Here is a 288,358-nt window from a genome sequence, read left to right as displayed (position 1 = left end):
CTCTTTTTCAACTGTAAGCATAACTTCCTCCTTGTCTTTTTAAAAAGTATGTCTGCCTGCCAGGTCAGCGCCACTGGCTGTCTCTCCATCAAGCTGCTGCTGTTCCCTCATCCTGTTTATCATAGGTCACTGAAGATTGCCACTGATGCAGCATGACCAAGCTGGCCCTGCCAGAGCATCCAGGATGCATGACATTAACCTGAGCAGTCTTTTTGGAGCCAAGCACCCACCCCTCATACTGATCCACAGAGCATTAGAATTCCCTTTGTTTGCTTGCTTCTAAAGCACCAGTTTCCTATCTCAAACACAGCTGGTATATGTGCTCTGTTATTTTAGCAGTTTGGTGTGTGTGTGGGGGGGGGAGAGAGAGAGAGAGAGAGAGAGAGAGAGAGAGAGAGAGAGAGAGAGAGAGAGAGACTCTTAGGAAGCCAGTAGGCTTCTAGGCAAACATCTAACAAATGGAGATCTGTCTGTTTATTTCTTTACCGGCAATTATATCCTAGTTTATAGAGTTTATGATATTATAGGAAGGAAAAGCAATTTGAAAAGAATAAGAGCATCGCAGAAGGAGTAAGGAGGGGAAATGAACAGTTAAGCCTGCATTCTTCTGAATAGTTACTCGAGAGTTGTTAAGGCCCCACTCAGCACAGTAGGACTGACTTTCCAAGTAAGTGTACATAGAGTCAGGCTTCACTTGCTGTCAGCTATAATGAATTCTCATAGAGTTGCAGCCAATGGTTGTGTGCGTGGAACGCAAACTACTGGTGTTTCCTTCCTACTGCTGTCCTGTGTACGTTCTGAAAAACCTCTCCAGAGGGCTAGAGGCCCGCAAGGGGAGGGGAGAATAGCTTTGAATTAGGTGGAGAAATTTTGCACCAGAAGAGCTCCAGTCATGGAAGGTTTCCCCACCTGCTTTGTGGCAGTGTCCTCTTCCATTACAACCCCATAGGACACAGCCTCCAATGTTCAGTATCCTCCAGCCTTTGGAAAGGCTTTTCAGGGGGTACAGGGGGGTACTGAGGGGGGGGGGTCTGTTGTGTAAGCTGCTTTCTGCTTGTGCAACCATTGATACGACCCACACCACAGAAGAATGCAACAAGAACTTCAGAGTCTGAAGTGTGAGTGCTGTGGGAGCCTCCAGAGCACAAGACAGAATTGATATAGGATGCAATAAAAAATATGAATAGAAATCTCTTGTGTAGAGATAAGGTAATGAATCACCTGCAAGCGTAACTTACCATGGAATTCTGCTCCTGTATGCTCTTTCTACACAAATATGCAGTTGCAAAAGCAGAATGATGATCTACGATGCTGTTACCAAACACGTTCAGTCAAAGTTAGGTATTTTTAAGTTCCATTGATTTCCATCAGTGAAATTTAAGTACCAGCTTAACTCCCCCACATAAATCAATAAGGCTGCAAAGTTCTTAACTTTGACTGAACTGCATACTGTAATTTTTATGAGTTGTAACTTTGGCCTTAGACTTAAACTGCAGGAAGATGGGATATAATTTTTAAAAAATAAATAAACAGCGTACATTAGGACAGGTACACTACGTAATGCTAGGGATCAGTAAATTGGAGAACTTAAGAGCATAAAAAGAACTCTGCTGAGTGAGGGAGGACAAAGGCCCATCTTGTTCAATATCCCAATCTCACAGTGGCCAACCAGTAAGTATTATTCAAAGCAGTATATTTGTGTCATATAAGGAGCTCTTTGTTCCAAGGAGAAACCCTGTTCCATCCATAAGCCACCACTACCAGCATTGTTGATGCTTTCTGAAGATTCACCAGAACCCTGCTCAGATATTCTGGAGAACCCAGAGTGCATTTGTGATCTCCATGCGTTCATTATAAGTTCTGAAAGAGCCACCACTTATACAACAGCTCATGGAGGGCTCCTCTCTCTCTCACAGATAATTTTGGTTCTGGGGGAGCATAAAAATATAATTACTCTGAAAAAAGACTAGTGGTTCTCATTGTGTAGAGCAGAACTGGGGGATTTGTATCCCCTCAGATGTTGTCAGACCACAACTCCCATCAACCCTGCTCAGTAGTCATGCTGGCTGGGGCTGACAAGAGTTCAAATCTGGACACATCTGGAGAACCACAGATGCTTCCCCTTTCCTGGTGTAGAGAGAGCTCTCTACAGGCACAGCTGTATGAGAGTGGAGGCTCTTTCAGACCTTATAATGGATGCATACAGATTAGGCAGATGTGGTCTCATTCATATAATGTCTAAAAGGGAAAGAGCTTCTTCCTGCATTTCAAATTAAAGTCATACACAGAGGCAAATTATTCAATTATCATAGCCTCAGCTAATTGAAATGCCATGCAGAAAGTTAGAAATATTAGGTAGGTAGGTAGGTAGGTAGGTAGGTAGGTAGACAGAAAGACAGATGGGCAGACAGACAGACAGACAGACAGGGTCTTCAGTAATTTCTATCTAATACAATATATGCATTTTTTGCAGGCATTATTTGCATTGTTGTTGTTTAGTCGTTTAGTCGTGTCCGACTCTTTGTGACCCCATGGACCAGAGCACGCCAGGCCCTCCTATCTTCCACTGCCTCCCGCAGTTTGGTCAGACTCATCTTTGTAGCTTCGAGAACACTGTCCAACCATGTCGTCCCCTTCTCCTTGTGCCCTCAATCTTTCCCAACATCAGGGTCTTTTCCAGGGAGTCTTCTCTTCTCATGAGGTGGCCAAAGTATTGGAGCCTCAGCTTCCTTCCAGTGAGCACTCAGGGCTAATTTCCTTAAGAATGGATGCATTTGATCTTCTTGCAGTCCATGGGACTCTCAAGAGTCTCCTCCAGCACCATAATTCAAAAGCATCAATTCTTCGGCGATCAGCCTTCTTTATGGTCCAGCTCTCACTTCCATACATCACTACTGGGAAAACCATGGCTTTAACTATACGGACCTTTGTTGGCAAAGTGATGTCCCTGCTTTTTAAGATGCTGCCAAGGTTTGCCATCGCCTTTCTCCCAAGGAGCAGGCGTCTTTTAATTTCGTGACTGCTGTCATCATCTGCAGTGATCATGGAGCCCAAGAAAGTAAAATCTCTCACTGCCTCCATTTCTTCCCCTTCTATTTGCCAGGAGGTGATGGGCCCAGTGGCCATGATCTTCGTTTTTTTGATGTTAAGCTTCAGACCACAGGTTTTTTTGATGTTAAGCTTTTGCCTACTGCATTGCAAAATTTGGAGAAGTACATATGTTCTAAGGATGGCTGTGTTTTGGTTCCACATGTTATTTCAGACAGTGTGAATTAGGCAGGTTCATCTTTAAATGCAGATTGAATTGAAATCCACCCCTGACCTTGTAGGCCGTATACCAAATGTGCTACAACTCCTCAAGTTGCCTGTGCAGGCTACTTTCTTTGTCAGTAGACAGCTCTTCACACAGCCAGATGCCTTGGGCCAGCCCTGGGAGCAAACCATATAAAGGAACAAGCACACCCCATATCATTCTGTTTAGTCCTTGTAGTTTTCATTTTATAGATATGGTGGTTTTTTCCCATTGGAAGTTAAGACATTACTGCATTTCTGAGCTGCTGCTGAATAAGGTCTCAAGACTAAGAACTATGCTGATGACAAAATTAGCATACAAAAGGAATGAGATATATAACAATCATGAACATGCTTTATTCTATTTTTTGAGAAATGGGCCTTATTCATCCAATTTTGGAATGACAAAGTAAGAGATTAAACAGCTTGTTATAATTCATTCACACTAATTTAATACTTTATTGCTATGTAATCCTTTTTTCTTATTTTCTAGAATATCATATTTTACTGTATTTAAGCTATATTATTGAAATGTGAAATTATTGAGTTGTCTCTGTTTTTGTTTTTATTATGTATTCTGTGGTTTTTTTATATTGTAATTTTATGTTGTGAACCGTCCCGAGATCTATGGGTACTGTATAGGGTGGTATAAAATTTAATCAACAAATAATAATGAACTATAAAAATCTAAATTTAAAAAGCTGGCAAGAGTATGAGCTGCTAAATGAATGTCAAATCTCAGCTAAAGTGAGGCAAGTGCCTTTAAATTTAATCCATTTCAATATATCCATTCCCCTATGCATCTGTGTATTCTCAATCTAAATCGCTTTTACAATGCTGTTCAATAACTGAAGTGAAATATTTTATTTTTGCACAAATTTCTATTGATAATGCTTCTTGCCATTAAAATGTCATGGCTATTCATGGGTGCTGCGAAAATATGAAATTTAATTAGAACTGTTGTTATGGCAAATTACAAATGAGTTATAGGTTTTTCCCAATAACAGACAGTGGTGCAAGAGTGCCTTCTATGGACTAGAAGATGTATGACTGTGGAAATTTGTCACAAATCTAGGAATCATTAGAACATTAGGAAATAGCTCCTTACTATAACAAAGAAAGAAAATTGGGGCCAATATTACAATTTATACCAGTGCTGGGGAACCTCCAGCCCACAGGTCCACCTGCCCAATGACAAATATGATGGTGCGAGTGAAGATGCAGCTGATAGAGAGTTGGATTTGCAGGCACTGATTGTTGGCAGCTGCAAAGTGCTGTGCCTTTGTCCACATGGGGAAAGAAAAACAGTTCCTTGACATTGTGATGTCAGGAGATTGTCAGGTAGGCAACTCCAGCTAACTGTCGAACTTATCCCATGGGGGTCGGGAAGGTAAGGATCTGGTCCACAAGCCAGAGCCTGTTCCCTACCTCCAAATTATGGCACCAGCCCAAGACATTTTGCTGCCTGAAGCAAATGACATGTTCACCTGTAGTCAGGAATGCAACTCAGTCAAGCAAATATGATTGGTATTCATTCACATCATTGTTATTGTTTTAAGTCTACAAATGATACATAACTAATTCTTTTTTTAAACTTTGTCTAGATGTTTCCTTTACATTGAAATGAATGTAAGCTATATAAGATTGTTATGTAGCTTACGTAACTTACATTAAATATCAAGCAGAGTGATGAACAATGCAGTATTTGGCAGCAACCAAATTGCAGCAGAATGAAAGCAGTGACGAATACAGGTCAGAAGAGAAATCGCTGCCTACTTACATTCCAGAGGACAGCAGGCTATTTTAGGAGGTGCATGACCAGTCTGTAGCACACACAGCTCTGATCCCCCACAGAGGGGGGTGCTGGGGGGGGCAGTCAGGAGAAATGGCTGGAGGCGGCTGCTCTTACTCTCAGCATCTGTCACCCAAACCTATGGTCTCACTCTGCCTCAAGGCATAGATTTTATAGAATTAAACCAAGGCATGTAATCCAGCCAAATTAAGGACTTTTAAATTCCATTAATTCAGCTTCAAATGTTAAGTAGATGTTTAATTATCTTGCACTGAAATTTACAGGACGGAATTTTAACTTTGCCAGGATTGTTGCAACTGGGTCAAATTCATTAAGGGCTTCAGTTACCTAACAAAGCTCAAACATACAAACTGGGATTGTTTACCCTTCATCCAGTGCTATTTTTCTAGAATAAGAGGTGCCGGAACTCAAAATGAATGCCTCCCTCTTTCTTTTAAAATGGTCATGGCAGCCACCTGAGAGGTTCCCCACCCCTGCTCTATAGCTAATGGACTCTGGCAGAGATCTCCTTCGAGCCAGTTTCCACGTGACTACTGGTGTCACAGTTGGACCTTCTTCTTGGACTTCCTCTGTTGCAAGCTCTGAATATACAGGTCTCCCTCTACCCAAGCAGAACCCACATGTTCCTCTCTGACACCCAGCTGAGAAAAGAGGAGAGACTGCATATATCCAGCATGGACGGGAAGCAAGAATTTGCATCCAGTCTCCAATGTCCATGATCCTCCCAGTCTTGTGGTCCTTGATGTCCACATAATGAGCAAAACACAGCAAGCGGTGGAGGAGCTACATGAAGCAGCAGGCTCTCAAGTCCAATGGCAATCCCAAAAGTTGTTCTACAACTGTTCTACATTTTTATCTACCCCATGAGTGGAGATAGCCAGAGCTACCTCCTGCCCATTACTGCCCATGCCATGCAAGCACAGTGGATTGGGGGTTTTAATTGCAGCCTAAATTCCTTCTGCTCCTGCCCCTCAGGCAACTGAACTGGCTTGTCCCAGGTCGCTTTGAAACCTTGTCAATCTTCAAGAAGCTACCTGGGCAAGGCAGGACCCAGATAACCTATCAGAATGATGTCCACGGGGAATTTTGAATGAACAGCTCCCCTGACAAATGCAGCCTTGGGATTCACTGATAACACCAAAAATCTAGCTTACGGCATCCTTATTCTTTCCCTCAGAAAAAACAACCCTGCAGCGATTCTTTAAACAGTTTCTATCACACTGTCAAAATTTGTCAAAGGAAGAAGTATAATGATAAAAAGCAATAAATAATTTTATGATGCTAAAGTAGCAGTATATACTTTAAAAAGAGAAGAAGAAAAGATAAAAAATGTTCAAGATGCTTTCTGTTTGCTGTTAAAGCTCACACCATCATAAATGTGCTGGTTTTTACAAGGCCACAGGACTCTTGGTTGTCTTTGATAAAAGCACATCTTGAATGTTCCATAATCTCTCTCTGTCTCTCAAAACATTTCAGACCATGAGTAACTTATTAACCACTTAACTCACAGTGGAAGTAAGGGAACTGTATGGTGGATGTTTCTTTTCCAATAATGTTGTAAGTATTTCCTGGTTCTCAGAAAGCAGTGCACAGAATGTACAGAGACATGGAGCCAGAAAACATACCTAACATTCTACTGTTGCACCACCCACTTATGTCAAACATTTAAAGCATAATGTGGCATCTGGTACAAATGTGCATCTATCCAGACAATCTCCTTACTCAAACAATTCAAGTCAGACTGGGTTAGGGATATTACATATCGACAAAAGCCACTGAACTAGAGAAATAATAGGCCCAGTTCATAAAAAGTACCATGACAAATATATCTTGGAAATAAATTATACAAATATTTCTCTGACGGTTTCTTCCCTTCTATTGACTTGATGGGCTGTTAGTTCCCAAATCCATAAAACAAAAACCAGTATGGTTTTGTTTGGGTTTTTTTGCTTGACTATCAGATGTATAAAGATGCCTGCCTGCCTGCCTGCCTGCCTGACTCACTCACTCACTCACTGGGACATTGAGCTTACTTAGGTGCTTTCATGACAGACACAAGAATACATGTCAAGGCAGAGCACTGATCCAACTAGCTCAATATTGTCTACCCCAGTGGTAGCCAACATGGAGCCTTACAGCAGGCATGTCCAAAGTCCATTTCGGGGGCCGGTCAATTTAATCTGGCCCCTGTGGTAGTACATGTCCTGGGGTAAAATCCTAAAGCTCAAAAACTTTGGAAACTTTGGGGTTAAATCCTAAAAAAGCTCAACAACTTCAATCCTAAAAAAAGCTGGTCGGCTCTCACGCATGTTCACTTCATCAAATCTGGCCCTCTTTGAAAAAAGTTTGGGCACCCCTGCCTTACAGAAGTCTTACCCTCCCTGATGATGGCCTGAGGCTAGTGAGAGAAGTACAACACTAACAAGATCTGGAGAACATATTATTGTCTATCCCAGCCTACAATGATTGCCAGTGAAACTCCAGAGTTTCAAAAGGGTCCTTTCCAACCCTGGAGATGGGTTTGGAATTCAACTTGGGATCGCCTGCATGCAATACATGAGCTCTACCATGGAACTATAACAACATTTCACATCAACTTTCATCCAGTGACACCCCACGTGTAAAAAAAAAACACCCCAACACCCACATATTACTCCCTTGCCCCAAGAAGTAAGCAATATGCTGATTTGGGGGGCAGCAGCAGGGGGGATGGACAGCTGCAGTATTATCTAACTTTTATGTGCCCCCCAAAAATGCACCTTCGAAAGCCTCCCATTATTGTCTGCTGTTTTTCAATATTTAATCTATGAAAGGCATCATCCAAAACAACAGCTGCAGTGTAACTTCACGTTTCAGCCTGGAAATGTTCAACAAGAGAGGGTATGCAAGACGCCTGCAGCAGACAAACACCAGCCTTGTTTGCACAGATAAATCAAATTAAATCACGCCAAGATATGAATTATGAAATTGGTAAATGCAGCCTCTGGAAGATACACCCGGATACAGATCTTTCATTACTGCCTACTAGGTTATTCCAATAAAACCAATGGTGCATAGCCCAGTGTCCTCTTGCTGCACCGACAGCGTGTATGAGCGATGTTTAACAGAGATGTCTCTAATCGTTTATTAATATGACCTGTTCAGAGTACCGTTGCATAAGATCAAGTGCTGATGATAATGAGAAGATCTCATACGCAGAAATAGCAAACTCATTCTTCAAGTGTGTAGACACCATACACACATGTGAGGGAGATGTCAGCCAGTCAGAGGAGATGCAGAGGTTTGCAGAAGTGGAAAAAGAAACTTTAGAAAAACACCTCAATTGACCAAAGACAGCCCCTGTTTTCTGTACATGTCCCTGGTAAATCACTGTTCATATTTTGCTCCTGTTAAATTTTGCAGGGATGCATTTTTTAAAATGTTGTCAGTGTACAGAGACATGTACAAGAAATGCAGTTCTTTGGGTTTTCACCTCCTTCCCTGTGGCTTTAAGACAGTTAAATGTCTGAGAGTAAAACTACATGTTCTTGAGGTAGCATGACTGCATAGGGCACACTTGAAGGAGAGAACTGGTGTCAGAAACAGGAGGAGCTTAGTCCCTCCACATATTTAATGATTCTCTTCTGCAAATGTCCCCATCCACTATGCCCTCCAAGACCTGGCTCTAGGGCCAGTTCCAGTGTGGTGTAGTGGTTGAGAGCGGTAGTCTCGTAATCTGGGGAACCGGGTTTGCATCTCCGCTCCTCCACATGCAGCTGCTGGGTGACCTTGGGCCAGTCACACTTCTTTGAAGTCTCTCAGCCCCACTCACCTCACAGAGTGTTTGTTGTGGGGGAGGAAGGGAAAGGAGAATGTTAGCCGCTTTGAGACTCCTTAAAGGGAGTGAAAGGCGGGATATCAAATCCAAACTCTCCTCCTCTTCTTCTTCTTCTTCTTCTTCTTCTTCTTCTTCTTCTTCTTCTTCTTCCAGGACCTGGCTAGAGGGGAAAATTGGTCAACAGAACATTTTCAGGGAAGAATCAGCTGGTGTGGAAAAGCCCTCCCAAAGGTGCCTTGCACCAGTTCCAGATATCTACCAACAGATCCCAATGTGATTCTGTCCGTTCTACAGATTTATGATCTCAAAACTGAAATCATTGTACTTTACACTGTTTACTCTGCTTGGGGCAGGGACCTGCCCTCTTGCACTCTGTAAAAAGTGCCACACAGATTGATGGCACAACAATAACAATGCAAAGCCTGTTTGGTTGTCATGTAGGATAAAGTCAAGAAAGCATTTACCTTTACTGAGCAAAATTTTGCATCACTGAGGCGTCTGAATTTTGAGCAGACAGTCTTCGTCAGCACAGGTAGTCCAGAACCATGCCAGAACTTTGCTACTTGCCATAAAACAAAGCCTAACTGAATGTACTTCGCAAATTACATCTTTAAATGTAATATACAAGGCTACAGTCTGAGATTAAATGGCTTGGTGGTGGCCACAATTGAAGAGCTAAGCATATAAGATACTCCTGTCTTATTTCCATCAACACTTGCATGCCTGAATCCATTGGATTACCCACATGACAAAACTCAGTTTTTCAAAGTGTTAAATGCCTATCCAGAATCTGCAGCAGATATCTACCAAGTCTAATTTTAATGAGAATGGAATTATTTTGACTTCCCAGGAGACAAGCATGAATTCAGATATTCAGCAAAATATGAAGAGACTGCCCTTTCTGGAAGACCATTTATTCGTTGATTAAGTGAATGAAGTTTCGGCATTATGATGAGGTTAGGTAGGGGGAATGGGCACTGTTGAAAAAAGGATTTATGCTGATGTTATGGAAAGATCATTGTCGCTCATTTCGTCCCACAGAGCCCCAGCTGTGGTCAGTGTGAACTGGAGCCAACAAAGGCAACAAAGCCCATTGTGCTGAGATCATTAGAAAGTCACAAGGACTGCCACAGCAGGAGAAACTCAGGCAGAGTAAAGAGAAACGATGTTGCTGTAAACACAGTTACGAAAGAATTACATAATAGTCTCAGGACAGTGTGATACTACATTCCATGCTTTGGTTATACAGATGCAACTACCTTATGCAGAGTCAGCTCTCTGATCTATCTAGCCCAGCACTGCCTTCTCAAACTGGCAGCCTCTGTCCAAGGTCAAAGTTGGATCTCCCCAGCCATTGTACCAGACACCATTTTAGCTAGAGATGCCACAGATTGAATGTGGTACTTAACGCTCCCACCTTGAGATCTTTATTTTGGCCTGCTTAAAAACATGACTAGGCCAGTTTAATGTGTCAAGCTAACAAAAGGCAGCTTACAGAGCAATACAAAAATACAAATTGCAATTGTAAACTAATACAAGAAAATAGCATAAAAGCAGACACTATAGAAACTGTGTTTTTAAACAAAAAAATACCAGCAATTATGTATGTATAAACCGTTTCATCAGCAGATCCATCAGCCCCAAAGTAGTACAATATAGAGGAAAAGTAGGCTATAAACTAAATCTCATTTTAAAAAAATAAGTTATGAATGTAAAGACTACACTCTGCCACTGAACTGTGGCCTACCCCCAAGCACAGAACTATGCATAATCAATATGGTGTGCCAAAAACACATGTAAGGGAGGGTAATGTGTGGCTTGGTTAAAGGTCTGAAATAAATCAAGCTACAATTTCAGTTTATTCTGGAATAGATTATGTATTTTCATGAATGGTCTTAACTACAGCATTGTCCGAAATGCTCAAAAGAGAAGCAACGGTTACAGATTCCAGGGGTTTCTCTTTTTATACAGGACTTCTAATATATGCACCCATCAGAAAAGACACTCATTGCATTCTTATATTACTCTAAACCAACAAGCCATAAGGAATCCATACTCTCCAACTATCAGGATGCTGGGAATCTCAGAAATCATGGGACTCTTGGCTGTGGAGCAGCTATGAACGCTTGGTTGTTTATTACTTATGTCTCCTAGATTTAGTATATGTTTCCCCTACCTTGAATAAACAGGTTCAGCTAATCCTACCAATGATGATAAAAGTCTTCCTGACAAGTTCCTTATGCTCAGCATTGATCATATGTAAATAAGTTCTCCTGTTGAAGCCTTATCTGTTAGCAGTTCCAGTTGCTTCTTGACTTAATTGCCTCTGATAAAGCAAAACAACCCTGGTGTTCCTGTGAAGCTGGAGCTGCGATCCAAATGTTCATGTGGCATTTACTTGATAAACAAGGGAGATAAGAATCCTTTTCAGCTCAGAAGTGATCTAGAAGGAACCAGAACTAACCAAGCCAAGCCTCATATGATATTTGACATTCCACTGTAGTTTCCTATTAATCTGATAGTGTGTTCTAGTTTTGTTTGTGATCCCCCATTCCAATCTAAGGGATATCTGATCTATAATATGCTAACTCTGTCATTTCCTAACTTCCAGTTTTGCTCTGGTTTTGGCCTCATTTTATAAAACTAGGCTAGGAGGACATACATTTTGGTTAAAGATATATTATTTCTGCAGCTCTTGCTTGCTGTTAAAAGGTTCATTATTAGCACTCTGCACATTAACCATGTCAATGGATCTTTCACAAATACATGTATGGTTGTCTTGCTGTCATTGTCAGGGTTGGTGATGCTTCATGGAGATGTCAAAGCAATAATCTGAAGCTCTGAGCATGTTCCAACCCAAGCTATCCACAATGAACCTTTGATTTTATTGATTCTCTAAGGCTGCAATAATATGGTTCCTTAAAGGGCACCCTAGTGGCATAGCATCTCTTCCTTTCTGAGGGTGGAAAGAGAGGTCTACCCTTAGAAAGGGAGATTGGATGCTCGATGCCTTCTGCATGAAGCTGAGGAAAGGTTCACAGCCAGTTTCTTTTCAATGTCAACACACTGACATCAGAGATGATGAAGAAAAGGTCTTTGGCCCAGTATATCTGAAGGCCTCGGCCCAGTATACCTGAAGGAGCATCTCCACCCCTAGCGTTCAGCCCAGACACTGAGATCCAGCTCCTTCGCTGCAATAAGTGAGGTTACAGGGAACCAGGCAGAGGGCCTTCTCGGTAGTGGCACCCACCCTGTGGAACGCCCTCCCACCAGATGTCAAAGAGAAAAACAACTACCAGACTTTTAGAAGACATCTGAAGGCAGCCCTGTTTAGGGAACTTTTTAACGTTTGATGTTTTATTTTGTTTTTAATATCCTGTTGGAAGCCGTCCAGAGTGGCCAGGGAGGCCTGGCCAGATGGGCGCAGTAATATTATTATTATTATTATTATTATTATTATTATTCCAGAGACATCTCAGGACAACTTTCCAGTTCCCCTGACAGGCTCTTGGAATGGGGGACAAACTGCATGGATTTCGAGTTGCCATGGTGTATTTCATTCCTATTGATACCAATGGATGGAAACAGGGTTCTTTTAGGACAAGGAAACCAAAAGAAGAAGAAAAGGTTCTCACCACCCCTACCTTTTGCCCTGCTGGAGTGAAGCTAGCAAAACATAGGAAAAGGTGGCCCATTTGCCTTTGGTTCTCCCCCAGCCCTCTTTTGGACTGCTTAACTTTGACTGGACAATCACTTTATTTTCAGAGCAGTGTCCTGGGCTTTATGATTCTTGCTTGTTTACCTAGGACAGGCGATTCACACATGCCATTGTACTGGGCTATTTCAAAATTATTCAGTTAATTTTAATGGAACTCAGTTTTGCAAATGTTTAGATGCTTAGCATCTCTACATTCATGTGACGGCAGATAGGTCCAGCAATGGCTATGAGTCACGTTCATTGAATGGGACTGCAAAAATATAAAGCCTAACTTGACTTTCAGGGCACACTTCCCTCATAAGCAGTTTACAAAAATGGGTTTCAAAACACATAAAAACATCACATGCATAGCCCGGAGATACAGCAATTTGCTTTTTCAATCATGAATTCAAGCAGCAGCAGGAGCCAAGAAAATTAAGGATAACACATTAACCAAATGTTAAATAGGATGAAAATGCCCCCAGAATTCTCTTCAAAATTGGCAGTGGTGAGACTGTATAGGGAGGAGATTCTAAAGGCCTGATGACATGACTGAAAAGGCCCTGTCCCTGATATTGACCAACCTAACAGCTCTTACTGGTGGTCCATTGCTGTACAGTACTGTGTTTTCAATATTCAGTTGGGAGCTGCCCAGAGTGGCTGGGGAAACCCAGCCAGATTGGCAGGGTATAAATAAATTATTATTATTATTATTATTATTATTATTATTATTATTATTATTACCTCATCTGAGATCCAGTATTGGAAGGGAGTCTGGCTAAGAGGACTACAGAGAAATCAAAAGCAACAAACCACCATTGCATATAGTAAGTACGGGCCCTGATCAGGAGAAGTAATCAGAAGTGCAGATCAGTACATCTGGAAAACAATTTATGGGCAGTTGATAGCAGTCTTTAACTTGCACTTGCAACAGCTATGGATAATAAAGCTGTTACTCACCTTTCTGTCATAAAAAAATTTATCTAGGTGAGATAATAATTCTTTTCCACTGAATAATGCAGCTGAATTTACTGTCCTGTCATCACTTTTATTATCCCACTCATCGTCCATGTTATCAAAGTACTTGAGGGTGGTTTTCGCTTTGTTTTGAAAAAGAGACTTTTGTTATACAGCGGCATAAACTGCATCCTAAGGGTTTAGTTGGTGGTTAGGGTTGCAACTCAGCCCAGAAGGCCAGAAGTGGAAGTAAAGGTAGGATCTTATGACAGTTCCATGCAGCCACAGACACTTTTCAGCAACTAAATAACAATTGTTTTCTTGTTTGATTTGGCTGGGCTTTGAGGAAGTGTTCTAGCTTTGCAGCATGCCAGGAACTCGAGGTAAATAAAAACCAGAACACTCCAGATAGAGTTATGGTGTGAACAGGGAACAAACAAATAAAAACATCAGAAGGCAGATACAAAAGGTGACAAGAGTTGATGACTGGAACACACATTGACTATGATGAGACAGGTCAACATAACTTACAATAGAAGTGGCTGGTTAGGTGTGGTGGGGCCCCCCTCTTGGCTTCCGCTTACCAAGGGGAGGAGGGAAGAGGAGCAGGGAGCATGGTGCGGTGCCTGATGGCAGGAGCATTGGATTCGCTGCACATCCAAGCACCAGGCTGTGCTGCATTTCTCTGCCCCTCGCCCCTGCCCCTCTCCCTCTCAGCAAGCAGCAGCATCCTGCGGTGTTAGGAAGCCAAGAGAGCAATGGTGCCCACACTGGCTCACCAGCCACTACTGCTTTGCGCACAGAAGGTTTTCTTTAAATCAAAGCTCTAGCTCTCAATTCTGTGCCTGTTCTGAAAGACCACATTGGTTCCAGGCAAACCATGGAAAATCAAGGCTGAACTTACAGATTATTCCGAATGCTGGACAGACTGACAGCTCAATCAGAAGTCCCACTGTGCTCTGTGGGGCTTAAAAAGGTAAAGGTAAAGGTACCCCTGCCCATACGGGCCAGTCTTGACAGACTCTAGGGTTGTGCGCCCATCTCACTCAAAGAGGCCGGGGGCCAGCGCTGTCCGAAGACACTTCCGGGTCACGTGGCCAGCGTGACAACGCTGCTCTGGCGAGCCAGAGCCGCACACGGAAACGCCATTTACCTTCCCGCTAGTAAGCGGTCCCTATTTATCTACTTGCACCCGGGAGTGCTTTCGAACTGCTAGGTTGGCAGGCGCTGGGACCGAACAACGGGAGTGCACCCCGCCACGGGGATTCGAACCGTCGACCTTTCGATCGGCAAGTCCTAGGCGCTGAGGCTTTAACCCACAGCGCCACCCGCGTCCCTGTGGGGCTTACTCTCTAGTAAATGTTTTTTGGGGGTGGGGGCTGAAGCCTGCTTACTCTTGTTTGCTGTGTCCCTTTATTATTATTATTATACATACACCATACATCGTTTTATTTGTATGCTGCCTTTCCATAGTTCAAATCACGCTCAAGGTGGCTGAAAACATGAACAAATTATATAATCACAAACCTAACAAAGGTAATCATAAACGATACATAAAATTTCAAAAAGTACATGACCACATTTAACATATCCACAATATTCCATTCCTAATTGTAAAATATGTGCTTTAAATGATACCTCTTTCAAAATTTCAGCTGGAATATTATTGATTCCTGTTGCATTATTCCTTCTCAGCTCCTCCTGAAAGAAATTCCAGCCTAAGAATGCATGGTCCTCTTTCATCCTTTCTCGCACCAGTTCCATTCAATCAACAGCATGGACAAATTAGCAGCAGGGATGTGGAAAGATAGGATGCCAAAGCTGACATACATTCAATTTTAACAACTACTACTACTACTTTAATCTTCTGGTGTATTTTGGTCACAGAGAACATGCACATCTACAATCAATGTATCCCTCAGTGTGATCTGTCTTACAAAAATAAAAACAGTACAGAATTGGTAGCAAAATGAATTGTTCTGGATAAGTGCAGGTGCTTGAGGGCACTGGCAGTTCATACATCAGCAGTACCTCCATGAATATTTTACATGCCTGTCTACTTTGCCATTCAGTAAAAATGATAGGGCTATCTTAGCAGTTACCACCCAAAGCTGAATTACTTTTGCAATGGAGTCTGGAGCACCTAGGACATTTGCCTATCCCCATGCTTGCCTGCAGTATGCTGTTTACCTGGATGATCCTTGTATTAAAATGGAACCACATGGAGGGTGTTAAAATGGAACCACATGGAGGGTGTTAAAATGGAACCACATGGAGGGTGGTATTCAACTAAGTGTAACTCAAAATAGGCCCATTGAAATGAATGGACTTCATAATGTGTATTAATTTCAATAGATCTAGTCTGAGTAAAATTTAGTTGAATATTTAGTTGAATTTTTGAAATTGCCTTCTCAAATATTGTGAAAGCTCTCACTCTCATTTCTATCATTTGCTAGGATTTTTGCCAGTGTAGCCTAGCTCAATAGTGATTTTCTGAAGTGCCTTTCAGAATGTGCTTAGGAATATCTATTTGCAAAAGTAACATATTGTCCCATCCTCACAGGCAAGAGCTATCCCATTAAATTCCAGTTCAGTTTCACATAATACCCTGCTTACTGTGCATGCCCATAAATGACTGCTTGATGGGGGAAACAGCCACCAATGATTAACTTCCAACAATGCAAAGATCGGAGAAAGAAATAGCACAGTTTTTAATGTTGCTCTTAAATAAAATCATGAGCAAGAATGCAAGTAGTTCAATATAAAATTACATCATATTCTGAGATATATTTGAGTTAATATGTTCAGGGGCACCACTCCTCCTGCTTTTTCAAATTCGATATCAAGCCATTTGTCGACAAGAAAGTGGAGTTCGCATTTTTAGAATATTAAGTGAGCAGAGTGGTGGGGAATGAACGTGCAGGCAACTTTGGGAGCTATTGTTAGGCCTAATGATAACTATAGGCAATTTCATGCAAATGCAGGAATTTGCTTGGAAGTTGCTCCTCACGGTAATTTACAACAACCTTCTTTAGAAGCACAGATGGAGAAGTGTCAACAGCAGCAATTTCTGGTGACCTCTTCCTTTGCAGCTGCGTGGGTCTCTTCTTCAATTGCTAGTAAAACCCCAGGAACAAATTAATGTACCAACCGTCAGATGGGATGAAAAAATAAGGCCTTGGATCCACAGGAAGGACAAAACGGAAGCAAAATATGCTTAATAGTTTTAAGGTCAAACTAGGTGGCATGGTGACAACTATGGGGGCCCCTACAAATATTTTTCTTTGTGCATATTCATGATTATTTCTGCTCATGATGCTATCGCAGAGGTCATACATGATTCCACTTTTATATTATTTCCAATCAATACATGCGTCCTTCCCACTTTGAGTTGCACACATGACCATGCATACGCGTGGTGTCGTGAAATAAGTAAAGACAGTGGTACCTTGGTTTATGAACTTAATCCGTTCTGGAAGTCCATTCTTAAACCAAAGCGTTCTTAAACCAAGGTGTGCTTTCCCATAGCAGCGGGGGACTCAATTTACAAATGGAACACACTCAACAGGAAGCAAAACATGTTCTTATTCCAAAGAGTTCACAAACCAAAACACCTACTTCTGTAGGTGTTTGCAGCGTTCTTAATCCAAGTTGTTCGTAAACTAAGCTGTTCTTAAACCAAGGTACCACTGTAATCAAGTTCACACCCGGAAATGGCAGGAAATAACTGGACAGTCTTTACTGCTCGTGAGGAGACCCTTCACAGAGCCTGAAAAATATTAATTTGTACTGAGCTCAGACACATTATGCTTAAGCCCTAGGTAAGAGGTGGGTGGAATGCAAAGCAGGTTAGGCATGCCCAGCCCCCGTTGAAACACAGGCAAAAGCAGCACCAACTTCAGTATTTAATTCCCGCTGAGTTCAGGGAGGGTGTGTAACATGCGCTGGATTGTGCTTAGTGTGGTGTAATTTTGTTTATAACAAAGGTTTGCAGCAGCTTTAAGAAATGAATTCCTGCTTAGGAATTTCTGGCTATGCAGCCAGCGAATTTGCTGAAGCTAGCAGAGCTGCAGGCTTAACTGTGTTGCAAGAGTTCTGTATTCTGTTTGTACTGTGTTAATTTATTCTTTCTGGTCTTCAGTGAAGTTATACTGCAAAGGAGTTATAAGCAAAAAGGGGCGATTGGGGTGGTTAATGAAAGCTAGAGCATAGCACTCAGATGGCGCCTCAATAAAACATCCCAGTGAAGATGGGAAGGTAACAGTATGTATCTGCCTCTCCCAGGAATTGGATCCCCAGGCTGCAGTCATGGGGTTTCCACAGCTAACTTGGGCTACTTGGTTGTTACAGCTAGCATTTGTTTGCTGCCTCCAGGGCAGCTGGAGTAAAAAATAAGAAGGAATGCACACCATAAAAAGATTTTCAGGACATATCGACTGGCATAAATTAGTTAATGGAAAACTAGATATGGCAGCAGTACAACCTATCTGTTAGGATGCAAATATAGCTGATTTCCTATAAAGCAGTGGGGGAGGGGAGGGGGTGACCCAAAGCAAAGGCAAAGGAAGCCGCTGAATCATTCTTGCATGCATGTCCACCATACTTTGATGCCCAGTGAGGGTTATGTACCGTCTCAGAACCACACTGGTGAGTCTGTGTATACCCTGCCAAAAAAAAGAATCCTGGGAATTGTAGTTTACCCCTCACAGAATTATAGTTCCCAGCACCATTAACAAAATACAGTTCTCAGTGTTTGGGGGAGGAAGCACTTTAACTGTATGGTATATATGCAGCCTAAGAGAGCAATCTCAACCATATCTACTAAACAGTAAATCCTGTTGAAATTGGTGAGACGTACACGCAGGTCAGTGGGCTAGGATAGCAGCCTAATTCACAAGAGACTGGATGAAAGTTGCTTTGGGAGGGAGGCCAAAGAGGGGAAAGATTCTTTTCTGTGCCCCTACCATTTTGTCAACCTTTCATTTCTAAAAGGGTTTCTTTATTTTATTTATTTATTTATTTATTTATTTATTATTATTATTATTAGGCTGTGCACCTCCACACCGTATAACACCAGTCCTGAAAGATCTTCATTGGCTCCCAGTACATTTCCGAAGACCATTCAAAGTGTTGGTGCTGACCTTTAAAGCCCTAAATGGCCCCAGCCTAGTATACCTGAAGAAGCGTCTCCACCCCCATCGTTCTGCCCAAACACTGAGGTCCAGCGCCGAAGGCCTTCCGGTGGTTCCCTCCCTGTGAGAAGTGAGGTTACAGGGAACTAGGCAGAGGGCCTTCTCGGTAGTGGTGTCCACCCTGTGGAACGCCCTCCCATCAGATGTCAAAGAAATGAACAACTATCGGATTTTTAGAAGACATCTGAAGGCAGCCCTGTTTAGGGAAGTTTTTAATGTTTGAAATTTTATTCTGTTTAATATTCTGTTGGGAGCTGCCCAGAGTAGCTGGGGAAACTCAGCCAGATGGGGAGGCTATAAATAAATTGTTGTTGTTGTTATTTTCCATCCCTACACCTTACATATTTTTAAGTGGTAGAGTGCAATGTAGGAAAGCTACACACAGAGACACACAGACACTACAAATATACACATACTATACTCCATTCTCAGAGCTTCTTTTTGAACTGCTCCTAATTTGTCACCATCCTTCTTGGCGTATGATGCTAAGAACAGTAAACAATGTCCTATCATAACAGAGCTGAGCAGTTCAATAAGTTCCCAAATGTTTTACAAGATGCTTTGGCCAATCTGAAAAGACTCTGGCCTTTTAGGCCATATTCTTGAGTTATTTTCAGCTACTTATTCAGTAAGATGTCTAAAAGCTTGCTGTGGCAGCTCTGCTGCCTAGCCTCTCCCTCTCCCTGCTCTACTTAAGTGTGCATCTTAGGGTAATCACTAGATAAATGAGAATATTGGTCTTATGTAGCTGAAACCGAGAGAATGCCTACGATTTGAAATTCAAGGAACTTGAGGTTGAGCAAGTCTGGTAAATTTATGAGCAACACTTCCCCGTATTTTTTTTTCTAGCAAAAAGTGTGGATCACTGCCATTATCTGTGCTCTAGGGCAATGTTCAAACAAGTATTCATGATGTACAATGGTTTCATTGCTTCATGCCCTGAGCTTATAAGCTGTTCCCCAGTATTTGCAACTTGGGCAAGTTTAGGGAAAACCTTTGACCCTGCAATGATTCAAAGACACCTTGCCAAGAGCTCTTTCTGTTTCCTTGTCTTTTCTGTCAGCTTGCACCTCTTACCTCTATCTATTCCTGGGTTATGGCCTCTCCCTCTCTACGAAGTAGAACTGCAGTAGATTAATTAATTAAGATAACTTTTGGAGGAGACTAAAGGTTTTAAATAATTAAAATAAGTTTGATTGGTGGAATAGATACCCTGATGTATTGCGTAGAATATATTTTAAAGGTGTTTGTAATAGAAGTACTTATAAAAATTGGCACATGAAACTAAGACTTCCTCCCCTCTCCCACGAACAGGAAGACCTGCCTCGTCTTTGATGATGTGTACTATGACACATTATTGCATAATCTAAAAACAGTCTGCTTTTTGCTTCAGCGCTATTATTTTTGCTCATATACAAGTGAATCAGTTAAGATTTCTGTAATCCTATTATCATTCTAGTCCTAACTTCTCTAGGCCTGCTATCAAGCCACTTCAACTTCTTCTTTCAAGCCTTGCAACAGGCTACATCCATGGATTTGCCATAGACCACATTCTTTGCGTGCCAAAGACCCCAGTTTAACCCCCTGGCATCTCCAGATAGGACTGTCTGAAATTCTGGAGACTGTCAGTTAGTATAGACAATACTGAGCTCGATGTGACCAAGGGTCTGTCTTGATATAAGACAGCTTCCTATGTCCCTCTGTTATGATAACATGCAGAAGTGAGCCTAGGGCTTTGAGCTACACAGTGCTTCCTCCATCTGAAGAGAGAACATGAACAGCTTCTATTCATGAAACAAGCTGCTGTTTCACATTTCATCCAAATACAGGAAACTGTGGTTTGCACAAACTACCATTTCTTAGCTGGATATCAAACCAGGATCTAACTAAGCCTGTGTACACATTATCAGCTTCAAACACAGCTAGGTTATTCTTTTTTTCTCAATTTGGATCGAATGCATCAAAACGCAGTATTTCATAAGAAACCACAGGATAGGTACATGATGTATATGACTTGTGGCTAACGGTGTACGCTGCTTATCAAACCAGTGTTGGGAGCACATGGATGCAAAGTATGTGGGAATGTGTACACAGCCTGAAGGAAACAGAAAAATGCAGGACTTTGATTAAATGGTAAACTGAAAAGATTGTTATAAACCACAAACAGAATTTTTACATCCCTTTGCATGAAATAGAGGGCAGGCTCATAAACCTGAGGCTAACTGCAGCATAGCTTATCATTAGATCTGAATGTGGCCATACTTCCTTCTCCCACCATAGCCAAACAGACAGGATCAATCACTCAACAGTCATTGTCAAGAGTCAATAAGGACATTTCACAATTCAGGACACTTTCCTGAAGTGCATGAGATTGTCACAGTTTCTTCATGATTGTTGACCATCTGCATTTTGAATATTCAATATCCCAAGCCCTTTGTAATTAGAGCCCCAATTCAGTCGTTCAACCCCATATGATTAGAAGCATATGAGGGGAAGAGCAGGAATGAACCCATAGGCCCCGCCTCCTCCATCATGCCAAGGCTCTACTGAAGTAGAAAAGGCTCCCTATGGTGGACATTCAGTCCCCAATGGATGTATGGCAAGGGCAACAGGTGACAACAGTACAACAGAGGTGGCAAGACTCCATCATTCCATGAGGAGCAGAACATCTGTTTTTCTCTCCTAGCACTGGTTCTCCTCAACATGGTTGCCCACAATTTGATACACACAAAAGGCATCTTTCTTGCCTTGGTTTGGTTTGGGAAGGGCTGTAGCTCAGTGCTAGAGCATCTGCTTTGCACGCAAAAAGCCCCGGTTCTAATCTCTGGCATCTCCAGGTAGAACTGGGAGAAATTCCTGTCTGAAACCCTGGACCACCACTGCCAGAGCATCAGTGCAGACATTATTGGGTTGAATGGACTGAGTTTGAGGCTGCTTCCTATTTTCCACGTTCCATTAAGAATGAGAGATTAAGCACAGAGACTATTCCAAAGCAGTTTGTCTCACTGCTGATATAAAGGAGGCAATTTTCTTATTTCTTTTGGGTAAGGGTTCAAAGTAGATAGCCAGCTCTAATTCAAAGGAAGCCTTGCAGCTGAAATCCTTGCAGAATGCTTCATTCATTCATTATTGATAAGCATAGAACCAGTACAGCTGGAAAATAAAATATAGCTTTCTTTGTTCAAAAGAAAGAAGCTTCAAGTTTTCTAAGAGCTAGCATTCATGTAAGTTGCCAAGTGCATCTTAGGCTGTACAGAGACTTTAGCTTTTCAGAGACTTGAAGGCGATGTGATAGAGCCATTGTTGCCTGTGAAACAAACTTTTATCACCCCTTTACAGTGTCTGGATGTATAGGTTGGGCAGGCTTTCTAAAGCGTGTCTCAATTGACTCTTAACTCTCTCCTTTTGCACATCTATTTATATGCCACCCTTCCTCAAAAATTGATTTCAAGATCGTTCACAATAATGCAACTTAAAAGATACCATAGCCAATAAAATCATAAAACACAGAGATAGCAGCCATAGATAAAAGCTCAGAGATAAACTATACCTAAAATGTCTGGGTGAATTCAAAGTATTTTTTCCTGATGTCTTAAAGGTAACAGTGGTGGTGCCTATTAAAACACCTCAGAGAGGGTCTTCCATACCTAGAGTGTCACTGCCAAGGAAAAATACCCCATTCCGTTTTCCTCTATTTGATTCTCTGCCAGTGGATAGATGATGGGTTTGGGATCTACAAGAACCATATGATTGCTACAATTGTATGCACTGAATACAGAACTGCCCCAAGCACAATTGAGACGGAGTGAGAACCCAATGTTAAAAGGAAAAAACACCTGTTTGAGGAGCACACAATCCTCCTCTCCACCTGTGACCGGCCTCCCTGCAGCCCCTCTTTAGTCTCTAGGCAAATTTCTTCCAGCTGTGACTCCAATACCCTGCCTGGGCAAGGAGGGTGGGGGAGTATTTGGAGAAAGGAGCTGCAGGGAAGTAAATCAGGAAGAGTTACATACCATCTACATGTATGCCCACATTGTCTTTTAAGGTAAGCATCTACCAACCTCTCAGCATCCATATCTGTACAAGGAGTAAGGCAATAACCTACCTCTCAGGCCTGTTGAGAGGAGTGATTGAAGTGGATCATAAATTACTTTGTCCATTCAATGATTATTATCTTTGCAAATGAAACAACAGCAGGTAATGGAACACTTGTACAAAAAAGAAAACGGAAACCCTATGAAATAATAAATGTTACCCTTCTCTTTTGAATACCCCTTATATTGAGCACAATGCTCAACATGGTATATGGTTACCCGATGGCACCAATAATTTGCTGTGTTATGTTTAAAGTAGCATGTTGTGTTGAAGATGCAGCTTGCAACAGGCATATGCCCTTCAGTTCACCTTTTGGGGAGCTCACATCCTCTCTTCTCTGAGCAACTTGCAAAATCTGCCGCACTGGCAGCTCAGGTCAAAAATGACAGCTGCTTCTGAGGCTGTCACACATGGATCAGCTACACGCGGGTGCTTTGCCTGAAGCTGCTTTGCCACCTCCCCCGCCCGCCGTCTTGGATGATGTTTTTTTCCATTGACCCATTTCTTTTGATTCAGAAAATCTGCTTGCTCTGAGTAGGAGAAGCTTAGCTTATGTAAATCCGCTGACAGGTCTGGGTGCAGGCTTACAGCAAGGCCTTTCTCTGGCGGTTCATTTGTGGCCTTAACACGCAAATGGAAGGATCGGGTCTCCTCTGTAGTTAGAGGTATCACGAAGGGGGATGTCAGAGAGAAAACCATAAGCATGGGCAAAGCTCTGTCCAGAGCAGGGGTGGGATTTATTCTTCGGCACCTGTTTGTCTTTTGATTGCTTTGCCATTACTAAATCTCTGTCTACTGCAGGTTGCATTTCTTTAAATTGGTATGCTCCTGGCTGGGGCTGGTGGTTTGTGAGCACAACACTGTTGTTTTCCAATCCTCTGGCAGTCTTCTGATCATCACTTACACAATGGGCATCACCAGTGCTTTTTTCTTTAAAAATAAAAAAATGTTTAGGGGTACTCTCATTTTCCTACTCATATTGAAATACTGTCCCTCAATGAGGCCAAACTTAGATTCACAAAAAGTTTAAGGGTATGCATACCCCTGTGTACCCCCAGAAAAAAAGCACTGGGCCTCACTATTTACAGTATGGCTGGTGTTACTGATTACCCACCATCAAGTAGCTATGGTCACGTGGTAACAATATTGTGATTAGTTTCTCTGCATATTCATATGATAATGTGTCATTATCATGCATTTTTGAAAGAAGAAGCAGCCCAAGGAAATCAGTAGCGATGGGACAGGGAATTGGATGTGCTTTGTTATAACAATACATAGAAATAACGAATTTTATTAAACTGTTTGTTAAAATATAACTGGCTGGGGATGGAGACAGAATGTCAAATGCAAACTTCAGAAGTGATGGGACTTCTTTATTAGCAAGGTCTGTTCTGCACCTTTTTTTCCTGGGATGGGAAACAAAACAAAGATTTATAATCATGGTCTGCATGTGAATAACGCAGACCATCAGGTAACAAAACCCCATTGTAACAAACAACAGTAAATCCAATCAGCACCTTCCATTTCCTTTCTTCTTTCAAAGCTACGAATGGCCACATGCAGAAGAAAAGTTGGCAATTGCTGCAAAATTCAGAGAGAGCTGCAGTAATTTAACAATTGACCAAAATTTTGGATTTTGTCAAATCATTGAAATTATGGGATTTCTTACTTATTCAGAAGTAAGTCCCAAAGAGTGCATTCTTAGATAAGGATTGCATCATTAGTCTAGATCCCAAAATCCCCATGCAATTAATTTAAGAATATAGTTGTGCTACAGAACTGCTGTTAACTGCCTCTTTCAGCTGTGGTTAAATAGCAGGGGGCGGTGATGACCAACAGTTGCTTTAAGTTGTGCTGAGTAATTGCAATGTGTTATTTTTTTAAAAAAAAAAAAAGCTGGGACCAGATGTTCTCTTGCTCATGCCCTGTACTTGGCTTCTATGACATTCACCATATGGTGCACTGTTTATGGGCCTAATGTTAAGTAACAGTTGGCTGGTATTCAGTTTGAGAATACTGCTAGATAATTCTGCAGCAGGTGTCCTGTACTTATGAAATAGAATGCTATTCCTCCATGCATCAGGAATATTATATCTATACCTGTGGCTATAGAGACAGACTGGAACAGTGAAGAGGGGCAGAGATATCACAATTATGAAATGGGATCAAGCTATTTCCACCCATATTTGATTTGCTACTGTTTATGCATTTCCTTTCTGACCACTGGGAACCTGCTTTCTTCTAGGGCCAACACAAGGACGTAAGAGTTTAATGTAATATGCTGACATAGCATAGCACTGGCAGCCCATGTCTGGGCTCAAGCGAGCTCTGGTAATAAGAAACTGCTTTATAAGAAGAGCTTTGTAAGGTTTGGCAGTTAGGCATTGGCTTATTGAAGTGTGTGGGAGGTGAGGTGTTGCCATCACCTGCCCCTCCATGAATAAGGATACAGTAGTACCTCTGGTTGCGAACAGGATCCGTTCCAGAGCCCCGTTCGCAACATGAGCAGAATGCAATGCACGTCTGCGCATCTGCACATGTGCAGGTCGTGATTAGCCGCTTCTGCACATGTGTGTGACATCATTTTGAGTGTCTGCGCATACGCAAGTGGTGAAACCCAAGTAACCCTTTCCAGTACTTCCGGGTCGCCGCAGGACGCAAGCTGAAAAGACGTAACCTGAACCAAACATAACAAGAGGTATGACTGTATTCCGGTAAAGGAATCTGGGGGTCTTGTGTGAAGTCCGCTTGAGGGGCTAGGGCCATGCCAGGACCACAGGAACCCCAGGGTGAGCTTCGGTTGGTCTGCATCAATGTTGCTCCCTCGTTTGGTGTTTACCCTTTCAGACTTCCAGCCAGAGAGGCAGGAGTCAGTTATAGTCTGTTGCCAATGCCTAAGCCAATACCGCTCACTTTGCTGTAATCAATAAAGTTGTGGTCTAAAATTTGCCCAATAACTTAAACTAAAATTACATGTCAGTGTGAAGTTATTTTCAGGGGAAGGGCTTGGCGGCCTGGAAGCGCAACTTGCTGGATCAGGCCAGTGGCCCATCTAGTCCTGATTCCTGTTCTCTCAGTGGCAAACCAGTTGCCCATGGGAAGCCTGCAAGCAGGATTTGAGCACAAGAGCCCTCTCCCCTCCTGCATTTCCCAGCAACTGATATTCAGAAGCATCCTCTATCTGACCTCAGAGGCCCCTACAGTCCATGGAGGACCATAGCTTCCATCATGGATAGACTAAAGAATTTGTCTAATCCTCTTTTAAAGCCATCTAAATTGGTAGCCACCACTGCCTGCTGTGGGAGAGAGTTCTATAGTTTAACTATGCACTGCATAGTTTTCTCCATCTTGATACTAAGTAAGGCTATTGGTGCATCCAGTTCAATATTATCCACCCTAACTGGAAGCCTCTCTCTCTGGAGATGCCAGGGATTGAAAATGGAACCTTCTGCAAGTGAAGCAGATGCTCTAACATTGAGCTACGGCTCTCCTTGATGTCTAAAAAGCAACGAGCCAGGTGTGCTTTCTCCCTCTCCCCCTTTTAAAGGATGGGATTGATGAGTGTTGGAAAGGGAGCAGGAACTGAAGAGGAGGACCACTGGAGGCAAAATAAATCAACCACACAGCCTGTAGTGAGTCTTCAGGGGCAAATCACAGCATTCAGCAATCATATACTGCACCAAGGTGACCAGGATGTTGCATTGTCTAGTCTTGCTTGGGGATCAGGGAAAGAGTGCTGCTTGCAGGTTCGCCTGTGTGCTTTGCTTATTGTTTATTCCCCTGTGTTTAGTCCCTATTAAAAAGACATCCCTTCTCAGCTCTTTCTCCTTCCAGCACTGTATTTTATAGCAATTTTGTTGTCAGGAGAGCAATCTGTTTTCAAGTCAACTTGTTGCCGTAAGGTCTGTCTTGCTGCTGCCCCCCTCCCCACCATGAAAGCTGTAAATGTAGTTCATGGATCTAGTGTCAGTGCCCACAAAACTGTGTAACAAGAGCCCTGTAGAACGTTCAGCTGTGTGAGAGATAAATGTAGCAAACTGATGTGCTTTCCATTTTTACTCCAAGCATGGTACAACATCAACTGTGCTGGTGTTGACTATGGTGGCAGCACAGAGCAGCAGCTCAGGGAACCATGGGGAAGACAAGGAACATGGAAAAATTGGAGACAGGGCAACTGGCAGCTCTCAAGTTTAAAAAGAATGTGCTCCAAATATGAAATTAAACAGCCCTTAATATTGCAAACAGAAGAACCTACTTCTCACCCTTGGCCATTGAGGTACACTGTTTTTTCTTACATAGTTAGCTAAGAACTGGAAGTGATTTTTCCTTTTATAAAATAAAATTTGTTTTGTTAAAAAAAAAGAAACCACAGGCATAAGAATAATGTGCTCTCTTGCTAATTTAGTACAAGGGAGAACACTACCAGTAATGGTACAAGAACATATTCCAGGATTCCTCTCTGATGACGATAACATAAGCGTGTTTGTGTGATACAATCAGTAGGAGTCATAAATCAGATAGAGGCTGTTCTTCTAATAGCACCTATTGGATTCTGTCTTTCAAATTACTGGTCTTCTTCAGTTAAAAGTCTCTGGTCTTCCATTATTTCCAACAGAGAGCAATGGAAATCCAATGGTGATTAAATAATTAGAAGAAAAATGGTACAATAGTGCAACCCACTTTGCTGGGAGACCTCAGGTGGATGGTAGGTATACAGGCTAAAGTCATTCTACACTGGCTCTTGTCCCATGATTTGTGCCAGAATACATCACAAGTAGTTATGCCAATTGCACAGTCTCTAATCCTGGCCCTATTAGTGTTCAACTTTGAGGATTTCTTTTTTTTAAAAGCCCACAAGTTACAGTACCTTGTAAAACTACCTAATCTAATGGCAGTAATCTCTTTATGGCAGGGATGGGGAACGTGTGGCCCTCTAGATGTTGCTGGCTTCCTGCTGCCATCAGCCCCAGCCAGCATTCTGTATTCCAGGAACATCTAGAGGGCCACAAGTTAGCCACTCCTGCCTTATGGCCACATGGGCAAAAACATGTAATCCTACTTGGCTAGCCAAACACTCCTTCCTCTATCAAGTTTTTCATTCCTGTAAAAGACATTAACCAGACTGTACACGTGTGCACCAGTGGTGGAGCCTCATGCTCTGGCCCCAGGGGGCGGAGAGCAGGCGGGGGCGGGGCTGGCAGCATCCTGGGGGCGTGGCATGCCTCCCATAGGGGCCTGGTGCCCAGCTCTGGCAAGGGGGCAGCCGCAATGGCACCCCGCCGGGATCACACTGCTAGTGTGGTGCGCTCCCCCCACTCACCTCTTCTTCCGCCAGTGGTGAGCACCATTCCCAGCCTTCTATACCAGGCCTCCTCAGCCTCGGCCCTCCAGATGTTTTGAGGCTAAAATTCCCATCATCCCTGACCACTGGTCCTGCTAGCTAGGGATCATGGGAGTTGTAGGCCAAAAACATCTGGAGGGCTGAGGATGAGGAAGCCTGTTCTATACTGTTTGCTTCTTTTCCTTTAGTTTGTTTCTCTCTGTGTACAACCCTTAGCTTTTGCAGTTTTTACAGGGCCTATGCTGACCTCCACAAACCAATCGTGGCTAAACCACCAAATTGCTATGGTAGTAGCAGGGACCTCTTCGGTGGGTACTTCCTGTTCTGCTCCCTCTTTGGGCACTACTTCCTTCCTGCTGCCAAGAGGTTGTGGAGTATGAGCAAAGCCAGAGTATCATTTTCTCTCATAGTACTCTCCGCCAGGATGAATTAATTTCCTATGTTGGAATATTCCGGTTGTTAACAGAAGCGTTCCCTCCACCTCAGGGTGGAAGGAAGTTGATATTGGTACATTCCTTACCGTAATACAAAGTCCCAGGATATTACTGCGCAGATAATTCCTATGAAAACTGTCATATCACTAAGCCCTCTCTTCACTTCTATAGCAAAAAGTAATTTTCCTTTAGCTGCTACTACAGGAAAAATTCAAATGCATGAGCCCAAGGGGTAAAGGCCATGAAATTCCACCCCACTCCAGTATGCCTCCATTTAAAGCAATGGAGGCCAAGTGGCTTGTATAAATGTAGCCATTTCCCTCCCTCCAGGTGATTCATGACAGAAGCATCAATCCTGTTGACAAAGACAAAGCACCACATCCTGCAGCTCACAGAAAGCATGATGCAAGGTTGTACTGCTTCCAGCTAGATAAAAAAAAAAATCCATCATACTTGTTTGACTTTTCTCTTGGAATTTAGTACTCTGCAGTCTGTTCATTTCTACAGTATCTTGCATTTTAGCAGCACCATCCTGGGAAATGACCTCAACAGAAGTAACAACTTACGTTCCTAGAGCAAGTAACACCACAGCCCAGCATCTATCAAATGGAGCAGAGTTCTCAAAGGCAAAGCAATACTCACCCTTACATAATAATTTTTCTTCCTGTTTTAGCCATTGCAATATGCTGTGGTAGTTCTGGTATGGTTTTCAATTGTCTTTTCTATTGCTTCTTTTATTTCTTATATTGTATTTTATACTGAGTTATACGGAATTGTAATACAATAAAATGCAACTAGTTTCTGTGAACCTCCCTGAGACCTCTGGGTATAGGGTGGTATATTAATTCAATAAATAATAACTTAAGAAATAAAAGAAGCAATAAAAATACAATTAAAAATCAGTATGAATATTTCATGCAGACACTCCACAGATCACCTGAATGAATCTCACAGACCACTGGTGGTCTGTGGACCACAGTTTGGGAACCCTTGTACTAACAAAACAAAAAGAGGGAGAGGCACAGTAAAACATTTTCAGGCAAAATATACATTTGTGGCATTCCTCAGAGGACAGTTTGTTGATCTAACTATCCATTTCCTATATCTCAGCCAGATCACAAAGATGCAATGCATTCAATTGAAAATCTTACACACACAGGTTTCAAGTCTTTAGACGCTCAGAAGCTAGCTAGATGATGCAGCCCTAGCACCTGCCAACTACTGGACTCTTCCTGCTTCTTCCATGGTCACACGCTATGGGACAAAACTGTGTGTGTGTGTGTGTGTGTGAGAGAGAGAGAGAGAGAGAGAGAGAAGGAACCAGTGAAAGAACAGGAAAAGGGTATCAGTGGATGTATCCAGGATCTCTGCGTCAGATCTTTGAGTGGGGAACCTAAAGCCCTATAGGTGTTTTTTGGACTCCAACTCCGATCAGCCCCAGCCAGCATGCCTTATGCCTGAGGATGATGGGAGTTGGAGTCCAACACCATATGGAGGTCCACAGGTTCCCCAACCCTGTTTTAAAGGGACAAACATGATCTCCAGCTTGACAGGTGGCAACATTTTTAGAAGCCAATTTTTGAATGTGCTGTGGTGATTCACCCTGCTTAAACTTACAGGAGAATTTACGACACTCTTAGTGTAGACTTGTAAGACCGATGGCGCAAACTCAAAGATAAGCGTACAAAAATGGTGGCTGATCTGAATTATAACTTGGTTTGCCCTGAATATTTATTCTGACTATTACAGCCTTTAGCAACTATTAACCAAATCTAATGTGTTCCACGGCTCGGAAACAGCATCAGGAAAGCAAATGAACTAATTTGCTTGTATAATTATTTTTTCTGATGAAAGAAACAGGTTGTAAGGAAAGCTGCAAGTGACCCCGGCTTGAGTCTTTAATGACAAATGACCGCTAATGCACTATTTGCAAAGAACTGATGCAATATTACTAAAAGTTGGTCTCTCAAGAGGTCTGTTTGCTTTGCAAAAGCTCATCTGTGTGTCAATGACATGACGCAGTGAGAAAAAAGCATTTGGAAGGTGAAGGTCAGCCAGCTCTGGGGGTTACCTGCAGTTAGACACTGAATTAGTCTCTCTGCTTGTACTTGACTTGGAACTTTCCATTCTACCCCAGGGCAGGGCAATCTCTTACAGACAGATAAAGGTTTAATTGACCTGTGACAAATTCTTTTCTCAAGCGATTCAAAACCACACTTTAATTACCTTTACAACTGAATTTAAAAGAGGATTGGACAAATTCATGGAGGATAAGGCTGTAAGTGATTACTAGCCATGAAACCTACTGTATGCTTCATCTCCACAGCTAGAAGCCATATGCTTATGAATACCAGTGGCAGGAGGAGGGGACAGTGCTCTTATGCTCAAATCCCGCTTTCAGGCTTCCCACAGGCATATAGTGTCAGGGACTGGCTGGATGGGGAGGAGTGGTGGAAGCTGCCTGACCAAGAGTCCCCCAGGGAAAGCACACAGGGAGAGAGTTTAGATCCTGGATCCTGGTGGTGGGAAACTGGCCACACTCCAGGCAAGGGGACAACCAGAGGTTGGGAGCTTAAAGGAAGATGAAGGGGAGGAAACAGGCAGGTGCCGCAGGAATCAGACTTGGCAGCTCAACCCTGACATATTCTCTGCTGACAGCCTGCAAGCCCCCCATACTCCCAGAACAAGGCGTCCATTGCATGTTACCGAGCCAGGCAGAAACAGAGAGGGACTCTTGGGGACTTGTCGTAGACAGAGAGAGGGACCCAGAGGAATAGGGAATGAAGAGGGAGTTACAAGCCAGTCTGGGCAACTGCTTCATCTAGACAGGAGCAACACTTAGAAGTCGCCATGTGTTCTCTGTTCTACTTCCTTAATAAATAAATTAGCTGTAAGTTAGCTGGTGTTTCACTGCCTTTCTCTGATCTGCAAATGACCTGTTTTCCTCGTCAGCTCCCTGACATATAGGTGGCCATGGTGAGATCAGAATGGACCAATGGCCTGATCCAGCAGGCTCTTCTTATGCAACTGGAGATAAAAGGCCCAGAGTCAGCATGTGGCTCATATTCAGATGTTTCCCTGTGCCCTTGACATGTATTCAAATTAACTTACTATTGGCTCCTGTCTTGGCACGCTTAGTAGCAAAAGGTACATGAAAAAGAGCTTCTCATGGTCACGGACACAAGCAGGCCCAGTGCCAGGCTGCTGCTAAGAGCTGTTCTGAGCACTTTCCAACTCATTTTTATCATGCAATCTGTGGGAGTAGCAAGGGGTGTGCTGGGCATCAGCCAATCTGACTCAGAGGGCAGATGGTAAAACTGAAGGCCATGACCAAGCTGACATCAGGCCAAGGTTCCATTATGATAATCAGCAGCAATGATAGTTCCGTAAGTCGGGTCAATGCACTTAAAACCACTGCTCTGCCATTAAAATCCGAAAGCATTTGAATGCTGGATTTCTGGTTTAATTCAAAGCAGATGGAAAGTTTTGAAGCACGGAGGTTAGGAACATGGAAGTTGCATGAAGCAGGGGTCTCACTTACTTTTTTGGATGTATGCAATTCTGTGCATGCATGTGCTGAGTGCCTGAGCCAGAAGAATCTTTGCTTGATAAATGTATGGTAAGCAGACAACAGGGATGGGATGTTTTGGTGGAGTGGTCAGTAGGAGAGAACTAGCTCAGCTATGGGGACTGAAGTTGGCCTCTACTGCAGGCCAGGAGCAGGAGACCTGAGGGAAAGCCTTGTGAAAAAGAAAACCACCACCGACAGCAGACTCAAAATTACTCTGAAGGAGGGATCCCAGAGTCAGAAATAAATTCATTGTAGAACTCTCCAAAAAAAGAAGTCAACACGAAGGAAAACTTAGGGGAGACCAAGGGAAACTTGCAATAAAATGTGGAGTGCTCCTGTTGTGGGGTCCAGCCACCCACTGCTTTCCTCAAAACACTCCATTCTGTTCCATTCTGCTTCTCCTCAAAAGACATTCGATGTCCTATGGCCAATGAACATGTTCCATTCCCATTTGCCAGTCTGAGGGTTCCTACATATGTGAAGGAAGAGCTCTTTAAACAATTGAGTTCTATAAACCTTGGGATCCTTTCAAGCCTTCTTGTATCTCTCTCCTATATGTGAATTTTGGCTGAATAAAGAACAGGACTCGTGAATGTTAGCTACTAATATATAGGATGTGGCCAGCACCAGGAGCCTCTCTCTTCTCATCCACAGCTTTCTTCCCTCTGACTTACCTTGAAGGGATTGCCTTTCCTGCCTGTTTACAGCTTAAGAGCATAAGGAAAACCCTGCTGGATCAGACCAAAGGCCCATCTTGCCCAGCAGCTTGTTAACAGTGGCCAACCAGATGTCCATGGGAAGCCCACAATAGGGATGGGGCTGCAACAGCAGTATCTCAGTCATGTACTCCATGACTGGTACTCACAGGCATCCTTCCTTTGATACAGGAGGTAATATAGTCATCACAACTAGTAGCCATTGATAGCATTATTCTCCATGAATTTGTCTAATTACATTTGAAGTTTTCTACAAACCATTACTTGGATATGTATCAGAGTGTCCTGGCTCCTTATTATTCAAAATGGTACCAAAGAAAGAAAGTGTGGTCCAGATGCTATTAAGCTAATTGCAATTGCCTCATAAGAAACGTGCAATTATCCTTATACTGAACAAGACGAAAATAATATTTCCACTAAAACCTGGCCATGCAACGGTGGCCATGGCAAAACTTTGCCCTGGCTATGGAATGGTTGATAATTCATAATATGAAGATAGAAGACAAGCAAAGGTTTGTTTTCAGTTCTTGGAACAACACAGGACGCAATGTGAGCCTAGTTTTTATATTCTATTGAGAATGAATTGACAAGAAGTTTTGGTAAGCCAATCTTAGTTGCTGCCTAAGCAAGACCAGAAGCTACCATGTTTCCAAGAGATGCAGCTCTGATTAATACTTAACTAGATTTTACTGTTAATCCCAAGAAGTCAGTGAAAATGATACCAGTCCAAGACTCTTTGGACAAATGCCTAGTTTTAGCTAACTTACCAGTTGAGAAGAGTTTAATTCTGAATTTTTCCCCATCATTATACTTTTAGTTTTGGGTGTAGATTTTCTAAATCCACATACAATTCAGTAAACTATTTCTTACGGCATAAATGGGCAACACTAAGCTTTAATGAAGCATACTATGGGAAAGGTTTGAGAATCCCTACCTTAAACTTGGTGTCCCCAATTCAGAGAAGATTAGTCTCATTGATATGGGTGGGTTGTATGTTAGTTGAAGCCAATTGCCCCTATTTACTTCAGCATTATGACTAACTCTGTCTTCAGTTTATGATTTGGGTTTATAAAAATCTGAGTAAGCTGCTATCCAATGCAACATTGATCCACCAGTTACTTTCAGACCAAAGGGAAAGTGTAATGCCAGCCCTCTCTGCACAGCTGTTATTCAGTCCCAGGTGTCACTTAAAAGCACCAGCCATCTCCTTTGGATGCATGTGGGATCTGCTCCACCCACCTTCATTCAACAATTGACCAGCACAGCCAACACATACAGCACTCTTCAGTGGACAAAAATCTCATCCACACCAGTGGACTGGCAACAGAGTGCCTACACAAAATAGTTATACACATGTCCGTGAGAAACACTGAGTTGTAACTGCTATGTTGACTGAGAGAGGTTGTGGTAGTAAGGTCCGGCAGCCATCCTCAAGCTATGCTATGCACTAAAAGCACATGAAGAAAGAAAAAAGAAGCTAGTAAGACTAATAGGCTAGAGACAATAGAATCTTGATCTGCTCTTTTCAGTTCATTTCATCGTGCTTTGCTTTGCTTTTGCTTTTCTGTCTGTCTTTCTTTTTTCTTTTTGGAGGGGAAAAATGATGCCCAGAATAGCAAAAGAGATGGCATTAGGATTTCCTATTCCTGCTGCTGCCAAGAGATAATAAGAAAAAATTGAGTTACATAACGTTTATGAGCTTACACAGGAAATTTAATCTGTGAAGACACAATGTGACTTGGGACTTCCTAAATACCAGCGTTATCTCTGAAAGGAATAAGCACTATTAATTTCACGTCCAAAGAATTTGTACATTTTCCCTTCAACCTTCTTTGGATTTCCAGTAAGCATGGCAGATATTAATGGGCAGTAAGATTAAAGTGCTCAAAGGAAAAGTAAGTAACCTAGTAAACTGTCTATATAACTGCGTTGGAAGACCAATGAACTCAAAAAGCCAGAACTGAGCATGGGATGGGGGAAGTGACTTAAAACTGATCAATCCTTTGATGCCATGATTATATTTCTACTCTAAACTTTGTCCCTGGATATCTCAGTCTCTTCTGGCCAATGAAAATAAAAGATTATCCTGACAATATGCATATCACTTAAAAAAACAACAACCACAATAAAACATATTTTTAGAAAATGACCACAAAAAACAAGTGAGAATGTTTCTGAGTGAAATTAACAGAGAGTTGCATCTGACTAAATTATACTCAGGAAGAGTCAAGTCAAATCTAGGTCAAGTCTGGCCCTCCCGAAGTTGCTTGAACTACAGCGACCATCATCCCTAGCCATTGGTCAAGCTTGCTCAGGCTGATGGGACTTGAAGTTCAGCAATATCTGATGGGCCAAACATCCTTCACTTGGTCTAGTCAGTATTTCCATGTATTTTTCCATGTATATGACACCCCCATGTATAAGACGACCCCTATTTTTCTTAACCCAAAATTAAGAAATTAAGTTGTTTAGCTTTTTGGGGGGGAGGTCACTTCCACCAATCGCTCACCTGCCTGCCCACCACTGCCGATCGCTTGCCACAGCCACTGCTGATTGCACACCTTGCCACAGCCACCAATTGTCTGCCCACTTTCTGCCACCAACAGCCCATCAGCCCACTTACCGCAGCCGCCAATCGCCTGCCCGCCTCACCACAACCGCCAATCACCTGCCCAATTGCTGCAGCCACAGCCAATCACCAGCAGGCCTTGCCACAGCCACCAATCACCCAAGAGGCTTGGCGTCCCTTAAACTTAAACTTAAGTTAAACTTAAACTTAAGTTACCCATTGCTAACTGATCAGCTCCATTTATTTCAATACAGTGGTACCTCGGGTTAAGAACTTAATTCATTCTGGAGGTCCGTTCTTAACCTGAAACTGTTCTTAACCTGAAGCACCACTTTACCTAATGGGGCCTCCCGCTGCTGCTGTGCCGCCGGAGCATGATTTCTGTTCTCCTTAAGCAAATTTCTTAACCCTAGGTACTATTTCTGGGTTAGTGGAGTCTGTAACCTGAAGCATCTGTAACCTGAAGCGTCTGTAACCCGAGGTACCACTGTAGGTCTACTCAGAGTATTACTTCCCCCACCTTCAGAATTGCTTTTTAATACTTTTTAAAATACTTTTTAAAATACTTTTAAAAATACTTTTAAAAATACTTTAAAAAAAATAATATGATCAGGGTTTCCTTAAAAAGGTGACAGCACCTGTGGTTGTCACATTTTCTTTCCCTCTCTGAGAAAGTGGGAACTGTGGTTAAACCAGCATAGGATGATTTGAAATGTTGCTGAAGGAATAGCATTGCAGACTGAGGCAAGGAGGCTCAGCTGCTGCCCTCACCCGGAGTCAAGCTATGAAATCTTGATGAGCACAAACATTGCTACAGGGAAGTAGCCCTCATGCAATCTAGCCCATAATTGCAGCAGGCTTGGACAGGAAGCACATACTCTGATACTGTAGAGCCATCTAGTGACTCGTTTCTGCAGCTGGACAATAAAACCTCCTAAAAAGGAGCACTTGGTACTTCCCAACAGGGATGGGGAAGAAATTTGATGAAGTTGTATTTAAATGTGAGTATACCTAATGTGAACTTTCCAAAACAATCCACAAACCAAAACACAGTCTTCTTTTGAAATTTGTGCTACTCTGAATTTTGCGATGCTGGTCTCCAGCTGAGTTATGGGTACAAAAATGCATCTGTTGGTGAAAATAACGTACAAAAATACTTTAAATTAGAGGAACTTGCTTTGCAGATACATGTCTTATTATGCCAAATTAATAAGGAGAAATTCACATTTAACTGTTGATGAATTTTCCCAGGGACTTTAAGAAATAATGAGAAGAAGAAGCAAACTGATGTGGAAATGTGCAGAAGTAATCCTGACTGGAGAAATGAGAAACCAAGAGAAACTGAAATTGAGATGTCAACCCAACGCTACTTTCCAGATCCGTTGTTGAACATTATTATTAAGAAAACTTAGAATAGTTCACAGTTTGTCCTCATCAGTGGTCCCTAATGCCCATTGGGACTGGTAGGGTAGAAGGCGGGGAGACCAACAGGAGGAGGAACAAAAGACAATTACGGGGGAGCTAATTCATACCAGTTTTGTCCCCATCCTTCTCCCTGCTCAGCTCCACAAGGGCAAAACTGAGACTAAGGAAGAAGAAGATCCCTGGACTAGATGCAAGTGAGAAGTCAGGCAGGTGGGGTCTGACCAAGGGCAAACTGAAGTTAATGGGGCAGTGCCCCATTCACCCTAATAGACCAGCTTCTATTGCTTTATTTTTCATACGGGCTCTCTATAAGGTTCCTGTGAGCTGCCCCTAAAAAAGACCTGGCCTGCAGCTCAGCCTTAACCAAATAGTGTTTATAGCCCATAACTGTTAGAACTAAAATGGCACCAAAAGATCAGATAATGGTCAGAGGACATGACACTTCCCTCTATTGATATAATTATATCTCGGATTGTTTTAAGCATTAGGTATTGTATTTTAGGATTTTGTTTTAATGGTGTGGCTTTAGCTTCATTGGCCACTTTGCACTCTGTGTGATATACTGTAAGATGATGGTGATATAGCAACTCTCCAAGGCTTCTGGCAGGGTCCTCTCCAAGGCCTGCCTGGAGATAGAAGCGTAGGATTGTAGAGTTGGAAGGATCCCAAGGGTCATCTAGTCCAACCCCCTGGAATGCAGGAATCTCAGCTAAATCATCCATGGCAGATGGCCCTACAACCTTTGCTTAAAAACCTCCAAGGAAGGAGAGTCCACTACCTTCCAAGGGAGTCCATTCCACTGTCGAACAGCTCTTAATGTCAGAAAGTTCTTCTTGATGTTTAGTGGGAATCTCCTTTCTTGTAACTTGAAGCCATTGATTTGAGTCCTACCCTCCAGAGCAGGAGAAAACAAGCTTGCTCCTTCTTCCATGTGACAGACCTTGAGATATTTGAATATGGCTATTATATCTCCTCTCAGTCTCATCTTTTCCAGGCTAAACATACCCAGCTCCTTGCTGGGGATTGAAGGTGGACTCACACTATCAGTCACCCAAGGTTACACTGGCTAGAGCAGGCATAGGCAAACTCGGCCCTCCAGATGTTTTGGGCCCACAACTACCATCATCCCTAGCTAACAGGACCAGTGCTCAGGGATGATGGGAATTGTAGTCTCAAAACATCTGGAGGGCCAAGTTTGCCTATGCCTGGGCTAGAGCAAATAGGACCTGGAGTCCATCAATACCCAGAGAGCCACAGATTTTCCCAATCTCTGCTTTTAATCAAATTTGTTCAATGCTTTTCTGCTCAGCAGATCCCAAAAGAGTAAAGGTCATAACACAAAACATACTTCACAAAACACAATGAAGTACAATAACATTCTATCCATCCATCCATCCATCCATCCATCAGCAAGCAAGCAATACAATTTAAAGCAGCAAAATCTCAATGTCAGCAGTGCATGGTGAAATCCAGGCACTGCATGGTGAGATGTCGGAGGTCAGAATCAATACCTCTAGAGGTCATGGAGTGTTCTGCATAGTTCTTTGCCCCTATTCTCTTCTGGTAATCAGAAGCAGAATATATTACGCAGAGGTAGGTAATTAGCACATAATATCCACAGCCATGAATGTGAGTTTTTTCTTATTCCACATCCACATCAAATGGAAGTTTTTATGGTGTGGCAATGGATTTACTGGGACTGCTAGCACATAACGCTGTTACAGAAGGATAGGCTTCATTAAACCGGTGGTGACTTTCCCCTCTCAATATATATTTGTGATTCACACTGAAGCCTTACACTAATGGCCCTAGAGAGGTTCACATGGGGATTTATTCCTGCTCAACACAAGCAGATCTAAGCATTTGGACTGACTTATATCTCACAGGAAGCACGTGCTCAGCATTTGAAGAGCATATCAAGGGAACCATTTCCGTTTCTCGATGAAGCGCATCAGCCTCCTGCAAGCAGTTTTACTGCTCCTACTTATGATCATGTTCTGTGTGGGCCTGTAAGCTGCTTCATCAGTCAGCTGTGTCGCACACACTCTTCCTAGTAGGGTTGTATCTGTCACAGTGTGTTTGATGGCCCTATAAACCTTTAAAAAAACAATAGAAGGAATTTCTAAACAGTGCCACAGCTCAGAAATAAATGATTGCTTCGAAAGCAAATATAGTCATGGCAACAATTGTGTGATTCTTCCAATGCCCAGTTTTGTTCACTAAGATAAATACTTTGTGGCATGTCATTCAAATGCCACATTTGCTGGAAAGGATGGGAATTTTGCCCCAAAAGATATGGAGGGCACTGGTTTAGGTGGCCATACTACAGTGGGACAGTTTTTAAAACCTTGGGCCTCTTCTCTTGCACAGCAAACCAGTGACACACACACCTTACATATAATAAACATGTAAGTGTGTTGACATGTAGCAGTTTTGTTGGCCACTGACTGCAGCATGATGACAGACTGGGCTCTCAGAGCTGTGGAGCCACTACAGTAGCACTGGAGGGTGAAGAGGAAGGAACCAGAAGATGAAGACAGAGGCGGAGGCAGGTGAGCAGGTGACCCAGGAAAACGGCATAGGTTTGGTGAGGTTTAAAGGTAGGGAATAAGTGGCATTAGCCAGAGGGGTAGGTAAGCAAAGCAAGCAGTGTGCAGCCCCTAATGTGTGCGCACACACACACAAATGGGGGAGGGGTGTTATCAAAAAACATCCCAGTGGGAAATTAACATGCTCAATGGGCAAAGAATACTAGCTCAATTTTGGGGAGTGGGGATGGAATGCAGTATCCTGGAAGAGGGCACGGTTAGCTGGAACCCCAAACTCCACACTACAACATTTTGTTGAGGCCCCACTTGTTCTCTTTCAGCTTCATTTCCTTATTTGTAAAAGGTCACAGTACTATTGTAGGGGTGGCAAAAGTGCTTTGTGTGGTAAAAAATATTCTGCATGCATTCAGAGTTAGAGTAAAGGAGAGGCAAGGAATTCTATGGTATCCCTTACCAAATCAATCACCACTGCAATGTGAACCACCCTTTCTAATTGTTATATTTAGAGCCTCATAAAGGATTTTGAAAAATAGCCAATTCCACACCTAGCAATTTTCAGGGAAACAAATGTACTATTTGGAGGAAGATATAAATAATTCCCACAGTCACACAATGAAGCTCCACATCCGGTGGTTAAAATCATGTGAACTTATCACCTGGGTTTGCTCGAGTATAGTTTGAGGGTTGGCCTTACAGAGAAGCATTAATCTCCCCATTCTGCCACAGCCAAGCTACCCTTCCGGGAGTCCGGGAGCCCTACCCAGGGCTCCAAACATCACAAGCAGGAAATACACCATGACTCGCAAGATTCCTAGAATAGGCAGGACAAAGTGGGAGGGGAAGGGAAGCAACAGATAATGATAGGATCATACAAAAGAAGATCATGATTCTAATGAGTCATACACTTTCACTTCAGGATTCACATGCGATGCAGTCTGAACGCACAGCTAGAGTTTGTTCTTTTCATATCTGTTACAAAGTTGATTCTCTTAAAATTAGGATTATATCAGGGCTGGTCCAGGACACTTTGCCACTTGAGGCAAAACAGAAAATGCCACTGTGTCTTCTGCCCCCACCCCCTGAGGTGACAGGAGACAGTCTGGGGAAGCCCGGCACACTGAAGGTGCTGGGGAAGGAAAAAGAAGGTTGGAGAGGAGCAGAGACAGGAGGAACAGGCAGTGACAGGCAAGAAACAAAGGAGGCGTGAATGATGTGCTCCTGGGGGGCCAAGATCTGTCACCCCTCCCATGTGTACTCAGCCTGCCACCTGAAGTAACTGCCTCAGCAAGTCTCATGAGCAGACTGGCCCTGAGGTATATATCTGTCAGTTAACAGGAAAGGAACCTAATCAAATGCACATAAACCATTGTGGAGAGTGGCAGCTCCTCTGCTTATTTTACCAGATTATATCTTCAAAATGGGACGTGGGTGGCATTGTGGTCTAAACCACAGAGCCTAGGGCTTGCCGATCAGAAGGTCAGCGGTTCAAATCCCTGCGACGGGGTGAGCTCCCGTAGCTCTGTCCCAGTTCTTGCCAACCTAGCAGTTTGAAAGCACGTCAAAATGCAAGTAGATAAATAGGTACTGCTCCGGCGGGAAGGTAAACGGTGTTTCCGTGCGCTGCTCTGGTTCGCCAGAAGTGGCTTAGTCATGCTGGCCACATGACCTGGAAGCTGTACGTCGGCTCCCTTGGCCTATAGAGCAAGATGAGCGCCGCAACCCCAGAGTCATCCGCGACTGGACCTAACAGTCAGAGGTCCCTTTACTTTTACCCTTATCTTCAAAATACTACAGAGGGGAAATACAACCATTCTAGATCTATTGACACTGGACTTCTGAAGCTATTTAGCAATGGACAAGACTGTATTTCTAGCCTTACCCACTGAGAGTTGGTGCTACTGCAGTATGGGATATGGAAATGTCTCTCATCCCTACTGCTGCCATAGCCAGTTTCCAATAGGTGTGCATGACACCCATAGAACTATATTCTACTAGACATCACTCCCTAATCACATTGGCCCTGGTAGCTGGGGAATGCATTAAGATTTTCTCAGCAATTATATATGGCTTTTGAGAGTCAGGAAATAGAAATAGAGGGCATCTGGGTACCAGTGGCAAATGAGCAATAAATATACATTTGTTGTGTTTTAAACACATCCTCTGGAAAGCTCCTAAGGTTCAGAGGAGAACATAGCAACTACGTAATATTCTATCCACATAACTCTCCAACCACCATCTCTGATGCAAACCAAACATTCCTAACTGCCATAATAGAAACTGTGAGCACTGGCCCATAATTTCCTTGATTGTTATGCAAGCATTGATGAGATGTGGGAACAGAAGAGGACGCATCTTTCTCCCAAATTCACATGGGAACAGCTACATTTTCTTGAGCAAACACTGCCTACCTTCAGCTCTTACTGGTGTTCCTCATAGCATTGATTCTTGTTCATCGGCCTCACCAACATGCCCACATCTTTTATAGGGAATAAAATGTGCACCATTAAAATATTAGAAGAATGAGTAACTTTAAATTACACAGAGCCAGTGGACTAGCTCCGGACCATTGTTTAAAGATAACGATCTCTCATTCTGCACAGGAAAGAATTTATGCACATAAAAGTAGAATTTAATTGGGCTACATCCGAAATTAGTATGACCAATGGAAGCCTCTCCCCATTTTGTGAATGAGTAACGTACTTCATACTCTGGGGACAAAAGAAGGAAGCTTGCATAATTCACCAAATTTTGGTGTCACACAGCTTGATGCTAAAAAATGAGAAAGAAACCTACCCTCCTATTTTAAGTGGAAATGTCAAAGATTGAACCTGGATCCTTTTGCATGGAAAGCATGTCCTCCTCCATCAGATGAAGGGTCTACTTTGTCCAAAAGTATATACTAGTTTTTAAGAACAACTAATTATTCAACAACATTCGCGAGAGGTATGCTCCATACTCAGAAATATGCTCAGCATCAGAGATGAAAAATTCACCAAAGCTCTACCTATATGAGCTAACCATTCCTACTAGATTGCACCATCTTTCACTCCCACACACTTTGGATCCCTTGTTTCCTGGCATTTCCAGTCCACTGAACCATCAAGCCACTGTACAAAGAAAAAGCTGCCAATAACCTGTCAAGACCCCCCCCCTTTTTTTTTTTACTTACACAATAAAGCACATGTCTCATTTCTATAGTATAATATGACAGAGTTCATGAGGAGACTCTGTCATTCCCAGTACATTTCACTTTACTCACTGGATTTACAAGAAGATGAGAGGATGTTAGACCAGAGATCTTTGCTTTTCTCATGCTCCAGCATGAGCCCAAAAATCTCAGAGTTCATGATCTGGTCTTTCTGATTATTATTTTGCAAGGGAAGAGTGATACATCCTGAGGAAAGGGTGCAGTTCCCTTTATCTGATGGCTGTCCAGAAGCCACTAACTCTATTAACCTCCCAGGGACAGTTCTGGGAAAGTGGGATGGTGGAGGGGAGGGCAAAAGACAATATAGCTTGTTTGGCCTGACATCATAAAGCACAAGGGAACACAAATAGCTTATCCAGGAAGAGTAATAAAAGTTCATGTGCAGAAGTAAGCAAATCCCCCAAAAGGCATTCCAAGCATCTTGCAAGTTAAGAACCCTCATTGTCAAAAGAATAATGATCAAGGATAGAAAACACAAGAGCACCAGCAAAACAATATTCATCATCCAAACACAGAAATGGAAATGGAGAGGTAGGCAAATGTGCATAGGAAGCTACTTTATACCAAGGTAGTCCATCTATCTCAGTATGATCTGCACCAACTGGTGACTGTTTTCCTGGGTTTGGGACAGTTGGCTATTGAAACATTCCAATTTGTTTGTGCGGTGGTTAGATGACATTGCAATGAAGGAAGTGTTATCCCACACCTTCCATATTATCCTTGTCAATTTCCTTACCTCACTTTTCTTAAAGCAGGTTTGCTGTGTTAGACCTCTGGCACATTGATGAGAACCAAGCAGATTATGAATATTATTATTATTATTATTATTATTATTATTATTATTATTATTAATACCCCAGCCACTCTGGTCTGCTTCCAACAAAATATTAAAAATACTATAAAACATCAAACATTAAAAACTTCCCTAAACAGGGCTGCCTTCAGATGTCAAGTCAGATAGTTGTTTATTTCCATGACATCTGATGGGAGGGCATTCCACAGGGCGGGTGCCACTACCAAGAAGGCCCTCTGCCTGGTTCCCTGTAACCTCACTTCTTGCAGGGGGGGAACCACCAGAAGGACCTCGGAGGAGGACCTCAGTAGAGCAGCAGTGGGTGGAAGTAGGTTTGGATCTAACAGCAGACCTCTGGGTGACATGAAGTAGCTCAGCAAGAATTCCAAGCTCCTGACATTACACTCCAGTCACTTCTGGTATGCAAAGAAATTCCTGGGCTTTGTACCCTCTGATTCTAAATGTATGCATTTTGTACCTGGCTTCAGCTAGTAGGTCTGGAGGTTTTAGCAAAAAAAGGAAAGTAGATACCACAAGTCTGAAGACCACTCGTCATCTTAGATGAGTATTTGATAAAGCCTTCATATTTGTATGTAGTAGCAAAGTAACTCAAACCTCTCCTTATGTGAAGAGGAGGTAGGGTAGAAGGGAAAAACCTGGGAACAGTAGTTATAGGTCACACTCTAACATCTCAACAACAGTGTCAAATCACATTGTACCTTCCATGCTTAGATAGCACTTGTGTTATAATGGTGGAGAGACATGATGTATGAATATTGGTCACGTATCATTTTTGACGGTATAGTGGGGTTAGGGGTGGAGGCAGAAAAGGTCTTGTGAAAGACAGTATCAGCAGATTTTCACTTCTTGAACAAAATGTATCATCTCCTTCCCATCTCTCTCTCTCTCTCTCTCTCTCTCTCTCTCTCTCTCTCTCTCTCTCCCTCCCTCCCTCCCAGTGCGGTGTAGTGGTTAAGAGCGGTGGACTCATAATCTGGTGAACCGGATTCGATTCCCCGCTCCTCCACATGCAGCTGCTGGGTGACCTTGGGCCGGTCACACTTCTCTGAAGTCTCTCAGCCTCACTCACCTCACAGAGTATTTGTTGTGGGGGAGGAAGGGAAAGGAGAATGTTAGCCGCTTTGAGACTCCTTTGGGTAGTGATAAAGTGGGATATCAAATCCAAACTCTTCTTCTTATTATTCTCTCTCTCTGTTAGGCCTGCATGGCTGTTATTTGATATTCTAAAGAAAACACCTCACACAAGCCCCAGGTTAGCTGTTGTGCCAGCGTTCCTGTGAAATGTGCCTCAAAAACATAGTTTCATAACATGAGAGCTGTTCCATGCCTCTGGGGCAACGATCCAGGTTTTGTCCTTTTCAAAACGGTGTGTGAAGCTGAGCGCCAGAAAATTGTACAGAAACTTACACATACAACACTGCAGAGATCTAGAGGCGTTTAGAAGCAACACCGGAAAGTGAGAAAACAGATGGGCTGTGTGCGCCATGCTACATAAATAAATAATACGACAAATTAAATAATTCATGCAAAGAGCTGAGCAGATTTACATATGCTCAGCAAATCTTGTAATAGTCAGCTTGCTGGATGGTAGCTCTTAATCTTCTCCAGACAAGCATCATCTCAAAATATAAACAAAATGCCGTTTCTCATTGGTGGGTTATTGCTTAGTAAAATTCAAGCAGCAAAGCTACATAATATTACCAAAAATTGCCTTCAGTAGCCATCCAGAACCTTCAAAAGTACAATTCATCAACAGAATGTAATGTGGCAGGCCCTGTGCTTCTGTTCAAAGAGTTTGCTCCCAAACAACATGAAAGTATGGTTCCTTCTTTAACGGTCAATTGATACAGATAATGGGTGGTGCTCAGCCAAGTTTTACTCAGGGTAGACCCATTGAAATTAATGAACGTGAAGAAGTTAGGTCCATTAATTTCAATGGATCTATTCCACTTCGTTGGCTACCATATACTGAACACTCTCAAGCAGATGTGGCCTTCCAGATGTTGTGGGACTACAACTCCCATCATTCCTGACCCGTGGCCATGTTGTCTAGGGCTGATGGGAGTTGTTGTCCAAAACATCTAGAATACCACAGGTGCTTTAACTATGTTGCAGGGACCTTCTGCCAAAAGAGATGGGATGGACATTTGTCAAGTTATGATTTCTAGTTAAAAATGTTCCCTGCCCCCATGTAGTAAACTGAACATATACTGCCAATATGAATTCTTTGGTTGCTGGATTCCAAAATAGCAAGATATGAATGAAAAGGCAGCAGAGAGACCGTGCAGAATTCCTCAGTGTTGCATTTAATAACAGGTTCAGCGCTAAACATCCATCTAGATTTCCCCCCCTATTCCTCAAACCAGCAGGCAATAAAGCCACCACCTGCAATTTCTCAAGCTGTTACATTTTTCACTGACTGAACATGTGAAACATTAGCTGAGAAATCACACCATCCTAGTGGCTGAAATAATTCTCGGGGAAATTCCTTTGGCTGCTTGGGGGAATGCATCATGCAAGTGCTTAACAGCATTTCTTTTTTAAAAAAAAAAAAATATTTTTTATTAACCGGCCAATCAAATTAAATCACATCACATAAATTCCGAATTACAAAGCCGAATTTTAAATTTTGTTGAGGGGACCCATATTTCAAGATCCGAAGGGGGATTCTGATCATCTTCTTGCTACTGCGTTAATGTCCAAATCAGTCCAAATCAGTCCAATCAGAGTTCATAATTCTATCCAGTCTTATCTTGCTGTTTCCACATCACATCTTGTTCATATATTTTCTCTTTTTTCTTTATGATCTCTTCTGATAGTCTCCTTAAGCCGATAAACACCAATAATAATCCTGTGTGAATTTTCCCATTCTTCCAATCCTCAAATCGAGATGGTTTCCATATATCATCGCCTTCATAGACAACATCACTCTTTCCATCATTAATCTCGCAAAACTGTCGCTCTTAAGTCCCTCTGAGGAGTTTCACCCACAGTATAAAAACAGCTCTATTTCTCTTTTTCTCCTCCCAGACTCAAGACCTCCAACAGAACTTCCCAATATGGCGACGGCATTTTTAACTGCGTCATTCCAAAGCTCTTATACATTCCACACTCTTCTTAAAACATGCTTTGGTTCGAAAGTTTATCTCCACACAGCCTTAAATCCACAGCTTAAGTCCTTAAAACGACATTTCTGACTCGTGAGGGGAGGGGATTCTTGTTTAATCACATAAGGAAAGAAAGGAAAGGTTTTTCCCCCCTCCCCCATCAGTCATTTGCCATACCGAGTCTTGGCGTATCTTCTCATGATTTATTCTTGTCTTGTTTTATCAGAGATCTCTTCTGTTAGCAGTCTTTACTCTCCCTCCTTCCTTGAAATATGTGCATTCCTTCATCCAAATTGTTTCTTTTGAAGTTCTTGCAGCTAGTGGCGCGGATCAGGGACAGCGTCCAGGAGCACCAGAATCCCACAGGAGGGCTTTGTGCCTAGTGCCCCCATCCCCACAAATTCGGGGGTGGTATAGGGCACAGCAGGCAAGGCAGTCCCCCCCCCCATCCTGGGGGGGGGTTAGGGAGGCTAATTACTCCCATCATAGCCTCCAAATTACCTTGTGTGGGTCGGAGAGATGTTATTGTCAGCCATCTTCCGATGCGCCCCCTAGTGGCCCCCCGTGCTTAACAGCATTTCACGACGCTGGGAAACTGGTTAATGCTTGACAATTTAGCGGTACTACTAGATCCGGCACTCACATAGTAGGCCTGAAGATATGCAAAGGATATGTCGGACTGCAGAGTTATAGCTCTATCAAGAGAAAATGCAGACATCTTTTCACCAGAAATATGTACCTAAAATTAGAAGACATGGAAATGGTGCAAAGCTGCTGTCAGTCATTCAGTGCCGGATTTACGTCTAAGCTAAACAAGCTATAGCTTAAGGCCTTGGGGGCCCCACAAAAAAATAAAGGGGGAAAAACTGGATGTACATTTCCAAAACGTAAGATAAAAAACAAATAAAATAAAACCTATATACAGCAACAGTGTTTTGTGTTGTGTAGGTTCCTATGATGTAAGTATTGGGTCCCGGCTGCTGGTCTGCTCCCTAAAATATCACTGGTTTGCTCATTTATATATATAGGGTACCTACATTCTGCATGTGCAAATGGCTTTAGGTACAATAGCATATATTCAACACAAAAAACAGTAACAATTTATTGTTGACAAAGGACAGCAGGACATATAAAGGGCCCCATTACCTTCAGTAGCTTAGGGCCTCATCAAACCTAAATCCGGCCCTGGCTGCACCAGAAGGGACTTAAGGCTTGCCTACACTTATGTTTGTTCCGTGCCTAGAATTCATAGGTCTGAGTGATATTTATTTATTTATGTATGTATGTATGTATGTATGTATGTTTGCCTTACCTGTGCTTTCTAGGCAGTAGTCAGAGCAGTTTTCCCCTAGCCCCACTGCTTTCCCAGGGAAACCCCATTCTTTAGTGCTAAATTGGAGCAAACATCAATCCAGAGAAAACCCAAATTGCTGTTTGCTCCGACTGAGTGCAGAAGAGAGGTTTTCCCTGGGGGGGGGGCAGCAATGGGACAAGAGGAATAGTGTATAAGCCCTTAGAAGCCTAGGTCACAATATGTGGTTTCATGTATATTAGCAGTATGATGAAAATATCACCAGAAACCTTTCGAGACATTTGTACATCCAGTACAGGTTATGCTCCAAAAACCTGTTTCTAAACACATACTGCATCACTGGAATGAGCACGACAATTTGCTGCTTCCAGTGATGCAAACCCATTAAGGTTTAAAATCCGATTAACAATTCAGTTTTGATAGACATGTACAACCCCCCCCCCCATCAGTTCCCAACATTAACACACGGAAATAGGGCCATCAGGACATTGCTTCTGTGCTCAAAGCAGGGAAACCTCATCATTAAAGATGTGTGTGCCATTCACCATTAATGATACAGCAATTTCCCACTGAAACTTGAAACGTTTTTGTGTGCAAGTGTAAACAGCAGAGCTAAGATGTCTCCCAGTGGTCGGTGGTGACTTATCATTATAATGCTTGAGAATTTATGGGATCCGCTTCAGCCAAGAAAGGCAGGCTCTTCCCATGCTGCTCGTGGGAGAGAAAAAGAGCATCGGAAATTATTAGCCGGAGAACAGTAACTATGGGTTGCAAAACAGTTCCCTCTCTTCTGAAGCAATCCAATTTTACTCTGTGAGAACCATGAGAAGCAGCCGCCGCATTAGAATGGCTCTGCTGCCCTAGCCCACTTTTGCCTCCTCTATTAGTGAGCCTCCAGAATGCATTTGTTTATTTGCATTCCTAAACTGCTTAACATTTAAAGGGGAGGATGCAAAAATGCAACATAGAAACCACACAAGACGTCATAAAAACAGATAAGAGGATCCACTCTTTTCAGTCAGGGAAAGCCTGGTCAAAAAGATACGCTTTTACAAGGCAATTGAAGCCACTGATGGTTGCCGCTTCATGTGTGGAAAAGAGGACAACAGAGGGAAATGCCTGGTTTTGCTTGACTTTAATTATGTAACCTGAATCTGCGGCTGTGGGATTGAATCCCACCCAAAGACAGTGACAGCCTGGATGTGCTGAGAGACAGAGAGAAAAGCTCAAACTTTTTCTGATGGTTTTCAGAAATCTTGAAGGAACTGCGCCCCGTTCAAAAGGTTTTTGCTCTTTGTGCGTGAAATGATGCCCCAGTGTGTGTCTTTTTCAATTTTTTGATTGACTGTTTATAGAGTTCTTTAGCATCTGAGTGTTGCTTAGAGAGTTTTTATGAGACAACTAATAAATATAAATAAATAAAATGGGCAGGGGATCGAATTAGAACAGAAATTCAAAATTTTGCAGACAAACTCATGGTTGGGAATTTTGTCAGGACAGCTCTAGCCCAGGATGAAAGCTGCAGTCAGTTAATTTGGCTGGGAGAGAAAAATAAACATTAGAGCAAAACAAAGGCTGCGTGCTATGTTAATATAATCACCATTAGGGAGCTTGCCAAATAAGTGCATCATATTTTCAACTAAGTGTTAGGCAATGAACTTTGCTATTCAGAACAAGAATTTTATAGCAGCAGGAGGCAGGAAAGCCAGACACAGGAATGTTGTTATCCTGGAGGGTTTGGCTTCTAAGAAACTGGTGTTAAGCCAAAGAAGATTCAACATTATCCTCGCTGTTGCATAATATTTAATTTCAATTGACACCCAATTTTCAGTTTTATCCACACCCTAAATTAATTTCTAACTTACGACTAGGTAATGACTTTTGTCTTCGCTCTCGGTCACGAGAGTTCAGTGAAACCTGGATAGAAACTGAAGCACAGCACTTCTTGTCTTGATGCAGAAATGAACCCACAAACGAGGGGTGCAAGGTTATTTGGGGGAGGGGAAGCCTGCAACTCTGCATGCACATTCGGCAGCAGCTTGTGTTTGCATTCCCTCCTCCCAGTGCTCCCCCCCCCATGAAAAATAGGTGGCAAAACTCAACATGAAGTTGCTACAGTAAGTCAACTGGGAGACTTGGGGCAACCCTGAACAGATGCCGTTTTGACAACACCTGCAGAGGTGCTGAAAACTACAGTAAACTGTCTCTCTAGCTGGTTTCGGGGTTGCCTCTGGTTCTAGTGCAGGAAAATAAATGTGCTCCTGCCTCCGTCTTTCTCTTCGATTCAGGAGGATGGCTAGGAGAGCTCAGAATGGCCCTCACGCAATCGCATGCACATGTAATGGTAGAGGCCAGGCTGGAAAGCTTAAAGCCAGCCAATGCTACATAGGAGATGGACTGAAGAAAAGGAAATACAAACTGGCCCCACCCCATAGCTTGACCAAACGCTGCTAGAAGTGGCTAAGAGCTAGGCGGAGTCATAAATCTTTTTTTAAAAGTATAGACTCACACACGCTGGCTAACTTCCATTTTGACTTGAAATGAATGTTTGGGGCTTCTCAGAAATATGTAAAGGCAAGAAGTGTGTGGGCAGAGCACTGGCCCGCAATGGCGCCCACCTGATAAGTGCTGGAATTGCACTCCAACATGCTCCAGCTGGGGGGAAAAGCAATGCCTCTTCCTGTTGGACTGGGCCATATAGCTGGGATGCATAAACCCAGGGCTTTTTTTCAGGGGAGGGTGTGCAGGGGTACGCATACCCCTAAGCATTTTGTGAATCTAAGGGGAGAAGAAACTAAAAAAATCAAAATTCTTCTCTAGCATGGTGAATCATCAGTTCTGTTGCTACCCCTGATGGCGGCCTCTTTTCCTGTCACGGTGTTTCTTGAGCCTCAGACGGAAGCGAGCGTTTAATGTGTGAAGCAGTGTGGAGTGTGGATGTGTTGTGTTTTGCAGAGGAATCTGAAAGATGTTAGTATACATAACCTTATGCCAATGTGGAAGTTACTGTGAGCTGTCAGCTGTGTAATATGAGGTAATGCATGTTCTTTGTACTTTTGTCCATTTACTGTATTTATTTTCCCCAATTTGAACTATAAAATGGTGGTTTTCTTGAGTCCAAATGAGAGTCCCCCTAAACATTTTTTAAAAGACAAAGAGCACTGCATAAGCCACAGAACTGTGAATTCAGCAGAAGGCTGTGCAATAACAACTGGCGTATTCGGAGTTCTAGAAAGTCTGCCTGGCTGGAAAGGCAGCACTTGTCATATGGATCCAGTCAGCTGTAAGGCTGGTTGCAGCTGAGATAAGCATCCCCCCACCACCACCACCCAAAAAATGTAGAGGAGGCAGCCTTCACCTCAAAACTCCGAGAGGCAGGGTGGAGTGACTTCTGAGTGAAATCCCCAACAAGCCCAAGGGGAGGGGTGTGGAGTTTGCCTCCTAGGTGGGTCATAAGGAAAGGGTTTAAATGAGTGTGATGTGATTGGCCAGTGGAAACTGATAGGAGGAGTTAGGGTTAGAGGGGGTGTTGTGTGAAAGTCAGTTGAGAGTTGGGTTGAAGAAGGAGGAGGGAGGAATAGCCTGTGGGTTGGTCGAGTTGTGTTGTGAGAGGAATTGTTAGGTGGAGTCAGATAGATAAATAGTTAGTTGGGATAATCAGTTTGAAGTTGTTAGGAACTAAGATTAAGAAACTGCCAAGAAAAATTAACTGAAACCATAAGCTTGTTCATGCCTATCAATAAACTTGATTATTTGTTAATGTTACCAACTAACTGGACTCCGTGTGTACCCGTGAGAAACGGGTTGGTGGCAGCGAAGAACGCAATTACAGTGGTGGCACAGGGTCAATAGACCGTCAAACATCCAAGGGCCCTGTGTGATCGCCACAAGGGGTGAAGAGGAATATCTGCAGTTGCACACCACTACAAAACATATCTCCAATCTTTGCACTGGACATTCACACATGGATTGTTGATTTTAATACAGCATCTCCCTACCTGCTGCCCTCCAAATGTTTTGGACTACAATTCCAGTGAGCTCCAGTCAGTATTGCCGATGGTCAGAGATAATGTGAAATGGAATTTGCAACATCTGGAGCGCAGCTGTACTAACATACGATGCAATGAATTCAGACCATATATTTGGGGTACAAGCAATAGGACTGGTTGCTACAACTGATACTAGCTGAGCATTTTGTATTTATCACAGTTCTCTGTGTAGCTTTGCTGAAAGTCTTGAACATCAATTGGCTGGAATTTGGAAAATCAAATGTTCTCAAACATGCCACAAATACAGACCCATGATGATGACCACCTCTATCTTCCCAAAAAAGCATGCTTCAATTGTTGATAATCTAAGTCTTTAAATGAGGATGATGTCCTAGAGAGAAAGTGGTTGTTTGTTTTGGGGATTTTTTAGCTTGTTTGTAGGTATTAGAAAATGCTAGCATCATTCTGAGAAAATTCTGCAACATCCCAGCCTGGCCAGAGCCAATTAAAATCATTGCAAGATGACGTACACGTCTCGACTGGGGGCAGGAGAAAGTCAACCAGCAGGAGTGGAATAATCAGATCCGAGTTGATTTCCATCTGTAAGATTTAACAGATGGGCTGACTCTTCAGACTTACATAAAAACGATTAACAAAATCCTCATGATGACTACATGATGTCTTTCACCAGACAGGACAGCTGGCAGCAAAGAAGGTTTTTGAAAAATTCCATTGCCCCAGGAATGGAAAACTACAAGATCTTTACAGTTATCAGACTGCATCACATAGGTCCAGTATAATGAATTCCTTTCACTCTCCATAATTTAACACTAAGATTTCACCATGGGCAGTGAAATAGAGTCAAACTATGGTAGTTTTCTACCCTTCAAAGCTCAAAAACATGGACGGTTTTCTTCCAACTGAATCCTTTTTCCATTTTTAAAAAATGAATATTTTTTTCTTTATGGGTTTGTTCCATTTTGAGTGATTTTATTAATGGTAAAAAAAAGCATCACAGAAGAAATGTATTTCTGAAGTACATCAAAATATATTAAACCTAAGCAATTCACAAGGGGGGAACAAACAACACACTCTGCTGCCCTCATATGGATGTAAATGGAAGCTATATCTGAAACAATCATTGTTTTCCCTATTCCTAAAGCTCACAGAAGAAATTTCCATTTGAAAAGGTTATAAGGTTATAATTTCTCGAATTTCCATTTGAATTTGTCATTTTGGTCCTGTTCAGTAAGCTAGAAGTTGCTAACCTGGCACCCGTGGGTGCAGCAACAGCACACTGGAGGTGTCCTTCAGCTGCCCATGTGAACCTTCTGGTCTTCCTATTCTCCAACCAAATGACTCAGGGAGCAGACCAGGTTACGGCAGGTTTAATATGAGCGGAGACTTTTGCAAAGCTGGGACAAAGGCACTCTGGCTTCATCCACACCAGACATTTAAAGCACATTGTTTAACACAAGGTATAGGCTAACTGAAGTTTACCCCTCACAGAGCTCCAATACTGTACGCAGCACCCTTAACAAGTTGCTTTGTTCCCAGGATTCTTGGGGGAAGTAACATGCTTTAAATGTATGATGAGTATGCAGCTGCAAGCACAGGTATTTTGCAGACCCCATCACCCCAAAATGAGCACTCAGTCCTAAAAAGTGCCCACATTCCAGCTACAAGCTTTTAACTTGTACCCCTGCTTTTCTCCATGGGAAGCAGGCAGGCAGACAACTAGCCAGTGAACTTACACCATCAATGCAATTACAGTATAAATTATGGCTTTCAGGGCACATTGTAAGCAAACCTGTCTCATTATCTATTTCAAAGACAGCAAAAACCACAGTGTTTGTTTATTCTGATGCGGAATATTTTTCATCAGTGCATCTCAGTGTGTTTTATAGTAATCGTTTTCACCTCAGTGAAAAACTCATAGGAATCCTTTGCTCCTTCTCTGCCTACCCCTGAGGCTTTCATGCCACCAAAGGGCAAATTCAAGTCCCTGATAAGCCAACAGTTGGTCCACACCAATCCACACTGGAGTTTCTTAGCAACACGATGAACCCGCCCCACATCCCTTGACCAGACAGTGGCTGCCAGTCCGTATTTGACCCCATTCGCTCTCCTGATGACTTCCTCTTCCGTGTCAAACACTGTGAAGCAGGTTACAGGGCCAAAGATCTCATCCTGCATGCAACTTGAGTCATCGGCAATTTCAGTAATGACCGTCGGAAGCATGAAATACCCATTCCGGTTTCTTGTTGGAAGAGTCAAAGTATTGATCCCCTCTCCACAGAGAATTTTACCCCCTTCAGACTCTGCTTTTTTGATGTAGTTCTTTACCTATTAGGAGTAACAGCAACAAATCATTTTTTGAAAGGGTTGCAATTTCCAATTATCCACAGATTGGCTACAGAAATGTTTTATTTATTTATAGGTATAAAAGTATTTCTGAAGCATAAAATATCAGGGCAGTGCACACAAAAGAAATGCTTTTAGAAAACCTTAAAAGCATAATGTAGTAGTTGTGAAAGAGGTTTCAACAGCTCTGAAGGCCTTTTGGTGTTAAAAAAAAAAAGTCTTCAGGAGGCTCCTGAAAGTCAAAAGTGAAGATGCCTGCCAAATCTCTGCTGGAAGATGGTTCCACAGCATGGGACCACTGACACTAAATGCCCCTGACATCTGGTTGAGGCCAGTCAGGGAGACAACTAACAGTGCACCTCCAGACTCCAGTGATTGGCCGGGGTATAAGGGCTCAAGCAGTGGTTAAGACAGCCTGGACTCAAGGTGTCCAGGGAAACACAAGGCCCTTGAACCTGGCTCAGCAGGATATGGGAAACCAGAGCAGGTGCTTTAGCCGATGTGTTGCACGCTGCTGGTCAGCTGCCCCCACCAGCACCCTAGTCACTGTGTTCTGCACTAGGTAGAGCTTCTGGACCAGGCCCAAGGGAAGCCCCACATAGGGTGCATTGCAGTAATCCAGTCTAATCCAAATACAGTGGTACCTCGGGTTACATATGCTTCAGGTTACAGACTCCACTAACCCAGAAATAGTACCTCATGTTAAGAACTTTGATTCAAGTTGAGAACAGAAATTTTGCGGCGGCAGTGGGAGGCCCCATTAGCTAAAGTGGTGCTTCAGGTTAAGAACCATTTCAGATTAAGAACGGACCTCCGGAACGAATTATCCCAAGGTACCACTGTATGGGACTTTTTCCAAGTGATTTGTACTTCACAGGCATTGCTAAATGTCAACAGCAAGCACATGGGGCGGGGGGGGGGGGCAGTACAGCTTTGGGAGAAGCTTCCTAGCTCCACCTCCTTCCATCACCTACCAAAGTTGTGGAAGGTGATAGTCCAAAACCTGAAGCTCTTGCCTCAGAATCCCAGTTATGCAAGGGGCCCCCACAGACACAAAAGGCTCCCTTCTTCAGAGTGTCACCTTCCATGTGTTAGAAGGGCATGGAGCTAGTGCACTCATTTGCACTGCATCTGTTTGTGGATGTTGTTTGGTAACACCTGAAGAGAGCTGTAGCGTTAGGGATTTCAGGTACTTAACTAATAATCTTGATAGTAATCAATGCTGGGGAAACCCTTGGAGCATTAAAAGTTGATATTGGCTCTTGGAAATCGGAAATATTATTTTCAATCCTGCTGTCAACATATTTGGAAAACAAGCTTGCAAGAGGAAGCAACATTTTTAATTCCTTGTCACCTGGAGTGAATTTACATGCAATTCTAACAACTGCAGTGCGTAAATTTTGAAAGGTATACTGGGCCTCAAAATCAGCTAAAAGTTCTGCCCTGTTCCCTATCCCAAAATGACTGTGAATTTACAGTGATGTGAGAAAAAATCACTCTCTTCATGTCCTGAGGTCCTTTCTTTTCAAGCCAGAAAGAAAAACAGCACTTTATTTGATCACAAATAATCAACCTTGGTTTTTCTTTTTCTTTACCTTTGCTAAATGTTCTTTACTTATCAGTGCTCCCTGGTCAATTGTGGGATCTGAGGGGTTTCCAACTTTCCACCTTTTGACAGCTTCCACAAACCTTCTCAAGAATTCATTGTAAATGTTTCTCTGAACAAAGATTCTGCTGGTGCAGAGACATATTTCACCCTAGTAATAGGATGGAGAGGCAGGAGGGAAGAAAAAATATCGGTCAGGGATGAAAAATGTGATTTGTCTTAATCCAGATTCATTTATACTTGTCTTCTGCTTTCAATATATATTGATTCTAGATCCTAGCTGTTTACCAAAGTAGGTGTGGTTACTAACTGCCCCATTCCCCAGCACATGCTACCTGAGGCCCTGGAATTACTCCATCAAGTGCAAATATCAGCATGTGGTTATATTGTTTGCCCCTAGTACCACATAGACATTAGCTATCTTAACAGATGTGAGCTCCTAACTCCATGTTTGCCCAGATAAGAGGGTGGAAGGTCACTTACAGGGACAATAATTAGGTATGAGAAGGGATATTTAACTCCTCTTGTAGCTACTGATTATCTCCTGTCAATCTACACACACACACACACACACACACACACACTTTCCCCCCTACAATCAAATTCACTTCTAATTTCAGACCCAGATTGGGGGCAGGGGCAGTAATCTTTTGGAGGAATTTGCAGGGATGAATTGATGGGTGCTCTCTCCCACTCAGATTCTCTGCTGGAAAATCCCTCCCTGGGATGTCCTGGTCCTCGCCCTCTCTATTTCCCATTGCAAATATTATTCATCCCATCACCACCACACGTGCCTGTTCACAACAGCAGTGATGTCCAGCTCACGTGTGAAAAGGCCGTCAGACATTTGACTGACACCACTGAGTGAAGGAATATCAAGTAACAGATGTTTCATGTTTGAATCAGCTGAGGACAGCCTTTTCAAATAGATCTTTGGTGATCACTCGTGGCCAGGTAAGATAGTCTTCCATGAACACAGTCTTAACAATTCTGGATCCACACGTCCTTCCACAGTGGGAATGCAGCCTATATGGCCGCAGTGCTGGATGGGGTGAATGAGATGACAAAGGCTGCAGCTTCCAAAGCAGTAACTGAATGTTTAAAAGTGTTAACCATTTCTGCGTGGAAATTTGGAGCAAATTACCCACACAAGCCTGTCATCTGATTGATGTCACACTGTGCTTCCTGCATAATTACTGAACAGCGACGCCACTGAAGTTTGCAATTAGTCAACTTGGAAAACAGATTTGATCAATTTGTGATGCTCAATTAACAAATGCCATCCCTCTGGATCTTAATGACTAACAAGCTTCTGCACCTGGACAGCCAACATTCAGCAGACGAGGGAGCTAAAGCAAACAGGGCATGTGAGGAGATCACTGCAAATTCCTTACCATTTATTGAAGATTTTGTTAAAACTCTGATGGGCTGTGTGAAATCAACACATAATTTGTGCTGCATGTAAGGAGAGGGGGAAAACACTTATCTATCATATTCCACAACCCAGCTTTTTAAATGTGTGTGTGTGTGCGCGCGCGCAGATCTATGGCATAAAAACAGTTAATCAAAACCTCTAGCAACAATTGCAATAATATTTACCTAGGCAAGTTTCTAAATGTGGAATTTAAGAAGTGGGTTCCACTTGCACTGCAACGGCATATAGGCTCTACAGAACTGTATGTGCAGCCAGGGGACCCTCGTTGCACCTCCTCCAAGCATCCCATTCAACAGCAAATTGACTACGCAATCAAATAATCAAATCAACCAAGCAATTCTTCCTTGGTGACCATATATTCTCTACTGAGGCATCTCAAGCCTTTTGATTGTAGCTGAATGAATTTTTCATTGCCTCCCACTGCTAATTCTACCAAGTACTCTCTTACATGTATATGTGATTCCAAGTGGCACTACAGCACTACACATGAGGGGTGTTTTTTTGGGGGGGGTGTAGGTGGCAATTAATGCATATTTCATTGCCATCTATCATACCCAAGCACTCTTCTACTGTAGGGGGATTTCTCCAAGTGACCTTCTGCCACAAGACTATCAGGGTGTGGGCGTCTTCTTGCTGTTCTCAATATGTTCCTCAGATTCTCAAGTATCTCAGATGCATTTGCTTGGTATGGCAACTAGACAACAGTTCCCAATGTGCAAGTGGAATTATACGCATGGCACCAGATAATACCAACACTCACGGGGTGTCAGAAACACCATCTGTGCACTTGCATCAACACATCTACGGACTAGGAGGGAATTCTCAAACAGAACTCAAATTTTCTCTGAACATGCTCTGAGGAAGCTGAAAAAGCACCAGCCAATAATAAATCAAGAGGATTAGCATTTGCTTATTCATTCCTATCACTTGATATTTATGTCTTGGTACCCACTCAGTTTGTCCCTTGTGGGGTAGCCTTGTAGAAATCAGTTCCCGCATTCAAAATTACCCCCTCAGGATAAAATTCTGTTAGGGAGGGCATGCACATTTTTGGAGTTTCAAAAGCCAAGCAATGAACTTAGTATCAAGAGACAGGGAGTTGCCCACTTTCCATACCTGATTCGCAAAGCTGGATCTTACAGTAGTAGGAACACATTCGTCTAAGTTGGCATCCTCAAAGATGATAGCTGGATTTTTTCCTCCAAGCTCCAGAGAGAGCTTCTTACAATACGGAGCACTCCTCTCAATAATGCGCTGGCCAGTGAGAGTGCTTCCCGTGAAGGAAATCAATGACACCTTGGGATGGGAAACTAGAGCATCTCCAGCTTTCGGACCACTCCCAAATATGATGTTCACCACACCTGGAGGAATACCTTGCAGGTACAAATAAAGAAAACATCAACACTTGGTAGCATGCTGCTTTAAAGACTACCCTGCATCCTATAGCAATATACAGGTATACACATTGGGATGCAAATGTGTCAACTGTTTTGTTACTATACAGTGGTACCTCAGGTTAAGAACTTAATTCATTCTGGAGGTCCGTTTTTAACCTGAAACAGTTCTTAACCCGAGGTACCACTTTAGCTAATGGGGCCTCCCACTGTTGCTGTGCCGCCGCCACACAATTTCTGTTCTCATCCTGAAGCAAAGTTCTTAACCAGAGGTACTATTTCTGGGTTAGCGGAGTCTGTAACCTGAAGCGTCTGTAACCCGGGGAACCACTGTATTGACACTATGCAGATTGATTTACAGAAAATATGACACCCCTATACTAATACATCATTTGGGGAATTACCTGCTTTATTGAGAAGCTTGCACATCATCCAAGCAGTAGCAGATGTCATCTCACTGGGTTTGGCAATGACAGTGTTCCCACACGCAATAGCCGGCGCAATTTTCCAGGTCAGCAAGTAAAGTGGCAAATTCCAAGGACTAATTAAGCCAGCTTTATTTTTATTGTCATTTTTTAAGGAGAGAAATTAAATAAATTGGTTTAAAATGGGAGTCTTGACATTTTGACCAAAGTTGAGATTCCCCTATACCCAGCATGGCAACACTGCATGAGCTTCAACTGTTTTTCCTTCTACTCTACCCTCAAGGACTCATTCTGGCTGCTAGCCTACAGAGGAAATATTCATCTGTGTAGGGCGAGGATCATATTTCAGCCAGAGGATCATATTTTTCAGCCAGAGGATCATATTTCCTTCTGTGCAACTATCCAGAGGACACATGCCTGTGGTGGGTGGGGCCAGAAGGAAAAGTGTGTTTAGAATCATAGAATTGTAGAGCTGGAAGGGACCACAAGAGTCATCTAGTCCAATCCCCTGCAATGCAGGAATATTTTGCCCAAGGTGGGGCTGAAACCCATGATCCCGAGATTAAGAGTCCCAAGCTCTACTGACTGCGCCATCCTACCTCGGCAAAGCAGTGTGACTCTTGCCTTCGTGCAGTAGGCTACACCCCTCTCTGTCCTCCACCCAAGATAAGCAAGAAGCATTACGAATTCCAAGACCAGACCATTTTAGCAACAAGAGAGAGGCAGCATATGCTGCCAGTTAAAATTTGACCCGTATGCTCACACTAAACAAACTTTATAGGGCAGTCCAGATTTGAAGATTGAGAGGCAGACTTTTTTGTGTGGAAGGAAAAAAAATTTTTTGAAAGGTTTTTATTATTAAAATAATTCAGCATTAATACACACATTTTGTGTGGAAGGAATTGAATGAATGTGGGATATATACGGTGTATATATTAGACTGGCTGAGAGGCTCAGATGAAGAATTTTTGTTATTTCCTGTTTTACAACTTAAATATCAATTACTGACTAGTGCAGAGGGGCAATAGCTGCGATTGAAACATTTGCTGGTGCCTATTTATGGCATACTTGCTTTGTGTGCTTCGGCACCTCCTAAACTGTTGGAGGGAATCACTGGTTCCTTACAGAAAGCTAAACCTTTCATTGTTGCTTGTAAATGCATAATTGCACAGAATGTTTCCTTAGATTTGAAATTGAGATTGATCCAGCAAAAGTTAATATTTTGAGTATACTGGAGTCCACAAGGCTTGCATAGGAAGTAGCTGTCCAATACACCAGGATGTTGAGGTATAATGCTGAAAACACCTTGTTGAGGCGTAGTAGTAGTAGTAGTAGTAGTAGTAGTAGCAGCGGCAGCAATAATATTTTAAAATTCTGAAGTAAAATTGTGACACCTAGTGGCATATCTGTGGAATTCCATAAACAGAAAGCACATTACGTTTTATCAGAATGTGGGATTAAAAGCTTGTATTTAAAATGTGAAATTTATCTGCTCTTCCCATTTACAAAAGCTTCATACTCCATTGAAGGTTATGGGATGTTGTGTTTTGTTGTAAAATCTATGGTGTGCAAAACTGTAAAAACAAAGAAACAAAGGATGGAAATTGTAGACATATTCTGGGGCATGATTTATTTTGTTAAATTATCTGAAAGACTTTATTCAGAGCATTGAGCTATGGCCCTTCCTCATGTTGTCCTCGTTAACCTTTCAGGTGGTAAATTCTGGAATGGGCTCAGGCCGCAATAGATCCTAACAAAAGTGTCAGGGTCACAGCTGAGCACTGCTGGGTCGTGTGCAAACAGCACACTCCATAATAGGCCTTACCAATTCCCACAGGTGTCCTCTCAGTATAATGCATACAGCCCACATGGTCCATCTGTGTACATTCTGCTGTCTGGTGAAGGATGGACGACGAAAAGAAACGGAAATTGTATACAGATCGGGGGATGTCCACCATTCTAGCAAATGTAATGGTTTTCCCTGAAACAGAGAACCAGTTGACAAATACCACAACTCTTTGGTTATTTAAGCAAGGAATTAATTGCCCAGCTTTCATAGCTAGTGCCCCCACCCCACTGCAACCACTACAACTTGCATGCAGTTTACAGAAATGTGAAGGGAAACATGCACTTGTACTTGATGAGGCATGGAAGTATTACGTATTGATTATGCAAAATGAAGAGCAAGTTTTCCTTCACCCTATTACCACTTGGAAGAACAGCCCAAACAGGCGTCTGTCTTTACCTTGATCCTTTGATTCTGCTTGAGCAAATGACTCCAGATCTTCTTCAATAAGGTCTGCCAACTTGCTCATTATTTTTGACCTTTCCTGGGGGCTTTTGGCCGACCAGCCTGGGAAAGCATTTTGGGCAGCAATGACAGCCGCCTCCACCTTAAAAAGACAATGAATGGATGCAGTTTGGGTGGTGTTCAGCAAAACCAAAACGCACAGTGTATGTTAACATAAATTATAGGGAAAGGGGGGGAACGGCCATCGCTTCGTGGCAAAGCTCCTGTTTTGCATGTAGAAGGTCCCACGTTCACTCCTTGGCATCTCCAGGTAGGGCTGGGAAGGACTCCAATCTGGAACCCAGACAGTCAGTATACACAATATTGAGCTAGGAAGATCAATAATTTGACTCTGTATAAGGCAGCTTCCTATGTATTTATTGTATCACCCTTTCCATGACTCAGTTCAAGCCAGGGCACCATTCCAAGTAGAAAACCATAGCAGAAATACACGGGGGAAATTAATAAGTATTAAAAATAGGCTCTAGAGCAGGGGTGTGGAATGAGTGGCCCTTCAGATGTTGTTGAGTTTCGACTTCTATCAGTCCCAACGATGGAAGTTGGAGTCCAACAACATCAGGAGGACCACAGATATTGCACCCCGACTCTGGAGCATATATAAATTGCTTCTTAGCTACCTAGATCAACCACAGCCACCAGCCATGTATGAGAGTAGTGTTCAGAATCAGCAGTTATCACAACTGTTGAGGGAAGCTTTTAGTGTGTGTGATGCTGTATTGTGCTCTATGTTTGATGAGAGCCACACAGAGTGGCTTGGGCAACCCAGTCAGATGGGCACCACTACTACTATTAGACTTATCTTCTGGGCAGCTGTGAGACAGGCACCTCTTCTTTAGAAGCAGAAGTTAAGCTACTGCCAAGACTACCGCTTGACTTGCCCAATGTTAGATCTACAAATGTTGTTGGGTCTATAACTTGCACCATCCTCAGACACTGGTCATGCTGGCTAGGAATGATGGGACTTGTAAACTGGGGACCCAAAGTTGGAGAAGGCTGTGTTAGCCCTGTCTAGGAACAATACTCTTCCGTCTGTATGTCATCTTCCAATTTATTACATTAGGTGGCACTGTTGAGCTTTCGTTTTAAGGGTAATAGCAAGAAACCAGCCGTTAAGATTAGCAACTCCTGTGCTAAGCAGCAGCCAGGAACAACAGAGACCCATCTGGTCTCAATGGATATGAGGAGCACTGATGACCCAGTGGAAGAAGAATACAAGCACTGAAAAAGCAGCAGGCCGGTCTGAACAGTCATCTAAAAGTCAAGTTTACACATTTGCCAAAAGCTGTTGTCAAACTCTCACCAACCCTATCATGATGTTTGGGTGAGGAAATGTTATCTTCCAGATGTTGTTGAACACCAATTACCATGAAGTCTCAGTCCAGTCTGGCCAATGGTTACAGTTCATAGGAGTTGGAGTCTATCATCATCTGGGGAACCATAGGATCCCCACCCTTAGTTTAGGACCAGTCATCACACAGACAGAAGCCAGCAGATTGTGCATTTTCCCAGTCTCATCACTGACTGTCGCTGGCAGGGAAATGCAGAAAGTGGGGCCCCCGATCCGCATGAGGAATGCTCTTAGATGTTACAGCAAGGATTACGAGAGTGTTCCACAGCAGTTACCAAGCCTTGAAATAAAAATGGAGCCCACTGCAAGTTTTTTTCCCCTAAGGAGTACACAAACACCTTCATCTCTATCTCCATCTATGTAAGTGCACATACAAATGGAGGACACAGCCTTGGGGAAGGCTGGACCACAGGTCAATGCAAGTGGCTACTTGAAGTTCTTCTCTAAACATACTTGATCAAATATAAAATCACCCCTTCTGTTTACATACAGAAGCAAACTAGGAAAGCACAAAGCTTCAGGCAGCAAGTTTAAACTTTAGCAAACCCAGCTAGTTACACTTCAACCATTACTTATCAGTGCTTAGCAAATATTTGATAGACTGGCAATGCTGAAGGTTGAGGTGAAACTGCAAAAACATATATGTCGGTTTGTTTTTTGCAACTTCAGTCATTACAAATAGATATTTTGATTTAACTCAGTTCTTTTCAAAGCCTTAAGGAATAATGCATTAGGTGTAAGAGGCCATGAACACAGACATGTAACAAGCAATTAATTGCCTTCTCAAAAACTTCAAGGGAAAGTACATTAAACTTGGGTAGGAACATCGAGGGCTTCAACTAGTGGAAAGGAGTTTTGATTCAAAGATTTTAAAGCTTCAAACCAATACCATTAACCAATGCCACACAGACGTTCTATGCAAATATTTAGCAGCATAATACAAAACATAAGGCAATTTCACTATTAGTTTTATACTGGAGAAAACTTAAACAATATCAGCTGCAAACCATTTTTGTTAATTGTCCAGGCAATTACCCTGATATCATGACAAGGAGTTGAATCTATGCAGGAACTCACCTCCTCTCTGCCACTGTCTGGCACCTTGCAATAAACTTCTCCTGTAGACGGGTCATAGGAATCTAAATATGAGGAGCAAGGAATAAATTGGCCTCCTATATAGTTCTCCAAAACCAAGTGAGTCTTTGAGCCGGCCATTGTGACTCCGTTGGCATGATCTGAGTACTTTCAGTGAGCTTTCAGTTCATAGTGCACATCTATTGATTTATGCTTGTAAGCCAGAGCTCCTCCCTCCCTCCCTTTAACTTTGTTAACTGGCTCTCTGAATGGGAAATTTCCATCTCTCTTCAGAGAATGCTAGATACCATGGATATATGCTGATGAAAATGCCCAATTCACTTGTTTGTTTTCCAGATTATGATGCCCACACAGGATGATTTTACCATGTACATGTGGTGGTGAGTGTGCGAAACTGGTATTGGTACAACTTTGCATAAAATAGCCAACATGTAAAAAAAATTCCAAATGCCTCTCTACACAAAATACATGATTGATTCGTGTAAAGACTTCAAATGTGAACATTACTTGATACGAGAGGAGGAAGCAGGCGTGGAATGTATAGGCTGATATGATATTACAAATTACTGTAGCAGGCCTTCGGCTGGGTATATATTAAGCATGCACAACTTTCCCTTTAAATTTATTAATTCATCTTCATCTTCATGGGCTTAAGGCTAGTTCCAAAAATATTTAGATTACTGTAAGTGGTTTTTCACTTACCTCTAGAAGCAAGATATATTAGCTGTTGCTCAGTTAAAATTGTGCAGATGTATTGCATTTTAAGCTATCTGCACAATAAGAATCCAAAATAGACTAAAAAACAACAATTGTAATGCAATCCAGCATGCTAAGACCTCCAAATAAGAAAGCCTAGGAATTATGTGCATTGAATGCACATAGAAATTATACAATCGATCTTTCAGTGGCCCTGAAACCATCTCCCCCTTGACTTGCATGATAAGCTATCAGTTTCTTCTTTAGGAAACTGAAAGTTTTCCTCTAAAAGTTCAGCAAAATGTCAAAGGATGAAGTGATTCCATTGTCTCCATACCACTCCCTCTTCAAGAACTCATCTGGACCGAAGATGGAATAGTTTATGTAGCACACTTACATAGCTCATCAGAACTGGACATTGATATAGCTTCATGAAACTTCAAGTATGATACATTACACCAGAGCTTTCCAAACTTTTCATGTTGGTGACACACTTTCTAGACATGAATAATTTTGTGACACAGTAATTCAGCTTTACTAGCAAACCGGAGGTTAAACTAACCCCTTTCCAGCCCTGTAAGGAGCACAGGAAGCGTTCAAGCGACACACCTACACACTAATGTATCATGACACACAGTTTGGAAGGCTCCGTACCAGTGCTTTAGCCTTTTAAAAAATCCTATGATTATTTTTATTTAACTAGACATGGGGAGCAAAAAAAGGGAACCAGGAGGAAATGCATGTAAAAATGTACACACTGAGCAGCTCTTCAGATGTTCCTCCAACATGAAGAGTGAGATTGATTTAATGTGATGGTGATCCTCTGGGCTGCATCCCACCAAGTTATCCCATTTGCACAAGGACTTCCAGCTTCACAACAAAACATTCTCCACCTTTCATTCTGCTGCATTCCCCCACTCCTCAATCTGTTCTGCGGTTCACTCAAACCTCCAGAGCAGATGTGAGTGTGCACAAGGGAGATATGGAGAGAAGTTCTGTTGTGCAATCATTTCCAGAGCCACTGCCGATCTGATGAGGCAAAGTACAGGGGCAGAATTCCCACCCCCAAAGACAGTGATGACCACTATCTACAACAACAAAAGATAGACTGATCATCTTCATTTTAGAAGTACTGGCATTGTAGCTCATTTAGACCATGTAATTGATAGGTAAAGAGAAAATCAATACACTTGACCTGTCTTTAAAAGATGGCCCATGTAAATGTAAGATTCCAGGAGTTGCTGTAGACTTCGTGGGTGTTCTGAGATGTGCAGAGTGCTTATACACCTTCAGACTTAGGTGTTATCTGCTGCTATGCACCTATGTCTTTAAAAGTTCACATCATTTGACAAGGGGTCTTGTTTACCGCCCCTCATAACCAACTGTACCCCTTGTGCCAAGATTTTATTTATACAAGACAACATGAACAGAAACAAATATTATGCTCAGGCCAAGCTACTTTATTCTTCTACAATCTAAAAAATAAAAATAGCCATTATTGGACTAACTAGGGCTACACAAATAAGTTTTAAATTAATTCGGAATAGAAAGAAATTAATGGTTAATAATGGTTTCTGAAACAGAAGGAAACAGGGTTCTTTGAAAATGTATTTGTATAAAATCTGGAACACTACAGCCCAATTGAATTAATTTATGAAATAATGTGCAGCAGGTAAGCTGTGCCCCCCACCCAAAAATAAATTGTAAACAATGTTTAAGGCTGGAAGTAACATGCTTTCCCCCCATGATGAATCGTTGTCCTTTAACACATCATTCTGATAAACTTTTCATAAAGGTCCTCTAGAGTTACCAATGATGGTTTAAATGGGAAATAGAGTGAAACTTGTGCAGTAAGAGTGCAACGTGTATTTCCCTATTGGCATACTATTTTGAAGCAAGGACAGCTTCAAAATGTTTGAAGAACACCTGGTATTTCATCTCCTCCTCTTAGAAAGGTAATTGCCTTTGCTCCTTCCACTGATATGACTGGATTCATCAAATAAGCATATTTGGACATATGATTTCATTTGGTTGGATTGCAGAAGTTCTGGCACAGTCATCATTCTTTTATCTAAAAAGAAGAATTAAAAATTTTCAGAGAAGACATTGGCATTTATCCAAAGTGTACAAATGAAAAGACCTGGAACCAGGTTTGAAGGTGTTACTGGGCAGGGCCAGCACACAAGCTGACCATATTTTATTTATTTTTTACCTTTCACAGCTAACAGCAGGGGTGGGGAGTGGTAAGAATAGTAAGAGGGAGGGGAGAATTTTGTAATGGGGAAATGGCATAAAGGTTTTTTTTTTAAAACAAACGAACAAACAAACCCTCCCCTAGCAGCACAGCTCCAATGCAAAATCTCTTGCCCTCACAACCGGCTTTTAAACAAGCAAGCAAAGAGACATTTGGTGATCCAAGCACAGATCCCCCATCATCACATCTAGTTTGGCGCTTAGCGTTTTGTGAAAGAACTCAGCAAGACTTCTCTGCCTAAGATCACTGCGAGGTTCCCTAAACAAAATGCTGGTGTGTTTGGAACTTTGGAAAAGAATGGCAACTGAGCGGGAGATGTGATAGAGGTTGATGAGATTATACATGGTGTGGAGAAATGAGAGACCCAGAACAAACAAAAGTGTTTTTCACATATTACATAGTTTACAGACTCTGTTGTCACAAGTTGTAGTGGGCTCAGATGGCTTTAAATTAAGATCTGACACATTTATGAAGAACAGGTTTTTATCAATAGATATAAGCCATCGTAGACTAAATAAAACCTCTGGGTTCAGAGGCAGTATTCCACTGAACAGTAACTGAGTCTGTGCACACACTAGTGAATAGTAGGTGGTGCCCCGCAAGACGAATGCCTCGCAAGACGGAAAACCCGCTAGACGAAAGGGTTTTCCGTTTTGGAGGTGCTTCGCAAAACGAATTTCCTATGGGCTTGCTTCGCAAGACGAAAATGTCTTGCGAGTTCCTGTGATTTTTTTTCGCTCCCCACCCCCTTTTTCTAAGGCACTAAGCTGCTAATAGCCTTTTAGCAGCTAATCCGCTAATCCCTTAAGCCTTTAATAGCCGCTAATAGCCGCTAAACCACTAATAGCGCTAATCCGCTAATAGGGTTGCTTCGCAAGACGAAAAAACCGCTAGACGAAGAGACTCGCGGAACGGATTCTTTTCGTCTTGCGAGGCACTACTGTAGGTGGTTTGTGTGTGTTACCTTTATGGCATAGGAATAAGATGTTGGACTGGGTGAACCATTGGTCAGATCCAGGATGGCTCTTCTATTAATTGGGACTTGTGTAAGAGCAATGGGGTATGGCGCACAAGGGCTACCTTCTTCTAGCCATGTTGAGCTTGGGATGTGACTAAGCACATAAATGAGTGAAGAGCTGCAAGCACAGCTCTTTGAAAGTGCACTGACACATCATTCCATGAAGCCGTTTCTGCAGTTAGCTAAAATGCTGCCCAACTGTAAGGTTTAAAAAGTGCACACACAAAACCTTCACAATTTTCGTTCAGGAAGATGACTCTTATGCCACCCTGTCTCAAGAAAAGTTGTGCCACTCAACTGCACAGACAATTCATCACATGACCTACTTGGCATCTCTGAAATACTAAAAACAAATAAAAATTGCCTACATATACCACAGCCAAATAATGCCTTTTAAGCAGTATGCATTTTAACATAGCAGTCTCCTCTGAACTAAAACCACAACTTTGCCTTTCTTCACATTGTACCTTCTAAGAAGTTTGGATGGGCAGATAAGGCCGAATCAAGCTATTCAAACATGTACCTCTCAAGTGACATGCTGTGGATTAAGGGAAGTGAAATGCTGCCACTTTCTGCATTACAACAAGCAGCTGATCCACCATCTAATTTTCCGAGACAGACCATCTTGTGAGAACCTGATGCCCAACCTATTGAGGACTGGGATGACCAAGCCTCTTCTTACAGATTCCCAAACCCCAATCAAAGTAGGAGCGATGCTGGGCTAAACCACCTCCATCAAGGAAAAAAACCCCACAGTCAGCTATAGATGCTTTAGCTGAGATTCCTGCATTGCAGGGGGTTGGACTAGATGACTTTGGGGGTCGCTTCCAACTCTACAATTCTATGATTCTATGAGAATTGAGACCTGGACAGAAAAGCGTTTACAAAGATTTTGGCCTGGGAGACGAAAAAAGTGCTAATATTTCTAAGTGGTGGTTGTTTATTTCCTTTAAAATGTTTAATAAAAGAGTCTCATTTCCAAGCCTGATTAGCTATTCAAGTAGTCTGTAGTTCATTGTGGGTGATTTTTTGAAACAAGTGGCTGGAACCTCAATGCAAAGAATATACCACTTCATGATCTGTCATTATAAAGCATGCATACAAACACATGCTATACCTCCGTCACAACTCCTGCAGCTATGGTGGAGCCACTGTAGCGCAACATGAACCTTCCAAGTTCTTTGAAGTCTTTATAAAGTTCCAGAGCAACAGGCCTTTGTGTTTGCAGTTCTACTAAAGCATTCTGTCCTTTAGTCAAACACCTGTAAGGGGAAAAGAGCAACAGTTCATATACATTATTATTGGATCTATTATTGTGCCTGTACACATGTGTTCAAGGAAAACACACATTTTGGGGAATTAGTAATAGCAACTTTGGAATATTTACTGGAGACAAATGCTCACTGCAGACAGGATTGCATTGTAGATTCAGGCAGGTAGCCATGTGGGTCTGACACAGTCGAAATAAATAAGAGGGAAAAAATAAAAATTGTCCAGTAGCACCTTAGAGACCAACTAAGTTGGTTCTGGGTATAAGCTTTTGTTTGCATGCACGGTAGTATCTGAAGCAGTGTGCATGCACACAAAAGCTTATACCCAGAACAAACTTAGTTGGTCTCTAAGGTGCTATGGGAACATTTCTTCTTCTTTTATTAGAATTGCATTGGTTAGAATTACTGAGCTTACTTTGAAGAATTTAGCAGTACCAATGAAAACCATTTATTGACAGGGCTTGCTTCAAAAAGACGGGAGTGGTCACACTGTAATCACAGCTGTGTTTTTTATTCATAAAATAATTTGATTTTAAAAATAATGGTTTCATGGCTTGAAGCACAAGTACAGAATTTTAAGCACAAAAGGGGCTAATAGCACATTAAACAGACCATCTTCTCCACATGCCCTGGACTTTATTGTGGAATAGGGGGAATGAGAATGTTGGAGAAAGAGAGGAAGAGATGATTTACACAGTAAGAGGAACCTAAGCCTTCAGGATCCAGCCGACTTAGAAGGAGACTGGGGAAAACAAAGAAGAAAGATTCATATGTAAAATACTGGCTTTCCTGATCTCACAAGAGCCAAGAGACAGCAAAAATAAAGAAGTTGGAAAGAAGTCATACAGTTAAGACTCTAATATTTACCTGCCTTGTTTGGGGGGGGGGGCAAAGAACTGGATTTCCATTATAACCTTGAGGTGCACCAAACCTAAGGCCAGAGTCCATGTCTGAGAGGCTGGACATAGCATCATTACGCAATAAAAGCTCAGGCTAATGGAATTTTCCTAGGTCCACTTCAGTCGTATCAACCAAGTGTAATCCCACAAGGCTAAAGTACAGACACATGGTTACACCAGAGCAAGATATGCCGGCTGGCATCCATTGCCTTTGCAAGGGATCATTTTTTAATTAATTATAAATCCAAGCAACCTGAAAAAGTTCCAGTGTTGGTACTCTCAAAATCTCTTGTTGGCACTTCCACAAGATGGAATCTCATACACAGAATTAAAAATAAAAGGCAATTCGGACAGGAATATGATACAAGCAGAGAGAATATAAAACCAAGAATGGTACTTCAAGCACCTATCTCTCTAGAACTAAGAAAAGGCAGCCAAACGACATGCTCAGAGCATCCTTAGCAACATATTTGTTAGTTTGTTTCAGAATGCTTTGAGATCTAAATGTAAGATCAACTATTTGCATTTTATCTGCCTATCTGATTATCTCTCTTCCCATTTCCACTAGGCTTAACATGATAGAAATTTGAGTTGCTATGCAACACATTTTTCACCAAAATTTCCTCTTAAAATACTTACTTAGGCTTTTTCTTTGTGACTTCACCTGTACTCTTGTGAAGCACACTCAATAACCTCCTAATAGTGGCAGGCTCGCTTACAGTTTGAAAATGTAAAAGCACCTGAAACAAGAGTTTGTTTTAATTGACAACCGTCTTAAAACTATTTTCAGCAGATGACAGAACGTGAACAGGACCGAAACGCTTCGATAAATGCATTTTGCAAGCTACGAGATCAAAGATTTTGCACGAATAGCTGGGAAAGGTTCAGAAAAGGATAACCAGAATACTCAGGGGGTTGGAGCAACTGACCTCTAAGAGGAAGGGTTACAACATTTGAGGTTTTTTAGTTTAGAGAAAAGGCAAGTAAGGGAGAGGGACAGGATAGAGACATACAAAACTATGTATGCATGGTGCAAAGAAGGTGGATAGGGAAAAGTTTTTCTTCCTCATCAAATTATCCAATGAAGACGAATGTTGGACAATTCAGGACAAAAGGAAGTACCTTGTCACACAGCACGCAGTTAAACTATGGAATTTTCTCCAACAAGAGATAGTGATTGCCACCAACTTGGATGGCTTTAAAAGGCAATCAATGGCTACTAACTATGACAGCTAGGTTCTACCCCCATTGATGGAGGTAGTATGCCTCTGAATAATTATTGCTGGGAATTACAGGTATGGGAGTGTGTTCAGGCTCTGCATGTGGGCTTCCTATGGCCACCTGATTCTGCACTGTGAGACCAGAGCACAGTATGAAACAAAGCAGTTCCATTTGCTAAATGATCTCCGTGTGCAAACACAACTTGCCTTTCTTCTCATCTTCCCATGGGTCGCTGCCCTCCCCACATCTACTCCGGAGCATTGAAAGATCCCCCAGAATACATTTAGGGGGTGCATGGGGTGAGTGGAAGGGAGTTCTGTTGTGCAGTCAGAAATCCTTGCACTAATGTAAATACTTTTTTGGCTACCACCCAGAGTTCTGAACTAGATGGATATTTGACTTGTGTGCAGCAAAGCAGGGACACATCATTGTGCAGTACATACAGAATGAATCTGATTAAAAAGCAGGCACATGCATGACTGAAAGAATGCTAAAACACAGAACATAAGTTCTTCAGAAAACAAAGACAGTGCCACACTTACAGGGAAGCCTTTGGTGATAGGAACTTCAATATTGAAGATGAGGATCCGAGCTCTGAAACGTGTGCAAGCTTTAATAGGTTCCTTGGGGCAACAAAATATGCACGCAACACTGCAAGAGAGATTGTGAAGAAACAAATCAAGCTAAGTGCATCTGGGTTTTAAATGTGGTAACACCAAGAGGCATGCTTAGATGACAAACTAACATGGAGACTGCATCAATTCCCACTGTCATCCTTTGGCCTATACCAGGCTGATGCCTTCCCACAGGGGTCAATCCTATTTGTGTGTCCAGACTGTGCCAGGGTGAGGTTTGCCCTCAGTTGGGCTTGATAGGATTGGCAGCAGCAGTGCTACCAACAGGTACCCTAGAAGTAATGCATTTATTACTGTTTGGGGATTGCTAGCTCTTCTACACACATTCTGTTAGGCAGGAGGAGGTACGGAAGTGGTTATTTTATGTATGTTTGGGTAGCACATTGCTTTCTACCATATTGTCCCAAATGCTCTACAAAATTCCACATACATAAAACAAAGTAGAGAGTAGCAGTTTGCTATGGGTTCTCCAAGTAATTTTTAGTGTGATGTGCAGAGGAAGGTGGTGCTATTTGTTCACAACATTATAAGTTGGGCAGAATTATGGCTTACTGAGAGCTTTCAGCAGCAGTCTTCTTAACTCTTTCCCCCTCTCTCTAGCTACTTAGTCCATCATGACTAATACGAACAGTGATCACCATATCAATCACTAAATCTCTTTCTTTTCTCATCTCCATCTTTTAAGTCAAATAATATAGATTCAGTTATTCATTCCACTAATTGGTAACAAGTACAGAGAATCTCTGAGGGTGCAATCCTAACCCCATTTATCTGGGAGTAAGACCCACTGAAATCAAAAGGGTTTCCTCCTGAGCAAATATGGTTAGGATCATGCTATTAAATATTGTTAATAATCAAGTGACCCATTCTCCTGCTTCTCTCCTTCATACATACCCAGCACCACCAAACTGAATTAACCAGTTAAGATTCCCTTAGTATGTCAACTCCAGTACTGCTCTACATAATAAACTCTAATGGTGCTTGTTTTTATGGAGATTAGTACCTTAATGTAGAGTGCCACTTTTAGCTCTTGTTTCCTGCCCCCCCCCCATATTTATTTGGAAGAAGACAAGAGCTAACTCTTCCTTGGTCATCATAGTCTCTTTGATACTTTCTGCCAAATTTAACCCCTTTCTGCTTCTTTTTTGAGCCCCATCTTCTTTTGTCACCCTTTGACTGGTCTATCTCAGTCAAACAGCAGTCACATTGTACTGTTTCTCTTCCTTACAGTACCAAGTGTATTAGTAGTGTTAAAATAACTGTTGTTCAGTGGCAGTAAAGATTAAAACAAAAACAAAAAACCCAACGTTGTACGCAATCTATTTGAGCACTCTTTTGCCTCCCAAAACTCCAGATGAATATACCAACAAATCGTTATGCCTGGCCCTTATTAATTTTTTTAACCCAACAATTGCCTGACTGTCATCAAGACCACTGCCAGTTTCACATCGTCACTTGCATGCAGGCTAGGTGATTTGCAGTGCTCTTGCTATCCAGGTAGCAAGCCTCCCACACCCTCCCTCCCCAACCGGTAAACCACTGATTATCAACTGCAACGGTTAGAAAGCTTCATGTTAAATATAAACCGTTGCTTAGGCAAAGTCTTTTTTGTACTCACTTGATTTTGATGATATCCATGCCAGTCAAAGTGAGAATAACGTGATCTCCTGCTGCAGCCCAATCCACTGGTTCATCATGTAGGGCAATTCCTAGAAATGAGTAAAACCAGAACTAAACAGTGAACTACCTTGGTTTAACTGCTACAAACAGCTCTGTTTTTGCCAGTTCTGCTGCATCAACCACGACTCATCAGTTTTCAGTATGAATGAGGTGATAGTAAAAGCTGTTGACTAAAACCTCAGACAGCTTTTCTTCTCGGGAACTACCATCATCTAAAGTCACCTTGCCTTATGGAGTGAGTTTTCTGCAAGTCAATGTTGAGCTATATGCCTGCACAGGTGTCACAATTTTGAAAGTATGACTGCACAAGAATTTAAGAAGGAATTTATTTTATGGTACAAGCACCCAGTCCGCAAACTTTTAAAAATCTCGGTCGTACCTGCTTTCATTTTTCACCAAATGAGTTTTTGTTTGCTTTCGATGTAATGGTGAAACAAATGGGTGTGCTATGAAGCACACTAAACTCTGTACTAAATCATATGTATGAGTTACTGAAGAATTCCTGCACTTATATGCTGATGGCTAAATGCACAAACATCTAGAGCTTTGAAGCATTCATATGGTTGCTGGAAACCGTAACTGGAAAAAGTGTTCTGGAAATGCTGTACTTAATCTGAAAGTGTTAAACTTTTAGAAAAAGCACTATACTGTTATATTAATTTAATGCTTGATTTTACAAAGTTATCACCTCATATTTGGGATATACATAAACCCAAACTAATAATAATGCCTTGTCCATTAAAACAGTATAATTGTTCAGTTTAATCTACAATAAAAATATTCTGAAAGTTGTGAAAACCTATAAAGTATAAGCTTGGAATGCAGTCCAGCTATGCACACAAACACACTGACTCAGCTAATTCTAATGGAAATTAATATTGCTTTGGAATGTGACTTCTGTAAAGAATATTTTAAGTAGCCATCCTATATAAAAAAATGTTAAATGAAATAAACTGAATCCTGACTACTAGGATTATTTTCTCACAAATGTTGAAGTATTACAGAGTGAAAAAAGCTGCTTAGAGAAATCTCTATATCACTTTCTCTCCCTCCCTGTCTATGGCATTCTTACTATGCCAGCTATTAGTGAAAAGTTCAACAGTAACATGACAGCAGCTATATTATTGTTTCATTCTAATAACTGAAATAATGCTAATTATTTAAGTACTTCCATACGACCTTTCAACCTAAGGAAATTTTAAACTTTAAAAATGTGTATATAAACACACAACCTGCAATAAAAATTACAAAATATCCAGTAACAATATCTTACTAATAAAATCAAATAGCAGCAATTAAAACAGCTGCAAGGAGTGAGCATAAAACTGGGTCGGATAAAACAACCAAGAAGAGCATAAATACTCCAGCCAAATGAAAAGCTTGATGAAGGGGTGGGGAGGGGAATTACCACCTTACATTCAATAGAGGGAAAGCGAATCAAACATGTCTAGATAGGGAATTGCACAACTGGGTGTTGCAACTGGGTGCCTTCCATTGCCACCAGCCACATTCAATCAGAAGGCAGCAGGATGTGGGGAAATACCTCTAAAATGATGACAATAGTGAACAGGTTTTTGTAGAAGCATGTCATTCAATATTTTGGCTCTAAACCCCCCCCCCCCCAAAGTGGAAGCCAGTGAAGATGGGGGGCGGGCGGAGAAAATATGCTTCAATAAATGTAAGAGTGGTGCAGTAATCCAATATTGATGTCACCACGGCAGTTAACCGTTTCTGCTTTATCCAGGAATGCCTGCAGCTGCTGCAAAAGTGCTCTTGGACACAGCTGCTCTCTGGACCTCCAGGAGGAACATTCACAGTTCAGAAGGAAGAATCACCCATTTTTCTTTGAGGTTTTCACATAGGACAGTGTAGATTAACGCATTCTAAAGCTGCCTGCAGGGTAACCCAAAGGGAGATCATCCATCAGCCTGTATACTATACCTTTTACAGTGCAAGTTTCATTAGGAGGCATCGCTAGCAGTCGGTCTCCAACTTGAACATATCCTGCTTCAATTTTACCAGTCACACAAAATCCCGATCCTTGATCTGCAACAAAAACGTTGGTTGGAGACAGCAAAAGGATCATGCAACTTCTTTGAAGGTTGCACCACCAGAGATGCAATTTTTGATAAGATAAAAATAGTTGCACAATTGATTTTACATTGTAATGCAAAGCGAGTCATTTATTTTATCAGTAAAACAAATCTCAAACATTGCAATAAGAAAACAATAAACATCCAACTAGTTAAGTTTTCTATTTGAAAAATGTACTCAAATGTTTTATGTTCCGTTGGGCTACCTATCGTGCTTCCGTGGTTTTAAAACTATTTTCTCACCAAACCTACAAATATGTGACTGGCTGGAGATGTTAAAACAGAGGGGTTATGTTGGCACTATGGTTTCCATTCCAGCACCATGAACTGTACTCTTCTGCAAGCACAGTTCTCAGTTCAGACAGAGATTCATAGTAGATGCAGTTTCTTCTTATTTCCTATGGTAGCCCTGACTGTCAGCTTCTTCCCTCTTTGCCTCAGCTTTGCCCTTTGCAGAATGAGTAGGGAGGAGGGTGGGGAGAAAACTAAAATTAGTTGGCTCTGCCTGCCATTGGCTCCAGCTCTTCCTACTACTGCCCACTTTGCTTTCCATCCTACCAGTCCCAATGGGCAACAGCTGCCACTGCATACACAGAATCTTTATTCAATGTGTGCCTAACCATTATTGGAGAACCAGGGTGGAAATTCTTTCAGGACACTTTTGTTCTGCCCTCTCTACGATGAAAGTATCAGGGAAGGGCAGTGGGAGAAGCATCCTAGATTCAAAAACCATTATAGGTGCCAACATTCCCATGTGCCGACAGATCTGCTGAACTCAGCAGGTGTTTATTTATTTTCACTTAACAAAATGTATAGATTGCTGTAACAAAGAAAAATCTAAGCCGTTTACATTAAAAGTTTAAAGTACTTATTTTAAAAATGCAGATAAAATCAACAAAATTTAAAAACAAGTACACTGAAAATACAGATAAGAACAAAGGAACTTAATAAAAGTTACAAAAAGTCTGGCCAATTCTCCAAATTTAAGAACTGCAGTGATAGAAAAAACATTTATAATTGTGGATACTGTGTATTGCACTACTCCAACAAGCTATGCAATGACCCAGCTACACCAGTACATGCACTTCAGTCAGTAATGAAAAGCAGGATATTACCTATTCTAAGTAGCATTTCTAGATTAGTTTTTTTAAATAAATATTTTTAGGAAATGTGTTCACCAGTGAAGGGAAATTGTATGACAGAAATTTTATTTTTTTTAATACTGGAAGAAAACTTACTAACCTTTAAAAACATCCGATACACATAATCTGAATGGTTTCTCCACAGATCTCTGAGGTGGCTTGAAAGAATCTGTAAATAAACCAATGTGCTCTGTGAATAGCTATGTCCTTTACTTTCTTACAGCAAGCGATATTAATTTGTCTCTACTGCATTCCCCCAGCTGTGTACTGAAACTGTTCTAAAAATCTTACAGAAGTAAACACATACCTATTTGTTCTAACAAGCATTTTCCTTCATACCATTTGGTCAGCTCACTCGCTTGACTTCTTGTGACAAGATTTTCACCACCAAGCCCACTTGTAGGTATATAAGCTACATCCGACTCCTGGTTGAGAGAAGGGTTTAATTTGCAGCGTGAAATTGGAAAGCAACTTTTCCAGTAGTATTTCTAAGCTTTTGAAACTCAAACTAAGATTCTTCTTGTGGAAGATAGAAAGCTAATGCTACTTAATCAGTTATTGAAGTTAATTAATGAGTCCTGCACTTCACAGAATATTGAAGGAGAAAGTAACACCTATAGCAATCTGATCCTTTCATGACATCACTGTATAGAACATCTCTCTCATACACATCCCCACACACCTTGAACTGACCAATGACAATTCCCTTCACACCTCACAAAAGGCAGGGCTCAATAAATCTATTGGTCTTCTCGCCAGTGACAAAGGGCCTCTCCCTCACCTTGCAAGCCTTGCTGTAAAGCTTTGCTTGGCTTAAACTCTCTCTCCATCCTCTGCTCACCACGGAGGAAAGGAAAGGAAAGCAGAGGACTAGAATTCTAGTTCGTTAAAAAGGAATTCTTGACAGTCGGTAGCAAATTAAAGTATCAGCCCTTTGAAGAGCTGAAAACCTTTTTGATAAATGCCAGCATAATTTTCAAGTCATAATTAGCCAGTCACCAGAAATTTTGTCACAGCCCTATCACATATCTTATCCACACGTTTAGAATGGGGCAATATCATTTTGTGACCTTCCCTGTACCCATAGCAGTGGATATAGTCATTGAAAACTCAGATTTTTAATCAGTCACTTGAATTCTATATCATTTTCTTTACCTTAAAGCCAGCTTGCTTTAGGAACTGCCCGAGCTTACTGACAATCTCCCGAAATCTTTCCTGTTGCCAATTGACCTAAAATAAACACATAATATATCACCAAAGAAAGATAAAGTACAAACACCATTCTTAACACAAGTGAAAATTATCTCTTGCCAAGAAGTAACATTAGCAGTAAGACACCCCACTGAAAAATAATTATAAAATAATAAGGTAACCCAGTAGAAAGAACACTGAGTGCTGAAAGAATCAAGAAAATATTCATTTAAGTGCCAGCTAAGCCAATAAAACACTTTGTACGTGTACCATTTTTTCCACAGAATTTCATCTATCTAGAATTCAACAAAATATTACAATTTCCTTGGAAAATAACCAAGCTCCATTTGTAACAACTTGTGTGTTCTCTTCTTGCAGAAAATAAATTTTAAGAAAGTCAAGGGGAAATACCTGGTCCATTTTATTGACAGCAACTGCCAGCTGTGTGACTCCAAGAGATCGAACCAACAGTCCATGTTCTCGTGTTTGCCCACCAGTCTCAAATCCTGCTTCAAACTCCCCTCTGCTGGCATCCACCACTAATATAGCCACATCAGCCTAAGGAAGAATAATTGTTACACAGTATTTCTTGGCATTTATTAACCATACACAGCCGAGCCCAACCACATCCGTAATTTCTTCACAAATACGCTTCTTTTCCCCCTTTATGATAAAATGCATGCATATCTGAGTCACTCCAAAAATGTAAAGCCCCAATGGCACCCATTGTATTGATACAGTAAGAACTACAAAGCTAAGATTCGCTATGCTCTTGCACAAACAGTGGAAAATGTATGGATCTATTATATATTTGGGAAAGCTATTGTTTGTTTGCTTTGCATTTGGACAATGCTTATGATATAATAAAATTTTACACAATGGTTCCTGAGATAAGAAGCAGGTCTGTGTCTATGTTTGAAGACAGCTGGATGCCATTTTGAATCAAGATGGCATACTGAACATTTCAAAACTGCACAGATTTTAACCACTAAGTACTGCCAATGAATGAACTGTTACAAAACTCAATTCAATGTGTTATCACTTCTTATTTATAGACAGGTGACGCCAATAAAAAGTCTTTACCATTGCAGCTCCTGTGATCATATTTGGAATGAAGTCTTTATGGCCAGGAGCATCCATCAATGTAATAACTTTTGTTTTTGTCTCAAATTTGGTCATACCTACATCCATTGTCACTCCCCTAAAAATAAAGCACAGGCATGAAGTGTGTCACTTACAATCCTTTCCAAAGTTTACCTTGTATTAATAAATGAGTGCTAAAAATAAACCACCTTCTTTGGGATAAGCACAAAAGAGTCTAATGTGATTATAGTGCCATTCTATGATAAAGGCACCCACAAAATAATTTTTTTAATCATGGTTACAAGAAAAAGCTATCACCAAGTTGGTACAGTTAGCAATCCTGAGAAATGTGTCAATGTATGAGCTTGCAATATCAGAGGAAGCTATGAAATGAGAATGTGCTTACATGCCAGAGCACATCCAAGAATGGTCACCACACCAAAGAAGAGCAGTCTCGTGGCTACTTCATCATGGAAACTAGTCATGCAATTCAGCACTAATTCTGCTACGTAAGCAATGGCAACAAACAAAACCCAGTATCAATAGCCTTAGAGAAGGATATTTGCAAACTGTATGGAGCATCCTGAGGTTCCCTGGAAGCTGATCACGGGTTCCTTAGTGAGAGTGAACTAACCACCACCCCCATGCAGTTATTACATCACAACCAATTACATCACATCCAAATATGCACCTTCACAGGAGAATTTGGGGTATGTTCTTGAGAACTCCCCATTCATGTGGAGTACTCCTTCATATGGGATAACACTGTGGCCCAAAAAACCAAGTGTTCACTCCATAAAATGATCCAGAATCTTGAAAAACACATATAAGGAGTGCATAGTGAACAAGGGTTCCATGGCAGAGGCTCAGAACATATAAGTGGTCCTGTTGGATCAGACCAAAGGTCCATCTACTCCATCATCCTGTAATCACTGTGGCCAGCCTATGCCTGAAGGTTTGATGAGAAGGACCTGAATGCAACAGCACTCTCCCCCACTTGTGGTTCCCAACAACTACAACTACAACTAAGGCATACTATCTTAAATCGCAGAGGTAGTATGCATAGTAGCCATTAATGGTCCTATCCCTCTTCCAACATTCAGCTTCAATGGATGGTCCTCAGTTCTAGCATTATGAGCGAGAAAAAAATATTTATGCTTTCTCCGTGCCATGCATAATCTTATACAGCTTTTTTCTCAGCTAAAAAGCCACAAATATTGCAACAGTTTCCTCAAGAAGTGTGGCTCCAATTCCTAAATCATTTCGGTTGCCTTTTTTTCTGAACCTCTTCTGACGCTGTATTATTTACCAGGTGAACCACCTAGGACTAAACACTGTGTTCTAAGTGAGGTCACAGGAGATTCCTCTACAGGCAAGTCTTTGCAGAAAAGATTCCTTTCATGCAGAAAGTATGAATACAAGAGCTTCTTTCCTCAATTCACAAGAAGGGAGAACAATTCTATCAGCATAGCATTTATTGCACTAATTTAATCGTATCTTATTCATGCTAATGGTAAACATCAATGAGCACTATTAAAAGTGCATTACAAATAATACTTCATACACACACACATATATATTGTATATTGCTCACCTCTCTCTCTCTTCCCCTGTCTCGTCCAAGACCCATGCATAAGCAAATGATGCCTTTCCAGCTTTCTTTGATTCTTGCTCATATTTGTGCATAGTTCGTTTGTTCACATTGCCCAGAAGATACAGCAAATGACCCATCAGGGTACTTTTTCCAGCATCAACATGTCCTAAGAATAGGAAATACATGTGGGATTATCTCTGATGGATACATGTTAAAAGCCACTTGAGGGAAGAATTGTTTATGTGTATTCAGATCATTTTCACTCCAAAAAAATATTACCTATTACTACAAGGTTAAGTAGATGTTTTCCTCCTTGTCTCTTCTCCAGCTCAGCTTTCACATCTATTTGCTGTTTTGCTTTTCCGGACTTTTTCACTGAAGTTGGTGTCAAAGTTGGTTCTTCTGATACTTGAACAGTCTGGGGTGGAAAAGCTGGTTTAGGTAGAATCTCAGTAACCCCCACGTTGGCATCTCCAGCTGAGAGTCCCTTTTGTGGCATATGCCCATTCTCTTCAGCATTCACACTGGAAAAAGCAAAGAATGAACTTTAAGAGAAGAAGAGTTTCACAACTATACAGAACAAATGAAATTCATTCTTACATGTTCATCAAAACTGCAAAATAAAGGAATGACCCGGAAGCTGTACGCCGACTCCCTCGGCCAATAAAGCGAGATGAGCGCCGCAACCCCAGAGTCGGCCACGACTGGACCTAATGGTCAGGGGTCCCTTTACCTCTACCTTTAAGCAATATTGCTGTGAAGGGGCTGTTTCTGCAAGAATTTAGTGGTCCTGCTGCACACAAGGAGCTCTCCATACAGATCTTTGGATCAGGACCATGGTCTGCCAAGAGTAATTCTGAAATGCATACTTTACTCAATTACTCTCAAGAAGACATTGCTGCTACATATGCTTGAAGGCCTACCAAGAGGGGATTTGGAACTATGTTTGTGATTCTGATTAAGTCTGTGTATACACACACAGAGAGAATCTCCAGCAAAAGTGTCAGGTATATATGCACAAGTATGTGGAGGTATAGCAGAACATAAAGAAAACTAATAATAGTGAAAGTAGTTTAAGGTGAACCACCTGTTGAACTGTTGCTCAAGAGCACATCATTTACGTTTGGTTCTTAAGTAAGAGTACACAGTCAGGATTACTTAACACAGGTTTGAGCCATAGCTATGAAGAGATGCTGAACATACACACTTGCTTTATAAATTTCGAATGTAAACTATGAAGACTCCAGCAAGATGCTGACCATGCAAGACTGAAGTTGCTCCATTTGTTTTAACGTAATGTTCGATCACAATATATGGTCATATCCATTGCCCTAAATACAGGTATATGTATGTTGCATTCAGACTATCTGTTACTTCCACTTTACTGATTTTATTTCAGAATTCCCCCTCTTCAAACCTTCAGGCATAGGTCAATTGAAATGTCTGGTTGAGAATAACTGGGTAAAGAACACATTTCAGAATTACTCTTAGCAGACCATGGCCTTGATCCAAGGGCCTGTGTAAAGAGCTCCATGTTTGCAGCAACGCCACTGGATATTTGCAGAAGCAGCCCCATGCATTCTATTACCTGCCATGCTATTTATACATGAAGAGTTATATCTGCTTGTAGGCGACCCTTTAATCTAGCAGAGGCTTCTATCAGTGAACCAGTCCATTGTCAGAATGGCCGTCACAGGTCTACAGATGGACACCATAAAACCTCTCCTTTTCCCCTCTTTCAATCACTATACTTCAAATAACTGAGCTTGCAACAATTCAGTTTGCAAAGTTGTATTTTAAACTAACCTCCAGAAAATTTTGCATCCTGTGAAACAGATTATTTTAATGTGGCTAGCTGTTTTCTCTGTGCTACTCAGAGTGAAAGATTATTTTTCAAAAAAACTCACGAATGCAAGATGCCTTTTTCTGAAAGTAATTATGAGTCAAACAAGAAGCCATGCTGCTCAGTTTTGTGACATATTGACTAAATTTCTGTAAAAATAGACCCCCAAAAATCTTGATACAGGTGCACCAATCTGAAGGAAGATGGTGCCAGTACACCTTGCAAGGGGTGAAGGCTTACCATGGAACTTCAAAGCCAGTAGTTTGTCTCTTTCCAGACACAGTCATTTTGGTAACTTTTGGCACGACATCAGATTCAATTCTGCTTGTCTGGGAATCTCTGACTTTTCCTAGTAGGAGAGGAAATAATGCATATATAGCATAAGTGCAGTGCAAACAGGCTTAAATTCCGTGTCGTCCAATGTGTTATCTTGGCAGATTTAGCAACTGATAACTTTTAGCTTTCTAAAAATCAGGTTTGCTAAAAATAAAAAAATGTATAGTTGTATCCAAGTAAAAAGCTGCTTTTGTAGCAATGTAGACTATACATGTGAACATTCAGAGCAGCTTATTAAAAATTTTAGCCATCCTGAGCTTTTGAAAGTGGAAGAAAAGGAAATCTAAAATTAACAAATAAAATATTTATTCTGTATTCTATCTCAAAAGGTGTGCCAAAAACTTGTAGCCAATGCCCATTGTATTTGGCATCCTAATAATGGAAGTTTTCTTATGTAATGTTTTTGAAACTCCCCTAACTTCAAATAGGAGAGGTTCTCATTTTTTAACCTTCTGTTGATGCTGTATTTGAGATAATATCCTTTTAAACATTTTCTTCCCCACTCTGAAAGACTGCCCGTATTTCTCCTTTTATGTGTGTAAAGCACATATAGTTATATTTTTCTGAATGCACTTATAACTGTTTCTCCCTGTATGTGTTCCCAAATAATGAGGTCCATCTTTCCAGACATTTGTTTCTTTTTGCAAACTTCTGAGTCTGTGTGTTTCTGCTGCAGTATTCTAGGTGTTTTTATTCCACTGTGGCTGATGTGGCCTTTTAAATGTGTCTTGCTTTTTCTTATTATGTTATTTTGTGGTTTTATATGCATTTTATGGTTTTATATTGTAAACCACCCTGTAATCTTCAGATGAAGGGTGGTGTATAATTTAATTCAAGCCAGATATTGACAGGGAAGGGGAATGACATTTTCTTAAGGGATAGGGTGAGACAGCAGTTCGCAGCTTGGCGCCACAACCAAGTGATTGCCTACTTTTATGCCATTCCATTTCAACTTTTGCAATTATCCAGTCCTTAAAAGAAATGCACACATGCACAAACAAAATCTTTCAAATCCTCAGTACTGAAACATTTATTTATTTTTAAAGTATGTTTGACTAGGGACATGGGTGGCGCTGTGGGTTAAACCACAGAGCCTAGGACTTGCCGATCCTTAGGTCGGCGGTTCGAATCCCCGTGATGGGGTGAGCTCCCGTTGCTCGGTCCCTGCTCCTGCCAACCTAGCAGTTCGAAAGCACGTCAAAGTGCAAGTAGATAAATAGGTATCGCTCTGGCGGGAAGGTAAACGGCGTTTCCGTGTGCTGCTCTGGTTCACTAGAAGCAGCTTAGTCATGCTGGCCACATGACCCGGAAGCTGTACACCGGCTCCCTTGGCCAATAAAGCAAGATGAGCACCGCAACCCCAGAGTCGGCCATGACTGGACCTATTGGTCAGGGGCCCCTTTACCTTTACTATGTTTGACTAATTTGCATAATTTATTCAACTTACGGAATGTAGATTTCCTTGGTTCAGAATTTAATTGTCCCAGGGCACAAATAGCCTTCACAGTATTCAGTAATCTCTCCCTCTCACCCACACTCCAGTGTGCTGTACTTGGTTCTACTTTGTTAAAGCTGTGGGCTGCACTAATGGTACATTTCAAAACTGGTGAGTTTAACACGTTAACAGAATGTACTGAGCAGAGGAAGTCTCTCATCCTGCCTGTCTAACGCTGCCCTAGATTCCCTTGCCTACTGATGAACTGGGGTCATCACCCAAGTGTGTGACTAGGTATGGCCTCGCTCTACTTCGAGACGTTCAGCAACTTGCAAGCTGTTTTTGAATAATTCCCCAAGAAAGAAGAATGAGTTATTTAGAAAAAGGTTATTTCCTAAACAGAAGTTACACCAGGGGGTTTCCAAGTAAAAGCCCTGTTGCTTTCAGCTGCGACTTCTTTATAAAGCTTGTGAACCTGTACACACACACGGTAATGTCTTGTTCAAGTAAGATGTTCAGGGCCCCCAAGTAGACACACTCATGTATGGCGAGTGTGGCAAAGAACCAGGCAGGCACACTTTCAGACTGGTAGCAATTTCCATAACTGCAGCAACCACAATAACTAAGAGCCACCTGGATCTCACAGTGCATTTGTCATATGAGCAGAGCCTCATATAGCCTGCAAAGACACACAAAGTGCTCTGAGTTTAGGAGGGGGGCTTTGAAAATACTACATACAGATATCTTAATGGCTCCCCCTGCACCCAAGCGAGTTCTTAAGAATATAGGAGTCATCTGGAGCAGGCCAAATGTCCATAAAGTCCAGCATTCTGCTCTTACTGTGGCCAGCTATCTATGGGAAGCTCACAGGCAGGGCCTGAGGTAACCTAGAGAGGATAGCCAGATCCAATTCTGTGAAATGTGCCTAGATAACTTGCAACCTCTTCCTGATATAATCCAGCGGGCTATCCCGAAGTAATTCCCATCAATGTTTTGCCCATAAATGTGTCACCTACCACCTACTGGAAACAGAGAGCAAGATTCAAACTTACTGTGCTATTGTTTAGTATGGAATCATCGTCGTTGTGCAAGAAGTGGTGCGTAAAGAGCAACTGTCTCAGAGTATGATAAAAGTGGTTATACACCAACTTTCACAAGTACAAGACAAGCCCTGGATTCAGCTCTAAACTAAGAACAAGGTTCCGTTAGCAGAATGGCTTGTGAGAGCAGGGTGCCACAACTGGTTATCACCCAAACTGACTACATGCTCAGATGAAAATACAGTTTTTTAACTGATTAGTGCACATTTGACAGACATGATGTGCATTTACACCACACAATAGAATCAATAGAGTTCAGTATGAAAATAATGTCACTCTGCTTGCAAGAAAAACACACAAAATCAGATATTGCTGTGCGCAGCTTAAACTTGTTCATGGGATTTTGCTTCATTTTACAACTGCATTGCTCTAGTTAAATGTGAACCACCAAATAAGTATTATTCAGCAGGGTGAAACAAGCTACCTGCCCAAACTGACAGAAGATTTAGGGAAAAGAAAATGCATGGGAGCACAGCAAACAAATGAAACATGACTAGCAGCCCAAGATAAATGATAGTCCAAGCTGTATAAGATATAAATGAAGATATCCATGGTGCCCAAATGGTCTAATATGTTCGGTTCCATCTCAAGCAAACTGTTGCCTTCAAGCTGTGAGAACAATATTTCAGGAATCATTTGCGCAGTAAACATGCTTCCCAAAGGCGGTCTCTGATTATCTGATTCTCACATTCTGCTATAACCACAAATGTGTTTGTGGTGTTTCCTTATTCAACGTATCTTACTAAATGACTCCAATGTGTGTTTCATTGACAATCAGGGAAAACATTGTGTGATGTTATGCGCAGTTGTCTGACCATAAATAGGCATGCAAAAAGCAGTGTCAGCACTAAATGGGGGATAGCCCTACCAACATTTCTCTACAAACCAGTTAATCTAAACTGAAAGTTTATGTAGTCCAAGGTAACGTTCAACACAATAAATAGAATTTCTGTTGAGGTTCTGGTTCATTATGAGTATGTAAAACTGAAAGTACAACATGTAACGAGTCGATACTTTTACTGCAATTCAGTCATGTTTCCAGAAACGAAGTAGTATCAGGCAGCAAATCTGACGTTACCACACCAGAGGATGGTGCTGTTAACAGATCAGTTACCAGTGTGCTTTAGAAATCAAACATAATGAATCCTTTAGGCCTAACTTATGTTCACTGATTTCATTGTGTCCACTCTGAATATGATTTAGTCAGAGGCAATCCTAAATCTTAAACTCGTGATAGCATCCACATGAGTGGAAGTCTCAAGTTTAAGCAAATGTGTCTGCAAATCTTCAGACAGGCTCATCTACACAGGAATAAAAAATTACACCAGCGTGTGACCTTTCTATTATGAGGAAAGCATTTCTTCATTCCAAAACATGTTAAATGATAAAATCAAAGTTCATACAGAAACCAGATGCCCAAAATGCACATAGGGTTGGGACTCTGGGGGTGAAACTACATATATGAAAAACAAGGTTGCCACTGAAAACAGCAGTCCCAATTGAGTTCTCTGCCTTCACATCTGTACCTCCAACTTACTGTGTCCAGATGTCATTATGATTAACATCCCCCACCTCCAATAACATGGAGTGATGGGTGTCAAAATGTTACTGCTACCCCAAAAAAGTGCACAACCCAGGCTGCTGCTTTGGGTGGAAGCCTTGTGCATCTTCCACAGAGTCTCTTGTCCAACACAATGTTGCTGCATACACTCAGCATGTGTGCTATTAAAATATATTTCACTTTGCCCTTCTAGATGAGCTATAGTTTCAGGCATGAGTCATCATCAAGTATATCCCATAAGAAGCTCTGTGGACGGAGATCAAAGCACCCAGTCCTAAATACTATGGGGAATGACACTGTTCCTCCCACCACCTAATAAATGTACATTTCATACACTACTGTCCAATATTCTTGCTACATTATCCACAAATTAAGTATGAAAAAGAACTGCAGTATTCCAGCCCATTATAACTTTATACTTTGTAATAGTAAGTTAGCCATTCTAGGGACAATAAGAATTGGCAACTTGAATAATTCAGCAACTTTAAAGGATTTTCAATTTTTGCGCATCTGACATCAAGTTTACATTTAACCAGCAAACCAAATACAACTTTCTGTGATGCCATTACATTGGAAACTATATAAAAAATGCAAAGCTAACTGGAAATTAAATAATAATAATAAACCATCTGTGTGCAGTGAAATTAAACGAGCCCCCCCCCCCATACACTCAGTCTTGTTCATGCTCTGTGTGCTTGTTGGAAGTCAATTACACCACTATTTTTTTCCATTCAGCAGCCCAACAGCCCACTGTTGGTGCGGCTGACTATACAATGGTGCCCCGCAAGACGAATGCCTCGCAAGACGGAAAACCCGCAAGACAAAAGGGTTTTCCGTCTGCAGAGGCGCTTCGCAAGACGAATTTCCCTATGGGCTTGCTTCGCAAGACGAATTTCCCTATGGGCTTGCTTCGCAAGACGAAAATTGACGAAAAAAATCGAATTATTTTTTTTGCTCCAAAACCCCTTATTCTGAATCGCTAAGCTGCTAAAAGCATTTTAGCAGCAAAACCGCTAATCCCCCCCCTTAAAAAGCCGTTTTTAGCCCTTTTTTAGCCAATAGCGCTAATAGCGCTACTCCGTCAATGGGCTTGCTTCGCAAGACGAAAAAACCGCAAGACGAAAAGACTCCCGAAACGGATTCTTTTCGTCTTGCGAGGCACCACTGTACTTCTGTATCTCTTGCCCGAAGGATTGAAGAAGTGCTGGCCAGGGTGTGAGTCATCCCTAAGAATTTTCCTCGCTCTCCTGAGGCAGCAGTCTCCCACAATGTCATCTGGCGAACTCCGAGGACAGCCCATGATGTCATATGCTGTATTTGCCACCCTCTGTAGGGACTTCCTGTCAAACCAGTGTACCACACTGTTATACAGTATGAAAGGACACAGTGGCCCAGTAGAAGATCATCAATTTTTGTTTGACATTGTTCTTTCCCTGAGGAAAAGGAGTCTCTGCTGGGCCTTCCTAACCACCTGGGTGGTATTGATTTTCAAAGTGAGGTCTTCACTGGCGTAAACTCCCAGGAATTTAAAGGAAGAGACTCTCTCCACACACACACCCCTGATATACAACGGGGCTAGTTCCTCTCTCTTCCTCCAAAAGTCCAACACAATCTCCTTTGTCTTGCTGTTATTCAGGTGCAAGTTGTTCTCTAGGCACTATGTGCAGACTTTTTGAACCTCCTCCCTATATGCTGATTCATCTCCACCTGTAATTAGACCCATTATGGTGATATCATCTGCAAACTTTAATAATTGCAGTGGATGGATCAGATTAAATGCAGTCATATGTATACGAGTATAGGTAGGGACTCGGCACGCATCCCTGTGGGGTGCCAGTGCTGAGCTTCAGAGAGGTAGATGTAACAGGCCCAATCCTCACTATTTGTGTGTGATCCCTCAAAAAGTCTTTAATCCAATCACAGATGGTAGGAGAAAGGTCCAGGTCCACCAGCTTTTTAATAAGAATGTCCGGAAGGGTGGTATTAAAAGCCAAGCTATAATCAATAAACAGCATTCTGACATAATTCCCCGGTCTCTCCAGATGACTCACTGCAAGGTGAAAAGCTGTGGCTATGGCATCATCTGTTAACCTATTTCTCCTGTAAGCGAACTGGTGTTCATCAAAATCCGGTGGAAAACATGTCCTAAGTTGTTGAAGAACCAATCTCTCAAAGCATTTCATCACTACAGATGTTAATGCAATGGGTCTGTAGTCATTTAGGCAGTTAATTGCTGTTTTCTTTGGGACTGGGACAATGGTGGCTGCTTTCAAACATGATGGTACACAAGCAGTCTGCAGGGAGATGTTAAAAATCCTTGTCAGGGCCCCTGCTAGTTGATCAGCACTGTTTTTTACCACTTTCCCCAGCACCCATCCGGACCAGCCACTTTGCTAGGATTCACTGCCCACAATGCAGCTTTCACTTGATGGTCATATAGAATAAGTAGCTGAGAATTTATAGGCTGGCAGGCAGGAGCCGTGACACTTGATCTTTCTACCTCATAGCGGGCGAAGATGTTCAGCTCTTCCGCTAACACATCATCAGCCTTAACTGTGTTCCTTGTATTGCCCTTGTAGTTGGTTAGGTGCTGCAGTCCCTGCCACACTTGTTTCGTGTTGTTATCGGCTAGGCAGTTCTCCACTTTAAGCTTATATTGTTGTTTTGCCGCCTTAATGCGTTTCCTGAGCTTTAGTTTTTAGAATGTTGGATTGTTTTGACTGTTGTTAGCCACCCTGAGCCCAGCTTTGGCTGGGGAGGGCGGGGTATAAATAAAATTTATTATTATTATTATTATTTGTTCTTGCCCCTCTGTATGTATCTGTGTTCCCTACCTTAAAGGCATTATCCCGAGCTTTCAAGAGTAACCTTACTTCAGCAGTCATCCAGGGTTTGCTGTTCCCATAAACTCTAATGCACCTCTCCATTGTTACATTATCGGTGCACACTTTGATATAGGAAAGCATAGGAAATAAACACACACTGTTCTCCTTTGCACATGTAAATGAGATAGATTTCATACAAAGATTTTATGCCTTTTAAGTGCACAAAAATAGAAGGCAGATGACCTGTAGCTATTGAAACTTAAAACAGCAAGTTAATTCATTTTATAAATCCCCATCCGGTGAGCTTGCTTTGGCTTAGAAATGGGAAAATGAGCTAGTAGTTTGAAAATTTCAGTCTATATTGTCTTTCTAATATCTCTGCCTTGCTAAATATTGAGCATTCCCCTCCCTACTTATTATCTGCTCTTCTCATTATTATTAAGTGTGAAAACCCACTAGTTCCCAAGGACAGTATTACCTAGAAATTTTTAGCGGCAACACTTACAATGTAGTTTACCTGTGGCCGTATACCTGTTCTTGGACTGAAACTCTCATCAACCCCCAGTCTGGCCAATGGTGAGGGCTGACGGAAGCTAAAATCCAACATCTCTCAAGGGCCCCCATTCCTGTTCTATGTCTCTTACACATATAACCACGTATATTGGATTTGTTAATTCATGTATTTTTCAATAGTAATTTTTGTCACACCAGAACAGATTTCTGAATACACTGTAAAGTCAAACACAAGTTCACACTTTTTCCTTTCACCATTAATATGCATGTTAGCAGCACAATTGTTTTGTAGTACTGAGACCTCTTACCTATATACTCAGATTAGTTTACGTTTGAAGCGACTTGCATGATAAATGAAAGTCTGCTAATAACTACGTGACACATGCACCTGTCCATTCAACATCTTTTTTTGTGTATTGGGGAGATTACAACTGTAGCATCGGAGCCAACTCTGCACATCCAGGCACTGTGGTCTAAACCACTGAGCCTCTTGGGCTTGCCAATTGGAAGGTTGGCGGTTCAGATCCGTGTCATGGAGTGAGCTCCCATTGCTCTGTCCCAGCTTCTGCAATCCTAGCAGTTCCAAAGCACACCAGTGCAGGTAGATAAATAGGTACCGCTGAAGATCAGTGTCCTATGGAGCAGCCAGACCACATGGAAAGATAAGACTATTGAAGAATACAAGCACAATTATGATAAGAGAGCGAATGAAGGAATATACAGAATGCTACCCAAGATACAGTTTCAGGAGAGAAAAATAGCCAAACCAACACTTTTGTTTTCTGCTAAATTTCAGATTATAAGATGGGTTATTATTTATTTTCCTTTTTTAAAAATGGTTTATCTGTTTCCATATTTTATTTTCAATTTTCAATAATTTAACAATTTAACATCTAAATTACTTACTTATTCATCTCTTCTAGACTCCCCCCCATGCTTGGTTTCCAATTTCTCCCCTTTATTACCCTACTCATCTTTACTTTTTGTGCTTTCATCTTGTATTTTTATCTTGTGAACCGCCCTGAAATATATTGATGAATCTAATAAATACTCCTCCTCCTCCTATTTATTTAAAAAACTCCCACAAAAACCCACTAATTTTCTTTCTATACAAAATTAGATAAGGAGTCGACACAGTTTGCCATTCTATATAGTTGGTAGACTAGATTTATATACAAGAATATCAATAGCAGCAGCACCAAGCTGAAGGACATTAAAAATACTGAATAGATGCTTTCACATTCTTTGCTATCTAAATGTGTTAGCAGTAACACATTGACAGAAAGAAGTATTTGAAATCAGAGTGTGAAACTGCTAAAGCTGCTTTGAATCTCATTTGCAAAAGGTAATACAAAGCTGTACCAATGCAGTAGGCTGATTAAGCACCTGAACTAATCAGCCCTCATAGCTTCTATATCAAATGTTACCAATTCAATCAACAATGAAAAAATTAGCACACATCATATGTATGGTGACACTTACTATACCTTATATATAGAAAAAGCTATTACAGCACTTGATTAAAAAGGTATCCTCAGTACAGTGAACACTATAGCTAGGCCTTGCATCATGAATGTATACTGAACAATTGAAAGTATATTCTTAACTTTTTAATGGTTTTTATTGTATGGGTTTTTTTTGTTTTATTCTATAAACAATCTTGATCTATTTTTGACACAGTATATAAATATTATTATATATAAATAAAAGTAAACTAACAAACGTGCACAGACAGTTACTGTTTTTTTTAAAAAAAAAATCAGGGTCATGGTATCAGCTACCTGATTTTAAATAAAGGAAATACAGAATTATGGTTGCGCATTAATGCACATTAATTTGGGTGCCAGTCCCACAAAAGTTAATAGAACTTACAACTGATTAAACGCACACATATAAGGCTTTAACACCTGCTGAGAGAGGAAAATGTATGTCCTTGTGGGTGAATCCCGATAACTAGTTGCAGGCACTGAATAAAGTTCACAGCTCAGTTAGGAAGATTTGGATCTGAGGCTCCATACAACACAGAGGCAATAACAACCATCTTGTGCTAAGAAGCTGCAGTACCACTCTCAGGAATTTTAATTTAAAATATTTCCGATGTGATACAAGAAAAGAAGTAGGCCGAGAAGCAAGCAAAGGACAAAGAATTGACCAGCTTCATAGAGTCCTTCCTACTATGTCAGATTCAAGACAACCCTTTAAGCTGATACAACTCTGTGTCCCAAAATTCAGAGTATAGAAGCTTTGTAGGGAGTCAGACAAATGGTACTCCTCTTCGTATGACACCAGCTTGCCAGTGGCTCAGCAGAGATTTCTTCTTGCCTTCAATGACCCTGTAATGAGAAACTTTAAAAAAAAAGGACCTTTTGCATGCAAAGCCTGTGTTCACTGAGCTATAGCAGTCTGCAGCTGTGCTGGGCATACCTGAACCCATAGCTCTTCAAACAAAAAACCCACTCAATTTCTAATACATAAAACTGCATACACTACAATTCACCACCGACAAAGATTAAAATATGTGTCAGGGTAAACTTGGAAAGCTCTCTCTTCTTTTTAAAATCATAGTGCAGTATTAGAAGAATCACAAACCTGGAAATATTTTTGTATACTAAAATAATTAGAACAATTTTCTCTCAAATTTTTAAAAAACTAAACGAAGAAAGACCAGCAGATTGAGGTTCCCAACAGCATATGCAGACAATGCGAAGTTTTAGACAGTGTCATAAAACATTAGGATATACTGTACTACCAACCTTAGGTTGGCTGCAGTCTTAAAAATCTGACACTTATGTTAAATTTAATGTGCACTTAAGAAATTAAGAGACTTTTCAAGAGTCTAATTCAAAGCACCTGAGGTCTAGAATAATGGGTAGCGATATAGTAGATATGCTGTAAGAGTGTACATCTGTACCAATGTTGTGAAAATATTGAGGGTGAGGGGTTGAGATAACTGGTATAAGATCATTTCTGATTTGTTTCCGAATATAATGGAAATGCACAAAGCTAAAATTTTGAATATACACAAAGCAATGGCTCTTGGCAGCTAGAATGGTGGCAAAGTGATAAAACTAAATGCACTGGAAAGGTAAGAGAGCTCCTAAGAGGTTAAACAAATTAATCAAATGATACATCTGGCAATACATGAAGTATTGAATTTATCTCTAGAAAACTCTTTACAGACAAATGAAAGAATTTTGACTACTTTCTTAGATAGGTTTAGTGTTTGAAGTTCTGATGGTGTCAAACATTTATTCTGAATATTCTTGAAAATCTTACAGAGAAAACTGTTACATGTGACAGTTTTACAGGCAAGTTCTGTTTCCAAATGCTTGATATCAGTAAACATAAATATAAAAAGTATGGGATTAGTAGAGTGATAATTCAGGATTTTTATTCAAATGATATTAGAAGGTGCAAGTTACAGCTCACAAGACTGCAACAAAGAAAATGCCATACAATACTACTACTACTACTACTACTAATAATAATAATAATAATACAGTGGTACCTTGGTTTGCAACTGCTTTGGATTACAAACATGTCAAATCGGGAAGTGCATGTCCATTTTTTTTTTTATTACAACCCATTTTTTATTTTATTTTTTTGGATTACAATCCATTGGGGGGGGGGGGAGGCCGCATTGGCGAAAGTGCGCCTTGGGTTACAACCTGTTTTGGTTTACAACCAGACCTCTGGAACGGATTATGGTTGTAAACCAAGGTACCCCTGTAATGTAAGAATGTAATGGAAGATTTGTAATGCAGGATCACAATTCTGGATGTGCACGGTCAGGGTGGAGTAGGGGAGCAAAAAGTTGCAAAAGAGTAGGGATCATAGATGAGAGGGAGAAGAAAGGAACATCAGAAAGCTATTTTTCCTTGTTAAAACTGGTTGGTTGGTTAAAAGAAACACTAACACTCCATGTTTCTCCATCCCCGTTTTAGTCAAACTCTGCTGTTGTTTATTATTCACAAGCAAACACCCATACATGCACAGCAACCATCAACTGAACATAACTATCTCTAACCGAACAAGCTACCTGACAAGCTTGTTCGAAAGATTCTATTCATCTTAAAGATATAGCATATATCAACACTCGGTGTGTCCACAACGCCAGCTGGAGAATAGCAAAGCAAGGAAATGAGGATGATCTGCATGCAAGAGAGAGTTGGGGAGGGAGAGGGGGGAAAGAGGTGGTACAAATGGGCTTGCAAAGAAAGGAAGGAGTAGGAGGCATGGGAATAGGGGTGAAGATGAGAGCAGGGGAATGAAAGGCTTTGAAGGAAAGGAGAAGGCAGAAGGTGGAAAAGGTGCTAAGCAGTTGCAATGTGTGGGAGAAGGAAAATGCAGGTTACCATGGGGGTTGTTTGTGAGCAAGGGGGAGGGTTGCACAAAAGGAAGGAAGGAGAGGCATGGGCATTGCAGTGAAGGTAAAAATGGGGCTGCAGAATAGAAAAGTGGCTTCAGAGATGGGGTTGGGATGGTGAAACATGATAGCCAGACAACAATAGCTAGGAAGTGGTTTTCTACAAGGACCAAAGGACAAACCTTTATTTATAAAATATAGATTATTCTTCTGCTTCTAGGCTCTAAAATATTGGGACCTACTCTAAGCCTTTGGCAAAAAATCCAAACAAATAATTCCAGTAGAATATGTATAATTGCTCTTATCTTTAACATAACAAATCCCAGATTTTCAAATATTAACAGGGTTTGTTTAAAACAGAACTATGTAATAACAGAAGAGAACACTAAACATTATTTCATTATTCAGCCGTACATAGCAGCACATTTCCACTGATTTCCTGTTGATATGCAAAATAAATCTGCCCTAGCTTTTAAAGTGGTGTTCTTTCAAAATATAGTATGCTACCTTTAAGGCTGCAAGATAAAACATCTCAGGGAAAAAATATTGGGAGTGTCATTTTTTCCAGTGTAGGTGTATATACAAAGTGAAGCTCAAAAACATTTTAAAATGTTTCTCACTGCTTTTGACATAAGCCACTTCCTTTCTAAAGCCCACACACAGCTGTATCAAAGAGAATGTGACTCTTGTTACAAAATGTTCCCCAAAAGAGACTGATATGGTCCTATTCACTACCCCGTATTTTACTAATGTGAAATAAATGACTGAAGCTTTTTTTTATCATAGCTACATTTAAATTATAAGGAACTTTGACATTAGGCATACACTGTCCAAAGTACGCTTGTAGTAGTCTGCATCAAACATGAATTCTTTACCCAGTGAATTCACTCTTAGCTACTAAACATTTTGTAAAGTTGATTAACTGTTCTCCATGCATTTGGATACCTCTTAACACATTGAATCAAGATGGCAGAACGAACCTTTTAAACCTGTACTGATTTTAATCAAATTTTGCCATGAAACGGGATCATATGACATCTATCCTTAAATATCAGCCCCAGCTGCCTCCTTAGGTTGCTGACTTTGGGCTCTAAGTACTTGAAATATCATTTTCTCTGTTACAGAATAACTCATGCTATAAAATCTGTGGCTCTGGTCATAGTTCCATCTACAGCTACAGTATATGGTAAGACCGTATTGAACAGAGCCTTTTCTGTTGTGCTATCCCAGATGTACAATCGCCTCTCCATGGAGATACAATTGTCCACTACATTAGCTGTGTCGAGAGATGCAACTGTTTCCTTGGGCCTATGGAACAAGTACTTAGGATGAATTAGCTGGCACACCAACAACACAAACCAAGACAGAAACTTTATGACGCTGTAGTAGATGCCATGGGGCACAATGGATTGGGTTTAGGAGGTCATATATCACATATCAGCCTGGAATCTTCATTAAACTTGCATGCAACAATGTTATCTTATCTGTATGACAACTGTTTTCCAATACAAAAAGTAGGCTAAATCAAATCTCATTGCTCTTTTTCAACTACTGCAACTTGTCAGCAATACCCATATAAGCAACAAGAAGATTTTAGCAGTAACAGAATGTTAACCAAGTGGCCACAAAGTGGAAAAATACAATGGATCTAGTGTAGATATATGACCTTTAGACAGGAAGGAAAACACTCAAGTGTTGAGTCACATGAATATCCTCCCCATCTCTTTCGCTTTTTTCTGAGTTTTAGCTATTGAATCCGTGTGCATATCTTCAGTTAAAGCACACTTCTTGTATCAACTAATCAATCCACACATGAACCATTGGATATAGACAAGCAGCAAATTCCTGAGTTTTAATGCACTTAAATTGTTTAAGAAATAGACACTAATTCACAGAACTATGGAACTCTTTCTAAGTTTTAAGGCAAATCTCTTTAATAGATGTTGCCACAGATTTAATTGTCATGGGACCAAGGGTTTTATCCACATTTTTTAAAGGTAGGCAGGGAAACAGGAGACCAAAACTGCAACACAGTTTGTACAGGAAAACCCATTTCACTCCTGCTCCCACAGAACCTATTTTACCTATAGCTCAGAACCTCAAAGAACTACAGACAGAAAGCTGTGACAAATGAAGTCAGCAGTTCTAAACAAAATATAAAAAATACAATAATGACAAAGATAGATTTTCAACTTTTGGACTGTTGTAGTGTTTCTATATAGCCTTTAGAATGGCCATGAAACACAAGTAACCAAACTATTCAATGATATTTAAACAGCTTTCCAACAAAACACAGAGTGAGCAACCATTATTTTCACTTCAGTTCCAATTACAAAATTCAGGCACACTAAGAAAAAGAATAATTCTTATTTATTAATTCCACAAAATGTGAGTGCAACTTTAAACTATTCTTAGAGTTTTTAGGAATGAAAATATACAATTCTGTGGGTTTTTTTTTTAAAAAAACAATATTAATGGAGAAGCCACCAACACAAGGTACTGTAAGTATTTGAACCCTCACAGCAAGACACGGAAGACAGCGTGCACTGATTATTAATCCTCAAATTAAATTTATTTTATATATCTATATTTTTCATGAAACAAGCTACAGGTCAATTTTACTTTAAAAATTGATTTTGAATACATAAAAAACCTAAGATACTGCTTTCACAATGCTCTGAATATTTTGACTAGCACATTTTAGATGTCCAAAATACACATCCAAATAGTTTTTTACAGTTTCAAAATATACACTATTTATAAAAAAAATGTACCATATATACACATGCAAAAACAGAGGCTGGCTTCAGAGCAGTAAAATATCAGTAAAATGTAAAGGCATGATGCACGTTTGCGGAGATCAGGATTAAAATTTGCTGCCTCACCTCCAGCTCGGGTTTGCACACATTGTACAGCATGCTGGCTGTTATCATAAAAAGGAGGTCAATGCACACCACCAATATAGCAACCCACATGTTCTTCATTTCCACAGTACTTCGGGCTTGTAAGTTACCACCTCTCTGAACTCAAATGAACTTGTAGATTCAAGATATGGGAAAAGGGGCAGGTGGATCACTATAAAGGAGATAGGCATACAGCAGCCTTGCACTGTTATCTAACAAACACAGCGCAACAATAAGTTTGCAAATGCCTTTCAGCCTGCCAGGAGGGAGAGGATAAATTTATTCAGCTCCATGTCAAGCCCCTCCAAGGGGTGCAACCATATCCAAAAGAGAATGGGTCACGTCCTAAGTTACCTGAAGAATATGTGCCATTCAGAAATATTCTCAAAGCTAAAAAATCTTTTCAAAAAATCTAGCAAGCAAAAATATAGTTACAAAACAAGGTAACGTTCATCTTTGGTCAACCATTGTGTTATATACATCTACAAAAAAACCTGCAGCATCATAACACTATTATATCTAAATATACAGTGTTTACACATTTACTTAATGACCATTTCGGAACCTGTCTAAATAGGTAGTCCATGGCTTCAAGCTGTGGTCAAATGAGTGATGGACTACACTACAATTATTCCAGTCAAGCTGCCTAAACCACACCTGCCACAATCTACCACACTAGTCCACCTACATCACAACAGCCTCTTCCCCTCATTTTCTATGGAATCCCATACAATTCTGGTACATGGGATGACTAGGAGAAAACTTAAGCAAAAGTGACAGAGGAAGAATTCCACTGAGCAAGAGATACTGGAAAAACACTATTTTTGTCATCTGATGCAGTAAGCATTTGGACATAGTGATATTTAATGAGACTGCTGAATTGTGACAATAAGTGTCAAATCACAACAATAAAATAAAAAAATAAAATTGCACCAAAATGCAATGGAATGTCCCTTACAATAAAAATATATTTTCAAGTTAAAAATCAAAATTATTTTACATACTGACATGGCTGTTTGTTTCTTAAAGCATGTAAAAACATCTCTCCAAGAAATATATATTTTACCCAGTGAACTAAATAATAGCTGCCTGTTAAATTAAATACAAAAGTTAAGATAGGATTCTCACTGAAAATACAGCAATGCATTATGTTCTGTTCAAAACACTTGATACTATCAAAAACATACAAAGTCTTAACTTGACAAATGCCTATAATCCTTGATGAAGATAATAATAACAAAGACAAGTATGGAAAGCAGCAGAAACAGAAAGCTAATAGACAAAAAAATATAATCTTATCACCATTTGAATGAGATTTAAGATACTGGTGCTCAAAAGAATAGTATTCTACAACATATAGTTAAAAAGATTGCAGAAGTAGGTGTTTTGGTTAATAATTAAGTTATTCCTCAGTTGGACAGAGAACATCCTGATCATTCTATATTAAAAAAAACATTGGGAAGTTTTAGCCTGAATCTTTTAAAGGACCGCTGCACACATTACACCTTTTACAGGTACATGTAAAATATTTTGCTTGTACCTTAGTAAGTTTTATAAAGTGAGCACATGGCTGCCATATGTCTGCTTATTTGTACAATATATGTTTGAACCAGGAAGACAGACTGGGCTGTGGTTCCCTGCTATGCACCTATATGACAGCTAACACACATGACCTCCTGATTTAATATGAAGGGACGAGAAAGCCAGAGAGTGCAAGAAAGTACAGTAATGCCAAATAATTTGTGTGGGGGAAAAAATGCATTTGACAACTACCCATTAAAAAAAAATTCACAAGCTGTGCTCTTGAATGTATACTTCTGGTCTCACCAAGTTTGAACATGATGGTAAGCCATTTGTAAATTAAATATTTTTGCCATGGGGATTTCAAAAACATGCACTGACAAATCAATTTTTCAAAGAAAGGGACAGATTAAAAACAAAGCAAACAAAGCTCTAATGTGCCACAAGGCAGCTACAAACAGTAGAGTGCCATATTAAACACATTAGAGATTTAAAACATTATGGAAATTCATTCACAGCAAATATTTAATAATTTGGTCCCCAGTGTAATTTTTGTTAAAGGTAATCCTGAAACCATAAATTAATATGTTGTTTCTAGCAGGAGCTAGCACACTCTTAAAAATATTTTTTCAATATTAATTATTTAGAAAAGATTCAGCACCTTAACACATTATTCCAAAGTTGAGGCGCTAAAGATTAAGATCTACCTCTATCAATTACAGAATAAAAGGATAAAAAGGACTGGAATTCAGTGCATCTATTCAAAAACTTTACTACAAAAGTTTGTTAACCAAAATTAACTGACAATTGTCTTTGCATTTAAGACATCCATTCCACTTTGCCATCCAAGTCAACCTGTTCAAAATATATTTTTTAATGTAAAAATAATCAAAACTGCATTAGTTCATTGTGCTGTTATCTAGTGAAGGCTTTCTTTTGGCCTAATTTTACAATGTCATCTGGAGATGGCGATTTGAAATCAAAAGGTGTTATTGCTAATAAGGGTCCAGTTTCGTTAATTTTTACTTCTTGCATTTGCCTACTGTATAAGAAAGCCTTATGAAGATTAACTGTTTGGCGCTTACATCTCTTTGGGGGATAATGAAGACACAGAGTTATAGCAAAGGCTGATGGTGTTGCAGAGAGGGCCTTTGCCCATGAAACAGTGCCTTCCAAAATATGTGACCTCATTTTCTTTTGGTTCTTCTTCCTTCCTTTAGCTACAAACATTTGTCGTCCTTGCTTTGAAAATAAAGCGTCTTTTTCTGGAAGTGACGTGCCTGACTGCACATGGGCATGTTGAGGAGATAATGTTGATTTTCTAATAAGAACACTTAGATCAATATCTGAATTCACAACTGTAGGTTGCACTGTTTTAGGTATACAAAGCTCAGAACAGCTGCTTGTTGTTCGAGGCTTATCCAATGCAGTTGATTTTGCAATTAAATCTGAAAGTGATAAACTCTCAAGCTCTTTTACTGGAGAAGACTTGGAGAATGTTAAGGAAGATAAAGATCCTGACAGTTCTGTCATTCCAGATGAAATTTGAGGTTGGTTGGCTAGTTGGGACAATGGTGAAAGTCCTAATTCCAAGTCTGTGAAACCTGCTGATGGGTTGCAAAGATCAGATAAGGGTTGAGGCTTGTTTGAATTACTTCCTTGGTGTTCCTGTAGGAGATCAGCCAGTGATGGGCTTTGAGACACTGAAAATGTTAAGCTATTTGCTTTTGAAGAGGTGCTGATATGCCCTTGGAAGCAGCCCTTACCGTGTGAAAATGAAGGGGCATTTCCAGATAGATCGGCCTTTTTACTGAGCTGGTAACTTCTCTTGCTGTCCAGCATCAAATTTCCAAAAGCATTTATAAAACCAGGAGGGTTATCCAAACAGCTTTTGCTATCATGACTGTAGTTTTTCTGGAGAAAAATCAATGCACTATCTTGGGCATCTGCTGAATCACCTGTTTCATTAAGCCTGACCAGGCCCTTCAAGTCAACTCCTTTAAATTCAGATGGGTTCCAAGACACATTTTCTGAAGAATTTTCCTTCAGCAATTCAGCCTCTGAACTAAAGCATGCATCACTTTCATTGCAAGATTTCCCACTTGTGCTGGTGCTGTCAGTTGGTGGGAGTGTTACCTGCTTGTTCAGTGGCTTATAAAGTGACTTATCATTGTCACTGAATGGTATAGGAAGAGCTCCCGAGGAATTACAAACAGATTTTTTCTTTTTTACTGAAGGTGTTTTGACATATTTGGGTCTGAAGACTGTTTTGTCACCTGGAGCTGAAGTGTTACAAGATTCAAAATTGACCACAGGGTTGCTGAGACTACAGCAGGACTTAGTGGTATCTAAAGTATTTTCAATGGAGTTAGTCAAGTTGTTAGTGCTAGAAAATATTTCTGAGCAAAATAAGCCTTACCTTACAAGAGCCAACAATTCCAAGAGAGGCACAGGGTCAAAGCAAAAACAGTTCCAATTTGTGGCAAAGCAGGAAAGCCAACAGCAAAACAGAAAAAAACACAGAAAGGCATTTAATTAACAAACATTATCAAAACTGTATTAGATGTGTAAATCACAGCCTCATGAATTCAGTTTACTAACTATGCTAAATAGACAACTCTGCAGTTGAAATTTAGCACTACTAAGCTAGAATATGCCACTTTTTCAATATTATCTCTCTAATTACACAATCTGCATCAAATTTATAAATTAATCATTACATGATATGATTTTAGTTCAAATTATTTAGTGCAACATATAGCGCTAATGATATTTACAGATCCTTGGAAGACTACAGATTAACAGTACATTAAGCATTCATCACAGGATGCCCCTATATATGTAGCTTAGTCATTTAAGTTATTAACAAACAGAAATAGTAAAAAGAAGCAAAAAACTTCCTATACAGCTGCCCCTTATGCAAAAGAGCCACACAATAAATCACACAAAAATTAAACGTAAACATACCTTTTGTTGCCTTCCCTGCAATTACAGCATCCTCATTCTTGATCTTATTTTGCTTATTGTCTTGGGCAAGTACACAATCCAAAGCTTGTTGTACATCAAATTTACTGCTCAATACTGCTTCCACCATCACTTTCTCAGGCACAGACTTTCCAAGCACTTCTCTCATGCGATCAAGGCACAAATCAAGCTTAGCTAAAAAAAAAAGGACAAGGGACTCTCATATAATGGCTTTAAATAAATATGCACAGTTGCACCAAATTTTGAAGCAGTGTGCTCTAAGTTTTCTTTACCAAATCACAACCATCTTTATCCAGGAACAAATATCCATTCTCCACCCTTTTAGAGGAGTGGTCCCCAACCTTTTTGGTATGGTGACCCACAAGTCCAAATTTATTGTCACATCAATTTTGGACCTTATGACTTTGGCAGTTGTCAGTTTCATACATTTAAACTGTGTCTGCCTATTTTATAACAGTTATTTAAGAGATCTAAGCAAAAAGTAACTTAATGCCCCTATTTATGTGGAATTTGATGAAATGTTTATAGTACTTACAAAGTTATTCACAGATTTGTTTATGAGAACACCAAACATCTGACTGTAGGCTATTTCTTAATAAGTTATTTAAAAATTCTTTAAAAAGTATTGCTACAGAGTGTCAGATACAATGAAGTATGACTATTTTAAATTGACTTTATCATGAATAACATTATTTTTGAAGATATCAGTGGGAGGGCTGAGTTTGCATTTTACCAAACAGCATAATGTTGGGTTTGATGGTTGCCAAACATAGCCTCAGATCATTATTGATAAATAATTACTATATTTCATCCTCACAGCAGTCACTGCTGAAAAATCTCACAACTATAATTATTCTGGGTTTGAACAGGCTTTGTAACCCATTTGCAGGTCCAACACACAAGTTGGGAAGCACTGACATAGGACATTCTATTTTCCTAAGCAGAATAATGAAGTTGTCAGCTTTTAGGACTTCATAACAGGCTGAATATTTATCAGCATAGGTATCATCAAGAAGACAAACAGCATTTACTCCCAAGGGGGAAATGCATATATTCAGCATTAAATAATTCAACATAATTTGATACGTCACTTAACAGTACATTTTAAGCATTTACAGATACTGTAATTAACTTCTAAGGTAAATCACATCTTCTCAGGCCTCAGGATTTAGCAGATGGTTAACCACAACTGCAAGCACTGGAAGTGGAGTGCTAATAAAAATCTGCTAATTACAAGCCTTTAGCTCTAAGAACTGTGAATCGCTTATTTTAGTTCAATACCCTTCTAAAAGCCTGTCCACCTACTCCAATCTACATGACAGAAGTACAGTGAAGAGTAAGCAGATCTGAAGAGGAACATCCAAAAAAACTGAAAGAAATGTAAGGTTATCCAACAAAACTCTGAAAAAGACATTAGTAGCTTGAGTGTCAATAGCTGAGCAACTGAGGAACTGTATTCATGGTGTTGACTACAGAAGGAGCTTGCAACACCAAATCCCCCAGTATGCTTCCCAGCCCAAGTGAGGCTGATCTAACAGTAGCCCTCAGGCCCTCATAACAGCCATCTCTGTACATCCATCTCTTTACTGCGGGTGGAGGGAGAACAGATGATGAGAGGGTAAGTGAAGGTAAAGGGAGTGATTTGAAGTCTCCATCAGTCCATCTCTCCACCCAATAGCCTCCACTCATTAAATCTAATAACTATTATGCAAACTTCAGAATATGGCATTACTGTCACATGCACATGTTCTGGTGGCAACACAATCACTTCAGTTTATTAAGTCAATGTAATATATATTTACAATTACCTTTTTCAGCACCTGTTAGCTGGTGACCTGGAATACAATCATTGCTATGTTCTGCTTCATAATCATATTTTTCTTCTAATGTCTCAGCATATGCAGTAGGTTTATCGCGTCTTGAGTAAATGAATTGAGCAGCTATAACATAAACAAAGAGTTCAACAGTTTTGTTCAATTCCCAAATCCTAAGACTTTTTGTGCCATTTAATAAATCAGGCTATTTTTTAACATTTACAGCAAAGCAAATATTTGTTATTCTAACAATTCATAATATGCTTTTCTGTAAATGCTTCAGATTTCTATGGTATATCTTACTCTTACCAATTCGGTTTCCTATTATGATCAACACAAGTTGTGAGCAACTAGTTTGGCTTTAGAGGGCTTCCATCTTTCACGGCAATTTGTTTTTAGCGTAGTTATATGGCCACAGCAATATAAAATTAGTTCAGTTAATCATAGAATTGTAGAGTTGTAAGGGACCGTATCATCTAGTACAACCTCCTGCAATGCAGGAGTATGCAGTTGTCCCATAGGGAATCAAAGTGTTGTTCAAGTAGAAGTACTGTACTGTACTGGAGATGAATTCTAAGCTTGCCTCTAAAAATGATCTTACACAAGTGACTTTAGCAACTTATGCTTCCACTCTCCCTTTCTTTCATTCATTTCCTTGCCAAACTATATGCAATACATTCCCTCTAGATCAGATGGCACACCATACATAAATGGCCAAATATTAAACTAACCTGTTGAAGGTGAAATGCAAAAATCATCCTCTACAGACTGTCCATAAAGATCATCTTCTTCAAAGTCTAAGAAGCAAAAAAGACAATTTCCTTACAACTGAATTTAAAAAGTTTTCTTATACACATTCTTATAACAAACATTAAGCTACATTATAGCTCAGGTGCATCACCTTCCAGGTCATTCTACCCGGCCCTCATGTTCTCTCCTGAAGCCATATCCTCATTGGCCATGCTCTGTGTCCTTCTTGTGCACTTTTGCCTGGCTAGAATGTGTCCTTGAACAGTGATAATGATAGAGGTGTGCAGAAATATCAGACTTTTGAGATTAGGAGTGTTTTATTTCCTAATAAAGTAATTAAATTATGCTTTTAGGCCTCAAAGATGAAATACAGGGAAATCAAATTCCTAATTTTTTAAAGTCAAAGCTTTAAAAATATTCTTCTCTAGAATAATTGAAAAGGAAACATGTGAAAGATATGTAACATGAAGGAATATAACAACAAAAGGGCAGTAATTAATCCAGAGTAATGTTAAAAATAGAGTGTGCGGGTAGGATATAGAATATTATTATACAATAGGGGAATCATGTTGGATTTGCTCATCTGATCTTAAAATTATTAAAGATAGATATTTCTAAATAAAATTTAATCATTTACAGTACAACCCTAACCATATCTATTCAAGAAGGGTAGTAGTCAAAAGGTTCTGCAATACATAGATTACAAATAAAAACCCTTATAATTCAGTTATATATATCCTGAAATGCCTATTCTGACCTCATATGAAAAGATAGTATGTCATAGATGTATGGCACATAGCATGTGCCAGATTTTATCTTGTTGATATTATTGCAGTTTTTATACAGTGTTTTTTTCATTATAGGTGTGCAGCTCTACAGTACTTAACACTAATTCGTATATTCTCACATTTGTTTTAAGTACAGTACTTATAAGCTCTACATGAATTGTGTAATCACATAAAATTGATTGAGCGCTATAAAAGGTTTTTGGGGACCATTTAAACAGAAGTTTTTTGAGGAGCCTAAACTTGGACCAGTGCAATACATGGATGCATCTGCAGCAGCAGTTGTAAAATCAGATTGTTTATATACATTGTGATTATGTGTTTTCTACACTGAAACTGACAGGATTTTCCAACAGCGACCAATCAACCGCCCCTGCTAGCAGGCAGTTTGTGCATCATGTGTGTTCCTTATACTGAGGAAGTGGAACCTTGGCCTTCCAGATGTTGTAAGGCAGCAGCTCCTACCATCTGTTACCACAGCCTATGCTGCCTGGGGATGCTGGGAGCTGGTGCCCAGCAGCAACTGGAGGGGCTGCAGGTTCCCTATCCTTGGCTTGCAGTACTCCAGAGGTCCACCATATCGAACCACGAAGGGTCCTTACTTCTTGCCAGTTCTTCAACCCCTTTCACCTTCATCAGCCATCCCCACTACCACACACACTGTAGCAGCGTCCCTTTCAAAACGGTTGCGCCTCTGTCAACAGTGAGGGCCAGAAGTTTCAGGCCCCCACCAGGTATGCCAACAGGTGTGGTGAGCCGTGGGGCAAAACAGGAGGAGAGGACCAGAGCTCCTCTCCAACGAAACCCGACCCGCCTCGCAGCAAGCGGCCTCCCCACGCTTAGCCATGCCTTCTCTTTCGTGCCCCCCTCCCGCCGTGCCTCTCGGCTCCCTCCGCCGCCGCGACCCCCTCAGCGGCTCGCTTGAGACCCCCCGCCGCCAGGCAGGTCGTGGGCGTGCTAGTGACGTCACCGCCACTCTCTCCGAGAGAGACTCTCCCCTCCCTCCGCCCCCCCCCCCATGCCGAGCCGGGCTAGTCTGTCGTGCGAGGGGCGGGGAGGGCCTTCCCGCGAAGCTGGAGGCGGAGGAGCAGCTCCCCCTTAACACAACAACTCTCTACCTTCGTCGTAGTTATAGCCACGCACGTTCCTGTGCCGGGCCATGGCGAGCGCGCCGATGGCGACCTGAGGTAGTTGAGAGAGGCTAGGCCCCCTTGACACCCCCTCAGACGAGGCGTCTGTAGCGCCCCCGGGTCACCATGTTGTTGGTTTGGGCCTACCAGTGCTGCCGCTGCCCCGCCCTCCTCGTAGACAGCTTTTCGCGCATGCGCTACGCTGTATATTTTTCTCTCTCCCTCCTCCCCTCACCCAGACCAGGTACCGCGCACGCGTATGTCAGGCTGGAGTGAAGCGGCAGGTGGGAGGGGCGCGTGACGTACTGCCCCCGTCCGGCCTTGGCGTGCTGTTGTTTGTTCGCGCTTTAGCTGGGCTACGTCAGCTAAACTGTCCGATCGCTGAAGCGTCAAGCGGCCAATCAGAGCCAGGCCCGCGATGACCAGGCCCGCCCTCTACTTAAAGGCGCTCTCGAACGTCAGCGCCGCGTGCATTGCGAGTTGAGTGGCGGGCTGCTAGTTAGCTATGGTCTTTTGACGCTACCCTCTGAATTAGGCGGGCTCACACGAGGGAAAACACCTCCTGCTTCAGGATTAATTCCTAATGCTCATTCCTGCGCTCCACGTCAAGAATTAGGAGTTCCCACGACCAGATGTGTGTCCTTCAGAGTTAATGTGGCCCTCGCAAGGTTTTGATTTTGTTTCTTTTTGCATTTTATATGTGGCTACGTAGGTGGCAGACGAGCCAGTCAAGTTGCCCTTGACTAAATAAGAGGTGTTTTTTTACAGTTTATGACATTTCGAAAATCATTGCCTTCCTGTAACCAGCTGAGGACAATGGAAATTGTTTACCTTCCGGATGAGGTGGGTTAGGCTGAAAAAGAATGACTGTCTCAAGGCCACCCAGCGAGCTTGGTGACTGAGGTAGCAGAGCACACTTCCCTGGGAGTCTTACTGGACTCAGTGGTGCTTACTTCTGAGTAGACATGTACAGTGGTACCTCAGGTTGCAGACGCTTCAGGTTACAGACGCTTCAGGTTACAGACTCCGCTAACTCTAACCCAGAAATAGCACCTCGGGTTAAGAACTTTGCTTCAGGATGAGAACAGAAATCGCGCAGCAGCAGCGGAAGGCCCCATTAGCTAAAGTGGTGCTTCAGGTTAAGAACAGTTTCAGGTTAAGAACGGATCTCCGGAACGAATTAAGTACATAACGAGAGGTACCACTGTATATGGTCAGATCATGGAGGGAGATTTGAAAGCAAGTGCCCTCATTCTAGCCTTATCACTTAAGTTTTAGCTACACTGGTTCTCCCAATAACAAAGTCCAAAGTGGCTACTATAATTTTTTCAGTTTTGTAAATGACAGTTGTACTGATGGTAAAGAATAGTACTTTGCTCACAGAGCCCTCATTTCAAATCTCTCTTTTAAAAAATACCCTATGTTATGCAACAAGGCAGTATGTCATTTTCCTTTAGCTTATGTCCTCTGTTTGCAAAATCCTCGTGATAGTGCTTTACATAGTTACTGCACCAAAAAGCCGGGGGATGGGGATGTTTTCATCTGGTGCAGAAAGGATAAAATTTTTGGTGCCAGGCAAGCTCTGGGGAAGGAAATCCACCAAATGGGTGCAACCCACCTTACCTCAAATGGGGGAAGGGGGTTGGAACAAGTCTCCAAAGAGAAGGGAGAAAGATCCTAAGGAACATAAAACTTCATTCAATGAATGTGATAACCAGGGGGAAAGAACGAAATCATCAGTTTGCTAGCATGTTTAAATTTCACAAGTCTTAAACATAAAGAATCTATTACTCATTGCTAGAACAACTGTGCTATCTTTGAATAACTAATCTATGACAGATGTATTCTCCATTTTATAAATCTGCTTGAAAACTATCTGATAAAAGATCATCCCTGCAGTATAATGATTTTGTTTATATCAATGTGCTTGTCACTCTGCCCTTGAAAAAAATTATAGTAATACCACAAAGTTGGGTGGATATTGAAAATATGCAAGGCCTTGATAATGAGACACGCTGCCCACAACTTTTAAGAAAAACATGCTAAGAAAAAAAAAACCCTTCAGGCAATTTTCTTGTAGTGTTAAACACAATATGTCTAAATATTTCAGTATGTTTGTTTGTTTGTGACCAAAAGAGAAACGGGTGGGTGTCACATGGTGCTTGTTTCCATATAGGAAAAATGCCACATGTAAAGTAAACCTTTCTGGAAGTCTTCATAACTCTCACAGTTACAGAGATGAGGATAAATACTTCACCCCCTGCAAGCTAGTCTATTTTGGCTTCAATTCTATTTAGTTATCATCATCACATCTTTACTTGGTGAACAGTTCCTGTGCAATGATGGACAGATATTCTCTTTGTTCATCTGCCCACTGTACTTTTCTAATGAGGGCTCTTGCTGTCCCACTAGGCTGCATACACACAATGGCTTCCCAGATAGAAACCTGGATACTAATTTACCCTCTTCCCTGCAACCATAACAAACTTCAGTTACTGGGATTCTTTGTGGAAAGCCATGTCCCAAGTCAGGAGGCTTTGTTTTGAGGAACAGCTTGTGGAGGGTCTTTTTGTGTCTGATGTTACACTTCCTGCCACATACACAAGCTCCTGCATGTGGTGTTTGTTCTAGTGGGATCTCTATTGACATTACTGTGTTCTGAACTGTGGTTTTGAATGGGTTTGCAAGGGTCCTAGCACTGAGGATGTGATGCCACCGAATATAATCACTCCCACATTCTTCCAATGCCAGATGTCAGACTTGCCCATTTGTAGCCAGTGGAAGGCCTTGCATGGTTTTACTGTGCCACCTGCATTTCTCAAACCACTTACAAGTGCAGGCTTTCTGAGTGCACCAGTCCAAGTTAGTCTGGCAAACTTATGTGAATAAATTGCCAACAGGAGGCCAATAAACAGCTGTTTAATCATGCTGCAAATACATCTGTCTAATTGTGCTCACAGGTACACAACTACCGAAATACACACACACACACACACACACAAATGTCCATTAGCACCTTAGAGACCAACAAAGTTTGTTCTTGGTATAAGCTTTCGTGTGCATGCACACTTTTTCAGATACACTGAAACAGAAGTCACCAGACCCTTATATATAGTGGGAGGGTGGGGTGGGGTTTTTCTCAGGAGGGTAGTAGGAGATGGGTGATTGACTCAATGGGTACACAACTATTGTTAGAAAAGGCTTGTTGAACTTTGATGTACTCATAAGGCCATCAGTCACTTCCTTCAGTGGTGCCGCACTGTTTTACAGAGATGGATGAGGGCCTCCACCCCACCTGTGGACATTCTGGTTTAAATCAACCTTTTCCTACATCAGAGGTGGGGAACCTCTTTTGTTGCATGGGCCAAATCCTTATCAAAATTAGCCTCATAGGCCAAATTTAACACATGGGTGGTTCTGTCCACCTGTTAATCACCTGGCATCACAATGGCATCAGGCTGAAGGTGCTTTGAAGTCCTGAAGTCGGGACTTCAAAGCACCTTGCAAGGCAGAGTTAAAACAAAAGTCCCCCCCCCCTTCATTTTAGCAGAGGATTCTATGCAAACCTCTTCCTGAACCAGTCTACACAGTCATGTACCACTGTTTGCCCCATAATTAAGCAAACAAATTTGGAAATCTGAATGGCCTTAAACTGTCAGCTCAATTTCAACGATCTATAACCGAGGATAGGATCAGACTGCTAATATGATTAAGATAATAAAACATGCTAAAATGTACTAAAAAAGCTAATCAGTGATAAACAGCAATGAACATTAATTGTCACATCATTCAAAAGCAACATGTTTTAATTTAAAAGCCACGAAGATTCCAATTATGTTTTCTGAGGAGTTTGCAAAATAAAATGGCTTCACCCCAAATAATATTAAAGCATTATTTTGCATTGAAAATGCTTTTTAACCAGTTTTTTTTAACTTCAGCAAAATCTGGAAATATTACAGATATTAAATTAACTTGTATTCTATAATAGTTGTTTGGCTAAGTAGCTGTAATCTCTTTTCATTCTTTTTGCTATACAAGTCAAAGTTTGAAGTATTGTATCTAATCAGTCACACATAACACACCATGTCTTAAGCAGGCAATTGAAAGTAAAGAGACCATAGAACAGCCTTTGTTTAAATATTTAATTGATGCACCTTGACAATAATGTAAATAAGGAAATATTAAGTTGTCGATTATAGATAATTGTCATAAGATAACAATTACTAATGGGAGCAATTCCAGTGATTTTTTCCCCCGCCAAGAATGCATGTACTGGGCACAATGCTACTTAATTTGGCAACTGTTGTTAAACTGAGATCTAACAAAGTAACACACATAAATAAATCAATGAGACTAGCCTCATTGATGAGACTGGTACCTCTGGTTAAGAACTTAATTCATTCCGGAGGTCTGTTCTTAACCTGAAACTGTTCTTAACCTGAGGTACCACTTTAGCTAATCGGGCCTCCCGTTGCCCCCATGCCACCACCGCGCGATTTCCATTCTCATCCCGTGGTAAAGTTCTCAACTCTAGGTACTACTTCCGGGTTAGCGAAGTCTGTAACCTGAAGTGTCTGTAATCCAAGGTGTCTGTAACTGGAGGTAACCACTGTAATGGATATATCTTTGACTTTTATCTTGTCTCCAGTGCTATTCAAAGTTAGAAAATCATTACTACAAATAGGCAGGCTTTTCCTCCTATAAGTGTTTTTGAAGTGAAAATGAGATAATCACTACAAACTACTGCGTAAAAGAAAAGGAAAGTGGAAATATCGGTTGATTGGTTGATTGATTGACTTCTGAATATACATGCCTAGCAACGATTGAGAACAATTCCTAGAGGGTTCAGTGAAACTTAACTCCCAGGTTAAGAATGCATTTGATTATATTTCTCGACTTGATTATGTTTCTAGACCTTAGTATCGGATTCCTTGGTCTTTACTGCTACTTCCGTTACATAAGTGCCAAATACATTGCAAGATCAGTAGTTTGTTAAGGGTGCTGGGAATTGTAACTCCATGTCTGAGTAATAAAGTGGTAGATTGGGACTGTATCACTCCAGATGGTTGATGAGGATGCCTTTTAACAAATCCTTTCAAGTAAAAGAATTAAGCACATAAAGAAACAGATTTTTGAATGCTGCCCTATGTGAAAATAAATCTCCCTTCCAATAGGGGATCTCAATAACATCCCAGTATCATCTACAGTGTTACCTCAGGTTAAGTACTTAATTAGTTCCAGAGGTCTGTTCTTAACCTGAAACTGTTCTTAACCTGAAGCACCACTTTAGCTAATGGGGCCTCCTCCTGCTGCTGCTCCACTGGAGCACGATTTCTGTTGTCATCCTGAAGCAAAGTTCTTAACCCGAGGTAATATTTCTGGGTTAGCGGAGTCTGTAACCTGAAGCGTATGTAACCTGAAGCGTAACCCGAGGTACCACTGTATTCCACTTTCTTAAGTCTGCAGAATTCCTGACTACAGTAGGGAAACCCACATATAACGGGAACTACTACTGTACACAATAAACTATATTGAACAAAACTGATAACATTTCTTAGAGGAAGCAATGAATATGTCCACCTCTAATGAGAGCAAAGTCTCTTCTCTCAGTGAACTGTTTTTAAAAACTGTTTTAAATCCCAAAGCATACTAACTGCATGTTCCCCTTGAACTCAATAGGACTTACTTCTGCATTGGCATGTTTAGAATTGGACTATTAGCCAGTTAACTTCTGTGCTCCTCTGATTTGAACTTTTTTGCTCATGCAGTATTAAGCAGATTAACAAAAGGTGACAAGGTTAAGCACTTGTAAAAACTATTTGCACATGATCTCTTTAGATCAGCAGCACTGGGAGAAAACTTACACTGGGGTAGTGAATGGATGGAAGTGTTACTTCAGAGTAACACATTTTCTGCAGATGAGAATGCTTAAATTGAAAGTCTGTTCAAGGGATATGCATATGTGATTATTTATAGTCTCTTGCTGAATGCGCCTCTCGCACACTTCATTCTGTGAACAAATAGTTTTCCTGGGTTAGAAAAGTGTGTGTTTGTAAGCATTGTCACATGGCAAGTTGTACCTGCTGAGAGGGATAAGGAACAACAGCTTGTTCCCTCCTAGGAATGAAGAGCTATAGTTATGGGTTGGCTATGTTGTTTTTCGCTTCACAACAAACCCTTGATTCTTTTATGACAGGAGATTTAAATATTTTATAGCATACTGTGCAAAACAGTAAATAGCTCATGCTTCAGTACATTGCTGAATGATTTAATCTGAACATTAGTAGGTGAGATGCCAAGGACTTGTGTTTTGCCAAGGAGGCAAAATGTGGGTTTTGTTTCCAGATCATGGGATGGAATGAACACACACTTAATCTGAATGAAAAACAATATTCTGTTGATATGCTCTCTGATATTGGGAATCAATACATGAGGTTTCCTATTTAAAACAGAGTTCTTATAAATCGCCACATCTGCTCAGAAAATTCTTGTTGCCAATACAATGAGCTTCTCTATTCTGATACGTTTCTTCCTCCTCACCTTAATTTAGTTTGTAGACTCCTTGAGGTAGGGAACATCTTTTGATGACATTACTGGCACACTAATGGCACCATTTATTTATTTTTAATGTCTGCTGCTTTCCTTCTCTTACTCCTGCCGTGAAGAACAGATACAGTACAAGCTGTATAACAGTTCTGCTGTTATGATTATAAATATTTTGCATTTCAAATAGATCCCTTAAGTGGTATGAAAATTCATGATACTTAATAACAAATAATAGAGGTCAGGAGGAATTGCCTGCCTGTTTTGTTATCCTTTATTTCCATATCTTCAAAATGCAAGGAAGAAGGGCATCGGAACTGGAAATTATGTTTTATAGACCTTTACAGGAACAGTATTGCAAAATTATGTAGCAGCTCTTCTTTCTTGTTTTGTTTTGGATTTTTTTTTTTTAAAAAAAGGGCCCAACAATTAGCTTTCTCCAAAGCCATTACCGATATAAGCTGCCTGAAGGTCTGAGATGTTTTCACGGTAACACTGAATGTACCTCTCAACAAGAAGCAGTTTTTATAAAGCCACAGCCGCCTTTTGTGGTTGGAATCTTAGTTGGGGGGGGGGGCTTTAGAAATGCAACAGGTGTTATCTTACAACAACACAAAATGTAGGAGATACAGCAACCCCATGTGCCAAAAGAATATATATACTGTGTGTATATATATATATATAGCAAGACACAGCTCTCTCTATTTTCTGCCTATTAAAACTTCAAGATTCTGGAACTCATTCCTGCAGGTGGGCTGGATGAGGTTGAACTGAAACTTAACCCATGGTGGAAGTCCTGTGGGCTGGGAAATTGGCCAATCTAGATGGAGGTGTACAACCAGTTCTGGGTGGGTTTGCAGTCCCCACGGAAAGGCCAGACTTTCAGCCTTGTGGTTCTAGATTAGTCACTATCTATGGAGGTTCAGGTGACAGTGGTAACCAGCGAAGTCTTTTTAGGAGTGTAGGAATTGCATATGTAGAGCACTTGAACCTTAGCCTTAGTTACTCATGCGCCACTTATATGCAGGCTTAACTACTACAATTGCACTTGTGGAGTTGCCTTTGAAGACAATTCAGAAGCTTCAATTGGTGCAAAACCAGCACCTGGTTGTTGTCAGATGCAAGAAGATTAGAGCACGCAACAACAGTCACGCACCAGTTGCTGTTTCTGGGCCCATTTCAAAGTGCCTGTGTTAACCTTTAAAGCACTAAGCAGTTTTGTACCAGATTAACATAAGGACCTCTTTCACCCGTACTATCTTATCCATTTGCTGAGATCTTCAGAGGCCCTGCTCGTTTGCCTGTTGCAAGATTGATTAGGTTAGACTGAGCAAGAGATAAAGGGATGTATCCAAAGAATACATTGTGTGACTGCAACTACTTTCACACACACAAGGTAACTTCCACACTCTTCTCCCCCATGCACCCCGCAAATCTGCTCTGGGAGTTCCCCCTAAGTCTCTGATTTTTGGGAAACAGGTGCACTGAGTGGAGGGAGAAGATAGGGAGAAATTCCACTGAATGAGCAGAGGTGGATCCGCTCTTGGAATGACTTTGTTGGATACAACATAGAACCTTCTTCATGTCAGCCCCACAGTTTTGGAACTCTAATGCGTTTGGCCTCTGCAGTACAGCCCTTCCAAATGAGTCTTCAGAATTAGCCTTTTCTATGACACATTCCAATGATGGAGCCAGCAGTGAAACGCTGAGCTGTCTCACAGACTAATTCCATGGAAGTTTATTTGGAAGTAAGACCCATTAAGTACAAAAGGCCTTATTTCCTAAAAATTGTTTAGAAGATTTGTATAATTAACATGTTTTATGGAAATATTTGAATTAGGCTTTAGGCCTATCTTATAAGCCGATCTCTTTAAAATGTTGGCTATACTTGATCTCATCATTTTAATATACCTTAATGCATCTTATTTTATTATGTATGCTGCCTTGTATTGTAAAAACAAGAGCAAAAAGGAATCCTTTCCAGACTAGACTACTTTGGCATACCCTGCAACATGTTGAGTCCCAAAACCTGGATACGTATCTTCCCATCTGTGCTCCTATGTGAGTAATATGACTTGCACAAGATTACAGAGCCTAAAAGATGTGCTTTTGGTGGGCCATGCTTTCTCAGTGCCAAAATAACACATGTTTTGGGGCACCATGTGGCAATCTTGGTGTGAAATCGCACAATATCACAGTGCCCAAAGTGGCCACCGTGCTCTTGTGGGAAACAATTGGATGTCCTGTTGCACGAGGGGACTTGCAATTCTGTATATTTAAATACTCTGAAAACCCCTGTTAAAAACAACAGCAATGTATAAGAAAAACCTCCATATCAGAAACTATAATTCCTAAACTTTTCTCCCTGTCAATTTTCAGAGGCAGGAGTTTGTAAGGTAGTGGTTGACTTTGAACGACCAGGAGCATTCAGCCTTCAGATAATCCTAACTGCATTAAAGTACATATTTGCTTTTCCCCCCTGCACACTTGAATGCAGATGGAAGGCAAACATTTAGGCAAGTGGAAAGCTTATTTCTAATAATCAGGAAGAATGGTCATGTGTTGCATTCAGGGTGGATTTGATTTAAATCAAATTGATTTAAATCATGATTTAAATCACTAGTCAATAAGACTTATTGAAATCACTAGTCAATAAGACTTGATTGAAATCATTTTTTTACAGAAAGACCCATTCTTGCTTGTATCATCTTAATATTTACAACCAGAGGAAGTTTTCATTTTTGGAATAATAAATTTTCAGAGTAATTTTTACAGTTCTATAAAAAAATTACTGATTTGGTTATACTATTAGAAATACATAGACCGATAATTATGAAATTATTGTGAGGTTTAATAAGTTAACTGCTTAAATTTGGACAACTTTTCTGCTGTACTTTATTGGAAGGAGAAAAACAATAATTTCCTTAATAACAATTTAAACATTTTATTTAACTAAAACAATAACATTATAGCATATGTATCCATGTTTGTTAACTGATGTGGTTAAACAATTTTTTAAAAAAACAACTTAGACTGAGTTTAAGCACACATGAAAAACTTAAAACAAATCCTTATTTACTGATGAATAGCCTTTGGACTATAATGTAACTTAAATATAAAATTATCTTTAGAAAGATTCCCCCCCCCCCAAAAAAAAAAAGCATTTTATTTTAAAAATCCGATTTCAGTCAAATTCTTTTTTTTTTCTTTGAGATTTTTTGTAAAAAAAATCCTTGATTTTTATCCACCCTGGCTGCATTGGTCTTTTCAAAATTTTAGAAATACTAAGAATGAACTTTACTGAAAGCTGTTATGGAAACCTGCCTACACATATGCATGAGATACTTTTGGACATAGTTAAAAATATGTCAGAAACACCCATCCTGACAGAAAAGGTCAAGAAGTTAGCTATTTGAAAGATGCTTACTTTCCCCCCACCCCTGAACAGTAGTCTTAGGACGCAAACCCAAGATTTGAATTAAAAGAAAAATGTGTTCTACAGTATCTTCTGATAAGTATCATCTGAAAGAAGGGCTGCAACAGACTCTCAGCCCAAGGCATTTTTGCTTTGTTTTTATTGCTATCATGCCTTTTGCATAAACTCCCCAGCACCATCTCACTATTCCTGCCAACGCTTTTCTTATGAGTCAGCTGAAAACCAAAAGTCTGTTGTTTTAAAAAAATGAAATCACATTTCTAGGCCACCTTTATTGTACAAATGCAGGTGATAGATGTGAAAGTCTATTTTCCAGGCTCAGCTATTGTCTAAGACCTGCTGTATATTCTGGGGTGGTCATGGCTGCATTCGTCTGGCCATTGGAAGCGGTAGGGATAGTCCCTCCTAAACGGAAACAATGACTAACAGCTGCACTAGTGGGGCAGATCCCAAAGGCACTCCAATCATAACCAGAAGACTGCTGGTGCATAACTTCCAGGTGTCTAATCAAAACTGTAGAAGCTACAAGAATATGACTACTATAGTCCTCCGCTTTAGTAGCAACAAATGATTTGGCCCAAGTCAGCAGATGATTTGACCCCATTACAGATGATTTGGCTTAACATCAGAATCGTCTGAATAATGATGAAAGTTGTGGTAGCTGCAAAGGAAAGAATTAGGAATAGTGAGGGTGGGAACTTGAGTGTTAGTTGGCTTAGAAGAAGCAACTGATGAAACTGCTTGAAACAGTATTTCGACTGAACACATTAGGAGAAGCCACATTGTGCTGCTTGGATTCAGGTCTCAGTAAACAGCTTCCTTCTCATCTAGCCCCAGACTTCAGAGCCATTATACTATTGAAGTTCAGGCAGGGCTATGTCTCAGGGAGCCTGGCTTCGGCTAGGGAGGGCAGGATATAAATAAAATTTATTATTATTATTATTATTATTATTATTATTATTATTATCATTATCATCATATAATGCCAGTGCTCAGCTTTCTGATAGCATTGTGCTAAGAGATGGATTTCCCAGTCCTTTTTCCCTTCCAGAGCACGCCAGGCACTCCTGTCTTCCACTGCCTCGCGCAGGTTGGTCAAACTCACGTTAGTAGCTTCGAGAACATTGTCCAACCATCTCGTCCTCTGTCGTCCCCTTCTCCTTGTGCCCTCAATCTTTCCCAACATCAGGGTCTTTTCCAGGGAGTCTTCTCTTATGAGGTGGCCAAAGTATTGGAACCTCAGCTTCAGGATCTGTCTTTCCAGTGTAGTTGAGTAATATTATGAACAGCTTAAATTTTGCAAATTTCTTCAGTGAAGCGTCTCAAAAGTATGTTAAAAGTATGGTGCTGGAGGAGACTCTTGAGAGTCCCATGGACTGCAAGAAGATCAAACCTATCCATTCTTAAGGAAATCAGCCCTGACCAAACTGGGAGGCAGTGGAAAACAGGAGTGCCTGGCGTGCTCTGGTCCATGGGGTCACGAAGAGTCGGACACGACTAAATGACTAAACAACAACAACAAATGCAGTAATGCTATCACTGGTTAATCTGGCTATGCACCTATTCCATATAATATAAAATGTCTTATCCCTCAAATGAAGAGCTCATTTTTGTCTTCACTGTTTATACAAGGACCTGTACATACAAAGATCATCAACATCCAACATTGTTGCTTTTCCTGTGCAGTATTTACCGTAGGGCAGTGTTGGGTTTGTTCTGTGGTTTACCAAGCTTATGTGAGGCAATGGCAAAGTCTAATGGGACTGGCCGGCACAAAGTGATAATGTGATATAGAGCATGCCCCAGCATTCTCTGCAACTCACAAGCCTTCCTCAGCAGGCAAATTGAAGAAGAATTAATTGAGGGCACAAAGCTTGAAAGCCAGTGCTATAAAGCAAACAAAATAAATGACATCTACCATGTTAGTCAAACAGACCAGCACATTCTGTATGAGACTTTTCTTCAGTATATAATATATCAGGACATGACACTTTAGTCAGTTGACAACTGTACTACGTTCTGTATTCGTTTGGTGTCTATAAGGGCCTCTGTTCACCAACACAGAGGGTGGTCAGTATTCCTTTAGGTGAAGATCAACTAGTTCCTCTGTTCTAAACAGTTAAGAATAGAGTTGCTTATAAAATGTAGGAAATGCTTTCTGGAATTTAGCCAATAAAAGTTTTTGATCTTCGCTTGATCTTTATTTTCACTAATCCTTTTCTTTTTGTGTTCTTTCCTTTTGTTGATCTGCCAAGATTCTGTCACTCTTGTTCTTCCTTCTCTGTCTGTCTTGGTCTTGCTCTAAAAATATCTTTGCTAAGTTTAATTAAACATTTTACCATATTTGCCAAGAGCAAGTTCCCATAGTGACATAGATTTTCTCATCGAAGTGCCCTGGAAATTAATAAGGGTTTATTGTAACCTTTAAGATTTTATTTTCCAAGATTTTCATATTTTGGGGGGTAGGGTGGGGTGGGGAAAAGGCTTCTTACATCACTCCAGGCAGTTTCTGTTATGATCCCCATGTCAGTCTCCAGGCTATTATTTTTATTCATTTATTTATTGCCTGACCTCTGCCCTAAGGTCCCAGAGTGAGTTTCTAAGACTAAGGTGAAACTGAGTCTCCTTTGTTATTTTTGCTATTGGATCCCACATGTTATTTAAGTAGTCTTGCTATATTTATAGTATTTGAATTGTTTGTTTGGTATGTTTTATATTTTTCTTTTGCTATGTTGTTATGAAATTTTTGCTATGTTATTATTAGATTGTTTTTGCAGTGTTTGTTTGAAATACGTCCCTGTTTCTTCGTTGTGAGCTCCTTAGAGCATGATTTTTTTGTGGGAAAGCGGCATATAAATCATGAATGAACATTCATTATTACCTCCTGGTTTCCGCCCTTTATGAAACAGTTTAAATATGCCAACGTTAGCATTTTTGAAATCCTGGTATGAAGAGTGTATTCATTACGCTTCCTGAACTGGACTTCTGTATGTCACCAAATGTTTTGAAAACAGTTTTTTAAGTCAACATGTTCTGAGATTGTAGTGGGCATGCTTCCCGAGACTGAAAAACTTTAGAAATTGCTGACTAGCCAGCAGGAGGAACAGACTCATGGGATTATGTTTGCACGGCTGCAACTACTTGTGAATGCTAGCAAAGAGAAGGATGTAGCTTCTTCTCATGTACTGCGAGAGCAGAGGGTGATTCAGATCAGGGTTCTGCATAAGGCTCCCATACCTAATAATCTGGCCCTGAAGGGTCAGGCGTATAAAACTGATGCTAGGAAGGAAAGTTGTGTTTCCTACAATAAAAAAGTCATTCTTTATGGGGGGATAAAAGAAATCCTGGATGGTCTCCAAATGTCAACAAGATTATAATCAGCTAATTTGTTTCAGGAGGAATTTGACAGTTTGAACATTTTACCGTAAGCCACCATCCCTCTCCTTCCTTCAGCCAGGTTCCCTTCCTCCTCCATTAATTTTGGCAAAGTTAATGGCACTATCTCCATCGTCCTAATACTCCTATGCACACAATACCTTTGGGCAGAGAGGCGTGTATTTCCCTCTGTCAGGCAGCATCACAAAAGATATTATTGACCAAAGAGGAAGATTTCCTAATGAAGCTATAATTCATTGAAACATATGATACCTGCAATTACATAAAACATCCTTTTGTTTTGTTTCTGGTTTTTTTTTAAAAAACCTCCAGGCTTTTGGTTTGTTTTTTCATTCAGACACAAGCCCTTCTGCTCCTTATTACCCCCAAGCTATGAATGAGTTTGGGCGTTCATCAAATCCCCTACCTCCTGGTTTCACCCACTCTCATCCCACACCTGCAGACCTGAAAAGCCAACTCTTCTGGCTGACCTCTTCTTCCCCATCCCGTCTTCGCTGTCAGCATTGCTGTATAAAAATAACTCAGTGAAACACTTTTTGAACAAGGGAATAAAAGAAGGCACTTTTCTGGTAGATCGTTTCAGAAAGCGTTTGGGCCACAGCAAAAGAATATCCACTGTTGGTTGCAGTAGTGTTTCGGAAGACCAGTTGCTGGAAACCACAGGAGGGCAGAACAGTCAATCTCTCTCCATAGGAACCTTTGAAAATCGTAGCTCTGGGAGGGAAACAACTCCCAGAATTTTGGTTAGGAAGCCATGAATGTTTGAAGTGGTATCATAGCACTTTATGGTGTGAATGTGGCCTGGATCTTGTCCAAACTTTATGGTTCTAATACTCTTCCTCCGAACAGTTGGAAAAAGTGAATTTCACACACTGGTGAGGTAGTCACACTCACATGCTCATAAGCCACATTTCACCCCCACAAATGTGGAGAGAGGGCAAGACAGAACTCCCTATGCAGATAAGTCAATGAGGGCACAAGGAAGGCATACTGTAAGGTTTCACTGACTTGTGATTGTTTCCCAGGTCTCCCCTGCTCCCACCCCTTGTCATGCCTCGGCTGTCTTGCCCTAACACTCTTCTCCTCCAGTAGTGGGAAGCAGTGCCTACCTCTCACACAGGGACTCCATGGCAGCATTGCTGTTGTTTCCATCTCTATGGGCAGGTAGCGGGAGCAGCATAAGAGAATGCTGAACATCAGGGAATGCATGTGATGTATGAGGAAAGCCAATCAGCCTGCCCACCCTGGAGAGGGTCCAGTGCAGGCTTCCCCACACAGGAATGGAAAGATGCTGGTGACGATACTATCCTCTAACTTTCAGATGGTTGACCCGTGCTTTGCTTTTGATACAGTCACTGATAACACAATTCACAAAAGAAAAAGAAAAGAAAGAAACCACACAAATCAGGTTTGTAGAGATGACAGTTTAGGCCATGATGGAAAGAACATAAATCAATGAGCACGTCTTTCTTTCCATGGGCGTTTGATGACATCCTCTGACTGTAGGCCAAATATATGTCAGTACAATTTACTGTGGAATATAATGTCAATAACATATAAAGTGCTGTCTAATTAGTAGGAGTGGGGTTTTTCAGAAAACAAAAAAGATCCTATTATGTAAACCAGAAGAGCAATGCTTCTTTCCTTTTACAACTTGCTAAAAGGAACGACAAAAATACCACATATATAATTCCGGACAGGAATAAAGGAAGAACTGCTTAAGTCAAGAATGGGGATCCTCGGATCTTCCAGATGTTGTTGGACTCCAGTTCCTATCAGCCTCAGCATGGCCAATGGTCAGGTATTATGCGAGCTGTAGTCCAGCAACATCGGACAGGCATTGATTCCTCACCCCTGATTTAAGTTTTACATGTGAACCTGCCTTGTACTGAGTCACCTTATTGGTCCAGTAGCCCTGGGACCAGGGTCACCACCTTGAAGAAAATCGGAGGGGGGAGCAGACAAAGATGGTTATATGGGTGGGAGGCAGGGAGGAGGAAGGGACAGCAGAAAAGAAACTTAAAATTAAATAGTGAAGCTCTGAAGAATGTCTCTTGGAAGTACATGTAGCAACACAGACTGTGCACCACACACACATACAAACTTTGCAGAAGTAGCCAGAGAACACAAATCTCAGTTTCCTCCTCTTGTTTGGAATGCTGAGGTGCCTGGATTTCCTCTGGTCATTCCCCAGCCCCCCTGTCCAGATGCCCCTTCTAGCTTCAATCGCAAGCCCCATAAGGAACATTTTTGGAGGTTTTTGCCCAATCCCAGCTCTCTTTTCATCCAACAACCCTTTTACAAGTTCGTTACAGGGCTTGCTGGAAAACGAAGTCCAAACATGGCAAAGAAAGAAGGCAGCAGTGCTCATCAACTTGGGGGGAGGGGTTGGCTCTCTCAAATATTTTATGGGGGGAGGGGAGTGAAGGGACCTGGCCCCTAGGATTTGGTGCCTATGCCTGTGACCAATGGGCAATCCCTTGAATTGGGAATTCCAAGGACCTTCTGCATGCAGAGCGAATCATCTACCCCTAAGCTATGAAAATAGCGTTCAGATAATAGTGTGGTAATCAAGAATGTTGGTTCAGATAACTAAGGCCTGAACTAGAGGACAGGAAGCATGAATGTCTAAATGCAGTTAATTTACTGTGAAAGAAACTTCCAGAGATACAGTTTCAAAAGATGTGGGAGTTGAAGTGAATGGTGATGAGATTAAGATCATTGTTCCATCCGAAGCAAGTGCAGTTTTCATCAGATAAAAGGGAAAAAAGGAAAGTATTTTTTTCTGAAGATATCTCTAATGTGCTATCTATAAACACAAAGGGCACAATCCAGTCAAAGTGCTTCAGAGCAGAATCTTAGATGTGTTTAGATGTGTGCCCCACTGAAAGCAATGTGCCTTACTCCCTGTAAGAGTGTATACAGAATTGGAGCCTCAAAGTCCTACTGCTTTTCACAGAAGTGAAGCAAATTTATTTCCAATAGGACATAAAAGTGTTGAGCTTTGGCTAGATTGTGCCCTGGATCAACTTTGACTGACTTTCAACTTTCCATTGAGAAATAAATTATAAACTAAGATTGTACATTACCAAGTAATTCGAAGTGTGGTTTCAGTAAGAGGCAGATGTATGTGTTAAAATCCATTTAATAGATCCAATTCGCAATAAAAGAAATTCCAAGCATTAGGAAGAGATTTCTGGCAGTAAGAGCTATTGAACAGTGGAATGGACTGCCTCAGAAGGGGGTGGATTCTCCTTCATTGGAAGTTTCTAAACAGTGGTTGGATAGCCATCTGTCAGGGATTCCTGCATTGCAGGGGGTTGGACTAGATGACCCTTGGGGTTCCTTCCAGCTCTACGATTCTATGATTTTAGTTGGCTCCTGTGAGATGACGTGATTATTTTTCATTCAGCGTTCATTGTATAGTCTGATTATGAAGAGAATCAGGTCATCTCTCACGCAGTCTTCATGCTTGATGAAGAGATAGAGTTTGAACCACAGAAGGAAGAAATTGGCCACTGAAAAATTATGGATGTTGACTGATTGCTTTCTCTGCCAGCTAAGCTTCTCAAGGTGCAGTATGGAACATGTGAAGCAGTAAGTAGAAAATGCCTCTGAGCATGTGCAGATTCTCACCGTTCTCTCATTGGTATGACAGTGAGCACACCTGAGATCAGTGCTAAGGCTTTCCGGGCATAGACAGCATTAAGCCATGGCATCTGTCACTTTCGAAATTAGGCACTGGATTGTCACCAGGCCACTATATCTACATCAGTAACAAAATGATCACAGAATTCTGGCTATGAGGAAAAGTTAATTAAAAATCTGGGCTCATCTTCCAAATTGAAACTGCTTCTCTTTCTGCCATATCTCATATTCTCCTCTCATACAAGACCAAAACCTGGATCATCCAGTGAAGTTTATTAGCTGGAGAGTCAGGGCAGACAAAACATAGGACTTCTTCACATTAATGCACAATTACTTTATGAAAATGCTGCCACAAATGTGGTCATGTTTGCTGGCTTAGATGGCTTTAAAAGGGGATTAGAATAATTCACAGAGCATTAGTCCATCAATGATAACTAACCAGGAAGGCTTTGGGGATGTCTAGAATAAGGGGCAGTTGTGGAGTAGCAGCATGGGTGGTAATTGACTGGACCTGATCCAGCATGGCCCATTTTGTGCTTCTATATGCATGGTATAGAAAAAAGGTGCATACTGACCATTCAGAAGTGTACCTGTACATATGGTAGGAAGTACTTCATAGAGCAATATCGGTTCCATGGGTTGATGGACTGTATGTATGAATCCACCCTTTGCAAATCCTCACTGAATCAATTGGCCATCATTAACTAATCGCATTATAATATTAATATGATACTTATACCTGTTGCTTCATTCATCACTGACAGTCACTGACAGATGGAAATTAAAATGCAACATGTTAAAATTCTGTTCGTTGCCCTAGGCGTGTTCTAGTTGTTCATTTTGCCATTTCATGTTTAATCATTTACCTGATGGTTATGAGTAAAAATAATAATTAAACCCCAATTTAAAGAAATACATTAAGTTCTTTCATAGGGGATGGCTTAAAAGAAGGCGTGGAATTATCAGATTTATTAAAACTTTAAAACGTTCAGCAGAAGATAAACAACCACCCCCTTTTCTTCCACTGTATAAAAAGCAGACAGAAAGATGTTGGGATCATAATTTGCAAATACAAGTAGCATCCTGCTTTTAAAAGATGTTCATAAACTGCTTTTTAAATTTGAGAAGATAAAGAATAATTTGGAGGTTCTGTAGCTTCACCTTCTATGAGCTTAATTCCCCGGGGGAGGGGGGGGTATACACATTCCTTCTTTGGATTAGAGTTACCTTTGATTTGGGGTGCCTTCAGTTTGTCAGTATTTTGTAGGAGGGATTCAGTAGGTTTGTGTGATAAAAGTAGATTCATGTGATCTGCCACCCTAATGCAACAAATTCATTTTCTCAAAAAGTGGAATTTTTCTTGATTGGGAAGTGATGGGGAAATGCATAGAAAAGCGTGAGATGAATGAATGATTAACAGGAATATTGGTTAATACCCTACAAGCAAATCAGAAACAGTGCTCGTTGTCTTATAACAGCCCTGAAAACAAATCAGAATGAATCAGGGGTGCCAACTTCAATAAAATATGGGGGGGGGAGTAAGCCCTGTCCTGCATAATCAATCACATGACATGGTGCATAGGCACCATTTAAATGGCAATTGGGGGGGGGGGCAACCCATCAAATATTTTATGGGGGGGGGGGACAAAGACCACTTGGCCCCTAGGAGTTGGCTCCTATGGAATGAATGCTCAATAAACAGGTCATTTGGAGGAGCCCTTGAGCAGTTGAGGGCAAAAAAAAATCTGTTGTTGAAGAGCTAAGCTTAATGATGCAATAGCAAGGGAAATTAAAGTTTCTAGGGTGCGCCTAAAGTAATTTGTATATTTTCCAACTAAGGAAAGTTAGTTGAAATCATAAGAAAGGGATTACTTGTTATTGGACATTTGTTGCTGAGAACCAAGCAGTCCCCCTCACCCTGTGCCCATGAAATGTGGAGAAATATGGCACTCAATCTATGTTGTCCATACCATAAATCTATGGGAAGCTGGGGAAAAAATGGACCACTTCAAAATTCAACCACTAGTTAGAAGGGTGAAAAAACATCGGCAAAGCCAATTTACCCAACATTTATAAAAAGCAGAGACATCACCTTGCCGATCAAGGTCCGTATAGTAAAAGCTATGGTTTTCCCAGTCGTGATGTATGGAAGTGAGAGCTGGACCATAAAGAAGGCTGATTGCCGAAGAATTGATGCTTTTGAATTATGGTGCTGGAGGAGACTCTTGAGAGTCCCATGGACTGCAAGAAGATCAAACCTCTCCATTCTTAAGGAAATCAGCCCTGAGTGCTCACTGGAAAGACAGATCGTGAAGCTGAGGCTCCAATACTTTGGCCACCTCATGAGAAGAGAAGACTCCCTGGAAAAGACCCTGATGTTGGGAAAGATGGAGGGTACAAGGAGAAGGGGACGACAGAGGACTAGATGGTTGGACAGTGTTCTCGAAGCTACCAGCATGAGTTTGACCAAACTGCGGGAGGCAGTGGAAGACAGGAGTGTCTGGCGTGCTCTGGTCCATGGGGTCACGAAGAGTTGGACACGACTAAACAACAATGAAGGCCAATAAGAAAAAGATCCTTCAAGACATCAATACATAGTTTTGCCGCAGTGTTTCATGTAGCAACTTCTGTATCGTAGCTACTTATCTTCAGCTTGCCTGAAAGGAAAACAACCACCATGTGTTTCCTCAAGACAGATGATATCAGCTTTGTGATGGACAGTGAAATTCTCTATCTGTAGACAGATGTCAAAGGATGAAGGGTTGATAGAGGGGCAGCATTGCTGACTTGTCCTTAGATGGTGGAGGCATGGACTTTATAGTCATGTACTAGTACTCCTGGGTATAGCCACAAGCATACGTTTAGAGGATTTCAGCGTTTGAGCTGCACCATTTGGATTTGTGCAATGTTTCTAACTATGAGGGAGAGAGAATGCCTTCAAATGTCAGAATCAGGAATTTAAAGTTCATGTGAAATGAACAATCTAGGTCACAAAAGAAATGACCGTTAAAGAACTGCAAATGTGGAAGCAAAATATCTGTGCCTGAATAGCTCAGTTGGTTAGAGTTTAGTGCTGATAACACCAAGGTTGCAGGTTCGATCCCCGTAAGGGACAGCCGCATTACAGGGGGTTGGACTAGATGATCCTTGGGGTCCCTTCCAATTCTACAATTCCATGATTCCATGATCATAGAGGAAATTGATGAACATAAATATACAAAGCATGTATGTCATTGGCACTTTGAACTGGGGGGCAGGGCAATGATTGTGAAAAGGATGCCCATTGCAACTTGGTTCAAGCTGGCCAGGGCTGTGGCTACTTGTGGATAGCTCTGAATGTTTGGACATGGTTTCTCTACTAGTAGCACGCTAGACTGCAAAACCCAAATTAGGTTGACCCAGTTAATATTGTCTAAATTCTGTGGAGACTCATCTTCACTTCTGGGGCAATAAGCAAGGGAAAAGACAATACTAGATTTTATTTTATTTTCTATAAAAACAATATAAAGGGGATTTCCCAGCTCAAGAGGCAGGGAAAGGGAGAAAGCACACCTGTAAAATCTAGATATTAGTGCTAATTTGGCATAGAATTTGCTTCCTGTACCAAAACTTGCTGGAACACTTTGGAACACTTTCCCTTTTAAAAACAAAATACAAAAAATGCCCCAAAACCGCAAAGCCCTCCTTTTTGTTACTGTGTAACAATTAAAAAAAAGTCCTAACACCACAAAACTGTAGTTTCCCACTAGTTCAGGTCTTAACATGATTAGACTGTTTTGCGTTTAGACAAACACTGAAAATTGCTTCCACCTCTTTCCGATTCTTTTCTGCTGGCCTCAGTCTGTGATTTATTGTCTGCCTCTCAAATGTGACATTTTTGTTGATATTCTTAACAATTACCACACCCACCAAACTATACTCTTGACACAGGCTTTCTTTCCACTTTTGTTCAGCTTGCTTGTTGGTGTGCCACGATTCAGATAGTAAGCTAGAATGCACAAAGCTGATAAACTCATTCTTTTTCGTTTATGAAATAATGGTTGGGTCAAGGTTGCTCAAAGTAGGTTCAGAAAGGACCTGAGCTACTAAAATATTACAGAGGTTAGAGTCTCTTTTGTACAGCAAAAGGCTAAAGCGCTTGGGGCTTCTTGTTCAGAAAAGAAAGACTTCAGGCCTTTAGTGATTCTGGGCAGTTTGGGCATCCAGTAGGATGGAGAACAAAAGGCATTAATCTAAGACCTGAGAAACAAGAGCAGTAGTCTGGTAGCGCCATAAGATCAGAGTACAAAAACAGGAATATAAAACCAACCACACTTGGAAGCAGAACAAAGATCCAGCTTAGTATTTTGACTGTCGAAACAAAAAAATCTTGGAGCATTTTATTCCAAATCCCAGTGCAGAGACAGCACCATCTTTATACCTTAAACAGATATCTTTCTTGTACCACGCGAAGACAAAAGATGTGATCTGTCTGGGGCATCTATTGCGCAAGCGATAAGTTTATTAAAATAAATTCCAAATAGAACAAAGCATTTTTTATTAATTTTTAGAATGTACACAAAATAGTGGTGATTATAGAACAATGTATATCCTTATCATTGTCTCTTGCCTTCTTCTATTAGATATTTAGTAAACCTTTAATCCGTAGGCAGCTGTAACTTTTTTTAATGCTTTTATTATATATTATTCAACTATAAGGGGAAAGTGTGACTTCCTAAGCACTGATATCGTCCGCAATTGCAATCCCTCCCACTGCCTGCCTGGATTCAAGTCTGTCTTACAGGTTTCACTTTTTCAGTATGAGGAGAACGAGGTATCACTTCCCCCTGTTGATGTTCCTTGACATAAATCAGTGTGTTGACTGTGTGATATTTAACAAAAAGAACCTCTAACATTATGCAGCCACATACCAGCATGACATCTGTTGTAGGGAAAAGGTGTTGAGCAATGTTCATACAGATTGAAAAGTTCTCTAGTACTTTACATGAACTTTTTGGCAGAGAGAAAGCTGGGGGGAATGACTGCACGGTCCAAGTTCTGCTACCTTTATCATCCTAACACATGCTCTTGGTTGGAAAAATGGGGAATGATCTCTAGGGCATATGGCACAGGTGATGGTCTTGTGGCCCTCCAGATGTTGTTGTGCCCCATCTCCCATCAGCCCCAGCTAACATGGCCATTGGCCCAGGATGATGGGAATTTTAATCCAACAACATCTGGAGGGCCACAGGTTCCCCATCTTACTTTCAAAGTAAGTCTTCTCTATGAAGAAGAAGCATACAAAATGAACATCTGAGCGTACCTATTTCTTTCAGTCTGTAGCTCATGTGTAAGGTACTGGGGTGAGGGTGTTCACAGCAGCAAGACACTGGTGCTCTACCACCTATGCCACCTGCATTGTTTCTATGACAAACCTGGTAGACTGAGCTTGAATGATACCATCTAGGCTGCAGTACCAGCCTGCCTGAGCCTCCAGTTGGCTGGTTCAAGGGGCAACAGCTCCTAGAAGAGTCTGGGCTCGTTCCTCAGCCTTAGCAACTCAATGTGGGGACTCTGCCTAGTTCCTGCTGTGTTCTCCTGATTGCTCCTTTTGATCATGGTGACCACTACCTGTCTTTGAACGTGCTTCTGGCCTGATTGACTCTCTGTTGCTGCCTTGGAGCTTGACCTTTTTCCTGACCTTGAACACGCACCTGCCTTGGGCTGCTTTGAGAACCTCATTTGCTGCCCTGGAACTTGACCTCCTGCCTGATTTGGATCGTGCACCTGTTTTTGTGGACAGCCAGTTCCTCAGGCCTCAGAACTTGATCTGAGAGAAGTCAACAAATTGAACATAGGCTCTTTTAAATAAACGTGTTATGAGAATTGATTCCTTGAAACAGACCATGTGGCACATTCCCCCCCCCCCCCGGCGGTTGCCCTGGAGTTTTTCTTCCCCTCTTCAGGAGTTTCTGCTGGTGTTTATTGTCATAGGATCCTGGCAGTGAATCTTTTTCAGTCTCGTCAGCTAAGGCTACAGCAAGCAAGTCCTCAATGTCGGGACTCGGCTCCAGCTGAGAACCACTTTCTTCCAGCAAGGGGTGCCAACTTGAATAAAATATTGGGGACCCAGGTAAGCCCTGCCCCACATAATCACGTGACATAGCACGCATGCACAAACACACACCATTTGAATGGCAACCAATGTCCACCAACTTTAGGGGTGCTGGCCCTTTCATTGGAAATTTTGGGGAGCCCTGCCCCCCCCAGCTCCTTCCTTGATTCTTCTGCTTCCAGCAGCATTTTAATTGCTGTGAGCTGCTTTCTGAGATAATGTTCAACTGAGAATTAGTAGTAATATAATACAACCTATTTCATAGTGGCCAATATATTACATGTCCCAATACGAAGTTCCTCCCAAGAAAATGAAACCATTTACTGCTTCTCAACAGCCTGCTGCTGTCTCAGACTAGCAAAAGATCATATAATCCTTTAAACACTGAAAGGAAATTGTAAATAAAACACAGGATGGCCCCCAGGGTATTAGAAAGTGCAGCGAAGACAGAAAATCTGATGGTATAGAATAAAGGCTCCTGGGAATTTAAGAGCTCTGCCAGCTTAATATGCCAAAAAGCGAGGGGTGGGGTGGGGCAAGGCCATTTCTGTTCTTTGCTTCAATAGGAACCAGGTGGGTGTTATTCTGTGAGCAAGATGGAGAACAGCCATGTTCAGAATGAAATAGGCTGCTTTTCTAGGTTGCACTTGCCAGATGTGTGTGTCAGTGAGAAAGTTAAGCACATGTGTTTGATAGGGGAATTCCAGGCCAATGTCAGCACAAAATGGACAGTTCTTTGTAGACTGGGATTTCAAAGACTGTATGGCAAGATATGATTTCTTCTTAACATATGAAAAGCAGCCTTCAGTTTCCTCAAGCGACTGCAGAGGCTTAAAGAGATGAGCAGACAGCTATTGAAAGCAAGATTGTGCCTGCTTGGTGGTTCTATCTGACTTCCAGATCAGCTCCCAAAATAGGAGAGGCCTGGTAGACAAGTGAAAGCTATTATGCTTTTGATGTAAGGACCAACATTTAAGCAGATGGAGGAGAGTGAAAGGGGGAGATGAGGCATTTGCAAACATCATGATAAAAGGGAGACTATTTGAGAAGTCACTTAACTCTGTGGGGAGGAGGAAAGCAAAGAATTAGCAGGAGGGGTCAAGGAGACTACCAACTCATCCCAAATCAACAACGAAGCAGTGTAGAAGAATTTAAGAAGAAAGCGGCAACTGAAGGAAGGCGTCGCATTACGCTCCTCCAACCTTCCTTTCAGAGCTTGTGGGTGCATGTTTTCTTGACATTTACAGAGTCCAAATTATTCACCATCCATCTCAGTGATTTAACACCAGAGGCAGGTGGTAGTTACTATCAAGCAGATAATTTCTTAGCTTTGTGCCAGGGCACACAAATATGCCACAAGTGGGGCTGAAGTGTACCTTGAAAAATTAAATTTGCATCCACCACTATATACCTCGGGTCCCAATATAGTCTTCCATTCACACAAGAGGGTGGCAATTTTTTTCGCCACCTTCCAACTTTGTACCTGACCCCCACTATTATCAAGGGTGAAAAAGATTGCTGGGGAACACAGGAAGTGTAGAGTAACAATTGCCTCCAACTTTAACCCAGCCTTGGGTGATCAAAAGTTTGTGAAGCTCTCTGTTAACACTGGAGCTCATCCACATATGAAATGCTCTAAAGGGAAACATTCGCTGAGGATGCCATGTGAATTATAAAACCCAGAGAAGAGTAGGTGTGCTTAGGATGGGTTCTATTGAAAATATGTACACATAGTTAAATGCTAATGCTCCACTGTTTCAAACGAGACCTACCTTTGTGTCAGGGGGTCTGATTTTGGCAAGACAGGGTTGAATCAAATGGGACACAGGTGTGATCATAGACAGGCCACTGATCAGCCACTGGATCAGGCAGACAAAGGCCAGGGCAGAGAGAGACATACAGTGGTGCCCCGCAAAACGAAATTAATTCGTTCTGCGAGTTTTTTCGTTCTACAAGTTTTTTCGTCTTGCGAAGCAGCAATGCGTATTGACGGATTCCCATAGGAATGGATTGGCGTTTTTTTTTAAAAAAGGCGCTTCGTCTTGCGAAGCAAGCCCATAGGGAAATCCATCTTGCAAAGCACCTCAGAAAATGGAAAACTCTTTCGTCTTGCAAGTTTTTCATCTTCCGAGGCATTCGTCTTGCAGGGCACTACTGTACTCTGAAGATGTGCTAGTGGTTGGGTGCTAGGTTGAACAGACGAGCACTAGACGACCAGCGACAGGAATGAAGCCTCGGAGGTTTGGCAGTTGCTCAAACTGAGTAAGGAGTAATATATAAGCAGCCAGCCCCTGTTAGTCCCTCAGAGCACATGGTCATGGCTAGACTGAAGAGATGCAGTTCTGGTTCTGTCCACCGTATGAGTAGCATTGCCACTAAGGCTTCAGCCTAAAAGTTGTCCCTGGGGCGCAGGGAGTGGAGAGCCCAGGCTCCATTGCCTTGGTGGCCAGTTTGAATATCCTGGTGCCTTATACTTCCTGGAGTACAGACACAGGGGCAGAATTTGCTACCTCCCTGTCCCGTCCCCCCATTGCAGCGCCACCGTCACACCTCTCTTACCTGTGTTGTTGATGGTGCCTGTGTAGTGCTGGAAGCAACATTGGCTTCCAGCAAGACCTTGCAAGATCTTGCCGGAAACCGTTGCTGCTGCCAGCAGAGGTGATGGGGCTTCCACTGCTCAAGGCGGGGACCTCGCCTTGCCTCATCTGTGGGCCAGGTCTGTTTGGATCGAATGGTGCTCTAGCAGTACAAGTGAAAGTACTTCTGCTTGTGCATGGAGGAGTGGCTTTCATTTCAGCTCATTCTCCTCCACGGCTGCACCCGGACCTCTGCATAGCACTGAATGCTTTCCTGGAGTGTCTCCCAACCCTGAGATGCAAGTAGCTGTACCAAAAAGGGAAAGTGAGAAAAGATCTGTGGTTTTCCAAGTAATTTCCAAATTTCCACATTATTTATTCTGGTGTAAGCTGACTACAATATTTTCTATGTTACTTGTCACTATAAAATAGGTTGCAGTGACTGCCTCCCAATAGCCAATATTTAGTGTATCTTCAGCTATATTGATATAAATAGGGCAATTCTTATCAGAGGATGTCAACCAATGTGTAACAATTAAAGTATGCACCATGGCCTCTGCATTTGAGTAGCACACAAAATGCCCACAAATACACCCTGTCATCCAAAACAATTGTCCGAATCACCATTTTCTTGCTCTCTAGATTTCTATATGTCTCTTTACACATGCACTGCATAATCATTATGACCCTACTTACATGAGACAGCAGGCACCCTACAACTCAGTATTGTAAAACCACAGAACAGGGTCCGCCCACCCAAGCTAGTGGTGTCCAATATTTGGCAAGTAGGCCAAAGCTTGTTGGGTCTACTTCCCCTTACTATGCAAAACAAAATAAACATCCAGGTATGGAAGTGCCTTAACAAAACTATTTTTGACACTGAAAAATACCAAGGGCCCTATCACTTAGTGTTTAGCATGCAGAAGCCACAGATTCAATCCCTGATAGGTGGCAGGACACTGTTTAAAAATATCAGGTATCCGGGGAGGCAGAAGGCCTATCTGGAGACCCTGCAGTGTCACTGCCAGTCAGGGTATACTATTAGACTATAAATGGACAAATAGTCTGATCTGATATAAGGCAGAGACTCCTGCATTCTTAGATAAGATGCCTGAATAAACGTAGTGTGTGATGGACAAGTCACCCAAGGGTCAGGTGCTTTGGCCGAATATGCACATCATAATTCTGCTCATTTAGGCTCAATGAACAGAACGTTGATTCATTGATAAGGGTGTGAATAGTCCAGCAGTGAGACGCATGGGAACTTGGAAGCAGCTGGCAGCCCCCACCAGGATGTGACAATGTTAAAGGGGATTTTTCATTTGCCACATTTGCTTCTATAAAGTTGGCACACTTACAAAAGTTCATTCTCGATCTGAAGAGATTACTGTGCTAGTCACATTCTCTTTTACAGGGAAGAGCTCTTAAAATGAGAGCAAACTTTTAAAGGTGCAACCAGCTAGGCTGATCACTTACGTGCAAGAAGTAAAACACCATCTCTTCCCTTTAACTGCAGTTTTAAAAAAGATGACACAACCATGATGAATCACAGCATGAATAGCTCCCATACGCAACCCAGAGGCACTTTTCTGTGAAGTACTTCCATTAACTTCAGGGTGTAATAAGTTTGTCTCCTTTATGCCCCATATCATTGAGGGTGCCTGGTCCTGGCATTATTTGTTTGTTACATTTCTAGACTGTGTTTGGGGTGAAATGACTACTCTCATAGCTTTACAACAGTCATGAAATACAGCTGAAAGCATAAAACCCACCATAATACAGATAAGAGCAAGAGATATAAAAATACAGTTACAGCACAAAATAAGCAACTAGCTGCATTTATCCACCTGGAAGCAACACCCCTGAATGTCAATCGACTACCTAATTAATTTCATAAAGTCAAAGCACAATGGCCATAACCCAAGTAAGAGACAAATATACATGAAAGTACACACAGCTGGAATTGCATATATGGTTGTAGCTGCAGCAGTTTCTCCTACTAAAGTCTAGCTTCTTTTTAAACAGAATAGTCGTCTGTTTCTTTGGCAGTGAGAACTATTGAGTAGCCCAGGCAAAATAGTATCTCAGCTAGAAATTGCATTCTCTTCCATGCTATTTCCTTTCTTTGGATCATGGTTTTAGTTAGGCTACAAGCCCAAAAGGTGATAATTATTTCTTTGAATGATAGTCAAGGCCAGAATAACTGTACTATGTAATCTTGAAGTCAATAAGTCACTTAGAGAAAACGTGAATGAATATAAATTTACTGTTCAGCTAATGGTGCGCTGGTGGTGCTGTGGTCTAAACCACTGAGCCTCTTGGTCTTGCGGCCGATTGGAAGGGCAGCGGTTCAAATCTGTGCAATGGGGTGAGCTCACGTGGTCCTGTCCCAATTTCTGCCAACCTAGCAGTTCAAAAGCATATCAGTGCAAGTAGATAAATAGGTACCGCTATGGCAGGAAGGTAAAGGGCATTTCCATGCGCTCTGGCACTCGTCACGGTGTCCCGTTGCACCAGAAGTGGTTTAGTCATGCTGACCACATGACCTGGAAAGCTGTTTGTGGACAAATGCCAGCTCCCTCGGCCTAAAGTGAGATAAACACTGCACCCCATAGTCACCTTCGACTGGACTTAACCATCCAGGGGTCCTGTACCTTTACCTTTTTACCTTTTACTTTTCAGCTGTATGTATTTAAAAAGTACTTCAATATTTTATATTTTCCACTTGAAACAAAGTCTTTTTGTTGTTGTTGGTAGCCTTACAGATGCATTTGCTTTATATTTAAGACACGCATGCAGGCACACACAAAACCCCTGAGGCTTTGAATTATTTTCAAGCGGGGAGTGGGGGAATACTGTCATTTTTTCCACTGATCATGACCACATCCAATACAAGTCAAAACAAGTACTCGGAAGCCAAGCTATGACACTCTAGTACAGAAATTAGAAAAACTAGCCGGACTGTTCCTTCCTGGGCATCACCTTTACAGTTAATAATTCAAAAATCAGAAGTAGGTGATTCATAATGACGAGCAAAGGGCAGAATGTCTACATTGACATTGGCTGGTTAGCACTGGCATTATTAGGTATGTTTTTCTCAGTTCACTAGATAGGTCTAGATATGACTCAGTAGATGTAGACGAGTCAAAATTGCAGAATTCTAGGATGCAGTTTATAAAGCAATCACTTGATAATCATGTTGAAACAGATGAACCTGCTAGGTAAATGGCTATAAATTGAAAATTAACTACTTTTATCAAGCTGTAAGCAAACCTTCTTGTGCCCTATGCCATGAGAGGTTTTTTTAAAAAATAGAAATGAAGATAGATTGATTTGTATCCTGCCACTTCCCCAGCGAAAATTAGCAAAAGCAAATATATATCCCAATCCAGCTATCTTTTCTAGCCAGTAGATGACTAGAATACTTTCCACATTGATTTCAATGGGGAAGTCCATTCTTACATTATCAAAGTTTGCTCATAGGGTGATACATACATACATGCATAGTGCAAATAAGAGATAGATCTGTGCTCAAGTGTAAGTATAGAATACAATATCTACTAGCATATAAAATACAGTTAAATACAACCAATTTTCCCCATCTGAATCTTGCTTAATGAAAGCCAGCTCTCACAGGAGTTTTTACATCATTCTGGAAGATTTAGGGCACAGCCTTCCAGAATATCTTTATTTTAAGCTGGATATTTTTAGGTTAGTAAAGGCAGGTCATAGGGTCTATTGAATTTGCAAGTGTTAAATTCTCCTTCAAAACAAAAGACGGGGCGGGGGGGGGCGGGAATATATAAAAAAAGTAAATATGCTCAGCACATTCCTTTTAATAATGTACGCTGCATGTTTAGTGTATGTATACACAATCTGATTCTTTCCCTGTGCTTGCCGTACTAATACCAATTTAAAGCCCATACTTGAAACTAACAGTAGATGGCCCACTTTTCATAGAAAGAAAGACCTGGAGAACCCAACACTAGGCCATGAGGAAAAGGAACAGATGCACGCACACACAGCCACACACAGCCTTCATTATAAACCTGGCAGTCATTTGCGAGAACAAGTGAAAACATGATTAGGAAAAGAAAGAGGTAATTTCTACCCCAAATCATATGGGAAACAAGTAGTCATAAAACATTAAAGTAAGACGGATACAGAAACCAACATAACCCAGAATGTAAAATCATTATAGGAGTAACAAAAAGAGATAAGGAGAGTTAGCATAAAATTCATAAGATATGAATACTTAGCATTAATTAAATAAACAACCCACCCCCTCTTTTTTTTTAACCTAGAGGAAATAGTTAGCTAACTAGGGAATATCTTCAGAAGATTTTTCAGAGAAAATTTGATTGACACTCTATGGCCTTTTAAAATGTGTTGGAGGTAGTTATTGGGTTGTTGTTGTTTTTATTTTGATTATGTATTTTGTGGTTTTATATTCTGATTTTATTCTGTGAACTGCCCTGAGACCTGCAGGTATAATAGGCCCATATGAAAAGTGCTGACGACTGCTGGACAGATCACCGATTAATACATTCCACGATGGCTATCAAGATTATATCTCAACGCAGGCTTCAAGGAAGGAAACCAAGGCACAAAATGAACACTCAAGCCCTTCAAGATCTTATTAAGTAGGATTGCTTCCAAACAGCTCTTAAGGACCATCTGCTTTTGGAGTTCCCTGACAACATTGAGGAACACTGGACCAAGCTAAAAGCATCCATGATTGCAGCCTATGAACAAGCAGTTGGATACCAAACACCAAGAAATGGTTTGATAAGAATGACAGTGAGATTGAATGCATTATTGACAAGAAAAGGAAGGCCTTTCAGATCTGGTAAAGAAATAGAAACTGTGCCACTAAGACAAAAACCTATGCCAATGCTACGGCTGAGGTTCAAAGAAGAACCAGAGAACTAAAGAGCACCTGGTGGATAAAAAAAGCGCAAGAGATCCAGCACTTTGCCGAGACTCATGATGCACAGGGTTTCTTTAAAGCCACAAAGACCATCTATGGGGCAATAAATCATGGCATATGCCTCCTACGCTCAACAGACGGTACCACACTTTTAAAAGATAAATAAGCTATTGCACTGCGCTGGAAAGAACATTACCAGCATCTCCTTAACCGCAACTCCCCTGTAGCTGCCCTGAGGTCCTCTTACAAATTCCACCCAAAAAATAGAGATGAGTTTGCAATATCTCCAAATCTGGGAGAGTTGTGTACAGCTATTAACCAAAGGAAAAACAACAAAGCCAGCGGGCCTGGTGAGATACCTGCCGACGTCTTCAAAGTGGGTGGAATTGAACTTACACAACAACTTCACAAGCTCATCGAAAAAATCTGGGAGAGGAGATCCCAGCAGACTTTAGGGATGGCAAAATTATCAATCTCTTTAAAAGGTGATAGAATGGATTGAGGAAACTATTGAGACATCTCTTTATCAGCTGCGGCCAGCAAAATTATTGCAATGATCTTAGCAAACCATCTCCTAACAATATCCAAGGCTACTTTTCCTGAATCCATAAATGGTTTTCGACCTTGTAGGGGGACAGTGGACATGATTTTCACTGCTCGACAGCTTCAAGAAAAATGCAGAGAGCATACTGCCTTAATGGATGCTGCTCCCTGTCTGCCTTAATATATGCCGCTCCCACAACAGGGGAGACCATTAGCAAATATAAACAAGGATGATTTGAGGGTAATTGTCCTTGCAAGCTCCCCCCAGGGCCCGGGGGGGGGGGGGAGTGAGCTTCATTCGCAGATCGTCTTGGTACCTGGCTCTCGCTCTGGCATGGAATTTGGGAGGCAGGGAGATGCTGAGTGCAAAAGCACTTTGGTAACAACAACAACAACAATTTATTATTTATACCCTGCCCATCTGGCTGGGTTTCCCCAGCCACTCTAGGCGGCTTCCAACAAAATATTAAAATACAATAGTCTGTTAAACATTAAAAGCTTCCCTAAACAGGGCTGCCTTCAGACGTCTTCTAAAAGTCTGGTATTTGTTTTTCTCTTTGACATCTGGTGGGAGAGCTTTCCACAGGGCGGGTGCCACTACCGAGAAGGCCCTCTGCCTGGTTCCCTGTAACTTGGCTTCTCGCAGCGAGGGAACCGCCAGAAGGCCCTCAGCACTGGACTTCAGTGTCCGGGCAGAATGATGGGGGTGGAAACCCCTGACACAGCCATTAATGAAGCAAAACCAACCCCTGTATATGGCATTTATTGACCTGACTAAGGCCTTCAACACTGTAAATCGTAATGCTCTGTGGACTGTCCTTCTGAAAATTGGCTGTCCAGATAAATTTGTGAACATCCTTCGGCTCCCCCATGATAATATGACAGCAACAATTGCAGATAAGAATGGCTTTCAAAGTGAACCATTCGCAGTGGGATCAGGTGTTAAACAGGGTTGTGTACCTCCAAACTATCCTAAATATCTTCGCAGAAGCTTACAAAAAGCTTGGCCCATCGCTCAACATCCAAAAAACCAAAGTGCTGCACCAACAAGCACAAAGCAACTCTGCACTGTTGTTTTGGATCTTTTCTGACATACGTTTCTTACAATTAGTGAAAGTTCGTTATCAGTCCAGATAGCTGGAGTGCAGGTGACATTTGTCTGCAATACAGAAAAACAGAAAGGGTGCCAGCAACATAGTTTTAAGAAATGAACAGCTAGTAGAGTGAAAAGAACATTCAAGAATCAATGAGGATCTAGAAGGAAAGTGCGAATATGGGTCCATTTACTGTAAAATACAGCATCACATTTATTTCAGAGAAAAATAATTCTCATGCAAGTTTTATATTAACTTCTGAGTGTATTTCCCCTAGTTTCACTATTGGTGTGCTACACCTACCCACTCTGTATTCTTTAAATCCATAAAGGCACTTCTGCACACTGTTCCAAGATGAGCAACACAACAACCTCAAGCTGTTGCTGCACAGCTGCTCTGTCACACTGGCAATTTCAGTCCTTCTTCACTGCTACAATGATTGCTTGCAGTGCAGCCCTGAGATTTTAAGGCTCGCCCTCTCTGCAACCTATGATCATTTGCTGTAAGGTCTGAAAAGAGCCCCATCAACAGAGCTGTGCATATTCCATGTACGTGCAGGAATCTTTTCAGACCTTACCATGGGCAAGCATAGGTCAGAGATGGAGTTTGCCATCTCAACACTATACTCATCCACACACATGTGTACAGCCAATTCACAAACACCACTCAGTGTGTTATCACTTGAAGAGTTATCACTCGATTGCTTACAATTGAACACGTCAGTGGTACACATGGAGAGAATATTGTGCTTGAGGTAATGAAAAGTTTGGCTGTGACAATTGCTCTGTGATGGTTGTTTCGCTCATGCAAATTATCACATGCTTTCACAGTTATGGAGTGCAAACATGCAAGTAGCATTGTGACATCTAACTCTCTAGGCAGTACAGTGGTACCTCGGGTTACAGACGCTTCAGGTTACAGACTCCGCTAACCCAGAAATAGTACCTCGGGTTAAGAACTTTGCTTCAGGAAGAGAACAGAAATCGTGCTCCGGCAGCGCGGCAGCAGCAGGAGGCCCCATTAGCTAAAGTGGTACCTGAGGTTAAGAACAGTTTCAGGTTAAGAACGGACCTCCAGAATGAATTAAGTTCTTAACCCGAGGTACCACTGTATTGGCAATGCACACCTCCCCTCTTTGTGGCACAGGGTATTGTCATTGAAAATATGGCATAGTCCTTTCATTTAAACTAAAGCTTTTAGGGAGCATCTACACTGCTAATTTAAACCAACCTGAAAGACAGTTTAATTGTTGTGGCTGCCCCCACTCCATAACCTTGGGAATTATATTGGATACAAAAATGGGATAAAAAGTATTATAATCCTTAGCACTTTGTTAAATTATTATTTCCTGGATTTCTCAACTAAAAGCCCAAAGAGTTATATAAGTGTGAAACTGGTTTGTGTTTGTAGTTTAGACAGGCATATTACTAAAAGCTTAGGACCCAAGTACTTGAAAGAGCACCTCCTGCAGTACCAGCCAACCTATGTTCTAAGTTCTTGCAAGGAAGCCCAACTTGTGATCACATACCTAGGATATGATGATGAGAAACAGGGTTTTCTAGGTGGTGGTACCACATTTATGGAATTCTCACGCTGGGAAAATACAGCTGTGTTGTGTTGTGTTGTGTTGTACACCATCCTGTGTTCCTTGAGAGGAAGGGTAGGATAACAAGAAGGTATTTCAGAATGTAAGGGTTTCAGGTATTCACAGAGTTGTTCACAGAGTTGGACCATAAGCTCTTCAAGCTCTTTTGACAGCCAATGACTCATTGATAAAATTATATTTTAGGACGCTAATCATGCCTTACATTTCAGCGCTTGCATTTTTGAATGCAGAGAAACCACTAGTAACACTGATGCCAGGTACAAATAACATATTAGAAAATAAATACACAAAGTCATGGAACAGACATCTAAGAGCTGCAACTCTTGTAATTCAATCCTAATTTCTAATCCTAGAAGTAAGACAAATCTAATTCAATGGGATTTACTCCCGGTTAAGTGTGGTTAGGATTGCAGCTTTGTTAGCAACAGACCTGTAGGCACAATCTGGAATCCAACTGCAATATATTTCCTTCCATGGTTCTGCAGGAAATGCATGACCTAAATCAGGAGTCAACAAACTTTTTCAGCAGGGGGCTGGTCCACTGTCCCTCAGATCTTTGGTGGGGGGGACAGACTATATTTTGGGGGGGGGGGGAATTCCTATGCCCCACAAAAAAACCAGAGATGCATTTTAAATAAAATGGCACATTCTACTCAGGTAAAAACACGCTGATTCCTGGATCATCCGCAGCCCGGATTTACAAGGCAATTGGGCCGGATCCAGCCCCCGGGCCTTAGTTTGCCTACCCATAACCTAAACCAAATTTTGTGACTCCTAATATTTTTTCTCAACTACGTTCTTCAACTCAGATTATGATAAAACATGGGCAATGAGGATGCCACCCAGTTATAACTTAATTGATAAACGTTTTAACCAATTAACCATCATTTTGACGAACACGTTCTTTTTATGTGTAGCACAGCAGGCACATCTGTAAGAGGTCCCTTCCAGTGTGTTAAAAATGGAATAGGCATCTTCAATGATGGTGTCTGTCATCTGAAGTTTTTAAATGCCTTTATTTAAGTCCCTACATTGAAAATAATTAACATTTTTTTAAAAAAAAAGTCCAATCAATTTGGGACACCTTTTATTTGATCAAAAGTTTATGAAGTGATATTAATCAATGAAACACTGCACCCTAAAGACCATGTACAAATTGAAAGAGAAAGGCAACTAACAAACACGAGATTGACAGGCACATCTACCAACCACTTTTATTAGTACTTGTGGACATTCCTTATTCCTTTGAACATTCCTATCCAAAAGTGACAAAGCCTTTCTAAAATAGCTGCAAATATGACTTCTCATGCTACTAAAGCAAGAGTGCTAAGTGAAAGTGTTCTGCAGTATCTGAAAGTCTAGATCTGTGTCTAGCCCACGTGACTGAACACTACTCATATGTGTGGCTGAGTGAAACATAAAAAACGCAAAGCTGTGTTGTGCATGTAGAACTAGTGTTGAGATTCTTTGTCAGCAATAGGATCCCCTTTGGCGTCAGAGGTGTTATTTGTTTATTCCTCTCCCACTGTCTTCCAAGGAGCTCGAGGTGGCCTACACTGCTCCCTGACCCCATTTATCTTCAGAACAAACCTGTGAGATTGGTTAGGATGAGAGACAGTGACTGCCCCAGTGAGTTTTATGGCTTTGTGGGCATTTGAACCCTGGTCTCCCAGGCCCTAGTCCAACACTCAAACCGCTACTGCACCACATTGACTCTACACTATGCACATGATATGGAGACCATGAATTCTTTTAGAAAGTGCAGGCATGGCGGAAAGGGGGGGGGGGTCTGGAAAAAAAATATTTCTGAAGAGGAAAACAAAGGAAGAATTGTATTTTGTGAAGAGAACTATTAGCGTGTGTGTTCTTTGGAGAAGTTCTAGCAGAGATTTCCAAAGCAGCTGACAAGAAAAGCTGACCTTAAGGGCCCAAGCAGTTTTAGATACTGGCCTGATACCCAAGTAGGTTGTAAGAATGGCTCCTGATAAATAGTAATAACAGTTCCTACCAAAGAAGGTATAAGATTTCCCCCTTTCCCAAAAACACAGGGAGGGAAATGGTGGAATGAGGATGGGATCAGAGGTTCACGTGAAATACTGCCTCCGCAATCGTTCTGTGACCACAGCACTGGCTACCAAAGTTGTGCAAAGTTACACTCTTGCTCCATTTCCTTCTCTGTGATTAAACCTGTGGCCTCCAATCCTTGTTTCCAGTTGGGTATTTAGAGTTAGTTAAAAAGCAGGGCATAAGGCACTACAATCTGGCATTGCAAACAAACAGTTATAATGGTTACAAGGCTAGGGTTTTGAGTGACTGTCCCTAGAATTGAAAGCCTGGAAGGCACACACTCCTGCACACTGTCTCTAAACATACTGATAGTTCACTCTGCTTTCAGTGGAACTTAGTTCCAAGTAGTATACTTAGGAGTAGAGCATGCAGGATGTCTCCCCGCTTAATAATAGGTTTGAATCTTGCACTCACTTTGTGTTCCTCATGCTAGGCATTGCGAAGGACTTATCATGAAGCTTGTAAGTGATTTAAGGCATTGTAACATGACAATCCTACACGTGGTGGTTTTGCTGCATGGGCATACAGTGCTCATGCTGGAAAGATGCAGCTAATATGACTTATCTATTCATGTATCAACAGTGAGATTCTTTGTATTCAACTAACACTCAAAGCGCACCCATTGAAATTAAAGGACTGAAGATGGTATTATTATTATTATTATTATTATTATTATTATTATTAACTCACTCTTCACCCTAAGGCCCCAGGGTGGATTACAACACTTTAAAATGCAGCTTAAAACTGTTTGCAAAACTTACATTCACAAACACTATTGTGAGTACATTGATTTGGGCCTGGAAACAAAACTGCCAACCAATGCAGCGGTTTTAAAACAAGGGTTATATGTGTTCTGAGTGGAACCCCAGCCAGCTGCATTGGTTAGTTAGGCAGCTGCATTTTTGACCAATTGGCGTCTTCAAGTCATCTTCAAGGCCAGCTCCATGTACATTATAATACACTGGTACCTCTGGTTGCGAATGGGATCCGTTCCAGAGGCCCATTCGCGACATGAAAAGAGCGCAACCGGCAGCGGTGCGTCTGTGCACGCGCGGGTTGCGATTTGCCATTTCTCTGCATGCGCGTGACGTCATTTTGCTCTTCTGCGCATGCACGACGAAACCCAGAAGTAACCCTTTCCGGTACTTCTGGGTCGCTGTGGGACGTAATCTGAAAGAATGTAACATGAAGCGGACGTAACATGAGGTATGACTGTAATCATGTGGAAGTTACCAGAGCATGGAGTACAGGGGCCAAGTCATTTGTATCTAAAAATGGCCATAGGTGGCAAACCAGCTGGAGCTGGAAAAAGACTCCTAGGCCACCTGATACCCCAGTGAGAATGTTGAGGTGGCTCACACCTTTTAGGAGCAGCCGTGGCCATTTATTTCAGTGCATCTACTCTGGCAAAAAATCACTTGAATATGAATGATCCTGATGCCTTCCATGAAGAATTCTGTATCTTGTAATAGCTCTTCATAGGCCCATCTAGTCCAGCATCCTCTTCTCACAGTGGCCAACCAGGTGCCTGTGGGAAACTCAAAAGCAGGACCCTAGCACAAGAGCACTCTTCCCTCCTACAGTTTCCAGCAACTGGTCTTGAAAAGCATTACCACCTCCAACTGTAGAGAAGAAGCATAGCCATTGTGGCTAGTGGCCATTGATAGCCTTCTCCTCCATGAATTTGTCCTTTAAAGCCATCCAAGTTGGTGGCCTTCACTGCCACCACTGGTGAGAGTTCTATAATTTAACTGTCCTTTTCTTATCTGCTCTGAATCTGCCAACTTCATAGGATGTCCGTGAGTTCTAGTGCTCTGTGAAAAGGAGAAAATCTTTGCTGTGTGTGCTCTTTCCATACCTCTCTCCCGGCAGTGACACAGCATAATGAAAGGAGGCGTGGGGAACCTACAACCCTCTGTATGCTCTCGGACTACAACTCCCATAATCCCTAACCACTGGCCATGGTGGTGGGAGTTGGAATCCAACATCTGGAGGGCCACAGATTCCTCAGCCCTGCACTATAGTGTCCACATCTGCTCTCTAACTGCTTTCTACTACAAAATTTCAACAGCAGGATATCAGGGCAGGCCTTTTCTTATCAAAATGGCCTAATTATTTACTATCAGTGCCAACACGGTAGTTGTTGAGATCAAGCTTGGAGCCAATTTCAAAATATTACAGGCGATACAGTGGTACCTCGGGTTAAGTACTTAATTCATTCCGGAGGTCCGTACTTAACCTGAAACTGTTCTTAACCTGAAGCACCACTTTAGCTAATGGGGCCTCCCACTGCTGCCGCGCCACCGGAGCATGATTTCTGTTCTCATCCTGAAGCAAAGTTCTTAACCTGAAGCTCTTTTTCTGGGTTAGCGGAGTCTGTAACCTGAAGCGTATGTAACCCGAGGTACCACTGTATTCAATAAACATATCCCACCAGCACAATGATTTTAGCTTGCACAATGGGACTACACCCATCACTCCTCGCCCTTTGCTTGCCCCACAGCTTCTCCAGATTGCAAAAGCAGAAAATCAGGGGACCTACTTACTTTCACATAAGTATGCTTAGGAACAGAGCCTAAAACCACTTAAAAGGTGCAAGATTCTGACCTATACTGCGTAAACTGAGAACTTTGCATATTTCACCATTTTCTTTCAAAATGTGAGTCATTTCTGTATTTAAGAAAAGTATTTACTGAGCCATTTTGAGCTTAGTAGACACCCTCCTACAACAGAAGTAGCAGAAGCTCTTCTGTCATAAGCAGAGAAAAATAAGAGTAAAAATCCAGCAGGACTGTTATACAAAGTCAAGCAAGTCAGCAACCCCTTCCTAATTACTTGGACTTTTAAGCTGCTAGCCTCTGATTTATTGATCTATTTTAAAAAAAACCACGAAATAGGAACATGCAAAAGTACAATTGTTCAAAAACTAAAGCCAAACGCCTGCTGTATTTGTGTGGATTAGCATGGGGCTCCTCCCTGTTAACACAACTCAAACACTGCAGACCTGGACTACAATCCTATACCTACTTACCTGGGAGTATGTCCCACTGAACTCAATGGGGCTCATTTCTGAATAGGATTGTACTGTCAAAAGACAACCCTCCTGTTGCAAAAGGGTGACCAGATGCACAAGTCAACAACACCAGGGCTGGCCCAATAAGGGGCAGGGGGGGACCAGTTGGCAAGCAGGGGGGTATAGCCACTCTAGAGTGAACATATGTGAAGAGACGTCCACAGCAATGCATACAAAAGCGTACCAAGCACTTTTTGAAATTAGGCTTTTTTATTAGTTTTATTTATATGCAGCATTTTATACCACTCATTAACTGTATGTTCTCTGAGCAGTTTACCAAAAGACTTCTTAAACCATAAAATATAAAAACCAAATGGACTTAAAAACCAAACACTGGTTAAAACAATGTTGAATCATCCAGAATGAGAATAAAACTATTAGTGCTCAGGGTCTAAAAAGCAATCAGAATTTTAAAGAACAAAATGAAAAGCCTGCAAAAATAAAGCTCTTTGGGCATTTCACAACCAAGATACTACTAAAGAAAGTGCTTTATTGTAATTATTGGTCACCTTTCCCCCAAAATAGGAACCCAAAAATGGCGCATATATTATAACCGACATAAAACTAAAACAGCAAAAAGCTAAAAAAACACACTCAAATTTATAAAGACAAGATTAACATTCTATGCACTGAAGACATAGATAATTGTAAAGCCCAATTGTCTAGTGGAATAGAAACATTGTTGCCTGATGCTTAAAAATAGATAGTGATGGTGCCAGGTGTGTCTCCCCGGAGAGAACGTTTCATAAGCTGGGAGCCACTACTGAGAAGCCCCCTTCTTATGTCAACACCCTTCAGCAACTTCAGAGGTGCCCCACCCAGAAAGGGAGACAATCCCTTAGGTAATCTAGCCTCAAGCTGCATAGATTTAAATATTAATCCCAGCACTTTGAATTTGGCCAGATGGCAATGTGGTGGAGAAAAACGATAATAATATCAGCTAGTTTCTGCTAATAATAAACATCTCTCAGACACATAAACAACACAGGGCTCAAATATCTGAAAGACTGCCTCCAACCCTGCACATATTCATGGGTGTTAAGATCAGGAGGAGGGCACCTCTTGATAGTGCCACCATCCTCAAAAGCTCAGGAGGGAAGTGGCCTGGGAAAGGGAATGATCTGTGGCAGCTCCTAAGTTGTGGAATTTCTCCTCACAGAGAAACTTCATTATGTAGTTACCATTGCATGCTGGAGATATACTTCTTTACCCTCACCTTTGACACCTGAGATTTATATATTTTAGGACCCACTCTATTCTTTTGATTTTATTTGTCTGAAAACTCATTTAAATATTATAAACACTTGTGACCCAACCTGGTGACAAAACAACAGAATATTCACCTACATTGTAAGCTTGTAAATGGTGGTGGCTGGTGCCAAGTGGGGCTGGTGGGCCGGAAGGCATGGAGACTAATTTCAACAAGCCGTCAGTATGAGGTAGAGAATGGTCCTCAGGCTGCCTGGAATACTGCTGGAAAAATATTATTTACTTTCTTTTTAAATGAGGCACGGACTTTCCCACACCATCCCCACATGGAGATCAGACCACCTGGATGCCACCTGGGATCAGGTACAGGCTATATCACCTGTGCTGGAACATTTCCTTGGAAAACAGTAGCTGCAGTCATATTAAAACCTCCTTGGCTTCCTTCCTCCCCTCTGCCCCCACCAATGCCCTAACTTTCTCAAACTTGGGTCCCCAGCTGTTGTTGGACTACAGCTCCCATTATCCCTAGCTAGCAGGACCAGTGGTCAGGTATGATGGGAATTGTAGTCCATCAGTCGGGGGACCCGAATTTGAGAGACACTGATTCTGATCCTCAACCCAAAACCTCTGTGTATGCTATAAGGGTGATATCAAGTTATGGCATTTTTGATAACCTCAATTTTCTTAGTAAACGATAAAGGCAGTAAAGAGCATTAAATCGACACTGAGACCCAAGTGGTGTTAGTAGTTTGCACTGCTTTTCATCAGTGTAAACTGGCGCATCAGCTGCAATCTGTGCATCATTATGTCATGGTCTTTCATGCTCCAGTAATGTTATTGAAGCTAGACTGCTGCCATAGACTGTATGCAGGGCTGTCTTCAAAGACCGTTCAGAAACTGCAGTTAGTCCTGTGTACCTTCCTCCTCCTCCTCATTCTGCCCAATCACTCTAAGACACAATGAATGGCAACCAGATGGAGGGCCTTTTAAGTTATGGCACCTTTTGAAGAACTCCTTACAAGGCTTGTTTTCTCTTTCTGGGGGTTTTCCAAGCTTTTTAGATCTTTTGACTTCTCTTAAAGTCACTGCTAAGTTGGTGTTTCCCACCAACACTATTTGGCAGTGCTTGATGTGATGTATTCACACTGTGTGTTGTCCCCTCCCCTCAGTTGGTACTTCCCCACCCAGTGTAAATTCCAGAACCCAGAGGTCCATTGTAGGCATGTGGACAAGTTTTTTATATTTGTGTGCAGGCACCTTTTAATTGCTTTGGAAAGATGAGTTTCCCAATATATCAGATTTGCAGAAAACTGCAGCATTAAACAAACAAATGTGTGTTGCTTCAAGCCAGGCAAGAATTTGGAGTCACTCATGAAAGGGCACCACTTCCTTCCCTTCCCTTTTCTTTGCCCACCTTCTGATCTGCAGGGAGAAATTCCATTTTAATTTTTAACACAGTTGTTTTGCACAAGATCTCCTCTGCACAAAAGAACAGCTTTCATTAAAAAATATCCCAGGAACCCAAATCGTTTCCTATCAGCTGATGGAAGCAAAATGGAAGTATGGGGTTATAACTGACACTGCAGAACCTGCCCACACAGTGTGTTCTAGTGTGTCCAGTCAGGTAACAAGTAATTTTATGCTGGATTTACTTTCCAAGTTTCGTATGAAAAATTGTAGGCTGCCAGTTGGATGGGGAGAATGCAGCGCAGACAGCACCAAAAAAATCAAGCAGCTTCAAATCCACATTAAACTCCTGTGTAGATAAGTGGAAACAGCTTGGCAGGTCATTGGCTGCAAAACAGAAGACACATCTGAGGCTGTGTATACATCCCTGCTTACTCGTGCATCCCCGCTGCTGGTGTTTGAACCCAAGTGCACATGGTGCCAGCCATTATCCATATACATCCTGTAGTTTCTTGAGAAATATTGCTGTTTGATGCATTTTCCCTCAAACCAGCTTCCATGAGCTGTGTTTAAGCTATGTGTACAATTGATACAGAAGGGACACGGGTGGCACTGTGGGTTAAACCACAGAGCTAGGACTTGCCGATCAGAAGGTTGGCGGTTTGAATCCCCGCAACGGGGTGAGCTCCCGTTGTTCGGTCCCTGCTCCTGCCAACCTAGCAGTTCGAAAGCACGTCAGGTGCAAGTAGATAAATAGGTACCACTCTGGCGGGAATGTAAACGGCGTTTCCGTGCGCTGCTCTGGTTCGCCAGAAGTGGCTTAGTCATGCTGGCCACATGACCCGGAAGTTGTATGCCGGCTCCCTCGGCCAATAAAGTGAGATGAGCACCGCAACCCCAGAGTCGGTCACGACTGGACCTAATTGTCAGGGGTCCCTTTACCTTTACTTACAATTGATACAGCCATTCTGCATGCACAGATGATAGCTTCATGGAATAGGACTTGGAATAGGAGGTAAAAAGGCAGCTTGAAACACAGTGAGGGGGAATGACATCACTAACGTGTACATAGCCTGAGAGACTTCTGAGAGACTGGGCACAGACAATATTGTAAAGGTAATGAAGTAAACAAGTGGCAGACATGTATTACACACCCACACCCCTTATTAATATGCTAGCCTGTTCTTGGTTCTATTGGTGTGGGCCAGGACAGTCTCATGGGGATACATAATGGGTGTGCATGCATTGCACATCACTCCCTCTAATCGTGAACTCAGTTGATGAGTGCCAACACTGCAGCCTGAACGGGGCCACTGAGAAGAGGAATGTATCAGCAAGCTTGGGAAAACCCCAGAGTTTGCAGAAGTATTAAAGATCTTAAGGGGGGTAACCTAAGGGGAGAAAAAAAAACCCAAACCAGCCCAGTCAGAACTGAGCATTCTCAACGGCCATCAAACGGTGGCTAATGGTTGGAAATGTTGGGGAACAGAAAATGAGCAGTGCTGGTAATGAAATAGAATATCCTGGAAGAAGGCAAAGAATCATAGAACTGTAGAGTTGGAAGAGACCCTGAGGTTAATCTACTAGTCCATCTCCCTGCAATAAAGGAATAGGCAGGTGCCCCATACTGAGATCAAACCTGCAGCCTTGACGTTATCAACACCAGGCTCTCTCCAACTGCGTATGGCTGACTGGAATAATGAAAAGCAACACTCCACCCTGCAATCTTTTGTTGTAGGTCCCACTTGTATGCAGAAAGTGCAGAAACTTGGATGTGTTGGTGTCTTGCATTGCATTTCCCCTCTTGCATTACAGATATATGCAGAAACTGTCTCCCACTGTGCACTCCACAGCTACTCCAAACACATGTGCAACGGGTGCTTTTTAGCAAAGGCAACTCCTGGGCTGCAACAATCCGGATGGAAGGTATGATTTCAAAACACTGGAAGCCGTCTGTCAGCCTCTAAATACAAAGAAAGCGCAGCCTGCTGCAATCTCCTCCCAGGAGAGTATATTTGCAAGCCTGTTCTCAGTAAGCCTCAGATGGGGTTGCCACCACCTTCTCTCCCTCTCCCCCTCCCCCCCCCGGCAGAATTTGTAACCTGCAGCATTTCCAATACCAGGCAAAAATTCAACAGGTCGTTTTTCTCAACAGAAAGGTGGCACTGCACCTGTTGGATGCCTGCCTGCCGTTAAAAGTCATAGAAGCCCTGTAAATATATATATATATAACTAGCGACATTACCGTCCACCTCCACCCCGCAAAAAAGACAGGTGGACCTGGCGGAGAATAAGTTGCAGCTTAGAGCTTCCTCCTTGGCAAGCAAAACGGGCAGAGCGCCAGAGGAAGTTTGAGCCCAGCCGTCTCCTTATGGAGGCCACGAAGTGGGTGAGGAGAGAGCGAAGCGGGCTCCTCTCGTGGAGCCTGGCATGGCGCCTCCCAGCCACCCCGGCTCCACGAGCAAGCCCGTGCTCAGGCGGTCCGGCGGGGCTGTGCTTTGGCGGGGTGTGTGTGTTTGTGTGCCTGTGTGTGTGTCAGCAGGACACGTCTCGGCTGCGCGGGACTGTGCAGCAAAAGGCGCCTCTCGCGCCTGCCCGCTCTCCCCCTGGAGTTCAGCTCCGGGCTGCTGCCGCCGGCGCCGCCTCAGCCGCGCGCGCTTCGAGCCACACACAGAGCCGAATGGGCTGGAAGGACTTCCTCCGTGCCAGTAAGACCCAGGGCCAGCGGCTGGAGAAGCGCCTGCGCACTGCAGGGGCGCCAGATTTGGCGGGAGGGGGAGTGTCCAAAAAGCCCTTTGTTTGATGGCATCTCTGTTTACAGAGTTTACTCTTTCATCTCAACCTGTTTCCTCCTCCCCTCTCCCGCTCCTGAGAACTTTGCGGCGGAGGAGCTCCTCTTAAGCGGCAAGAAACGCCAAGCACCTCTTCCAGCAGCATAAAGCCCTCTCCTCCCCCACCCGCCCACCTACTTTTCGCCTTGCCCTCAGTGACTAATGCAAGGATGGCCAGGAGACCTAGGCACAGGTAATAAGAACAAGAAGGGGCAGAAAAGCAAACCCCTTCGCAACGCCAATGCATTTCTGCCTGTCTGTCTCTCTCCTCTTTCTGTGTGTGCGTCTTGTCTTGTCGGGCTGCTTTTTTGGGGAGGGGGAAACTATCGCAGTGTCAGGGAAGAAAAGAAACTCCCTAAGCTTCTAGGAGGGCGAGAGCTGCAGCAGCTCTTTTGCACACCTGTCAGAGCGTGCATTAAAACGGGTGCCTTGCAAGAAAGCGCAAGGCTGCATCAGCAAAAGTTTAGCCGCTTACTTTCCCCTTTGCAAGCCACATCCCTCCGCTCCCGGTTGCGAGTAACTTAGGAGTTAACGAAGAATCGATTATTTGCAATGAGTCGTGCAGGTTTGTGCAGTGAAAGGCGTGTTTTGTGTGTCGTGCGCGGGAGGGTATTCCTCCCAGGCTACGCGTTGCACGCGTGGGCCCAAATACAGTAATTAAATAAAAAGGTTCAGGCCCGTTCCTGGCTTCCCAAGGGGACCCGCTGCCTCCGGCGATCGCGACGGGCGTCCCCGTTCCGCGATCGTTTGGGGCCGGAGCAGGCGAGCTGGAGGTAAGAAAAGGGTGTAAAAATGTCGGAGCGGCTTAGCTTGCAGGTATTTGATACCTGTGTCCATTCGTCTCATTCATTCTCTGTGGTTGTGTCAGGTGGATGACAGGCTGCGTGGAAGGGAGACCCAGCTCTCTCTCTTTTTTTGAATTTGCCCGGCGTGGTGTTTCGGGACTCCAAACTCAGCTTCCTCCCGATAACCCCTTTTAAAAAATGCATATGTATATGTATGTATGAACGTATGTATGTATGCTATATATGCATCCCAAAAGCAGTGCTGTGCAGTGTGGCATTCATTAATGCACACGCGGTACATAACACACGCTGTTCTCCGCAAGCCCGAGCGTTCTTTGCAGCAACGTGTGGAACAACTTTGGCTGGAGAGGAGGATGCAATGGGAGGGAAGAGGAGAACGGGCTAGGGGTGCTTGTCAAGAGCTGTCAGTCGTTTTGCTAATGTTGACCCTGATCTTGCATGGCAAGAAAGACAAGGTCGCCTGTGTGTCTTATGGAGGAAGCCTCAGTCGTCCTGTGCTGGGAAACGTTGTGGCTGTGGGGTGGTGGTGACGACTCTGGCTACCCGGCGCTGCTCCTTTCACCCTCCGCTGTTCGTGGCGTGCAGCAGCAAACTGGAAGGGCCAAGCAGCGCCTCGTGGTCTGCAGAAACGCTCACACAGTGCAGGATTGTTTTCCAATTATCTCGGGACAGTCGCTCCACGTGGAGCCAGAACTTGCCTTTCTCTTTCGCCGTGTAGCGCCAGCGATTATTCCCCTCCTCCCTTTCTGCCCGCGCTCTCTCCCCTCCTCCCTTCCTTTCCCCTTGGCACGGAAAGCAAAGTCCTAGCTGCTGGGGCTCACGCTGAAGTTTCCCTTTTCTCTTTCGGTTCTTGCTAATCTAATACGAAAAGAGAAGAGGCAGGCGGCGAGAAAACGGGTCGGCGCGGGGCATGCGTGCGCTCGCGATTGTGTGCAGCCGAAGTTGCGAGTCTGGGTCACAAAAGCGACTTCGGCGGCCCTGGGTGACGCACCCGGGGTGCCCCGCTTCTGCCGAGCCCGGGCATTGCCGCGCGCGCCGCGCCGCCCAACCAGTTCGCTTCCTTCCTGCGGAGCGGCAGCGCTGGGCGGGGGGAACTCGTGGGGTTTCTTCCCAGCTTTGCCTTGGCAAAGCGCAAAGTTTTGGGCTGGGAAGAGTTCGAACCGTGCCTTACAAAACAAAAAAACTCAACGCCGGATTATTTTTTTAATGATGGTAATAATACATCCTGTACAGGAAGGAGTTGTATTAGTGTGTGAAGCATGAATGGGACTGCAAGGCGGGGAGTTACGATCTCTTGCACTCCGGGCGGGGAGAACAGGCGATGGTGGATCCCCTGTTGGCGAAGAAGGGCGAAAGAGAAAGGGGGAAAAGCCCGGGGCTTGCTTCCCCTTGCAGCACCTGGCCGGAGGGCTTAGCGTGGTGAAGTCGCGTCAGAGCAACGGCAGGGGCTGCCCTTCGGTTGGCTAGCGCGGTGCTCGCTTTTTTTTCCCCTTCAATCACAGTGTCAGCGATAGTAGTAATAGTAGTAGTAGTAAAGCGCCAGCAACAAATCACTTCCTCCCCGCCCCTCCACCCCTCTCTCCTCCCTTCCTCTCGTTTGAATTGGTTGCACAATTTGGTTTCCTTGGCAAAAGGGTAGCGCTCGCGCGTGGAGCCTTTCAGCAAAACTTAGCAGGTGGGGTGCTCTTAACTCTTTAGGTTCCTTCGGCCTGACACGTCATCTCAAGCGAAGGTACACTGAGCAGTTTATTGCGCTGGAAGGAAACGAGAGAGGCAGATCTGGGGCTGGATCCACTCTGTTTGAAATGTAAAAGAGGAGCTGCAATGCTGCTAAACAGGATGCAGAGTTGGTTTGAAATTCGAGGCTGCAGTAAACTGGCCATTGAGATAGTGCAAATGGGTCATTAGCAATAGGTTTTTCTAATACTGCATTGAAATACAGTGCAGTTTCTGAGTTTTATTGTAAACACATATTGTATTTTTTATTTTTTTATTTTTTAAGGGACTGTCAAGTATTACACGGCATAAATAAATGTATAACTCGATTCTCCTTTCAAAAGGGTGAATGGGGTTATAGACTTGCAATGACAACATTGCAAAAAAACCCCAAAAAAACTTGCATGCATGTGGAGAACCAATCCTGCAATTCCAGGGGGTTGGACTAGATGACCCTTGTGGTCCATTCCAGCTCTACAGTTCTATGAGTCATACATACAAACATACATAATTTTATTAGTATGCAGCCTTTCCATAGTTAAAACCATGCTCAAGTTGGCTTACAACATGAATAAGTTCCCGTTTAGTCATTAAGCACATTAAGTTTCATTGCTTACTCCCAGCTGAAAGCAGTGGGAGTTACTTCTACTTAATATACATAGGATGGAGCTATTAGTCACTCAAATAGTGACCTAATCGTAAAGGCCCAGATCCAGATAAAGGTAGTTATGACAGTTATATTGAAATCAGCAAAACTATACTCAAAGCTGAATTAAACTGTACTCTGGGTTTCAATGGGACAAACACAACCAGCCTATGTTTGCATATCCAGAAGCAATGCCATCTGTGTTCATAAGAGTCCAACTTCATGTCTTAGTATTCCGTAGGAACCCAGTCCAGCTGCTTAACGGGGGTTTATTAAATTACAATTCAAGGTTGCTTGCTGACCAAGGTTTGTAGCTGATTTATAAACTGTAGTTAATGTTAACCATAGCATTATGTGTGAACTCAGACCTCCACATTAACTACAGTGGTACCTCAGGTTAAGTACTTAATTAGTTCCGGAGGTCCGTTCTTAGCCTGAAGCACCATTTTAGCTAATGGGGCCTCCTGCTGCTGCCGCGCCGCCGGAGCCCGATTTCTGTTCCGATCCTGAAGCAAAGTTCTTAACCTGAAGCACTATTTCTGGGTTAGCGGAGTCTGTAACCTGAAGCGTATGTAACCTGAAGCGTATGTAACCCGAGGTACACTGTACAGTTAAGGAGCCGCCACTGCCTAAAATCTAAAGTGAAGAGCTGCTCTTCCTGGCTTGTGTTTTCTTTAATGGCAGAAGAGTGTATATGTTTCAACAACTGTCTACCAGCTACCTCAGCTTTTTTTTAAAAAAGACAAATCTTGTTGAGTTTTTTTTTTATTGACTTGCCTAAGATCCAAGGCAAACCGCTGCCTTTCGGAAATTCCCCCCAGACGTCAATTCCACCTTTGAAATGGCAGCCCTACCATTAGCCATGGCTTTGCATTATGTGTCCTGTAATCAGCTAACTCTGCCCCTTCCCCAGCACTGTTCTTGTTGACCAACTTGTGGAGGTGGCTGACTGCAACATGGAGCCTTCTATACTCAGATATGTTCCTTGAGTATTTTGTAGCCCTAGAAAAAAGGGTTCTAAAAGGTGCAGGGATTGAAGAACATGCTCATCCCTTTGCATGTTTCCTGATCGCAGTCAGAGGAGGGCTATAGCATATGACTGATGGTGGGAGTTCTCAAGAAAAGGAACACAGCAGAATATCTGTTATCAGTAGCAGCCTGTGTCGTGAGGCATAGCCGTGGACCTGTCCTGACATCTCTGCAGCTTCCTTGGGTGGCAGCAAGATGAAGGCTGTGCAGGCACAGCCAGTGGAACCAATCTGGCATTCCTGCCAGTTTGCCTGCACAGCTCCAATCTCACTGTCACCCTGCACAACCCTGTCCAAGTAAGCTCCATCTCTCTGGTGTCAAGAGGGCGGCTGCACCTCATGGCATGGCCCACTACTGTGCATTACTTATTTATTGCATCTGAACTCTGCTTCTCAGCCAGGATTGCCTCACAAGGCAGCTTACAATTAAGCCCATAACAGGCACATAATGTAGAGATGTGTTGGTGTTGTGGAAGACAGACTGTTCTGGCCTCTGGTAATTGGTGATGCAATCGCTGGGGCTTGTAGCATGGAGATACCTTTAAAGCTGTAGGACTGTACCCTCAGTTTTTAGTTACCTTATTTTTCGCTCTACAAGACGCACCAGACATATGACGCACCTAGTTTTTGGAGGAGGAAAACTAGAAAAAAAATATTCTGAATCCAAGAAGCCAGAACAGCAAGAGGGATCGCTGCGTAGCGAAAGCGGGAATCCCTCTTGCTGTTCTGGCTTCTGGGATAGCTGCACAGCCTGCATTCACTCCATAAGATGCACACACATTTCCCCTTACTTTTTAGGAGGAAAAAGGGAGCCTTATAGAGCAAAAAATATGGTACTTGCTTAGCACTTTTAGATTTCTCAAAGCCCCATAAAGCGACTCACCATCATTTCATTTTTATTCATGGGAAATTGAGGCTGAGAACCAGGCATCTTACCCACGGCTATGAGTGATGGCCAAGCTGCATGACCAGCAATCCTACATGATGTATCTGTTGCAGAAATGTGCCACTTTTGATTTATTGTTAGAGATTTGTTAGAGATATTGTTAGAGATTTACAGTGGTGCCCCGCAAGACGAAATTAATTCGTTCTGTGAGTTTTTTCGTTCTACGAGTTTTTTCGTCTTGCAAAGCACCCAATGCGTACTGACGGTTTCCCATAGGAATGCATTGGCGGTTTAAAAAAAAAAAAGGCGCAAAACGTTTCGTCTTGCAAAGCAAGCCCATAGGGAAATCCGTCTTGCAAAGCACCTCAGAAAACGGAAAACTCTTTCGTCTTGCGAGTTTTTCGTCTTCCAAGGCATTCGTCTTGCGGGGCACTACTGTAGTACCAGGGCTCACCCAGATAACTTTCTCCCTGCATGTACAAAGCTAATGTGCCATGGTGAAAGGTTCTTCTAGGGTAAGCATGGGGAGCGTTGCAGGTGGTCAGGGATGATGGGAGCTGTAGTTCAGCAGCATCTGGAGGGCCAAAGATTACCTACAACTGTTCTAGGGTATGGTAGTGATTAATAAAACACACCAGGGATAGATATGGGGAACCTGCGACCCTCCAGATGTTGCTGGAGTGCAGCTCCCATCCTCCTTGCCCATTGGCCATCCTTCCTGGGATTGATAGGAGTTGGAATCCAACAACAACTGGAGGGCCACAGATTCCCCTCCCATGAAAACATGATGTTCGATGTACCTACATTTTGAAATTGAGCAGTCTGGTAACAGGTAGTCTGCTGGTGGCGTTTTTTATCTCCAATAATGTGCCCGAGCTTGAATCCAAATTTAAGGTCACCTAAGTTGAATTCTCCATAAACAACATAGTCTTAGCAAGGCTTACTTGATGAATGGCATGTAATAGTTTAGTGACGGGAGATCCTAAGACAGGGGTCACCAGCCTAGCACCTGTGGGAACCATGGTGTCCATAAATGCTTTTAATGGTCCCCCTGGGAAGGTGCTCCAAACTCCGAACATTTATTCATTTAAAGTCTCTAGCCGCCCTAGAATGAAAGTTGTGGGGCAAAATGTGCAGGTGCTTTCTGAGCAATTTCTGTGAAATGAAAGTGAGTGTGGTGTGGCCGCTTTGTATCTTTTTCCTGGTACTGAGTAATATTCCCTGTTGCAACAACACTGCAACAACATACAGCAACAATATTGGTGTGCGTTTGTTTGTTTGTTTGTTTGTTTGTTTGTTTGTTTGTAAAATCAGTATTGTGTGACTTCCACAATCAGGACCTGCAGGACATAGCTGACTTCCTCTGCTTAAGCATAGGGGTATTGGGGATGTCCATTGCTCCAATTTTGTGTTGTGCCACACATACCCATAGCAGCTATTTTGTGCTAGGCATCCCCAGGATGCTCTCAACATTTGAAATGTGCTCACTGGTCCAAAAAGGTTGGTCACCCCTGTCCTGAGATATGAGTTGAATAGGTGACTTAGGTTTTCATGAGCAAGTCTCAATTTAAGCAGATGTATCTCTGTAGTTTTCAAAATCGACTTCTGATTTTTCATATAGTAGTGTAATGTCTTTGGCATTCACCACATGCCATGTGTTCTACTTATAAAAACAATGACACAATTTTTATCTGTAGAACAGCTAAATTCCTTTCACCTTTATTTGGAAACTGTGGTAGCAGAAAAGAAAAGCTTGATACTACAGCTACTAACATGCAACCCTCAAGGCACTGCTTCTGAGTAATCCTATTTACTCTCCACCTGTGTAACTAGCTGATGCTCCTAGCCATTAGTTCCTGTTCCGGTGTTTGTCAGGATTGCTTTAATAAGCTTCCCCCCCCCCCCTCAAAACACATGCTTAAACTGCATCTGAGGTTTATCCCATTCACATATCAGCATAATTAGCCATAAATCATCCGTGTGTTCTTTTCTACTGCATTTACAGTTAGTATGCGGAGGTTTCAAAAGTTATGTTTATGTTATAAAGTTAGAAATAAAACATTGCACAATAGAAATGAAGTAAGGCCATTTGTGTTGCAACACACTTTGTTTTAACTTTACTGAACTCGATGGGTTAAACTGGATGTTTGTGATTGTTTCCACTCACTGCTGCCTTGGGAGAGATCTGGGTTCAATTAGCAGCTGAAAATACCTCAGGTGGACTAGAAACAAGACAACTATTTATAATTAAGTAATGTGACTGTTCACTTCAGTGCTGTGAAGTTTTCAGATTGTGCATTTGTCCTCAAGTTATAGTTGTAGTTGGCCATGAATTGTGGATTTGTTGGTACTGCTTTTCATTTACAAAACAGCCTGATCACTTGATGTCTGTACATTTCATTTGTTTTGAGAAGCCTTTGCCCTCTGATGTTCATTAGGTTGCTGTTCTGTGCATTTGTGCAGCCTGAGCCTGTGCATGTTTATTTGGAAGCGAGTGCCACTGAATTCATTGGGACTTACTTCCTTGTAAGGGTGTTTGGAGTTGCAGCCTTACACCTAAGTAAGTGTGCAGGTGAAATGCAGCTTTCCTTGGCATCAGTCAAGTTGAACTCAGCACGGCTTCTGAATCAGTGTACATAGGATCAGGCTATTAGTCTTTTCATTATTTGACAAAGTATAGTATTGAATGTATTTCCTTTTAAAAAATACCCAGCCCTTCAGCATTTATCACCTGGGAGTTGAATATGCAAGCTTCTTTATCAACTGTGTGAAAGCATAGAGCATTCTTCAAGTGATCTGGCATAAGTTAAGGATTTTGAGTATGTACTTGGGCAAAGGACACAGCCTCCGTTCTCTTTATTGTCCTAAACATTGCGTTTTAATTTGAAACCATCATTGGTTGAACAGCTGCCAAGTGTGTAATTTGCCACTGATCTAACAGTATGAGCAGGTCTAAACATGCACAGTAATAAGAAAGTTGCCAACCTTTCGCTTGTATCTGTGGATACCAAAAACAGCATAACCAGTTCAGAATACTAGGAACAGAATGTAGAACAAAATCTTGCAGTGCAAGTTTCCAAACAGTTACCCTCATAACCTTTTAGTTTTAGTTTTTTGCAAATCCTGTCATTCTAAACAGCTTTGCATTTCACCCTGTTTTGTCTTTGTGCTCTGTTTCTCCAGCATATACAGCAGCGATGATGAGGATGAAGACCTGGAGGTATATGATCATGACTATGATGGTCTGCTGCCCAAGGGTGGAAAACGCCATTTAGGGAAAACACGGTGGACCCGGGAAGAGGTAAACAGCTGAAAAGTTCAGGGCAGACAAATACAAGTAGTCTTTCACACAATGAATAGATAGAATGATATAATTCAGTACTTCAGGATGTAGCAATGACCACTTAAGCTGGATGACTCTTTAAAAGGTGAATTACAACAAGCTTAAGTGAGGATAGGGTTATCAATGGCTGCTAGTTGGGATGGCTGTATTATCTCCAGAAGGCGCTATACTTCTGAATAGCAGTTGTTGGAGAACATGAGTGGGAGAGTGCCATTGTGCTCAGATTCTACTTATGGGTTTCCTATGGGCATCTGGTTGGCCACTGAGAACAGAATGCTGGACTAGAAGGGCCTTCAGTCTGATCCAGGAAGATTCCTCTTATGTTTCTTATGAAAGGTGTGGATAAAACTCCTAGTCTCAGTTGCTTTGGCTTCTCCTAAGTACAAGAATAGAAGCTGCTTCCTCTTAAGAAATGTGAGCCTAGGCCTGTTAAAATTGCTTGTCAACTGCCTTGAGTAGGCCTGTACCTAGAAAGGTAGCTTTGTTTTTTTGTTCTGAAAAAGTAAATTTGAAAGCAAAGGACAATAGCCAATTAAATCATCTGAAGATTTCTTTTTTGGGAGGGGGCTTTATAGGTGACTTCTTGGGGGGAGGGGTGGAAAGATTGTTTGGGTTATATCCAAGGAAGCTTGCACAAACAAACAACATATTTTGAAAGGAAATCCTTTTGACATGTATAATTAGTTTACTTCTGAAGCAGCTTGCCTGGTGGGGCGGAGTCTCAGTGCTAGCTTCCCGGCAGGTGTTTCATTGCAATGCAGGTGCACCAGTGGTGCCAATTGGGCACTCCTGCTGGAGCATCCACGCTAGCTGCCTTGTCCCTCCACCTCCTGGTAAGCAGCAGTGACACACCTGTTGAGAAGCTAGCACCGAGCCTCTCCACCCCCACTCCTGAGAAAGCCACTTCTGGTCTACTTCATTCATTGCTACTCAGTAGTTGCTCTTGTATGGTCATCGGATATTTTTGATGTAGCTATTATGGCATGGAATTGGAACAGATGAGGGACACCCAGGAGCAATGGAAGTAGGAAAAGTATGAGAAGCATTAATAGAGCCGTATTTTCTCTCCCACTTGGGAGCACAATGTGTGCACACACACACACCGCCAACCCTTCTTCATTGAAGGCAGCAGAGCAGCAATCACTCCATTGACTTATGTGGAAAGGGGAAGGTACTGGGATGGGGCACACCCACAATCTCCTTTTGTGTTATAAGGCCGTTTTTGTAGCCATATCACAAGACCTATATGTGGCCAACTGGTCAACTATGCCATACAAGTTTGCAAACTGGCATGCCCCTGAGCTGAAGTTATCCAGGGCCATTGAAAACATCACTGAACATCATTTGCTCTATAAATTTATACATGGGTGGGTTGCACTGTTTTATAAGGTCAGGTAATGAAGCGTGGACATACTAAGGTTGCCCTTTGGTTCTCTTTGGTTGATATCAGTGTCATCGCTTCATGTTTCTAATGGTTGCTGCATGAGGAACCAAGATAGCAATGCCTTACAGCAGATAGATGAGCAGAAACTATGGATCCTTTCTAGATGGGCCATCAACCTCTAGGCTTTGCAAGAAAAGTGATAGGGGGGTTGCTTCCATTCTCGTACTCTTTCTGTGGTCACTAATGAGAAAGGAATATATAACGAGACTGTTAAAGAGTTGGGAACTACTAATTTAGTCAGGAGCTACTAAACAAAAGCAAATGGTGTTGGAAGGCTGATCCCTTAACGAGAGACCTCAGAACCATTTGTTTAATATACTCCAAACCAGTAGGACCCACTGGAGTTTCTGAACAACCGAGCTGCATTTTTAGAACAGCAGCTCTTAAGATACTGAAGAACTGTGACTATCTACTACCCAGTCTAGTTTTCAATATGTTATCTCCTTTTTGGAAAGCAATCAAGCGCACTGCAACCTGGTCTCATTACTTTCAATAGAGATTACTAATAGGTAAATGTGAACAGGATAGCAGTCTAAATGCGAGAGTTGAATACTCAGAACTAACTCCCACTAGGTGGGCTTTCTCCCAGGTAAGTGGCTATAAGCCTCAGTTATTTTTTCACACTCTGTCACTCATATATTTATTTTCAGCATAAGCTTCTGTACTGGGGAAAAGAATCACTTGGCAGTATCAAGAATCATTATTTAAGCTTCCATTATTTCTGTGCAGTTCAATTTTCATAAAGCTGTTTTGGCTTGATTAACATCATGCACTGATGTTGCTGTGTAAACATTAGCAGGTCATTTCCCAAATGCTTTTGTAAAAGCTTAGGCTGTTTGTTGCAGAACTCTCATTCCTCCTAAATAGCCTTTGGGGCCTAGTGTTATGCTTCCTAAACTTTCAGTAAAGGTTATTGAGACAAGACAAATAATTTTGCTAGATTAATGCATTTGTTGTCAGTGAGAATACTCAGAAATAGTATGGAGACTGCTGTCTTGCTGCCCAATCAACAAATTAATTAAGCCAGTACTTGAATATAATGGCAGTGGCGGGTGGGTGTCAATTAAAACATTACACCCCAACTGCAAGTGCAAAGTGTTCCTTCATGGTAGTGCTCCATGCGGTTGGTTGGCATAATGTTGGAAACCCCATTGGCCCAATTACAAAGAGTGTTGAACTTCAATGGTGAAAGCTGCATTTGAATTCCTGTTCGGCCATGGAGTTCATTGAGTGGCTTTTGGCAAGTCGCTGTGGGTGAAACTGCATGTTACGATAATGATGGGGCTGCTGCCAAGACCACCCATACATTGAATCCCCCCCGTACAGGACATTTAGTGAAAGTTGCATTATCTCACTGTGTGTTTCCCTGCCACCTTTAGCCCATCATACCGGGTAGGGAATAGTAACATCGGAAAACGAGGTACATTTTATTACATGCAAAGAAAAGGACAAGCACAACACAGGGCTGCTCTTTTCAGTCTCATTGCAATGTGTCGTTCTCAGACTAGCTTAGTTTGCTGTGTTGTTGTGAATACAAAATGTACATCAATATGTGCTAGTTGAAGGAAGGATGGAACAGAATGTTGCTGTGCAGAATTTTCCTATTCGTTGTGTAAGGTTCCTATATAACGATCATGTCATCCAAGATAATGCTTTATGTTCATTCACGGCATGGCCACTAATGGCACGTCTGTGGTTGGGTGGTGCACTAAGTAGTTCTAAGTGAAGAGTATAGTAGGTCATACATTAGATTCAAAAATCTGGTGGAATTGGCTGTATTAGCCTGTGATGCTGAATAAATGTACGTGGGATTGTGGCCTCATTTTATTAAGCTACTAGGAAGGGACTTTCAAAGAAGGCTGATCAATTACAGTCTAATCTTGGTTTTTGACTCCTGAAACCATTCGAAAAGCAAGGGGCAGCTTCTGATTGGCTGCAGGAACTTCCTGCACTCAAGCGGAAGCCGTGTCGGACATTCGGCTACCGAAAAACATTTGTAAACCGGAACACTTACTTCTGGGTTTTTGGCGTTCAGGAGCCGATTTGTTCGTCAACTAAGCCGTTTGAGAACCGAAGTTCCGCTGTAATTCAACTTTGCCTTTTCTTCCATACAGTATACTGACTTTTTAGTCTTCTGGTGCGGGCTCACAATTCCAAAATAGCAAATGACACACTATTTCAGTGAAGTTGCAAAATCTTGCTAATAGCTCGTAAAAAGTGTGCAAGATGCCTAGAACAACCAAACTAGAGATTTCCTTTTCCTTGTTGACAGATGTTATGACAATCAGCAATGCATAGTATTGACTTTTAAAACACGCACATGCACACACACAAGTCAGATGAACTTAAATCACCTTTTCTTGTAACGTATTAGGATGAGAAGCTAAAGAAACTTGTGGAGCAGAATGGCACAGAAGATTGGAAAGTTATTGCCAATTTCCTTCCTGTAAGTAGGCCTCGTTTTCTGTTTATAACCACACATTTATCAGTGGGTGAAAGCAGGGGAGGTTGTTTCATAATTACAGATGGGGACTTAATACAATTATAGCAATTTGGGAGGCTTGCAGAACTTCACCATGTATACCCAACATTTAAATGTCTTTCTTTCACTTCTCATGAAATGGAGGAAGGAGAAATGTTAAAAGCCTTGGGGGGGATTTTATATACAAACAGATGGTTGGTACATCATCTATCTATCCGTCTCTCAATGGAACAAAAAAGCATCAATGCAGAATAGAAACTGGCTTTGATCCGTAGTTGCTATTGCTTATTAAGTGTGTGGTTCTGCTGGTAATTTCTGACACACTTGTTGAGAAGCAGCAGGTAAAGTTTATTATATATTCATTTTTAACGAATAGCTGGTAGGTTAGTATGCAACTATGGTATCTGTCTGCTGTCTACAATCAAAAATTAATATGAGAAGGCGCTGCAAGGTTTTTGTAGCTGAAGCTGTCATAGTGTCCAACTCTTCCTTTGGAAGATCCCCATCTCAGTTTTACCTCTATCAGTGGCCTGATCCTTGCTTGTTTTGATGGTGATGTAAGCAATAAAATGTAAAGATTTTACTTGCAGAGGCAGCATGCGTGCTGAATAATAGTGTAAATACTGCAATATCATGACTCAGAATTGCATCTATGGGGCATTTGTTAACAAAGTTGCATTTTTTCACGCAGCTGTAGCAATTATGTAATTTGTTGGGGGTTTTTTGGCTTGTTAGAATCGGACAGATGTACAGTGCCAGCATCGGTGGCAGAAGGTACTAAATCCAGAACTTATTAAGGGCCCGTGGACTAAAGAAGAAGATCAGCGAGTAAGTTAACAATATTATTTTAATCTAATCGTTCCATCAGCATTAAATGTTGGGTGCAGCCAACCTACATCCACTTTGATGAAATAATACCTGTAATTTAAGTTATTTAATAATTGATCTTTACAGCCCCTAACATTTCTTCCAGCAGCACTTTAAATAATTGCTTAACTGTCCACTTGAGAGGTGGTGTAATACAGAATGGTTGAGAGACTGAGCTGTGAACCAGGAAGTCCCTGACTCGATTCTCAGTTATTATCTCATTAGATGGCCTTAAGCAAGCTTCATGTTTTTGAGCCCAAATCCTCCCTCCCATCTTTGGGGAATACTTTGGGAATAATTATAGAAGAGGTGATTCCAGGCATCCTGTTTTGTTTGCACAAAGTTTGTGAGGAGGTTAAATTATGTGGAATATTGATTGATAACTAATTCTAATGTGTGGGAACGTTGTATGTTGTGTCCAGTGTGGTTTTCCCCCTTTACTTTCCTTATCACAAAAGTCTGGGAGGATTTTTGTGGGGGAGTGGATTTGTTGTGCAAGAATCTCACCCAAAATTTGTGATAGTCTGGAAATGTAATGAGGCAGCTATAATGGCAAGACAATTATTAGGATGCCGCCTTTTCGTACTCAGCTGCCTTCTTTAGTCCCTAATAAGTTTTGCACCTGTTTTTATTCCCATTTTTCTTCCTGTATAATAATGCTGGCCTATCTAAATTCCTGATGCACATCACAGCCCTGATCTTCCATGAAACATAAGAGAATGATTGCGTTTTGGTCCCATAGCATAACACCTGAAAGTTAGAGGTGGCACTTTACTTGTTTTTGTGCTTGTTTGAAGGTGATAGAGCTGGTGCAGAAATACGGTCCCAAGCGCTGGTCTGTCATCGCTAAGCACTTGAAAGGAAGGATCGGGAAACAATGCAGAGAGCGATGGCACAACCATTTGAATCCAGAAGTTAAAAAAACCTCCTGGACAGAGGAAGAAGATAGAATTATTTACCAAGCACACAAGAGACTGGGAAACAGATGGGCAGAAATTGCAAAGTTGCTTCCTGGACGGTAATGACAGAGAGCAGCACTTTAAAGGAAAGACTGGGGTGGAGATGGGAGATGAGTGGATGAAACTCTGTATTTTGTCGTCTTAGCAGAACAAATGCAATGCTCCTAATGAATTTTGCTCCTAATGAATGCAAGTGAGTGCATGGCCAAGCTGATGAGATCAAAGTGTTGTGCATTATTTTATAAGTTGACACAAAGCTACAGCAACCAACTTTTAGCTTTAATTGTAGGGGAAGTTTTCTAAATTGTATCTGGTCAATAGAACAGGCAGTCTGCGGAAGCTATTGGGGGCCCTCTGTGAAATAACGTCTCAGATGATTTAAGGCTGTGTGGATCTCCAGTGACACAGAAGACCTTGCCTGATAATGTTACGACGTCTTCATATGTTACAAAGACGGAAGGAAATAGGTGTTCGACTCATTTCTACCATAGTATGAATCGTGTGGGGCGTGAGACTTCCTGATCTCCCATATGGAGAGTTCTACAATCCCTCTATGGTGATCCATGTCCTACTACTCCTGTAGAAGTGAGGAAAGAGGAAGCATAACGGACCTGGCACTTCTTCTTTCTACAGTTCTGCAATGAACAGAAACTTTATTTTAGATAATATTAAAGCATAATTATGAAACCATTCTAAATTAATAATGTAGTAAGATAATTATAATTATTACTCAAGCACCTAAACAGCTTTTGGAGAATGTCACACACAGACACAAATCTGCTTTTTTCTTTGAGTAACCCACCACCTTCTTCCTTTCACTGAGTATGAACACCATAGTCACATAAGCCCTAACAAGCTGTGTCCCAAGACTGGAAGTTAACTGAGGTGAAGACTAAATATGACACAGGAGATCTGTGATCAGGACCTCCCACTTCAGGCCTTGGAAATCCTTTGAAGATAAGGAAAATGATGCTCTAGGAGAGAGTGATTAACTCTGGCTTCACCTTGCCCTTTCCCAGATCTATACTCCCTCACTCCCTAAACTTATTAGATCCACCAGGGTAGGTCAGGAGAGAACACTACACTCTCGTGCTTTTTAGGCCCGCAGAACTTCCCAGCATCAAGGGCTTTTGTATACATCCCTTGGATGAATTCCAATCATCTTGGGGTAACCACAAATAAAGCCCAAACCCAAGAAGAGCAAAAATATTTGCTTCGTTGACTGTAGAACGGGTTTCGATTTTCTAGTATGTTTGCTTGGAGGATGACCACTTTGCATTGCCTCCATGCAGCAGTGGAATGCTACAGAGTTCCTTTTGGAATGGCTGTATTTGACAAGCTTGTAGGGCTTAGTGCGTCAAGGAATCAGGAGGTTGTGCCTGTTGCGTCACATGTTAGAGGATGAGGTGCAACTGGACTGATTAATTTATCCAGGTGGAACATAATGTAAGAGAAGGGGCAGGAGGAGTTGACATCAGAACTGAATTCAGGGAGACTTGTTTGTTTTTTATGTCACTGCTTTACCTATTTAATTTTTGCTGCCAGTTACAGAAGCAGGGCACTAATGAAATGCAGTGTGGATAGTTGCATATTTTGACAACAGTAAAAACCCATCTGTTGTGAGCTTGTAGCAGAAGTTCAGCCCATGTGAGCCGAATGACGTATTCCAATATAAGCACTATTAAAGTGCAAAGGAGATTTCCTAGGTGACCATGGTAATGTTGTATGTTAACTGCTCTCTCCTGTCAGTTAACCTTAACCATTTCTGAGCATTCGATTTCATATTATTCTTTCTTCTTTATATGCCTGTGTTCTTGTGCAGAACTGATAATGCTATCAAGAACCACTGGAATTCTACGATGCGGCGAAAGGTTGAACAGGAAGGTTATCTTCAGGAGTCTTCCAAAGTCAGCCAGCCTTCAGTAGCCACAAGTTTTCCAAAGAACAACCATTTAATGGGCTTTACCCACACCCCACCTTCTGTGCAGCTGCCAACCTCCACCCCGACCCCAGCCACCAGTGACTACTCCTATTACCACATTTCTGAGACACAGAATGTAAGCTGATGGAAACAATTCAATCGGTTGACAGCTAGGTCTCCCCATCATTGAGATATTGTAACTGCCATGCATGACCATGGCAGGAATGGAGAAAGGGAGGCTAATATGATTGATACACTGCTATAGCTTGCTTTTGCACGAGGTTCATTGTGGACTCTCATCTGAAGATCTAATCAAGTCCACGTGTACATAGTTTTAGCCACATTGCAGCATCAGCAATGCCCAGACCATCTGCTAGGGCTGGGAAGGATGCAAGTTAGCAGTTGTCTGTAGGAGGCATAATGGCTGCGGTGCTAACTCCACTTACCTGGTGGTAAGCTCCATTGAATTCATTGGTACTTACCTCTGAGTATGCATGGTTAGAATTGCTTGGCCTCACTCTTTTAAAACAATGAATGAGGCGTGACTGCTTGGAATTAAACCCACTGAAGTCAGTGGACTTGAGTAATGTAAATCCATTTATTTCAATGGCTCTACTCTTCAGTATAGTTACGTTAGATATCATTCAATGTTTTTAATTTTACAACTATGCACTCCATGAAGAGGATGGAATTCAGACAACAGTGATAGGCATATGTAAGCTAGGTGGACACGCCTATTCTCATATTTTTGTGTGAAAGCATTTTTAATAACTTAATTTTGACAAGTAGAAAGTAATAATTGAGTAGTTGTACTTCCTCTGTGGGGTCTAAACCTGTAGCATTCTCCTGTTCTAGACTTCCACTCCTTTACAATTTGGCTGCAGGTGAAGTAAGTAGTTATAGCTGATAAGTTATATAGTTATAAGCAATCATAAACTCATAGTCATTATTAAGTAGATTATATGAATCTAAGATTATATGAATCTAGTTTGAACTAGATAGCCCTCAGGATCCCTTCCAACTCTACAATTCTATGATTCTATTATGTTTGTAATGTTATTATTTTATTACAGAATATAGCAGTCCATATGATATATGGCAAAAATCGATAATACAGAGAGAACCCACTCAGAATTTTGCCAGTAAATGTCAAACACTGGACCATTTGGTTGCAATTTAAACACGTCTTCCTTTTCTTTTTAATTTTTTTATTTGTCACAGCATCTGAGGTGTCTGCTTTACAGTATTTAGCTTTTCTTGATAGCAGGAACTCACAGGGACATTCTTTCATGAGACGTATTGTAATTTTAAGTTGTGGACTGCCCTGAGATCTACAGATAAAGAGCAGATAATTAATTAAGTGGAAGCACATGTAGGATAATTTGGTATCCAAGTTTTGTCATACTTTGTTACTGAATGGTGGGTTATAACACAGACTGCTTTCTCTATATTCTTCCTCATGTTTAGATGTATGCGGAGCCATACATGCAATGGATCTGATGGTCTGTCTGTATTACAATCCACCAAGGAGTTGTAAAGGGTGGGGAAACATGTCTTGTTAGATGCCTGCTGGATTGAACCAAAGGTCCCATCTAGTCCAGCGCCCTGTTTTCAACAGTGGCCATTCGGATGCTCCTGGGAAGCCCATAAACAAGGCTTCTTTTCCTTTTCCTTCTCTGGGGCATTAAAAATCATGCTGTGGGCCTGTTATCCCCTTTTACTTTGAGATGCTTAGCCTTCAGCCCAACACAAGCGACCTCGATGCCATCTGTCCATTTTGTTATTGTTTATGAAATTAATTGGGCACATTTCTCAAGGAGGAGCCAGGAGTACAAAAGACACAATCATTCATTAATGCAATACAGAAAACCTCACAACCCCATAAAAATCAATACAATCCAGGCCTGCAAAATAATCCAGTAACCAAAAACAAATTGAAAATTAGTAATTAATAAAACAGCAATAGATGGTTGGGAGGGTGTTATTGATTGATCAATGGATCACTATAGTTTGAGAATTCCTAAAAGCATTACTGAACTTGTTGCATTTAAAATGAGATACCTCTTTTATTTCAAGGAGGTAGAAAGATTGGCATAAGAAGTAGTGTGTGTGTGTGTGTGTGTGTGTGTGTGTGTGTTTGTTACTTAAGCCCATCACATTATTGAGAAGTGTGTGAACAGCATGATTAATTTGGGCTCTCTTTGTCTTTCGGTCTAGGTCTCTTCTCAGATCCCATATCCAGTAGCACTTCATGTAAATATTGTTAATGTTCCCCAGCCAGCTGCTGCAGCTATTCAGGTAGATAAATTTAAAAACCATTTCAGGGGTCCATTTGCCATACATTTCACATGCAAGTTACATGCAAATACCTTAACCTGCCAAAAAATAAAATCAGACAAAGGCACAGCTCTTTTAACAAAGTAAATGATAGAGAAGGGCCTGGGCAGCCATGTTGCCAGCAATTTGGGTGCCAGCCTTGAGAAGACACACACTCTCCTCACAGCTCCTTTGCTTCCTGGAGCAAATTCTCCCCCACCTTGGTGACTGAGCAGAATCTCATTGTGGTTTTCAGCTTAGGGCTAAACATGGGTTTCCCTTTCTAAAAATCTGAAGGCCACAGATTGGCGTGGATTTCAGATCCTGGTTTTAGAGTAAGCCCTGGTTAGCTTTCACCAGAGTCAACATTGCTGAAGGTGAACTTGCAGTTTAGGAGAAGAGGGTATCAATTGCTCCAGGAAAGGAAGGGCACACGTCCTGAGAAAGGCTTCCAGTTTGCTTACCACAGTTAGCGGCTACCCAGTGCTTTTGTTTGCACACTGGCAGAAAGAAGTTGTATTATGGTGAGGAGGTCTACTCATTTCTTTAAAAAGGTGGCCAGGGAAAGTGATCTGGAATGGTTTCTTAGGTTCCCTAGTTTGGTACCGCAGGAGGCATCCAGAAAATAGGTATTGTGTTCTGCACTTTAATACCTGTGCAAAAAAAATAAAATTAAGCAGAGATTCCGGGGTTTTTTGTCCAGTGGAGGAGCCTCTCAGGCTAATTTGCCTGCGATTCTGCAAGGCCGCAAGCCATCGTCATCGTTGTAAACTGCAGCATCCAACCCGGCCTTTACCTTCTCTTTTCCCTTAACTCTTAATTGCAGAGACACTATAATGATGAAGACCCTGAGAAAGAAAAACGAATAAAGGAATTAGAGTTGCTACTAATGTCGACTGAGAATGAACTGAAAGGGCAACAGGCATTACCAGTAAGAATGTCACTGTGTGCTTGGACAGAGGGATAGCAGCTTTACCCCAGTGCTTCTCTTTTCCCCCTTTTCCCTCCCCCTCTTCTTCTGACACTAATCAAGGCTCTATATTTCCATTTGAAGAGGGCGAGACATCACATTGCTCTCCACCCCCCCCATAAGCATTTGCTCCCCCCCCCATCTCCAAATTACAGTGGTGCACTAATTCCACCATGTTTGCTTTTATGTGTAAATGGACTGCTATTTAAAAAAGAACAGCAACAATTGGTTGCCATCAGGTTTTATCCCGAGGAGACATCTTTGTTTCTGAGAACTTCCGAACACTGTGCATAATGAAAATGTAGTGCCTGGTTCTTGGTTTTCTTCTCTTTCTCTCCGCTGTATTCCTCACCTTCAGCTATATGTTGCACTCCTGGCCTGTGATCCTCAAGCCATTGTAGGCGGTCTTGCTCACTCTTTTGGGCAAATGTGGCACAAGTCAAGTCTGAAGTATGACACATACCTCTGCTCTAAAAAGTGCTACTTGTATGTATTCAGAACCTCACCCCTACCCCAAAGCTTGAAGGGGCTTCCCCTCTAGCTTGCAAAGTCAGTGAGCAACGCTGCATGGAAGGGGGCAGGCAGAGTGTGTCTCTCTGCACTGGCCACACCGCTGGGCCTGTCGCCTCCATTCCAGAATGCCACAGAATCCTCCTCCCGGGACCACTTGTGCCACATGCCCTGCAAGTTGAGAATACATAGTCTTGAATTGGCGTTGGGGAGACAGGACTATTGCTCCAGACCAAATGGTTTGGGAATCACAGCCCAAATAAGGTCCATTTTTTATTTTTTTTATGCATGTTTGGTAATGTTTCTTTGAGGAAAGTTAGATTCTATAACTGCATGTATGAAACCCAGAGCTGGCTATTACTGAATTTGTATATGTAATAAAATTAATACGGTAACTGCAGAAAAAAACCAAAAACCTGGGTGATAGCCAGCAGGAAACATCGACGTCTAATTAATTCATATTAATAATTAATTCATTTTCTAGTTAATGGGGGGAAACACAACCGTGTGCATGAAATGTTAGTTTGGCCACTTCTAATTTTTAGTTGAAGTTTTGCAATGCCTTCTCTTGCATGGTTATGCTGCAAAGAGACTTCTGTTAATTTGCTCTTCTGCTTTCCTAACCGCGTTGATTTTACAGCCTTTTCATTGCATTGGTGTAAGCTGTAGCGCTAGTCAGAGATAGGGCAAAGATGAGGGGAGGTATATTAAAAATAAGTAACTGGTATTAATCTAAATCTGCAAAGACCAATAGAAAAGTTGCCAGTGACTTCAAATGTGATGTGGAATTCACAATCTAAATCCATAAGGTACAGATAAGACCGAGTTTTGCACTAGGGAAATCTTGCAATTTCCTTACTTTGCACAGGGAAGGAAAAACAGATTTGTGCACTCACAGACTTTGGAAGAAGAGTGTATGCATGTAGCTGTATTGCTTGTTATACTGTAGATACTGGCCCAGGATGCAGAGTTGTTGCACAAGATGAGGTAATGCCAAAATGAAAGCTATAAATTTATTACCCTTTCAAACAAGCTCTTGCTGCACTGATGAAAGGAAACATCTTGACAACTGTTTCATGGGCATTAAGTGCTTAGATGATGCAACTACTTTTATCTTTTCCTTCAACAGCCATCCGATACCTTGTGCAATTTCTTTCCTAAGTTCCTTCTGCCTCTTTTTTCTCGCACCCTCTTTACCTCCCCCCCTTCCTTTAGACACAGAACCACACGTCAGATTACCCAGGATGGCACAGCACCGCAATTGCAGACAGTACCAGAACTAGTGGTAATAGTGCGCCCATTTCCTCTTTGGGGGAGCATCATCACTGTATTCCATCTCCACCAGTGGATCATGGCTGCTTGCCGGAAGAAAGTGCATCCCCTGCAAGGTGCATGATTGTTCACCAGAGTAACTTCCTGGATAATGTTAAGAATCTCTTAGAATTTGCGGAAACGCTTCAGCTGATAGATTCCGTAAGTAGAATGGTCATCCTCTAAGGTGTGGCTGGTATAAGGACTGGAGTCATATGCTATTTCTATATCAGTTTGTTTTCTTACATTCTGTCTGTCTTGTTTGCTTTGTTGCTGAATAATCCCATATCCAGGGTAAACTTTCACCAGGGCCACCTTTAGTACAGTTGGTTTTTGTTTTGTTTTTTGCTGCACATTTACAACTTATAACCCAGGCCTATGCAAGCTTACTTGGAAGTAAGTCTCATTTAAATAGATGGGCTCTTATTTCTGAATAACAGTGGTAGGATCCGAGCATTTAGCCGTAGCTTGTTGTTTGTGGGCTCCCAAAATTTATCAAGCGCAGGTAAACATTTGCACGTAACATGCGTGTATAGAATCATTATTGTTAGTGTTTTCAGGTTGCTTATATATTAACCTGCAAAGGATAAATTTATTCTAAGTGAGCTGGCATATTTAAAATTATTCCTAAATATGTTGTGCCTTTTAACAGTGAATTCATACTGTACATTACAAAACACACACAACTCTATGTGTATTTTTAGTTCCATTTCAAGTGACTGTACACTTCTGTGTACCTTCCTGGATCCCTCCTTTTTTGTGAAACACACATTGCATTCATGATTTTCTTCTACAAAAACTTCAAGAAATCACACGTCATTTTTGAAGATTCTAAGTCTTTCGTGTAGAAATTCTAAGACTGACATAGGGCTCTTTAAAAAGTATGGGCTGAAACCAAACGTTTGGCAAAACATATTCATTATGACAGCATCACCTGCTTGACTGTATCCTTTTCACTTAAGAATCCTACCTCCTTAATAAAGCAGATGGGTCACAGACTGTAACAGAGTGGTAAGGGAGGGGGAGAGTTGCTTCTTTTAGGAATCCACCATTAGGATAGTTTTCATTTGGGAAAGACTGAAACTGGGTCAAAATGACTTAAAAATGAGGAACAGTGGCTCCTTTACTTTGTTTCTCGTTTACTAAAGTTGTTATGTTAGTGCTATACTTTTTTTTTTTTCAATGAGAGGGCATCGTACACTGTCTCATAGATTCGTGACTTCCCCCATTGTTTTTAGGATCCTTCATCATGGGGTGATCTCAGCAGTTTTGAATTCTCTGAAGAAGCAGACACCTCGCCTAGCCGAGCTCCCTCTGCCAAAGCCCCACAGCTTCAGCAAACAGAGGCCAGTGCATGTAGGCCCGAAGGACACCCTCTCTCAAACCTGAGCAAAGCCATGTTGAGTCAGGATTCCCTTGCCTTGCCCAAGTCCTTGGCTGGCTCAAAATGTGGCACAGCTCCGTTGGTGTTTCTGCGCACAAAGAGAGGGCATCCCAGCCACTTAGCCAGTGGCCATAAGTCCTTCATACTTGCTGATGTCAGGAGCTCAACTCCTAAGCGCTCCCCTGTCAAAAGCCTGTCATTCTCTCCCTCGCAGGTAGAGCAAGATTTCTGCACAGATTTTACTAATCCTCAAAAGTCAGCAAGGTGTTAACAACATAGGAGAACTAATCATTGGAACGAATGACTAATTCCTGTTGCACTCACTGATTGCTCTCCAATTTTGAATTTGTTCATAGCTTACTCTTCACCATGGAGTTTAGACTGCCAACAATCTAACTGATAAATTTGCTTTTCTCTTGTGTGTCTTATTCTTGGTGGTTTTCAAGGGGGTAGCGGTTTGTTTGCTTTGCTCTTGCTTGTCATTCCTTCAGCTATCAGAATTTAACATTTCTGTTTCCTGTAACTATTTTTTCTTACCCCATACTTTGCACATTTGGGTTCACTGACTCCCTAAATTTACACTAAACAGACAATGGTGTCCAAATTATGTTGCAAACTAACAAGTGATTTAAAATAAATGATTCTTTGAAAACATTTTTGAACAGTAAGGTGTGAGTTACAAACTACTTGATATATTTAAGGTATATGCATCTCATTGAATGGACTAAACAGATTAAGAGTACGTGAATTGGTTTAAGTGGCTTGTGGACTTCTGCTTAACCATGTAGATTTTGAAACAACAACATGTTGAGTTAATGACAGTCATTACTGCTAATGAAGTTTATTTCCTAAATTCTGCAGTAGCAGCCCTTTTTCAGCAAATTAAATATTTACATCAAAGTAGTAATTTTGAAAATCTCTGCAACTTTTACTTTCTGTTCTGTGAAAGTAAAACAATCAGTTTTAATGGATAAAATAGGAACATTTAATTTTTTAAAACAATCTAGTTGCCATATTTCATGGTACAAGGTTCAGTGGGTGGTATCTTTACTTATTTGGAGTGGACCCGTTGAAATAATTGAAGTCAAGTCCATAAATTTCATTGGCTGTACTCTGCTCATGACCTAGGCAGACGTCACCCAGTACCTCTCATGAACCAAGCTCCAAGGTTCTTTCATATTATTAGACATTCTTTGCAAAGACAAATAAACTCAGTGAGGTAAAACAAATACTTGTTTCTATAAATAATCTTGTAACAAAACCAAAGGAATATATTTGTGTAGGCCAAACACTAGAAATGTGAAACTTTACTTTGGGAGCATCGCAACCAAAATACTCACTGCCACACAACATGACGCTGCTGTTGATACAGTTTCACTGTAAGTTCGTGGAAGAAGCACTCCTGTTAACTGAGATTCCCTCTCTTTTTTAAATATTTGCAGTTCTTGAACACCTCATCAAGCCAAGAAAGCCTGGACCTGGACAATCCAACTTTAACTTCCACTCCCCTCTGTGCTCATAAACTCACTGTTACAGCACCTCTTCACAGAGACCAAGCATTTAAGATACAGAAGGAGAATAATATGTAATTTCTCTTGCTTTATTATTATTTTTTAAATGCACTTTTGCCATATTACTATAACAGCTAAAATAGGCTACGAACATGCATCTTGATTTCTTTCACCCTGATCCAGAGTTTGTTGGGTTTTGGTTGGGTAGACAGTGCTTCTCTGTAAGTAAGCATCCCATTCATTTCAGTGGAGGGCAGCTCGGCATTGTCCATTTGGAGCTGCTCCTTCCATTGACATGAATGAGGCCAGATGTGTAGGGCAGCTTTTGAACTAGTATGGTGGCCACTAGGTCAGTTGTTCCTACCATCTTATAGTGGATGTCCTTCTGGGCACATATAATTAGAACAAAAGCAAATCCTGCTAGGTTAGGCCAGTGGCCCAGTATCTTGTTCCCACAGTGGGAAACCTACAAGTGGGACCTGAGCAGAAGACCTCTCCTGTAGTTTCCAGCAACGTGTTCATAAGAATTCTGCCTCCAGCTGTAGCCACTGTTAGCCATATCATCCATGAATTTGTCCAGTCCTCTTTTAAAGCCAACCAAATTGCACTCTGCATCCGCCATCATTATTCCTAAGTGCTTGAAGCGGTTTGTGGACATTATTTCAGCAGTGCCCACAGCACCCCTGAAATACATGCCCTCATTATTATCCCCATAGTGCGCATGGCTGTTTAGAACATAGAATTTTGCAGTACACAAGTCAACCTTTCAATGTGACACTACTCTAAACTAGGATTTCAGCAAAAAGATTCAAACTACTTCCTAATTTCTCTTCCCCCCACCCCCCTTTTGTGGACTCAGCTTCAGAACTCCAGCTATCAAAAGATCAATATTGGAGAGCTCTCCAAGAACACCAACTCCATTTAAAAATGCACTCGCAGCTCAAGAATTCAAATATGGACCCTTGAAAATGCTGGTAAGAAGGGGGGGAAACTGTGATAAAAATTGGATTTATATGAGGATGATACGAAGTGTTTTGTGTTGTTTCATTGCATACTTATTTTTCGTTTTTAGCCTCAGACACCAGCTCACCTTGTAGATGATCTGCAAGATGTTATCAAACAAGAGTCCAATGAAACTGACATTGCTTCTGGCATATGTGAAAATGGATCCCCTTTGTTGAAGAAAATCAAACAGGAGGCAAGTTAAACAATATTTATCTAAGACCACTTAAAACTGGGCTCACATTGCCCAGAAGTGTCTTAAATTGATTCACTTACTCTGGCAAGAAGCCAATTTTGCCATGTTTTAATTTTAAAGATCATTAGGACCTGGATCAGATTGTTCAAATATTTCCTCAATCTTAAATATTTGTAAGCAAACATATTAGGTGAACCATAATATGTCACAGAAACAGTACAGTAAGCCTGCCACTTGCATGCAGTTAACTTGTGCGCATTCAGCTTCATGCGCATGGCAAATAATAAAAAGGGGGCGACTTTGGCCATCTATCCTCCATTGAACTTAATGGGTTTTGACTATACTCCATTTTGGTTTTGGGTGAGATCCCTGGAATGTAACGCCTGCATAAGTTGTGGGCCTACTGTCCTGTCATTTCTGTCTTTCAGAGAAGGCCATTGCTTCCACAGCAAAAAGTATACAATTGGTGCCTGATTTTTATATGTTGAGAATAGATTATCCTGGTCCTTACATACAACAAACTATGTCGAGCCTTGTAAACCATTAATTTCAAAAATTTCATACTCTCTGGCTTTAGTGGAATTCTCAGAAACAAGAAAGTTAATCAGTGAAGCCTTGCAAATCTTTTACATAATGTAAAAAGACTACAATTTTTCATTGATGGCCCCACTAAGAACTTAGTTGCGGTCTAGATTTCCAGCAGCTTAAATTATTGTTTAAATTGTTTTTTTAAATTGAATTAATCCTGAATGTCAGAACTTAATGTTATGTCATACAGAGAGTGACTTTTCAAGAACTAAGATACACTGACAAAGCTAAATTGCGATGTAGGCCAACTTTATCTGGAAATAACAGTTACAGGTTCTGCTAAATAGGGATAAAGTAAGTCAGTTGTTGATATTTGAAACATTGCTCTGCTTTCTGCTTATAGGTAGAGTCTCCAACAGGCAAAGCAGGAAACTTCTTTTCCTCAAACCATTGGGAAGCGGAAGGGCTGAACACACAGCTGTTCACACATGTGTCCACTGGGGAAGATGTGCCGGTATGTATTAAGCTATGAATCTTGCGCTTTTTGTGACATGGCATATTTGGAAGCTGTGGTAAACAAGCAGATACAGCTCAGGAGCCACATCTGTCTCACCAAGATGTTTCCTCTGACCATGTCACCAGGCTGCTGTGTGGGCTGATTTGTCTGCAAAATGGGTAATTCTGCAGGAAAGGGTTGGAAAACCTTTCCCCAGAGAAAATGCCTTAGGTAGAGCCACTTGTTGCTAAAGCCTTTTTCCCCCACCCCCTTCTGAAATTCAAATAGTAAAAAAATGTACAGCCTACAATACGCACGTGGAAATCTTCTTTTTAACTAAAGGCATGTTTAATATTCCCATTGTAATGAACAGGACACTAAAACGCTTAACTTTGGTTTGAAAATCATTATATATATGCACTTAATTTGGGCTGGATTGTGCCAAAACATTTTTCACCTTAAGTTCACCAGTTTTTCTTTATATTGTATATACAAAATAACTGTGCTGGTACAGAGTGCACTTTAGGTTGTGTAAAAAGCTGAGCCAAAGTTCTGCTCATAATTGGATCACTGAAGTGTTTGCTGAAGTCAGTGGAATCAGTGAAATGTTTACTTTCTTTGCCCAAAACCCTTTGTAAATGGCATAATTTCATTTTTAATATAAATGGGATTAGAACACAACATAGTCCAATTGCTACATACTTGTACTTAAGCCGATTTACTGCTATTTAAATTTTATTTCTCACTGTTCCCTTAAAGTGACTGGTACCAGATTTAGCCTTGCGTGTTTTCAGTTTTACTGGGCTGTGTGAGTCAGACTGCATGTTAATACTGTCAACTAAAGGACAAGGAAATTCCCACTTTAGCATGCATGTCATTCTGATCCTTTCAATGCAGTGTGCTGCTTAGCTGTTTACGTTAAGCTTAGCTTAAGTAGTTTGCTGAAAATAAACCTTACATCACTATGATTTCTCTTTTAAGAATCTGACAGCCCTATCCTATGCTTCTTTAATCAGAACTAAGTATGTTCTGTGTGTGGAGAATATAGATATAGATAAATCACCTTTGTGGGATGAGTTAATAAAGAATTAGCTAGATCCCTAGATCCAAAGCACAGAACTAAACACACTCTCCAGCAAGAGAGAGCCTTAAAATCACAGAATCATGCAGCTCAGTGAAGTGTGAGGTATATAAGCTGTTAGACCCTTTCAATATCCTGTTTAGTCGTCTTACAGTGCTTCCCTTCTCTAACCCTCTCACAATGAACCGACCACACTGGTAGTAAGTTTAAATGCTTTACTTACAAACTCCAAAGGTCAGATTCATGAGTTATTCCATGCAGCAGCAAGAAGAACACAGGTAGAAAATTATTGGGTTACAAAATACAGAAAAATATTTCTGAGCACACAGTCTGGGCTCAAATTGGTCAAGTCCGGACCAATGTTGCCTGGTCAGTTTCACATGGTGGAAGAGACCAAACAAAGGAAGGGTCACTTCCTTCTTCACTGGAGGTGAGGGAGCGTGACCCGAGTCTACGAATAGAGTTCTGTGGTCTCAATCCCTTCATGCATTAACTAGCCCTAAGCTTGCCAGTTACATTTTGCTACAATTTCCCACATTCTGCTGAGTTGAAAGGGGCTTAATGCTCAACAAGGGCATGCAGTTTGGTGTTTCTGGAGGGTGAGATGTTCTCTGAAAACACCCAGGCCATTATTTATCATTTCTGCCTGTTCGCTGATACAGTACTTGTTGCCTCTCTCAGCAGCTGCTCCAAAACAACATCTCCCTTTTAACTGTCTCTTTTTCACGTTGTGTATGTAATGTCATGACTCGGTATAACCAATCAGACTTGGTTATATGACCTCACCACAATTGCCAATTCAGAAATGCACACATTGGAACTTCCTTCCAAGTGATTGTTCTAGGATCAGGCTGTGACAATGCCTAGCAACATCTTGTACCCAAATTACTGTTTTAAATGACTGAAATTAAATCATTGAAATAATGTATTCAGCATATTCATTCATTCTTCCTTTTCAATTACCTCTAATTTTTTATTGTTTCATCAGAATCTACTTACCAGTTCTGGTTTAAAGATGCCTGCATCAGAAGAAGAGGACAATACTCATAAATTATTTGCATTACATAGAAATAGGTCATCAGTTAGCCCACTTCAGGTAAATTCGCTTTTAAAAATTATTTGCAGTATACGATGGTGCCTTGCACAATAATAGTACATATTTCTAGATTACTATTGGATGCAGTATTGTTTGCTGACTATAAAATTCAATGAAAAAAGCTGTAAGGAAAGCAGAAGAGCTGACCTGACATTTTGGTACGCTGGTTCAAAGGTGGCATTCTTTTTTCTGCAACCTGGAAAAAAATGGTTTGTCAAAATGTAAACAGAATGGAAGACACAGATGTTATTCCCTCCTATTGCCATTACAGACTTCATTTTTGTAGCAGTGAAGCATGCTCTTTTACAGTTCAATGGAAAATCAAGATTTTGACAGAAGGGTGGGAAGGAAAAGTTGCCAAGCCTATAGAAGGGCCTTGATTTCAGTGGTAGGACATTTATCTGCTTTGCATGCAGAAGATCTCAAGTTCAGACCCTTTTATCTCCCATGACAAAGGTGGGCTAAGGCTGGGAAAGGCATCTCTCTGAAACCTTGGAGAGCCATTGCAGAATAGACAAAATAGCTAGAAGCTTCAATGGTCTGGCCCAGTGTAAGGTTGCTTCCTGTGTTTAGCTATGAAGAAGGTAAGGTTAGTTACTAATGCAAAAGGTTTTTAGCTGTAATAGAGCCCTGCTGGATCATGCTGAAGATTCTCCTTGGCCTGCATTCTGTTCCTAGTCGTGGCAAACCAAAAACCCATGGGAAGCCCACAGGCAGAGAGCAAAAGTGCACCAGGCCTCTCCAGCTATTGTTTCCCAGTAAAAGTGCACTTGAGAGAGATCAGTTTGTTGCGTTTACGACACTATCTATGAAATAATGGAGGACAGCTCCACACACCAGGAAAAAACACACCACAGTAGTGAATATGTGACTTGCAGACATACAGTATTGTATCTTTCCACTGTCTTGTGAAGCTGCAAAGATAAATAGTACAGCAGTGGCTCATATGGTAATAATCCCCTTCTAGACAAGAGCATTAGAGCATCTACTTCTATAGAGCTGAGCCAACAAAATATTTAAAATCTTTTATTACTCCTTAAGCAAATAGCATTTGCTCTGAGTAAATGAAGTAGAATTGGCTTATTACCTTAACTAGAATTTTGCATTCGACTTTCATTACCACGGAATTGATAAATGGCTGGTGAATGAGCTTTCTCCCTGTTCCAGTCATGAACCTTGGGGTTGTCACTTTTCAAAAGTTGTTCTGATCCTTAGATGTGCAAACTCAGTAAAAGATTGTGTGTACACTGGGAGAAGTCACCTTCCCTCCTACTCAAAGAGGCAATCGGAGATTGTCATTCAGGAGGCAAGTGCAGAGGAAGAGCATAAGAACATTTTCTCATTCTCATTCTGTAGGTTTATCCTCCCACTTGCTCCAGTAGGCCCATTCATATTAACCTTGTAACAACAAACGGGGGGGGGGGGGGTATTTTGACCATATGACTGTGTGGTCTGCTGCAACATCGCTACGCTGAACGATAATGGTTGCTAGCTTTGAGTTCCCGGTTGTGTCTGTTGCCTTTAGGATGCTCTTTGTGCAGGGGTTATTTTGACATCAAAGTAATCATATTGTGGTGTGTGGTGGGATTCTTCCCTGGGTAAAGCTTCCATGAAACTACAGATCATTTTTTCCCACCTAAAATTTGGAAAATATTGCTGCAGAACAAGCCCTGAGTTAATAAATGGATTGCAGGCTGTGGCCCCTTAAAAATTACTGAGGAGAAAGGATAGCTATCAGTCTCACTATGAATACAACCCTGAACGTTTGTTAGTAGCCTTGCTGTTGACTTCAGGAAGCCTAGTCGGCAACCATTTTGTTTTCAGAAGAGTGCTTCATTGTAAAACAATCAGGTCAGTGTTCTGCTCATTTGCATCTGTTCAAGTACAGAGTGGCTGAAGACAATGCACTAATCACAGCAGACTTCAGTGAACCAAATGTTTATGTTGGCCTGAGGTAAAATCCAACTCCAATTAAAAAGTGATTCCTAAATTTCAATCCAAGTGGAAACCACCATCTTGAATGGGGAATTCACAACCATTGGTATAAATTGTATAATATTTGTTTTGGGATTCAGAAACCAAACCTTTACGCACTTTGCTATTATAAAGGGGGAAGGTGTCCTTAAAAAAAAATATGTCACTCCCACCTACCAAATATGTTTTGACTATATGTGATTTTGGCTTGAGGCATGACCCCCAGAATATAGCACGTGCGCCCCAGTCACTTGAGAGTTCACTGTATTACTTATTCCCACTTTCCTTCCCTTGAGTGCTTCCTACTTACAAGAAAGCATAATGTGTGAATCAGTCTTTACAGTGTGTGACTGAAGGAAAGCACCTTGGCACAGCCTTGCCTTGTTTCTCTCTTTTCCCTAGAGGGGTCACTTTCCTTTAAAGTGCTTTAACTGGATAGCCCAGTTAAAGCTTTGACAATCTGTTTACTGTTCACTCTTCCCTGGGGCAACAGAAGGCAGGTTACAGGATAAGTGAGATAATTGCCTTGCTAGAAGAAGGATGTTCTTGTAGGATTACTGATGTGGCAAAATGAACCAAGAGTGACACAGCTGAAAATACACCATGGCTTGATAATTATATATCAACGTGGCATAAATATACTGTATGGAAGTTGCCTTTCTTACCCACAATTTTAACTTTTGAAGTAGCTTTGGAAACTGTTAACTTTTAAAATCTGATGTGAAAGAACAAATTGATTGCTTTAGCAGTATTTGCCGTGGATTAGTACCAAACATAACAGACTCATATAATCCAGAGACCTGATCCGAAACATGTAGCCAGCTAATGATTTTTTCCTGGTTTGGGGCTAAATTGCCTTTAATAATACACTCAGAGCCCGCTGGCACAAGCTAGCAAAAAGTAGCCATACATAAAACCAATGGAACAGGAGTCACATGGCAAGCATTGTTGGGTTGTACATTGGTGTTTCGTGCAGCACTGTCTCACGGATGGTAATGAGAAATTTGTCCTGTGGCAGCTTGTGAGAGGTACAGCATGTGGGAAGTGGCCATTGCTGATGAGTGGAGCATCTTGAGGGGGAGGCAGAGGTGCAACTGGGTTATTAACACTCACATCCCACAAAAGTTCTTGCAAGGGGATGAGATGCATTGGAAGATGATGCTGCTGCTGCTGCTGAGCACCAGCCTCACACACCCCTGTCCAGAAATGTGTGCCTGTTTTGTGTTTGTATATATGTACCAAGTATGGAAGTGGAGCTTTTTCATTTCTGAAAACTTTTGTGTATGTCTGTGAAACCACCTTCTAAAACTGGCAGACCAGAGGTCTGGGCAATGCCCTCCCCCCCATATCAATGTTCTTTTATGGCACTAGAGGTGCCATTTGGGCCTATGCATGTTGGGTTTGATGCAAGTAACCCTGTTCGAATACTAGCTGATGCACCAAGGGTGTTGGAAGTAAGAGAGGTGCTCTCAAGCAGATTGGAAAGGGATTATCTCCCTCCACCGCTACGCACAGGGACCATGTAAGGGAGAGCACCATCCAGAGTATTTTCAGAGGTGACTGCCCAGCCTTTGTTTACACACAGAGAGAGAATTGTGGTAAGCCATAGGGTGTGACTGTCTCTGGTTACTATCAGGTCACTGTATGCTGTCAATGAATTCTGATCCCTACCCACTTCTGCATGTTTAAGATAATGGAAGTGAGTTACTGTTCATATGGTCCCTTATCATGAGAAGAAGACGCAGCCACACAAGAGCATCTGCCTATCACTTTCTGTTTTACTTCAGAATATAATTTATTTATTTTATATGAACAATTTCCACCTTCCACCAGAAGAATGGACCCAATGCAGGCTGCAGAGCACATACACTACATGAAAAACAGTCAAAATAAAACTGTCAAAACATTCCAGAGAATAATGTATTCCTAACATACTCATTAACTGCAAGAAGATCAAGCCTATCCATTCTTAAGGAAATCAGCCCTGAGTGCTCACTGGAAGGACAGATCCTGAAGCTGAGACTCCAATACTTTGGCCACCTCATGAGAAGAGAAGACTCCCTGGAAAAGACCCTGATGTTGGGAAAGATTGAGGGCACAAGGAGAAGGGGACGACAGAGGACGAGATGGCTGGACAGTGTTCTCGAAGCTACTAACATGAGTTTGACCAAACTGCGGGAGGCAGTGGAAGACAGGAGTGTGTGGTGTGCTCTGATCCGTGGGGTCACGAAGAGTCGGACATGACTAAAAGACTAAACAACAAAGAGAAAAATTAAAGAGTTGCAAAGAACCCATAGTGTAAGGCAAATGTTGTCATTCCCTTCCACAGAGCTTAAGCGATTCAGATATCCCCATGCCTAACCTAGACACCCTTCAGCAGTAAGATCCATATTTGCCTATGTACTGTTCTACAAAAATACCTCCATCATTCCAGCAGTGATTGCTTTCTCCCCTGAGTGGATCTGAGTTGTTGGGCTTACAACAAAGACTGAAATTAGCCAAGGCATGCCAAGTTCCCCAAAGGGGTGGAGATTGTTCACTGAAATCATAGCAGAGGAAACAGCAGCAGTGTGGTGGCATATCTGTAATGTGAAAAGTATGTCACACCTGCCCTTGGCTGCGGTTTGAAGAGACAGAGGCCCATGTTGCAGAGAAAGCAAAATAAACAGGGTGCCCTGTGTCACACTTTTATAAGCTGCTTGAATACCAAAGTGTGTATCACGTGGAAATGCAAAAGGTGGATTAATAAATGGATGACCTAGTCTAGCAAGGATCTTATGATGTTCTTAGGCTCACAGAAGCTCTTCAAAGAGACAAGGGATTTCGAACAGTTCTTCCCACCCACCCCATTCCTCTTCCATAAAGATCTTGTCCTTTGTTCCCTCCCTGCTGTTGTGTAAATTACCACCCTGAGAATTGTGATCTAACATAAGAGTGCTTAGAATTTTGAAAGAGATTGAGTGTTGTGTGGTAGTTTATACATTGCTGCATCAAAACTGCAAGTTCTGGTAGGAATATAGTACATAAAGGGGGGGTGAGGTGGAGAAGAAGAAAAATATATCTGTATTTACACATTCCATAAAGTGCTGAAATTTTTGCCCTCCTATTGGCTTGGGGCACCAAGACATTTTGCATGTCTCAAGAACAAGCAAATGACTGAGATGCCACCCTGGTTACAGATATGTTTATCTCCGGGCAGCACAGCACTGAGGAGGGGTTCCAATCTTTGTAAATACCACAAAAACAAAACGATATTAAATTATGGCTAAAAAAACTTGTTTCTCTCAGCAGACTGGTTCCCATCCCCACCCCCCGGTACCTTTCACAGTGGAACATTTACCTCCGGCTATGTGCTAACATACTTTTGAAGTTACCTGAAAAAAACTGAGCTAGTTATTAACTTGAGTCCAGAGTTGTCTGTGTGAACCCTCACTTTGGACTAGGCTATGCAAGTTGGGCACAGTCACTGCTTTCAGCCCACAAGTTCAGCAACTGTCTACTAGGGAACATGTGGCCCTCCAGATGTTCTAGGAATTCATCTCCCACCAGCCCTAAGCAGCATAGCCCAATGGCCAGCATTGCTATGAAAGCTGTAGGCAAGCAACAAAAGTCGGTTCCGGTTCTACATCATGCAAGAGCAGCTTGCCTCATGGGGCAGAGCCAGGCAACAATCCCTTGATAGCAATATCCATGCTGCTTACTGGGTGAGAGGCCAGTGAGGTTGTGGGTGGAGCCAATCTGGCAGTCCTGCTCGTGTACCCAAACAGCCCCAGCCTCACCGTCGCCCTCTTCTGATAAGCAGCCATGCCACTACCAGGAGGCTATTGCTGTGGCTCTGCTCCACTGGGGTGGGCTGCTCCTGACATGGTACTTGCTGCCAGCTAAACCCTTTTTAACATGCTTCTGAAAGCCTGTTGGGTTGCTTGAAAATATTTTTAGCATCATTCCTTCATTCCCTTCTTAAGCCTATTTACATCTCAGGGGCTCTCAGAAACACTAGGATTGGCTTCAACACAACATTCCTAGATGTTGCTTCCAGTGGCAAGTCTGTCAAACCCATTTGTAGACTAACACTGTAGCCACCAAAATTTTCAAAGCACCCCTCCAAAAAAGAATTGTGGCAATGGTTCTTTCCTGAGGGTCCTGAGAACTGTGGCTCTGTAAGGGGATAAACTGCAGTTCCTGGGTTTCTTGTGGGGGGATATGCACTCTGAATGTGCTTTAAAGGTATTGTGTGTATGCAGTCCCCATGACTTAAGTCCTCTGTAATGCCACGCTTGCAGGTGACTCGAGCACAGAGAACAATTCTGCAACACCAACCCTGGGAAGGTGCAGATTTACAGGAAGGACTGGATTGTGCCACAGTTTCTAAAAAAAACATATTCCTTTTTATTTTTGTTTCTAGCATTTTAGCAACACATGGGATTCAGCATTTTGTGGGAAGACAGAGGATCAGCTGAGCTTCTCAGATCCTGCACGCAAGCATATGAACGCATTCTCGACTCGAACTCTGGTCATGTGAAAAAGAGTCTTCCGATAAGCATTATGTTTTCTTTTCAAAACACTTCCACTTGATTTGGACTTACCGTTCCTCTACATGGGAGAAAAACCTTTTTCGTTGTTGTTGTTGTTGTTGTGGTACAACATTTGGGAGCAGCACAAAGTGCATTCAGTCACAAAAGCATATATGTGTATATATTGTTCATGTTGGATCTCACCCAACTTAAAAAAAGAAAAGGAAGAAAATAATTCTGTTTGTTGATGATGCTTACCTAAACTCTTAGGTATTGAATTTTATGCAATTAATTATTAATAATGTGAATGCCGATTTCTTTCTTTTTTAAAAAGTGATTTTTAAATGATTTTTTATATATATATTAAAAAACTTTTTGGGAGATCAAATGGACCAGTATTAATTCAGTGAGGAGTTGCCACATGAGTTCCCGTACCAGTGAGGATGCTTGCTGAGGTTTCCTTCTTCCTTTGAAGAGCTGGCACTCCATCAGTAGCATCATCAGTCACTGAACAAATGTCTCGGTATGAAATACTGCAAGAAAAGCATTACTGCAAATGCTGATCTAAAGGTGTAGGCTGGTGGCCAATCCAGACTGGCAATGGTCACACAGCTATACTGTTTGAAGAACTGTTCCACTCATTAGAACTGTAGACTGTTTACGTGTGTATGTTGTTGTTTTTTAATTAGCTTGCTTTAAAAAAATTATTACGGTATGAAACATAGTTTTATGAGAACAAATTATATTTTTTATCCAGTAATTTAATTTTGTAAATGTCAAATGGGTTTTGTTCTATTTTTGGTTTGGTTGGTTTTTGTTTTGCAGGGGGGGTTGATTTTTTTCTGGTGCAGATTTACACCATGTAGATGGGCAAGGCCTTAGAGCTTTATAAACGAAAGAGAAACCTGGGGTGGGGGTAGCGAACTTAACTATGCACTAGCATTTCTGACTTCGGAAACATTACTGCTTTTTAACCCCCTACCTGGCCCTCCCTTTTTTTTTTGCAAGCAATACTTTAAAACACTGTTCTTGGGAGATTTTATGTGCCTATATGTGTGCTCATGGGTTTGCAACAACATAGAATGCAAACTCCAGCTATTTGGGAGATCCTAGTCTTGCTTGCTGCTTCTACTCTTGTTTCACATGTAGTCTAAATAGTCCCTAACATGGATTCCATACACAAAAACATTTTTTTAAAAAAAAAATGTATGTCTTTTGGACTGCCATATCAAACTTTTCCCAGTACTAAGAGAAGGTTGCTTCTTTTTCTTATAATGGATTCTGAATTTGCTGCCTTAATAGAATTAGGTGCAGCTTTTCCTGCACTTAACTTTTTATAAGACACTGTACTTACTGCCTTGTAGATAAATAAAGCGTGCCGTTTTGTAAAAACCTACTGTTTGTTTAAATGCACTTGAGTTTTAATATATTTGGGGGAGAGAGGGGGGGGGGAGTAATCTTGCCACATCCATCTGTTCATTGAGCAGGTCTTGCAAAGTAACAAGATGCCCTTCTACCCAGAACTCAAAACATTGGGAACCCACAGAACCGTATCAAGGCTTCAGATTGCCCATCAAGTTGGGACAGTCCAGTTGTACAATGGATATTTGAGTTAGATCTTGTTTAAATAAATTATTCTATACCATTCAGAACATTATCGTATATACTCAGGTATAAGCCGACCCTAATATAAGCCAAGGCACCTAATTTTAGCACAAAAAACTAGGAAAACTTACTGACTCGAGTATAAGCCGGTTCACCACACCACAAACCTAGTGAGCCGGAGTGTGTGTCCACCCGCATGCATGCGCACACGGCAGAGGGGGCTTCTCTCCCCCCCCCAGCCCCTTCCGCCCCCCTGCCTACCTAGGGTGCCACCAAGAGGCAGAGGCTGGTGGCGGCAGCGGCAGAGGAGAAAGGAGCAGCCCAAAAGGGCTGCTTTCGGGCTGCTCGTTCTTCCTCCTCTGCCGACAACAGCCTCTGCCACTGGAAATGCTCTTGGGTGAGACCCTCACTCAAGTATAAGTCAAGGGGGGCTTTTTCAGCATAAAAATGCTGAAAATGTTGGCTTATACACAAGTATATATGGTATTTCCATTCAGTGTGGGTATGTCTGTGTGTAGAACAGGATGGGGCTCATATAGTGCACAACAGCAAAATATGGCTTGGTGCCTGAGTCCTTCCATCTTTCCAGGTTTCAGGTTCTGTTGGGAGGAACTTCTGCCTGCATGCTAGCGATTCATTTTCCTGAACAATTAAGAATGCATGTTGAATGGAATGTACTTATCCTAGTTCAAAAATGGATACCAGTATACACTCAGGTGCAGAAGGCCCATGTGTATATTTTGCACAACATTTTAAACAAGACAAAAGTCCAATCAGCATCTCAACAGAAGAGTGTAACAAGGAAAAATTGACTCAAGTGCGCTTCGTGGTGTATTTTGTAGTTGGGCCTGTATAGCTCCCCCACTATTGAGTAGGTTCTGTTTGCCCCCAGGCCAAAGAATACAAAAAATAAAATGAAAATGAAATGGCGATACAAGCTGCAATTTGAACCTCAAAATTGCTTCTTTTCTCATATGGCTCAACTTTTAATTGAAGTCAAGTTTGAGGTGCCTCATGACCAGCATATTGGCATGCCATAATCTTCTGAACAGCCAAGGATATACCCTGTACTTTGAAAGAAAGTTATCATATGACACGGCTGCTGTCCTCACTATTAATTTATTTTTAAAGCCCTTTCAATGCACAAAACACTTTAATAATATATAATGTATCCTCACAACAACCCTGGGAGGGAAGGCATTGGAGGTGGACAGGCATGCTCAGCAAACCCCCAAGGCTCTACCCCCACCCAAAAATGGTGAGGGAGGGGGACACAATTTAAAGGTGAGAAGTGGACCTTTCTCACCCTCAATGGACCTTTCCAACCCTTCCATGGGTGCCTCCCCATCCCTCGCCTCCAAAATCACCTCATCAAGCCCCAACATGGCAATAATCGGGGTTATAAAACAAGCTATGCTAAAAGAGGTTTGCTTGTTTGTTTGTTTGTTTGGTCAGTCAGGTTTTTTTTGTAAGTCAGTCATGGGGAGGGGCGTGCCATGGGCTGTCACAGATAACAAAGTCTCCCTCATTTTCTTGACTTGACGTTTACCATGCTTCCTCACTATTTCAGTTTCTTGATTTCCTTTTCTATTTCACACCCAGCATCAACCTGTCCTCACTTTCACAGCTTTGCCCAACTTCCTCCTTTGACCTGAGGGGCACGCCGGGGGGGGGGGGGAGTGCTGCTTCACCTTTCCCACTTTGAGGCACTGCAACACCCTGTTCAGGGGGATTGCTTTTAACAGCTTCTCAAAAGTCCCTGTTCCAAAATGCAACAGAAGCATGGGCACAGCTGCCCACCCTCGTAATCTGGGGAACCGGGTTCGCGTCCCCGCTCCTCCACATGCAGCTGCTGGGTGACCTTGGGCCAGTCACACTTCTCTGAAGTCTCTCAGCCCCACTCACCTCACAGAGTGTTTGTTGTGGGGGAGGAAGGGAAAGGAGAATGTTAGCCGCTTTGAGACTCCTTAGGGTAGTGATAATGCGGGATATCAAATCCAAATCCAAACTCCTAAATCAATAAAAATACATAGCTAACAGCTTCTGCCCTCCCCAACAGAGGGCCTGCTGCCACTAACAAAAGTCCTGGCTGATGTTTTTGTCTTCCAATATGCTTTGGGCCTGACGGTGCTTTGAGGCGGCTCCTGCCAACTCCCAAAGAGAGAAAGTAGACCTCACAGAGACCTTTTGTTTGAAAAGAACATGGAGGCCAGGCATCGCTCGCTAATTGACTTGCAGGTAGGGATGGAAGTTTCTCATTTTTCTAATCTTAAGTTTTCCACATTTCCACACCAGTTCATGGTTGTTTTTCAGAAGGGCGGGGGGAGTCTTCATGGAAATTTATCAGCATTTGAGTACGAATTTCTCCTAAGACACATTTTTAAGAGCAATTTCCCCAATGTAATTCATTTTTTTATTATGCTTCCACTAACATATATATTTTAATGCACACTTTACCTCAGAATATGCATTTTTTTACACATCTCAGCTTGAGAGCTGCATTGCAAAATCCAGAGAACTGCACATTTTCAAAGATGACCGTGTGTTTGTTTCGTTAGGGTGGTTCACTTTTAAATGAGAAATGAATCTACAATACAAATCAGCACACATCTCACCTACCCCAAAGCCAGCAACATAAAATCAATATAAAGCTATCATAAGAATTTGCAAATGGAAAAGATATTTGGTGCGAGTCTTTTCAGAACAGCAAGAATGCATACCTGTCATAAGTTGAAAAGTTTGGGGAAGTGAAAAATGCCTTCACTGGCACCTAAAAATTCATAACATGAGCACCAGTCAAGTCTATGAGGTAGCTATTCCAGAAATTACTCCAGTCATAATATGGTTCGATGCCAAACAAATTGTCAAAGAAACAAACCTGTATTATTTAATTAGTACAAGCAATATATTGTACATATCAAATATATAGAAGCTATAATTAGGGAAACAGTTCCATAAATAAAAGTAAAAGAATGTAGACAAAATATTAGGAAGAACTTGATGAAGTTTGAGCCATCAGTTGATAGAACAGAAGGAAATGGACACTTTTTCACTGAAGCAGAGGCTGGCGGGAAGGTTGCATTCAGCTGTTTTACTCAGAGTAGATCCACTGAAATTAATGAACATGACCAAGTTAGGTCAATTAATTTCTATAAGTCTACTCTGGATAAAATTTAACTCCTGGATGGCAAACTTCAATAGGGGCTGTGTAGTAATGGGCTTTCTGCATTGGCAGAGGGATGGGCTCAGGACTGTTGAGGTCCTTTTCAACTCTATAATTGTAAAGGTGGTGTCTCCCCTTCGCGGTAACTCTGGCACGGTCAGCTTGGTATTTACAGTATTTATTACATATATACAAGAAACAGCTACAGTTCAGAATTATGAATCCGAACCCGTTGAGTTAAATTCAGGGAGTGGATTCCTTCAATTCCCGCGCCAATAAAGTAGGCATGGGAATCACGTGAGACGTCTTTGATCCTTACGTTTCATTTCCCTCCTTGTCTGTGCTGATGTGAAAGCAACCTCCCTTCCAGAGTCTGAGCTCCCTTCCTGAGCCTCTGGGTGGTTGAAGAGCTCCACAGCATCCCCGAGCCCCTTGCTTCTCCGGATTCTCCCTGACAATAATTCTACGTAAGGGCATTGTTAGAGAGGGGCCCATGTCCCTGGTCTTTTGGACTGGGCTCCATATCTCATGTCCCATCATATATATAAATAATCTACAGACATACGCACTTGCAGAGCTGATGCATTTGTCATGCAGATTTGTTTCATAGTCATGTGCCCTCTTTTAAATATGTAGGAATGGCCCTGATTCTATGACTGGGCTGGTCCAGGAGTGGCCCTGGCAGTCAACAATCTACTAGATTAATTGTCTTCAACAGGTTAGCCAGGACCCACTACTGAGTTGCAACATGACCTAAGATGGGTCACAACAGCCCTGAAGACATGGTAAAAAAGAGAAGTGGGTGTCCACATGCACATTTGGGTTAAAGGTGGTCCTGGGTCTGCAAAGGTTGAAGACAACTTTAAACTACAACAGCAACCCAATAGGTGTGCAGGATACAATGCAGGACTTCTGCAGATCATATACAGGTCCATTGTACAACAGTTCCTGTCAAATTCACAACTGCAAAACTACACAAAGCAATAAAGTTAACATAAATAGTAAAGGAGGTACTTTGTGTCTTAATTCATGATAAATCACCCAGGTGGTTTCATGTTAGCTTTTCTGGATCTGTGCCTACGGAGAATGATGGTGTGTGCGAAGTGTGATGTCACTACTTTCCATATATATGTATGGTGATTAATCTTCATCAGGCGTGCTTTTACAGAGCTCCTAGTGAAGCAATGTTCTCAACATTACATCAGTAATTTTTAATCCTGATTGTTTCAGTTGCCCTGGAGAACTCACAAAATTAAGCAGTTACAATGCTAGCCCAATCATGTACAGAATTTGTTAATTGCCATATACATACTGTTATTGCATGCATGCATGCATGCATGCGTACATACATACATAACAAGTATGTGGCATGGAAATCAAGTAGCTGCATATTCAGATTTATTTAGTAATGTGCCCATGCAACTGACATTCACAAAAACACCCCAAATGAGCCTGCAATATATATGTGTGTGTATATTAGCAATCTGTTTGGGAGGCAAGCACTCTGAGGCATGCACAGAGCTCCCCAGCCAGAGTGCTGTTCTTTGGAGAGACCACTCTGCATGCGTCCCCATTCATTTCAGTCTAGGAACATCAGCAGACACAAACCTATAACCTATGGATGTTATAGAGCAGTAAGAAGTGCACACTTAGATACACACGCATCAAACTCTAGATTGTGGGGCATGTGTTCATTTTGACATCAATATTTACAAGTTTCAAGGAGCAAAGATGTTGCCTTTATTTTATTATTGCTTTCTAGTTACAGGCTCTTCTTGATATCTCTGGGTACAAAAACACTTGATATGTGTTTGTTGCAACTCACCCTGCTCTACAGAGCCAAGATTTATCCAGCTCTCCTAGGTTCTATCTCTGTATTGAAGCTTTGTATTAGCCTATGAGCTAATACAGAAATACAGAATAGTATTTAGGTGAGGAAAAGTGGAGTGCTGCATCTCTCCCAACATTGAAATGCAGGAATCTGCTGAAGGAAGGCAAAGGTTTCTTTCTCACACACACCTTCTCTCTTCTGCTAGCTTCCAGCAGTCTAGGATTTTTCTTTGCTGCCGGCTTTAAACTTGTGTGGACTTTTATTTTTATTAACAAGGCTGCAATTTTGTATTGTGGGCCCCACTGTCATCCAGGGTTGTGGTGTTTCAGCATACACAAACAGCCACAGTGTCTTTTGACCTCTTGCCTTCCCTCAACTTACCATTTGTCTTGCAGCTGGGTGCTGGAAATGTCCCATTTGTGAAAATTGCCTAATTGTGCATCATGCCTTTTGAAGAAAAATGTAATGGCAGCTCCTTTAATGAACGTAAATGTTTCTACAGTCTGATTCTTATTGTACGCTGTGCATGTCATCACCAGATACACCTGTTTTTTCCTGTCAACTTTTGATGGCTGGCGCTGCACCAAAACAGCATTCTCTGAATGTGTCTGGGATCTTCTCATAAACAGCGCTGAGAAATGAATGACCCCAAAACACCTGTGCCCTACATTTTTGACTCAGGCACTTCAACTTTTTAAAAATATACATACTTACAACAGTATGCTGGGACTCTTACTACTAAAGTGCCACTTTTGAGATTTGCAGTTCATAAAGAGGAAACGGATCAATTTCCTCCAGGAAAGGGACCTGTTCTGTTTGAGAACCACATCTGAAATGGCAAACCTGAGTAGCAGGTATAGATGGGCAAATCGGTCGGTTCTGGTTTCTCAATTTTCCAGTCTTCAGGTCCATTCTCTACATTTCCACATCAGTTTGAGAATATTTTTTTTTAATGTCCTCATGAAAATTCACTAGCATTTTAGTGTGACTTTCTCCCAATGTACACATTTTTGTGAAACATTTCCACTAATATAATATATGTTTGTGTTACTTCCACTAATATATGCAATGATATGCACTATATATCTTTTTGTATACATTAGGTGGCTGGAGAACTGCATTGCAAAATTCTGAGAAGTGTGAATTTTGAACAGTGGCTGTGTTTTTGTTCATGTATTGTTTTGGACAGTGAATTAGGTAAATAAGCTCACCTTTGACTGTAAGATGCATCAAATTTTTCTTCTATCCCCAGTTACAACATTTTAACATGTACAAAGATGGTACTAATTGATGCTTAGTTGTGCAAAATGCACAGAAACATCAAATTGGTGGTGTTTAAAGCCCTAAATGACTCATGTTGGTGTTTAAAGCCCTAAATGACTCATGCCCCAAATATCTGAAGGACTGCCTCCTTCCCTACAGAACCTCTCAGGTGCAGAGATCAGCAGGGGGTGCCTGTTGGTAGTTCTTGTCCCTCAGAGGCTCAGGGGGTACTGGCCTGAAGGAGGGCATTATCTGTGGCAGCCCCTAATGCAGAACTCCCTGCCCATAGAGGTGTGTCTGGCACCTTCATTGTACTGCTTTCAAAGAATGCTTAAGACGCACCTCAGTCTTTATCCTGGCTTTTGAAACATGGAAGTAGTTTATATAGTGTTTTAACGCTTTAACCTGCCCTGGGACCTTAGCGTGAAGTGTGGGTAATAAACATATTGCCAGTGGAGCAACACCTAAGCCACCTCTCCTCAGCCTGGTTTCCAACAGCTGTTGGATTATGCCCTAAGCCTTAGGATGTATACCTGAAACAAGTGTGTATTCTTCCCCCCTTTGTCCCATCTCCATTTCCATCTCTTTCCCCTTCTTGTTTTCTATCCCTATGTCACATTTTAGAATTTTATATTGTAAGGTCTTCTGGACAGGGGCTTTGTAAAGCACTGGGTGCATTGATATATAAACAAATGGAACAACACCAACAAGAACTAGAACAAAAGCCCTGCTTCTCTCCCCCAACTCAATGTAAAACCATTTTCTAGTCTTTACCACTAGAAGTGGCACTGAATCCATGTTTTTAATGGAAGGTTCAGCTCTTAGAAAGAAACAACACATTATAAGGCAGGGTTTCACATTTTATGGTATAATTATGGGGAGTGATTCCTAGGGCTGCAAACGCATGGCAGCAAACTGTCAGAGATGGACAACCACAGAACTTGCACATCAGCAATCAATCTGTTGAATCAGAGCTATTCAGGAATCCGGCTCCTGTTAACAGAATTGTACAAATGATGAGGTGTGCAAATGAAGGAAAACCTGTTCACATATATACGTACATTCTTGGGAGCCAGAAATGGTTCAAAGTCTATTCCTGGACCAGATTGTGTCTTGTAGTCCTATCTACTATTCTTGGCCCTCCAAAGTCAGTCAGAACTAATATAGAGATTCAGTCAAGCTACAACCCCCGCCCCCCGCAACACACACACAAATCCTTGTTTGTGGGTCAGAGTTGGTTTTCTCTGCCTAATACCAGCAGCGAGCAGTCTTGATGTGGTCCATTTCTGAGAGATATAATGATACCACCAAACCAGCAGGACTGGATGCACATAATGAAATGTGACAATGTGCTCATTTGTGAAGAGTATAAGAGAGCCCGGGTAGTTAGAGCAACATTTGCATAATCACATTAACTTTCAGGACCCAACAATGGCTTCCATTGTCGAAAGCCACAGCTGTCCATGCTGATCCGACACGAAATTGAGTTGTGCTGTCACAGAGCAAGCATCTTCACAGCCATTCAGAATCCAAATGTGAAAATCAGAGGGCGGGAGAAAGTATGACAGCTCAAGGGAGCTTTGCTCTCCAGGAACACCTATTTCCTGCTTTGATTACTCTTATCTAATTGCCATCACTTTTAAGACTACAGCGTGCGTGAGTGGGAACGCACACACTAATCATAAAATTGCTTGTTAAAATGTTTCAGTGAATTAAGTATCAACTATATTAATACTGCTTGAGGTGCATTTAGTTTTGGCTCTGAAGTGGTACCGAGAGGAACATTCCAAACAAATATTCTGTACATAACATATCCTGCTGACATAATTGCTACTTTAAAAAATACTTAAAGGAAGAAGGTTAGGTCATGTGCATCTTAATTGTCTTTTCCCTCTTTCCACTTCGAAAGAGATAACTTATAAGTTATTTGGCAGGTAGCAGTTGAAAAGAAGAAATATTTACTTATAGGAAAATGGAAAACCATCAAAAATGGGGTAAAATTTACACATAGATTCATTGTGGCTATGAAGAAAGAAACCAACTAATCCCTAAAGAATACAATCTGGCAGAAGCAATCTTATATATATCACACACAAAAATATTTTTCAGATCTTTGCTTAGTCCCAGAAAGTGTTTAAGGCTTAGCTCTCTGCACCAGAGACTCTTAGTTGCATTCCTTGTTGCAATAATATGACTTCTATTTTGCATAAAGAAATACAGCCTATAATTATATTTCTTCTTTTGAAGAAATGCATGTAAGCAACCAGGTAAAATAGCAATTTTTTGTTAGACCAATTCAAGTTATTGAAATGCGCAAGTTTGAAAGTTACCCAAAATTGTTCATGTAGGTGTGTGCAAGCTGTTGTATTACAATCTGTTTCATCAACAGACGTTTGCCCAGTAGAATGCAATTTCTTGCCAAAAGTATATACTACTCTTTAGTGCTAATACACCAACTGACTTCTTAAACCAGCTTTGAAAACATGCGTAGCACTTTATTGAAGAATAAACTCACATCAAACTAAAGCCTCATTGAGATTCAGATGTAATTTTGAAGTTTCGCTAGCTGTACTCATAGAAGTATTATGATGTAGCACGTAGACTGGAAGGAGCATTCCACAGATGGGGGCCACCAGTGAAAAGGCCTGTACTCATGCAACCACCCTCCACACATCTCACCTTGTGTGGGACACATGGAGAAGGGTCTCTGAGGAAGACCACCAGTGTCTGGCCTGCTGCAACATAGATGTGTGCACTCTTCAGCCCATTATCTTAATGTAGGGCTAGAGATTTTACTCAGGTGGAGTTGTATTAATTGTATTGACCCTCAGTTGCATCATTTATTTTTCCTGTAACCAACTAGCCAAAATATACGGCTCTAGTGGCAGCTTCCAGTTTCAGATATGAAATCTAACAATGCAATGAAAATTATAAAATCCATTACATGCACCAAAAGAAACCAACATAGTAGATCAAACAGCTAAAGTCTCATATGAGGCATACGTGCAAAATTCTGTGGAACCTGAGAAGGAATCCCAGTGCTTTAATATTCTGTTTTCTTCCAGTAGTGGGTAAATCATGCAAGAGTATTTATTTAAGAAACTTTGTGTTTACCCTGCTTCCTAATGATGGTTCCAACCCAATCTGTCTTTCCTGTCATTTTTTGCAAAGTGCTGAGTTGGCTGCCCTACACGGAAAAGTTTTTGCTTCTCTTTGGAGAATGGACAGGGAGATGCCATCTGCTGGCAGCCGCTCAAAAAATGTTTGTTTTGATTATTCAAAAATGTATGGCTAATTGAAAAAGGCTTTTGGAGGGAGCAGGAATGATTCTTGAAATGTGTTTTTCCAGTTCAATATGGTAATTCCCCTGCAGTGCAGGGAAGGACTTAGCCAGGCTGTGTTTTCAGTGTTTGTGCATACTGTACATTCACTGCATACGCTGTCCATTCAATGTATGTGACGCCTTTGTGGGACACACCTGCAAATCCAAGTTGAAAGACACAGTGCAATATCTCCAGACCGGCTGATTTTAGTTGATTTTAATTATTTTTGAATTATTTATTGTTTATAACTTTCTTTTTTACTGATAATTTTATTGCTTTATTGTTTTTGTAAACTGATATGATATTTTATTACAACCAAGAAGTATACAAATCTTGAGAAATAAAATACAGTCCCTGCAATACAATAGTAGGTGTACTTGGAATTGGGGAGGGAAGTATCAGTGCCTCATATGACATACTTACGGTGGGGGGGGGAGAGGTTACAGGATTTTTTTTGAAAAATATATATAGAAAATCAAGAAATCATTACCGGACAAGGAGGAATATTTTAAAATTGCTGTACAATTAAGGCTATGCCTAGCTTGACCCTAAAAGACATTCATAAAAAGGGTGCATTTATGGCTTGCTTAATTGCATTTAAATCCCACCTTTTTCTCCAAGGAATTCAAGGTGGTGTGCATGGTCTCTCCCTCCTCATTTAAACCTCACAACAACCTTGTGAGGTAGGTTAGGCTGAGAGGCAATGACTGGCCCAGGGTCACTCAATGACTGAAGTGGTGTCCCAGGTCTTAATCCAACACCACACTAGGGAGGAGAGATCATTTCCTCATGCTTCTATTCCTGACCACGTGCCATTCCTTATAAGGTGACTAAAAGCAAATGTACTTAACATGCAATACTGTACTTAAAAAAATATATATATCAAGAGCAGCTCTTTGAACCTTAGCCCTTCTCCATCACAACAGAACATGGTGTGATTCCCCTAATTCAAAAGACAAGGACCACAGAAACTGACTGCAGCTCTATTGCCCTTTTATAAAGCTTTACCCAGAGCCTTCCCCCGCTTGCACTCTGCCAGTGATCATGACTTCAAGTAGCAGGTGGGCCCTTTTATTTCCACATTAACAAGCAAAGAGCAAGGCATAAATTCTCAGGTTCTTTGTGAGAGCTGCTCTGCCAGCCACACTATGTTGGGCATCCCTGGGCCTGTGGAGCGATCCATCTCTTCACATTAGCATACATGAGCAAAAACAATAGCTCCCTGGTAGGACGGGTGCACCACACTCCTCCTGGGTGGAAATTAATTTATTTCAATTGGATGCCTGGCCCCTCTGTGCACTGTTGCCCCATCTAGGGAAGCTGGCTGCCTCTCTGCTCCTTGCCTTCCTTTCACCCCCAAAGATGCAAAATTCACGCTGTGTACTTTCTGCCACAGAGAGGCCTCCATCTTAGAGCTAGGCACAGTGGCTCCTGCCCACCTGCCCTGTGCTGCTTTGCTGTGCTGTCTGGCATAGCAACACACGCCTAACCTTGATCCCTTGAGAGGTGAAGCGGAAGTTGGTCTTCACTATTAAACATTTTTATAGATAGCAAAGTCCACCCTTCCACCTGCATCCAAAGCACCAAGGCAGCTGGCAGAACAAAGCGGCTGAGCAAAAAGGGCTGACCAGAATGTGTCTGTCTGCAAATTGCCGGCATCCAGGTGCAGCCTTGTTTTTATCATCTCACTTGAGGGAGCCCCTCCTGGTTGTCAATGTTTTACTGAGCCTCATTAACCCTTCCTTATCCAAGAGAGGTTGCTAAGGATGTGTTTTCATTTCTATAGTCACACAAAGAATAAACATAACGCTCCAATCTTCCTTGGCTAAAGTACAGCTAATAGGAGCAACATTCGTTTTCAAGACCCTCTGCTTGTTTAAGCAAAACTTTGGCAGTTGGTTGGTTGGCTTTTAGTGATTTTTTGTCAGTTATTTACACAGTGCCTGTTACAGTAAGTGCCACACTTCTTCTTTTTTCAACTCAGTAAGTGCCACACTTTTAACGGGGGGGGGGGGGGCAGGTGCCAGTACGACGTACCTTTGAATATCCCCAGAAAAAAAGCCCTAGTTATTTACATATTGTTGATATTTTAACAAATCTATAGTTGTTTTTTTTAAAAAAAAACATGAATTTGTATGTGCAATTGTTTCAATAGTTTTATATATATGCAACAATTTTATTATACATGTCTTTATTATGTTGTAAATTGCTTTGGGGTGCCTCATGGGAAGTGAACTAACAAAGGAACTAGGAGGAGGAGGAGGAAGAAGCTATAAACAGTCCAACAGTGGGTGGGAGGAACAGGAAGAGGAGGAGAGGGTATAATAGTACTGGTTGTTGCTGTTCACGCCATACTTCTGCCATTCACCTCCAACTCAATGATTCTTTCACTTCATAGCCTTTTTGTGAGCTTCTGGAGACTTTGGCTTGACCATAGCTGCAAACAGGATGATGAACTGGATGGACCTCAGGGTGATCCAGCAAGGCAATTCTCTTTACAATCTCTCAAAAATCTATTGCTTTGTTCCCCATTCTCAGACGTCATTGTTCTCCCTCTCCTTTACATTTTCAGAGTGTTGTCCTTTCTCTAAACCTTTCCTTCTCCTCCCTCCACTCTTCACATGGCAGGCTTCCTAAATTTTTTATTTGTTCCTCATAGCTTTCCTTGGAATCTTTTCTAGACGGTGATTATCTTCCTAGAAATCTCGCATGTCATCAAATATGTCAAATGCTATTACTCATTTGAAACAGTAATATTCCATTTGTGCACCATTTCATTATATGGCCATCGTTAACATCAACTAGGGTGCAGCCTCACAGCCTGAATCAACTGAATTCGTAGGAAGTGGTGTATAAGTGCAGTGGAAAAGAAGCCACACTGCTGAAGTGACAAACCTACTGGATCTGCCCACAGAAAGCTCCACAGGCACAAATATCCTGCTGATGGAAGTGTCCCACCAATGGTGAGGGCATGCCAGTGGCAGCTGAGGATTTCAAACCCTCTCATTCCCTGGCACTCCCCCAAAAGAAGCTTCAACTATGCCAGCCCCTGAGTTGGCATATTTAATTATGGGAAGGGGTGACAGCATGAGGGGGAGGTAAGGAAAAGCCACCTCTTCCCCTAGCCTCAGCAAGCCAGCAGGGCTTAGGACAGGGCAGTGGATTTGTGTGCGCACACAACACACACATCCATATTATTGGTCTTCCCGTCACTTTTATAAAAATAAAACACCAGTCAAAATGACAGCCAGCAATTTAATAGATGTAGTTTGGCACACACACTGAGAATTAAACAAAAGATGTCAATCAGATACTGCCAATTGTTGGTGCTGTGGAGTGGATAAAGTGCAAATTGTGATTTTTTCAGGAATCATAGAATTGTAGAGTTGGAAGGAAACCAACAGGTTACCTCGTGCAACCCCCTGCAATGCAAAAACGACAGCTAGAGGAGCTCTGACAAATGGCCATCCAACATCTGTTTTAAAACCTCAAAAGAAGGAGAGTCCACCAAATTCCAAAGCGGTCCATTCCACTATTACATTAGCATTTTGGAAACTGGTAACATTCATCAAGATGTTGAAAGTGTTAGTGATTCCTGGAATAAGAGTACATGTGGAGACATTAGAGATTCTGCTGCACCATTTAAAATACATTAGAAATAAAAATAAGCACATTTTAATTTCTGGTGTTTTTTTTTTACTTTTTAAGAGCAGTAGGAATAGAGAAAATCTGGAGATGTAAACACTTAAAACTATATTAATGAATTAACAAATCTTGGCCTTTTAAGGAACAATTGGAGTTACTCTACTGGCCTATTTCAAATTATTCTTAATTGGTATCAGATTTACCAGCTTAGTTGGGCAGAATCTATTTAAATATAATGCCTCTTTTATCTGAACTAAATTATGACTTCAAATATGCAAGCGAGTATTCCTATATATTGATAATTAATACAATAAAATGAAAAGTCAGCAGTCAGGAAAAGGCTCATGCCAGTATGTTGCTGCCAAATGATTACCTCATGGCCTGGCCTAGTTTTCCAAGATCACTAATTCAGCCATAGCAGCCTGGTCAGCTTCTTCTTCCGAAAGCCAGTTGCCCAACTTGATGGTGTTTCTGCTTGACAGAAATAAGGAAGGACAGCATTGTTACAGTGGGAGGCAGGAGCCTGACTCCAGCCTTAAAAGACTTGATCTGCCTCCTGTGAGCCATATTCTATATGCTGAATTATTTGAAAGGAATTAATTGAGTGGCAATCCCTGTAGATGCCAGCAATGGAAACATCCCTGCTGGGATGCACAAACTCTCCCTGCCTGTGAGTTGGAGTGAGACATGCACAGTGCCATCCTTCCCCCAGAACTGTTGCACTCCACATATGTATTGGCCTACAACTTGTGCCATGACTGGGGCTGATGGGAGTTGTAGTGCAAAACATCGGCTGGGTGTACCAGGTTGATGAGGGCTGTGTTCTGCCACATGGTGCCTCTGCTCCTTACATTCCCAGCTCCAGTCCTCTACATCCCACCCACCCCCATATGTTGTTTTCTTCCTGCTTATCCTGAGACACACTGGTATTTTAATTCTTTTCTTAAAGAGTGGAATGAAATTGAGACTATGGGATGTTTTTAAAACATAAGGGTGTGTCAGACTAACTGTGACATGATTGCCAGTCATAGTAGTACACAAACTTTGATGATCTTGGGCCCAGGTCACATATCATACCCTCCAACACCTCAACAGCAAAATCCAGACACCATCTTCCATAGTGCCATTGTCCTGTTTTTTTCTCATGAGAGAATGGCAGCCATTTTGGATGCTGTGATCTCACATGATTTCATGGCACAATTTTCCCTCCCCCAAAAGCACTTTTTCGGGCTCAAGTTTTGGAGCACCGTGCAAGATCATGGCCCTGGAAAAAGCATGTTGTGAACTGGTTGGACATGAGGGAGGAGGAAGAGGATCCCAGTGAGTGGTCTAGCCAGAACTGGGACACACCAGGGCAAGCTGGGGATGGGGAAGGAGAGGTTGGTGTAGGATGTACTCATGGGATGATAGAGGATCGCAAGGGATGGGGGTCAGCGCACAGGAAACAGAGCAGCAGGACCCATCTCCAGAGCCAGAGGAGCCCATCTCCACAAACATGGTGGGCTCTGAGATGTAGGGGTCAGTGGGATGGCTAGTCTGGGAGGCTGAGGCAGGCAAGGGCCCACAGTCCAGCTCACTAGCTGGCCAGGTGGGGCTCATTAGCTCTGGGAGGAGGTGTGTGATTCCTCAGCTGCAGTAGGCTCAGAACAGATGAGGGTCACATGCCTCGTCAAGCCCAGATGCTACAGTATAAATGGGCTACAACAAAGGAAATCCGCTGTGTTGCAAAACAGACAACTGACCAATCACAGGCAACACACGGCTAACAATGTTCTAACAAAATATTTGTAACATGTATTATTTCACAATTCTAAGTATTGTGAAATAATACATGTTACAAATATTTTGTTAGAACATTATTAGCTGCGTGTTGCATGTGATTGTTCACATTATAAAAGGGCAGCAGAGCTGAGGTGCTGTGTCTGCTCAGCTGCCCATGTTGATGGACCTCACCTTGGGTGCTCCAGGATCTCTGCAGCACTGTCCTTCAGTTTGGACTTTGGACACGTGGATTGATCCTCAACTGGGGACTTGACATACTGACGACACTAGGTAGGTCAGGGATTCAGGACAAAGTACCTGTGCTTTTGGGGGAGGGAGGGGGAAAGAGGGGGAGGAAAGATTGCACTGTGAAATTGCGTGAGCATGATGAGAAAAGTGGGGTGACCCTGTTTTTCCAGGACACTTGTGGGGTAAGACATATGCAATAGTCAATTAGTCACTCCCTGGTTATGCTGCTATTCAGCTTTATGCTGATGGCCTTAATGCCTCAGATAAGCAGTATGATGGTGGGGCGGTGGAGGCATTATTGCACCTTCTGGCCCTGCTCTGAGCCTATTGTGCTAGGATTGTGCTTTCTAGTTTTCCACAGGCCTGGGAGGGCAGGACCCTGACTGACTCCAGCTACAAAAGCTGAGGCTGCTGAACAGACTCTAGGGCTGGGATGTCGTTAGGGTTTTGTTGTTGTTGTTGCGGCAGGGAGGTTGCTATCATTGCTGTTGGTTTTCTGCATCTTTATTTTAGATCTTGTGATTTGTATGGCAGTCGCTCAGTTTGTTCACATATTTTCAACATTCTATTGTTTATAACTATGATTTTTCCCATGCAGTAAGCCACATTGAGCACGGTTTGAACTTTGGAAAGGTGGCTTACAAATAAAATTATGTATGTGTGGTTGGCCTCTGTGAAAATTGGATGCTGGACTAGATAGGTCATTTGCTCTTTTTATGTTCTTAACATCCACAGAATGGTGTCTTCTATAGAAACTGTGTTTCTTTGTGTAAGCTGCGTATTTGGGATGGGGGCAGCTCCCCACTGACCACTCTGTCTGGCCCATTCCTAATGTATATAGTAAGTCACCTCCAAAGAATCTGAAATACTCAAGATTTTTAAGGTAAAGGCATGCAGCTTTAATGTGTTCAGGGGGTCTATGTGTTGCACCTAGGTGCAGAGCTGAAAGGCCAAACTTGCTTCCTGTTGTATGTTGACTTCCCCTGGCACTCAGGCTCTCTGCACAGGTCTACCATGACTCACAGCTGATTGCTAAAAGCCATTGCTTTTCAGATGGCTGCACTGCTTGTGTCTGGGAGATTATTTAAGGCAGGCCTCTGCAATTTAAGGTAAGGGTAACAAATATGGTTAGACTACAACTCTCATAAATTCTGACCACTGGCCATGCTGGCTTTGGCTGATGGGAGTTGTAGGCCAACATCTGAAAGGTACCACATTTGCTATCCATGACTTCGGTAGTAGTTCTAAATATATATTTTGTCACTGTGTGTCTGCGACTCTATCAGGCTCCTGCCCAAGTGCCAACTCTTCATGGGCAACTTTAAGGCCTCTGCTGCTCTCCCTTCTTATGGGTCTTCATCTTTAAACTGGACCTTAGGACATCTTCAAAGGCAGCTCTTAAAAGAAAGCTACCCTACTTGGTTACTTCATACTGCTGTTAACTAGTTATGACTGTGCATATGTGAAGTTCCTAGATTCTTCAGTCCAAAGATACATAATTTCCACTTATTTATGGATGAACATCAGGATTGTTGTGGCTGTTTTGTTTACTGTTGCAGGGGGTTAAAAAACATCCCTTTAATTTCTGACACTAGAGTCCTCAACAGAATTAGTTAGCAGTGTTTCCCTATTATTTCAGTAAGGTTTATTGGCAAGCAAATAGTTTTGTTCAGGATTGATTCACACTTTTTTGCCTGTAACCTATGCTGATATTTTTGCTGCACAGAGTATGTAAGTAATTTATAGTGCAATCCTATACATGTCTACTCAGAGGTATATCTTACTGTTTTCAGTGGAGCTTAGTCTCCCAGCTCAGTATGTATAGGATTGCAGGCAGTGTAATCTAGTACTGAAACAGTCCCACTTATCACAGAATTGTGATATATACTAGGGAGATCACAGGTCTTTTAAGGTGTTAAAATACTTTGAGGATACAGTATATCTCACCACAGATGTACAGAAAACGTTATGACTGAGAATGGCACAGCAATCCATGATGTAATGAGTTGTCACGTTATACTCCAGAGGTCTCAGAACATGCATGACAAGGCCTTTTAAAAAGCACTGTTTTCTGACAGACTTGTCACTTTTGGAGCATTTGGTGTTGGCGTGGGTCAGTGGAACTGCCAAATTAGATACATTGTGTGGGAGCTGTCCTCAGACGTGTGGTGATATGAAGGCTAACATATTTTTAGCCTTTTGTGGGAGCCTGTATATGTGTGTGGGGGCGAGGGAAAGGACCAGATTATAAATGTTTGGTATACCAGGGTTGGCTAACATGGAGTCCTCCACGTATTCCAACTACAATTCCCAACATCCTTGGCTATTGCCTACAAGAGGCTGGGAGTGATGAAAGTTGTAGTGCACATGAATTAATCTGTAGCCTTTTAATACTCCCTCTAGGAACCATAAACTGAGCAGGCATTTCAGAAAATAATGACAATCTCATACAGTCAGGAAAGAATATATTCACCCTGATGATGTATGCGAAGGACAGAGTATAAATCTTAGTAGCAACTGCACAGATAAAGAACAACAGTCTTGCTGTTACTATCCAAAGCACCCTTTTATTTGAACTATCTGGTTTTACATTTCACATTACCATAATTTCTCAGTATCTTTTCTATCTGAACAAGTTGTTTTCATTACTTACATGACATTGACTATTATACAGGAAAACAGGAACTTAACATGCCATTCCCTCTTGTGATTATAAGTCAGGGTCATTTTGCATATACAGGTGTGGCCAAGCTTACATTCAGGTTAAAAAAAATGCTTTGCTCCTTCATTCACAGAGATTAGATGAGAGAGACAGATAAAAGCTTCACGATGCCTTGAAACTCATAGATTGTGCAGGAACTGAAGCTTTAGCACCATGGTGATAATCTAATGATGCAAAGAACTTGGACACCCTTCAATTGTATCAGAACAATAGGTGCTGTCAGCCCAACATAGGTAGTTCCTAACAAATGACAAACTGGGGCTGCACATAACTCTCGTTCCTTCCCGTGTTCTCTCTTGCTGTTGAGCATTACGTCTCATTATTCAGTCAATGTTTTATATATGGGGAAGTTAACAAATAAGGACCTGTGCAACAGGAAAGCTCTGTTTTGCCCTGCATTGGCCAAACTATTGCCTGTGATTAGATCTTAAGCACCTGTTTTCTCAATATGACTTTCACTGTTAAGAAATGAACAAAAAATGTTAAGGATGCAAACTGTCAGAAGTAATCTCCCAGGGCAGCGACCACCTTTTGTTCTGTGAAGTGTCACAAGGATTGGTGGTGTCGCAACATATGAACACACTAGAGTGGTTGGATGCAAAAGTGAGCAAGGCTCCTGTGCCTTTGAAAGTTGGGGGTGGAGGGACAAGCATGACAAACTACATTTGCTGCAATGAACTCTTCCATACAGATCTTAAGGAAGCAGGAGCCCTGCCCCTCCAGATTTTGCTGACTTGCATCTCCCAGCATCCCTGGCCGTCAGCTACACTTGCTGGGGATGCTGGTAGTTATGGGCCAGCAACATCTGGAGGGTCAAAGGTTCCCCACTCCTGGTGTACGGGTTTGCAGTCTCAGGAAGCTGCCTCATATTTGGTCAATGTGCTTGTCCATACCCCGAAAGACTGCAACTTGCTGACACCAACTCACACTGCAGAGCTGCAACGTTTGGTAAGGTCTTGGACCAGCATGTCTTGCTCTGTTTCATAAGTTGCCATCATGGTGCCCACAGGTGCACATGGCTCAGCCAAAGCCTTCCCTGATGCCCATAGGATCCACTTCCCCAGCTGAAATTAAGTTTGAGAGAAGCATAGCCAATAAAACAGATTGTGGTAGGTGGGTGGGTGTCCACAACAGTTTCTCTGCTTTGTTATAAACTGTTGCACTTACTATAACAACTTCAGTACCAGCATCTATTTTTCTAGGAGAAGAAGAAAAAAGCACTGCCCGCAGGTCCCCAAGATTGGTGACCCCTTCCCCAGTTCCTTGCTAGAGAGAAACCGGAGGACGGAGGAACAAACAAAACCGGGGAAATGTTTATTACTGCTTTAATGATTCATGCAAGGGAGTGGGTTATACAACTTGTGAGGCAAGTGTTTTTCCTGACTTAACTCCATCCCATCCCATAGACAAACACTCTCATTTCGTGATGACTGCGGAGGTGGGGCTGCCTTTCTTTCTTCATTCCAGTACCTCCAACATGTACCTCTTATCTCTGGATCATAATTATATCTTCATTTAAGAGCACTATAAAGCCTAGGGGGGAAGAGAGCCTTTCCCCTTTCCAAGAGAACAAAGACTCCAAGGCTTTCAGCTGTTCTGGCCATGCTCCACCTCAGCGTTAGAGCAAAGAGGGCCCAGCTATTAAGGGGAAAGACAATAGTTGCCGTGAGAAAGAGAGAGAAACAGATCCAAAACAAAAAACCCCTAAAAGGCAAAAGTTTCTTGACTTAAGCTAACCTGAGCGTAATTAGAGGCTGGTGTTTCCAGGGTCACCTAATGCTACCATCAAAATCCTGACTTGCAACATTTCTCTCCCTTTCTGGAATTTGTTTCAAACTAGAGTCACTGTGCCCACTTAGGTACCTGGGGCAGAGTCTCCCACCTGTGAATGTTTACATGTGCGTAGATCCATCTGAACAGCAGTTGCTGGGAATTACAAGTGGAGAGCTGTGCCCAAGTCCTGCTTCTGAGCTTCCCATGGACTTCTGGTTAGTTGTGAGAACAGTGTACAGTACTGGCCTAGGTGGGCAGGCCTCTTATGCTCTTGAGGATAAAGGTCCCCAGCCGGCCATGTCAAGCCGCATCTGAGCATACCATTGCTTAGTAATTCATGGCCTGTTCTTTTGAAAACATGCAGCCAAGTAAAGAAGTGTGGAAATGCTGGCGCAGAGGCAGTTGATGCTTAGCCGAGGTTGGTTGCCTGATGTTGGAAGATAAAGTCCAGCACTGCAGAACATGCTTCCTAGTATTTATTTATTTTTTAAATTTTAGGCTGCTGATGAAACAAGCATCTCTTCTACACATAGGAACCAGATTCCATCCTTTTATGAACTTCCTCAGTTTCTTTAGCACTTCCTTTCCTAAAAGTGCATGTCCTCCAAAGTTTCCAGCATAAGGTCATGATTATAGAATGCTCTTCTGCTCTTATTCACAGCCCTGCACCTATGTTGCTGCCCATAGCTCTGGAGAGAGTGTCAGAGAAAAAGGGCTAGATTTACTAGCATTGCCACCAGTGGCTACTACTAGCTCAACAGCAGCTGCAGTGTTTGCTCTGACTGAGATAGCTTTGTCCATCTTTGTAAAACTAGGATTTTTTCCCCAGTTATGGCAGGAATTGCTTCACAGAATAGCCATGGTAGGCTTTTTTTTTGTTTTGGTTTATCATCATTTTATTAATTTTATATGGTACTACGTAGTAGAATCAAAGCATGGCACTTTACAAAGTAATATAGCTTAAATAGCAACCAGAGGAAGCACTTTTTCAGTGTCGGCACCCTGTTTATGGAATGCCCGGCCCACAGTGGCTTGCCTGCTGCCTTTTTGATCTACCCTTTTTGTGGGTGTCAAAAAGGAAGGGGCGGGGGTTTCTGATGAATATTTTCCAAACAGTTAGCAGAAGCATGAAAACAAAAATCCCCAATTACCTTCTTAAAAATCTCAGCTGAAAGGACCTAGATTGTTTGAACATACTGGTGACTGGAACAAGCAATGGGTAAAGAGAGGAAGAAGGAGGAGGAGGAGGAGCCAACCCCCTTGACCTCTTCAAAAATATCACATTGGATTGGAGCCATATGTGCACGCAAAATTATCTACCCTTTTGTGAAATAGCAGGGTGGAAAGTCTGCTGGATATTATCCACCCTCCTCCCCTCCAACAATTTTGAAACAGACTGAATAAGACAATTCTCACATTTCAGCTCAGGTGTAATACAATTGGGACTACACAGAGCAACCTCAGAATAAGGGCTTAGCTAGCCATACTTAGCTTTAAAGCCTGCTCTTTGCAGGGAGAGGGCCATGCTCTTATGTTCAGTGTCAAGAGTATGGGGGGAGGGTGTTTTTTTGCCCCAAGATTTCCCAGTGGAAACCCACACTTTAAAGTTAAATCGGTGCAAACACTAACTCAGGTTGTCTGCAGATTGATGTGTGCTCCGATTGAGCTTTAAAGTCTGGGTTTTCATGGGGAAAGCTCTGGAGCAAACTAAAAAATAAAATTTAAAAAAAGCTGCTTGAACATGGCTCTTTAAATTGCATACCGTGCCTGGAAAGAGTGGAGCAAAGGTTAAGTGTGGATAAGCCCTGAGTCAGATTCTACACAAGTACAAGCTGCAGGAAATCAGAAGACCACTGTGATGATTGGTATGCCTTTGGGCTATAGGAGCCTAAACCCTGATGCACGCTGAGGTTTCGTCATGCACCCATGTGCACAGGAGGGACTGAACAGAGAGGAACCAGCAGCTTGTGTATAGACTGGCCCAGAAACTGAGCCGCCACCAGTTAAATCCTGCAGATGACGAGGGATGCCTTCAGCATGTACTTGCTAACGAGAGAGGATTGGGAGTGACTCTTCTAGTGCCCATGGCACACTCTTGATCCATTTGTTCTTCATTGTGTGTACTTTTCAAATGTCACTTTCTCATTATGTCATATTACTAAACCATAATGAGGATTAACCCCCTGTTTCCCTTCCCCGTCTTTCATAAGCCTATTAAAGGCTTATGCACATTGCTATAAATCAGCTATAGAAAGCATTTTTAGAGGCTGATGTCATTCACAATCATCATAGGCACAATTGTGTGTTGTGACAAGACAGGTTAGAGTAACTCCTTACACACATACAACAATAAGACCCAATACAAAATTAAAGTTTCTTTCTTTGTTGCTATTAAAATTCTCTAGACGGCACGCAGAGCAGTTTGTATGAATGGCTGAAAGTCTTCCGGTTAAATAAATGCATGACAACCAATATAATGCCCTTGTACTTATGGGATCTAATGAACCTTGCCACCTCTATGAAGATAAATATTTAAACATGGGTAGTAAGTGTTTATTGTTATTATTATTGCACCTTTCTTTTCTGCTACCATTTCATTGGTTGTGACTCATGCTACCTCTGCAAATCCCTAAGCAGATAGATACAAATGGGGAGCATTGAGAAATCAAAACAAAATGTTTGGACATTTACAAAACTTACTCGCTCTACCTCCATGCCTTGTTTTGCTCCTCCTGTTCTATATTTATGGCATATTTTAAAGAGATTTGATCATCAAAGCCTGAACTATGCTACTTCATGGGCTGCTCTGTTTTTAGGAATGGCTTTAGAATGGCATATTCTGCCTCTAGAGGTGAAGAACTACAAGGTAAACTATGATGGATTTAAGCTCTAGTTTCCCATTGGCGTATCCAAAACACTGCAAACAAATATAGGGAAAACATTTCTTAAATTGTATACATAACCCACCCCCCTGCTGACATTGCAGAGTAATTCTGTATGTGTATCTGAATATACCGCGTGGCTCATTTTTGAGTGACAGAGGATTTTGAACACAATAGGCTTCCTATGTCAGCTGTGACATAAGCACAGCCATTTTGTTTAATGTTTTTCACGATGTTGCCGAATTACTTCTTTTGTTTTGTGTTCAAACCCTCAAAAAAATGCAGTTTCATTTTCCTCATCCTGCTGAGCTGAAGGAATATTATTTGTCTGCATTTCTGGATGTTCAGATAAATAATGGAAACTCTTCATCTTCTTTACATAACATGATGTGGTATTATAACATAACTTGAAGTTGAGGGTGACAAACACTGGGGCATTGTGCAATCCATACTGAAATGCACCTTGATAGAAGAATGCACTCTTCATCAGATAGGCTTTCTTTTTTTCTAGGGTCAGAAGGACAGAGGAGGCCCTGTGGATTCTGCAGGGCCAAGGGACTTCCTTTAGGCAACACTGTGAGGGAGGGATAGAAGGCAGGGATAGGAAAAGTGTTGGCCCAAGTTGGGGGGCAGGTACCATTTGGGCACTGCTTCAGGCAGCAGAAAAGTGTCTTGGTAGCAGCCATCTTGGAGAAGCAACTTGTTCAGTTAATTTTACAGTCTTGCCCTTGCCACTGAGTGCCACATTTGGTCAGACGTACCTGCCCTTTATGTGATTATTACAGAGTTTGAAATATCTATATCGTCGCAAGTCTGTCGCAAGTGAATTGGGTGTTTCAGTTTGCCAGACCTGTCATAATAAATTAATTACAGGATGTTGCAGAAATGGCTGGGTTCCAGCAGCTTCTCTTGCACAGTTTAATATAGCCCCATTTCCCCATTTCATTGTATTTGTGGTTAGATAAATTCTCAGAAAATTTACAGCTGCTGCAGCTAGCTTTCTGCGCTTCCAACCCGTGTAACTATAGAAGTGTAACTAAAAATTGGTCTGCTTTTTTCATGCATTCATGTATTTCTTTACTGTTAAGATACATTGTTCCATTAAAAGAAGCATTAGCAAGCTAAAGAAAAGTATTGGTATCAAGGAAATGAAAAGGGAATTGGCCAGCCCCCGAGACAATGACAGTGAAAATGCTGCTTCAGTTGAATACACTGCCGTTGTTGGTATTTTAACTTTCCTCACTCAAGGAGGGTATTCACAGCACATAAATACAGCTAGACTAGGGAAGAAGGAAAATGACTCCTTTGAGGTACAAAGCTGCAACCAACTGAGTGCCACAGGCTATCACAATGAAGGCCTGGGCAAAGTGAGCACTGGTGCTCACTGTCCTCTGTTGGTGGGACCTGGTGGCCTGACCTGGCAGTCATGTTGGGAAGCAGTAGTGCCCTGAGGAGTACTGGGTGGCTGGGTGCCACCATTAAATTCCCCACAGTACCCTACACTCTTGTTCCTTCGGGTGCATTTGGGAAGTTAAAATGACAGCGAGGCTCCGCAATGAGGCTCTGCCCATAAAAAGATGAGAGTCTTTCTGGGTCAGACCAAAGGCCTATTGAGACTAGCATCTTGTTTTGCACATTCGCACCAGAAAGCAGAACAAGCAGGACACAAAGCCAATAGCCCTTTCCTGCTCTCGTTTCTCAGCAATTGCTATTTAGTGACATGCTGCCCCATGTCCTGGATGAAGCCTCATGACTAGTTGGCATTGATAGGCCAGAGTACCAGGCCAGATTTTGCTTTAGAGGAGGGTCTAGTGAACGGTGAGCCTTGCCAGTTGGCTCTGAACACTAAAAACCTGCTCAGGCACTAGGCTAAATGGGTTTGCCTCCATTCCCATTTACCCTAAGGTTGCAGCCTTTTAGCCAGGAGCAGTCATTTAGGGAGGGCAGTTCTACCCCCGCCTTATATTTTAAGACCACCTGCATCATCTGTTACCAGCTAACCCTTATATCCCTGGTCAGCTGACCTGTGTTATGCAAAGAGCAACTATCAACATGCTAAAACAACGCATTTTTATTTAAAGAATAAAAAGAATATAAAAAGTAGCAACCTGCATTGATAGCACAAACAGGTTGTTAGCAGGTATAAAATTAGAAAAGAACCTTAAGAAATAATCTGTTCTTTTTTTGTAGTTTGAGCTTGAAAATCTCCAAAAGCTGACTGGTCTTTCAGCTAGGCCAGTATATCCAACCAAGATTTCCCAAAGCTATCTGGAGCCGCAGATATTGCTCCCTTCACCTCCACAATGGCTCTGCTTTTAACTCCTAACCACAACCTTGGCCTACAAAAGGGATAGGGAACATGTGTTAGGAGTGAACTTTGGTAAACTCTTGTAATATGGTGCCCTGTGTTAGGCCAAAATCCCCTACCCCACTGGATCTTTTAGGTTATGGGTCTTCTCAATTTTGCATCCCCTTAGCTTAATACCCTGGGTGGGTGGTGGTGGGGGACTGCCTGTACCACTCTAAATCTGACGTTGCTGTGTCCCTCCAAATGTTGCTGGACTCAAACTCCCATCAGTACAGGGTGAGTTGTAGTCTTGGACAGGACAGTTATCTCAGAATAATATGGAGGTCTGTATTGCCTCAGATGCAACCCCCAGAGAGCAGTTAATAGGGATGTTGGCTGTTAGTAGATAATTAATTTATTTTATTCATATATCAAATTTCTTCCATTGGACTCAAGGCAGTGTAGTGTCCTAAAGTTGTATTCCATCTCCGTTCTGATCAGACCTGTGAAATGTACCACAAATGCAATAAAATTAGTTATTAAAAATTTGAACAAATGGTGATGACATTATTTGCTCAGGTGTCATTTGATGTAGGCCATTTGATCAAGTCCCTGCTTAGTGTGTTTTCTTCATACACTGGAAAAGTGTTCTTAGTAAGTTTTCTCCACTTAACTGCAGGTCCTTGAAATAACAACAGTAGCAGCTGAATGGCAGTCACAAAACTGAGTATTCCTGATCAATCTTTAGCAAAAGGAGGAATGCCCAGTCCTATTAGCGTCTGACATTATCTTGTAATAACAATGCCAAAAGAAGAACCCAGATACACAATATGTATGTTAAGAAATGCAGCATATTTACCTCAGAATAAGGGAAAGAGTTGAAAAGTAAATGGGTTACCTCAAGCAGAGGACAAGGTTAAAATTTCACTTCCTTGTGAAAGAAAGTTATCCCACAAACTACCATGCTCTGGTTTCTTGTCACTTTTCTGCTTATCCCTCAAAACAGAGTGAGCTCTCTTTCTTATATAGATGTTTCTCAGTCATACTTTCAGCATGTTACATAGTTCATTTCTAAATGTATACTTTAATAGCTGAAACCCAAAGGAACTTTGAATTGATGGGGAACTTTTATAATTATCATTTTCAAATCATTGTAGATGAAATAATGAACTAGAAATGAAAGTTTTTTTTAGAGCTTCAGAGCTACCAAATGATATATTTTTTGACCAATATATTTGATATATATTTTTTGACCAAAATACTTTAAGACACAGCACCCATCCATGTTTTGCCAATCTTTGTTCTAACACACAAATTCTACTTTTTTGCCTGTACAATGTTGATTCTTTCATTTATTTTTTTAAATGATGAAAGTGTATTTATGATTAGAGGTAAGCTATTCTTTTAAAGAAACAGTTCCATAGAATACACATTAGGATTTCAGAATTATATCTGCTTACTTAAAAACCATCACCTACTGAACAGTTCCCCTTTTACAAAAAGAATTTGGTTACTTACTGCACTGCAAGTGTTTCATAAACGGCACCTGCTAATGTATGCTGCAGTCACTGCAGAGTTGTGGCTACTATTTCACATATAGTAGAAAAGGTTTCTTTAAATAATATTCTCCTATTTGTGTTTACAAAACAAGTGTTTTGTCCCCCTTCTTTATCCTCTTCCCGTCTTCAATTAAGTATTTCCTATTCACCTTAGTAATTAGAGCAGAAGGATGCAGTGAATGCACTGCCTCATTATCAAGTTTGTATCCCTGGTCTCTGCAGAATGGCTACCATGCCGGCTATTTTTCATAGCTGTCTGCTTTTTCTTGTGTTGGACCATTGTTAACCCTAAATGATCCTGACATTCAATTCTTTGGTAGACAATTGGGTCCAGCCGGCAGACTTAGTTCGCTAGTCAACGGAGACTCTCAATTGTCATGTTCCTCTGTGTTCTCATTAGCCCTTGTTTGATTGTGATCCCCTTTTGCCTTTTGAATTAAGTGATGCTACAAGTACACTGCTCTGATTTGTGATGTCTGTTTCTTAAAAGACTTTAAGGCAAAACCCAAATGCAACATGATGGTTGTGGGAGCTGGCAAGGGCAACTTGTGTCATCTTCTTCTTTTCCTTTTAATGGTTTGTCAGTATGCTGTTCACTGTGCCTTTGCTGAACTATTTATACATGTTAAACTAGGATCAGACTTTAAAAGCTATTTTGATTTTCAAAAAAAGATGGGCTATAACTTAATAAAAGTAAAGGAGAACAGAAAACGACAGATCATGCCCAGCCTCTAAACCCCCTAAATGCACAAAAGATTGTGGCAGGTTCTTCCAGAGCTCCACTGTTTCAATAGAACTCATGTTTTAAACTTCCTGGTGTTGTGCCCATATAGCTTAGCCTTCTTCGCTTCAGAATTAATTATTGTAATTAACGAGTTATATGGCGACTTTTTAGGAAACCCTCTCCAGCCTGGAAAGTTTTGCCCAATAAATCATGCAATGCCAAATTGTTATTTTTTTTCAATTAACTTTGCAACTGCACTAAAACAACAACACAAAGGCATTTGCTTTGGAATACAACATTTTTCTTTAAACAGAACCATTTTATAAAAGTATCCAAGTGAGCTTCCAATAAATAGAGCAATTTTCTTATATGTGATCCAGATGGGATATGAGGTGGCAGCTAAGAAATGTGTCTTCCACATATGTGGATCTTCCTATTAAGGGTGGAGGGAGAAGGATTTTGAGTGGCAGCTAAGTAATTGTGCAGAACTGAAGTGGTACCTATTAAGATGAAGCCGAGTTTGAGAAAATACAATGACCCAGTTCTTAAGAATTTAGCATGTACATGTGTATGTGTGCGGTTGCACAACATGTTACAGGGTGCAGATCAAGATCACATTCAGACAGGCATTTGTACTTCAAGCTTCAACAGGTGAGGGGAGAAGCAAAGTTGTGATCAAAGAGATTCTCAGATTCAGTTCCAGTATCAATCTGCTCAATTGATTCCACTCTCACCACATACACATTCCCTGTTGTCGTCTGAGAAACCCATTCCACCAATGAACACTTTTTCAAACCCATAAATGAACATTTCTCCACATCCCTGAACAAAAGACACCTCTACTACATATAATTTTTATTGGGGAAAATCCTCTCTGAAAAGGTAACAGAAAATTTTGTATGGTTTGTTGGTTACAATTCTGCAAAAAGAAGAATGATGCAAATAGTTTTGTAATGTGCTGATACTTATTCATATTAAGGGAGATGAGATATTAATGCTAGGCATAGGAAAATCACTTGTGCACCATTTTGTTGAATACATATCTGTGTACTTTGTGTAACAAAGAACGGCGGATAGCTATTAATTCTGCACCTAAGAATGCAAAGCAGTAGAAAACTTAAACTCCCATGTGTGGAAAGGAAGGTGAATGCAAATAAAACCTATGCTTTTGTTTGTAATGACAATAGCAACAACACTGTTTTAAAGAGAATGTTTTCAGCTCCATAAATCTTCATGTTGGGCCTTTTATCTGATTTCTCTCCTTAATTGTTATTTGGAACAGTGCCTTAGAAGAGACTGCTGCTGCATCTCCACTCTCAATTTGGAAAGTGTGGCAAAGCAGCTCTATTCAGCTTCAGAGCAGTGAACATAATTGGAGTCCCAGTTTGCTAGCATGAAAGGAGGCGCTGTGCCTTTGATTACAGCCACATCAGTATGGTGTTTATGTGAAGTGTTATTTCTGTCTTCAGTGTCCACAATGTCAAATTAATAGTTAACAATGCCTTCCAAACGAGCATCCAGATCTTGGCTACTGCTCAGCTCTCTCAGATACATAGCATGATGTCACGCTAGACTATTTACTTTCAAAACCTGAAGATGACGAGAGATTTTGTGTAAAGGAAAAAAAGAAACGAAATGAGAACATCACCACCAGCAGCTCTAGAATATTAAAAGAGCAGAGAGCTAGAATATTAAGCATGCAGAGGAGTCTGAAATGCGAAGTGTTAGGTATCACAAGGGAACAAGCTATTGTGACTTCAGTCCTCTAAACTTGACTTGAACAAATGATAGCCCCCCCACCCCCGTCCTTCTAGTATTCTGGTATTCTAGGAAATACATTTTATATGCATTCAGTGGCATCTCAATTTCATGTATTAAACTACAGATTAACAGGATGGAACCAGTTAACTAGATCCATTCCACTCTATATTCCAACCTGATTCTAAAACTGGAAAAAAACTCCTGCTCACCCTAGTAGATGATCTATACTGGGGAGATACACAGGTGGAGTGTGTGATCCCATTGTTACTTGTGGACCCCTAAAGAGCATTCAGTACCATCAAAACCTTCCTAAGGTGGGGCTGGGAGGTATTGTTTTATGGTGGCATTGGTTCCCCAATGTGGTGGAGGGTTGTTCCTTGTAGGTGGAGGACTAGTCCTCTATCCCATGGCATTTGGTTTACAGGGTATCAGAGGGTTTCACCTTGTCCCACATGCACTTCAATACCTATAACGAAACAGCTGGGAAAATTCATGCAGAAGTTTATGCTAAAGTGTCACTGGTATTCCGATCACACACAACTCTTGTTTCCATACTCTGATTCTATGGAAGCTGTGGAAACCCTGAATCAGTGTCTGGTGGCACTTATGGTGTAGATAAGGACAAATAAACTGAAAAGTAATCTGGGCAAGATGCAGATGCTGTTGGCTGATAAATCTGCTGATGTGGATAGAGATGTTCTGACCCTTTGGCTGACTCCTAAACTAAAATCCTAATTGGAGGGAGTATACTGTATCTGGCCTCACTTATTTATAACCAACATGGAAAAGCTAACATGGCACCCTCCAGATGTTGCTGGACTCAAACTCCCACAGCCAATTGTCAAGGATGACAGGAATTGTACTCCAATATTGTCTGGAAGGCACCACATTGGTACCCCTGACCTAGTTACATCCAGCCTGGGTTACTGCAATGTTCTCCTTTACAAACTACATTTTTACAAGAGTTTTTTGAAGGAGGAAACTGAGTTTTATGCAGATAAACATGTTTATGTGTTTCTGTGTCTGCTAAACATATGCAGGGATACTATATGTATATAGTATTTAATCCTTTGCATCTGGATGTTATTTTACACATCAGTGGTCAACATGGTTATTCTCACTTCTTTCTTTTTAATGGAATCAAATGCCATGACTACTAAAAAAAGGGTTTTCTAATTTTATGTTATTTATTGCCTCAGAAAGGAAGGGGGCAGAATTTCCTAACATGGTATAAATAACCTGGACATCCGCAGTCAACATACACAAGAGGACCATAAATAAAGTCACCGGAAATCATCATGAATAATTCCTTCACAACTTAATGCCTTTTAATTTAAAAACAGTTACACCTGAGCATAAACATAATATGTCACAAAAATATATCCCACCCACATATTGATGCAAAACAGGTTTTCAGAACAAAGTAGAAAACGAATTTGGCAATGCTTTGAGTGTAACAAAAACAGAATTCTGCAAAACTTATTGTATTTCTATTGCATTGTTTTAATACTATTAACATTAATGTGCATTAATAATATACATTAAAACTTTTATTTTAAATATCAACATACAAAAAGCTATCTGTTGCATTCCGTAGTGATGGTAGCTGGCATTTACTCATATGATTATTCACTCTCATTTGCAGATGCACATCAGTATGTGAGACGGTTGCAAAGGCTATTCTTCAGTAAACAGTTCTTTTGACTTTACCCATGAAAGTGCTTTTTTAAATTTTAAACAAACTATTCTTGGACCACTTTATCTTGACATGAATAGGCCCAACAAAAACTGATTATTTCAATAGTATTGAAGATATTTCAACTGAGAAATATTGAGATATTTCAAAGTGTTCTCTATTCGCAAAAATGAAATACTGAAGTCATACTTGCTGCTTGAACTCATATGCATTTCAGTGGAACATTCAGTACATGCTCTTCTCCTTGGGCTCACCACACCATGATAAACATGACATCATCATTCCACGATAAACAGTGGAATGTTTTCCCATACAACTTTTTATCCATGAAATCAGCATCCAAAAACAAAATAGAGACTATGCTTTGGGAGAGTCCAGCTGGAAAGCATCATTCGAAGTTCCACTTGAACTTGCAGTTTTGACAGCTCTTTTCTTCCTCTTCTTCACCATGCTTTTCTTAGGTTCATCCTCAACATCATTAGATGGAAAGTTGTCAGTTGCATTAGCCTTGCATTCTGTGGCTTCCGCCTGCTCCATTTGTATGCCTTTCTTCTTTGTCTTCCTCTTTCCACTCCTATGGGGAAAGTAGAATAAAAGACTGTGTTAGAAATTTGTCAGACTAAAACTATTTAGACTGTGCTTCTTCCCAATCACTAGCCTTTAGATTCCACTTCTAAGGCTGCTGCAGGCTGATCTCATGGTGCTGGGACACACTAAAACTGTGTCTAAAGGAAACATGATCCTCAAGACAAGTGTGCTGAAAGTGGGTGAACACTTTAAACTAACCCTTTGACAATTTGTTGATTGATCTTTCAGAAGAAATCCAGGTAGGGAGATGCTAAGAGAATAATTTTCATATTTTCAGAGGAAAAGATCAAGAATTCACAGATGCAACTCTGATTGGTAAAACCCCATAGTAGCCTAGTCAGTTATAGACAGTGCAATTTAACCTTGTTAGTATAACTACAAAGATCTGCATATCTTAGTTTGCCCAGCATTACTAACTAGCAGTGGACTAGGGGAAAATGTGGAGGGCAAGAAATCAGTATTTCAGGAAAGAAACTACCAGTGTAAGTGGATGCTGGATTGTGACTGAGTGCTCAATGAGTCCTTGCCCTCAAGTTTTCCTCTTTTCCCATCTCCTTACCCTCCTGTGTAGTTTTCTTCAGCCTTCTACGACCTGAATATTGGCTCTGTTCTGCCTAGTATTCTTTTAGCCTAAACTTATGAACTTTTGTTGTAATGCATCTTGCGCTGATTCCAGCAGTAGCCTCCCATATTCTGGTTTCTACATAGTGCATCTAACAAAGCAGTTGAATGTGTGGATCAAATCTTTTATGAGTAATTCATCCAAAGAAAGGAAAAGTAACATCATGGATTAATGACACAATAAATTTCTTAGGACATTTGGAATATGACTGTCAATTGTGATACAAACCACTGTTTACATTTTCTTTAACTTCTCTGAACCATTTAGTTTCTAGAGTTACATTAAAATCACCACTTTTTTTGGCTTTTTTTTTTACTACTTCTAAGCAATGGAACAAACAAAGCAGGCTGCTTTCCACAAATGGTTGCTTACTGTGTAGCCAGGTTGTCTGTGTCATTCTCTGAAATAAATCTTTGGTCTCCTGACTTATTGAAGTATGCTGACATCTGCAAAATAGGAAAACTTTAATCAGTAAAGGAGAAAGGGGGGGGGGAGAGAAGAAAACGAGGTCAACACGTGTACGACAAAAAACCCACGGGCTTCCTTAATGAGGGTAGAATATACCTCGCTTCAGAAAGAAGATCCCTCACGCATGAAATTCTCACCCTTTGTGGTTAAAAAGGAGGAAACAGTTCCACAGCTTTTAAACCCCCTTGAAATGTTCAGGTGTGTTTAGCAAAAACATACACATACATTCTCACACACAAGTTATGAATCTATGCTTGAATGAGTCTTCAACGGGGACTGCATTTGTTTTTAAATGTTATTGACAATGTAATGACTATTAATATCAGTTTTCACTCTGAGGGGAGATTTGTAAAAATCCCAAAATTACACCTGCGTGCACTGATTATTTTAAAATATCAGCTAAATGCAATGTCAGAATATTTTAAAGATATGGTAGTTAAAGCCAGAAATTAATAAGCATACAAACTGCCACATACCAATTCCAAATGTTACTGCTGTACAGTATTATTGTTTTTTTAAAAAACAACAACAGGGTATGCTCAATGTAACGCAGCACCTACATATTCTACCTTAGTGCTATGATGGAGATCAATTACAGATCACTATTGTCTAGATCCAAAATTAAATCAGAATCTAGTTTAGGACTAGATTTTTTAAAGGATTGTCTCCTCCATTTGAGCCTGCCCAACCATCAGAAATATGGTGGTTCAGTAGCAAGACAAAGCCTTTCTAGCTGTAGCACCCAATATCTGGTGAGTCTCTCAAGGGAGGCCCTGGCCCCCAGTGAACCTTGGTTTCAGATAGGTAGAACAGACAGATTATTATTTTTTTGCAGAGTACAACCTTTAAGCTGTTAAAAAAATAATCCTGCTACTTTCTTTAGCTTAAGTCCTTTTATATATCTTTGTTTGTCTTGATTGTAAATTGTCTATAATAGTTAGAAACAGAAATGCTAACATTTCTGCTATTATTATGATAATGATAATTTTGCTCTATGGTAATAGGTAAGGAAGTAAATGACCCCTGGACAGTTAAGTCCAGTCAAAGGTGACTTTGGGGTGCAGCACCAAGGGAGCCATCGTTTGTCCTCTATGACATTCAGACAACTTGCATGGTTTCTAACTATCTCATTCCATAGAAATATAGTGGAAAATGAACAAGTGTGGCTCACTGAATCTGATGCTGGACTTAAGAGATTTAGGCTCAAACAAAAGTATTAATGGGATATGTATGTAGTGAATACTTTTTACTTTTACTTTGCATTTTGTGAGATGTGATGGCATGGATATTCTGAAATGGTACAACTGCAAAATTGTACCCCTCATGCGTTCATTAGAATTCATATATATTTTTCTTTATCTGTATCTATTTATATGGAAATTTCAGAAAATAACGGCAAAACCGCTGTCCATGCTGTATCAAAATTGCCATTATGAAACACCCTTATGAAACACTCCACAATCCAGAGAGCTCCTTTAGGTGCGGCCATGGGACTTTTGAATTTGTGTGCTTTTTAATCAGCAGCTTCTCATGTGCTTCACAAACTCCTCCAGGTTTCAAAAACTCCTCCAGGTTTCAAATCACCCCCAAGTTGCCATCTGGTGTGGAGGTGGGGTTGTGGGCATGTGCAGCTCACTGTGGGATTCTATGGGCTTTGAGTTATGGCTGCACACAAACTTATATATTCATTTTTAGCCATGTTAATGATTCTGCCTGATCACTGTAAAATACAGTGCTAAATATTTGATTGAAGTTACTCTCAGAATTCAGGTTAGGGTAACATTTGAGACGACCTGCCAGGTGAATTCTTGAGTACACTTTTTCTTATTTTTGCTGATGTAGGATAGCTAATTAATACAAAATCTTTAAGTGCATATGCACACACAAATTTAAAATATGAACTCCTTTTAAGTGTGTTGACTCTAAAATAAAGTAAATGAATGAGCAACTGATGAGCACAATTATATTGTTCCATCTTTCTGAGCAGCTGATGTTTATTGTAGTTGTCCCAGTTATGTCTAACTTAAATCAGTTTTCCCAATGGCAAATGTTTATGCCCACAAAAGATTCCGGTGCACAGTCCTTTCAATAGGCACTCACTGCACAGGGCTCTGGATCCCGAATGTAACATACTCTTGATTGACATAACAACCATCTATCATGAAGCTGCAATTAGAAAGGAATACAAACCATTTGGAATCTTCACTTTATTAGCATTTCTGGATATGTTTACTGACAAATCAAGCTAAACAATTTGTAGCAACAATTTAACTTAGTTAAATTTCGTCTCTCCCTTTCTGCCAAATGAAATGTTTCCCAACATGTACGGATTGTATTTTGTAGGCATAAAAACCTCCAGGCTTCCACTGTTTTGAGAAATGCTGAATTCATGCAAGCCCATGCATTAAAATTAACATATGCTGGAAGCACTTGGCAATTAACCTGTTATCACAAGAAATGGTAAATGCAATCCCATCTTGCATAATTGTGCCATATGCCCTTTCCCGCAAACAGTTACCCCAGGCATAGCTGGTGATGCTGATTCTCCCAGTTCACTGAAAAGAAGAGGAGTAGAATCTTCGGCCAAACCTGAAGATAGTTGTTCTTCATATTGTGCTGAAAATGAATCATAAGTAATTAATTATGACTAACATGGCACTAAAGAGATAATCTAACTTGATCCATAGCATTTTGGGGTCAGCTTCTCCATCGTTATTCAATATACCCATTTCAGTAACTCAAGGTTATTGATTTTTATAGTACTTCCCTGGCTGTTGTATATGATACAGAAAGAAGTGCCTGCTGTCTCTCTCCATACATCTGTACTCTCCATCTCTATACATAATCAATACTGCAACATTTGGAAGGGAGACTACAAAACACTGGGAAAATGAATAGCCAACTGCCTTTGCTCACTGCTATACGTTTACCATATACCTCGGTTCCATCCGTTCATGAGTTCATCATATAGATACCAAACATTTAGAGGTATATGGATAGCAGTTATTGGAAATAATTAAAAATGGGGATTTAATAGATGGACTTTTGCATAGGGTGCCCTCTGGTGTGGAGACTAATTCTAACATCAGTGGGTACAGTTCTCAGTAATAAGTAATATGGACACTTTTGTAAGGAAAGAGACACTTATAGACATGTACGGATTATGCCGAGACTGTTAAGTCTGTGAATGCACTTGTGGTTATCTTCTTTGAGAACATTTGCTTAATTAAAAAAAAATCTTAATCATATGATTTTAGTTTTGAAAGTCCTGGCAGAAGGCTTCCACTGACAGGGCTCCATAGGTGACTTTCACCCATTGTATCAGACATCTCCTCCCATATGAAAAGGCATGCCTTCCTTCACAATATAAAGGGGGGAATGCCTTTTAAAATAGTGCTTGTTATCCCTGTTTTTTTAAAAAAATAAAAAGGGCATATATTCTAACCTCAATTTTTAGACAAAACCAAATGTTCAGCAGAGTGCATGCTTTAAACATTTAAGATAGCAGCTTCAACATCTTCCGTTATAAGGTGATGGCAGTCAGCAAGAGAGGGCAACTCTCTGCCTTGAAACCTTGTTCACTCTAACAACATTCTACAACGAGGTTAGAGTGAACAATATAAGGTAGTTAGGGTAGTCTCAGTGTGTGGTAGCTCTTCACTTTCTTGTTTGTTGGTCAGACTAGTGCATGCTTGTTCAAATTTCACATTTAATCCTACTTTAATTATTTTAATATATCAGATGTATGCTGAATACATCAGCACACCGGCACAGAATGACAAATCTCTGATAATCAGTTAAGGCCCCACAAGCAGAAAAATACTAGGGAGAAGCATTATACATACTTTCGCCAACCACATAATTGGCTGGAAAATAGCCTTGCTGTCCATTCGCCAGGCTGCCAAACCACCAGTTATCATTATCTTTGTATAACACTTGGATAATGTCACTGCAATGAATGGTTAGCTCATCTGATCGATGCGCTGTGTAGTCATAAAGAGCCACTACCTACGAAAGAGATAAGACCACCACAGCTTTATCACAAATGCACCACAGAGACGAAACACCAACATTCACTTCCTCTAATAGAAAAATTGCTGTAACCAAAGCTACACTTGGGTGAGAGCTGAGGCTGTCTCAGGTTTTGGGGCTGGTGGGAACACAGCAGGAGAAGGAAGATAAAGGGGTTGTGGGATTCAAGAAAGAGTTAAGAACATTCAAAGGCACCAAGATTAGCTTCAAAAAAACAACAGCAGCTGCTGGTTCTATAAGCAAATAATGTTTGATACATTTACTTTCTCAGAATTGTTATACCACTCTCAGAGCCTACTTTATTTGTGAACTCATCTGCCTGGAGGTACAAAATAACATATTGGAATGAACATTTGCGATATGAGGTAGTTTTGCTAGAAGGAAACTCTTTCAGAACATTTTGGGAAATGCTGCATTGATGATTTTTCTACTGCACTTTAGATGACTTTTAAAAAATCACAATTTAATGATAAAAGTTTGATATTGCTCAGTACAACACTTCATATTATTTACTTAGACAGCATACTGATCTTGCTGTAAAGATGGTTATGTTTACATAAAGCAATTTCAAAAATTAGGTAAAAGACTTATTTTGGCAAAGTCGCCTATATGGTGGTGCATTCTGATGAGTTTAGCAGAGCAATCCATTTGATCTGCATTTTTAAAGGCTGCTGCACATGACAAGCTACTTTGTGCTGTGGGCGTCCTTAAATCATAATGCATGGAAACTATGTGTGTTTAAGAATCCACTTACTTGCAGCAACTCAAAGCAGAACCCCCCCCCCCCAACCTTGACTATGTCACTGCAAGCTAGCATTTAGATCAGTTCACAAATGAATTGCCATGGCATGTTGGATATTTTTACACTGCATTACATCTTATAAAAAATGCCTTTTCCATGTAGAGAAGCCCAGTGTTGGGACATCACCGCAAACCCATTTTTTAGGCGACTTCTTGATGGCATTGTAATAACAGGCATTGTAATAACAGGCTTCTACACCAATGGTGTAATGAAAAGCAGCTATCATGTGATGGTTCTTCATGAGTGGCTGTGGGAAGACAGAATTGTTTTTGCTCACTGATAACCCTTTGCCACTACTTAGAACATCTGTATTGTAAGAGGAAACTAGATAGCAAAAAAAGATGAAGATGGAATTTATGACATAGTACTTATGGGGATTCCCCCCCCCAAAAAAAAAATCTTTCCAAAAGGCAGGATGTCATTCCATTAAATAATTGCAAAATATATGATGTTACCTAATCTCGTTTGCAAATATTAATAAATCTTCAGCAATAACTAGAAAACGTACAGGGCACCTAAGGTAAAAATAAAAATTTGACGAAAGGCTCAATGGACTGCATAATAATAAAGAACGTTATACATGCTCTCTCTGTCACTGGAGTTATTAGAATATAATTCCTGACATCAGTTCATTATTTTGAAGAAGAGAATCCAGAAGCTTAAAAAGATAAAGGTAAAGGTACCCCTGCTCGTACGGGCCAGTCTTGCCAGACTCTAGGGTTGTGCGCTCATCTCACTCTATATGCCGGGAGCCAGCGCTGTCCACAGACACTTCCGGGTCACGTGGCCAGCGTGATAAGCTGCATCTGGTGAGCCAGCACAGCACACGGAACGCCGTTTACCTTCCCGCTGGTAAGCGGTCCCTATTTATCTACTTGCACCCGGAGGTGCTTTCGAACTGCTAGGTTGGCAGGCGCTGGGACTGAACGACGGGAGCGCACCCCGCCGCGGGGATTCGAACCGCCGACCATGCGATCGGCAAGTCCTAGGTGCTGAGGCTTTAACCCACAGCGCCACCCGCGTCCCTTATCCAGAAGCTTAGTGACAAGAAAAGTTTGCTTGTTTTCTCACTTGATGAATAGCTGAGTGTTAAAGAATTTGTTATATCTGATGGGTGACATCCAACAATTTTGTTCCATTTGCAGGAGAATGGGATTTGTGGAAGGGGAGTTGTAGTAGAGCCTTCTCCTTTTGTACACAATGGCCCCTATCCATGCAATGTAACTGATTTTAAAGAAATACTTAAAAGTGCACACCACTGTTTTGTTAATTCCATTTTATATACAATTGATAATCTGAGTAATCTTGTGTTAAATAGAGGCAATGTATTTCTAAAACAAGTGTTGAAGAACACTTCATTTTAGAAGCACTTGTAACAAGTGCTTCTAAAATGTAACAATTGCTAAAATGAAAAATCAACACACAATAGAGTAAATAGATTTTAAAAGTTGCCTGGTACTTACTGTTTCTTGGACAGGTGCTGCTGGAAACTCAGCATTCTGGAAGAAATTACAGTGGTACCTCAGGTTACAGATGCTTCATGTTACAGACTCCACTAACCCAGAAATAGTACCTCGGGTTAAGAACTTTGCTTCAGGATGAGAACAGAAATTGCACGGTGGCAGCAGGAGGCCCCATTAGCTAAAGTGGTACCTCAGGTTAAGAACAGTTTCAGATTAAGAACGGACGTCCGGAACGAATTAAGTACTTAACCCGAGGTATCACTGTATTTAACAGGAATAGATTGCATTAATGCAGGTAGGGAGTGGTGTAAAGTTGTGGCTTGTCCACCCCTTCCAAACCCTGCTGGCTTCTGCTGCCCAGGGTGAGAGGTGTGGACTAGCCACCGTTATGGCCTGCTCTGATTGTTCCAATGGAGGGAGGAGGAATTAGCAAGCTTCAGGCCGGCATGGAGAGGGTAGGGCAATAGTGGAGTCTCCAAGGTATTTGATGACTGGAAGATCTCAGCAACCTTGAATTTATTACCTGTGAGGGTATGTGAATGTTTTACATTTTTAAAAACCTTATTTTTTAATGTTTTAAATGGGGCATTAATTTATTTTTAAATACTTTGTGTTATCGCTTTAGTGTTTGCCACTCTGGGGTTCTCAGGGAGGAAGGGTAGGATATAAATAAAATAAAAAATTAGGGAATACTAGATCTCAGTTAGGTAAAATAGATGTGATGGTGGCAAATGTGTGCTTTGACCTACACCCATAAAAAATGCAGTGGGGGTGGTTTGATCAGCAAAAGATCAGGGAGACGAGGGCTGCTGAACCCTCCCCTTTTTCATGTCTTGCCACCCTGCAGCCAGAAAAGCATATTACCCTCAGCTGGGCTTTAATACTAGAAAGTGAGCCTTGGGGGGGGGGGGGGGAGGAAGGGAAAACACTTGTTGAAAGAAGCTGAAGGACGGTAAGCTACATCTTGCAAGGAAGTTTTGTGCTCCTCACCCATGCACCCCTTTTTGCTGTTCAAACCAAGCCTTTCAGTCTTTCTAATGAACTGCAGCTGATCCAGGTTTAAACACACAAATCAGGCCTGGTTTGGCTCTTATAGCAGAGAACCAGTGGATTTACCTAATTGTCATTTCTCAGTGCAGCCATCCAGAAAGGGCAAGTTTGAGCTTATTCTTGGCTCTTCATTCCTTGATATGAGCATTTGTAGAGTAGCAACACTGTCAAGGCGGTGAGTTTTACCCGAAGGGAAGGAGTGGCTCTTGTTACTCAGTGATGAGTCATGGTGATGATGATGATTACTATTCTCATTATAATTCTTTTCAAAAAGATATTTATGAGCTCTCCAAAGGCCCCATCAAACTTCCTTGAGCTGAGGTAAGCTTTAGGAAATAATAGATTAAAAACTTCAGCATGCCCAGGGATATTTTGAATGCTTCCAGATGTTGTATTAAAGCTTTATTAATATGTGGATACAAAGTGCTTCCACCTAAAGAAATAAGTGTTTTACTTTTCAATTGTTGGAATTGGGATGATACATAGCCTCCATTTAAGGACTTAACGGTGATTAGTGTATCATTTCTACTTCTTAATTTCACAAAACCTGTCCATGGAAGGCATCTAGAGACAATTTGGTAAACTGAAAAATCAGCACCTCCCATCCACCCTGATCATTGAGCAGATTGGCTGTGGCTCATGTGAGTTGGAGTTCAGCAACATTTACAACTATTATTTGTGTTGCTGAAGCCATTACAAAAAAAACAAAATACATAAAACAGAATAGATTACATAGTTAAAATGATAGTTTAAACCAGACATTCTGTCAGATAAATTCTTTAGGGGAGCAAACTCTTAACTAATCCCCACAAACTTTTTTCCTTTAAATTGTTGCTCTAAAAGCAAGACAGAAGTGTAGGGGGACTTGCTCCCTTATAAAAATTAATCAGCTACCCAATCAATCTCTCAACTGGGAGATTTAAATCTTTGAACAAGGCTGCTCTTAAGTCTTTGTAGATTAGACAAATCAGTAAGTAGTGGGGTAAATCTTCAGGCACATTACTTCCACATGGGCAAGCTCTCTCTTCATAAGGAATCTGGTGGTAACACCCTTCGACTATGACAGTGCATAGACTGCAACTGCTCCATTTGACATTTGTGATGCTGGCAAAGATAGGCACTCTGGTCCTTCACTGAACAGAGACCAGCTTCCAGATGGAGAATGGAAGACTCAGTTGAGGAGCTCAAAAATTGAACAAATATATTTATTCTGGGATATTTCCAGATTCTTTTGTTGAAGAGATTCTCTGTTGTGCTATATTTTACTTATTTCACTCTTTTATAATGTCTCTGCTTTGAAGCTTGTTCTAGCCCCCTTTAGTATTACTTTTGGTTATGAAGTGCAGGTAAGAGATTGTAAACAAACAAACAAACAAACAAACATGTTGATAGTGAAGCTGCACATGGAATTTTACTTTATTGAAAATGTGTAGCAGGTTATTTAATTTCCAGGACTTTATATTAAAATAATTATCACAGCAAATTATGAATGTTGTGCAACTTTAAATCTCAAAGATAAACTTCATTAAGGATACAAGTTAATTTTTTTACTGCACTAATCCCTACCTACCGCGGGGCTTGTTTGTTTCCCATATTAGTTCAAAATATACAGAATATACAGAAGAATCCACAGACATTTTGAACTATTTGGATAGGGTCAGATTTAAATTTCAGAGCGGGCATGCCTCTGGCAGATGGCATGTTTTCCAGCTATGGAACAAGTTGAGAACTACTGAACTCTACATCTCCATCCCAATTCAGCACTTTCCTTTGGATGTGGAGCAAAAGATTCCCATACATCCTGAGCAGCAGGGAATGGCTGTGAACATATCCTTTTGTATATTTCAAGCTTCCCCTCAAAATTAAGCTGAATGAGGAAGACTGAATAGCACTGGACAAGCTGATATACCTTTGGTTACATGCACAGGGTTCTTGAACTGCATGGTGAAAATGTAACTATGCTGTAATTTTTAGGTTCTCTCTGCTTCTTGTAGAAACTGATCAAAGACAAGAATTAAGGTTCTTATAGATGGGGATGGAATGAATATACTGAATCACATATTGCCCCTACAGTGCAGACTTTCAAATGAGCCATAGCTACTCATTTGTTGCAAGTGATTCCTTTACATTGTTTCATACTCTCTTGGAATTGGTTTTAAAAGGTTTGTTTATTTTTTAAAAATGTAATTTTTAATTGCATTTAATGCAAGTCACTTTGTGAGGACAACGCCCTATAAAAGCAGTCCAAAGAATATTCCTTACTTTATTAAACAGATAAGTAAGTAAAAGGAGCACAAGCGATTCAAAGCGGCTGAAGGATGGATAACCAAAGGCAGTGGACAAACCATAATATATAAGCTCCAGCTTTTCTTCTTCCCTCATTTCATGGGGGGAAAGTTCCCAAAATGGGGTCAGAAAAGTTTTCCTCCCTTTGATTCCAGTGGTAGGTAAATAAACTATAGCAGCCCAAACTCTGCTCTGGTGGCTTTTTGGGGAACAGGAGGGCTTTGGATCCATAGCCTAACCCAACCTACCTCCCTTTAGCCCCCTGAAATATCAGAGGAATGCCTGCTGTGGTCCTTTTGACAGCCTCACTAAGGAAGCTTACAAGGTCAGATCTCCCTCTCCAAGGGCCAACCTATCTGTCTATGCTTTGAGAAGGAGATCTGAAAAACCCAATGGGCCCTAAAACGCCCTTCAAGGAAAAGAAGGCTGCAGCCTTAGGAGGCAATTATTGGGTGAGATACAGTGTCATGTCATCATATGTAATGAGAATTCACTTTTGCCCCTTATGTTCTTGCACCCTGCCAATCTACTCCAGGGAGGTCTCCTAATTCTCAGTGAAAGGTATTAGGGATGCATAGGGTCTGCAAGGAATGGGGAGAAAGGATAAGCCTTGTTTGAGGAAGCAGATGTCTGTGGCACAACTGGACACCTATTTTCAATATTAACAAATATCCTGGTTAAGATACTCAAACTGGAAAAAGTGCTTTTTACAATATTTTATTCATTTACCCTCACAACAGCTCTGTGAAACCAAACAGTATTATTCCTATTGTCCAGATAAATTACAGAGATAGAGTTCTGAGATGTCTAAAGCAACTAAGCTCACAGTGACAGAACTTTCATGTAATGTCAGGTTTTAGGGTGGGAAGAAAAATTCAGATTATAAACAATTGATAAGAAAAGGAAGCAACTGTGTTAAAATCTTACAGAATAAGTAACTCCTGTAAAAAGTAACTAAACTACTGTCATGTGTTGGTCTTTCTACGGCATAGATCATTAAATTACTGCTGGTGCTACTACTGTTGCTTTCCTGGGTTTTCAGAAGACTATGATCCTGATTTGATTATAGTCCTTTAAGTATTTAATGAGCATGGGAATCTATAATCTGCCTAGAGGAAAAGCTGTGCCAGGATGCACTTTACTGAGTCCTGCAATGTACAAACACAAAAAAGAAACGCAAACACAGCTGCTTCGACAAAGCCTACAGGGATTTTAAAAAAGGGATGAATTGTAAAGTAGGTGACATAATTCAACTGCTAAGATTATTCAAACACACTCCAAAACTATTTTGATCCATTTCTCTTTAATCAGAAACACTTCACTTTCAACTTTAAAGGATGTCAATTTACATACTGTTAGAAGTTTTCTACCAGCACCATAAAAAGTTAACGAATACCATAATGAATTTCCCATCTTTACTTTTCCCTCTTTGGTTTCAGCTATTCTGGGCTGGTATATCTGAAAGTAATTCTCACTCAGGAATTTGTGAGCCAATGTAGCCAGAAAATTAGTTTCTGCACTAATTGAGGGGGGAAAACAGCTTATAGATATAAATCATGCTTTTATCCAGGGGCACAAGAAGCTTGGAAAACCAGTAAACAAAAGCTTAAAAAATAAATAAATCAACATCTCCAATCCAGAGCCTCTCTTGAGTATGATGAGAGGTCCCTAGTGCACTAAGGGTGAGATGTTTGCCCACATTAGAGGAAAATATGTGCTTTAAGATGGGAATGAGCAAAGCTGTTCCCCGGGTCTGAAATGAATTGGTGGGGAGGGCACTCCGGTTATGTGATTGCTGTAATTAAGTGCTGCATTATTTATGCCACTGCATTTTGTGAAGGAGGGAACAGAAGAAGGTGAGGAACAAAGTAGGATGGCTATTTTGCAAGACTCACAGCTGGAAAGGAAGCACCTTAATCTTATTCATGATCTTTGGATACGGGTAACAAAGGAGTTAATAACCCAACACAATTTAACTCATATCCCATACCAAAAAAATGGTCATAGTGTGTGTTTGTATAATGATAATAATGTGTGTGTGTGTGTGTGTGTGTGTGTAGAGGTAAGTATGGGAAACCTTTGGGAGACCAATTGGTTAAAATGAGGTGATCTTGTTTAACAATAGCCTTCCTGTTCACAACTCTGGTTCTTTATTATTTTAAAGTAAATAAAACCCAAAGTGCAACTAAGATTTCAGTCTACACATTACACAAGTGGCAACCATGCTGCTTAATATAAGACAATCAATGAGCAAAAGTTCAATTAGAGTCAATCTCTCTCTGTCTCAATTGAAAGTACAAAGAATTAGCATACAAGTTCAGGTCCTGTTGTGTCCACTTTTCCTTATTCTCCACAACTATGTATCTAAAGACATCCTAAGGATAGAAAGTTGTGATCTAGGCATACCTAATTGCAATGAGTTTTACAAGCATAGTACACAAAGCTGATCGTGGATCTTTTGTTCAGAGAGCAACTGCGGGAGCCAGAAAGCCTACATGGACAATGATTCTGTGGAAGGCAGGTCTTTTATGACTGAACGGAAGGATAAGAAAGCTCCTGTACAATGATAACTTTTGAAGAAGGATTTTAAAAAGTTTTTTTAAAAAATGTTATATGCAAAAAGAAAAAGGAATACTGAGCTGCTTACCGTGTGTAGTCCAGCTGACGGGCTTCGGCAAAAAGGATTTCCTACTGGGATGAAGCTCCCTGTGAAAAGACAAAGCTGTGAAATTTTTGCTTGTTATCCCCTTTCAGTCTAATAAATCATTTTATTTTATTTTATATTTTTTAAAAAACATGATGATGGTAAGACAGTTCACAAAAACTTGAATAAAAAAGCAGCAGCTGCTTTCAGTCCCAGCTATGCATCTTTCAGTCAGGAACAGTTGGAGAGTTTATCTAACTAACAGACCTGACACAAGGTTAGCTAATCCAATATTTCCATTCAAATGATTTGGAAAGATACTGCAAGCAATGACCACATACCACCTCGCACGCAGAACTGACACTATTATTTAAAACCAGCACTGTCTTTCCCAGCCATTGAATCTTTGAGTCATGCATACAAAGTTTTCCCCCCACCAGAAGTGATCACAACACCTCTGCATTGAACTACTCATTTTATCTGAAAGAATAGATATAAGCTATTCAGTGTATTCTCTTTGATCATATGACTTCCTGGCAACACACATCTTGCTGTTTATTTTATTCCAGCTCACTACAGTATATTTTTAAAAGGATTTATTTGTCATTTTGGGTCTTTTTGCATGTATTATTAGACCGACTACCAAGCTCACACTAATCTTTTCAATATGTATGGCTTCATCTTTTTTCTTTTCTTTTTGTAGATGGTATGTGCATAGCTCTAAGGAAGGAAACATCTTTAAAAAAACTTTTGTTTTTTTAAAAAAGGTAGATAATCCCTATACTGCCTCCCTTCTGCAAATTTTAGTGCAGTTTGGTGAAGAAGTTAAGAGTGCTGGCCTAGAACAGGGATGGGAAATGGGATCCAGCTGGTGGGTTGGATCCTGACGTCCCCAACTTCCATGTCAGTCATCTGACACCCACCTGTCGATCATTTGAGATCAGGTAAAGTGCTTTCCTTTTTCCATGTGGTTTGAAATAAAACTGTGTGGGCAAAGGCTTTAGGGTTTGTAGGTACCATGAGCCCTGCCCCACATCTGATACAAGGTGGGCATGGCTTGGGGGAAGAATTTGGACTAATTCTATACAAAAAACTGGGAAGTGTCATCCAGAGATTTGGAGTATAGTGGCATCAGTCTTCTGATAAGCAGAAACAGGTGCAGTGAGATGGGAGTATGTAGCCCTTCAGATATCTACAGCCCAAAGTATTTAAGGGATTTCCCCCAGTCTCGTCCCTGTGTCCACAAACTGGCACATGAGGCAAATCTGCTCTTTAACTTATTCAAGGACTACTCAAGGATGTTGGCACCTATCACTTCATACCCTTCTTTCATCATGTTATGGCTTTTTTCATGATAGTCATTTAATCAGAAAAGATTACCAACTTCAGTAGGAGGAAAGTTTGCATATGGTTGAACTGTTATCACATGTAGGGCTTACATTAAGTTGTCATTACAGAATCATAGTTGGAAGAGACCACAAGGGCCATCGAGTCCAACCCCCTGCCAAGCAGGAAACACCATCAGAGCACTCCTGACATATGGTTGTCAAGCCTCTGCTTAAAGACCTCCAAAGAAGGAGACTCCACCACACTCCTTGGCAGCAAATTCCACTGTCGAATAGCTCTTACTGTCAGGAAGTTCTTCCTAATGTTTAGGTGGAATCTTCTTTCTTGTAGTTTGGATCCATTGCTCCGTGTCCGCTTCTCTGGAGCAGCAGAAAACAACCTTTCTCCCTCCTCTATGTGACATCCTTTTATATATTTGAACATGGCTATCATATCACCCCTTAACCTCCTCTTCTCCAGGCTAAACATGCCCAGCTCCCTTAGCCATTCCTCATAAGGCATCGTTTCCAGGCCTTTGACCATTTTGGTTGCCCTCCTCTGGACACGTTCCAGTTTGTCAGTGTCCTTGAACTGTGGTGCCCAGAAGAAAAAAAAATCAGATTGGATCCAAGAAGAGGTGACCAAAACTAACCCTTCTGTTAGCAACACACACCAGAATGACATGCTGCTCCTCATTCACCCAAATGTGTGTTATGGTGATAACCAGAAATTCAGTAACAGTCAACTTGTACACACCCACCCACACCATTCAGTTAAGTGCTCTGGGTGATACCTGCTCATCAGTTCCCTGGATTCTCAACTAATGGTTGAAATTATTCAGGTGCACTGGCACATATCCATGGGAAAGCTTGCACAACCTCCACCTGCACTTTGCCAGCCCTTAAGCCAGTAGTATTAGTCACACTCATAATAAATTTCCTCACAAATATTTGAACACTGGAAGATATTTATATATGTAATTAGATGGCACCACCTCAAAGAGCTCGCTTGCCCACAATCTTGCAAACACTTCTCCTGTGAGAGAAAAAAAAAACTTCATTCTTAACAGGTTTATCTGTGCTCCAGTTACCCAGTTTTCTCCCCTGTCACATCTTTGTCCTGTATAAGCCTAAATAATAAACATAAATGATGCAGAAAGGGCACAATTCTATTTTAAAGACTACTGTTGAATACTCATATTATTTGTGTCAAAGAGGTAAACTACATAAGAATATAGGAACATAAGAAGAGGCCTGCTCTTCTTATGAGGCCTATTTAGAAGAGGCCCATTTAGTCCAGCATCCTAATCTCACAGTGGCTATAGGAATCCTGCAAGCAATGCAACAATACTCTCCTGCTTTGTGATACCCAGGAACTGGTATCCAGAGACATACTGCTCTGATACTGGGGGTAGAACACAGCCATTTTGGCTAGTAGTCATTGATAACCTCCTCCTGTTTGTTCCATCCTTTAAAAAATGGTCAACTTCTTTTAAAGCCATCCAGTCTCGTGGCCATCACTACATCTTGTGGGAATGAATTAGATTAACTATGCATTATGCAAAGAAGTGCTCCCTTTTGTCTGTCCTCAGTCTTCCAACATTCAGCTTTGGATGGTCTCAAGTCCTATTATCATGAGAACAGAAAACTTCCCCCTTTTCATTTTCTCCACACCATGCATAATCGTATATGCCTCCATCAAGCCCCCTTACTAGCCTTTTTTCTAAACTAAAAAGCTGTAACCTTTCTGACTCACCCTGACTGACCCGGCTTATAATGCTTACCCCCAGAGCAAGAGGCATCTGTGTAAGGAAGCACAGTGTGATGGTTACAGTGACAACAAAATAGTTATGCAGTCACTGTTTCCAAAATACTGCAGGTGGTGTATTTGCAAAAGTCTTGCTTTGACTCTTAACTTTGCCACTGAAGTTCTATGATAAAAGCTGGAGGCACAGGGCAGAATCTTTATAGCAAGGGGTCATGCACACTTTCAAATGTAGGCATATAGGACACACACACACACACACACACACACACACTGATTTTATAAAAGTAATATACCTCTTGGTTGTAAAAGAAACCCCAAACCCTCAAATATACAGAGGTACCTACCCTTCCTCAGTTGATCTGTGCAGATCAGCTAAGTAAGGGGCTTAGTGCACCATCTCTGCTCATCAATTGATTAACTTGATGACTGGGGTAGGGGACAAAATGCATTCCCATCAGGCTGCTGGGCTCCATACAACTCAGCACTGTGTCTATTTTATTTAATTATTTGCTGCTGTTTTGTTTATTTGGTGGGGTCTTGTAGAAGGTGGAAAAATTGGCTTGAGGGTTGAGGTTGCTGATTTGGAGGTGTCACCCCTGAATTAAAATACCTGCACAGGGGTGAGGCCAGGTGAAAATAGTGAAGTTCAGATTTTAGGCACCAGAAGTTCCCCAGAGTGGAGTATGAACACTCACCCACTCATAATTAGTTTGGCGCCATTAGATTGTGTAGTAGAGTCCTGTGAAAAAATAGCAAGGACCTAAGAAAGCTACTGGTGAGGCGGGTGGCGCTGTGGGTAAAACCTCAGTGCCTAGGGCTTGCCGATCGCATGGTCGGCGGTTCGAATCCCCACGGCGGGGTGAGCTCCCGTCTTTCGGTCCCAGCTCCTGCCCACCTAGCAGTTCGAAAGCACCCTTAAGTGCAAGTAGATAAATAGGTACCGCTTTATAGCGGGAAGGTAAACGGCGTTTCCGTGTGCTGCGCTGGCTCTGGCTCGCCAGAGCAGCTTCATCACACTGGCCACGTGACCCGGAAGTGTCTCCGGACAGCGCTGGCCCCCAGCCTCTTAAGTGAGATGGGCGCACAACCCTAGAGTCAGACACAACTGCCCGTACGGGCAGGCGTACCTTTACCTTTACTTTAAGAAAGCTACTATTGCCAGAAATCCTGGCATTCAAGAGCATGCTTAGCAGAAATTTAACTGAGACCGGTCTGAATCAAGCCTGAGAAAATTCACCCGTGGTGGGCAACCTTTTTCAGCCCAAAGGCCACCTCCCCATCTGGGCAGCCTTTTGAGGGCCACGTGTCAGTGGTGGGCAGGGCCGGAGGCAGAAGTGAATAGAGAAATGAATGCAAATTTTGCCTTGTATAGTAGGCTTGTTTCTAAACCCACTCAGACCTCTTTCTGAGGAGGGTGTGTGGCCTGGGGAGAATTCCAAGGGCCAGATAGAGAGGCCTGGGAGGCTAGTCTATTTAGAGTAAAGGAGGCAGTGCGGGGTGCCACCTGCAGCAAGCGTCCCAGGAGGGCAGGGTGGAGATGTCACCCCTATCAGGAATGACACCTGGGGTGGACCGCACCTACCGCACCCCCCTTCCACCACCAGCAGCCACCACTGGATTTGCCAACCCTGATCTGCAATGCAAGGAGCAACCGGTCAAGGAAAAACTGAAGCACACTGTTTCCTTAGCCCAAAGAAGCCTTTGCCTCTAGTATCATAAGAGATCTGGCCTTGGTTCTGAAGCCCCTGGAAGAAATACTGGAACAAATAAACCACTAGCTACCCCAATTTTCCAACATCACACACATAATATAAAATACACACACCTACAATTTCAATCACAGAGGCTGGATCTTTTGGTTGCTGAATTCAGAGGTGTTTAAAAAAACAGAATACAGAGCTCCCAGCTATAATGAAGAAAGACCTGTTACATCAAATCTAAGAGCAATAAAAGCCAACATTTTAATTAGAGATTAGAATCAAATATATTTAGCATCTGACACACCCATTAAATGATTCCTTAGTAATCTCATGGAAAGGTCCTTGTATTTTCCCCTTACAAATATGAAGATCTTTGTAGAATTGTAGGTGTAGAGAAGACCAGGGAATGACTTTTCAGTCCTTTCCCCACAATGTCAGGCAGGTCGCACTGTCCCATAAGCTGGACTGCTACAGAGTCCAGTAGAATTCTCCATGCACTCCCACAGAAGAATCTCCAAGTAAATTTATTGGAAGCATATGATGAAATGTTCTCTTAGAGCAGGCCTTGCATTAGGAAAGGATATGAGATAATGAAATTGAGCTAAGGAACATAGCAATTATTTTATGTTTTATTAAATAACAACAAAGAGGGTAATACTCTAATTTTGGGTCTAGCAGCCTCACATTTAAGCTAGACAATTTACTATGCATAATGGTGGAGGGAATTCAGGCTGTTAACAGTCACTATATTTACCAACACTAATCTGGACGTAAGGATGAATATATGATGCAAAAATTGGCGGCTGCTGTAAGAAGGATCTTGCCTCAGGGCAGTGATTGGATCTGATCTCTGTTGCTCAATCTATGGCTCACATGAGGCCAGCCAAGATTTTCTTATCCACCTATCAAAATGGTCTTTTTCCACACTAGAGGCACTGTCTTGCACCCAAGACTGAGGGGGTCTGGTGTGTGTGGCGTGCATGTGACATCATGTGCCCGGCACACATGTGTGACATCACACACACACACAACGTTGCATCATCAGGAGGAGACCAAGCATGGGGCCGGCCCAGTACAATGTGGTTTCAATGGCTGGCGGCTTCTCTCTCATGCTCAAGAGGAGCCCATGCTATGCTTGGCTCCACACTCAGCCTCCTTGGCCCCCTCAACATTGATATTGAAGGGGCCAAAGACACCTTGGCCCTATAGAGCTGGCACGCCTGGTCTCCACAAATTTCTCTACTGCCCTTCTTAGCTACTGCTGCTATTCCCATTTTGTGGAATGACAATTAACATACTCAGTATCAATTGAAAACAAGGTGATAAGGCTGGAATGCTGATGGCAACAGGGGCTAGGAGGTACAACACAGAATTTGAGGCAGGGTAGACAGCCCAGAGGGTATACCTCATCTCCCTGCAATTTGAGTAAAACTACCCTAAATTATCCTTTGTTCCTTTCCCACCCTATAATTTTACTAAAGGGGATATAAGTTACACCTAAATTTTGGCACCTTGGCTGAACTTCATGATAAAAATCAAAGCCCTTCATGAAAAATTTGTAGTACAAAATATTCTCAGATACTGTCATGGAAGGCTTAGAGGACACACGTTAGGAAGATAAATGAGAACTTTATCTTCTCTCTTTCTCAAGCATGAATATAAGAAACTCCTGACTCCACCCAGATATACAGTACCTACGTCAAGAGCAATATTGTGACGAAACAATCTGATGACACTATCCACACAGATACAAGGGCCAGCCAATATAGAAAGCAAAAAATTACCCATTTCTGCATTACTCACTTTGCGCTGTAAATTGCAAGTTGACTAAAAAGCAGGTGCAACCAAGAGAGATAGTCTAAGTGTTCATATTACATTATTCAGAGAAAAAGACTTCCAAGCAACTACTCGGGCAACATTCTGGAAAACGTAAATCAGCTTTGCTTCTGAGGTAATTACTCTGACCACAATAGTCAACACTTGCATATTAACCCCATTTCCCTCCTGATGTAGCACTTTCAGAAAGAAAAGGATATTCATTTCCAGACAAGCATTCTGAAAACCCAGATGGCCTTGCAGATTGCCTAAATATTTAGGCCGCAATTTATTCCACTTAATTATATATTTTTAGCAAACATCATTTTATTTTATGGATATAAAATATTCAGAAAAATATTCTGACATGAGAAAATTCTGACATTCTGACATGAGAAAATCCATGTATATAATGATTTAGTATATGTTATTTGTAGTTTGACAGATTTTAAAAATGATTTTGTAGGTTATATTGGCTTAACACCAAATTAGTTATTGTGTACGTTACTACTATGGGTATTCCACTTTTGGTATTTTACAGCTCCTATTTTGGAACTGTGGTGTTTGTTGTTCTTACTGTTAATAAAAATCATATTAAAAAAAGAAAATAAAATGAAAGCAATAAAATATCACACACAAAAAAGCACAGCTATGAAGTGTCAGGAGGTCTTACACACAAGTAGGGGTCTGACAGAGACACATGCCCGACTGGCATGTTCTCACCCTCCTGGTCGTTCGTCCGGGAGGTTCAAAAGCTTTCTCCAGCCCGAACATCACAGCAACTGATACCAAGGGGCATCAGCACACTTCAGGATCGGCAGAGTATAGGCAGTCAGCGTACAGACTCAGTAGCACAGCTTTTGGCTATACTACGTTTGTTTACATATACACACTCGGAGCATCTTGACTCAGCTCCTTCCTCTTCAGCATCAGACAGCAAAGAGAGAGAACAAAGGACAAAAATCCTACATCACAGAAACACAGTAACAGAAACATCCTGTCTCCGTCACTTCCCACAAAGTGGAATGAAAACATACACCATCATGTGATAAAAACAATCCCATGACTGCAACACAAGGAATGAATCCTAACGTGAATGCATAAAAGCAAGCTAAATAGAATGCATAAAAGCAAGCTAAATAGAGAAATCCAGACCTTTATAACCAGCCCTCAGAACTCTCCACACCCTTCTCAAATGCCTTTGCCTGTCCTAAGCATGTCCTTAGAATGTGATAGTGCTGCTTATTGCCATGGCAAAGCAATATGAGGCCTCCTAGAGGGTACATTTTCCTAAGAGGGCTAGAGATTTGCTTTTTTAAAAAAATTAAAGTTCAAAGCCTGTATGTAGTTAGTTACAAACCTGTATGTTTTAATATAGCAATCAGTTTTAATATGAATTTGAACTAGAGAACGTGATTTGAAATTAGTAATTCAAAATAGATCCCTTTTCTTAATTCATGGTTTAAACCCACCCCAGTTGTAGTTCTATTTTTCTTATTTCTATTTGCTTATGGTAACTCATCATAATAAAGCTAAGTTGAATTCTACTCAATCCTTTGCTTATAGCTGCCTCCCCCCCCCCCCACCACTTTACCATATAATTAAAGAAATGGCAGGAACACATTTTGGCAAGTAATTTGCACAATACTACGTCATATCTTGATTTTGCAACCCACAATGATCAATGCCAAGTAGAGAGTAATGGTTGATTTAATCCACACCCTTGTATAATTTGGCTGACAATACTTCCTTTATCCCAAAGGCGCAGCAGTAATTATCCTAACATATACCAATTTCACATAAATATGAGTTATGTTCACTTGATAAAGCTTTGGAATCTTCAAAGTTTTGCAGCTATTGTGCTCAGTATTCTACATTTCCCCAGTTAAATATTTTAATTAACATGCCTAGAAAAAAACATGAAAAAACATGAAAAAAGAACACATAATGGAGGAATCTGTGCGGTCTTGATTTCAACGTAAACAGATTAAGTAAGCCAAAAATTTAAAAGGCATGTTATTTGACATTTGCACTATTACCGGTACTTTTAGAAAATTATCAGTCAACTAGGGGAATCTGGAAAGTCATATTTATAAAAAACAAACCAAAAAACCCCAACCAAATTGGGGGGGGGGAGGGATAGCCAAATTGCTGTCATTACAGAAATAGCCATATAATGTTAAATAAACATTATCGTTAGCACATGCTAAAACATTTTTGTTTTTAGAAGATCCCATTTAGAATTTTGTGTTTAAAAACCCAATCAGTTTTGTTAATCTTTTCATAAGGACAAACATGCCCTTTTATAACTTTCTGGAAAGCAAAATTCAGTAGTTTTCCTGGGCATTAGCTGAGTTGCCTTTAGGCAGCTCTAAATTATGCTTAGCTGAACTGAGTCTCCCCAGTCCTAAGAAAGAGGAAACATTTCTAGAGGTTAGTTGTTCTGACTGAGGAAATGATCCCATGTGGTTAACTCCTGAAGCATGTCCAGATATGGCATAGGACCTGTCCAAAAGTAATAACTTATTAAGGTTTCAATGTACTTATTAGACCAGTTCCATTGATCAACAGCACTATTCTAGAATAGCTTTAGAACTTCAAATGGGAATTCTCTAACTGTATTCAAACCTAGTAGGCAATGATGCTGCCATAGAATCCAAGTATTTTAAATGCAATTTATTTCAGGAATTATCTTTCCTATCCCTCCATCCCTTTCCCTTATCTTCCTTTCATAATATAAAAGTGGAAAGTTTGATGAAGATGTTAACCCAGCATGTGACTGCTATGAAAAAGATGAGTTTGATTAAGTATACTTTTATCCCATCCGTATTTGTACAATCCCAGGGTAGATTGGGAAGCACAGTGAGGAATTCAATGTTGCACCCATCTGATCATACCATCAGCAACAGCATGCAGGGTGGAAGTCCCACTTTGGAAGCGGAAGTCCTTATGCAGGGCTTCATTTCCACCGGAAACTGCCTTATACTGAAGCAAGATCATTGGTCCATCTAGCTCAGTACTGCCTACACTGACTGGCAGCGGCAGTCCAATCTGGAGAAGTTTGGCCCATTTGCCTTCAAAGCCAGATGCTCTCCCACTGAGCTATGGCCCTTCCCTTATGTTTGAGCTATGATGAAAGCACAGAGCAATCTAACAATAATGAGCAGACAAAAAATGAATGCAGCCGAGCAATGCTCTTCATTGCAGCCACAGACTGCTGCATCTCCCTCTTCCAAAACCAGTCAGTGGGAAAGGAGGAGAAAAATCTAAAACTACACAGATACAAAGGCACCAACTCTATAGGGCTGTCTGTTGGGATGGGGCTGAGTTCCTCCACCCCGCAATCTTGAGAAGTGGAGAAGGCTGAGCTTATTCCTATGGTGAAATAATCAAATAATCAGGCAATAAAAAAAAAGTCTCAGAGCCAAGTCTGCTTAACACAGATTCCTTTCTTCACAGTATATAGTTGACGGTGAAAGGTATGAAAAATGAGTAATTCCCCCCAACCCATCTCTATAAAAATAATGTATTGTAACAATGCAGCCTGGTGTTACAATGTCTCCAAAACTGAAGAGATTTTCTCATGGGAAAATCTAAGAACATATGCATTATTTTTTATAGTAGATTTTCCTGGAATCCTGATTTTCAGGTCATGTATTTGAAAAGATCCATTAAAATAAGTTTGAGATATTGTTTATATTTCTGGAGTGTCATTCCTCTGACTTAAAGAATGTATTTTGCTTTTTAAAAGTGCTGTTAGATAGTCTTGCCAATAATGGATTATAGACACATGAATGCACAGCTACGACACGCCAAGGGGTTATGGCTTGAAATTGAGCTGCTGTCGAGATTGCTATCTCTGGCCGCATCTTAAGAGTGTAGAGCAATATCTCGTTCTAGCAAGGGAAGCTATACACTATTAACATACTGCACTCTGGGCACCACAGTTTAAGAAGACTATGGACAGGTTGGAATGTGTGCAGAGGAGGAGGATGAAGATGATCAAGGGTCTGGAAACCAAGCCTTATGAGGAAGCTGGGTATGTTTAGCCTGGTAAAGAGGAGATCAAGAGGAGAAGGGCTGTCACATGAAAGATGGAGCAAGCTTGTTTTCTGCTGTTCCAGAGGGTAGGACTCGAACCAATGAATTCAAACGATAAATGAGATTATGAGTAGACATCAGGAATAACTTTCTGATGGCAAGAGCTGTGTGATAGTGGAATGAAATATCTTGAAAGGTGGACTGCTTCATTGGAGTTTTAAACAGGTTGGATAGCCATCTGTCAGGGATTCTTTAGCTGGGATTCCTGAATTTCTGGGAGTTGGACTAGATGACCCTTGGTGTCTACAATTCTATGAGGTTTATAGGACATAAGTGCATGTCTTAAGGGAACTTAAATGTAATGATCAGAAAGCAGTGGTAATTAGGAATTCAAGGACAGGTGAACATTTCTCTTCAAATGTTCATGAGTAGGAGCAGTGGGCAAATATATACTTGCTTGCAGCCTGCTACTATTGCCCTGAGTCTATGAACTGCCACATCCACCTCTCTCTTCCTGTCCTAAGACAAAGATTATTCCAGAGCAGGCAGAGGCAGTGGTGATTATGAGTGTTCCCAGCCTTCAACAGTTTTTCCCCTGCCAGTGATTGGAGTGGGACTCCATTCACTTTACGTGGATGTTAATGATCTGTATAGCAGTTTGAAACCAGCAGCTTTTCCTATCTTTTATTTTTCTGACTGCTTTGAGCAATTGCTGCTAAACACGGACTCCAGATCTTCTAATTCATTTCTGTTGAGTGTGCATAACATATATTATTTTTTATTTAGGCTCCAGCAGCATTATATATTTAAAGCAGTATCATGCCGCTTTAAACAGCCAGAGCTTCTCCCAAAGAATTCTGGGAACTGTAGTTTGTTAATCGTGTTGAGTATTGTTAGACCTTTCTCCTCTCAAAACTACCACTCCCAGAATTCCCAGGAAGATGGCTCGATTATTAAACCACTCTGAGAATTGTAGCTCTGTGAGGGGAGTAGGGATCTCCTAGCAATCCTCAGTACCCTTAACAAACTTCAGTTCCCAGGATTCTTTGGGGGAAGCCATGACTGTTTAAAGTGGTATGGTACTGCTTTAAAGATATAGTGCAGTATACAGTATAATCAAACAAACAAACAAACAAACAAACAAACAAACACCACAACAATAAAACCAGTTCAATACACATTTTTTGAAGTAGATAAAAATGTGGCATTCTTAAAAGCACTTGGGGATTAATTCAAAGTGTGCATGTTAAACATGTTTAAAATGTACACAAAAGCAATAATTGAGTATACTCATTGAATACAATCACAGAAACCAAAATAAGAATATGCTACAAAAACAGAATAAATCACCTTACCACTTTGAGTAGGAAGAGGATACAGAGGAATTGGTGGTTTGCCCAGTGTACTTGCCAAACCTAATTTGGAGTGTGGTGAAAGGAGAGATGGACTAGGAAGCAATGGACTGGAGCTGGTCTACAAAAAGAAAGGAAAGTTGTAATTTCCTCATTGGGACACAAAATTTACATCAAAATTATTGTTAGATCAGTGCAAGAACAGAAAATTTCAATGGCTTACTTTTCAAAAAGACGAAACATAGATTTTAAAATAAACTTTTGCAAAGGCAATTATAAAAGATTATTGATTCCATCCTGTCTTCTAGAAAACAAACACCAATATTTCCTTTGGGCACCCGTTTTGTTTTAATTGTTAGATCAACATTGTTGCCTCCATGCTGCAAATTAATAAATATGTCCGCCTGTTGTTGACCGATAGTCCTATATTATGCGTGTAATATAATTCTGCTGACATATTCTCAATTAAATTTAAGATATACCTACAACAGTTTAGTTAACATTCCTCTCACAGTTATTAGTTTTCTAGTAAAGGTTTAGGTTTTGATTCATAAGCCACACAAGTGGGACTGAATGGCTGGATAACTGACTCAGGAAAAAATGGACCTAACTTAAATATTTGTTTACTTCCCCAACAGCAAATTGCACTCCATTTTTTCAGAGGAAACATGGCTAATCTAGTTCTTTTCGTTTTATAAACACTCAAAACCTGTGACATTGAATTATGGGGTTACTGAAAAGTTCAAGATATCAAAATTGTTCAAGCTCTTGAAATCTTTGCTTAACCTCTCATTTAATACACATGGTCTCAGTCCTTATGGTTTGATGAACGTGCCACACTGAGGGCACTTTGGCTCAAGGGCCAAACTGAGACTCTCCAGATCACATCCTATCCCTGTCCTTGCTTCACATACTCCTTGAACGTTTTGATATGTCCATGAACTTCCATGACAACAGCTTAAGAATGCCACGTATTAAGCAATATAAAAATATCATTAATAAACCAACAAACTCTTATAATGACTCTTGCCTAGATGGAGTCTAGAAAGGGATGATTAGCCAACTGTACAAAGGTAATATTTGCACCCATTACTCTAACCATTTTTGCCTCTTGCCCCAGCCAACACTGGCATGTGGTCAGCAAAAGTTTGCCTAGAAGGGAAAAGGTTCTGCAGTCACCTCTACTAGATTATTTACTTATTGAGACTAGATTAATTACTTGGTTCTGCAGTCAATCAGAAGACACATGCAGGTAACACCTTGCTAAAGATTAGCAGGCCTAGCTCTGGTCAATGCCTTGATCACCTGCGAAACACATTGCACTGCCTTGGGGTCCACAGCAGAAAAAAAGGTGGGATATAAATGTAATGCAGTAATGGAAATTTGTTGATTTTCTAAGCTATGCATATTAGAACAATCTTTTCAAAAACTAAGCTGTGGTTCAACCGAGTCCTTTGTCTGCCAAAGCTCAGATTAGATTTAGGGCCAGTTCATGCTGCCAAATGCCTTCACATACAGAGGTATACTATAGCACAGTGTACCATGATCCTGGCTGTGCATATGGGAAATTAACACCGTGAATAATACTTCTGGAAAGTCATCATGGTGATGACTTCAAAAGGGCTCTATCAACACTCACTGGAAGGAGCAAGTTCACAGTTTGCAGGTGCTCCTGGATTGAACACTGTTGTTGGAGGCTCAGGTGGCCTCGGTGGCTAGGAGTGTCTTTTTTTCAGTTCCAGACGTTTGCCAGCTACAAATCATTTTGGATAGAGATGACTTGGCCACTGTACTCTGTTCTGATAACTTCCAGACTGGATTATTGCAACACACTCCACGTGTGGCTGGCCTTAAAGACGACTCAGAAACTTGCTGCTCCAAAATGCAGCAGCCAGATTCTGGCTGGGGTTCCATTTAGATCTCAAACAACCCGTCTTTTAAAAGCTGCACTTGTTGCCAGTTGGTTTCTGGGCCAAATTCAAGGTTAGAATTTAAAGCCCCAAATGACTCAGGTCCCAAGTATCCAAAAGACTGCCTCCTTCTCTACAGAACCTCTCAGCTGCTGAGATTGGCATATGGCCCTATTAATAATTCCACCGCCCTCAGAGGGGGTGGCGGCCTGGGAGAGGGCATTCTCTGTGGCAGCCTCTAAACTGTGGAACTCCCTACCCACAGAGGGTGGGTCTGGCACCTTTATTATGCACATTCTTACCTTGGCTTTTGCATCTTGCTGGGTATGCTTTTAAAGGTAAAGCTAAAGGGACCCCTGACCATTAGGTCCAGTCATGGCCGACTCATCTCGCTTTATTGGCCGAGGGAGCCGGTCTACAGCTTCCGGGTCATGTGGCCAGCATGACTAAGCCGCTTCTGGTGAACCACAGCAGCGCACGGAAACGCCGTTTACCTTCCCGCCGGAGCGGTACCAACTTGCACTTTGGCGTGCTTTCGAACTGCTAGGTTGGCAGGAGCTGGGACCAAGCAATGGGAGCTCACCCCGTCATGGGGATTTGAACTGCCAACCTTCTGATCGGCAAGTCCTAGGCTCTGTGGTTTAACCCACAGCGTCACCCGCGTCCCCTATGCTTTTAGGGCCCACCTTATTTTTTATAGTTGTAAGCTGTTCTGCATTGTTTTTAATAATGTGTTTTAATGCTGTAACCCACCTTGGGGTGAAGGACAGGTAATAAATTAACATGAATAATGATGATTAATTGTTATTCAGAAAACTAATGTTTACAAGAAACAAATATACCAGTAATTCCTTACCCTCTTATATGTCTCTGCCTATGATTATCTGGTAGCAGCAGCAGTAATGTAAAATATGCCATAACAGTGGTGCAATTTGGACTCCATAAAGAACAGAGGACTACAGATAAAATTAAATAGGAAGCTCCCTTGTGCACACCCACGTGAAATGAATTAGTTCCATGAGAATTCTTTAGAGCCAATCATATTCCCAACATAAATTCTAAACATTGACTTAGCCAAACATTCTACTGCCTAAAGGGAAGAATCTTCTGTTCTCATGAATGGGGTATGCATGTTCCTGATTCTCTCTGCTCCTGAGTCAATGCTCAGGCTCTTCTCTCCTGAAAATGCACTCAAACTACTTTTCTATGGGAACAAGCAGGTTGCAGAAAAAGGAGGCGGAGATACATCTGCTCACAACACCCCTCTCCCCAAAGTGAGCAGCAGAAGTACCTGACACTTACCCAATACAACCTGTGGAGCCAAGCACTTATTAGAGCTGTTACTGAGCTATTATCAGTATGTGAGGCACATGAGCCAGATGGAAATATTTTACAGTATATTTTACGGTAAACAGGTTAAGGAGACACGTGCTTCTTGATGCTGCCTGGCTTTTACTTTCCCCCTCTCCTTCCTTTTAATCGGCCAGCATGTAAAAACATCTATGGGACAATCACAGTGAAGCAATCCACATTTCTGAAATGCAGGCTGTGGGAAGGGATTGCTAAACACCTTTTCAACAACAAGAAAAGGTTGGCTAAGATAGTTAACACCAATCAACTCATTTTTTCACAATGCACTGGGCTTGCTTCACCTATAAACCACAGTTTTATCACAGACAGTTTACTACAAAGTCTGAGTTGAGTAAAACTGCAAGTACAAAAATGTCAGGGATGGGTTTGTGTGTGTGTGCTTTTAAAGAGAAGGCCACATATTTTCTGCCAAGTTTAAACAATGCTGCTTTGCATTCTCTCTTTGTATTATGGCAGTTCTATGTAAATTATGCAAATATTCATTTTCCATGGGCCTAATTTTCATGTAAAAAAAGTGAATTGTACACAGAAATAAAGAGAATTGAAGCAAGTTCAAGACCGGACAAGTGAATAACTATTTCTCTGGCATTTCTTTGATAATTCAGTGCTGTGACCTTTTCAACTAATAGAATCAAAATTTTCATATATGCTTGCAAGTCAAATTAGGCTGGCAAAGTCAGCACTATGTCTTTTCTTTTTGTTTTTAAGATTCCTTTTTGAAGTTTTGTGCCTTTGGGACATGCTGTTCTTGAACAAACAGTAGTTCTTAAATCATGATTTCCTCAGACTAGGAAGCTGACAATAGTCAGCTATTAGAAAAACTGCGCTCTTTTGTTCAATACTGGAGCAGCCCCACATGCAAAACTACTCTAATACAAAAAATATAGTTTTGCAATATAATCTATGCAAACCTGAACTTTGATCCTACATATAAATATATTACTATTTATATGTCACTTATTGCTCACAGAATAACGACAAGGAAGGCAAAGCCAATTAGTATTAGAAAAGAATTTACTGGAAAAAAGATTTTCCTATATTGAAATTTTCCTAATGCATTTTGAGTATTTACAGTTCTCCTACGGGCAAATCATACATCATTTCTAGAAAAGTAAGCCATCATAGAAAAAGCTGCTGTCTAGCTACTGCCAAAACAAGTGAGGATTTACTTGCATGTGGAAGATATCCACCGGACTCTAAAATTAGAGTCTCGTTTCTCTGTGTAGTTTTCAGGCAGACGGCACCTCCCATACCCCTATCTAGTCTTACTTCTGTGCACAATGCAAGTTGCTTGTACTCTGAAACATCCTGCACAACTGGCTTTGAGCAAACTTCTCAAAAGCTGTAGAAAAGAATCAACTACACTGCAGCACCATACTGGTGCAATCAGAGTTGGAGCCAAATTTGCCATCAGCAAACAGTAAGGTTCCTCCCATTAATAGATGAGGCTGCGATCTCATAGATGTTCCTTCTGGATTGAGGGAGAAGGCATTTTCACTGATTCCCCTTCCCATGCTGTTCAGAAGGGTCCCTCAACTACCATGAACTTAGTAGCACTTGAATGAACTCTGGATCCAACCCAAAACTAGTTGCAAATGAGACATGCAATGGGCCTGGTTCATTCCATTCCTCTCCCTTCCTCTCCCTTCTGGTTTCCTTTCTGTCCATCCCCATTACTTGGTCAGCATTCTGTGGACGCTGAGCATGCAAAGTCTCTACTGGGCTGGTTTGAAGAAATGTTGAGGCTTCCTTAAGTCTGCTGATACCTTTCCTCTTGCGTGCGGATAGTGCTGTTTTGCCTATCCAAGTACCCAACTGCTTCAGATAACTGGGACTGCTCTGGCTATACACAAGTGAGACTGCTACAAAGCATTGCAATGTGGCGTATTCCTCTTTGGGCTCGCTCTCCAGGATACTCAGTTGCATTGCTACCCCCCCCCCCCCATTTTCTGCTTCTCCTCCAAGTCAGGCAGAGGGCCTTCTCAGTAGTGGCACCCTCCCTGTGGAACACCCTCCCTTCAGATGTCAATAAAGAACTATACAACTTTTAGGAGACATTTGAAGGCAGCCCTGTATCAGGAAACATTTAATGTTTGATGCTTTATTATGTTTTATATATTCTGTAAGCTGCCTAGAGTGGCCGGGGAAACCCGCTAGATGGACGGGGCATTAAATAATAATTAATAATAATTAATAATAATAATAATAAGCATGCTCAGTTCTCACCGGTGATTTTGGATCCCAGCCTGAACTTAGGCTCCCCACCACCACTGAAAGTGGTGTATTTTGGCAAAACGTGCCCTCCCCCAAATATTGATACCTCCAACCAGAGGCTCCAGGTTGCCCCCAAGATTGAGGGGGTCCAGAATGCACCTGCAATATTAAGTGAGCTAGGTAGCAGTGGAGCAGAGATGCTGGGGAATCAAACTAGCAAGTATCTGATCAATCTAAAATGGGCTGCTAGTATTTGAACACTGCTTGTGTGTGTGTGTGTGTGTGTGTGTGTGTGTGTGTCACATTTCCAAGCCTCCCTGATGTGCAAGTTCTTGCCTCATCCTTGTCAGTGAGTAACTACATACAGCCTATACATCAAAGCCCTGGGTTTGCTTTTTCTTTAATTTCAATAATGGAATCCATACTAGAAAACCTGGAAAATATTAAGAAGCATCAAGTAAATTGAATGAAAGCTTTTAAATTGAATTTTATCACTGCTAAGGGAAAGACAAAGAGAGAGAGAAATTCTTAAAAGGTAGTTTGTATGCTGAAATTAGTAAAAATTATATTGCCAAAAAAGAATGGGTACAAATGGAAGAGAGGAGGGAAAGCAAAAGTGGAGGTCATTTATTAAACTTATTGAGATGAATATAAAAAAACTGCAACTATGTCAAATGAAGGCAAATGTAAAATACTATGACTATTTTATACATACAAGGATACATCTACATTTGAATAAGCCACACCTTTTCTCAGTCTCAAAAGATAACACATAATTATACATACTTTTGGGAGGTACAATATAAACATTTGTCACTTATAAGACATGCCAAAAATTGTAATTATGTTTGCTTCAATCAAGATTCAGAGAGGTCTTTCATTTAGTTCTGAAGCATTTACGGCATTTGCTTCTGGCAGCTATAAAAGTGTACAATGTGTGTGTGCCTATTTTGCCTTAAGTAATAACAATATATTTACAGCTTTTTCATACTTAATTATATTGATCTCAGATGATAAATCCCTGAATTGTTGTGTCATGCATGTAAATCTTTCTACCACCTTGTAGCAACTTTTCTTGCACCTACTGGGATGCATAAGGCTATTGTGACCCACCACTTGGAAATGGGACAGAAATAGGAAGTGCTGGAGGTAAAATACTGAGACACAGCAAAGTGCATGCTATCTAGGAAATACGACACTTATCCCTACAGAGCAAGGTTATTGCTGCAAACCTGTCTGAAATGCAGCTAGAGAAGAGATAGTGTTACTGAACCCTGGCTGGTGCACCTTGTGACAAGATGCTTTCAAGATGTTATACATATATTTGTGGGCTGTTGTTTTTATTATTATAAAATATTGTTCCTTTTTAAACAACAACAATAATTTTAATCTGGGGAAACTGTCTTTCTTTTTGACTGGGTGGGTGTTTTATAATTGCTGGTTCATTAAGTGCTGAGAGCGTATTTTGGCCGTTATATTTTTGATTTTCTATCATGGGGTAGAACAATCCAAATGCGCTCTTCCACAATGAGGTGAGTGTTTTGCACCAAATGGAGGTGCTGGTCCACTCAGCTCCCCCAGCTAAGCTGGCCTTCTGTCAGCTGTGGCCCACTGGTGTTGTCCCTGCTGGCAAGGGCCAGCAGAAAGCCATGAAATGAGGCATTTCACAGAGTAGGAGGGGCAAAGTTTGCTGGATCCTGACCAATCTCGCTGCTGTCATATAACAGCATTGGGCCCAGTTGTCTTCCCCCTACTTTCTGCTGCAAGTGGCCAGGCTATGGATATGGCGGTGGTTCCTTCTGGCAAAGTTGCCTGCAGAGAATTCTGCTCAGAAAGGCAGCCTATAAATATCTTAAATATGATAAAATGAATAATAAATAGTATGATGAGAGGTGTGCTGAAAAGCAGCAAACTTTAGTTAAGCTTCATTTCCCAATACTTAATGTTCTAACAGTATTGGATAGTGGTTAATTCGGTCCATTTAAAAGTTACATTAAAGCAGAAGAGCATGGTGCTGGGGGTATATCTGAGGTTACTCATTCCATTTTTAAAGGTAGCTGTAGAGAGATAAGAAGACAGTGACTCAAGATGCTAGGGCCTGTATCATGAGAATGGCCGTGTTTCTTTGGCATATGCAAACCAGTGGACCAGCACTAGTGGACCAGTATAGCTGAGCCTACCTGATATGTATATTTTGGATAAGCACAACAGAAATGAAGACAGAGGAGACATTATTTTTGTCGGATACACTCAAGCTCTGTTGGATATAATGCAACAGAGCACATGAAGTAGGACATCCTCAAATAGGAGAAAGATTCCTTGCAAGCAGAAGCCCTCCCCAAGATGCAAAGAGATTGAGGTACTGAAGCAGCCAACCTAAATCCCTCCCCTCCCACCTTACCCACTACAGATGAACAGTTAATGGGAAATAATAAAGAAATGTAACCATACCATAACAGAATCCAGTTTTTGTTTCACTTTCTGCATCCTCAGAGACATTCTTGCAGCACTGGCAAACTGGTCAGCAGGAGACACTGAGTCTTTTTGTCCAGAAATATCAGCAGAATTGCTAAAAATCTGTGGACCTCTAGATGTGGATAGATTCAATCCTCTAAAATCTTTTACTAATTCAGCTTCTTGCTGGGCAACTGCAGATGAAAAACATTGGAACAGCACTAAGTTAATCTTTTCATAAAAGATTGTTAAACTTCATACAGTAGTACCTCGGGTTCCACTTAATTCGTTCTGAAGGTCCATTCTTAACCTGAAACTGTTCTTAACCTGAAGCACCACTTTAGCTAACGGGGCCTCCTGCTGCTGGTGCGCTGCCACTGCGCGATTTCTGTTCTCATCCTGAAGCAAAGTTCTTAATCCAAGGTACTATTTCTGGGTTAGCAGAGTCTGTAACCTGAAGCATCTGTAACCTGAAGCATCTGTAACCTGAGGTACCACTGTATACTGTTGGATCAGAGAAGCCACAAAAAAACCTGACTAGTCTAAAAATCTGTACAGTGGTACCTCAGGTTGCAGATGCTTCAGGTTACAGACTCCGCTAACCCAGAAATAGTACCTCGAGTTAAGAACTTTGCTTCAGGATGAGAACAGAAATCATGTGGCGGCGGCGGCGGCACAGCAGCGGGAGGCCCCATTAGCTAAAATGGTACCTCAGGTTAAGAACAGTTTCAGGTTAAGAACAGACCTCCAGAACGAATTAAGTTCTTAACCTGAGGTACCACTGTAGTCATAATTAATTCCCTATGCCTGGATGGTATGTATACCACAGATCAAGAAAGATACTATCAGGTTTGAGAGGATACTAACTGGCTGGTCCCTAGAAGCTTTTTTATCTTTTGGGAAGGCACCCTGGCAATCCAAAGAAACACACCAAAGCGGGCCTCCTGGAGGGGAAAGAGTTGACCTCAGCCTCACAGTAGTGGTGGCAAATAAAGGTAAGGTGGCAGGCGGGCAGAGGATGGCAGGCTGAGTTGGCCTGGCTGGGCTGTGGGGTCACACACACTCAATGCCCCCCCCCCCCAATGTTGGGCACAACTTGGCACCTCTGTCCAGAACATTTGGACGTCAGCAAGGCCAACATAGACTGGATACTTTATATGACTTCACTGAACTGCCTCAAGGCTGAAAGCAGAAAGACAGCATATAAATACTTGAAACAAACTTGCTCTACTATATGTGATTTGAGAGGGGAGACAACTGAAAATCTTGCCAGTAAAGAGTTTAGAAGCACTACAGAGAAAACCATTTATCTCTGAATAACGAAAGGCCCAAAGCCATTTGTTCTCTTGTTCACTGCCTTTACAATCTTTTTAAAAAATGAAAATCATTGTGAAAAAGGTCTTATAAAATAGCTGAGGTAGAGGGCTTCTTTCCTGCATTGCAAAAGATGCTCCATAAGAGCATGTCCACATCAGAAATTCGTCCCCCTTCCACTGCAAACAATTGAGCTGTAGCAGGAGCATAAAAAAACACAAACAAAAAAGCTTTTCTCTTCATGCAGGGATGTCGCTCAGGGGACACTGAGACTGCTACCCCATCCTGGCACCCTGAAATGCCTATCTCTGTAATATACCTAAGAGTGAGGTTATCTTGTAGTACAGGTTTCAGTAGAGAAGCTCGACATTCTTGGCGATGCAGACATGCCCTTGCCTAGCAATCTGGGCTGGTAAACTCCTGCCCTCAAAATACATTTTTGGCGTTTTCATTCCAATAATCTCTCTTTACCACTAGGGGATGCTGGGGAAGGCAGGTCTAACAATAACCTCCTTTATCCTTTCTCTGGCTGTCACCATCGCTAAAAGCTAGCTTTGATATTTTACTGGCATTACATTTATTTGGGCTATCCTCAAGATTTTTGAAAACCTGTTTCTGAAACAACTGGCAAGGCAATGCACTCCAAAAGCATAAATGCAGCCATAGTCTTGGCAAATAACATTTAAGCACAACAAGAGTAAATTTCTTTGGCAAGCACAAGAGCTTTGTGCCAGTATCTTAGGCTTTAACTATGTCCAAGCTATACATTATGCTAAATGTGTAGTGTGCAGCTATGCCCATGTTTTTTATTTAATTAGAAGCATAGGAATGGGGATTTTCGTCAGGACTCAAAGGGTGCAGCAGAGAACATCTAGCCCTAACACAGCTGCCTTCTGGGTGAAAAATCTCCCGCTCACATGCAGCGAAGAAGCTTGGCAAGAGGGAATTTCCATATGCATTGCAGTCCTGATCACAATCTCTTTCCCCACACCCCGATATTACAGAAAGAAATATCCCCACTTTGGAACTGGGGAGGGGAGCAGAGATCCCTGCAAGGCTGCTGAAATGATAGCTGCCCACCACTTTGGCTTCAAAGTTGGGAGAATGGCCTGTCACAGTCACTGCAGATTAGGAAATGCTAGATAGACCTATATGATCACACACAAATTACCTTTGTAATCATAAATGTACACGAGTATAGGCTGGTTTTGACCAAAGGCACAAAATGACACCATATGCTCATGTGGATGGAAGGCAACATCACGAACTGGAGATGTGAAGGAAAGATCAGAGTACATGGCTACCTGATCACCTACAAAAAGAAAGTTAAAATTAAAAAGAAACGGTTAGACAGAGCTTTATTCAAATGGCCATGCATTTCTTCATTAGTAGAGCTAGTTTGACTTTAATGAGTGCAATGACCAAAGAATGATCTCATACTTGACATCTGAGAATTATCCTGCTCATAAAATGTTTAGCTTCTCCTCTTTTCCTTTTGTACAGGTACAAAATACTTATCTGCTGCTCTATTTTGTTGCTATGGTGTTTTTTATGCTGTGTCTACATTAATGAAAAACTTTATTTGTTGGTGTGTGTGTCAACTATATCAGTAAAGGTATTGAGGAAAGGCCATAGCGGTATATAAACGACCATCAGTTAGAAAAATAATCAAAGTGGGAAAGATAAGAAAACCTGAAACTAGCGCTGTGCACTAACTACAAAATTCAGTTTGGAACCCAATTCATTCTTTCAGAAAATAGCACACCTCATTCTGAGGTGCTTCATGCTGTGCCAGATGTGGCTTAGAGTCTGTCTGAATCAGCACTATTTCTACCCCAAGACCATTCACTATTGAACATCTGGAGGGTTGAGTGACCCCCACCTCCCAAACAGATCTGAAGGGCAGACGAGTGGAGAAGTTTCATGCACAGACAGAAGTCCTTGCCCAAACAAGATGAAATTGTTGGATACAAGCTATAGTGATTATTCACACCCAACCAAACCTTGGATTTGAGGGCTATGTATGGCTTGAGCTGACCACAGTTTGCCCAGTTCAGACAAAGCAGTAAACTATGGATCACCAAGAACCAGAACATAGGTGAAGAAACTGTGGCACACAGTGGATAGGGAAAGAGAGCAGCAATTGCTAAAGCCTTTTGTATGTGAACTAACTCAGATACTCCCTCTCTCACACAAACAAACACCTCTCCCAAATTAAGTAGAAAGGGGCAAAAAGTTATTTAAATCAGCATACAGGAAGCAATGGATAGAAGGCAAACAGATCTGCATTTTTGATTCTATGCCAAAGTTATTTGAAAAGCCTCATTTAAAATATGTTAACCTGTAAATGAAAAATATATATATAGTTCTTTTCTAACAGCTTAAAACAATGAACTTCCATACCTGTTTCTGGATTCCAGACATAGGCTATACCATCTTCACTTCCAGAAAAAAGGAATGTTCCACATGGTGTTAACGTACTGCGGATTTTTTCTCGATAGTTTGTTGCACCAATATATTTCTTTGTGGCAAGGCTAGAAAAAAATTCAAAAAGATGTTATAAAAGCTGAATTTCACTTTACTGTGAGTTTTTGCTCCAGGATATGCTAGGCAAACATCCTCAGACCACAGAATGACCCTCCCTCAGAGTCATTTGATAGAGGCAGAGTCCATCTAGATGCATCAGCCAAAGGAATAGGAGGCTCTCAGTACCAAGACTTTTGATCATCATAATTCCAATTAATCCCTTGAAATTTAACTGATATACAGTCAAACAGAAATAAGGTATAGCTCTCAGTTAGTAGAAACAGCAACATGCCAGAATTCAAACTGTCTCATTTGAAGCCAAAACTGAAGGTAAAAAAAATGCTACATCCTGAAATGAATCTTCATCCTAAATTGAATTCTGTTTCCAACGGAAGTGGCACAAGGGCTTTCTTGTGCATCCATGAGGTCCAAGAGTAGTACCTCTACTGGTAGGGTCACTCCTACCCACCATCTTCCCCCATAGCTGAGTTTAGGTCTTTATTTTGAGGTAAAGGTTTCTCAACTCTTGCACTGCTATAAGGACAGAATGATGAATGAGATAGGCATTATGTCTGATAAGGCAGGAATCTTACATTGGTTGTAATTCTGCACCTATCTTCCTCTAACATGAATACCAAATCCCTCTGTTAATCTACAATAACTCTCAGGTGCTGGATTATCTGTGAGGGTACAACAGAACATTTTCAAGGCATTCATAAGGCCTTGTGCAAGCATGCAGAACTTCTTGAGGAATCAGTGAAGGTATCTTACTTTTAGAAGGTTCTAGAGGATTTTCTTTTAGTAATACTTTCCTACTTCCAATCTTCCACCTACTAACTAAAACGCACAAAGGAAAGACTGCTAATGATTGAAAATTGAAAATACTTGGGCTCAGGCCCCACATAGGAGTAGGATCCAGGGAAAACCCTACCTACCCCACTAACAATGCATAATTAATTCAGGAGCCCTTTTCTCCCTTTTAGATTCATACTGCTTTGTGGCCCCCAGAAGGAAGAACTTTTTGGAGGTCTAAGGTCCTCCTACTATCCCTGGAAATAATAGAGCAATTTAGGTTATTTTTAAGTGTGTGGAAAGAAAAGATAACAGATTATACCCAAATATCATTTTAACGCTTTAAAACAAAGTAAGTCACTTTTAGATACTTACATTCGGAGATCCATAATTCTCACAGTACTGTCTTTAGTATGGATCAATAAACGCCTTCCATTTGGATGTACCTCTAAATGATTGATCGTGGTCCCTTTAAAATCATCATCATTTATCTCCTACAAAAAACACCACCGACAGAGCTAGTAAAAACATGGATGCAATACAGTACACTCATAAGCAGAAGCCCCCTCCCAGATCAAAGCAAAGGCCTATCTAGTCTAGCAACCCATTGTGTAGATCAGATACCTCTGCAAAGTCCATTTCCCATGGCTGATTCTGAGCAAAGGCTATTCAGAGGCATAGTGCCTATGCTCCTATAGTAACTATAGAGCTATCATTGCTAGCAACCTTATCATCCATGAGTATGTCTAATCCCCCCTGAAAGTCATTTAAATTGGCAGCCAACACTACTTCTTATGGAGAAGAATCTCAACACAAAAGAGCCTTGTTGGACTAGGACTCATATAGTCCAGAATTATGTTTTTAAAGTACCCAACCAGATGACAATAGGAAGCACACAAGCAGTACCTGAGCTCAACATACTGTCCCCACTTTTGATTCCCAGCAGCTGGTATTTAGAGGCATACCTCTGAATGTGGAGGTGGAACATAGCCAACATGACTAGTAGCCACTAATAGTCCTATCCCCCATAAATTGGTCTAATTCTCCTTTAAAGTCATCCAAGTTGATTACCATAACTGCATCCTGTGCCAGCAAATTCCATAGTTTAACTATGAATCTTTCAAAATGAATCTTTCAAAATGCAGTTTCAGCGGATGGCCCTGGGTTCTAGAATTATACCAGAGGGAGAAAAACTCCATCCACTTTCTCTGCACCGTACATAATCTTACACACCTCTATCATATTCCTCCTTAATCGCCTTTCCTCTAAGCTAAAAGGCTCCAAATGATGTAACATTTTCTCATAGGGAAGTTGCTCTATTCTAAGTGACTACACCACTTTTATTTTCAAAATTTCAGTCCCTTTCTCAAGGGGGTTCAAGGAGGGGGCAAGGGCAGGGAATCCCACTGGCAGGACTGGTTTGATGAATCCTGTCTACGTACCACTTACCTACTGCTAACAGGAACAAAACTCTAAGCTTTCCTGTATATGGCTACAAACCTACTTGTTTCCAGCATCTTTCCATAAAATTGCATGTCTTAAATGCCTCAACCTGCACAGAAGTTATTTTATTACTTTAAAATATCTATATACCTTATCAATTCCCCAGTTTTGGATTGGCGATTGAGAATTGCCTTTTACCGAAGTATTCCAGATGATGATCAGGCCTGTGCTGTCTCCAGAAAACATATGAAATCCTAGAAAATAGTAATTTGTTTACTTAATGTCACACAGTATTCAGATAACGCAATTCAGAAATTATTTTCTAGTCAAATCTCTTTTCCCTTTTGCATCTCTTTCTTTTGCTCCAAATGCCTGTTTCCTGTTTCTTTTGTGACTCTTGTTTCACCCTGTCCCCCAGTTGTCTCCAGAGCTGAGTCTTTAGCACCCAGTTTTTCTCACCTTACATAGGTGTGAGAAAAGCTGTGGGAAAGCTGCAAACAAAGTTTACAAGTTTGCCATGGGGAAACACCAGTATGTTCAGGGAAACTTTCATGGTGCACACAATGGCCACATAAATTGTAGAGCAACTGCTAGTCTCGTGGTTTTAGGGCCCAATTACGTTTTTTAAAAAAATTTAAAATCAATATCCCACTTTTCACCACGTAGGCCTCAAAGTGGCTTACTGTAATAAATATACAGCAATTAAAATGTTAATGAAAGCTCAAAATTTTAAACCACGCCAATTTAAAATTACATGTGACATGGGAGATCACTGGCCAGATGCCACATATGATATGCAACCCTGAATGTGATCAATTTTTTCCCCATCCTAGTCATCTCACATTCTGTCTAATCACATGAATTTTCACAATCATTTGTTTATTTATTTCTATTTAATGAGCATTTGGCTCCCATTTGCATCAAACAATGCACATAATATGCTTTTCTCATGCTCTGCTTTGATTAAAGGGACCTTGTCTTTTTTTAAAAAAGGGCATGAATGGGAAGAAGATTCTGCAGGTGGCACAGGCCCTTCTGATCAGCCACACCCCTTTCCCCTCTCTACTTAGCCACGTTCTATTGTCAACAAGGCTGTCACAATCTCTCAGCCTCCATCTACAAAATGATAACAGTCACGCCACACCTGACAAGAGTTATTATAAAGATGAATGAGCTAAATTGTTGCATACAGCATTATCAGAGTGATATGATTCAAAACTTGCCTTCTGCATCAAAGCACAATGTATTGATAAAACTTTTGTGACCATCAAACTCTTGTAGAAGCTGCCCATAAATGTCCTTCACTTTTGCATTCCATACTCTAATCACAGAGTCGTAACATCCTGTCACTACGATATATTCAGCTACTGGATGGTACTTAGCAGTGTAGACAAAGGAAGGATGAGGGAAAACTCTCATGGCTGATGTAGCCTGGGCTTCAATTTTCCACATTCTAGAAGGAAACAATATTTAGGAAACTCTTAACTTAATGTCTTTTAGAAAATGCATATGTGATTTAATTACCAAGTCATATGCTAGCCAGATATCCAGAATGGATATCATTTCTTCACTGAATTATTACAAAAAATCCAAATTACATTCATTTGCTTTTTGTGCTGTCCTCTATCTTAAGAAGCAATTTGTGATTTGTTTTGTTTTAACTTTAAACGCCTTAAGTATTTCCCCCCATGCAAATGCCATTTTGAAATGCCAGTTTATCCAGTATAACCTAGCAGAGTGTCACTGCTGTAACTGGAGGTTTGCATTAAATAAAAATAAAATCCTCATCTCTTCTTTAGTGCAAGAGTGAAAGGGGAACAATAAAAAGTAAAAATTTATATTAAGTGGGGGTAAAGAGAACAGGATACAGTCAAAAAGATGTCTGTAGTGGAGGGTTTTGTTTTATTTTCTCCTCAAGAGATTGCCTTTGCCGAAAAGTGATCCTATGAGGATGATATTTATTAAATAACCACAACACCCTTACACATACTAAGGCCCTAAAGGTAGGGAGCAGTTGCAAAACACACACACACAAAAACCTTCCACTCTCCTTGCAGTGGAACTGTAGTGGTTCTGTCATGGAATTCTCGCACACCCTGTCTGTGAAAAAGAAGGGAAAGAGGCAGACATATAATATGTTAATTCACTTTATGTTACCATTGAAATAAGATGAACTCACTTATACTAACCTTGCCGTACCATCTGAGGATGCGGTAAGGAGATGCTGGTTATCTTTTGACCAGCAAAGATCATATACAATGTTCAGGTGTCCATAAAATTCCACCAAGTTTTGCCCAGAAGGAATCTCATATACTGATGAAAACACAAAAAGCTTTTTAAGGGGTTAGGAATAGGTAACATTAAGAAATCATGAACATCAAGGAAGCATCCAAACGGAAACTATTTGGTTTCAAAAAGTACTTCACACAAACATAAGCACACTGTCCTAGGATGTTGTAATAGTCACCAGATTAGATGGCTTTAAAAGGAAATTAAATGAATGCAGAGAGAATAAGCTACTGGCAGCTACTGGACATGATAGTTATATCTGGCCTCCACCAGCATCTGATTTTCAGAAGTGGCTGCCAGATGTATGTTAAGAGTCTAAATTTAAAATAAGCATGCAAGTATCTATTTCCATCTAGTGGCTGAATGAGAATTATGTATGCGTGGTAAACTTTTAAATAAAGTGTTTTCGCAAAATGGCATTATAAAGCACTCTAATTCAAGACTATTTCAGTGTCCTTTTCTCCTGCTACGTAACTGCTCATTGATAGGGAAGGTTGGTGAGAAACCACAAATACTGCAAAAGTCATTACTGGCTACACTATCATTTGCTGTAAGCCACATTCATTTTCTACACATATTTTTATCTGCAAACTTTCTTCTATGTCACTTCTTTTGCTTGTAGCAGTTTGCTGCTTTTTCCGAGCTGTGCTCCCTCACGTTCATCCTTCAAATACCTCAACACTTACTTCTTCTCAAAACCCTTCTGGAACCATCTCAGAGTACCTAATATCGATATGTTTCTCTCTCCCCCCTCCATATTTATATCCCATCTTTTGTTTGTTGCCCAGAGCTCCTTTGGCAGTATCAGCTAGATATAATCATAACCATCATTTCTTCAACCATGGAGCCCAAGGAGGCTTGACAAGTGGTTCAAACTTAACTGCTTGTTACATCAATTGTTATTGTTGTTGCATTTTTTATTATCATTATCATTAATTTGATTTCTTTCCCCACCCTTCACCCTAAGGTCCAGGGCAGGTTATTCTTTTTTATATATATAAAATGTTTATTTATTTAGTCATTTTAAAATACAACATTTAAACAATACAATATTAAAGAATTTTTTTAAAAAATTAAATACAGTTTAAAATAAATTACAGCCACAAGAACAGGATGGGTTGTAAAATATATCTCTCATGTGTCAAAGGCCAGGGTAAAGAGGTGTGTCTTCAGCATCTGACACAGCTACATAATGAAGGTGCCAAACGCATCAATGTGGGGAAGGAATTCCATAAGTTAGGGCCTGTCACAAAGAATGCCCTCTCCTAGGCTACCTCAGGACTGTGGAATTACCAAGAGAGCCCCCTCTGCCAGTCTTAAACTGAAAACCACCTCCCTCCGCTGTCCCACAAACCAATTTCTTCTGCCTGCGAGAGGATGCAGCAAAAGTAACACTTGTGTCTTAGGGCAATATTTTCAAAAACATGAAACTAGGAGACAAAAACACTTATTATTTTGAGGCTCTGTATTAAAAGTGAAACACACCGTAAGGCTGCGACTTACAAATAATAGGATAAGCATCTCTTCCTGCACAACCTGCTGCTAAGGTTCGTCCGTCTTCGGAAAAGCGAATGCAGAAACATCCCATATCTCCCGCTCGTAGGGAAAACAGATGCTTATTTGGTATACGGCAAACCTGCATTTCCAAAGCAAGCCGTTATTTCCACAGTTTTGTTTTCATCATCAACTAATTGTAACTATTTCCAGGAAGGTATCAGTGATAGACTGTTTACAGCAAACTTTTGATAAAAAAACGCGCTGTTAACATAGAAAAAATGGAACAGTGGCAGATGTGTGTTCACCGGCATGGAAGAATGGGGTGCTGATCTGGGCCCTGAGCCAGTTAGTTGCTTAACCCTGGCAGGATAGAGATGAAGTGGAGCAGCAAGACCCCTGTTCTGGTTTAGAGAACATTCTGTATTAGAGCCCCAGGACTGCTTTTCCGTCAAAATAAAAGTGGTCAATTTAAGTATGCTTCTTTTAAAAGCATGAATAAGGTAACAGGCCGTTTTGCCATCAGAGAACCTATGCTTAAATGTAGGATCTCCATGACTCTGTAAGGTAGATCTTGCAATCAGCATGGCAAATTCTGAAAGCACGCGTCGCTTTCTCTCTACAGTGAGGGAAGCAGGGGAAAGATATGCATGAGCTTGAGGAACAAGGTTTTTCTCCCATTCAACCAGCTAAGTAGAATTCTGGTATGTAATTGTTAGCTTGGTTGTTTTGCTTTTTAAAGATATATACCCATTCAATTAAAAGAAAAATAATATTGTGGACAAAAGTACTGCCTGAACAGGTCCAAATAAATCTGGGGGACACTGGTAATAGTGCTAACACACTAATTTTCATGCTTTTTACTAAGCTGTTTTCTTAATTTGACTGTCTAAACTTCACTGTTAAATTCTAACGCACGCCTCTACTGCAACACTGCAAAACCTTCAGAGTTGACATGGAAATTATTAGTGGTTGGGACTTTTCACATACACTGGGGCGGGGGGGGGGTGAAACCATTTGTTTTTGTGCTTGCATCTGAAAACAAGAAAGTAATGCTATACAATTCTAGATTGCACCCTAGAAACATAATCCCTATGTATAAAGGTATGAAAACTCTTGCCTGTCCAGGAAATCGTGACCACTTATGTCGTTCTTCTTTTTTCACATGTGGTCCAGAACTATTTGCTTTTTTAGATACTTCACTTTGCAGGTCCAAGAATGATGGAGAATGATACTCCTGCTGAACAGCCATCATAGACCGTAAAGAAGGATCTACCTACAAATAGATTAAAAGTGTAATAGGACAAATTTCTTTTGGCAGATGTAAACTATCAGGGTGATATCCAAGAAAGCCATACCCCAATTACGTAGACCCATTGAAAGGGACTTCTGTTACTTAAGTCAATTGCTTTCAGTGGGTCTACTCTAAATATGACTAATGCTACATATCAATCCAAAAGAACTGCAGAATGGATCATAATCTAAGATGGAAATGAATGAAGTCTGACCAATATTTCTGAAATCTAGAAAGAGTCATCTTAGAAATGGTACATTTAAAAATAAAATAAATGTAACACAGATATATTTTAGGTTCCTTGATAGATCTCTATTATTGCAAGTCTATTCACTTCAGCAGATTTTCACCAGACTGAATGAAAGAAGCAGCTGAAAATGCTTCATGGATCTCTCTCCCTTCCCTTTAAATACAAAATTCAGCACCTGGCTGGAAGAAAAGTAACCAAAGTTCCAGCGATGACTGGACAGGAGCAACCAGATGTGAAATGTTCAAGTATTTAAGGGAACATGCCAATTGTTTCTGTTCTACAGCTTGTTATAAAAGGCCAACAAAGAAACAACTTTTCTCAGATTCACGCCCACAGATATATCTCTGCTGAAGTTTAGTTGGTAGACATGGAACTTAAACTTACATGTTCTGGAAGTTTAATGCCCTTTATAGTTACATACAGTGTTGAGGGGTAATGGTTTCTGGGACATTTTGCCCACCAATCATAAATTTCCACAATATTTAGTTGCGATCTAGACCTTGGAGGAGGGCAATATAGTTGGAGACGTAGTTTTCCACCAACATTCAGAACTCCATTCGCACCCACAAGCTGAAAAGACAAAATTCTCAAAGTGAAAAAATGTGTGATTACTAGTTGTGGGTGACAATGATGTAGTTTTGACAAGCTAAATGCTAGTAGAACTTTGGAGAAGTCCATTTTTGATGTTCTGTTGCTGTAAGAGGTACATCATGCTATGATAAAAGGGCCTTCTCATTCCTGTTCATGGAATGATCTTCCCTCTGAAGGAGAGTTGACACCAACTTATTTACTTGAGATTTTGTGAAATATTAATCTAGTCAGCCTTATATGGAAGGAGGGAAGTGCTTTGCAGTTTGACAATTATTGTTGTTTTTAGTATTTTATCTGTTTCTTGTTGTTAGGGAAATGCAAACGGCTAGAGAGCCAATGACTTATAGAGAGCCGAAAGAGCTAATTAGCAATTTCTCATCTGAATCGGAAGAAGAGACAGGGAGGGGGGATTCAGAGCCCGGAACTAGCTATTAACTGAACAGAGGAAGTAAGAGGCGGGTCTTTCGACGATTGGCCTGCTGGGGGAGGAGGAGTAAGAAAAAGCCATTCAAGGCATCTTAGCGAGACAGGCACGGACATGCCTTTGAAGCTCTTGAACCCGTTTGAACTTTTGTAAATAAATCTTAAAGACAAAAACTGGCTGCGAGCCTGGAGTTTTATCTATGCTAGCTTTGGCAGCACACACCCCTCACACTTGTGGGTTCTTTTAATTGATAAACAATTAACATTATTGTTTTATTTGTAAATATATAAACTGCCCCGGGATTGGATATGATGCAGGCTGTAAATACAGAATAAACAAATTTTAAATAAAGAAAGACGAAACCCTGTTTGTGATGTGACAATTTAAAACCACAACATTATAGTTTGGCAACCGCAGATAGTGGGCACAGATTTCCTATGGGAGGATGTAGTACACACAGTTGGGTATCAGCAGATCATCTGATTATAACTTCATCTGTATGGATGAATTAACATTGAGAAGCCACTCAAACAGAATTAGGGCTCATTTTTGGCGCAGGGGTACAGGCCTTTGTGCATTTGCTGGTGAACATTGGTAACTGGTTTCTTTGTTTTCAGTCAGCTTATGCTATGACCATCTCTACCATAAGATGCAGCAGAGATGCACACAGAGATTTTCAAATTCAGTTCTGAAAGGATACCACAGTACACACAGGGGAAACATGGGGCTTTATGAAACGCAATAGTACTAAACTCCACCTTCATACAAAACACCTTCATGGGATTTTTTTGGGTACCTCATCTAAATTTTGTACATTTATTGAACAAATGTGCTTGCAGTTCATCTATTACCACAACCAAGATTGAAATATAGTTTCACCACTGAACACAGAAGTTTATGTTCACTTCTGCTTAGATTTTATTTGGAAACTTTAGGGGGAAAGTTCCCATTTAAAAAAATAAATAAAATACCTTTAGAAATGCCCAAGAGATTTTCCGAAAGCCACTTTCCTTAGCTTGTACATCAAAGTTGGTCTTTACATCATTCATGCTCAGAAAATCAAGTATCTGACCAAATTGGGAAAAAAGTTTTATTTAGTTAAAATCAATCAACAATTATGATAAGGAATATTTTTAGTTTAAGTTATTTTCTTTTGGCTCTGAATGTTATTTGCAGGGACAGAGTGGGGCCTATGAAAGAACCTCCATGCCACCCCCACACAGTGAGCTCTGCTTTTGTGTGTGTGTGTATGCGCAGAATGGGAGAATTCCAGAGTTCTCCTGCATTTGGCACATCTCAGCTCTCAAAACGTGGGAGCTCACTTAGAATAAACAAGCAGAAATGCCTCAAATATGGTGGATACGGGTTTTCTTAGCAGGAAAACATGTAGAGCTGGCATGTTCAGGAAGATTATTATTATTATTTTGCATTTGTTAGATTTACATACCCCCCCCCCTTCATCTGTAGATAGCAAAGTAGTTCACAGCATAAAAATACAAGCTAAAAAAGCACAAAATACATAATAAAAACAAGAACAAAAACTAAATGATTTAGGATATTCATTAAGGATCAATGAAAAACCTCAAATAATGCATTTTGCAGCTTCTTTGTTGCATACTTTGTCTCCTTCCCCAGCTCCCAGGCATCCCCTACAAAGCTGTTAGGAGGCCTAAGAAGAAATTTTGAGAGAACCATGCACCTGCTATTGTCAGCTGGCTTATGTACAGGAGCAATGACTTCTGCTTAGGAACACAGAAACTGCCTTAGCAGTTCAGTATTGTCTACACTGACTGGCAGCAGCTTTTCAGAGTTGGAGGCAGGGAGTCTTTCCCAACCGTATCTGGAGATACCAGGGATTGAATTGGGACCTGCTGCATGCAAAGTTGATGCTCTAGTACCGAGTCATGTCCCTGCACTTCTCCTCCCTGGCCGAAACAACAGAAATTGGCTCTACAGTATTGGAGGAACCCCCAAGAGAGATTTTGGGATGCATGGTGAAAGAGAAATTCTGTTGTGCGAGTGGGAGTCCTTACATGAATGGGCACAATCCATAATTCCTATGCCACCTACCTTTCAAATAATCTATGAATTAAAATATTAAAAGATACTTGCCAAAATTAAAGGTAACATGATGAAATGGAAATTCATTCTGTACCTCAAAAAACAGGATTATTCTTGGACTTTCTTCAGTATCTTGAAGGAAATAGTTAAAGCGTTCATTGAAAATGATTAGCTCCTCCCATTCTGGAAGTGTTGACTTAAACTGCTTAAAATCATACGGTTGAGTCATAATGGGAAGAATATGTCCCACTTTTTCTTGTTCATAAAAAGATGAAACAGATCGGCTGCTGTATAAAAACAATAAACTCTGTTCAGTCCAACTGTGCTAGACTTTTGCTTAAAAGGGAAGTATGGGGAATGTAACAGTCTAGCATTCATGCTACCAGGGTGTGTATGTGAAATGTTCAACAGCCATGTGTCAGATGGCTTTAAACTTATTCCAACTCAGACTATTCTAGGTACAATATCCACAGCCCTGTGAAGTGCAAGGACAGCTTGAATAACTTTGGCTCAAAGCAAATGTAGCACAACATTGACAAAAGGCACAGTTAAAGGAAATAATCCAAACGGTTGTAAATTCATGTCTATATTCTTCCCAAGAAATGTGCATTTTTCTGTGCTTTGTGCTTAACCATTTTAACCCATTCTTTTTGCTGGTTAAAACCTGACATTTACTTGACATGCTATGCTTGGAGTGTGCTTCCTATCACACTTAAGAGATTTTGCATATGAGAGGCATAGCTTAATCCTATGAATATTTATTTGAAAGTTAAGTTCCACTTAGTTTAAGGGGACTGCCAAGGAAATCTTGCATAGGATTGCAGCTTTAAATCTTATTCAAGTACAGAGTTGAGTAATGTTTTCTTTGCTGTCATCTTTCTGGCCTTTACATGTATTAGAAGCTACTCTGGGGTTTGATGCAACCCTTATTCCATGTTGGCCTCTCATTCAGTCCACCTTCTGGCATTATCTGATGAACACTCTACCCTGCCCTCTATAGATGGGCAACACTACCTAAACAGAATAGTCTCTTGAGGATGAACTTTGAAAAGTAACTGAATTTCAGGGTTTTTTTGGTAGCCTTTCATTTTGCCTGCAATTGACTGCATATATTTCCAGAGTGCTCAACCACAATTCAAGAGAATAAGCACATATATCTATGAAAACAAACTAAAATCCTGAACATGCAAGTTAAGCAGGGAAGATATTCCAGGGACATCAATACCCAACTGAGAAGTCTTTACAGTAAATCACATTTGGTGTGGGAAAATTGGAGAGATAAGTTAATTAATGGGAAGAAGAGAAAGGAAACTTTAAAAGTGAATTACATCACCTATTTTCTTTCTTGGCATATAGACCAGTTTTCTGATCAATCACGTGAACCTTAACCATAGGATGTGATACCATGAGATCAGTTTTAAGTCGATCGGTTCGATGGATGTAAACCCCTAAAACGAGGCTATCATCATAAACAGGTTTTGATTCCGGTGAAACACTTCCATCAGTCACATGTGATGTATTTTCATCAGCATTCGGGGTATTTTCTTCTAGTACTAGGAGCAGAAGGAAGATTGTCTCAAGTGAGAATTAAATATTATCAAAATTAAATTGAAAACACCTGTTGTAGTTACCAAGCCCCGCTAGTTCTACAACGCATTATGAAAAACCAGTTAGTATATTCGACAGCATGTTTCCTTATATCTAGGCATGTATTATTGGACAAAAACTGGCTAGGTGAATAGAAATTCAGGCTATTAGTATGTGCAACATTACTCTTTACGTGTGATCTATTAACATGAACAGCAGTTTAACACACACACACACACACAAAAAGCAGACGCAGCTAGAACTTTCTAATTACATATTCCAACATGTTCCAAGTGGTCAAACGAAGAGACCACTTCCAAAAATTGTTATTCATACATAGCAGGACCATTCTTGAGCAAATAAACGAGTCCTTATTTCAATATTTATTTGTTAATAAATGTGAGGTAAGGGCAACTCACTCATCCTCCATGCTCACAGTACAATTTTCACTCTAATTGGACTGCACAAGGCTTATAGTCAGCAGATAATCAGCCATGATGAGCACAAAGTAGTATTTTACATGCTACCCCTCAACCTAGGTTTGGAAAGCTCACTTGTGTAAAATCACAGTAGGTCACATGTGAAAAACTACAGACAACTTTTTTGCCACAAGGATGGTGCAGTCTAGGTCACTAAAAGCACACAATGCAGCCACATAAATGAGCTCTGTACTGCACATTTGTGGAGGTTCAAATTGTAGCCACACAAACCTTTTTTGGGTTTTCTTTTCGGTTTCTTTCCTTTAGATTTCTGTTTTTCAATATCCTCCTCCAGTTCCCGTTCCTTTGTTAGCACACCATCCTCTTTAGATTCTGATATGAGCGGTTTTTCCAATGATCTCTTTTTGCGGGTATTTTCTTCCTCTGGGTCATTCTGTAGTTCAGAGAGGGACATTGCACTGCAATGAAGTAAGTCTCGCTGTTAAACAAGGGAATGTATACATACACCCAGCCCTGCCCAAACCTGCCAAAATAATGACTGCTGTCTGCCAGAGAGATACAAGTAAGGAAAACTCCAACCATCAGCCAAGGTGGTTAGTTGAGGTCAGCCATGCGGGGGGGGGGGGGGGCGCCATGAGCCTTAATTATGCCTGACATGGGCCCCACAAAGCCATTTCACCAAAGTCATGGCCATCTGCCTCGCACCAGATGTCAGATCAAGTGTGAGGCAGGGAGAATGTGCTCCTGATTTTTCATTGGCAGAGAAGGCTTGCTTTCACCAATGATCAGATGACTGGTAGTGAGAACAGACCAGCTGGTATTGGCTGCACTACTGATTTCCCCATGGTGAGCTCTATAGCACAGTTGACACCATAGAAAGTAGAGCCTGATGTCAGCACCTATCCCTTTCTGCTGGGATTGGCTGCGGCACAGTGATTGCCACAGGGAACTCAAGCGGTGACTTGAAGCCCCACTTTCCCCATTGGGAACTTGGTAATTCCAGCAGAAGGCAGCTTGAAGTTGGCGCACCTATGAGCTCATGGGGAAGGGAGTGGGACGGCAACTTCAGGCTCGCTGGCATCACCGTCAACCAGCAGAAAGCAGACCCATCAGCTGACCAGCAGTAACTTAAAACCTGCTGGGATCAGCTTGGATTTTCCTTTGTAGCACGGCCCACTGACTGGATCCAGTTCCCCACCCCTGGCTTTGATGGAGGAAAAGGAGTCCATGTAAACTGAAGGCAGGGTCAACGTATTGCAAATGCATTGCTACCATCCCTAGACTTAGCTGCCCCCCTGAAGTGAGATCTAGAGATGAGCAAGGAAAGTGATACAAATGAATCATCTCTTCCCACCAAGCTGGGTTCATGCAAAGAGTAGTTCCAGAACAGAGGCTGTCAACAAGCGGAGAAGAGATGATGTGGTGGGAACCATTCACCCAGTCACCCAGGCAACAGACAACAGGGGCACAGCCCCACTCAACCTAGATGATAATATTTCTTTTGCCAAGCAACACAAAGGGGAAAGGGGACGCCCCTAGCTCAGAGGGAGAGCATCTTCTGTGCATGCAGAAGGATCCCAGTTCAGCCTCCAGCATCTCCAGGTTTGGTTGGCAGATATTTTTGTCAAAAAGCCAAGAGAGCCATTACCAGTCAGCAGGGACAATACGGAAATCCATGGATCAATAGCCTGATTTGGTATAAGGCAGTTTCCTATGATTCTATTCTCTCCTCTCTAAAGATAGGAAACAGATAGTGTGTGTCTAGGAGGAAGACAGGGACGTGGGTGGCGCTGTGGGTTAAAGCCTCAGTGCCTAGGGCTTTCCGATCAAAAGGTCGGCGGTTCGAATCCCCGCGGCGGGGTGCACTCCCGCTGCTCGGTCCCAGCGCCTGCCAACCTAGCAGTTCGAAAGCACCCCTGGGTGCAAGTAGATAAATAGGGACCGCTTACTAGCGGGAAGGTAAACGGCGTTTCCGTGTGCGGCTCTGGCTCGCCAGAGCAGCGATGTCACGCTGGCCACGTGACCCGGAAGTGTCTTCGGACAGCGCTGGCCCTTGGCCTCTTTGAGTGAGATGGGCGCACAACCCTAGAGTCTGTCAAGACTGGCCCGTACGGGCAGGGGTACCTTTACCTTTACCTAGGAGGAAGACCTTAAGAGAGAAAGGCAATGAAACCAATAAAGATTCTCCCCAAGTTTGGTCTGGTGCCTGGAAGCTGAGCTGGGAAATAGAAATAAAGCCAAGTGCGATTTTGCCCACCTTCCTCTACCTTGCACTCCTTCCTGAGTCCCGCCTTCACCTCCCACAGGAGCAACAACTCATGACTTCCCAGCAACTCAGAAAGTAACTTTGCGAGGAGGGAGAAGAACTGGTATACCATACATGCTTTTTCAGATAAGTTAACACCATGACATTTTCTCCTGTAAAATGGTATGTCCAGGTTGGGGAGGGGGGAAGAGCCATACAACTCTTTCCATTTCAACAACAGCAATGAAAATCAAACAGTTGTTAAAGATTTAAATCCACACCAATTTGCTTTTCGCCACTATACCTTGTTTGAGCTTCAGATACAACAGATACTTCTTTTTTCTTTTTCTTCTTTTTGCTCACTTCATTATTCAGTGCCATTTCCTGGCTTTGAACATTGGGGGTGAATTCAGACATCTGTTCTTTAAGTTTCTTTTTTATTTTCTTCTTAATTGCATTTGCTTCTTCCTCAGCCACTTGCTGCTCATAGGCTTGAATTAGCTGCTCTTCCTCATCTAAATCAGATCTCCCTCTCATTCCATTCAAGGCACTTTTTATGTGGCCGTCCCCCTTTTGATGAAATGCATCTGCCTCTAACACACTTTTTGTTTTTTTCTTTGAAAAAACATGAATCTGTTTTTCAAAACTGTCCAACTTAGTTTCACGTAGGTTTTCTTCCTCATTAAGTTGTTCGTGTAACACTGTCTTTTTCTTCTTCTTATTAGACGTTGTTTGCACGCTTTCCTCTCCACTAACAACATTATTATTTATTTTTTCTGCAACTGAGGCTTTGTGTCTGAGCTTGCTTTTTGTAATCCGTGGACTCCTTTCCTCTGGGTTATGAGTATCATTTATAATTACCTCATCATTTTCACTTTCTTGGGTAATGCCAAGATGATTTTTGAATGTTTCAAGCTACAATCAAGACAAAAACACTGAAAAGTCAGCCACCTCTTATATAATTATAAGCATATGTATTACAATACTAATATTTTGGTACATTATTAGTTTTATCGCATGCACTGAAGTTTTAGATGAGTCTTAATTGTTTTATGTAGCAACCAACAGATGGAATTCACATGAAAAGATTCTAGATTTGACCAAGCTTTTAATATATTCTTCAAAGCATATTTTAAGAAAAAATCCCTCAAATGTATTCCAGAGTATTTGGAAAATTGACCTACTAGTATGGTGTTATATGTTGTTAAAATAAACGTTACTGAGAGGAGGAGGGTGTATAGATCTAGTGTAACGGAAATAATATTTAACAAAATGTCCTCATGATAAAAATGTAAGAAATTATTGTAACCAAGATCTTTTAAAAATTCTGCCTAACAAACCATTTAAAGAGATATTTCCAAATTGTAATTTAGCCATTAAATTAGTATAATTGTATGTGTAGTAACTCACTGCTGTTTCCTGAACCAAATGTACAGAGTGTGGATGAGACACACAGAACTTAGATACCTGCATAAAGTAGTAGTATCCTTTGTTCCTCAATATAAGCATCAGTAAAACAACATATATTAAAATGATAATTAAAGTGCTTTTCTTTTCACATTCACAGAACCTCCTTCATGTATGGAAAAGGACGAATTAGTATAGTGAGCCACTTCCACTACCAACAGCGTAATAGTAAAAGAAACAGCCGTCATGAATCTGAAGGCCGTCGTTTTCTAAATCATGAGATTGAAGTGCTGGTCTTTGTAACCCCAAGGCTGCAACAATCTCTGCTTTCCGAAAGAAATTAACTGCAAAGAACAGTCCACTTTTCTTCATACTTCTTAAGGAATTGAGCATGAGACACTAAGTTTTGCTCTTTTAAAACCGTTTTGCCAAGACAGGCAAACAAAGTTTCATAGAGTAGCCAACTCACCACAATGTTCTCTGGCGTGCCTAATGCTTTCTTCTTCAATTTCTTTTTATCTGCTAGGTCAGCATGGCTCTTGAATATTTCTTCAAAACGAACCTTGGTTTTTGCCTTGGCTTCACTCTCCACTGAAAAGGTCAAACGGCAGTTTCATCACTTTCATTAGCTTATTAGCTCAAAATGGCTGTCACAGCCCAGTTATTCTCTTCCATTCATGCCAAAGGTGCACCCAAGGGCACACATGTCCCTGCAGATGTTCTTACTTCCCCTGCTGAAATTAGGTCTGAAAAAGGCTTTCTTAGAACCACTTAGAGGTTTCACCACAATCCACAATTTATTTATTATTAAATAAACAAATAATTCTATTGTCATCAATAGAAAAGGTTGTAGTGTGTGCTTGGTTGCTGTGTGCGGTGCTCACAATAGTGTTTCCTGTCGGAAACGGGCCCCAAAAAGTTGGTGATCCCTGATAATATGAGGCCATGACTCCTGCTAGCCATAGAAAACAAGAACAAATACCCTGTTTCCAATCTGCCAAACCCCATTGTAAAAAGCCTAAGTGCTGATTGGCAGGGTGGATCTGCAATTCCAATTCTGCTAAGAATTAAAGAAGCAGACACTGTGGTGATAATACTGCCGATTCTTTCCTTGCAAACTAGCTACTGCATCACAATGCAGACATGAATGCATATCCACATGCACTACTAATTGCTGTCAGGGTCTTTGGGCGTACAGTTATCATCTCTGGAACAGGACCCAGGTCTGCAATGCTAGAAAAACTAATCAGTAATAATAACCCTTCTTTACACAGATAAAATTTAACAGTAAATGGTTCATACAACGCAAAAGGTAAAAATACTATAGCACATATACTACATACCTGCTGGCATTTTCATGACCCTCAAAGGCAACTCAACACATTTCACTTTTCTTCATTCTGCAAAGAAAACCAGAATATGTTATAGGACAGTAACACTGAGAAAGACAACTATCAGTGAACAATCTAACACAAACTATCAGACACAACATGAAAAGGTGTTGCAGGCTTATTAACTTTGGGTAATATGGAATGGTGACTATCATCTTATGGGGAAAGGGGAGACTTAATCGCCCTCCCGACTTCATTTTACAACACCTTTTAAATCTACTCCAAAGGGCCATTTCTGGAAGAGATTTAAGGGGAGCACAGGGTGCTGAAGGGTGGGGAGACAGGAGAACGGCTGAAAACTGCCTGCCTCCAGGTTCAGCTAACAAATTCTCTTCCACCAGTGGACACTCATACTTGAACATCACCCCTTGTTCACGATGTTTGAACTATCAGCCATCCAATATTTTTATTGTATTTTATCACTTTACATTAAGGATGAAGCAAGTACTTAATTTTATCAACAGCAAGCCTAGGATCCAAAGGACTGTTTAATGAATTCTTCGATAGACTCAAGTTTGAAAGGGACATGAGTTTCTTCAACTACAGACCCCCATGCTGTTTGCCAAAGACTTCTAAAACATGAGAATTGCAAAAGCTCCGTTAGGAGGAAGAGTGGGATATAAAATTTAAAAATAAAACAAATGGAAGAAGTTTGGTATTACAGCATGGGTTGACAGGAATATCCAGTTGAAAATCCTAATCTCCCTCAATGGACAATAGCCCTAGCTCACCTAAGTTGGCTCTCTGGATCCTAAATTGTGTAAAGTTTTCTTCTTTTAATTAAACAACTCACTGTTTAAAGCTTGATTTACAAGACAGTCCTATAGTCCAAAGCAGAGTTCATTGTGCTTTACTTTCAGGAAATGGGTATAGAGTTGTAGACTTATTCTATGTAAACTAAATATCTAAAAGCAGAACCCATGGAAGCAAAAATGTGTTTTAAGGTTTATTCTCTGTGAATTGGTCCATAAGAAGGCCCACAGAAATCACCATCAAGAAAAAATATATAGGGCTGGAGGGAAGCCAGTAAGACAGATATAAATCAAAAGAAAAAACCAGTAAGCAAAATTCTCCGACCTAATGCAGCAGCAACTGGTTAAACCTAATCAACCAGGTCCCCTTAATGACTTCTAAAATAATGTCTTAACCAATCAGCCAGCAACATTTTGATGCACTAACAGATACATCAGTGCAATGCACCACACTAAGTCTGAATTAAAGTGCAGAATAATATAATGAATAGTGTTACAAAACTTCAGTGATGCCATATACACACTACTGCAAATGTTTAAGACTGCAGTGGCAGGTAGAGCGCCTATGCTAGTTTCAGTGCCTTCGGTGATTGCCCAAAATTCTTATTTGCTTCAAATACATTTTTAGGTCATTGTGCCTGGGGTTATGCACACTTTGCCTCAGAATAATTTACTGGCATAATAAGTATAAGAAGACAGGGAGAGGGAAGCTAGACATGAATTCTCTGAATTCATGAAATCTCATGTTTGGTTTTCCAATGGTTCTAGCCCCACCTGCTGAAGATTTGATGCAATAATTTATAGTTTATATAAATGAGTTCACTGCATCTGACAAATGTTGAACATGGCACCCCACTATAACCAGCCGATCTTCAAGCACCAAAAAAACCAGCCTGCATACAAATTCTACATGCTCATATGTAGGGTGGGAGAGCTCTCAACAGAAAGAAAACACTACACCTGTAGCTTAGCCACCAGGAATGCTCCCTTGCTGTAGCTTAACCATTTGCTCTACAGAAGTGCTTGCTGTTATGTAATCCTATACTATGCCCTTCCTAAAATCCTGCCTAGCATGTGCAACCAAACAATTATGACTTAGCACAATTTATCATGTAATTTGATTAATGCATTGGCCAGAAAGGGCTTCACATGGGCAGTCGTTTACACTTCTGCTTGCCTCACTCCTCCTGGCTACCCTCACTGCGCATTTACGTGCTATGTAGTGTTTGAAGTCAGTATACATGTCACAGCCACTGCATAGAAGCTGCTTTGTGCAAGTCCTCATGGCAGTTGTTATCAGTGGTAGGTTGTTCAGGTGAAGCAGTCTATCATGTGATTACAGTTGTTTCTTTCTTTCTTTCTTTCTTTCTTTCTTTCTTTCTTTTAAATAATTTTTATTAATTTACAACAAAAACAAAACAAAACATACATTGTTTTCACATCCAGATTTTTCCCAAATCTTTCTTTTCTGGACTTCCTTCAGCTTTTCCGTAAATCTTTCGTAGTCGTTATTAATTTACGCATTTCTTTTGTTTATATTGTCATTATTTAAACCTTTTTTCCTCTATTCCCTTTTAACAATACCTCTCGTATTTTCACAGTGCTTTTTAAAATCCCTCTAGCGTTATTTGGCCCTCACTTATACTCTCCAGATATTCAACAAATTTTCCCCAGTCCTCTGTGAACTTTTGGTCTCTTAAGTATCTACAGTTGTTACTTTCACAACAGTGAAAATGATTGTTTCTGTGTGCTATTTGCGTGTGGCGAATCTGCATAGGTGTGAAAACCCAACTCAGATATCTCCTGAGCTCATCCACTTCAAACAGCTATGCCTTAGAGCAGTGAACCACTCCACATGAATAGCTTTTTGTGTAAAAAGTTGTGAAAGAATGACTCTAGTGCACTAGCAACATTCACGAGGGACTGCTGACTGGCACAGGCCAGCCTGTGACACTACACCTGCTGCATTTAATTCTGTGGAGACAGGCCAGTGCAACTGTCAGAGTTGACTATAACACCAGTGCAGTGCCACAAACTAACACAGGCTACATTAAAACTCAGCTTAATAAAATGGCCCACCACTTGCAAGGTTAACCGTTGCCCTTCCCGGCTCATTGAATCCAGAAGGGAGGACCGACAAGCTGGGTCCAGAGTTTTAAACGCCTCTTTGGCAGGGAGGGGTCGTCTCGGCCACCTTAAATGAAGCAGCTGTTAGGATCATTCCTGAAGAATGCTTCCTTCAACCCTGTGAAGAAATCTTGCTTATTTGAATTCAGTTTTATTGTGGATTGGATTCTGTCATTTGTATGGTAATGTGCATTGTAATGTTTAATGCGGGGAGTCCTGTCTGGTCAGGTGGAAGTTGGTTCAACTGTCACTGGGGGGATTCAACTGACAACTCAGGAGCGGTTAGAGAGAGAATTCACAATATGCAAAAGAAGCAGCGTTCTGGTTGGTGGCTGCAGGGTTAGAATTTTCCGTTAGACCATGTGATTGGCTGGAGCTGGACTGGAGAGCCAGAAGAAGTGTATATATGGCAGGGTGCTAGTCAGCTAGATGTCAGTCTGTGCTGGTCAGTAAAGGAGTTCATGGTGTTTGTGGTGCACTGCCCAAAGACAGCAGAGGAAGAGACTTGAGAAAGAATACGTACAAGAAAGGCAGTGTCTTGGTGGCAAAACACTTGTTGGGGTATCTGAATCACTTGGGTCAGGCATAAGAGATGAGGAGAGAACAGCGCTGAGCAAGAAGTAGTGAGAGGCAGTTGCACTGCCAGGCTTTTGCACTAGTAAAGGTAAAGGGACCCCTGACCATTAGGTCCAGTCGTGGCCGACTCTGGGGTTGCGGTGCTCATCTTGCTTTACTGGCCGAGGGAGCCAGTAAATTCCGGGTCATGTGGCCAGCATGACTAAGCCACTTCTGGCGAACCAGAGCAGTGCACAGAAACGCCATTTACCTTCCCGCCAAAGCGGTAACTATTTATCTACTTGCACTCTGACGTGCTTTCGAACTGCTAGGTTGGCAGGAGCAGGGACCGAGCAACGGGAGCTCACCCCGTCACGAGGATTCGAACCACCGACCTTCCGATCGGCAAGTCCTAGGCTCTGTGGTTTAACCCACAGCGCCACCCTTCAGCAAAAGTCCTCATAGTGTTGGCGAGGCTTAACTGTGGTGGAGTAAATACAAAGGCAATTGGGCAAAAAGTTTTAATAAGGTTCGCCAAAGCTGTCTTGCTTTAGTAACAGAGTATATAACAAGCTACAGCTAATTAACAAGGAAAGTGTATGTCAATTTAAAGAGACTGTACTATGTTAAAGTAACCACATAAGCTTGTATGCTACATAAGCTTGTAATAAACAAACAATATATTTCCTAAATATAGTACATATATCTGTCTGGCTTTATATCACAGTTAGCAGGTTGTTGGATGAAAAGGGTCCAAGTTATATTAAATGGTGGGAGTGGAACAGATTTAGGAAAACCACTGAAGTTGGATTTTGTTAATAAAATAAGGAAATATCCTGTTCTCTTGCCACAGATTCAAAGGATCCTCACTAGACCCAACCAGCCAGTTGCAAAGATCATTTTCTTCGGCAAGTTGTTCAGAGGTCACCTGCATATGTGGAGTTGGGTGATGATGACAGCCAGGTCTATCTGTCTTTTGCAGGTAAGTCAGAAAAAGGGCTGAACCAGTGTTTGGGAACAGCAGTGGACCAGAACACGGTCCATAAACTTGTCTAACAAGTGTGATGGTGTTCAGCAACTACGAAAGGGAACGTATACTCCTTAAAAGGATTAGATGTGCATTCTGGGAGTGCTACTAGATTCACCTTTACCTCTTAAGGGTCAGAAAGCCTTAGGAGCACAAACAGCCTTCTATGGGCAGAGGCTGATATACCAACTATAACTCTCCTAGAAAGAGATGGCCTGGCCACAGTTATCTATATTCTGTTAACCTCACCACTGGACTATTACAAGATGTTTTACCTGGGGCTGCTTCAGGTTGGAAATTGCAGCTATTCTAGAAAACTTTTAGGTTTAAAACCGTGGTCTTCCTAGAAGACTTTTAGCCCAACCACTGCCAACTCTGCCTTTGCCCACTGCCAATATAAGGCATCCAAAAGATTATTTCAGAGGAATATGGCCCTCAGTATAAGGTTTCACCCCCTGCCATAAAGGAAGGAGGGGAATCCATATAAAGCTGCCCTTGGATATCAAGATTTAGAACTTACGTCTTGCATCTTGATGTAAAACTGCCAACGTTTCATAACAAGAACTAATTACATATGTCATCAGGATCAACACAATATATAAGCAAAGATCTAAACATTGCAAATCTACATTGTTTGTATTCCAAACCAATGGTGTGCAAGGAAAAAATTGTTATGGAAAATTTTCCATTTGAAACAAAACGTTTTTATTTAACAAATTTTTATTTAACAAATCAGTGACATAAAGAATGTATACAAAGAATGGAAGCTCAATCAGCTTCAAAGTTGTTCTTAACTTTTTTCCAGGCATCTCTGGGCATGATAAAATCATGTTCTTAACAGTTTGCAATATCTTCACTTTGTTCTTCAAATTAAAACAATATAATGAAAATGTATGCTTCTGAGTTATACTGTCTTAACAGTAAAAAAGTATAAAAAATAAATAAGTATTCCAATGAAAATAATTTCCAGATAAAGTTTTGATTGTGTTTCAATATAATATAATATACCAATAATATAATCCACATTCAGAAAACTTTTTACATTTTTTCCTCTAATTAAATATTTCTGTTCAAATACTTCTAGGTGTTAGAAATTTTATTTTAGATTTACACATGACTTTTTTTACTTAAAAAGGTATCATGGTTAATACAATTAGTCCTTTCCATCACAAAGATATCATGCAGAGTTAAGCCATCATCTTCCTAAATACCTGTGCAGACTGTTACTGTAGTCTTTTGCCTTAAGGCATTTTAACAATTATATGGCTACCTACTGTATACATTACTCTTCCCTACATTTTTAATTAATGTTAACAAAAGCAATTACGGATGGAATACTATATTGCACTTACCACTGAACTGAACCAGACATTTCTGAATAAAGGACAGGATTACACAGTGCTTTATATGTATTAGCAATGCAGTTGGATTAAGCAACAAACAAGACAAACGTCAATGGAGAGGGAAAGAGTGTAAATATAGTCCTTTAAGCAACCTGAATAAGATAAGGATGTTCACTAATTGTAATCCCATCTCTAAATAGAAATGATTTCATCATTCAACTCAAATAGGCAGAAGAAAGTGAGGTTTCCAGTGCAGGAATTGCCTAATCCAGATTATATTATAAAAACACAAATAAAAATAACATACATATTTCCCCTAATAGTGGAAAAGCTGCCTTTAGAATAATTTGTCATTCCACATAATGTATACAGTATAGTAAAGAAGGAATGGATGCACATATGCCCATGTTTTATAAATTTTCATTTTGATATATTTTCTGACATCTAGATAACATTGAAATATAATGTTAGAGTTCTTCTTGTCTGATTCCATGCACTGTCATTTGCATCTTTAACAAGACAGAGAAGCATCATATTTCATGTGATTCTTAATTAAACATACTTAAAATATATTGTATCCTTATCTGTAATTATTCTCAATTATCTCACTATTCCCTTTAGTCTAACTACACATGAAGCAGATTAAAGGTAAAGGGAACCCTGACCATTAGGTCCAGTTGTGGCCGACTCTGGGGTTGCGGCGCTCATCTTGCTTTATTGGCCAAGGGAGCCGGCGTACAGCTTCCGGGTCATGTGGCCAGCATGACTAAGCCGCTTCTGGAGAACCAGAGCAGCACACGGAAACGCTGTTTACCTTCCCACCTGAGCGGTACCTATTGATCTACTTGCACTTTGACATGCTTTCGAACTGCTAGGAGCAGGGACCGAACAACGGGAGCTCACCCCATCAAGGGGATTCGAACCGCTGACCTTCTGATCAGCAAGTCCTAGGCTCTGTGGTTTAACCAACAGCGCCACCCACATCTCTATGAAGCAGATTAGAACTGGCTAATTTCAAAGGCCACAGCTCTCCCCATCAAATGAGTTTCAAAACTAAGCAAGGATTTAAAGCTCATCTTCTTTGCTACATCCAACCCCAACAGTCAACTACAAAGCACATCGTGGAATCATTGTCACTGGTGCTGTTTGGGATTGCCAGTAGACTATGGACATGAAGAAGTCAGTTCACAGCCATAGGGAGAGAGATAATGATACTCATTATTTTCCACACTCTTCAATGGAAGTTACCCCTCCGCATAGGATTGCTATTAAGGAGAACTGACATCCCTAGGCACATCTGTGTAGGAGCGTTAACTCCAGATTTAAAGCTCTTTCTTGCGTAGGATCAAGCCCTACTGGATCCCAGAGGGACTTACTTCCGAGTAAATATGCGCAGCATGGGGACCACCCACGAGCAGAGGCGATCCTTGAATCGCGTTGAGCTAGAGTGGGAAGCACTACGAATTCAAACACAAATGAAAAAGGGAGCTTCATGGGGCATCGTCGCTTTTCGATTCTTAAGTTTCTCTAGCCCACTCCATATTTAAGCAACGCGGAGAGCGAAACCCTTAATAACGGCCCCAACCCAAATCACCGGGTTTGATTCACATTTTGAGCTCCCTTCTTTCTCGAGCCAAGGCGATGCTACTGTAGTCCCACCCTCGCACTACGCCTCAGCCAATGGACGCTGCTTTCTGAAGAGGCGCGCACGCCCACCTCCCTCCTCCTCTTCAAGGTACATGCTCCGTCTCCTAATAGGACCTCATTCTGTCATAGGTGAACCACGGGAGATGTAGTGCTGGCTGGGGCTGCTGGGACTCGTAGTCTTCTTGCATTCCTTGCATACTCTGTTCTCCCCCCTCACACATCCCTCAGGTTTCTCCGTTAGGAACCGCCTGGGCGCTGGATGCCGTTCCTCTAACGGAAAAGAACACGGAGGCCGCCGGTTGCTTTGTGCGTGGGACCGCTGGCGCTGTGAGGCGGCAGGCAGCGCGCTAAAGCCGTTGGGAGCCCAACCGGCCTCCGTGACAGTTGCTCGCCGGCGGCTGAGGATGATGCGTGGAAGCTGCGTGCTATGAAGGCCTCCCGCTCAGCGCCCGACAAAGCGCCGCCGACTGTGAAGCCTCTTGGGCATAAGCGCCTCCCTCCGCCCCTCGCCTATTCGCCACAGTTCTGGATTGGAAATAACCGCCCTCAGGAGTCCCCTCCCGCTTAGAATGTCGGCCGCGCCTTGGCCGCCCTCAGGAGGGACGAAGCCCCCGCACAGAGGCCGCCTACGCTTCTTTTTTTCGGGCTTTGCGCCGCCATCTCCCCCCTCCCAACCAGACACGTAGCTGGTCCTGGTGGGAACCCAGTAAAAAGGGGGAGGGGAGGGGATTAGAAACTCACTTCCAACCCTCGATTGCTCCGCGCTGTATTCAACGGCAGCTGCCTACCCCGCCTCCGACTCTGCTGGCTACGTCCGATGCCGCCGACGGCTTCTTCACCCTGCCGGTCAATTGGCCTTCCTTTTCATTCCGTTCCTCGCCTCTTCAGTCACCCCCCTTTGCCCCAAATGGTTTCGCCTCAAACAAGCTGACGGCTGCCAAGGAAACAAGGGCGTCCACGGGCCTGCGCGCATGCGCAAACGACGTGGCACGGCAAGCCAAACGTGTGCGAAGTTACGTCTCTCGTTCTGTCTGCTTCTAATATGGTTGTTTTGGTAGGTTGTTCGGTACCGGGGTACTGCTCACATGGCGTCGTTGGCATGAAAATGCCAGCCCATGCTCACCCCCCAAATGGGATATTTTTTTACTCTTTTCTGTGGAAAACACAGCAAACGTGTTGCCTGGAAGTACCCTTACCCTAACCCTTACTAAAAAAAATAATACAGAAAGGTAGGACGCTTTGAAAATCACAATAAAAAAGTTTAAAAGTAAATATTTTTATTTGTGGGGGGAAATTCTATCCCACTTTTCCTGTCCACAGTATCTAGGAGACTTAACAGTATATGGTTGCCATGTAAGGATTAAAATGCTAACTCAGGACTAAGGGAGAAACGTGCTAAGAGGAAGGCCGGCTTGGCAAATCCACACCATGATCAACTCCTGGGTGAAAATCAATGTCCCCACTGTGGAAGGACGTGTGGGTCCATAATTGGCCTCCACAGTCACTTACGGACTCTCTGTTAAAACCGTGTTTATGGAAGACAATCTTACTCGGCTACGAGTGATTGCCAAAGAAGAAGCCTCTTGTATATTGAAACATGGTTTTAATAAATAGGCAAACCTAGTAATACTCAAGCCAACTTATGCATTCGGCAACATAGGAAATTAATGTTCATTAGAGACATTTATATATATATATAATGCTGTGGCGTTTTCCCTCCTACATGTGTGACATACTGGGTTTATAAGAAAAGGGTTAACTAATTGTAAAATGACTAACCAATGGGAACCCAAGGAAGGAGTTAGAGTTAGTGTCTTTGAGATGACAGTCTGGAGTTAGAAGAGGCAGAGAAGATAGGTCTGGGTTCTGCTAGTCTGGTGTAAGAGAGTGAGAGAATTTGTTAAGAGGAGTCTAACAGTTGAGATAATCAGTCAGAAGGTATTAGGAAGGTGTAGGCCGGTAAAGAAACTAAAGTTAAGATACTGACAGGAATATTCTCTGAGAAACCATAAACTTGTTAATGTTTATAAAATAAACCTGTTTATTTGGTTCACTTTTAACAACTGTCTGGACTCAGTGTTTTACCCGAGAGTAACGGGTTGGTGGCAGTGGGGAAGCGAACACAGTGGTGGCACAGGGGTCAATAGACCGTTAAACGTCCGGGGACCCTGTGTGATCACCACAAATTTTATGTATTTACATAAAATTGTCAAATGTTATCAGACGTCTCAAATGTTATACTACTCTTTTGTTTTGAGTCAAAGCTGTGTTTGTAATTTAGGAATTTAACTTTTGCAAAAAGATATTCAGCCTTGAAGTTTACTTTTCAAGAACAACAGAGAAGCTCTAAGAAATAATTCAGTGACTGCCTAGCAACCAGGAGAGAACCATTATGTGTTTATGTTTGTGTATGTTTTTGTGCAAATGTGTTTGTTTGTAGAGGGATAAGAAGCAAAGAAGCAGGTTTGGCCTAGCAGATGAGCAATGTCAGCAGTCTAGACTGTTACTATTTTATTTTGCTACAGACTTGGGCCTAAACAAATGGAAGATGTTCCCATGGATGTGGAGAGAACAACATTGAGACAACTCAAACCTGGATCTTGGCAGGGAAGAATGCTGTTTTCACAAGCCAATTGGATTTCTGGTTTCTACGTGAAAGAATAGTACACTATAATAGACTATTACTATAAAAGCATAATATTACTGTAACAGGCTATGGCTATTACTTGCAAGAAAGTAAATGTAAAAAAATAGTTTTAGTCTTACAGTGTCCTCTAGGTGGTGATGAAGTTACACTCATGTATAGCTTCCCAACCCCCCCCCCCTCCTATCTCTCTGGAAAATTATTTCTGAGGAACATTTTTACTTACCATTTTTAGGGTCCATCCATTATGTTTGTGCTAATTTTTGCAAAACTAGTGCTGTAATATACACATGCAGAGGAACATCATAAATGTGGGACATGACTGACTCCACTGACTGGTCTAAGCTGCAAAAGAAAATGATATTTTGTACATAAGAAAGTTTGTGCTTTTAGTGTGCAAAAAATTACACCAGGGACTGAGTAACCTGATGCCTTAATAGATGTGTATTCAGTGAATGGGTTGTTTAGTGTCACAAATTGTCCTTCCTTACAGCTTACAATCACACACAACAAGGTTGAATGTAAGAGAGGTTCAGAGAAGACTAACCCAAGGTCATACAGATTCAGGTAATGTTGCCATGTTGGTCTGTCATAATAAATAACAATGATGAAAGATTTGTTTAAAAAAAAAATTGAAAGATGTTCCAGTAGCACCTTAAAGACCAGCTAAGTATAAGCTTTCTAGGTATGAGCTTTCGTGTGTATACACACTTATTCAGATACCCTGAAGCAAAGGTCACTACAACCTTATAACCGTTGATGACTGTTAATGATTGCAGTTTGTTCCACAGGGAAGGGCAAGGGATTTTTAAAGGGATAGATGTCCAAAATTAGCTTTAGCATGTATAATGGGACATGAATCCAATATCTCTATTCAGACCAGGTCTCTCCATCGTTTTTAGTTTGGTAATGAGTTGTAATTCAGCAACTTCTCTTTCAAGTGTATTTCTAAAATTCTTTTGCAATAAGACAGCTACTTTTAAGTTCTTGTGTAGAATGTTCTGGGAGACTGAAGTGTTCTCCTATTGGTTTCTCTGTTTTATGATTCCTGATGTCAGATTTATGTCCATTTATTCTTTGGCGTAAGTTTTGTCCTGTTCGTCCAATATAGAGAGCTGAAGGGCACTGTTGGCCTTTGATAGCATATATAACGTTGGAAGATGAACAATTAAATAGGCCTGAGATGGTATGTTTGATGTTATTGGGGCCAATAATGATGTTGTCCGGGTGTATGTGGCAGCAAAGTTGGCATCTAGATTTATTGCAGGCTCTTGTGCCAGTGTCCAGGAATTTGAACTATGATGTTAACTGTTCATAAGAACGTAAGAACAGACTGCTGGATCAGGAAATGGCCTATCTAGTCCAGCATCCTGTTCTCCCAGTAGCCAACCTGCGGCTTGCCTTTGGGAAACCTGCCAACAAGACCCAAGCACAATAGCTAACCAGCCTATATTTGGCTTGTGTTTTGTGTACCCCAGATAGAAATTCAGCCATCGTACCCAACAGCTGGTCAGGGGCGGTGGTAGGTGTATGTCTAGAATATGTAGTCATCTTCCTTTAACATGAGCCAACAGTGTGACGCGGCAGCTAAAAAAGCCAATGCAATTCTGGGCTGCATCAATAGGAGTATAGCATCTAGATCAAGGGAAGTTATAGTGCCACTGTATTCTGCTCTGGTCAGACCTCACCTGGAGTACTGTGTCCAGTTCTGGGCACCACAGTTCAAGAAGGACACTGACAAACTAGAACGTGTACAGAGGAGGGCAACCAAAATGGTCAGAGGCCTGGAAACAATGCCTTATGAGGATCGGCTAAGGGAGCTGGGCATGTTTAGCCTGGAGAAGAGGAGGTTAAGGGGTGATATGATAGCTATGTTCAAATATATAAAAGGATGTCACATAGAGGAGGGAGAAAGGTTGTTTTCTGCTGCTCCAGAGAAGCGGACACGGAGCAATGGATACAAACTACAAGAAAGAAGATTCCACCTAAACATTAGGAAGAACTTCCTGACAGTAAGAGCTGTTCGACAGTGGAATTTGCTGCCAAGGAGTGTGGTGGAGTCTCCTTCTTTGGAGGTCTTTAAGCAGAGGCTTGACAACCATATGTCAGGAGTGCTCTGATGGTGTTTCCTGCTTGGCAGGGGGTTGGACTCGATGACCCTTGTGGTCTCTTCCAACTCTATGATTCTATGATTCTATGATTCTATGATTCTATGATTCCTTTGCATGGAACAGCAGATTGCTGATATTCTGGCAGGGCTATCACATGCAGCTACAACTTCTTTGTGCTTATAGAGCTGCATCAGGGTAACTGAATATTAAAGTATTTTTAGAAAAATCAGTGCTTGGAAATTAGACTTCATTTTCTTGATCACGTGTGAGCTATTGATCAGGTTTTCATCCCCCTCGGTTTGGGAAACTAGGATAAATGAACTCTTCAACACTGCTCTGTTTAATCTTCTTCGTTAAGGAAAATGATTGTATTGTTTCCACACCCCTTCCCTTAGGTGGAAAGATGCATTAGACACTGCCCAAGATTAAGAAGCACTGGTTCTGGGAACTGACTCCATCCTTCCTGTTAGATTTATCACATCAGCTGTGTCACTTCATATTTGCACAGGTCACATGCAAGCTTGTTTGAAAATGCTGAGTTATTACATTTTGTACATGTCAACATTTCAGCTTTAAAAAAATGGAACACATTTCTATTTTTTTAAAATCAACCATTTATAAATCTGAAATATATTTTATTTTAGGAAACATTAACTGTATTAAGCTTTTAGAACAAGGAATGGAAAATATAAATCAAAGCACATAATGCTAGGTAGTGGATCTGTGGATTTTCTCTTGTGTTTCAAATGAGAAAGGAGTCACAGACACATCTGCTAGTTACAGTGTAAGAAAACCCCTATTATATCTTCTTAGATATTGGTCAGGAGGAAATCTGTATTTACTCCTTTAGAAAATAACCAGCTTATTTGTGAAAAAGAATTTATCCTTATCTCAGGTTGTCTTCATAGCACATTTCAGTTGCTTCAACAATTTAAAGATTTTTTTTTCAAAAAATCAAATCTTATTCTTTGTACTGATGTGTAGAACTGAGCAGTGTTCAGCCTTTTTGTAGTTCATATTGTGTAACCAAAGGCCATGACAAACTTGTATCAATCAATAGTGTTAATAAAATAATACAAAACTTACATCCACAATACAAAAATCTGCAAAGACTTTGCCTGTACATTAAAACATAGTTTCCCTTGTGCATCTCTGGCAGCTCCAATCCGAATATTATTTTGTTTTTAAAAAATCCATTTTTGTTGCTCTAAGTACATATATTGAATGTGGCACATTTGTGCACTTGACCCTTTTAGACCTCTTCACATTGATCTGGGAGTAGACATCATTGAATGTGGTGGGACTTGATTCTGAGTAGGGATGGCCAGGTCTGTCATTTTTGTTCTCTCAATTTCTCCTTTTTCCAATTTTAAATTCAGTTCTCCATATTTCTGCAGCAAGTTGTGATTAAAAAAAAATATATCCTCAAAAAATTATCATTTCAGTTCAAATTTCTTCTAAGAAACACATGCTTGTATGCAGTTTTGAATAATGCAAGCCATTTCCCTAACAATAAATTTTTATGTTATTTTCATGAATATGTTCATTTTTATTCACACTTTCCCCCAATATTTTTGGAGACATTGGTTGGAGAAATGCATTGTAGAATTCAGATATGTACAAATTTCAAAGGATGACTATGTTTCAGTTCTCACAGGGTTTTGGAATGTGTACTTTTGATAGATTCACCTTCAAATGTGAATGGAATCAAATTTCTTCCCCATCCCTAATTCTGCATATACAGGTTTGCATAGGAAGAAGCTTAGTTTTGTCTACCATTCCATTTGCATGCCCATGTCACATTTTGGAGTAGTGTAGCCTTGCTATGCAATCTTAACTCCTACTGATTAATCTCCTGCCTTAGGGCCAAACCTGATGCTACACCCAGATGTGTGTAGATTTACCACAATGAAAAGCAGCCTTGGGATGCCCCAGCATAGAACAGAAAAAATGGCATGGGGGAAACACATTTAACTCTTTCCCTTTTGGTTGTTTTTTCCTACTTAAAATAAGACACCCTTCCTCTTTTCCCTAAGCTAGGGAAGAAATAGCTTGGGGTGGGTAGTTGAGGTGAGCAGGTAAATGGCAAGAGGAGTCAGTGTTAAGGACTTCTCCTTGACATTCTTCCACCCTTGCATTACAGCCATGAAAGGCTACTTTTAATCTGAAAAACTCATGAGAAATCTACGTGATCTTTTGCACAAGATTTAGTTTGGCCCTCATCTTTCCAAATCATCTAGCAGTCCATTGCACAGTTCCTACTCAAACAGCCATTGTTTTTATGCCACCCCTCATATTATATGTAAACGCTAATTATATAATGCAGCAACATATCTGAATTGCTTGTCCAGGTCCTACTGACCAGAAGCCTTTGATCATTTATATATTAGTTGTGTAAGGATACCAGATGGAAATCATGCATGTCATTGTTCTTTTAAAAAAAGAAGTAAACACTAACGCTTTCTCTAAGGTTATCTTATTGTATGTGAACTTTAC

General features: G+C 41.3%; 4 protein-coding genes and 3 long non-coding RNA genes across 19 annotated transcripts; 4 read left to right on the top strand and 3 right to left on the bottom strand.

Annotated features, from left to right (window-relative positions):
- Nucleotides 1–53,738: 53,738 nt before the first annotated feature.
- On the bottom strand, nt 53,739–64,548 carry ALDH8A1 (aldehyde dehydrogenase 8 family member A1). Its single transcript, XM_083435048.1, has 7 exons — nt 63,858–64,548; nt 61,367–61,514; nt 60,947–61,102; nt 59,101–59,250; nt 58,419–58,675; nt 55,857–56,018; nt 53,739–54,243 (listed from the first exon to the last, which is right to left on the bottom strand). Exons 1-7 carry the CDS (start codon nt 63,993–63,995, stop codon nt 53,779–53,781), a joined length of 1,476 nt encoding a protein of 491 aa, XP_083291174.1. The 5' UTR covers nt 63,996–64,548; the 3' UTR covers nt 53,739–53,778.
- Nucleotides 64,549–66,010: 1,462 nt separating this feature from the next.
- On the bottom strand, nt 66,011–106,890 carry HBS1L (HBS1 like translational GTPase). Of its 4 annotated transcripts, none has more exons than XM_083434980.1 (18): nt 106,508–106,890; nt 104,586–104,651; nt 103,849–103,980; nt 102,023–102,214; nt 82,736–82,844; nt 80,932–81,176; nt 80,653–80,818; nt 79,059–79,176; nt 78,387–78,533; nt 77,940–78,014; nt 77,092–77,209; nt 76,885–76,953; nt 75,491–75,595; nt 73,488–73,578; nt 71,777–71,885; nt 70,653–70,753; nt 68,961–69,105; nt 66,011–66,642 (listed from the first exon to the last, which is right to left on the bottom strand). In XM_083434980.1, exons 1-18 carry the CDS (start codon nt 106,548–106,550, stop codon nt 66,631–66,633), a joined length of 2,043 nt encoding a protein of 680 aa, XP_083291106.1. In that variant the 5' UTR covers nt 106,551–106,890; the 3' UTR covers nt 66,011–66,630. The 4 variants fall into 4 exon arrangements, with proteins under 4 accessions (XP_083291106.1, XP_083291108.1, XP_083291107.1 ...); XM_083434982.1 differs by having other exon boundaries at nt 104,586–104,741; nt 104,839–106,793; XM_083434981.1 differs by lacking the exons at nt 66,011–66,642; nt 68,961–69,105; nt 70,653–70,753; ... (9 more) ...; nt 80,932–81,176; nt 82,736–82,844 and adding an exon at nt 97,179–101,469 and having other exon boundaries at nt 106,508–106,886.
- Nucleotides 106,891–132,306: 25,416 nt separating this feature from the next.
- On the top strand, nt 132,307–138,221 carry LOC310675080. The gene is made up of 2 exons (XR_014509929.1): nt 132,307–132,563; nt 136,701–138,221. It is a non-coding gene; the product is annotated as an uncharacterized lncRNA (long non-coding RNA).
- Nucleotides 138,222–150,806: 12,585 nt separating this feature from the next.
- Nucleotides 150,807–187,351, top strand: MYB (MYB proto-oncogene, transcription factor). 4 transcript variants are annotated; one of them, XM_083434861.1, is made up of 17 exons: nt 150,807–150,849; nt 151,015–151,165; nt 159,238–159,355; nt 163,216–163,287; nt 164,059–164,151; nt 164,988–165,208; nt 166,972–167,206; nt 169,288–169,368; nt 170,213–170,317; nt 172,082–172,339; nt 173,416–173,775; nt 175,004–175,146; nt 175,932–176,046; nt 176,145–176,270; nt 177,202–177,312; nt 179,364–179,471; nt 185,851–187,351. In XM_083434861.1, exons 1-17 carry the CDS (start codon nt 150,822–150,824, stop codon nt 185,965–185,967), a joined length of 2,442 nt encoding a protein of 813 aa, XP_083290987.1. In that variant the 5' UTR covers nt 150,807–150,821; the 3' UTR covers nt 185,968–187,351. The 4 variants fall into 4 exon arrangements, with proteins under 4 accessions (XP_083290987.1, XP_083290988.1, XP_083290989.1 ...); XM_083434862.1 differs by having other exon boundaries at nt 176,145–176,274; nt 177,206–177,312; XM_083434863.1 differs by lacking the exon at nt 173,416–173,775.
- Nucleotides 187,352–189,083: 1,732 nt separating this feature from the next.
- On the top strand, nt 189,084–262,729 carry LOC310675071. 2 transcript variants are annotated; one of them, XR_014509918.1, is made up of 3 exons: nt 189,084–189,802; nt 193,662–193,755; nt 262,592–262,729. It is a non-coding gene; the product is annotated as an uncharacterized lncRNA (long non-coding RNA). The 2 variants fall into 2 exon arrangements; XR_014509919.1 differs by lacking the exon at nt 262,592–262,729 and adding an exon at nt 195,244–197,501.
- Nucleotides 217,809–282,092, bottom strand: AHI1 (Abelson helper integration site 1). 6 transcript variants are annotated; one of them, XM_083434794.1, is made up of 25 exons: nt 281,849–282,087; nt 273,609–273,665; nt 272,735–272,856; nt 271,163–271,773; nt 268,884–269,071; nt 267,920–268,139; nt 266,681–266,870; nt 265,497–265,592; nt 263,895–264,080; nt 263,087–263,242; nt 261,976–262,108; nt 260,373–260,496; nt 259,407–259,636; nt 258,334–258,437; nt 257,116–257,234; nt 255,826–255,956; nt 254,594–254,734; nt 252,106–252,302; nt 244,163–244,280; nt 232,162–232,220; nt 226,179–226,214; nt 223,727–223,889; nt 222,400–222,497; nt 219,786–219,859; nt 217,809–218,777 (listed from the first exon to the last, which is right to left on the bottom strand). In XM_083434794.1, the coding sequence occupies exons 2-25, from the start codon at nt 273,622–273,624 to the stop codon at nt 218,561–218,563; spliced, it is 3,729 nt and encodes a 1,242-aa protein (XP_083290920.1). In that variant the 5' UTR covers nt 273,625–273,665; nt 281,849–282,087; the 3' UTR covers nt 217,809–218,560. The 6 variants fall into 6 exon arrangements, 5 of the variants coding, with proteins under 5 accessions (XP_083290920.1, XP_083290916.1, XP_083290917.1 ...); XM_083434790.1 differs by having other exon boundaries at nt 266,681–266,873; nt 281,849–282,084; XM_083434791.1 differs by lacking the exon at nt 281,849–282,087 and adding an exon at nt 280,837–280,888 and having other exon boundaries at nt 266,681–266,873.
- Nucleotides 282,055–283,816, top strand: LOC310675047. Its single transcript, XR_014509886.1, has 2 exons — nt 282,055–282,161; nt 283,633–283,816. It is a non-coding gene; the product is annotated as an uncharacterized lncRNA (long non-coding RNA).
- Nucleotides 283,817–288,358: the final 4,542 nt, after the last annotated feature.

Source organism: Podarcis tiliguerta (assembly GCF_965153285.1).
Source record: "Podarcis tiliguerta genome assembly, chromosome: 3".
Lineage (NCBI taxonomy): Eukaryota > Metazoa > Chordata > Lepidosauria > Squamata > Lacertidae > Podarcis > Podarcis tiliguerta.
This window is presented reverse-complemented; position numbering and strand designations above follow the sequence as displayed.

What these genes read in the sequence shown, in the direction of transcription:
- ALDH8A1 (XM_083435048.1), bottom strand. Translation starts at nt 63,995, where the DNA reads ATGGCCGGCTCAAAGACTCACTTGGTTTTGGAGAACTATATAGGAGGC. An exon ending in CAGACAGTGGCAGAGAGGAG is followed by an intron (nt 61,515 to 63,857) that starts GTGAGTTCCTGC and finishes TGTCTTTTTAAG; the next exon opens with GTGGAGGCGGCTGTCATTGC. An exon ending in GATCCAGCTTTGCGAATCAG is followed by an intron (nt 56,019 to 58,418) that starts GTATGGAAAGTG and finishes TCCTATTACTAG; the next exon opens with GGTGAAATATGTCTCTGCAC.
- HBS1L (XM_083434980.1), bottom strand. Translation starts at nt 106,550, where the DNA reads ATGGCCCGGCACAGGAACGTGCGTGGCTATAACTACGACGAAG. An exon ending in ACTGGCTTTGAAGTTCCATG is followed by an intron (nt 81,177 to 82,735) that starts GTAAGCCTTCAC and finishes TGCTTTTTCCAG; the next exon opens with TGTGAATGCTGAAGAGAATG. An exon ending in CTGTCAATAAAATGGACCAG is followed by an intron (nt 78,015 to 78,386) that starts GTATTTCCCCTT and finishes TGTTTATTTTAG; the next exon opens with GTCAATTGGCAACAGGAAAG.
- MYB (XM_083434861.1), top strand. Translation starts at nt 150,822, where the DNA reads ATGGGCTGGAAGGACTTCCTCCGTGCCA. An exon ending in GCAAAGTTGCTTCCTGGACG is followed by an intron (nt 165,209 to 166,971) that starts GTAATGACAGAG and finishes GTTCTTGTGCAG; the next exon opens with AACTGATAATGCTATCAAGA. An exon ending in CCACTGGGGAAGATGTGCCG is followed by an intron (nt 177,313 to 179,363) that starts GTATGTATTAAG and finishes TTGTTTCATCAG; the next exon opens with AATCTACTTACCAGTTCTGG.
- AHI1 (XM_083434790.1), bottom strand. An exon ending in GAAAAGAAAACCCAAAAAAG is followed by an intron (nt 268,140 to 268,883) that starts GTTTGTGTGGCT and finishes TTCTGCTCCTAG; the next exon opens with TACTAGAAGAAAATACCCCG. An exon ending in CGTCAGCTGGACTACACACG is followed by an intron (nt 226,215 to 232,161) that starts GTAAGCAGCTCA and finishes AATTTCTTCCAG; the next exon opens with AATGCTGAGTTTCCAGCAGC.